Here is a 288,358-nt window from a genome sequence, read left to right on the forward strand (position 1 = left end):
ACAGGATTAAAGTTGAGCTCAAATAATTTGGTTAGATCTTTGGAGATGAGTACTATCAAGTATTTAATATGGAAGAGGTGCCATTGAAAATCAAATGCCGGCTGGAGTTCCATCACATGAGTGGTTGAGGAGAGGTTAATGGCTACCGATTTCAAATAATTGAGTTTAAAGTTGGAAATGGAACCGAAACAATGAAATTCTTTAATCAAATTGGGAATTGAAATGACCAGATTAGTGACCATTGCGAAGAGGTCGTCTGCAAAAAGTGATAGTTTATAGTCTACCTTCCCTACTTGTATCCCAGTGTAACAGGATGGACCGCCTATGCCACCCTGTCGTTGCTGGCAACCGACTGGGCTAACTTTGCCACCGTTCCCTTTTGTTATCCCAAATGCGCCCTCTAACCGCAGCAGGAGGGGCTTAAGCTGCTGTCACCACTGGACTCCTTACCGACATCCAGTACCGAGTTTCTTCTGGGTAACTGACTCTGCTAGTGTACCCCATTGCTAATGTACCTGGGCTGGTACCCCTGACCTCTTCCTACGGATCAGAGTTGCTATGGATGGATCCCCCTTGGCCTATCACACTGGCCAGAGCTGCTGGGTAGCGGGCAGAGCGGTGGTACCGGATAACTGAGTCCAAATCTCAGAACAGCCGGGAACGGATTAAAGTTGTGTCTAATCTGTAGGTTTCCAAGCAGGCCTTTGAAGCAAGTGATGTTTATTTGCTCACCCTGGTTGAAAGTACCAGTGAGCAGGTCAGATGAAACAAGAAGAACGATTTTCAATACAAAACAATGCATTTTACACTGTTTTGGGACACAGCCTCACAGGGAAAGTCAGCCCCCTGAGGTCTATTTTTAGAATCAGGATGTAATGTGTTTATCCAAACATGGATTTACATGCAATGCAAGCTAACAATATTTACACTTATCTGTGATATCCTAAAACTTGCTGTGATTTCCTGCTTCTTGTTTTAGACACAGAGACACATTTACATCATGTCTAATTAAACTTTCCTATGCCTTCAGGTGTTGGACCGTCACACATCAAAAGGACTAATTAACATGAGATTAACATGGGTCTTTTCTTCAGACAGTTGCAGAATACACATTCCCAAAGGAAAGTTACAAAACCCCTAACAAGTAATTTCCTTACCAAAATACAGAAAAGATCTCCTCAACAAAGGCTTATTGCATAAGGTATATACCTCAGAAATAATGCATTTCCTCTAGCAAAGCTAAAACAAAAAACAAATTTCTTCCCCTGGTCTCAGAAATAAAGATATTTCCTTGACCAAAATACACACAATATCAAAAATAAGTACATTTGCAATTATATAAATAAGCACCCTGCGCTATTTCCTTTAAATAAATTTATACCATGAGTTATTTATAAGTGATCCAGTCACACCCTCGTCTTGCTTCTGTGTCAATGTTTCACCCCCAGGAGCATTGAAAGAATGATTGAAAACAAACTTCAGCATATATAGCACATGTAGGTAACATTGGCACACAGCGGTAGCTGAAAGGAAAAGTGGTGCAAGATGGAATTGTCCTTGGGACCCTCCCAGCCACGCCCATAATGGATCTTAAAAAGGACATGCACACTTTAACAAACTAAGCACTTCAGTAACAAGGAGTGTCACTTTTGTGGCTAAAGTGCTTAGTTTGTTTGGGCCCCATACAAAACAAGGTAACAATGGGCTTATGGCAGCTACGGTAACAGTTCTGTTAATGAACTCTACTGTGGCAAGATGTTGTTGTCATCATCTTCAGTCTCATCTTCACTCTCAACAGTGTGCATCATCCTAACACAATATTAATTTAATACTGCAGGAAACCACTGTTACAGAAGTCTCTGTAACATAAATGTCAAAAACAAAAATGTGAAAAAAAAGCTTTTACCTTTTCAAAGAAAAAAACACATCTTTAATAAAGGTGAAACTTTACTGTAGAAAAACATAAAATTGCCAACATGTCATTTTACCCAAATAATAATAAGCATTCCAGCATCAGCTAACTTCCTTCTCTCAGCTAGATCCCAGCACCTGCAATCTACATTGTCATCATCCTCATCCTCACCCTTATCAGTGTGTACATCATCATCACTCAACACTAATTAATCCTGGCTGGATTCCACCATTACAGAAGTCTCTGTACTTTGATCTAAACGCCAGTAAAGGCCTTCCTTAAGGAATTTGTAGTTCATTTCACTACAGAGCTGTCATGATGTTGGAGCATTTCTTTTAGACCAGACCAAATATCAAAATGTTCTGCTGAATCATTTGCATCATCCTTGTGTCTTTTAGAAAAGCTTAGTTTTTCCTAGCAGCAGTAGTTTGAGAAACTGAAGGTAAGGACGTCGTTGTGTCAGGTACCACTTCAATTGCTCACCAGGACCTTATTGCATCTCTTGTGATCTAGGACAGTGGAAAATAAAGAGAAGACATAAATGTAGTGATCCGATTTCCAGAAGTTGATAACACTTCGATCCAGGCGAAGCGATTAAAGTACCTTTTAAGTATCTACAAGTCCAACAAAATTAGCGTAATTTCTTTGTTTCATCTCCTCCTTCAAAGAAAGAGAAGACATAGCTCTTAAACATTGGATCATGTATAGTTGCCAAAATGTAGGGATCTTCTTTCAAGATGTTGATTTCTCGGATCCTAGCGAAGCGAATAATGCAGAATTACTTAGTTTCATCTCCTTCTTCAATTTTTCTAGCTGTTTTTCCAAAAGTGTAATTGGGGAGTCACTTTGCTCAAGCTATCAGTGTCTGAACTCAATTCACAGGTGACTACTTTGTATCGTTTCAGCACCTTGCAAAACATGGAAAGTATTCTCCACAGTTTAGACTCTCCTGAGGATATGTCATTTGTGATAATGCCACCAATATTGTGAGAGCATTACAGCTGGGAGAATTCCATCACATTCCCTGTTTTGCTCACACAATCAACATGGTGGTACCAAGCTTTTTAAAAAAAATGACAGTGACATGCAGGAGATGCTGTCTGTGTCCAGAAATAATTCAGGTCATTTTCGGCATTCTGCAACAGCATGTAGGAGATTGCTGCTGCTGCAAGAAGAATTGAGGGGGAATGTACTTTAGTCCAGCGCAGTGAAGAATACTTTCCATGTTGTGCATAGTGCTGAAACCACTCTAAGTAGTCACCAGTGAAATGAGTTCAGACACAGTTATCTTGAGTCAAGTGACTCCTCAATTATATTTTTGGAAAAGCAGCAAGAAAAATTGAAGGAGGAGATGATACTAAGCAATTCTGCATTATTTGCTTCGCTAGGATCCGAGAAATCAACATCTTGAAATAGGATCCCTACATTTTGGCAACTATGCATGATCCAAGGTTTAAGAACTATGTCTTCTCTTTCTTTCCAGCTGTCCCAGATCTCAAGAGATGCAATGAGCTCCTGGTCAGCAAGTTGACAGCTCAAGTGGTACATGACACGATGATTCATCCTCCCTCAGTTTCTTTGGCAACTGCTGCTAGGAAAAACTTAGCTTTCTCAAGTCATCCAGTGGTGATGCAGATGAGTCAGCACAACATTTTGACATTTGGTCTGGTGTAAAAGAATTGGCCAAAAATCATGAAAGCTCTATCATAAAATGAACTACAAATTTCACCGGGAAGCCCATTGCCGGCAATTACATCAAAGTACAGAGACTTCTGTAATGGTGGATTCCAGCAGAGATGAATTAGTATTTTGTGAGGATGATGTACACAGTGATGAGGGTGAGGTTAATGACAGTGTAGATTGTAAGTGCTGGGATCTAGCTGAGAGAAGGGAGCTAGCTGATGCTGGTATGCTTGTTAATATTTTGGGTAGAATGGCATGTTGGCAATTTTATGTTTTTCTACAGTAAACTTTCACCTTTATTAGAGAGGTGTTTTTTTCTTTAAAAAAAGTACAAGCTTTTCTTTTTACATTTTTGTTTCCCTGACTTAAAAACACTATGCACTTGAACATAGGCTTTAGCACATGACATAGAGGGCTTATTATCATCATGACTGAGACTGGAGAGTGACAAGAACAATGAGACTGAGGACTGGAGAGTGACAAGAACAATCTTACTGAAGACTGGAGAGTGACAAGAACAATGTGACTGGAGAGTGACAAGGACACTGCTACCCCTCCTGTTTTTGTATGAGCTATGGCACAGTATAATGTCACTGGAGACTTTTAAGAACACTGACAGCCCTATTATTTCAATTTCTTTTTCAGCACTAAACACTGACACCTTTCCTATTTCTCTGTGAGCTATGGCACAGTAGAATGTGATTGGAGAATTTTAAAAACACTGCCAGACCTATTATTTCTATTTTAGCAATGACAATTAGCACTGGATCAATGGCACGTAAACTGTAGACTGGCAAGAACACTGGCACCTCTCCTGTTTCTGTGTGAGCTATAATAACACAGTACAATGTGACTGCAGATTTTGAACAACACTGAAAGCCCTATTATTTCTATTTCAGCAATGACAATTAGCAATGGAGCAATGAAACGTAGACTTGAGACCGGCAACAACACTTGGACCTCTTCTGGTTCTGTGTGAGCTATAACTCAGTAGAATGTCACTGGAGACTTTTAAGAAAACTGCCACCCCTCCTATTTCTGTTTTATATATGACGCTGCCCATATGCACTAGAGACTGCCAAGAACCGTGCTACCTCTTCTGTGTCTCTCGGTGAAATGGCACCGGATCTCTGTGAAGGGCGGTGCTTATAAAATCCAAAACTCACTAGATCCGATGACACAACATTGATGTTTTGCCTCGTTTTCGCTTCTGAGGGCATGCAAAAGTACTGAGCCGCCTTGGCTTGGTACTCGGATCGACAAAGTTCAAGTAGGCTCGGTTCTCGGAGAGCCGAGCCCGAGCATCTCTAATAAAAATATTTCCAAACAAAAGAGGTCCTTTTTTTGTCTTCTGCCATGGCATGATAATACACTTATTGTTGGCATCTGCTGGTGGTAACACTGGTGGCTTATTTCAACACAATCATCATCATCCTCTTGCACATTTGAAACTTCCATAGTGGCCTCCTCAATTCCTATGGTTAAATCATCATCAACACTAATACTACTACTACCCATCCTCATATTTCCAAATCGTTGAGGACTTTTTGAAAAAGACTGCTCTATTATTACAGTGTCTGAATCTCAAACTTTCTATGGATACCCTCCTTAGATTCTCCTCAGGATTCTGTGAGTGCCCAAGTTGTTCTTCAACTTCAGTGTTATCTTCAGGCACTGCTTTGGTTGTTTTGGAGATGTCAGTAACAGCCGTACACTCTGAGCCACAAGGTGGTACATGGAGAGATGAGTAAGACGCACAACCGCATTGGGCACTCTATTTTGGAATAACCATTCTAGTACATATACCGGTACCAGCAGTAGCAGGACCCCTACTAGCTAAAAGTGGACTGAGCCTTGTCTTGCCACTGCGGGTGGTGTATGGAATGTTAGCTCTTTTAATTTTTTAGGACAAATCAACACATTTATCAGAAAATTCCCTCTACATCAGAAAAACACCTACCTTTGCGATGCCCAAAGTTTGAATCAGACTATACTGCGTGTATTGATACTGGGCACTCCCTTACTGTAAATTGACTACGTGCATACACCCTCTTTCTCCCCTGTTCCGCCCATTAAAATCGTATGCTGTCCGAAATGTACTTTGCGTTCAGAGATTAATCGGATGACTACTCTAATGACTACTAAAGTCTCATTAACTGTCTGTGAATCATGTGACTACATCCCAGTCTGAATCCATATGCAACTGCTCGAACACACCCTTACTGTACATTGTCTACATTAGAACCCCCTTTCCCTTCACCACCCTTTCCCTTCACCGCCACTCTTCAGGCATAAAGAGTCGCAAATGCCAAAAAAGTTGCAGGTTTTTCTGAGCATACATAGCGCACAAAAATGTTACACTACACAAAAGGGCATATATCTCACTCTAAATCAAGCCCATAATGAGTAGGCAGATATGTATGCAATAGTGAAGTACATATGTAAAATAATTTATCTGTTGCAGAAAAACATCTAGAAATTATTACGGTTCTTGCAGAAAATATAATTAAACAAGTTCCCAAGTCCTATCAGAGTATTATAAATAAGTCCTTATGAAATCCATCTCATAGGTTGTATGTATATGTCATATTCTGTAGCTTTAGTACTCATGTTGTAAAAAGCCATCAACATATATATCAATTTTATGATAATATTTCATAATACTTCAGAAAAATAAGTATGTCCATACATATATGCTATAGAATAATTTCTTAAGTAAAGGTGTGTTTGCACAAGTCTCTCCCGAAAAGCAGTTGAGACCTAGTTGAGTGTTTATTATATGTACAGCGGATCATTTTTTCTCCATAGGGCTATAAACCTAATCTTTTATCAGTTACTGAAGATACATGAAGACACTCAGCATAACCAGGAATCTCAGTAAAGCAACACAACACAGAAACCGGATTCGTTACAAAACAGATCTCTGAAATAATTATATTATACATTGAAGACATTAAAATAAGGCTTACACATATTTGCAATTGTAAGCATTGTTTGCATCAATATATATCAAACACAATCTCCATCTTAATACATATTGAAGATTTTAGGTAAATCTCAGAAAAAGTAACTACCTAGAGAATGTCTTCTTATTATATGTGCGCAGTGGAACAGCGGATTACCTTTAGAATGAAGGGACATAATTGAATTGACTGAGAAAGGTGATAATGGTAATGTTCTTAATTGCTGTGCAAAGCAGCACAGACCCTCCCCGCATAATGAAAGCATGTTTATGATTATTATTACATTAATTAACAGACTAATTGGTAGTGTTTGATATGGATACAATAGGTTAGCTTTAAACAATATTTGATTTATTTTAACAGTACATGTTACAGTATAAAGATCTGCATTATTTGAAGATAGAGACAAGTCAATTTTTATCATTTTTGTTTGTCTTGTAGAATATTTGCTTTGTTACGCAGTTGGCTGCAGCATTTGCACATTTCTGCAGTGGAATTTGGCCTCAAATGTTCCCATGTCTGTTCTCATCACAGAGCAGAATCAATTCTCTGTCCTCACCCCAACTCTATCCATAGACTTCCTGAAATGGTGAAGCAAAAACAGACATCAAAGGTTGTAGCACAAGAACTTCACACCTCTGGGATATGGCCTGCTCAGCTAAAAAAATAATTTTGCATGAAACTTTGTTGCAACTCTGCTCATCTCTAGCTGTACGTATTCATAATCATTTGTGTGTAGTGCTTTGACTTTTTAAATGTTTTTTGGTTTCAATACATGCATGAGATAATTGAAGTCTATCTTTTATTAATGCTAAATTAGGCTAAGCTGTAGATTTAAATTAGGTTAAGCACTAGATTTAAAAATTTACGTTGTCATTTTATTGCTTTAATACATATTGGCTCATATACTATATAGGTATAAAAAATAAATGGCTACATTCACTTGGGAGAGAGCATTTAGGCCTATTCATTTTTTATGCTGTATGCTCTATCTCGGGAGGAAGGGGTCATGGTGCAATCCTGTTTTTATTTGCTAAGTACAAAGCGCAAAATTGTCACTGCCAGTGAGGACCACAGCAGCAACCTGTCTCAAGCTCTCTTCCAGAAGTTCTATACCAGCTTCCTGCATTGCCTGGCAAAACGTTCTGGCATTTCTAGGCATGTGTAGATTGGCCACAGGAAGGACACTGGCTGATCTCATTATACCTGAGACCTGTGACACTATAGTTTAAGTTCTGCGTGGACAGTATATGGAGGTTGGTAAAATATATATTCTGTTTTTTAGAAAAATATTATTTTATTAAAATTAGAGATGAGCGCACTCGGATTTATGAAATCCGAGCCCACCCGAACGTTGCCGATCCGAGTCGGATCCGAGACAGATTCGGGTATTGGCGCCAAATTCAAATCTGAAACTGAGGCTCTGACTCATAATCCCGTTGTCGGATCTCGCGATACTCGGATCCTATAAATTCCGGGCATTGATCAGGGTAGAGGGAGGGTGTGTTAGGTGGTCCTCTGTCCTGCTATATATCGTGCTGTTCAGTTCAGTGCTGTACTGTGCTGTGCTCAGTCCAGTGGTGCTGTGTCCTGTGCTCTGTCCTTCTGAGGTCAGTGGTGCTGCTGGGTCCTGTGCTGTGTCCTGTTCAGTCCAGTGGTGCTGTGTCCTGTGCGCTGTGCTTCTAAGGGCATAGTTATTTCCCCAATATTCCCCTGTGTTTAAAAAAATAAAAAAAAGTTATTTAAAAAAATACCAAAAACTAATTTAATTTTTTTTTAATTACCACAAAATTTGCACAACCAATCCTGCAGTATAAGCCCATTGGTACTGCAATATTACCAAGTTCACACATTCAGCAGTAAAAGTCCAGTGGTACTGCAATATTACAAAGTTCACACATTCTGCAGTATCAGTCCAGTGGTGCTGTGTCCTGTGCTCTGTCCTGCTGAGTTCCGTAGTGCTGCTGGGTCCTGTGCTGTGTCCTGTTCAGTCCAGTGGTGCTGTGTCCTGTGCTCTGTGCTTCTAAGGGCATAGTTATTTCCCCTTTATTCCCAAGTTTTTAAAAAAGAAAAAAAAAGTTATAAAAAAAATGTAAAAAAAAAAAAGTAATTATAACCAAATTTGCAAAACCAATCCAGCAGTATAAGTCCAGTGGTACTGCTATATTACAAAGTTCACTGATTCAGCAGTATAAGTCCAGTGGTACTGCTATTACAAAGTTCACTGATTCAGAAAAAATGGTGGAGGATTATTTTGCTGACACCATCCAAATAGACATGTCAGACAGTCCATATTGTTACTGGCAGGAAAAAAAGGCAGTTTGGAAGCCCCTGTACAAACTGGCTCTATTTTACCTGAGTTGTCCCCCCTCCAGTGTGTACTCGGAAAGAGTTTTTAGTGCAGCGGGGAACCTGGTCAGTGAGCGGCGAAGGAGGTTGCTTCCTCACAACGTTGAAAAAATGATGTTTATAAAAATGAATATTCAATTCCTCAATGAAGTACAGCACTGCCCTCCAGATAGTACAGAGGGACCTGTGGTTGTGGAGTCCAGCGGGGACGAATTGATAATGTGTGATGAGGAGGAAGTACACACTGTAGGGGGAGAGGAATCAGAGGTTGAGGATGAGGACGACATCTTGCCTCAGTAGAGCCTGTTTAGTCTGTACAGGGAGAGATGAATAGCTTTTTTGGTGTGGGGGCCCAAACTAACCAATCATTTCAGCCACAGTTGTTTGGTAGGCCCTGTCGCTGAAATGATTGGTTTGTTAAAGTGTGCATGTCCTATTTCAACAACATAAGGGTGGGTGTGAGGGCCCAAGGACAATTCCATCTTGGAACTTTTTTTTTTGCATTATATGACCAATCAACAGTTGTTTGCCATGTTCAAAAAGTAAAACCAAATTTAAACAAATTCAAGAAATTAAACCAAAAGTAAAATGCCCTGTCATAATTTAAAACAAGAGGTATTGAAGTGCTCTAAAACTACTGTATTGTTGTTTATATTTTATAAACACTACACTTGAAAGCTTGAGTCTTCCAATGAAAAAATAACTGTCCATTGCACGAATATTTGCAACAGGGACAATTTTAGGGTTAAGAAAGTCAACTAATAACACTTCGACGCTGTCTGTCTTTATAAACACTACACTTGGAAGTTGGAGGAGGTATTGTGGCCCCGGCACCAAATTTACTACCGGGGCCACTCCACTGTGCAGTCCATATTTAGGTGTATCAGATATTAAACAACGGTGACAGTTGATGCCCAATTTTTTAATTATATTGTTGGCGCTGTAAAAAATTGTGTTCCGGGCACACCACACTACGCAGTCCATACCCTTTTTTGGTGGAATTCTGACCCGTGGAGGGTTTTTTAATTATATTGTGGCCTCGGTACCAAATTGTGTACCGGGGCCACCACACTACGCAGTCAAGATAGATAGATGCGTATCATAGATAAAGTACATTCAGTGGTGTGGGGCAAATTGAAAAATATTCAAAATGCACTGACATTATCAAAAACAAGAGGTTTTCACACGCTGAAACTCCAACATGTATATGATGGAGAGGATGGAGGAGCAGCCGTATGTGCAGTGTAATGCAGACCTGTTGAAGGTTTTTTATATATTTTATTGTGGTGCCCAGTGCCCACTACTCTACGCAGTCCAGATACTACTTTTGGGTGTAATTCAGACCTGTTGAAGGTTTTCTATATATTATATTGTGGTGGCCAGTGGCCAGTCCTCTACGCAGTCCAGATACTATTTTTGGGTGTAATTCAGACCAGTTGATGGGTTTTTAATTGTATTGTGGGGAACACTCCTCTACGCAGTCCAGAAAGATACCTCGTTGCAACGTTTTGTACTAAAAAAAAAAAATTATTGTGAGGTGTTAGGTGTTCAGAATAGCCTTTAAATTAGTGGAGATTATTGTTATTGAATGTTATTGAGGTTAATAATAGCGTAGGAGTGAAAATAAGCCCAAAAACTTGATTTTTACACTTTTTAGTTTATTTTCCCAAAAAATCCGAATCCAAAACCTTAAATCCGAACCAAAAAGTTTCGGCAGGTGTTTTGCAAAACAAATCCAAACCCAAAACATCGAGAAAATCCGGATCCAAAACACAAAACACGAGACCTCAAAAGTCGCCGGTGCACATCCCTAATTAAAATACAAACTATACAGATTACATAAAAATTGCAATACAACATTAAAAAGGATTGGGTTCACAGTTGTACAAAATTTCACCGTTTTACATTGCGGATGGACCCTGTATACTGTCGCATACTTGTGCTACCCATAGGTGTAGAAATCACGTAGGCTTGTGGGATTACTCTCTGAAGAAACCACAGTGTGAAGAGTGGAGAAACACGTAAGAGTTTCTGGAAAGATAAGAACACCTTAATGACATAGAATCATCTGCCTGATTGGCTGTTTATGCTGCAAGTAAGATTTTGCCTGTCTCACTGTAAGACTGCTATTGCCCTAAATGATGATCTAAATGTGGAACTGAATATATGCCTGTCACGAACGCCCAGCCTGTCCCAGATACAGCAATCTGAACAGCTGGCCGTGACTGGCGTCACCTTAGTCACTTAGCAACGAATACACCTTTTCTGCCACCACAAAGGATTTATTATGGTATCCTTACGTTTACCAAAACCACTTATTAATGTTTCACACTTAAATCACATACACATATCGCATGAGCCTCCCTGGGCTTCATATATTCAAAAAAAATCACGAAGAATACGCTAGATTAAATTTATTTAATCTGAAAAATGTTTCCATGACTTAGTTACATAAAATTAATAACAAGACATACAATATGTTACACAAATAAGTTTTCCAAAAATAAAATAGGAAATAAAACCAGTCACTACTTACTTAGTTAAAACTTGGTGTGTGTGAGGGAACACAATTGAGATATATGAGACATTTCAGTCTTGATAGACCCCCTCATGAAAATGAACATGTTATTGTCTAAGGTAGAAGATTTTAAACCCTTTTCTATATAGCTCTCACCCCCCACCTTTGGAGTTTGGCTGTCAATAAGGACAGATTGATCTCTCAAATGTCACAGAGCTTTCGAACAACATATTCATTTGCATACATGAATTCAACAGAAAATAGCAATCAGTCATTAGATATACTACCGAATCGTCACAATGCCGTTTTATCAAAAAACTGCTATTGCCCAAATGACGACCTGACATTAGTCCCATTTGCCTGACGTTCTGACACCGCACCTCGTTGGGGAGGTAGAGACATCTTAAATTTACATACACACATCCAGAAAGGAGTTGCTGTTTGAGAAACTATCTGCAGTTGGTCGAGTAATTGGTTGTGAATTCATACATGCTGCAGGATCGAAAGGCAGTTGGAACGAGATTTTTAAACAGTATGATCAATCAAATGAAAGGATGATCGGTACTTTGGGACAACTTCCTTCATCATGTAAGTATACACACTAATGTGATATGTGACAGAATGGTCTTTATTGTGTACCTAGCTTTAGTGAGACATTTATACTAAGGAGAATATCTGTCAACCAGCATTAACAAAATGATTAAATGACAAACCTGTGGTGTTAACTTACAAACATCACATGCAGATAAGTGTAATACTCATTGCTAAAAGTATATTAAACACAAGGAAAACTAAAGTTTTTTCAAACCCATGGGAAACTGGATATATGTATGTATTATTCTGTATTGCAGTATGCTAAAAGATACTATATTACGTATTATATTTAGTAGTTGCTCAAATAAACAATTTATTTGTTTGGTTATGCAATACAACAGTCTACTGAAAACAGTGGAAGTGGAAATTATACCTATTTGATGCATACAGAATATAAAATAAAGGGATATAAATCAATTGAGTCAGTGGCTATTCTAGTGATACAGTCTCCTTATTACATCTATATTGATGCAGTTTATTTAGGAAATCCAAAAAAACTAATTTTCCCTATTAACTGCAGTTTAAAGACATACTACTTTCCATGTGATAGAGACTGAATATTGGATATCTTCATGTGCACCAACGATCAATCGGCCGCATCAATTGTGTGATATACAAATGGCGTCTTTTATAAATTTATACATTTACAGAGTGAAAGGGTGAAAGTGATGGTGTGGTCACACTATATAGTTAAGAGTCATGTAAATTTTAATGTGTCAGAAATGTACACTATTTCCAACATGTCATAGAATTAAAGATACAGGATTCAGAAGGCTGCTAATAGTATTGGTCTATGGACTTACTCGTCAATGTAACTATTTGGTTATTGTTCAAAGTTCAAGAAATTAGTAATTTTAAGTCACATTTTCACAAAGTTCAAAGTAAGATAGCAGTGTTCTTTACCGTGATGAATAGACATATTGTCACAAAACAACATAGAAATAACGCTAAGGAGCCATGAATAGGTGAAAAAACAAACAATGTTTATTGCTGGCAAATATAAACAGGTGATGAAATCCTAAGTTTGCAGAAATACCAGATATTCAGTAGTTGCAGGTAAATGGAAGGTGAGGGAAGATTCCAGGCAGCATATACAGGGAAATGCACAGGTAAGTCCCAGGTTCACTTATGAAACAGATCAGCAAAATGAATGATGAGATCCAGTATAAACACAGGAACAATGCAGGAGGAAGACTCACAGGGTGAAACCACAGGATATGACATCACAGGATGGGACAACAATAACCAGCCCTGTGTGCTGGGAGTAACAGGTATATAAAGGGAAAAAGAGACCACACCCAGGTGCATGGAATAATTGGAGAACAGAAAGGTTAACCCTTAAAGCACAAGAAATGCACAATAGCAGCACCTCTGGACATCAGAGGTACTGCTGCAACCACATAAAAATAACAAATACAAATAATAAAGTCCAAAAGATAGGAGCTGCCAGGCGGATCGTGATACTTGTGTGACTCACATTGTATTGTTGCATTCTATTGATTACCATGTTTTACTATTAATTTCATTTACATTGAAGCCTAGAATTATATTCTGGCCCTGAATTATCCTACCCACCCCCATAATAATTACTTACCATAATTGACTAAAGGTTATTATAATTGTTTTTGGATCTGGAATAAAGGGTATTCAGGATAAAATCTAGGGTACAGTGTAGGTTTCTTGGGTCAACCTCTGGTGTTTCAGCTCTAGAACACTTAGGCTGAGTAAACACTATAGAAAATTTGTAATAATGCAATATCGTTAGCGATTTTACCAACAACTGAAGTCCCGATCAGCATGCCGATTTATGCGTACACTCTATAGATGTTTTAAACGATTTTTACACAATTTAGCGTCTGAGATGTGATTTTTTGTCTGTCATAACCGTTGTCTCAAAAGATCATGACTCCGTACACACTGTACAGATATATGGCCTGCCAGCAGCAATATGCTAAATAAATTTAAATAAAAGGCTGAACGTAAGTACACGCAACACCTACAAACAAAGACTTAGGAAAAGGAAATACATCATCACCATTCATTCTATTGTACAGCTTTGTGTATATTGTACGTTCGTCAACTCGGTTGGCTATATAACTCACACTGACAGACTTTTTCTCCACTAACTCACGAATGAACTGGTGTCTTATGGCAATGTGTTTGGATAATCCATAGTTCTTTGACTGAAAGACAAATCAATTGTTTCATGATTATCACACTCAATGTTGATGGTCTCAACCTGACAAAGAAGAACAAGTTTGCACAAAGTCTCCTTTAACCATAAAGCTTCTTTTGAGGTTTCTGTGAATGCCGTGTACTCCACCTCGGTGGTGGATAGGGTAACAATGATTTGCTTTCTTCTTGTCCAGCTGATGACTGTGCCTGCCAAGACAAACAGGTACCCTGTGTAGGAATGACGATCATCTTCATCGTATCCACAATTAGCCTCACACGAAAGTCTCTAAAGTTGAATTTTTGGGTTTTGTAAATCCCTACTTTATAGAACTCTTACCTTTCTAGTATATTAGGATTTTTTTTACTGCAATCCAGTGTTGTTTTCCAGGAATGATAGCAAATTGACTCACACAACTCACTGCATTTGTGATGTCGGGACGAGTCCCAATACTTGCACACATTAAGCTACCAACAGCGCTTTGATAAGGGATTTGACTCATTTCCTCTATCTCTTCACTGCTTGTTGGTGACATTGCTTTAGCCATTTTTAAGCTTTTATCAACAGGTGTGCTCACTGTTTTTTCATCAAACATTCTGTACTTTGTAAGTATATTTCAATTTATGTCAACTCTAACAGTCCCATTGTATTGAGATCTTGCACAATCCTCATGCGTAAAAACCTATTTACAGGGCTTAGATAATTAATTAATTTAATCTGAACATTTGTTTCAGCAGGTGCTTTACACTGGAGATGTGCTAGCAACAGATCATCTACGTACACCACTATGATGTATACATTTTTCTTTATAGTTTTGTGATACAAACAATGATTAGTCTCTGACCTAATAAAGTCCACATCTAGCAGCACAGCATCCAGTTTAATGTACAAACAACGACCACTTTGCTTTAGGCCGCATAGGGGTTTCTTTAGGAGGTAGGCTTTAACCTCTTGAAATATACCATCATTGTAGTGTTCAGGTGGCTTCATATAAATCTCCACTACTAACTCACCATTCAGGAATGCAGAGTCAAAGTCAAGTTTGCTACAGCAACAAATCATGAATAGTAGAAATGGTAATGACTAACCTTAGAGTGCTGTATCTGGCAATAGGCAAGAAAACCTCTCCTTAGTCGATCTCAAACTTTTTTGTGCATCCTTTGGCAACAAGACATGCTTTATAGCAGGCAATGGATCCACCCACATTCACCTTTTTACAAAAGACCTTGTTCTTGATCGTATTACAGTCACTGTTCCTGTCAACTACAGTCCGTGTATGGTTGTCATCCAGAGTTGCCAACTCTGTATCTATCACTGACTTCCACTCTTCCCAGTCACTAATTGATTTTGCCTCTTGGATGTTTTGCGGTTCATAGAAGGCTAAGTTAGCTCACTATGGGCCTGAGTCATTAAGGAGAGCAAAGCAAAAAAAAAAGTAACTCTGCACCTTGAAAATATCATGTTGCATTGGAGGAGAGGTAAATTTAAAATGTGGGGACAGATTTTATAATTGGGGTAGGGAATATCGTAGATCATCTTTAAATTTCAGTGTAAAAATAAAGTTATCAAGTATTTTGTGTGCTACAAGACAAAAAAAATTGTATTTTCTTAATGTGCAAAATAATAAACTAATCTGCACTCTTTGAATTTTAACATGGTTTTGTCCAGTATCAAATTTACTCCATTTTTGCCTTGCTCTCCTTAATGACTCATGTCCTATATCTCTTAGAGGGAATACATTTGTTAATCCTCATGGAACTTCTGCTTCTGCTTCCTAAATGGACATCCACATTAGCATCTTCTGGTTCAGACACACTTTCTGCTGCCTGTACATTTAGCGTTACAAACTTTTGCTGTGGTTGCTGTTTCACTATTCAGCTAGGTGGCGAGATTTTGTGAAACACTGTATCTCTGGATTTTACTGGTTATATCCCAAAGTCTGTATCCTTTACCCTCTTGGCAGTACCCGAGGATGATACACTCCACTGACTTGAGATTTAACTTTCGTCTTCTTTCTTTTGGTATATGTGTATACACCTTACAGCGGAATACACAGAGATGACTGACACTTGGCTTTTTCCCAGACCACGCCTCCAGTGGCATTTTGCCTTTTACAGCAACTCTGGGCACACGGTTTCTAAGATATACTGCACTTATGCCCAAATACTTTTCTCCAGGCCTGCATCATTCAACATAGTCCACGTTCAACAATTGTGCGGTTTGCTCGTTCACTCACACCATTCTGCTCTGGCGTTTAGGCAATTGTTAGTTGGTGCTGTATGCCATACATTCTCAAGAATTTATCTAAAGTCCTACTCTCCGCCATTGTCAGATCTCAAGGCTTTTCATTTTAGACACGTTTGAATCTCTACAATGCTTTTGTATTCAGCAATTTTGTTGACAACTTCATTTTTGGCTTTATGTAGTAGACGTGTGTCATCCTAGTGGTGTCATCAATGAGTGTCATGAAATATATGTAGCCAATAACCGATTTTACCTCAATTGGACCACACACATCAGTATGCACTAGAGCTAACGGTACTTCAGCCGTAGTTGCTGACTTTGGAATGGGGCTTACCATGTGCTTACCCTTCACGCAGCTCTCACATGCGTGTCTCTGAGAACTCTTCACAGCGATCCCTGTCACCATCCCATAAGCGAGTTTCTGGATGTTGTCATATCCCAGATAACCCAGTCTCTTATTCCACAACTCCATTGATTGATTGGTATCGGAAGCCTTCATCGCACAACATTCTTTGGTGTCTAGGACATACAAATGGTTGCATTGGGTTGCTGTTGTAATTATAATCTCTCTTTTTAACCACTCATTTGCTGTCTTCAAACTGGAATTTGTACTCTTTGCTTTCAAGGATGCTTACATCGATAAGTTTGGTTCCCAAATCTGGTACATACAGGATGTCTTGGATGTCTGTAATGCCAGTCTCACCTTTTATGCTTAGGCACACTGTGATTGTCCTGACTTTTGGTGCAGTAAGAACTTTATCTCCAATTCCTTTAACCGATATGAGTTCACATGGTTTCAGCGAAGTGAAACATTCTTCTGAAATGTCTAGTGGCAACCGAGTCCATAAACCAGCAGTCCTTCTAGTGACTGTCTACTACATACAATACCAACTCGTATGGCTTATTCCACTTCTGCTGCACTCCACTTGTATCTCTCAGACTACATTCAGATGCCTTATGTCCCATTGTGTGACATACGAAGCACTTATACTTGGGCTTTTTGGACTTCATACCTTTGAAAGTAGAGTAAAACTGTCCTGAATTCTTTGTTAGAATTAATGCACCTTGGCTGTCAAGATTTCTGTTGTCAGCTTGGTATCATTGGACTCCAAAGCTACCACCAGGAAATCAAACTCTGATGTAAGATTCTGCAGCATTGCCATTCCAACTTCCTCGTCATCCACCTGTGCTACCACAGATGCCAATTGCTGGGCTATCAACAGTATTTTGTCTATATACTTTATGTTCACACAGGCACTTAACTTTGTACCGTACATTGTTTGCCACAAAGTTTATTTTTCTCATTAGACCTTTGTCCTCATATGCAGTTTGCAGGGCAGGCCACATATCTTATGCTGATTGTTTTCCGTTGATGATGGAGTACACGTGCTGTTAAGCCTATGGTCCCCATGGTTCTATCCACCTCGTCAGCCTTTGGACTTGCCTCTGGATCAATTGTGACTTTCCACGAAATTTCCCGCTTAAGCAGCATATCCATGGCAAATTTCCATGTTGCATAATTCTCAGTGCCTTTCAATTTAACAACGCTCATACTGGTGCCTGTGCTGTGCATTTTTCTTTGTGTACTAAATAAAGGACTATTCTAAAGTATAAGCGTCCTTTTATTTTTTTGTATCTCTGCTACTGTTCTTTTCATTTATGTGCTTTGTTCAACACACGGTGCTGGGCCCAAAACTTATTAGTGATACCTTTTGATGTTTGTGAGAGGTGTCAGCGGTGTTGGGTGGATGGGAAGCCACAGACACTTTAACTTAACTAGGTTTCCGTTTTATTGAACTTGGTAACAAACAGATTATGCAGGTAATTACAGTTTATATGGTTCTGTACCGCAGGAGGCAGTTTCATACACATACTATATGTATACAGGTACGCAGCAAATTGTACTGTGACCGTTTACTTCAGTGTCTGATGTAAGAATTGTGGTGCATGTTCAGTAGCGCATTTTGGACATAGGCATCCTGCTTCATTTCCTCCTACACTACACCACTGGGGGAAAAAGGAACAGGATACAAAGTGTAGCACTCCATTCTAACAATTCCACTGACTGAGAGAGGAGAAAACATATATAAATGGGGCGTCTCCACACTGTAAAAGAAACGTCATTTCGCTCTCTCGGCTTGCCTGGACAAAGCAAGTATGCGAAACGTGCGTCGGCGTTCGCCTCGCTGTTTTTGAATTCGTTAGAGATAGTTTGACGCTGTGAATCAAATATATTGCTATTTACAAGGGGGAATTAATACTTATAGATAGAGGCGAGGTAGAGCTTATCATTGGCTTTGTTGCATCGCAACGCTAGCTTGATAGATGCCTTGTTGCTAATTAGCCAGTTTAAGAGAGAACCTGTCATCTTTATATGTCAAGATTTCTTATACCAAATAGAATCAGCTACATTTTGACCTCCATATACTTGTTACTGTTACTATGTAACAAATATATGGATGCAGAAATAATAAATAAAAATAGAAAATACATAGTTGCTATACAAACAAACACAACTTGGCTTGGCAGCACAGATGCCATTTTAATAATAATTTTAATTTAATCTATTTTTTCACCACTTATTTTAATGTTTCGCTACAATCAATACTCTGGTCAATTTTGGAAATATTCTTTATTTGGAATAAATTTTAATAGACGTTACAAATAGGATCGGAAATGTGAACACTTAATGTGGTGGTAATTACTCTGACAGCCACTATCCCAAGTTTCAAGATGCCCTCCACCCCTCGCTTTACTGCAGCCCTTTTTGCCTTGTATCCTATGTGGCCATGGTTATCTCTAACCCCTGGTGGGGTGACAATGTTATGTTCAATTATCCTAGTGCGCCCTGGAATAGCGGAAAATCGTCTGTATTCCGAGCTATCATTTCTAATGCTTGTTGTCTCTGAGACGATATCAGGGAAGACTTCACGGGAACTATTAGTCCTCGGTTATTACTACTCCCAAAGTTAATGTTGGAGTTTCCTCCATCCACGGCATTAGCAAGTTAACATGATAGAGTTGTTCTTTCTGCCATCTACTGAGTTGCCGTATCTGGTAATTTACTTGTCCTATGGGCTCTATTACCTCATAAGGGCATTGCCAATGTGCATACATCTTGCTCTCTTGAGTTGGTTCCAGGACAAGCATCTTGTCACCTTTGTTAAAGGTGAGTAAGGTAGCTGAGGGATCATAACCCTTCTATTTCCGACCCTGTGCTTTCATTAAATGTTGTTTTACCCACAGACTGATCTGTTGTAGTCGATTATATAACTGGGCCACAAACTGTACTATATTTGGCCCCTTGGGTCCCTGCTGTTCCCACCATTCTTTGAGGATATCCAGATATCCACAGGGTTGACTCCTAAACAGAAGCACAAAAGGACTGAACCCCATTGATGCCCGAGGCACATCTCTTATCGCGAACATGAGATAGGGTAACATGATATCCCAATCTCTCTTATCCTGAGCCATGGCTCATCTAATCATTTGCTTAAGGGTCCTATTAAACTGTTCAATCAACCCATCAGTTTGCAGGTGATAAACCGAGGTCTGTAGTCTTTGTGCCCCTAACAATTTACACAATACCTTCATTAATTCTGACATGAAGGGAGTTCCCTGATCCATTGGGATTTCTTTTGGGATTCCAAGGTGAGTGTACATTAACAGTAACTCCTTTGCAATAATGCTCGATTAAATATTCCTTACCAGAATTGCCTCAGGGTATGGTGTAGTGTAATCAAGTGCTACTAATACATTTTGATGCCAGGAGAGCTCAATAGTCTTGTATAGGGACCGACCACTGGCATACTGGGCAGGCTTCACAGTATCTCTTGACTGCCATATGGATTCCCGGCCAGTAAAACTTCAGGAGCACCCGATTTAGAGTGTTCTCCTTTCCCAGATGCCCCCCCAAAAGGTGTGTTTGTGTGTTATTAGTAAAAAGGGACATGTACCTGTAGCACCAGGAGTTGATGAACTGCTGTTTTCTGTATCACCACCACCCTATATAACAGATCCCTTTTTATTATAAAATTAGGTTCCTCCCTGGCCAGTCTCTCAGCCTTCCACACTCTAGTTACATCCGCCACATATTTATAAGCACTTTCCAAAGCAGTATCATTAAGTTGGTCCCTCGCAAAGTCCTGGAGTGACACAGTCCTGAATATTGGGGACTAATCTTCACCCTCTCGCAGGGATTCTGTTGCCTCCCAACTTTCTCTAGCTAGGACTTTTCTCTCCCGTTTTCTGGAACTCAACATTGGCCCAGTTGCAGCCAAAGCCTGGTATTCAAGCTCTGGGGATTGCGGCTTCTTGGTCTTTATCTCAAGTTCCAGGGTATGAGAGACAGGATCAAGCATGGCTGGATGCTCGGCAAGTGACTCAGCTGCTGACATGCCTTCACAATAATGAGAAGCTTGACACAGTTATATTCCTCTGTGACTCCGTGAATGCATACGACTTTCACTGACAGTAGCCGGGTGGTTCAAACGCAAAAAGAGATTTAATAGCTAAAGATAGCAGGGTTACAGCAAACCATGATGATGCATAAACAATATAGTAAATAAAATATAATAATAAACAGGAAATTATAAACTGAATACCATTCGCAAGTTCTTCCCCTGGGCCCGGGTTCAGATATAGTCTTGTAGTTTTCAGCCCGGAAGAGAGACTTAACACTGGCCCAGGGCTTGCTTATATGCAGTTTGAATTAACATAAACAGTGATGATGTCAGGAATATACACAGATAACACCAAGAGAGGTCTTCATTTGTCCAGGCGTAACGATGTTCCAGTAGACTGCTGGTCATAGGTCGGCAGATTGTCGGACAGATGGTTGTGAGTACGTACACAATGCAGAATTGGAACGACATTGTTCTATTATTGAACATTTTTAATCCGGTTTAAAAATCGAATGAGATGATACAATGTGATTTTGGAACAATAATTGTTCATTGTTGCAGTGTACACACTAACACATTATCAGTCCGAATGGTCGTTTATCGCTTGGTAATCAGCTGAAAACCCTTTAGTGTGTACCCAGCCTTACCTGAAGACTGAAGATCCATGTAGAGGCACCAATTCTAATTTACCAGAGTGAGTATCGCTCTATTCAATTATGCAACACCTTAGCTTACCTAGCACAGTATTACAGTCAAGCCAAACAGGCATTACATATAACAGGTTAGTTTGGGAGCTCAGATATAGCTGCTGCTTATAGATATAGGTTGGGAAGTGGTTCAAGTACAGCAAGTGTGCTGTGGCCAAGAGATACAGGGGATAGGAGGTTGTTAGTTTATAATTAAGAAGAATGTTACAAAGTTGCTTGCCTTATTTAGTGCAATTTCATCTGTGTTCCGTTCTTAGGTGCATGCCCCTAAATGGAAAAAAATTGTCCTCCTAATCAGATATTTATGTTTTCAATTTCAAAATGTATAGGTGACCCACTAATAGTGCGCACCTAGATTAGTGTTAGCAAAATCTAATTGGTTTTCATCTACCTGCTTTTAACATGTTAATAAATGCATGAAAACCACATTGAAAATAAGACAAATAAGAGTCATTGGTGCCGATCCCACCATCACATTTTTCCATTTTAATGCTGTGTTTACAATTGAAAAGCACATCTTTTTTCTCATGCATTAATTTGTGTTTATCAGTACAATTAACTGTATTGAAGAAAACACATCCCATGAAAAGTGCATGGAAACATTAAAAATGTAATTGAAACATGAGTAACGCAGGCATTAATTTTCATACATTAATTTTCATACTATTTTACAAGCGTGTGGGTGAACCAGCACTGAAAGTGGAATAACTTACATATATTGTTACATTTCTGCAACTAAGACCTTGCCTTTATTATATTCTTAAATGCAGGCTTTAAAACAAGTATTTTTTTTTACCTGTGTGGCAGGTGAGTGCAAAGAAATTTGTTACTTGAGAGGTTTGGATTACACCTTTCCCTAGTTATAAATTGATTGAATAACTTGCTTTTTTTACTTTCACCTATTAAAAGAAACTATGCAAAAAACAAAAAAAACAAAAACCAAAACAATACAAAAAGAGCATGTTTAAGCAGGACAAGAAATGATAATTTCAAAAGCTAAAGTCAACCAGATATTTTGAGTATTTTGTTACTTTTTACATTGAATATAAAATTTGCAATAAGTTACACTTGTAAATAGTTCTATACCTTATTCACTAACCCTACTCTGCTTATATAAATATGTGTATGTCGCATAGTATTGTGTCTGGAGATTAAGGAGAAATAAGTCAGAATCAGCAAAGAATACAAATTTACATTTTATTGTATAAACAATATCCTGACCAGAAGGAGCTTATGCCACTAAGATCGAAATTAGAGATGTGCACTGACCCTCGTGTTTCGGTGTCAGTTCTAAACCGTGTTCGTGTTTCGGCTTTGAAACTGGTTTAGGCAAAAAAAAATCACGAAAACTTGCATTCCAAATGCTGAACTTCCTGTTAGTGGATCTTTCTCTCTCTCTCTCTCTCTCTCTCTCTCTCTCTCTCTCCTAAATAACAAACTGTGAAAATATTTTGCTACCCTTAAATTTAGAAAATTATGCAAGTGAGTTGGGCAAAATACCAAGATAATAAGAAATAAACATTTTAAAATAATTTATTACACTTAATGGTATGTTGCATAGGCTGTGGTTACAATTATACATTTTGGACAATTCATAGCTTAACAAATTAAACACAGTTAGAAGTAGAGTTGATAGTTCATACATTCCTCCAATATGTTAAATGGGAACACTGATATTTAATAGTACATTTGAAAATGCCCTGCAAATTATGATGACTGGTTTACAGGTAAATAGTTGATAAAAGGAAAACTGTTAGAAAATGTTGCCTACTATTACTAGAAGTTGTTTTAGTTTACAGGGCACACAAACCTTTATGGTGAGAAAATGGTCAGAGAAGCATCATCACTAAATTCTCTTCTTTGCGGTTTCTGGGAGATGATTGAGTTGCAAATATTCTGGCTCAGTGGATAAGAGTCCAATTGGCCTATTGACTCTTTACCACAGACCTGAATGGATGTTTACACTGCCAAGGTGAAAGTGAATTGATTGATACAGACAGACAATGGATGTGAGAAAACAATTTGTATAAGCTGGTCACACACAGGCCAATCATTTACTGGGCTTGAGCACACAGTGACAGAGTCACTATCTAATTTGGCACCACACGTGATTGCCCATATTGGACGATATTCGGCCGGTGATTTGGCCAAACAACTGGATCACTCGGGCCTGATTAATGCAGACGGAAGATAACTGTACACACAGGTGATAGAGGTTAATTATCGAATGCATTTTCCAACATGCCTGCTAATGATCTGCTCGATGTTAATCCGATACTTATTGGGCATCCATAATCCCACTAAGTGCAAGAAAAAACACACAAACAAATTAAATACATTGAGAGGGAAAATGAACTAAAAGTTCAGGTAGTGGCAGCAATAACTTATATCAGGGATGGATAAGACAAGTTTACATATTATCTGACATTTCCCCAGAGAAGAGATGTAAATCAGTGATACTGACAGCAGATAATAGCTGGAGGTGAATGAAGAGGTGGTCGCCTGTGAGACCCCTTGTGCCTCACCTTACAGAGGAGCTTCTTCTTCTCCTCCATGCTTTTGTGCTCATGTTTGGGGTCCGCAGACATGTAACAGAATATTTTCAGTAAAGTGCTAGCCACACCCCCACATTTGGTTGGCCACACCCACTTGGCAAATGTCACTCCCACTTATATGGGGGGCGCCGGTGCCCTGTCTCGCCTACGGCAATAAAATGTCTAGTTACGGCACTGCTCACAAGTACTCGGATGGCCCCAGAACGTAACTCAAAGTAATAAAAGTTTATGAGCAGTAACAAGTAGCACGGAGATATGAGAAATGGGGCCAAGAGCATGCCCCCTACGTCCACCCAAGAGGCAGCAATAATTTAATTACAGCCGCACGCCCTGGCTGTCTGTCACTAACTGGGACACAGCAGAAGTGTCAGGCATTCCGGTTGCCCTGACGTCAGAGTGAGTACACCCCTTCTTGAGGACCGCCTCTGCTGCAAGGCAGTCCCTGTTATCCTGGGGTTGGACGAAGCTTACCCTGAGGCAATGATTTTTCCGCCCTCCCTCCCACATAAATATTTACGAGTCCCATGGTTTGATTCAGAAGTGCAGTATTACGGCACAGAACATATAAGAAAAACAAGGTAGGAAAGCCCTGTTCTTTGCTACCAATGCACTGTCAAAGTAATGTGTGCCTAATCTTTGAATTTTTGTTGTATGGGTGCAGGTCACCTTTGTCTATTTACTTTCCAAAATATCTAATTCTATTCATTCATATCACTGTCCATCCAATCACCTCTGCCTGTTAATTTAATTACAGATGCGCTGCCTGTCACTAGCTGGGACGCAGTGACAGTTTGAGGCGCCCTGGCATCGGAGTGAGTACACCCCTTTCGCCTCTGCTACAAGTCTCAGGCAGTCCCCTTTACCCCGGCATTGGACGAAGCTTACCCCGAAACAATGATTTTTCAGCCCGCCCTCCCACCAAAATATTTACATTAAAAATATTTATATTAAAAGTCCCCTAGTTTGATTCAGAAGGGCAAAGATGTACCTCACTCCAAGGAAAATGCAATCTTGATATCCACCATTTAACATTGTGCCCTCTCATCATTGTGTAAATGTCTACTAATGCTACTGTTTGTAGTTGTCCACTTTTGCTTTAATTAAGGCTTTCTCTGATTCAATTAAAAAAATAATTAACCATACTTTACAATTCTCTAACTCCATAGCATAAATCATCATCCATCATATCTCCATCTAAACATGTATTCTTTGCCAGGTCCAAAATCTGTCTTGTCAATTTCTCAGAATGTGGACTTTCAATTGCATTGTCAAGACATGTTTTGGGTAACTAAATCTGCATCAATGTAAGTATTATAGGGCAGTACAGTGGCCTAGTGGTTAGCACTTTTGCCTCACAGCGCTGGGGTCATGAGTTCAATTCCCGACCATGGCCTTATCTGTGTGGAGTTTGTATGTTCTCACTGTGTTTGCGTGGGTTTCCTCCGGGTGCTCCGGTTTCCTCCCACACTCCAAAAACATACTGGTCGGTTAATTGGCTGCTATCAAAAATTGACCCTAGTGTCTGTCTGTCTGTCTGTGTGTGAGTGTGTTTTAATTTAGACTGTAAGCTCCAATGGGGCAGGGACTGATGTGAATGGGTTCTCTGTACAGCGCTGTGGAATTAGTGGCGCTATATAAATTGATGATTATGATGATGATATTATACAGGCTTATATTTGTGTGAAGAGCAACAATGAGCCTATCTGAACTGTTTCTTTTAGAACATATAAATATTATTTATATACATTCCATATTTATATACATGGGTCTTGGGGACCACCTCCCCTGCAAGTCTCGGGCAGTCCCCATTACCTCGGGGTTGGATAAAGTTTCCATCAGGGTGAATGATTTTTTAGCCCTCCCTCCCCATAAATATATACGAGTCCCCTGGTTTGATTCAGAAAGGCAGCATTATAGCACAGAGCATATAAGTAAAACAAGGTAATGAAAGCCAATGAACTTGGCAACCGATACTCTAGCAATGTATTGTGTGCCCAATATTTGAATTTTTGTAGTTTGGGTGCAAGCCATCTTCATCTCTCAGCATCCTCATTTATTTATATAGCGACAGCTCTAGGTAGTAATTGTGCATCTGCTTATCTAGCTATCTACTAATGCCTCTGTCCATCTAATGACATTGGATTGTTACTACCTCTTCACTCTCTATAATGCCTATATAAAGTTTAAAATTTATTGTGTGCGTAGCGTTTCAATATTTTTATCTCTTGCACCTTACACTATATTTTTGTTGTCGTTTAATTTATCTAATTTCAGTTGCAACTGCCGCACACAAGATTACTTTGATTAGAAAAACTTTCAATTTTAAAAGAAAGAAATCTGTTTGTTTTTTGGATTCTGCTGCTAAAACACAGCAAAAGCACACTGTTTTTCTTCAATGAAATAAATATACTAGTTACTTCAGAATGATATCTATATAACTTAGTCTGTATTTACTGTCTAGTTCTATTACTAGCATTAACAACAACCAGTAGCCACTAGTCTATGTAAAGTGTACTTAAGATTGAAATTAAAAGCAATTGATAAGCAAACTACTGTAGCTGACTATGTCCCTGATTCACCCTGAACTCTATTTTATGAGCAGAGCACCGTGGCTATCCTCTTCCCTACATGCTGTCTGTTCTAAAATCGCATTTTAGAAAACAAGGTCCCAAATATTACAACAATACCAGGTAAGTGTAATTACACTATAGAAGTTCTAAATTAAGCTACCGGTATATAAGGTTTAAGAGCAGGGGTTTGAGATGTGATAACTCCACTTGAAAGCTTGGTCATTATTATGCAATATTAATGACCAAGGCTAGCTGTATAATATATTTGTAAAATATGCAAATGGACAAGGCTGGCTGTATATAAAAATCTAAGCACAATGAATAAACATTGTTACTGATTAGGCCACATTTTGAATATTGGGTATAGTTTTGGACACCTCTTTATAAGAAAACATTGTAGAAATTGTAGAAAACATTGTAGCAAATGTTGTCAATTGTATGTCTTTATAGGGCCTGTCTGCCCCTCAGGCTTAATTCGGTAGGCTGGGATGTCTGGTAATTTCGCAATCACAACATGAGGATCCTTTCGACAATGATTGCCTAGCTTGTGTTTCCCCGGGAGGCCCAAGTGTATAAGTAAAACCCCATCACCTGGCTCCAGAATATGCTCCTTGACCGGTATATATCGTAAAGACCCTTGTTTCGTTGTCCAATTTTTGATGCAGCTGCTTCCGCTAGTCTGTAAGCCTCCGTTAGTTCTTGTTTCAGCTGCTCCACATATTTCAAATGGGGTTTTTCTTGGGATTCAACATAGTCCACTCCAAAATAGATATCGATTAGTAATCTAACCCCCCTTCAAAACATTAAGAGATATGGGGAGTACCCCGTGGACTCGTCTCTCGTGCAATTGTAGGCGTGCACCATATGGCTCATGTGCCTACTCTAATGTGCCTTTTTTTAGTGTCCAAAGTGCCCATCATGCTGAGAAGTGTCCGATTGAATATTTCACCTGCGCATCTCCTTAGGGGTGGAAAAGAGTAGTCCTGGACTTCTTTATCCCGCAAACCTCACACAATTCTTTTATTAGCTTGCTCTCGAAATCCCGACCCTGATCCGAATGAATGCGAGCAAGCAGTCCACAGTGGACAAAGAACTTTTCTCATAGGATTTTTGCCACGGTCACAGAACTCTTTTGTCTGGTAGGCTTAACAGGTATAATAATCTGTCACCACTAGAATGTTACACTTATTGCTTTCATCCGGTTCCACTGACAGATAGTGCAGCCTTCTTTGGGAGGGATTTCCAGAGTACTCATGTCCCACAAGATTTACAGTAACTTTCAATGTCTTTCTTCATTTTCAATCAGTAGAATGTATCTGAAATTAAACTCATGGTCTCTATTCTCAGGTGACCGTGGTTATTATGCAAAGCACGGAGAACCATAGGAAGGTGCTTCTTTGGCAATACTAGCTGTTTCCTCTCTCTGCCATCTTTTCGGCTGGTTTCTCTATACAGTAGCCCCTGCTTCACCACCAAGGACATTCTCTGTCTGTTTGGCAAAATAGCTTCCTCCATTTTTAAACTACCCTGGTGGATTCTTTGTCTGTGTTTGATAGACCACCTAACACCTAACGGCTGCTATAGAGGAGTCATTCCACTGATCTTCTTTGACTTGGTTCGGACTCAGCTTCTGAAGATCACTGTGCTCCCTTTGGCTCAGCCACCAATATTGTCTTTGTACCGCATCTATCTTTGCCCCTAGGGCTGTTAAGCATTCTTTGACTGGTGGCACCACCACATGTCCTTTGTGACACATCCCCTTCATCTCTGGAGCTGGCAACTCTATCCATTTTTCTTCCTGACACTCCACCAGCCTTCCCGGTAATCTTGACAAAGCGTCGGCATCTACATTCCTTCGCCTAGGTCTATACGTTATTGTGAAATTGTAAATGCCCAGCGCCGCCAACCATCTTTGCCCAGTTGCATCTAGCTTCACGGTGGTCTGCACATATGTGAGGGGATTATTGTCTGTGTTAACCTCGAATTTACTCCATATAAGTAGTCATGAGATTTGTCAACAATTGTCCACTTCAGGGCCAGGATCTCCAATCTATGCACCGGGTAGTTCCGTTCACTGGGTGAGAGACCTCAACTGATGTAATAGACTGGTCTTAACCTTCCTTCTTTTCTGGATCGGCATATGCTAGAACAGGCACTTCAATCAGGCAGGTTTTCAATCCCTCAAAAGCTTGTTCACAAGCCTCCTTCCACCTTTCCCCAAACACATCATTTACCCAGAACAATGGTTTCTCTTTCCGATGGGAACTTCTTGTAACCTCAAGTTAGATCTGTAAGAGTCTTGACAAGTTTACTGTAGTTTTGAGACAAACCATCTGTAGAAATTTCTTCCCAATCCACAACATATCCCACATACTTGACCTGGAATTTACAGAAACTACATTTGTCAAGGGGCAACTTAAACCCTTTCTTTATTAAGCGATCCAAAACCTTGAGGAGTCTTCGGTTGTGCTCATTCATTGTTCAGCCAAATACTATCAAATCATCCAGGCAGGCCAGCACCACCCTAAAATTCATGTCACCCACAACATTGTCCATGCATCTTTGGAAAGTGGTTGGGCCTCCGGATAATCTTTGTGGCATTCTTTTGAACTGAAAGAATCCAACCGGGCAGATGAAGGCAGTTTTCTCTGCATCCTTCTGACTTATCAATATGTGATAGTACTCGCTAGGTAGGTGTAGCACAGAAAACCACTTGCTTCCCTGAAGACAATCAAAGGCTTTACCTATCTTAGGGATAGTGCACTGATCAGGAATAGTGCATTTGTTTAAGGTCTGGTAGTCCATGCAAATCCGCATTTTTCCAGTCTTCTTTCTAGCCACCACAATTGGAGAAGCATAGGGCTCTCAGATTTCTTAATCACATCATTCTTTAGCATCTCCCTTAAATTTTCCCGAACATTGTCCAAATCAGTAGGTGCTAGGCGTCTTGACCGTTGTCCGGTAGGCTGAATTGGTGCTCCGCCCCTGTCGCTAGGCCCAAATCCCAGCCACTCGAAGAGAAGGCAGCCTCTCTTTGTAGCATTTGCTTAACTAGCCAGTGTCGGTCTTCTTGACTAGCATCACTGCCATTAAAGCATTGATCAAAACTTCCCATTTGTAATGTGATATCTTGTGGAGGCATCTTTCCCTCTTTCTTCTTATAAGCAGAAAGGCATATATGGTGGATCTTGAGTGTTTTGCTATAACTTGCCCCTCCCACCTCTTGGCACCAGTTAGCCAATATCTCGAACAAGGGGAAGCTAGTTCCAATAATCACTGGGACATTTTGAGGTTCTCCTTCGGTCTCAGGACAAACAAGTACAACCACCTTTACCTCCTCTTCTATTCCAGCTACTTCATGTAGGAGCTTCAATGAGGATAATTATTGTCGCTCAGACTTCAGACGGTCAGTCCACACAATGCTTTGATGGGCAAGTCAGAGTCTCTCTGTATCACTTCTCGAATATGATGGACACCTGTGAACCACTATCTAGCAAGGCTATACAAGGTCTCCCATTTAGGTATGCAGGCACGTGAGGCGTGGGTCCCAGCAATCCTTCGGGCAAATGGCTCCATCCCAGGTGAGAGTTCCCCACAGTGTTAATTTCAGCTTTCTCTAGAGGCCCAGTGTGGGGGTTCCTGGTCCTCCCTCTCAGTTTTCTGTAAGCTTCCCATCCATCTACCAAGTATGCGTGCTACTTGGGTACAGAGCAACCTCCTGTCTCTTTCATGCAATTAATATTATACAGATAATCCTAGTGCACAGCAACCTTGATTAATAGCAATAAAAATACAAATATGGTAGTAAAAGTAGATATCTCAATTTATTGTATCAATTAAAATTGTTCCCTAAAATTGTGCATAAAATTGTCTTCTCTTGCAATGTCCTATATGATAGTCATCCAATCTAGACACAGCAGTATACTGTCTTGCTGAAGTAGGTAATGAATCTATAAAACAAAGCAAAAATTGTTGCGGTTTTCTATGTCGGACAATAGCAACTACTAGTGAAACCTAGCTGATTACTAACATCCACACACCTGTTCCAAGGACTGATGAATGTATCCCTCCTCCGAAGGTTCCTATTGAATAATAGGCAGTGTTGCACTTGTCTCCATACATTTAACTGATATGCAAAGGGATATATGTTAAACCATCAGTTGTGAATATGGGATGTAAAATCATATAAATTGGAATAAAGGCTCAAATACCTCTAATAGTTGTGGTGATCCCGATGGTCCTGCAATATTGCCAGATACAACCGACTCAGAGGTCACTGTTGCAGAATTGCATGTAAAATCCTATGATGCGAGTATAGCCTGAACACCGTCAGGTATGCAAACAAACGGCTTGGTTCTATTTCCTTGTATCACAATGGTCATATGACACAATGTGAAAAAATTACGATCGCTGTGACCACAGCGGCAGTTCCAAAATAAACACCTTCTTCCCTTCCTCAGATGACATTGTCTAGCGAAATGGCCAACTTCTCCACAAATGGGCTTGGATCTGCTTCTGCATCTCCAACAACTGAGCAATCTGTTTACCTTGATTCCCCACAATCTTCATTAGGTTAGTGCTGGGAAGGTCAGCCTCAGACTTTGACTGTATGACCTTGACTTTCTTGGTCACCCTCTCTCAGCTATAGCCTACTCTTTTTTAACATCCTTTATCAACTGAAGAAAAGTAGGTGATGTTTGTCCCAATTGAGCATTTCTTATCTTCATTGCTACTGGGTTAAGGGACAGAGTTCCCTGTAACAACTGTTGCATGCGCCTGTCATCTACTTCTGTTAGGGATATTCCTTTCTTTGACACAATAAGGTGGATCAGCTTGTCCAGCTGATAGATATAACTGGACATATCTCTCCCGACTCCTGATAGGCGTGGCGTAGCTGATAGAGCAGATCTGTAGCAATCCATATTCCTGATGTAGTGCCGCTAAGCATTAGTTCTCCAGCAGGCCCTTGCAGACTTTCAACGATCCGCTGTCTCTTATATGGTTCGGAGCAATGCCATTCCTCCAGGTATTTGGAGGCCATCTCTTTCTATGCTCCGTAAGTTTCTACCCCAGTAGTGACTGGTTTTATTCCTGAGAAGAGACTGAGCCTTATGTAACCCCCTTCATGCTGTGACTTTCCTAACTGCTCCACCAGTTTCTGTACAGCAGTGAGGAACAGTTCGCTTTGAGCTTTATCAGTTTTCTTTGTACTAGAGGATGACTGAGAATTCTCTTCCCTGGCCCCAGGGAATACTTGTCTGTTAATATCTCCATCTGGAAGTTCAGCGTTAAGAGGTTCTGCAGCTAAGTGTTTTGGTTTCAAGGGAATCACAATGTGGCATTGTGGTTTCTGTGGCCCAGAAACGATGAAGGGAAGAATATCTCTATCCAATTCTGCTTGCATCTCACATAGGATCAAATTGGTCTTATCCACATTTCTATCTTTCCATCCAAGAATTTTAGGATGTTCTACACCATAAATCCTGTGGAGCAGATGCAGGACTTCCTCATCCATCACTCCCTGAGAGTTTCCATAGATCCCTAAACTTTGAGCTTGGGCCAATGTCTGCTGTTCACACCACAGAAACACTTCTTCTCTTATACTATCCATGACGTCTGTGCTGATGGGTTTCACTGAGAGTGTCTTCAGGATCTCAGCAGTGCCTCCACTGTAACAACCCCTTCTGTATTATGCATTGTGAGGATGTATATATATTGAATGATGCAGATGCTTCTCACCTCTGTACTTGGTTTTCAGTCCCTCTACCCGAATCGCTGCTTTCTCTTCTGGAGGGTGTTCTAAAGATACACCAGGGGGATATTCGGGAAATCCCCTACTTAGAATTAAAACACTCTGTAAAAACTAGCCAGACACTGCTAAGGCTCACAACCACCAAGATGAACTTTTAGAATGGATAGTGTTGAGGTCTTCACCTTTAGCAGCTGCCTTTCCCGTAGAGTTTTATGTACTCATAGGCACTTGGATGCCCCCAGGTCATAAGCTCAGTGTAGTAAAAGCTCATCTATGATAGCTGTAGTGCAGATGGAACCAGAGGTGCTAGCCCAGACTGGAGCAGGTAGTCAGTGGCTGGCCGAGGTCAGGGGTCCGTAGCAGATAGCCAAATCGATATCCAAGCAAAGGTCAGAGGTCAAGCAAAACCGCGGAGTCCAGTATTCAAGCAAAAGGTCAACGCAACAGGCAAACAGGCAAGGTCCAAGGTACAGGCAAGGGTCACAACAGAAGGTCAGCCAAAGTCAGGAGACAAACAGCAGGTCAGCAAACAGCACAGACTGTGAACACTATAACTGGCATGGAGGCTAAGACCTCACCACCTTATTTACAGAAAACAACCAATCAAAGCCTTGCCCAGAAAAGTGCTCTCAGGAAGAGCCTAACTAATAAATTAGCTTAATTAGCCCACAAGCTCCTTCAGTGCGCCACGGCTGTCATGGTAACAGCCGGAACTTCACTTCCTGCTTTCTAAGCAGCGCCGAGTTCCGGCAACATTGAACAGCGCACGCACCCGGCTGTTCAATGTTGCAGGAACGCAGCGCTACTTAGAAAGTGTCTCAACCATTGCCATGGTGACGGTCGGGATGGCAGGAATTTACCATGACAGCCGTGACACACTGAAGGAGGCGAACCGTGTATCGCCGCGGCTCATAACAGACCCATTTATTGAAATGGAACCACTAAATGCAGCTTTTGTGATTTTATAGGAAAATATACTTTGGTATAATTTGAAATAATTGTGTGAACAACACAATACAGTAATAAGACAGTGTGGATGAAAATGGAGCACCACTTCTTACTATGAACACCAGGCTAACACAATAACTTGCAATAAATCAATAATATTAACAGCATACAACAGAAACATTAATTATCACAACCTTATACACTGTAAAAATATATCAGATGCTAACCTTAATGGCTCATGATACTGGGAATATATCAAGGGGTGAATTTATATTTACTTATAGCTCTATAATGCAATGCACACACATCGGCAGCATTCAAACACACCACACAAATTAAGCAGATATAGTCCAATCCCCACTTGAATAATACCAGATAGGTAAATTAACCAGTTACTTATCACCAGTCTTGCACCAGTGTGTCCCCGAGGGTCTGAACTTGATCTCCTTCAAAATAGCTGACTTGCAAAATGTCCTCCTTTAGAGGTGCATGCAAACCTTCTCCTACAGCTTCAAACTGTGACTTCCCAGCAGGCTCTGTTCACCACTCTCCTCTGCTCTCATATCTCTCAAGACTGTCCGTTTCCTCTGCTGAGACCATCAATCCAGTGCCCCTCTGCTTAGGGTCACCTTATCTGGACTTGTCACAAAGCTTAATCTCTCTCAGGATGATCTTCCCTCTCACTCCTCCCCTGCTCTGTGGTCTCTCAGTCTTGTTACGCTCCGCTCCCTTTTCACAGTAGACTTATGGGAGATGTAGTTTCTCTTCCTAGACTGGTAAATGACAATGTCCATCTCTTTTCTTACTGGTGCAATTGTGATTAATACATACTTGCCTACTTTCAGGCAGTGCAGTCTGGGAGAGGGGTGTGACCAGAGGCCAGGAGGGGGCAGGGCGCGGTCAATCGCGTCATTTTGGTCAGGGAATTGCAGGATACGGGAGACTTGCCTGCTCTCCCGGGAGTCCGAGAAACTGACCCGAATTTCAGGAGTCTCCTGGACATTCCAGGAGAGTTGGCAAGTATGGATTAGTAGCCCCTGGGCGCTGAAGTACAACTGCAGCATCCCCACAGGTTACACATGTTAAGATAGAAACACCTTGGCAGCTGTGCAATAATGTGGTTACTTTGAAAAATAAGTTTATAATCAGATATCAGAAATGTGTAGGTACTTATTTTACTCTTGTATTATTCCTCAAAAACATTTGAAGAAATAGCCATTAGTCATTGATGATGTATTATAAATACAACAGAAAACCCCATTTGTACTGGCTGTTAAAATGGCATATTTATCCAGGTGCTCTCCAAACACAGTACAATAATCTTTTATGAGTGTAGATTTCCTGGTGAAAACTGTGATTGTGTACCTATGTCTACAGGGAATTAATGTCTGGTGCTTTTTGCTGACATGGATGAAGTCAAATTATTTTTCACCTAATAGAATATGACATTTCTCCTCAAGAAGGAATCTTGTTGAGACATCATTAACTGAATAAGACTTTTAATATTCTTGTAACTGGATTGCAATGTATTCAGTGTAAAAATAAACTAAATGACATCTTGTTCCATCTTTAAATGAAACTGTTTTCCTTTTCAGTCTTCTTCAATTAATGTAAATCGTTTTATATCCAGTAAATGATAATGAATGTTTAATTCAAGGACAATCTATTTATCTATCAATGCATTAGAACCTTATTATCTAAAAAATTTTGTTTCTTATTATGCATTTGTGGGTGGATCCCATAGAAGCCTTCCCTGCAGTTTAAGTTGTTCCACTGAAGGGAGAGGAGTCATTAGATACACTCCAGTAGAGAGTAGCTGACCAATGATGACTGGCCAAAAGATTTTTTTATATAAATGACCCTTAGGAACTAAACTTATTAGGCAAGTAAAGGTGCCTAATTATTTATTAACAGGCATTTTTAAGCACAAGATCATGTAAAGAAGATATGTATTTAGGGTTGCGATTCCTTGCTTGGGGTGACGGCACAATGTCTTTTACACCCACAAAAAGGACTTAATTTTTCTACATTCTACCATCTCCTAAGTGTCAGGGGGCAAATTTATCAAGCTGTGAGTTTCCGGCAGGTTTGAAAAGTGGAGTTGTTGCTTATAGCAACCAATCAGATTCTAGCTATCATTTATTTAGTGCATCCTACAAAATGATAGCTAGAATCTGATTGGTTGCTATAGGCAACCTCTCCGCTTTTCAATCCCTCTGGAATCTCACAGCTTGATAAATTTACCCCCAGGTCTAGTGCTCTTGTGCTCTTGTGAAACCTGGTTTTACTGGTAAGTGCATGGAATTGTAATGCACGATGATGGTGTCTGCACAAAATTTTGCTAAATCTGATAGAAAAGGTTGGGCATATCATGGAAGGTACTTACAGATTAGTATGGGTTAGGTGCATGAATGCATCTCCTTTTGAACTAACATGCTCAAAATGTTATTTTGCATAATGTGGCTTATTAAATAACATAAAAGGTTGAAGTGGGTGTATTAAGGTGAGTTTCCTGTTTTGCTGGAGAGCACAGACGTTTTTTTCTCAAAGTACTTTATATTTTTCTTATCCTGTACTTTTTAATGAGGCACGTCTTGTACCTTCCAGTTGCACTACTCCAGAAAAATGCATTTCTAGGTGAACTTCAAACAATATAATGAAAACATTCAAGCACCAAAAAGTGACATGTACTAATGAAAGTACTGATGTCCCAGTACTCTCCTAAAACATATATGAGGCTAAGGCATACTTACCAACTTTGAATAGTTGGTTTCCGGGAGCCCGTCATGGGAGGTGGGTGTGACGGGGACTGGGCTCTAAAATGCGCGTCATTTTGGACCCGTCCCCGTGACGTCATGACGCAAAACGCGTCATTTGGCAGCGGGGGGTGGGGCCAAGCGCGGCAATTCACCGGGAATTGCAGCGTTTGGGATTTAATTCTGCCCACTTCACTAGGAAGTGGAGCACTTCCTAGTGAAGTGGGCAGAATTTGGGAGATTGCCACACTCACCCGGGAGTCCGGGAGACTCTCGCAAAATGCAGGAATCTCCCGGATATTCCGGGAGAGTTGGCAAGTATGGGCTAAGGCAGTGTGGGAGAAAAACAGAATGTTTAAACTAATAAAAGGTTTGGTCCTAAAGTGTTGACAGGCTGCACTTTGAAGTTACATTTAACTCTTTCCACATGTGTATTTTCAGATGTATCTGCAAACTCGGCTCAGAATCATTTTCTGCTGCTGTTCCAAGGATCAGGAAGAGGCCATGCACCTTGAAATGTACTAAATTTTTGTTATTTATATGGTGAGCCATGTGACTTGATTACCCTTTGCTATTACTCTTTATATAACTTCCAGTATGATCCGCACCATTGTGCAATCCCGTACATCTTTTTTCTTTTCCATTGGCTTCACTGTATCTTCAGGTCTGGATTTGTGGAAAGGCCACACTGGTCAAAGCCTACGGCAGTGATGGCTAACCTGTGACACTCCAGGTGTTGTGAAACTACAAGTCCCAGCATGCTCTACCAGCTCTCAGCTAGTTATCTACTGGCAAAGCATGCTGGGGCTTGTAGTTTCACAACACCTGGAGTGTCACAGGTTAGCTATCACTGGCATAGAGGGTCAAGGTTGCAGAGGCGAAATTATGCTCCCTTTGCATATCATTTTTAACTTTTTTACTGCACATTAATAATTTACTATATGTCTGTTAATAACATCTCAATTATATACATTTATTTTTAAAGCTGGCATGTTGTTGGGGCTTGCAGAAATGGGGTATAAAAAAATTGTAAATCTGAGAATGTGTATCTTTTATTTATATTAAAAATGTTTAAATATGTTTATTTATTTGTGTTTGGATATGCTCTTTAACAATGGTTAAATATTTAAAATGTGGGGACCAATGTATAGTTGGGGTAGGTCATGGCCTAGATCAACTTTACATTTCAGTGTAAAAATAAAGTTATCACATATTTGTGTGCTACATGAAAAAAGTATTTTCTTTATGTGCAAAATAATAAAGCTAATTTGCACCCCTTGCATTGTAGCATGGTTTGTCCAGGAGAATAATTTCTCCTTTTTTTGCCTTGCTTTCCTTAATGACTCAGGCCCATAGATGGTGAAAGGATTGGTGATAAAGCTACATATTTGCACAGTAGAAAACTGCTGAAAAGTGCTATGTTTGAAAGACACACATTGGGGAGTCAGAAACAAGCATATGTTTTAATAAATGCAATCAGAACGAGGTCAAGAAATGTCAAGTGTTCGACATGGTAATTAAATAGAGTAGTAAATCTTCGGAGCACAGCACTCTTTAATCAGTTACATTAAGAAGCTATTTGAAAAGACAAAGAAAGTGATGTTTTAGATATTTATTGTTTATATTTAAGCTGTTAAAGGTACAGGTGGTTCCAATTCGGAAATCTTTGTAAACCACAACTTTGGCTATGGGAATATATTTATACATTTATGACAGGCAATGGGTCTGGCCAGAGCACATCAAGGAGCATGCCTACTTTCCACACTTGGAAAACTATGCAACAAATTAGAAGTTCACCTATTGAGAGTTGGGAGAGTTGGGAAATGCTGAAGAGGCGCTCTGAGCACCCATTTCCTTCAATAAAACTTTTAGTTGTTCTCCTAAGATACTGTTTGTTTTAGCCTCATTTATGGTTTAAATTAATAAGGAGACTGAGGCAGGGGCGGATCTAGACTTTATGTTTAGGGGGGGCGGTTTTGCATAATCATGCCCCTCCTTTGCTCTGATTGGCTGGCCCGCGTTAAACCCCGCCTTCCACCCGTGATTGGCCCCGCCCCCTCCCGTTGTGATCGCTGGCTAGGACCACTCTGATTGGCTGGCCCACATTTAGCCCCGTCCCCCCCCCCCCGCTCGCACTTAGCCCCACCCCTCCCGTTTTGATCGGCGGCTGGGACCTAGCTTATTGCTGCTAGGGGGGGTGAATGCCCCGATCGCCCCCCCCCCTGGATCCGCCACTGGACTGAGGGGACATCAGGACTGCCTTTATCACGTGGGGCACTTTTTTGTGTTAGAACCTGTGTTTTACATTGGGAAAAGTGCACCTAGAATTCAAGTCTTTTGTGGAAACAGCAACGAATGCTTCTACAATTGAGCCATCTTCACCCCTTCATCTAATTTTAATAACCTTGCTTCTTAAAATTAAATCTCGTTTTTGCAATGCTCTGAAGAAAGTCCTCAAACCACCCAACATCTTCCATCGGGCGCTGCAAACCTCTGCTTTTCTGCAAACACTACCATCTGGCTCCACAAACCAAGTTATGGTGTAAATCAAAGTGCACAGCACCACCTTAAAGGTCTGTAGAATCCTCTTAGTTTTTAAATAAAAGATTGTCCACTGCGATTAATGTGGTTCCAACGCACAAAGAGATTTCATTGGCAATATAACAAAATATAACCGATACATATTCTGCGCACTGGATCAAGTAACGGTCATCAATCCTGAAGCCTGTGAAGAGATAGATACTGTGTCCAGTGGCTTGTTTTATACAGTTTTGAGTTGTAAAAAAACAGTGATGATGTCACAATGTACACAAGGATAACACTAAGATCATTCTTCATGGTTCTTGATTCAGGATAGTTCAGTAGAATGCAGGTCATAGATCAGGTCAAATGATGCTTTTCCAAAGGTGGGGACAACTCACTCCAACAGCTGTTCTGAACCCTAAATATCTTTAATGTATAAAGATAATGTATGTCTACCATATTGCAATAAATATTTAAGCGATTTACATTATTAATAAAAGAATGCCAGTTGGAAAGTTTATTTAAAGTGAACTATTTACAAGTGTCAGTGTGAATTTGTTTATTTACTGTGTTTTCCTATGCGATAGTGTAATCAACCGTAGTAGGCAGTTGCGTACTAATTGCACTCGCACAGGAAACTATAACAACCAATATTTATTAATTTAAACGTCTCCATGCAATTATTTGACTTTAATAAGTCTTTGAGCTGGCCATGCAAAAAGAATGCTTATTCTTTCAAAATAAGTTTAGTCATACATGGGCTCTGGGCTCTGGTGATAATCTGTATGATACAAACAATACTAGTGAAATTAGAGATTTGTGACCAGATACACATCCCAGGATTTTATCTTTCTGATGAGTTTGTGGATGGATATGCACAGACCTTGCCACTTAGAATGTGCTGTCAATACTAATTCAGTAGACATAAATAACTCTATGAATGCTTTGCATGTGGTGCAGTACAAATGTGCAAAATAAGGGGGTTGATTTACAAACTTGATTTTAAGGGAACTTAAAGCAATAAAGCTCACCTTTTAAAAATATACTGTCCTCTTGAGGAAATTTGATGTAATCCAACCATGATTCAAGCTGATGTGCATATATTGTGGTTTCAGTCAGGGTCTAATTATAACATAGGATGTTTAGGCTGCAGCCTACGATGCAAGGCTTTTGTAGGGTGCAAAATCTTTGGGAGTGAAAAATTGTGACCGCAATATCTATAAACTCAAATTAAGTTTAAAATATAAGATAATAGTAGTCTTCCAAAAGAAAAAGAAAATCTGAAAGAAAAATGTATTAAGGTTTTAATCTTGACGTATTCCCATAGAAACAGCTGAAGATAATGAGACTTCCTTGGGTGGGTGCTTGAAAAAAAGCGAGTTGGAGAGACAAGGAGAGTGACAAGTGCAAACATGACAGCCCACTCCACCTTCACATCGTCACCCTCTGTAGTACTCTGTAATGCCTCCATTTTGCTATACAGTTCTGATTTTAATGAAAATTAAATTAAATGAAATAAGTAACAAAGATTACCAAGACATTTTTAAAAAGCCAAGTGGAGCTGAGAAACCAAAGGAACATAAACATTGGTGGGGGAAGGGGTAAAGGAAGCCAGATTTTAAATTATGGACAAATTTGTTTTGGTGAGTTGGCACTGTAAGTGTATTAGCCTAAGACTGCCTGAACCATAAATAACCATAAATAATAATGCAAAAGAATGGGGGACACCCCAAAAGCACTTGGAGTGCTAAATATTATTTTTTTAGACTGCTGAAAAATAGTTCTTTTGACAGCCAGAAATATTAATGCAAAAGAATGGGGGACACCCCAAAAGCACTTGGGGAGTGCTAAATATTGAAAAAAAAAGACTCCTCGATCCTCCTCTCTTCTTTATCAATTGTTATCAGAATTGTTATCAGTATTGGATGAAGAACAAGGTATATTCTCTGTCCCTGCTCTAATCAGCCAGTGACTACACCCTGCTCTGTCCCTCTGTCAAATGGCGATGGATTGCTGTGGAACCCACCCGAACTTTGCCTAAAAAAGTAATAATAAAAAAATAATAAAAAAATAATATTTAGCACTCCAAGTACTTTTGGGGTGTCCCCCATTCTTTTGCATTAATATTTCTGGCTGTCAAAAGTCCTGTTTGCCAGCAGTCTCAAAAAATAATATTTAGCTCTCCAAGTGCTTTTGGTGTGTCCACCATTCTTTTGCATTAATTTTTCTGGCTGTCAAAAGTCATATTTGTCAGCAGTATCTAAAACAATTTGTAGCACTACAAGTGCTTTGGGCTCATAATGGATTCAAAGCAGTCCACATATGAGCAGAATGAGCAACCAGGTTCTGTCATCAGTCCTGATGGTAGTGTTCCCAGTACGTCATGTGGAAAGGCGATGTCAAACTACACAGTCTTTTGAAATCAGTCAAAAAAACACACCAAAAAAATTGACTGTGTTGAAGCGAAAAAGAAGTGTAACTGAGGAAAAGTTAAGTGCCGATAAAAAAAAAATTGCCAACATGCCATTCTACACACGCAGTGGCAAAGAGAGAACGAGGCCTTTACCTTTGTCTATTAGTGGCAGATCAAAAAATGTTACCGAGCTTACAAGTGGTGCACAACTACTGTTACGCGTCAAAGCCGAGCTGCAAGATAACCTTAAGGCATTAGAGGATAATGTTTGCTCTGAATCACAAATGACACCAATCCCTGTGGAGAGTCCATCCAACAGTGGGATGTCTAATCGTGAGCATTCTGTTAGTGTACCCATAAAGGGGTCACTGCATGGGAGCTCTCGCTAGGCACATCTTTCTCACTTGGAGTCCAAGCCTTTCTTCTGCATATCACCCTCAGTCTAACGGGCAGTCTTTGGAACAGTTCTTACGTTGTTACACTTCGGAATTTCACGACAACTGGTCATCCTTGTTACCCTGGGCGGAGTTTGCCTATAATAATTCATGTCACTCATCCACGCAAACCTCATCATTCATCTGCAATTCCTTGTATTCCCTCAAATCCGCTGGCATTCCGGAAATTCGTTCTACTGCTGCCGATCTTAAGGTCCTCTGGAGAAAAGTGCAATCCTCTTTAAGACAGGCCTCATTTTCTGCAAAAAAAAATTCAGATCGCCACCGTACCACCTGCTCCTTCAAAGTGGGCCAGAAAGTGTTGCTTTCTACGAGAAATATTAGGCTCAGACAGCCCTGCAGGAAATTGGGTCCTAAATTCATTGGTCCGTTTCTCATTGTCAAGCAGATTAATCCCGTGGCATTTAGGTTGAGAATTCCTGGGTCATTAAGGATCCCCAACACTTTCCATTGCTCCCTGCTCAAACCTGTACTTTATCCAAGTTAACCTCAGCTTCCAAGTTCATATGGACAGAATCGGAACAGAACTAAAAAATCGGTTGTTCAGAAGATTCTTGATTCTAAGAAGGTACAGGGCCAGGTGCACTTCCTGGTACAATGGAAGAATCGAGGTGTGGAGGAGCGGTCTTGGGTTCCGCGAAGACAACTTCATGCCACTAAACATCTTAAAGAATTCTTCAAAAAATTCCCTAAGAAACCTGAGTGTCGGGATTCCTTAACCCCTCCTCAAGGGGGGGGGGGGGTACTGACACGAGCCGTGGCGGTACTCACAGCCGCCGCGGCTCGCTTCCTGCGCTCTCTGGCGTCCCGGCCATCACCTTGATGACCGGGACGTCACTTCCATCCAGTACCAGACCGCTGCTAAGGCAACGGCCGGACGCCTCTTCAGTGCCACGTCCCGGCAATGTAGGAAGCCGGGTACGCGCACGCACTTAATAGCTCTCATTCATTAGTTTCAGCCTGTGGGCTGAATTAGCTGTCATTTAGCCTGCATGTGTGTGTTTCTCAGGGACAAGCCCTGATTGGTCTCCCTGAGTATTTAAGGCAGTGAGGTCTGCAGCCTCACTGCCGGTTATAGCTTCTGTTACCAGTCTGCTGACCTGCTTTGCTCCTAGCTCCTGTCCTTTGGATATTCTGTTGGATTGCCCGTGTATGACCCCTTGCCTGGATTTGGACCCTGCCTGTGTTTCTTGTGACCCTGACCTCTAGCGTGTTTACCGAACTTCCTGTTTGCTCGTGACCCTTGACCTCATCCTGTTTATTGGTTTTGCTGTCTGCTGCCGGTCCTTGACCTCTGCCTGGATTTCACTCCACTTTCCTGGGTTCTCCCCAGCCGGTACGAACTTCACGACCCTGTCAGTCTGCGGCCCAGTCTGTCCCCACCACTAGGGGCTCCAGTGAACACCTGACGGGCAGAGTAGATTCCGGGTTGTGCAGTATCGGCTAGGGGGGTTCCTAACATTATAACGGCCCTAAACAGACGTTCCGGAGACGAAGTTGGGATGGAAGAAAGCGGAACCAAATCGTCTCCTTTTCAAGTCCTAGCGGGTCATGTTGAGACCTTGTACCAAATGGTCCGGGGATTGTCTCAGCGTTTGTCCACTCAAGAGGAGGACTCCCGGACTACTCTGGCCATTTCTGGTCCCATTGATGAACCCAAGTTAAATTTGCCGGACCGGTTCTCCGGAAATAGAGCCCTGTTCCGGAACTTTAAAGAAAGCTGCAAACTCTACTTTCGGTTGAAACCACAGTCTTCCGGTTCAGAACCGCAGAGAGTCGGGATTGTCATCTCCCTCCTGCAGGGTGACTCCCAGTCTTGGGCCTTCACCCTGCCGCAGTCTAGTCCTTTCTTGCAATCTTTGGAAGCTTTCTTTAACGCATTGGGTCTGCTCTACGATGACCCTGACCGAGTTGCCTCCGCTGAGGCTCATCTACGGGCTCTAAAGCAAGGACGACGTCCTGCAGAAGAATTCTGCGCTGAATTCCGCAGATGGTCACCTGACAGTGAATGGAATGATCCAGCGTTACGCAGCCAGTTTCGCTTTGGACTGTCAGAACAGATCAAAGATTCACTTGTGCAGTATCCTTCCCCCACCTCGTTGGAAAGCCTTATGCAACTCACCATTAAAATTGACAGGAGAATCAAGGAGAGGAAGACAGAGAAAGAGGCATCTTCCTTTTCATCTGCATTTATCCCGGTTCCCACGGATGAGGAGGAACCTATGCAGTCGGGGGCCTATCGCCTCTCTCCTGAAGAAAGAGACAGAAGACAGCCACAAGGCCTATGTCTTTATTGTGGTAATAAAGGCCACTTCTCCTGCTCTTGTCCTTACAAACCTAAAAAAGGAGCATGTCTGGGAAAGGTCCACTTAGGTCTGCAAGTTGTTTCCCAAAAGAATGTTGTCCTGATTCCCGCACAAGTCACTTTCGGTGCCAGTTCCGTGGCCCTGTCGGCCTTCATTGATAGTGGAGTTGCAGGCAACTTCCTCGACATCGGGTTTGCCCGCACCGCAGGAATTCCGACTGTGAAGCTTAAATCTGCCATTACCGTTTGTTGCTTAGATGGGAGTCATTGCCTGGTGGCAAGATTACTTGGGAGACCCTGTTACTGCCTGCAACTGAACATTGGAGCTCTCCATTCAGAGTCAATGACCTTCTTCCTTATCGACTGTCCATCAGTTCCATTGATCCTGGGCCACCCTTGTCTTTCCTGTCATAACCCTGTCGTGGATTGGGCGAAAGGAGAAATTGTCCAGTGGAGCTCTTATTGTACACAGTCCTGCTTGACCCTGCCTCTGCGTGTGATTCAGTTTATTCCGGAGCAACTTCCCTCACATTATCATGAGTTCTGGAATGTGTTCTCCAAAAAGGCTGCTGACAGCTTACCACCGCACCGTGACTTCGACTGTGCCATCAAGTTTATTCCTGGTTCCAAGTTACCCAAGGGACGCTTGTACTCCCTCTCTGGTCCAGAGACCAAATCCATGCAGGAATACATTGATGAAAACCTAGAGAAAGGCTTCATCAGGCCATCTAAATCTCCAGTAGGAGTGGGATGCTTCTTTGTATCCAAAAAAGACGTAGGACTAAGACCCTGTATTGACTACCGAGAACTGAATCTCATTACAGTCAAGAACACCTATCCCCTTCCTCTCATCTCCGTATTATTCGATCAATTAAGAGGTGCCACAGTCTTCACCAAAATCAATCTTCGTGGAGCATATAACCTCATCCGTATCAAAGAAGGAAATGAATGGAAGACGGCATTCAATACGCACTCTGGCCACTATGAGTATCTGGTCATGCCGTTTGGTCTTAGCAACGCACTTGCAGCATTCCAGGACCTGATTAATGAAGTTCTTCGGGAGTTCCTTGATTGTTTCGTGGTCGTCTATTTAGATGATATCCTCATCTATTCTAAATCCTTATCCGTACATCAGGGTCACGTCAAACAGGTTCTACAGAAATTGTGAGAACACCACCTTTATGCCAAACTAGAAAAGTGTGAGTTTGAGGTGCAGAAGGTATCCTTTCTGGGTTACGTAATCTCTTCTGAGGGATTCTCCATGGATCCAACTAAGGTTCAAGCTATCTTGGATTGGGTGCAACCAAACAATCTTAAGGCGGTGCAGAGGTTCCTGGGCTTCGCCAACTACTATAGAAGGTTAATTCGTGGCTTTGCTGACATTGTGGCTCCCATTGTCGCCCTGACTTGCAAAGGAATGGATCCAACTAATTGGTCGCCCCAAGCAGTAGCCTCATTTGAAAGCTTGAAAAAAGCCTTTGTGTCCGCTCAGGTCCTTAGACACCCAAATCCAACTAAAGCATTTGTTCTTGAAGTCGATGCCTCTGACATCGGTGCCGGTGCTATCCTATCACAGAAGGACCTTCATACTCATCGTCTACACCCATGTGCCTATTTCTCCCGTATGTCCTCTTCAGCAGAAGCCAACTACGATGTCGGTAATAGGGAACTATTGGCAATTAAATGGGCCTTCGAGGAGTGGCGGCATTGGCTGGAGGGTGCTTCACATCAGATCTACGTTATTACAGACCATAAAAACCTACAATATATTCAGTCGCTATTTTTCACTCTATTCAATTTTGTGATCACCTACCGACCGGGATCTAAGAATGTCCGAGCAGATGCCCTGTCCAGAAGCTTCTTGGCACATCATGTTCCAATTACAAATCCGGAGCTTATCATTCCCTCTTCCATAATCCATGCTGGGCTGACCCAAGACCTGAGCACTACACTTCAGAGGTTTCAAAAATTAGCTCCTGATAATACCCCGGAGGGATGTTTATTTGTTCCGGTCCATTTAAGGAAGGCGGTTCTTGCAGAAGCTCACAATATTAAGACTGCTGGACATCCCGGAATCCGGAAAACGTGGGAAATCTTATCCCGTACTGTATGGTAGCCATCGTTACCTACTGATGTCAGGACTTATGTTCTCTCTTGCAAGGGTTGTGCTAGGAATAAAGTTCCCAGGAATCGTATGGTAGGTCAGTTGGTTCTGTTGCCCATTCCTGCAAAACCCTGGACTCATTTGTCCATGGACTTTATAGTCGATCTGCCACTCTCTGCAGGACACAACACCATATGGGTTGTGGTAGATCGATTCAGCAAAATGTCCCACTTCATACCACTAACCAGGCTCCCTAGTGCTCGAAATCTGGCTGTCCTGTTCATCCAGCACGTATTCCGCCTTCATGGACTCCCTACTGATATTGTTTCCGACCGTGATTCCCAATTCGTAGCACAATTCTGAAAATCTTTTTGTACCCTTCTGGGAATCAAGGTTAGTTTTTCTTCTGCATATCTGCGATTCTGTATCCAAACCCGGCTAGACCTTCCAAGATCAAGATGAAGGAGTTGAGGCTATTGTTGCGGTTTGAATGTCCCAGGATTTCAAGAGTTGGATACCTTCTTCCACCGTGGCTATCACATGGGTGGAGTTGTTACGCTGAATAATAAGCTTAACTGGAAAGCCCCAATGATATTGAATTTGGTTCTCCCGGAGCACCTTCGTGATAGGTTGGAACGTGCGGCGTTTAGCAACAGCGGCTGGGGAAAAGTCCAGAAACAATTGCATATTTTGTAAAGCCTCTTCCGCAGCCTATGTTCTGGCTGCCCGTAGGATTCTTTCCTTAATGTTGAAAAAATGCACCCTCATTAGCGTGTCGCGAGGTGCCGACTCCAGCCCGCCTCTTGGTTTCGGCAATCTGTGAATGCGATCTAGAAGTAGATCTTGATCAGAGGCTTCAGGGAGAAGTTTCTTGAATAGGCTTTTAGCAAAGTCCGGGAGCTCTGAGATTGAGATAGACTCCGGAACACCCCGCAGCTTCAAGTTGTTTCTCCTGGAACGATCTTCCACATCAGCCAACTTATCCGCCATCCCATAGACATAGTTTTCCAATTTCTCATGGGACGTAATAAGAGCATTATGAGACGCTGCAAACTCCTCCATCTTGTCTTCAATGTGAGAGGTTCTCCCACCAACTTCCGCCATCTGCGCTTTGACCTCCCGGATCGAGGAGCGCATCTCAGATAGAACATCAGTTTTGAAAGAGTCAGACATTAATTGCATAGATTTAATGGTGACAGGGGCGTCCTGGTCCATTTGTGATAGAACCGAGGCGGCGGTAGACTGAGTCGGAGCTGGTGAAGTTGCTCTGGATCCCGGGTCCTCTGGACCTTTGTGCTTAGGGAATGCTCCTGCGGTAGGTGAAGATTGAGGTTTGAAGAACTGTACGGCAGAAGGAGTCTTCGAGGACTTATGCCTTTTAGGAGCGATAGCCGGGACCAGGCCCAGATAGCATACAGATGGGGCTAAATACTTTAGATAGATTGAAAGATGAAGCCGGGAGATGAAGTAGTTAACGTAGTAAGAGGCTACTCAGAGAGTGTCATATTTTGGCACGATACAGGTGATAACGGGTTTAAAGTATCCTGGGTGGGTCACCCATTTCACGGTCAGATTTGACACATCTTCATGTATAACTTGCCTATAGGCATGAGATTTGCGTACAAGACTTGGACAGCTGTGTAGACCCCTCCAAAGGCCGGGTAGGCTTTAAACTTCACACTCTCCACACCGAGGAGGAGCCGTCCTCACCACTATGGAATGAGATGATAGGTCTACAAGGGCCACATAGAGGAGCTCTCCTTCTTGTTTAATGTTGCAGCCAAAGTGAACTGAAGGGTCTGCTATATGATGGTTTGGGGTATTAGGCAATCTATACCCTAGGTGCAGATAGGAGGGCTGGCGAACTTTTGTACAATGGGGCACTCCCTGCTGGCGGTGGAGCCTCTCATACCACTGATTTAACGGTAGTCTGGGTGGAGTGACTCACTTTTTTGGAGAGAGAGTAGGAGCTCGTTCTTCCTCTGCTGCTTGTCCGCCGACCGGAAGTCTACCCCCGCGAGCCGGAAGTCAGTAGGGGCGGCTGGGAGCTGTACTAGAGAGGAGAGAGCAGGCCTCGGTTTACTGGAAAGCCGCTGGGAGGACCGCCGACAAGCAGCCCGCTTTTATGACACTCAGCAGCGGTAAGCAACCACAGGGCACCTCCAATTCAAATGGCCACCGGATGTGCTCGTCCCTGGTGATATTCGCGGGTTCACGCCCCTGGAGCCTATTGAAGCGAACGGGAACAGCGAGGTAGGAGCCGCTAATTCAGAAGTCCAGAGAGACTTTGGTGACTGTCGATCGGGCCTCTTACTGTGCGGGCCGTCGGACCTCTAGTCCGCCTCAGGAGCTAGGCCTCACGTCCGGATCCCGCAGAGCGCCGACTCCCCGCTGAGAAACTGCACCATCGGATGAAGAAGGACTCCACAACCACCCCGGGTCTTATTAAAGTGCAAATTGGTAGGTGAAAACGCTATTTTCTTTATTTTAAAGGGGTCACTGCATGGGAGCTCTCGCTAGGCACATCTTTCTCACTTGGAGTCCAAGCCTTTCTTCTGCATATCACCCTCAGTCTAACGGGCAGTCTTTGGAACAGTTCTTACGTTGTTACACTTCGGAATTTCACGACAACTGGTCATCCTTGTTACCCTGGGCGGAGTTTGCCTATAATAATTCATGTCACTCATCCACGCAAACCTCATCATTCATCTGCAATTCCTTGTATTCCCTCAAATCCGCTGGCATTCCGGAAATTCGTTCTACTGCTGCCGATCTTAAGGTCCTCTGGAGAAAAGTGCAATCCTCTTTAAGACAGGCCTCATTTTCTGCAAAAAAAAATTCAGATCGCCACCGTACCACCTGCTCCTTCAAAGTGGGCCAGAAAGTGTTGCTTTCTACGAGAAATATTAGGCTCAGACAGCCCTGCAGGAAATTGGGTCCTAAATTCATTGGTCCGTTTCTCATTGTCAAGCAGATTAATCCCGTGGCATTTAGGTTGAGAATTCCTGGGTCATTAAGGATCCCCAACACTTTCCATTGCTCCCTGCTCAAACCTGTACTTTATCCAAGTTAACCTCAGCTTCCAAGTTCATATGGACAGAATCGGAACAGAACTAAAAAATCGGTTGTTCAGAAGATTCTTGATTCTAAGAAGGTACAGGGCCAGGTGCACTTCCTGGTACAATGGAAGAATCGAGGTGTGGAGGAGCGGTCTTGGGTTCCGCGAAGACAACTTCATGCCACTAAACATCTTAAAGAATTCTTCAAAAAATTCCCTAAGAAACCTGAGTGTCGGGATTCCTTAACCCCTCCTCAAGGGGGGGGGGGGTACTGACACGAGCCGTGGCGGTACTCACAGCCGCCGCGGCTCGCTTCCTGCGCTCTCTGGCGTCCCGGCCATCACCTTGATGACCGGGACGTCACTTCCATCCAGTACCAGACCGCTGCTAAGGCAACGGCCGGACGCCTCTTCAGCCCCGCGTCCCGGCAATGTAGGAAGTCGGGTACGCGCACCCACTCAGTAGCTCTCAATCATTAGTTTCAGCCTGTGGGCTGAATTAGCTGTCATTTAGCCTGCATGTGTGTGTTTCTCAGGGACAAGCCCTGATTGGTCTCCCTGAGTATTTAAGGCAGTGAGGTCTGCAGCCTCACTGCCGGTTATAGCTTCTGTTACCAGTCTGCTGACCTGCTTTGCTCCTAGCTCCTGTCCTTTGGATATTCTGTTGGATTGCCCGTGTATGACCCCTTGCCTGGATTTGGACCCTGCCTGTGTTTCTTGTGACCCTGACCTCTGGCGTTTTTACCGACCTTCCTGTTTGCTTGTGACCCTTGACCTCGGCCTGTTTATTGGATTTGCTGTCTGCTGCCGGCCCTTGACCTTTGCCTGGACTTCACTCCGCTTTCCTAGGTTCTCCCCAGCCGGTACGCACTTCACGACCCTCTGTCAGTCTGCGGCCCAGTCTGTCCCCACCACTAGGGGCTCCAGTGAACAGCTGACTGGCAGAGTAGATTCTGGGTTGTGCAGTATCGGCTAGGGGGGTTCCTAACAATATTTAAGTATAAGTGTAGGGTGTAATATACATCCAAAGACGATGGCTGCATTGCCAATATTCATAGATGGAGAGGAAGACAATCTGGTTTGTGTGTAGAATTAATGAAGGCCTACCAGGAATTAAACTGTTATTCATCCCTTTTCCTGGTTTCATCTCATTCAGCCTATACACCTGTACCAGCCATAATCTCTGTTATTTTACCTGCTTTCAGCCTCACCCAGAGACCCATTGTTCAGTATCAGCAACATCTGGTTTGTACCTTTTCCTGCACTATTCGGAACTATGGTTGCTCAATAAATTGTTATATTTTCACCATACTCCAGGTTCCATAGCTGGCATTTTCAGCTGTTAGCACAGAAATGTGACACGAAGAAAGAAGTTGAAATCCTGATCAACAGCATCTTTTAAGTAGAACAGGGGGCACACAAAACAAATAAATATGACTGCCAGGTGGGAATGTAGTAGCAGACAACAAAATAAATGTTGTGGATCCCATATACCACAGTGTTGATGAAGTGACAAGGATCAAAGACAAGCAACAAGACCAGAGGCATGCCATTGGCACAGATGGGGTCCAAAGGCAAAAGCTTGAGCTGTCACCTTTGGAAATATATGCTATGTATTGCAAAAATGTGGGCCAGATTGAGGGAGTTAGAGGACAGTGACATAACAGCTGCATATGCTTTATTTCATAGTACAATGACACACCTTATCTACCTTGTTATGTGCGTATTGTCGCTAACCAATAACGATTGTCGAACCTGGATTTGTGTTTTCAACACACAAAGATTTATTCGCAAATAGTAGAATAATATGCTCAAGCGAAGTGATAATAAATACAGCAGTTACTTATTGCAGGCGCTCTGGATCCAGTGTGCAGCATTCAATCCTGAAGTCTGGGGACAAGATGTCTGAACACTAGATGTGAAGCTGCTGCTTATATACACACAAAAATACAGTAACACAAAGAAGATGGTGTAGCTTGCATCTATTGGTCCAGGTCTCAGGAAGGACCAAGGGGTTGTCAATCATTGGCTAGTTCATCCTAAGGAATCCAAAGGAGGGGGTCACCTCTCCAGAGGGTATGCTCGGCTCTTCCCGCCAAGATTCCTTAGTCTTAAGTAGTTCATAATTCCCTATCATTCATAACTTTGTGTATGCACCCTGTGATTCCCTCGCAGGGTGAACCAAACAGTAGGATATGTAAAAAGGTTTATTATGATACCACTCATGATATGATTCCTTCAACCTGTTCCGTGTATTTCACTAATATGCATGTAACTCTAATAATAACATATAAATACTACTATATTTCGACATAACTGACTATGTGTTGCAACTACCATTAATGTGTACTATTTTATAAGTATGCGTGTTTGTGCGAATGTATGGTAAAAGACCTATTACTGTTGCTGCCACGTGTAGTGAATGCGTACGCCCTTTCACGCCGTAGCGTGCCCTTGTACGTCGATGCGTACCGTACGCATCTTTTCAGACAAAGACAACCAAGGTTTGCTCGACTTTAATTGAAATGACTTTATCCAATATGCTGACTTCGACAGCTCCACCCTTTGATAGTGAAATAAACTATCACCCAATCACCGTTTCAAGTTCAGGATTATACAATACTTCTTCACAGACCATGATCTCGGTATCTGGCACCACCCTTTCAGTCTCTTTCTCAGTGTTACTCCTATGAGACCGCTTTCCACACTTCAACACAGTAGGAACACATTTGACAACTAAACCAATTGCTAAGATGACACCCAGTATAAGGAGGAGGAGCTTACCTACACTAGCAACCATTTCCTGTACCCACTCCCCCAGACCGGAGAACGATTTCACAGGGTTCAACCACGAGAACCAACCCGCCACCTTTTCCCCGACCTCATATAACGAAGAATAATGGCTCTTTCGAAATTCCCATTTCAGCTGCAAAATTTCATCCATCTTCCGGTCTATAACCTCTTTAGGGTCATCCGTATTATTAGTAATGTACGTGCAACATTTGACACCGAACTGGGTGGCCAGTGTCACACAGTACCCACCAATAATAGAGGTGAGATAATTTAGTACCAGTCTATGTTGTATCAACTCCTTCTTGTACGCTTGAAGCTCCCTTCCAGTATACCTGAAAGTGTCATCATACATCTTGGTGATATTATCTATTAATTTAGCTAGGTCTTGGATATATTTAAAGTTTAATGTTCCCCGAGCGGTCCTGGTGAGGTCTAGAGCAACCATAACTTGAAAACCAGCAGTTTCACTAATCAATTTTGTAGCTATGGGTTCCTCACCAGGAATCATATTTCTCTTGCCACGGTGTTCATACTGTGTGTGTATGTATGGTGGTGATGTACTCTTGTGAATACCAAACAAAATACACATCATCAGGGAGAAAATAAGGAACAGTATGCCCATGAATTATATCACACAGAGTTTTGATAAAACTACCCATGCCTAGTGTCTCCATTTGCTATAGACACGTGTCGGCATTAATGACATTTTTACATTTATCTGTAGAGACTTTTCCAATGGATACCTTCTTATGTTTGGTTATATGCCCTAATTTGTGACTTCCATCAAAATTCCTGCCTAGTAGTGACCTTGTGAGTCTCCCTCTAAAATGAGTGTGGCGAGCCATTGTCTGATCTGATAGGTCAGCCTCCCAATTCTCCAGGCGCTTTGCATGAGATATATTTAGGCACAGCAAAGATCTGCCTATGGAGTATTGTCGAAGCGTCAGACTAGGGGACCTAGTGTTAGTGTACCTCCCGTCTATGGGCCTCCCACCCCTCAATTCGAGTACTTCAGATATGTTTAGAGGGAATGGCACTAGTCCTATATTATGCTGCCCTTGCGGCACGTGAGAGCACACCCAACACTCGGTTTGATTTAGCACCTTACCTTATGCCCGCCTATATTCAGAGTACTGGGGGACTGGCATCGTTGGATGCATCTCTCTTCAACTAGGGAGTCGCAGAACTTGCAGATACAATACTCATCAGACAATAGCCCCTCACACTGCCTCCGAGTTCCTGAGCTAGCAGACCTTTTCATAACCCCCGGACCAAGTTTGATAATGGGCTGCTCTGAGTATCCTAATAACTTTTCTTCTGCCTCCATTTCATCCGTATCACTCCCAGAAATCTCCTCCGTCCTCCATCCTCCTTCACAAAAATAGAATGTCCTAAAAAAAATAAAAACAAGGAAAATCCTGGAACAAAAGAAAAACAAAAACCGCCACTTCATCGCTGGAAAGATAGTTCTGGGGCAACGTCTCTGGTTCAGGTGTCTCGACTGCAGGCTTTAGGTCTCCCGGAACAGACTCACGAGTGACAGATCTATGTCGTTGGTCTTAGCTTTATCTTTCACTTTCTCCGGATTATGGACTCTCCTGCAGTGGGTGTCTCTCTCTGCAACCTTCAGTGATGTAGGACTGGTCAGCAGCACCTGGTACGGGCCTTCCCAACGGTCTGTTAAACAACCTGAACGTAAGAAATTGCGGATCATAACATAGTCTCCAGGTTCAACATCATGACAGTTCGTTTCTGGCATACCAGGTGACAGCATTTTTAGTTTTTGTTGTTGTTGTTTTAGCTGTCTACTCATTCTTATAAAATATTGTACAGTCACTTCATTAATTACACTTCAAGTCGTCTTGTGGACTCACGATCAAATGAGGTTGTCGTCCGAACAGTATCTCAAAGGGGGACAGATTAAGAGGAGGTCTAGGAGTGGTCCGAATGCTATGGAGGACCAATGGCAAAGCCTCAGGCCATGCCAACCCAGTTTCAGCCATTATCTTACCAAGCTTGTTTTTTATAGTACCGTTTACTCTCTCCACCTTACCACTGGCTTGTGGTCGGTAAGGGGTGTGAAGTCTGCTACCGATTCCCATGAGTTTACACATGTTTTGGAAGATATCACCAGTAAAATGGGTACCCCTATCACTTTCAATGATTCTAGGGATACCGAACCTACACACAAAGTCTTGTACAATTTTCTTTGCAGTGAACACAGCAGTATTAGTGGCTGCCGGATATGCTTCTACCCAACCGGAAAACACATCAATACACACTAACACATACTTTAAATTCCTGCACGGTGGTAATTGGATATAGTCAATTTGTATTACCTGAAAAGTTCCGTCTGTAGGAGGGATGTGGGATGGCTCAGTTGGAATAGTTTTCCCAACATTTTTCCTCAAACAAGTAAGACATGACATTGCTTTCTTACCAGCCTGAGAGGAAAATCCGGGAGCACACCAGTATGCTCTCACCAGTTTGCACATACCTTCTTTACCCAGGTGAGTCAGGCCGTGTGCTGCTTCAGCCAGGCTTGGATAGTATGTTCGGGGAGCTACAGGCTTACCTTGTCCATCCCTCCAGAGTCCTGAGGACTCTTGACCACATTCCTTCGCCTTCCAGACCGCCTTTTCCTGCAGTGAACACAAATCTTGCATTTCAATTAATTTCTGCATGTCTAATGTCTGAAAAACCATCATAGTCTCGGTCGATACAGTCATAGGTTGCCCTGCTGCCCATTTAGCAGCTTCGTCTGCCCTGTTGTTGCCCAATGACACTGGGTCTTCTTCAAAGGTATGGGCTTTGCACTTTATGACGGCTACTGTTCTGGGTAACTGTATCGCTGTCAGAAGTCCTTTTATGTGTTGTGAGTGTGCCACTGGCGTACCTGCTGCTGTCGTAAAGTTTCTAAGACGCCAAAGGGCCCCAAAATCGTGCACTACCCCGAAGGCGTACCTAGAGTCAGTATATATATTGGCTGATTTACCCTCTGCCAATTCACACGCTCTCCTTAGTGCTACTAGTTCCGCCACCTGGGTTGAGTGAGGTGGGCCAAGGGGTTCAGCTTCTACCACATCCTGATCGTCTACAACAGCGTAACCAGTACATAGCTCTCCCGTCTCTGTCTGTCTATGATAACTTCCGTCTGTATAAAACGTAAAACCTACATTTTCTAAGGGGGTGTCACGTATGTCGGGCCTTGCAGTAAAGGTCTGATTCAGGTGTTCCATACAGTCATGGGTGTCAGTATTCTTGTCTAACTCATCATCAACCAGGGTCTCCTCACCTCCCACCATTTGTGTCTCTAGAGACACATACGGAAGATATGTAGCTGGATTTAAGGTGCTACATCGTTTGATGGTGATGTTTGAGGGTGCCATCAGGGCTAGTTCCCACTTTGTGAATCTAGCTTAAGAAACATGTCTGGTTTGGGCTGAATTTAACAGAGCTGATACAGCATGGGGTGTATAGATAGCTGAATTATGTCCTAATACTACATCTTCACTCTTACTTACCAGAAGAGCCGTTGATGCTACACTTCTGAGACATGTTGGGAGTGATCTTGCCACATTGTCTAATTGTGCACTGTAGTATGCTACCGCTCTGCTAGCGTCACCATGTTTCTGTGCGAGGACACCTGCTGCACAACCATCAGCTTCTGTACAAAATTGCTCAAAAGGCTTTTCATAATCAGGTATTCCCAATGCAGGTGCTATAGTCAGACTGTCTTTAAGATTAAAAAACGCTTGCTCTGACTCTTCTGTGTGTACAACACGTTCTGGTTTTGAGGAAGAGACTAGCTCCTGCAATGGTAATGCCAGAATAGAAAAACCTGGGATCCAGGATCTACAGTATCCACACATTCCCAAGAAAGTACGAATCTGCTTCTGGCTCTGCGGCAGAGTCATGTGTTGTATGGCCTCAATCCTGTCAGTTGTCAGGTGTCTTAGCCCCTTAGTGAGGCAGTGTCCTAAGTATTTGACCTTAGTCTGACATGGCTGCAATTTATCCTTTGCCACCTTGTGCCCTGTTTGTGAAAGATGAAGCAACAACAATTTATTGTCATGTAAACATGACATAAAAGAATCAGAGCACAACAAGAAATTGTCCACATATTGAATTAGAACAGACCCATTGTGGGGTTGAAAGGATTGCAAACAGTCATGTAAGACTTGGGAGAAAATACTGGGGCTGTCAATGAACCCCTGGGGTAGTCTGGTCCATGTGTATTGCACTCCCCTGTACGAGAATGCAAAAAGGTATTGGCAGTCAGGGTGAAGAGGGACTGAGAAGAAAGCAGAACATAGATCAATGACAGTAAAATGACTGGCAGACGGTGGAATCTGCATGAGGATGACAGCTGGATTCGGCACTACGGGGAATTGGCTCTCAACAATTTTATTAATTCCCCTTAAGTCCTGGACTAATCTATATCCCCTCCCCCCATTCTTCTTCACAGGGAAAATGGGACTATTTGCTGTACTGGCTGTACGAATTAAAATCCCTTGTTGTAACAGCCTCTCAATAACAGGATATACCCCTAGTTCCACCTCCGGTTTTAATGGATACTGTGGGATTTTTGGAGCTATCCTACCACTTTTTAGATTGACCATGACAGGGGCTACGTTTGCCATCAATCCAGTGTCCTGTCCATCTCTGGTCCATAGTGAACCTGGTATTTCCAGCAACATCCCCTTTACTTGAGATGGACTTTGTTCGATAACAGGAGAGTGTAACATTAACCTTTGAGGGGTGTCCAATATATCCTGTACCTCATGTGCGACCTTCTCCCTTTATATCTAAGAACACACCATCAGAAGTACATTATATGACACATCCCATTTTACATAACAAGTCTCTCCCTAGCAAGTTAGTAGGAGCCGCCGCAGCCAAGAGAAACGAATGCTTGGTATGCAGGTGCCCGATAGTAACCTCAGCTGGTTTAGTTAGTGGATAATGCAACACTTTTCCCATTTCCCTGATGACTGGAATTCTTTTACTGGTCACCTGTAGATTGAAAGGAGAGGTTATCACAGACCGGGCCGCCCCTGTATCTACAAGAAAAGTTTCTTTCCTACCAGCTATGTCAACTATCATTGTTGGTTCTTCACTCTGACTCTCAGTTAACCTCACTGGTTGTAGACTACAGGTATGACCTGACCCCTAGCGCTGACTATCATTTTCCCGCGCAATATTTGTGGTTATAATATGTGCGGGTAGATGTGAGTCTTCGATTCTATGTGAATTTTTCCTTGGAGGATATCTATGTGTCCCATCTCTAGGGCTGTATCTGTCTTTTTTACAATCCCTCCTCATGTGTCCTTCTTTATTACAATTGAAACATCTGATCACTCTATGTTTCTTATTATGTGGGTTGTATGCTGGTGGTCGTGTATGCATCCCCTCTAGAGCCTGTATACGCACCGTCATTAACCTATCACCTTTCTCCTCCTTTTGTCTAAAAAGGTTTTTGTCATGCTCCACAGCAGACTCCCTGAGAGAATCTACTGTGATGCCTCTCTAATTAGGTAATGTGGTTTGTACTCTGGTTTTTAGATTTTCTCTAAGGCCATCCATTAATACTCCTACAGCTACTTCCCTTTGATGTGGGTCCTCCCCTATGTTGGATATCCCAGTGAACCGTGTTATCGCTATACTATATATCGCTCAACTATACCTCTCCTCTCCTGATCTCTCTCCCTCCCTCCTCTCTAGGGTGTCCGCCTGCCTCTCTGCCATCTCCTCCTGGATGTCCTCTCGATTCCTCAAACTTAACCTTGCCAAAACTGAGCTCATAGTTTTTCCTCCCTCTCATACCCCATCCCCTTCTGACCTCTCCATCACTGTCGACAACACCTCTATCTCCCCTGTCCACCAACTTCGCTGCCTTGGTGTCATCCTCGACTCCTCTCTCTCCTTTGGCCCCCACATCCTCTCTCTTGCTAAATCCTGCCGCTTCCAGCTGCGCAACATCGCTCGCATCCGGCCCTTCCTCTCCCAAGATGCCACCAAATGCCTTATCCACTCTCTGATCATCTCCCGCCTGGACTACTGCAACCTCCTCCTCACTGGCCTCCCCCACTCTCATCTCGATCCCCTTCGATCCGTCCTTAACGCTGCAGCTAGGCTTATTTTCCTCTCTCGCCGCTCCTCTTTTGTCTCCCCCCTCTACCTAGCCCTTCACTGGCTCCCATTCCCCTTCAGAATCCTCTTTAAGCTCCTCACACTCACCTACAAGGCCCTCGCCAACTCCACTTCGCCCTACATCTCCACCCTCCTCTCTATTCATGCTCCATCCCGTCCTCTCCATTCTGCCTCTGACCGTCGCCTCTCTTCCCCCCTTATAACCTCCTCCCACGCGCGTATCCAAAACTTCGCCCGCGCTGCCCCCCTCCACTGGAACAAGCTCCCTCCCTCCATCAGAACTTCCCCTAATCTGTCCAGCTTCAAACGGGCCCTAAAAACCCACCTTTTTCTTAAAGCCTTTCTGTTTCCCACTTAACTTCCTACCTTATCTTCTGCCTCTGTCCCCCTACTCTCCCTCTCTCCCCTGCGTCTCTCTGTCTGTCCACCCCTCCCCTTAGATTGTACGCTCCTCTGAGCAGGGCCATCTCTCCTCCTGTTTCCACCACTTCTAACTCTGCTCTCCAGCTACTTAGCCCTCCTCCTCGAGGGTCCTCCACCCCACGTCCACTCTCGCTCCCTCCTCCCCCCTGGGGGTCTCCCTGTCTTCCGCGCCCTCCTTCTTGGGCCCCGTCGTTTGCGGATCCTCCCTCCCCCTTCCCCGCCCTCTCTAGCTGTGCATTGAGCATACTGAGTTGCTGTGTTTACTGTACTGTGCTGTCTCCCATTGAATTGTGATTTTGTTTGTCTCTGTATGGCGCTGCGGATGCCTTGTGGCGCCTTATAAATAAATATTAATAATAAAAAAATAATAATAATCGCTGCTATAGCTCTAATGAAGTAATCTGCTGCTGTTTTACTATCCTTTTGTTTAATGGTGAAAATCTTACTCCAATTTACTACTACTAGAAAATAGATGGCTAAGTGTTTGACAATTTGTTCTATATTCTTTTGGTTAATCTCATCAGTCAAGGTGTCATCTTCCTCCAACAAACAATCTTCAATAAATTTTTGTATGTTAGTATTGGGAGGAAGACACGCCCTCAACACTACACGCCAATCCTTATTGGTTGGTTCGTGGGCATTTCCTAAGTCTTTAACAAATTTCTGACATTTAGCTAACTCCTTTCTAGGATCTGGGAATTCAGTCATAATGGAACGTAATTCTGATCTAGTCCAGGGACAATGCATTGTAACATTTCTTAAAGGAACTACACCATCCTTATCCGGCTTCCCATTGGGAACTGATATTGTGCGGACTGGGTTTGCACCCTCTGGTTCACTGACTTCAGGGGACACTACAGGATTTGCTGGTTCAAGATTTAGAACGCTTTCACTCCTAGTGATCACACTACTCTCACCTATCTCAGCCATTTTCTCATACTTGCGCTGAGCCTCTAGTACACTAACAGCATGGGTAATGGCCGAAATCACAGTGGGTTCATCTTCATCTTCAGATACACTTGATTTAAACTGGCTTAAAACAGGATACAACTTAGCAATTTTTCTTTTTTTCAGTTTTAATACCGGCTGTAGTGACCGCTCCCGCCACATAAGGTGGCGGGGGCGCGCTTGCGCTGAGTTCGCCACGCTTCTCAACGGCCACGTCCATTGTGCGCGCGCTTTTAGCTACGCCTACTTCCGCTTTGCATTCGCTGCTCTGCCATGTGTTACCTTCCATTTGCCACAATTTTAAACAATCATTATGTCTATTTGTTGACTTGATCAACCATACTTTATCCTTTACAGTATTTAGTACCTCTGCATTAAAATTTCCTATTGTTGGGAAAGGCCTATCACAATCTTTGGTCATCTTGACCCCCGTGTCACAATACACAGTTGCATATGCACCATATTTCTTACACATGAGAAACCTCGCTGAACCAATAGGACCTTCCTTAGGCAGTACACTGACCATCTCTAGCGTATGCTTAGCACCCATGTTGAACAACACCAATCTATGCAGAACGCTTTCAACAATTTGCTACAAACACTCTACCGCTAGAGATCTCTTACTGGCCGTGGACGTATTTGCTCAAGCCGCGTCCACTCACTTCCTCTTGTATTAAACAAGGACCCCTAACACAGACAATATCACTGTGGGACCCAAGGGCTATCAGCTCCTCGATACCCTGGCTAAACCACAAAATCTGTTGAGTTTATTATAACTGGGAGAACAAAGTCGATACAATCAACCAGCCTTACCAATATAAATTCTCCTAGCTGCTTCACCAATTCGCACTAACGGTGCGGTTAGATCGCACTGCCTACCAATACTAACTATTAGCAAACCTTGCGATCTATTGGTAGCGCTTTGCGAAAACCCTGTTTTTGCATTCGGTATACCTGCCCTGTATACCGTCCTTCAGTTGGGCAATCCGCCTCGTCAGACAGCAACTGAGCACAATGAATAATAAACAGTGTATCTACGTTACGCTACGTTATCACACACTATACACCTTTTCTGCGCAGAAAATCAAAAGTTCCCAACAACAGTAATAATATCTCAGAGGCTTTCACAAGTAATTATATTATGCACATATAATAACTATCAAGACGATTGTTTAACCATGTGGAAAATCTACCGGAAGTTCGCATACGCACAGCAGAAAATACACATACGCTAAGCAATGCAATACAGTTAAAACGCACAATGACAGTAAAAAGAAACAGTTTTCTCTTTTGTCCCTAGGTTCTAGTTAGCGTGCCCTAGATAATGCAAAACGGACATTCAGGTTTTGAACACATTGCGTTCTTACCCGTATATGATGCGTCTCCACCCTTTGTTGCGGAACCGAAATCCGTTGGTCTTGCGTATCATCGGCAACGAAACCTCCAAAGCTCACGAGCCCCCAAATTGTTATGTGCGTATTGTCGCTAACCAATAACGATTGTCGAACTTCGATTTGTGTTTCCAACGCACAAAGATTTATTCGCAACTAGTAGAATAATATGCTCAAGCGAAGTGATAATAAATACAGCCGTTACTTATTGCTGGCGCTCTGGATCCAGTGTGCAGCATTCAATCCTGAAGTCTGAGGACAAGATGTCTGAACCCTAGATGTGAAGCTGCTGCTTATATACACACAAAAATACAGTAACACAAAGAAGATGGTATAGCTTGCATCTATTGGTCCAGGTCTCAGGAAGGTCCAAGGCGTTGTCAATCATTGGCTAGTTCATCCCAAGGAATCCAAAGGAGGGGGTCACCTCTCCAGGGGGTATGCTCGGCTCTTCCCGCCAAGATTCCTTAGTCTTAAGTAGTTGATAATTCCCTATCATTCATACCTTGTGTATGCACCCTGCGATTCCCTCGCAGGGTGAACCAAACAGTAGGATATGTAAAAAGGTTTATTATGATACCACTCATGATATGATTCCTTCAACCTGTTCCGTGTATTTCACTAATATGCATGTAACTCTAATAATAACATATAAATACTACTATATTTTGACATAAGTGACTATGTGTTGCAACTACCATTAATGTGTACTATTTTATAAGTATGCGTGTTTGCGCGAATGTATGGTAAAAGACCTATTACTGTTGCTGCCACGTGTAGTGGATGCGTACGCCCTTTCACGCCGTAGCGTGCCCTTGTACGTCGATGCGTACCGTACGCATCTTTTCAGACAAAGACAACCAAGGTTTGCTCGACTTTAATTGAAATGACTTTATCCAATTTGCTGACTTCAACAACCTCTATGTCCTTGTACTATGAATTTTGCATGTATTATGCTTTTTTTTTTTTATGTATTGTATTTATGCTAACAGAATGTTCTATATTCCATATAAATAAATGATACTACCACTAATAATTTTTGGTACATTCTGTATATTTTTCCACTATGTGTTTATCACTGTCTCGTTCTTCTTCAGAGACTTTGAACTTAAAGAGCTATAGGAGGAACACAACGCCCAACATATTGTTTGATGAGCCTCCTGAATTAGTGCTAATTTCTGGAAGAGAAAACAGTGTGCCCCATCAGTATTAGTAGTAGTAGTATCAAGATACAATTAAAGTGTGTCTAGATGAGGTTGCATTCTAACATATTGTTTGGGTTGCTTGTATCTTAAGATTGCATTTATACCAACTGTGCAGCAGGAGGTAATGTTTCACAATGGAAAACAGCATGGGTTGTTTTCCACTAAGGATGAGCGGGCTCGGATTCCGCTAATCCGAGCCCACCCAAACAGTGCAGATCCGACGGGATCCGAGCACTTTTTGGGTACTTCCGCCCGGGAAAAAAATCCGAAACGAGGTGCTCCTGCTCCTGTGTGATCAGTCCAGTGGTGCTTTATTCTTTTGTCCTGTGCTCTGTCCTGCTGAGTCCAGTGGTGCTTTTGTCCTGTGCTCTGTCCTGCTGAGTCCAGTGGTGCTTTGGCCAGTGTCTGTCCTGCTGAGTCCAGTGGTGCTTTTGTCCTGTGCTTTGTTCTGATAAGTCCATAGTAATTTTATAATTATTAACAAATCATAAAAAAAAAAAAAATTATACAAAAATAATTAAAAATAAATAAATAAAAATATTCTTGCAGTCCAGAAATATTAGTACTGCTATATTTACCTACGTTTACTGTTCTTGCAGTCCAGAAATATTAGTACTGCTATATTTACCTATGTTCACTGTTCTTGCAGTCCAGAAATATTAGTACTGCTATATTTACCTACGTTCACTGTTCTTGCAGTCCAGAAATATTAGTACTGCTATATTTACCTACGTTCACTGTTCTTGCAGTCCAGAAATATTAGTACTGCTATATTTACCTACGTTCACTGTTCTTGCAGTCCAGAAATATTAGTACTGCTATATTTACCTACGTTCACTGTTCTTGCTGTCCAGAAATATTAGTACTGCTAAATTAAAATACGTTCACTGTTCTTGCAGTCCAGAAATATTATTATTATTATTATTATTATTATCATTTATTTGTTGGGCGCCACAGGGTTTTCGCAGCGCCTTACATAATACGAACAGTAGACCATACAGGGTAAAACATCACAGAACAATAAACACTAAGTACCAATGCTTCGGAAACTCCGGGCAGACATATGGAGTGAGGGCGGAGCAGAAGAGTCGGTATGAAGACAGGAGGGGAGAGGGGCCCTGCTCATACGAGCTTACATCCTAAGGGAGGGAGGACAAAACAGGCACGAAGGGAGGCAGTGATGCAATGGAGAAAAAGGGACCAGGGGAGAGGAGGGAGAACAAGCAGAGTGGATGAGGGTTAAGTGGATGGTTGGTAGGCTTTCAGGAACAGGTGAGTTTTGAGTGCCCGTTTGAAGGAGCACAGATTGGGAGCGAGATGGATGGAGCGAGGGAGGTCATTCCAGTGCAGGGGGGCAGCTCGGGAAAAGTCTTGGACTCGGGAGTGGGAAGAGGTAATGAGAGTGGAGGAGAGGCGACGGTCGTTTGCGTAGTACTGCTATATTTACCTACGTTCACTGTTCTTGCAGTCCAGAAATATTAGTACTGCTATATTTACCTACGTTCACTGCTCTTGCAGTCCAGAAATATTAGTACTGCTATATTTACCTACGTTCACTGTTCTTGCAGTCCAGAAATATTAGTACTGCTATATTTACCTACGTTCACTGCTCTTGCAGTCCAGAAATATTAGTACTGCTATATTTACCTACGTTCACTGTTCTTGCAGTCCAGAAATATTAGTACTGCTATATTTACCTACGTTCACTGTTCTTGCAGTCCAGAAATATTAGTACTGCTATATTTACCTACATTCACTGTTCTTGCAGTCCAGAAATATTAGTACTGCTATATTTACCTACGTTCACTGTTCTTGCAGTCCAGAAATATTAGTACTGCTATATTTACCTACGTTCACTGTTCTTGCAGTCCAGAAATATTAGTACTGCTATATTTACCTACGTTCACTGTTCTTGCAGTCCAGAAATATTAGTACTGCTAAATTAAAATACGTTCACTGTTCTTGCAGTCCAGAAATATTAGTACTGCTATATTTACCTACGTTCACTGTTCTTGCAGTCCAGAAATATTAGTACTGCTAAATTAAAATACGTTCACTGTTCTTGCAGTCCAGAAATATTAGTACTGCTATATTTACCTACATTCACTGTTCTTGCAGTCCAGAAATATTAGTACTGCTATATTTACCTACGTTCACTGTTCTTGCAGTCCAGAAATATTAGTACTGCTATATTTACCTACGTTCACTGTTCTTGCATTCCAGAAATATTAGTACTGCTATATTTACCTACGTTCACTGTTCTTGCAGTCCAGAAATATTAGTACTGCTATATTTACCTACATTCACTGTTCTTGCAGTCCAGAAATATTAGTACTGCTATATTTACCTACGTTCACTGTTCTTGCAGTCCAGAAATATTAGTACTGCTATATTTACCTACGTTCACTGTTCTTGCAGTCCAGAAATATTAGTACTGCTATATTTACCTACGTTCACTGTTCTTGCAGTCCAGAAATATTAGTACTGCTAAATTAAAATACGTTCACTGTTCTTGCAGTCCAGAAATATTAGTACTGCTATATTTACCTACGTTCACTGTTCTTGCAGTCCAGAAATATTAGTACTGCTAAATTAAAATACGTTCACTGTTCTTGCAGTCCAGAAATATTAGTACTGCTATATTTACCTACATTCACTGTTCTTGCAGTCCAGAAATATTAGTACTGCTATATTTACCTACGTTCACTGTTCTTGCAGTCCAGAAATATTAGTACTGCTATATTTACCTACGTTCACTGTTCTTGCAGTCCAGAAATATTAGTACTGCTATATTTACCTAAGTTCACTGTTCTTGCAGTCCAGAAATATTAGTACTGCTAAATTAAAATACGTTCACTGTTCTTGCAGTCCAGAAATATTAGTACTGCTATATTTACCTACGTTCACTGTTCTTGCATTCCAGAAATATTAGTACTGCTAAATTTACCTACGTTCACTGTTTCTGCAGTCCCAAAAATTAGGTACTGCAATCTAAATTATTACGTTCGCTGTTTCTGCAGTCCCAAAAAATAGGTACTACAATCTAAATTACTACATTCACTGTTTCTGCAGTCCCAAAAAATTAGGTACTGCAATCTAAATTACTACGTTCACTGTTTCTGCAGTCCCAAAAAATAGGTACTGCAATCTAAATTACTACATTCACTGTTTCTGCAGTCCCAAAAAATAGGTACTGCAATCTAAATTACTACGTTCACTGTTTCTGCAGTCCCAAAAAATAGGTACTGCAATCTAAATTACTACGTTCACTGTTTCCGCAGTCCCAAAGTGTGTGTGGTTTAGGGGTACGCTCTCTTGTGCTGCATATAATGGAGTACAAAAATTTGGAGGATAAAGTAGGGAAAGATCAAGACCCACTTCCTCCTAATGCTGAAGCTGCTTCCACAAGTCATGACATAGACGATGAAATGCCATCAATGTCGTCTGCCAAGGGCGATGCCCAATCTCCTAATAGAGGGCATGTAAAATCCAAAAAGCCAAAGTTCACTAAAACTAGTAGAAAATTAAAATCATCTGAGGAGAAACGTAAACTTGCCAATATGCCATTTACGACACGTAGTGGCAACGAACGGCTTAGGCCCTGGCCCGTGTTCATGACTAGTGGTTCAGCTTCACCCAAGGATCTAAGCCCTCCTCCTCCCCACCCCTCTAAAAAATTTAAGAGACTTAAGCTGTCATCAACAACACAGCAAACAACTCTGCCTTCTGAAGAGATGGCATCACGAATCCCCAAGGCGAGACCAAGGGTGTTGGTGGTTGCGAACACTGACCTTCCCATCACTGTACGGGAAGAGGTGGCTCCTTCCACCATTTGCAGCACGCCTTCTGCATATGCTGGAAGGATCACCCACAGTCCAGTTACAGATTTGGCTAATGAAGGTGTCAATGTTGTACACCGGGAGGAGGATATTGATGTAGCTGGCGCTGAGGAGGAACTTAACAAGGAGGATGCTGATGTGGTTATCTTAAATGAGGCACCAGGGGGGGAAACAGTTGTTGTCCATGGGATGAAAAAACCCATCGTCATGCCTGGTCAGAAGACCAAAAAATCCACCTCTTCAATCTGGAGTTATTTTTATCCCAATCCGGACAACAAATGTATGGCCATATGTAGCTTATGTAAAGCTCAAATAAGCAGGGGTAAGGATCTTGGCCACCTAGAGACATCCTCCCTTATACGTCACCTGAAGAACCTTCATAATTCAGTGTTTAGTTCAGGACCTGTGGCTAGGACCGTCAGCAGTCCAGGGACACCTAATTCCCTTGGTCCTGTTGGATGCACACCACCAACACCCTCCTCGTCAACTTCCTCCGCGATCTCCATCAGATATAGTCCTGCAGGCCATGTCACCAGCATGACTGAGTCCTCTTCAATCCGGGATTCATCCGAGGAATCCTGCAGCGGTACGCCTACTACTGCCGCTGCTGCTGTTGCTGCTGGTAGTCGGGGAAGTCATAAGAATGCTACGTCTTTCACCAAACAGTTGACCGTCCAACAGTCGTTTCCCATGAGCACAAAGTATGGCAGTAGTCACCCTATTGCAAAGTGGATAAATGCGGCTGTAACAGCTATGTTGGTGTTAGACGTGCGTCCGGTGTCCGCCATCAGTGGAGTGGGATTTAGACGGTTGATGAAGGTATTGTGTCCCTGGTACCAAATCCCGTCTATATTCCACTTCACTAGGCAGGCGATACCCGGGATGTACAGAGAAGTACGAACAAGTGTCCTCAGTGCTCTGAAAAATGCAGTTGTACCCACTGTTCACTTAACCACGGACATGTGGATAAGTGGTTTAGGGCAAACGAAGGACTATATGACTGTGACAGCCCACTGGGTAGATGCATCGCCTTCCGCAGCAACAGCAGCAGCTGCATCAGTAGCAGCATCTTCACAATGGCTGCTCATTCCAAGGCAGGCAATGTTGTGTATCACCAGTTTTAATAAGAGGCACAACGCTGACAACCTCTTAGAGAAACTGAGGGAAATAATGTCGCAGTGGCTTACCCCACTTAGACTCTCCTGGGGATTTGTGGTGTCAGACAACGCCAGTAACATTGTGCGGGCATTACATATGGGCAATTTCCAGCACGTCCCATGTTTTGCCCACTCCGTTAATTTGGTGGTGCAGCATTACCTGAAGAGTGACAGGGGTGTGCAGGAGGTGCTTGTGGCGGCCCGCAAAATTGCTGGACACTTTCGGCATTCTGCCAGTGCCTACCGCAGACTCGAGCAACATCAAAAAAGGCTGAACCTGCCCTGCCATCACCTCAAACAAAAGGGTCGTGACGCACTGGAACTCCACCCTCTATATGCTGCAGAGGATGGAGGAGCAGCAAAAGGCCATTCAAGCCTACACAGCCACCTACGACATAGGAAAAGGAGTGGGGATGCGCCTGAGTCAAGCGCAGTGGAGACTGATTTCCGTGTTGTGCAAGGTTCTCCAGCCGTTTGAACTTGCCACACGAGAAGTCAGTTCCGACACTGCCGGCTTGAGTCAGGTGATTCCTCTGATCAGGCTGTTGCAGAAGCAGCTGGAGAAAGTGAGGGAGGACCTGGTAAAGCATTGCGATTCAACAAAGCATGTAGCTCTTGTGGATGAAGCCCTTCGTACGCTTTGCCAGGATCCGAGGGTGGTCACTCTTTTAAAGTCAGAGGAATACATTCTGGCCACCGTGCTGGATCCTCGGTTTAAAGCGTATGTTGTGTCTCTGTTTCCGGCAGACACAAGTCTACAGCGGTGCAAAGACCTGCTGGTCAGGAGATTGTCCTCTGAAGAGGACCGTGACATGCCAACAGCTCCTCCTTCATTTTCTTCAACACCTGTGGCTGCGAGGAAAAAGCTCAGTTTTCCTAAAAGACCTGCTGGCGGGGATGCTGAGAACATCTGGTCCGGACTGAAGGACCTGCCAACCATTGCAGACATGTCTACTGTCGCTGCATTGGATGCTGTCACAATTGAAAAAATGGTGGAGGATTACTTTGCTGACACCATCAAAGTAGACATGTCAGACAGTCCTTATTTTTACTGGCAGGAAAAAAAGGCAGTTTGGAAGCCCTTGTACAAACTGGCTATATTTTACATGAGTTGTCCCCCCTCCAGTGTGTACTCGGAAAGAGTTTTTAGTGCAGCAGGGAACCTGGTCAGTGAGCGGCGAAGTAGATTGTTTCCACAAAACGTTGAAAAAATGATGTTCATTAAAATTAATTATCAATTCCTCAATCAAGAAGAAGCACTGGCCTCCAGAGACTACAGAGGGACCTGTGGTTGTGGAGTCCAGCGGGGACTAATTGATAATGTGTGAGGATGAGGAAGTACACACTGAAGGGGGCAAGGAATCAGAGGATGAGGATGAGGACGACATCTTGCCTCAGTAGAGCCAGTTTAGTTTGTACAGGGAGAGATGAATAGCTTTTTTTGTGTGGGGGCCCAAACAAACCAATCATTTCACCCACAGTTTTGTAGGCCCTGTTGCTGAAATGATTGGTTTGTTAAAGTGTGCATGTCCTATTTCAACAACATAAGGGTGGGTGGGAGGGCCCAAGGACAATTCCATCTTGCAACTCTTTTTTTGGCATTATGTGCTCTTTGGGGCCTAGTTTTTCAAACTGCCATCCTGTCTGCCACTGCAGTGCCACTCCTATATAGTCATCCTATGGCAAAGCGGATAACTGCGGCCTTAACAGCTATGTTGGTGTTAGACATGCATCCGGGTTCCGCCATCTGTGCAGTGGAATTTAGACGGTTGATGGAGGTATTGTGTCCCCGGTACCAAATCCCGTCGAGATTCCACTTCAATAGGCAGTCCAGAAATATTAGTATAAGATATTAAACTACATTCACTGTTCCTGCAGTGCAGAAATATTAGTATCAGATATTAAACTACGTTCACTGTTCCTGCAGTGCAGAAATATTAGTATCAGATATTAAACTACGTTCACTGTTCCTGCTACATCAAAAAAGCATGAACCTGCCCTGCCATCAACTAAAACAAGAGGTAGTGACGCGCTTGAACTCCACCCTCTATATGCTGCAGAGGATGGAGGAGCAGCAAAAGGCCATTCAAGCCTACACAGCTACCTACGATGGGCCACGTGTTTGTGCCGCCCACTTGTGTCGCTTAGCTTAGACATCCAGCTACCTCGGTGCAACCTTTTTGACTAAAAACAATATTGTGAGGTGTGAGGTGTTCAGAATAGACTGGAAATTAGTGGAAATTAATGTTATTGAGGTTAATAATAGTGTAGGAGTGAAAAAAAAACAAAAATATGGATTTTAGCACTTTTTATGCTTTTTAAAAAAAAAATCAGAACCCAAAACCCAAAATCCGAACCAAAACCTTTCGTCGGGTGTTTTGGCAAAACAAATCAGAACCCAAAACCTCAAGCTAATCAGAACCCAAAACACCAAAAGTGGCCGGTGCACACCCCTATTTTCCACCATATAATAGTAATATAAAAACTATAATGAAGCGACTTCAAGTGTTTAGTCCCCCTGCCACAGTTAAATCCAGCCCCAGGCTGCTGTCTCTAAGGGGAAAAGCGGCCCAGCCTCACAGTGGTAAATGCCCTTCACTGAAAAGCAATGGGGCTTGTGACAGGATGGACAGCCTATGCCAACCTGTCTGTTGCTGCTGGGAACCGGCTGGACTTACTTTGCCACCATTCCCTTTCTTTATCCCAATTTGCGTCCTCTAACCACAGTAGGAGGGGCTTAAGCTGCTGCCATCACTAGGCTCCTACACCGGCACCTACAATCGCTTCCTGCTGGGCAATTCTCGCTTCTAGGGTACCCCTCGCCGGTACACATGGGCTGGTATACCTGAACTCTTGCTTTCAGATTAGGGTTGCTGTGGATGCTTCCCCCCTGGCCTATCACACTGGCCAGAGATGCAGGTAGCGGGCAAAACGTTGGTACTGGAATGCTGTGTCTGTTAGGTATGATTTTTTTGCTAAGGCCTCATAAAGCCTTTGTTCAGCCATTTTTGTAACTCGCATAGATATTTTAGTTGTTTAAAGGAGGTTATTCATTTTCTGCTGAAATGTAGTTTTGAAAAATGTAAGCCCACGGCCTTGAGGTGTAGCTAACAAGACATACATAAGGATAATTGGCACATCTGGCCTGAGAAAGGGGGGAAAGCTAAAAACTTCAAGAAAATGTGAGATAGTTAATCCGCAGTGCATCCCATTGTCTTTTGTATGCTTATGAAGTAGGGTTCACATATATTCAGAATGCTATAAAAACTTGTAACTTTGAGATATTAAACAGAGAATATTTCTTGCATACACAACTTGGTCTCTGTCTATTCTCTCCAGCTGATTGAAGCGCTTCCAGATAAACTTGACACCACTAGGCAAAACAGATTATAGATCTGACAGGCCCAAACCTCAATACCGCCGAAAACGGATTCGATTTGGGTCTAATCTGTAGGCCACATTCTCCACAAGCTGTTTGGACGGCACATGTAAATTTCGACTGTGTAAAATCTCTACAGTCATAATGAAATCAGTTGTAATGGATAGAGTAAGATTGTTGGTTTTAAGGCGGCAATGGTCGGACCTGCCGCCTGGATTACATTATACAGGCGTCATGATTCGAACATTGCCGCCTTTAAACTGAACTGAAAATCTCCTTTATCAATGGAACAATGACATTCCAATTCTGCAGTGTGTATGGGTCTTTGAGGAGAAATCTCTCATTAGACATTGTCCAATATAATGAGTAGATTTCAGCCAATCAGAGGCTAGGGAGACAATATAAATAAATATTTGCACAATCCTAGACAGTGTTTTAGATATAGATTAGAGTAAAATGATACATTCAAAAGAATTCAACTGCCACATACTCATACTGCCACAGTTTATACTTTGATAGAGTATTACTGCCATCTACGGTCTAAAGTAATTATAATTGGTTCTATGAGACTTGTCTGGAAGTAACCACTGCCAACCCGTTGCGTAAATCCAACTCTTATCCATAGGTTAATATTTAGGTTATTCCACCCCCCATCCTGTGTGGGACCCTTACCTTAACCAGAATTGTCCATATTAAGAAAACCAGGCCTGACCACCGAAGGCTCTGTAGGCTACCCCAATACTATCAATATAACTGAAAAACCAGCAGCTTTCAAGTCTCTTTTCCATAGTCCTGCTAGCCAAGATCGCAAAGGCTTGGGACCAATTTCCAAATGTGCTGGGGATTATTTTATAATACCTCCTATTATCTACCTCTCTTCTTCTCGCACCCATTCCCATTCTGTCTAGTTTAAACCATTCCCATGGGAGTAAGGAAAATATTTCCAAAATCTTATCTCTGACTTCATGTTTTAAGTGGGCTCCAAGCCACCCCTAAAAAGATATAGTGCGCATAGCCTCCCTTTGGTCATTTTATAAATCCCCAGTTACCCAGGCAGCATACTATGACCCTGCTCCGTGAGCTCACTAAGCTTGCTCCTATGGCTAGCCACCGAGCCACTGGGAGCTGTTACACCAAAGTATATTGAGGGACCCAGCCTGGCTTGGGTATTTCCTGCCCCTGATTTAATATTCTGAACCCAAAATTCAGTCTGAAGCCACTTTCCTCTTCTCACTAGTGCTGTAACCTGCAGATATACCAGACCTTCTTCAATGTCAGACATGCTCTATTACTGAGCACAGAAAGCATGTGTAGATGCTGGTACATGCAAGCTATAATCTGAGAACATTCCTCCATTTCTGTCTATAAAGAACCCAACTATAAGCCTACTCTTATGTGCAATATGCCTGTCCCATTATACTGCCATCTGCTTATTCCTTGCTCAGTAATGTTCCCCTTCTACAACTCTTGCTTTTTCCAGGGTCTTCATTATTGTAATGGGAAAAACCCTCAATCCATAGATTAATGAACAGGCATCATAGGAAGCATTTCAATCACTTGGTCCCACTCATTATATAAATAGCTGTTACCTTAGGCATAATTATTCTAATGCAAAAGTAGTTGTAGTAGTTGTTTACCTTGGTTAAAGTGGTATAATTACATTTGCTGGTATTACAATATCTTCTGAATATTAAGTCTATGTTATTTATATGTGTTTCTCTTCATATGTATCATCCAGAGATAAGAGATGTCAACAAATTCAAAAGGCAAAAAAGAGGATCCAATGTTCTCTAACGACTTCTCCACTGCAATTACACAAGCTTCAGAAAATCATATTGTCAGTTTCCATTGCAACCAGTTAAGAAGGTGCCTACAGTCACCTCCCACACTTCCTTTCCTCACACAAGTCATTAGATCCTCTTCAGTCAGGCTTTCATTCCCAACACTGCACAAGGACTGTCCTGATTAAGGTGATCACTGAGGATTAATAATTTGATCACTGTTAAATCAAAAGGCCACTAATTGATTCTAATTCTCCTTGACATCTCTGATGCATTTGACACAGTTGACCTCTCACTTTTTGTACAAATGGTTTGTTCCCTATGACACTACCTTATTCTGATTCTCAGCATACCTGTCCAACTACTCCTTCGATGCTTTTATGTATACACTTACTATCCTCTTCCGGTATCAGTTAGAGTGTTATAATAATGAGTCCCAACCCATTATGTTCATTTTATTTAGAAAAAAACAACAAAAAACAAGGTGGTTGTGTCCCTTTAAAAGATACATTTTAATTTTAATACAAGCATGAAGATTTTTAAAAAGTGTAATTGCATACAATTTGTGTTTGCATTTCCAGTTAAACACATATCAAAAATCTTTACAACTTTGGATGAATTACAACGGTTTCAGCATTTTTGTTACTCCTGGGGAAAAAAGGTGTGATCTCAATTATCAATCTTGTTTGTTTTCTCAAATCGAACACACAGCCAGTGTTTACTTTTTATAGAATGCTGACCTTAGTGGTGTGGTAGATTATTTTTGTCATCTAAAACAGTTTGAAAGGCTGATTGCTATGTCCAAATATAAACATACATTTAAGCATTATATTTCCTCTGGTTACAACTGAAGGTGAAACACAGCTGGTAGATAAATGAAAATGTATTTGTTTCATAGTTACAGAGGTTCAAAAACACAGTCCATCATTATCCAGTTTTTATAAATTTCAGATGTGTTAAGCCAGGGGATGGCAATATAAAATCACAGGGAGAAATAAATTCTGAGTCAATATATTGAATTATTTATCAATATTGTGATTCTGAGCAACATTGGGCAAAGGCTCCATAGAGCTGGCTGGCTCAGACAGGTAGCCCTCCCACTCACCTTTATTTAGTAGATTTAACAGATTCAACTGTGCATGTATAGCATAACAAACTAGACACTTCAGCCATAAAAATGTGTCTGAAGTGCTTGATTTGTTCGTACTCGCTAGCCCCTCCCCACCTGTATTCCCCAGCCATATCTACCCCATTTTCTCCAGCCCCTCTCCCCATGTTCTCTAGTACCACCCCCCTTCTCCCCAGCCCCGTCTCTCCCTGTTCTCTCGTATGTAATTACCTTTTCTTATTTTCTCTTCTTCCCCACTTCTCTGCTTCTTCTTTCTCTTTTTTCTGACTTCTGGTCTCCTCTCCACTGACAACATTGTGACGTCATAATGCTGAAGCATGGGCACATAGCGGAGCATTGCGCCACCATAGGCTTATTCTAGTATGTGTTAATTTTTTTTTTTTAACGAATAAAATTTGACAGAAACTGTTAAATTTTATATTTCTTATTCCCACTTAGTGCACTCATGATCACACTTTTTAACAAACTGCCCAAAACACTAATTAAAAGGGATATGATTTATGACCTACATGGTATTGCTATTTATGTTAACCAATTTTCGTTCACACACTTTTACTAATAGGATATGTATCACTAAATTGTATTGACTGGCTATATATAAATAATTTGATGTATGTCATGAGGGAAAGGATGGAATAAAAGATATAGAAGCCAACTCTCTTTAGACGATTCTTTGAGCAGCTTTGGTTTCTGTGCCTGGAATATCCCATTGCAGCCACTTTAGCATAGCGTGCTGAATGGGATGTCACTTCAGAATAGAATAATGAGGAGAACTGAAAAGTAAAGAGAATTTTTCAATGACATAATTGCCTGATCCTGCATTTGTCCATGAAATGGTGCACGTTACGCAAATGGAATTTGGCCTTAATTGTTAGCAGTTCTCCCCCAACCACAGCACACAGCAGAATTGTTTGACCATTATGGTCCCAAATCTATTCATAGACTACAAACTGCACAACATTTACATTTACAAATACAATGCAAAATGGAAAAGCAAAAGTAGAACATTTACAGTCTCTAGATAAAAATAAATCCTTGGAACACAGTAATATATTTGCAGCATTTCTTCCTGATTCCACTCACTGCGTGATGGTGGAGAAAACATGATATTCTTGATTGCCTGTGAAAACTCACTTTTCTCCTGGTGACACCTCTTCTGAAAGTGGCTGTGGGCTCTCCTCAGGTTTGATATAAGATATACTCGTATGCCACATAGCAGGACTAGGTGATGCCTTTAATTAGCATACCTGCATTCTAGATCTCACATAAATATTTTATAGTATGCACCCACAATCTTTATATCTGACTCATGCGTAGTTCAGATTCAGCTGTACTTTAAGCTCTATTTCTCTTAAAGTCGACATATGCTCTGTCATAACACTTGACTTCCCTCCTTGGTTTAGTCCACTGTGTTCTATACAGGGGAGAAGTGTAAAGCCTTTGTTAGCAAATAAAAATCTTACCATTGCTGGAGACACATGTTCTGCTTAATGTTATCCTCATTTTCTTGTTCTCTGGCTCAGAAGGCCTACCATTAATTGCTTCATGTAACCTGTTTGTAGGCGACTTGAAGATTATGCTTAGTAGCAATATATTAGCCCATAAAATTTCCTGTAGCTCCAGAAACCATAAAAAAACAAACCCTCTTCTCAAACAATGTGATCCCTGCCTTATGGGAGGGTGCACAACCCCCCCACACACACATACACACACACACACACACACACACACACACACACACACACACACACACACACACACACACATAAAAGGACTTAAATTCTCTGCACTTCTGAAGTTACAGTTATTGTGATTCACCCAATACATCTAATGAGATGCATTTTGCAGATTTCTGTTGTACTTTTGCTGAAAAGTGCATTTTTAGGAGCATTTTGTAATAAAAACCTTTAATTACAAAAAAGTGATACTTAATAAAGACAGTCATGATGTTCTCTCACTCTCATAATTAGTTTAAGACATAAATGAAGCAAAACTGAAGAGCGTTTAGAAGAAAAATTGAATCAATTAAAATGAATGAAGGAGGTGGCCATAAAGTGGAAGTTGGTTGGACTTTGATATGATGGTTTTACTGATTCCATCATGTGCATTTACCAAAACAACAAATATAGGCAGGGCCGGCACAATCCCTGGGGGCACCCTAGTTGGTGCCCACACTCTCACTGGAAGTGTTGCCCCCCCTCGCCTTGCGCCCCCACCCTCACTGTAACACTGACATGGGGAGCAGCAACTTCACATGTAAGAAGCTGCTCACTGCTTCTCCTTAATCTACGGTCAGCACAAAGTGCCGGGACCATGCGAGTGCAATAAAAACAATGGATGAGTGACACTATGTCATTCAATCAGTGTTTTAGGTGCCCCTTATTCATTAGTGCCCTAGGCAACAGTCTAGGTTTGCCTAATGGTAGCACTGACCATGAATGTAGGACCAGTTCAACTTTCTTGTGGTGTTGAATTGGGCATGTACCTTAAAATACATTAGGCGGACAAGTATGTGTACTTGCACACATAATGGACCATTGCAGGCATTCACTTTGTGTGCTTTGTAAATGATCCTCAATGCATGTTGTTTGTTTAAAACATGATAGCCTTAATGTACAGCACAGCAAAAATGATGGAGATCCAATAATAATAATGGTAATAATAGTCATCATCATGAATCGTAGGCTAAAGGTTTATTATTTAGTGTATCACATTTTGAACAACCATTGTAATTATATCCTTTTTTGCTTGAGTTTCTTTTAGTATCAATTGACATATACTATACTATATTATATTAATAATTGACAAACCACACTTGCAATAGAGAAAAACTATAGTTTTTGATCCAACCTGAAATCAATAAAAATGCTATAACTGTAATGGAAATAACCCTGCATATACTGTATATAATAAGTACAAGGTATAGATGAATAAAGAATAGACACAAATACTTAGATTTATGCCAGTTTACCCATGCAGTGTTATTCTATAGTAATAATTTAGTAAGCAGAGATAGTTTTAGACAGTTTGATAAAACGACTTCTTAGAATAACCCAAAATGTTTCCCATAGGAAGCTTTTATCACCTTGATAGATCTAGGCCAGACAGGTTTGCAGCTCTACCTCTTTGCTGTCATGCTGTTCTATCTTCTTAATCATTCATATAAAAAAGCATGGTTCACTCAAGATCATTCAGTATTAAAAAATCTACACCTGCATCAGGTACAAATATACCTGTTTTTCTCAGGTTATACTGCCTACATTGTCCACAGCACACAATAACACATTTGCAAATCAGTGTTCATCTCAAAGGTGTCGCATTTTTTAATCTACTGAAAAGATATAGATTTTGGGTTCACAGCTTGAACTTCAAATGTCTCTGTCAAACAAATAATTCAATACATTTAAAGTTATCAAATTCTGATTTCCAAGGACAGTACCTGTCTTTAAAATGGAATCTCTCTGGAGGTGTTGTCTCTGGCAATTTTAGTGGTCCTAATACTGACACAGCTCCATGTGCAAATTAACTTGTACCCCACTGCATTAAATCCCATAATGACATCAGTAAAATGTTGTGGTAGGAACAGACATGCCTGTATGCAAAACCAAAGATACATGTTGTAATCTTTTTCATATGCAGGTCCTTCATCCAATCTTGGAACTCTAGAAAATATATTAAGGGGGGGAGGGGATACCATCTAAAAATTATGTACATGGACAGAAGTGAGCATCTGTACAAGTAAAGTATTTGGGTCCCCATCACTGCCTACCATCAGAGTTGCCAAATATCCATAATTACCAGGAACAGTAACAGATTTTAAAGATTTGCCCCTGAATTTTTTGTCCCAGGAAATGTTCCTATTTTTCAATACCAACCAAGTACAAGTCATATTATTCTTTATATAAAAAGCATTTCTCACAATCTGTTCTCCATCCCTGGGGATAAAATGTAATAGATAACAATGAGTATATAGAGGGCTGGCGCAAGCCCTGGCGGTGCCCAAGGCACCCCCCCATCTGAAGTGGCACCCCTTTGGGCATTGCACCCCCACAACCTCAGCTTCTTGCCTTAGCAAAAGGGAAGTAGCGGCAGCATCCTTTGGAAATGTGGCACTTAGCTGTGCCATCATTGCTAAGCACCACACTCATAACATAACACTAACATAGAGTAGTAGCAGCTGGCAGCTTTGCATGTAAGACGCTGCTGACTGCTGCTCTTTCATGTTAATATCCGGCGCTCTGTGCGGGGCCGCTGCAAAGGCATTAAAAACACTGGATGAGTGACATTATGTCACTCATTCAATGTTTTAGGCGCTCTGTAACTATCATTCCCTAGAAAACCACCTAGGTTTGCCTAATGGTAACACCTGTTAGATATACTATACTTTGACATGTTCATGATTCAAGTGTCTAAACGAAATATAACTAAATGCTGAATTTTCTCTTTCAAACAGAATAACATATTGCCATAAAACTAGTAGCATAAAATAAAATCTATAATAATTGACATACTATGCAGATGTGACAGCCAGAAAGCCATAAATCTGTATCTTTTAAATAGATCACAGTCTGAGAGGCAACTTTCCTCTTGCCTGATGACAATACACAGGAAGGGCTACTATTGAGACTCTGTGGTCAAGTGTTATATGCCAGTGATAATGACTATCAAGATGTAACGTGGCAGTGATAATGTTCGACAAGATTGATTATGACTGAGATATTGTCCCAAGATCTAACATGGCACTGATAAAGTGCAACAATATCTAGGGCTAAATGTATCAAGCTGAGAGTTTTCCGGCGGGTTTGAAAAACCAATCAGATTCTAGTTATCATTTAATTAGTACATTCTACAAAATGACAATTACAATCTGATTGGTTGCTATAGGTAACATCTCCACTTTTCAAACCCGCCGGAAAAATCTCAGCTTGATACATTTACCCCCTAATATGCTAGTCTTAATTCCCAGAAAAATGCCAGTGATAATATCCATTGATATGTAAAATGTCAATAATGATGCTCAACACGATAAAACATATCAGTAATAATGCTATCAAGACATAATATGTCACTTATAGTCGGTGGTACTTGTTATTCCGAAGAAATCTATTACTGACGCAGAGAATATAGACAAAAAATTCCAATTACTATAACAGTGACATGGATTAAATACAGACTTACAATAAAATAGACAGAGGACATTTCCGACGACACTGCCATCCTGACTGCTACAAATTGCGAACATAGTGCGTGCCGGCACTTCACTTTTACGTCACAAAGCAGAGCAACATTCAGATTTCTGAATTTAAAACGGCAATGCAGGACCAGGCAACTGGACAATTTAATCTAAGCATTAGTGTTATGGTTAGGTTTAGGGTGCCAGCATTCACTCTGTTTGCAATTCCTAGCAGTCAAGATGCCAGTGTCGTCGGAAATGTTCTCTGTCTGTTTTAATGTAAGTCTGCATTTAATTCATGTCACTGTTATAGTAATTGGAATTTTTTGTCTATATACTCCAGTGTGTCAGTAATTGACTCGTCGGAATAGCGTTTCCCACCCCTTATACTATCCAGCTAGATATATTGTTCCAATGATAAACCCACCAAGATCTAAATTGCTAGTTATATTGCACAGCAAGATAGTTAATGCCAAATATAATGGCAAGCAATATATACTATGCTAATAATAATGTTCTAATATGCCATTTAGATGTTCAGCTATAGAGAATATACCAGTGATAATCCCCCAAATATGTGTTGAGTGAAAATGTCAGCAAGCATTACTATGCCATTGATAATGCTTAGCAACATCTAATCTGTCAGTGTTAGTGTCCCAGGATCCAATATGTACCAGTAATGCCCAGTCAAATGTCCACCAGTAGCAGTAACATGTCAATTAGTGGAACTGTCCAGTAAGATGCCCATCAGAATTAATGGCCAAATTGCAATAATACCTATTAAGATGGGCATTAGAAGTCGTAAAGCCATGGTAAGCGAGGTAAGAAAGGCGGGCGGTGCGGAGGGGGCAGTAGGCCTAAGAGGCGCTCCCCCCGCCTGCCATCGCCTGCTTGACCACCTTTCCAGAAAAAGAAAAAAAGAAAAAACTTATCTGACCACAGCGGCGGCGCCCGGCGCCCTCCTCCCCTCCTCCCTGCTCCATTCCCACTGACAGTTGGGAGTGACGTCATCACGACCGACATTTTCAGTGAGGAGTGGCGCAGAGAGGAGCCTCGAGCAAGAAAAAAGACAGAAGGGAAGAAAACAGAATAGAAGAAAACAAAAGAGAGAAGGCGATAGAAAGGTAAGTAAAGGAATGGAAGAGTCTTGGCACAAATTGATAAAGTGGGAACTTATGAGGGGGAGCAAAGGCAGGATGGAGGGTGCAGTGTGATATTGAAGGGGCAGTGTGGCGATAAGGGGGCCCAGTGAGGTGATGAAGGAGTACTGTGATTAAGATGCCACCATTGCATAGTGTGATAAAATGGAAACTGTGATGGAGGGCAGAGTGTGCTGATGAAGGGGCACTTTGAGATTGAAGCGGACACAGTGATGGAGGGCACAATGTGATGATGAAGGGGAAGTGTGATGTTGAAGGGAGCACTTGGTGATCATAAGGGTGCAAAGTATCATGTTAAAGAGGCACAGTGTGATGATGAAAACTACATATTGGTCACACATGGCACCAGCTAAATCTGCATTATGGTCACTGTTCTCACCTGTTTCCCTCTTCCTGCATTCACTGGCTGGTCTGAACTGGGCAAGCACATGCCTGGTTTGCTCATTAATTCCTGCATGCTCTTGATTGGCTAATTGCCTGTCAGCTCTGTCTATTTAAAGCACCTGCTTCTCTACCAAGTTGCCAGATCTTCAGGTCTACTCTCCTGTTCAGATGTCCTGTTCCCTGGATCCTGTTTGCTGCCTGTTCTCTGAGTCTCCAGCACATCTATCCGCAGATCACCACAGCCTCTGTGTCTACTCCACTGCCTTGTGGTAACGCTCTGCAGATTATTGCTACATGTTCTCTGAGTCTCCAGCATGTCTATCCGCAGATCACCACAGCCTCTGTGTATACTCCACTACCTGTGGTAACGCTCTGCAGATTATTTCTACCTGTTCTCTGAGTATCCAGCACATCTATCCACAGATCATCACAGCCTCTGTGCCTACTCCACTACCCTGTGGTAACGCTCTGCAGGTTATTGCTACCCATTCTCTGAAGTCTCCAGCACATGTATCCGCAGATCATCACAGCCTCTGTGACTACTCTACTATCCTATGGTAATGCTCTGCTCCAGAATCTGCAGATTATTGCTATCTGTTCTCTGAGTCTCCAACACATCTATCAGCAGATCATCATAGCCTCTGTGTCTACTTCACTATCCTGTGGTAACTCTCTGCAGATTATTGTTACCCATTCTCTGAGTCTCCAGCTCATCTACCCGCAGTCTTCAGTATAACCTGCATACTCGCCTGCTGTTCCTTACTCTCAGTACATTGGCTCTACTGTTTCTCTGGGAAACTGCCTCTTAGTCTATCAGTCATTGAGCTACGTCTCATCCGAGGCATCTTCAGTTTTTATCTTGGTTCTCAATTCAGCCTTGCTCATCACCCCCTAAGAGGGCCGCAACCAGCGGTCTGGGAGCAGCTAACGCCAAACTCCTTTGCGTGAGTCCCTTGGCAAACACTTCACTCACCGTTAGACTCCACGCCTCACAGAAGATAATATCACGTGAGCTGGCGGTACGGGCAGTCCTCTGACCCTAACTCAGTAACAATATTCTTAATTTATCTTCTCACTCTCTCTCTCTCTCAAGAAGTTTGTTTGTTTGCTTGTTGGCAAATATCTTCCACAGCTCTCAAGGTAAAGCTGCCAAATCTTATATAGTTATTTAGTATCAAAAAAGTAAGCTATTAGACCACATAGCGACAACCCGACAATGCAGCAAAGCGACAGAGTGACAAAACATCATTTTTTTTTATTGTAAACAATTGTTTGACTGCTGAAAGGAAACCTTGCGACAACACGACATAACGAAAACGCGACAAGGCAACAAATCTCATTTTCTAAATAGCATTTTTGGTCTATTTAACAAATAATTTGCTAAGATATGCAAACAGCTACACATTGGAAATCGGGTGACCCTGCTTGACTACTTTGACCTGGGGAGCCTGTTCTGAGTCTGCACTCGGACACTCCCTCACCGATTTGGATAAAACTAATGTGAGGTGGTCCAGTTTAACTACTGGACAAGTTTTAAGGGTTAGGGTCCCGGTCAGACCTCCCTTTGGTGTACACAGGGCAGAACTTTAATCCGGGTAGACTGTTCTGAGCCTGCATTCAGACACCCCGCACTGATTGGGATGAAACCAACATGATGGTTCCTGGACAGATTTTAGGGGGTTAGGGTCCCAGTTACACCTCCTGTTGGTGTACTCTGGGCAGAGCATTGACCTGGGTAGCCTGTTCTGAGCCTTCCACTGGATGGATTTAAATAAAAACTTCACAGACTGGTAAAATTACATCCCAGAAGACATACTAGAGGGCTGAGGTCCTGGTTGGACCTCCTGTACCCTGGCCAGAACTTTGACCCCGGGAGCCTGTTCTGGGCTTTGCACTGGATGGATTTGGATGACATTTAATATAAAAGCAATAAAAGAAACTGGGTAGCCACCTCATGGTTGTGATGGAAGAACTGCTAAGCTGCTAATTATTTTTAAAAGGTTGACAGTTACATCCAACTCATTAACAACTTAATAACCTGAAGATTTAAACCCGGGCAATGCCGGGTTTAAATCAGTTAGTAATTTATAAAAGAAGAGGGCGCAAATTTATTTTTTGAAGGGGGGCACCAGACATGCTAATACTGGCCCTTAGTAAAGCCCATTAATATGCCCACTACTAGCAATACAGAGGTGAATTTCTTATTAGTGTGAATCCATTTTTAGAAAAATATCCCATCTGTGCTACACTTTATGATTTAAATGTACTCAAAAAAAGTGGTAAAGAATAAAACAAATGGATAAAGGAATACTATTTATATCCACTCAAAAAAGCAGAAAAAACACATTTTCAATTATAGGTTAATATAGAAACTCGCTCCGCCAGAAGGCAATAAATGCAATTCTACAAAGCAGTTCTATAACTATGAAAAAGGTCATAAGTTAAATTTACTAAATCACAGATTTACTACTTTTGTTCGTAACAGTGGTGATTTACTAACCACACATTCTGTGAAACAGGTGGTTGGTATATGTGCGAAACTGTGTCTACTTTTCTACTAAGCACATTTCAAGATGTATGCCTATTTCTCAGTCATTAAAACACCCCTGTAAAGGAAATCTAATTTTGTGAGTTGGCAAATGCTCTGGAAAATGCAGTGGATGGAAACAGTAAAAATATAATTAGGGACATTAATGTCTTTATTGTGTCACTTTTCTATGCTTTATAATTTTTAGTACATAGTTTACAGTTCAACTAAAAGTACACTTCCCAAAAGGAATGCAACTGGAAGGTCCATAGTGCATCTGATTATAAATATATACACAAGACCTGGGGGTAAATTTATGTAGGCCTCAGATTCTAGCTGTCATTGTAGAATGTACTAGATAAATATAACTAGAATCTGGATGGTTGCTATAGGCAATATCTTCACTTACCCCGCAGCTTGATAAATTTACTTCCTGATCTCCAGCACCTCAGAGGTGATGATGAATTTAATTCTTTTTGTGGAGAGAAAAATGCTGTGCAGGCACACCCAGAGCAGTCAACAAATGGGTAAATATGCTCTGCAACTACTCAATTTAATAATCCCATCCCACAAAAGTTGATTTACTTTCTGCACTTTATTGAAGATGTAGTCACCCTTGTGTCACTAATCTACACAAGGAACAGCACTACCATCAGCTGGTACAAACGTTTGCAGCCTCACAGATGTTGCTCTATTGACCCACATAACCCTGTATATCTCATAAAATTAAGCCATACTTGCCAATGGTTTGGATCTCCCCTGCCGTGTATGGGTATGTGGCCGAGAGACTCATGTCATCGTGGCTCTACCCCCACTGCTCAATATGGCATAATACAGCAGGGCTAGGATGACACTATTCACTGTAAGCCCCATCCACCCCACCAACTTCACTAGGAAAGTGGGCAGGATGCGGGAGGGTGCACTGCTCTCCCGAGAGTCCAGGACAACGCCTAGCAATTTTGGAGTTTACCGGACATTTACAGAGAGTAGCCAACTATAAACTAAACCCACTTGCACAAATCTAGTGAGATATCACAAAACATTATTTGCACTGCAGTTTTGCACTTTTGTTGTTGGTAAATGATCCTTAATTACTCATTATAACTTTTATGACCAGTGGGGTTTTCCATCAAACCAAACAAATATCAGTTTGAGTATATATGGGATAATTTATCCACTATTGTAAATTATAATGATGTTAGAAGTCAATGAGGTTCCGTGACCATATAAATACTTTATGCAGGTTAAGGATCTTCAAAGTGACTTCTGTAATAATTTGCTGCAAGGGTGTGTTATATCTTACACACATTTTTCTAATTAAAAGTGAAATCATAATATCAGAACTCACCAATTATAGGGAATAGTTGCAGATTGGTCATAGTCCTTACCAGATATTTTTTTGGTAGACCAATGCACTAACTTCAGCAGGTTCACTGCCCATACTTATGTGAACCAGACTATTGGTAGGGTGCTGCTTACATCACTCGGACAAATATCACCCAGGATGAAGGAAGAAAAACGGTCAGAGTTGGTAGGGAAGGCAAAAAGCTGGATGAGCCATTGGTAAGAGCCCAGGGTAGGACGTGTACCAGGAGGGAGACAAGCCTGTGCAGGGACCTGGGGGCCCTGTAATGGAGGTCTGTGCTCCAGAAGGCATGGTGCATAGTGGAGCCTTTGCAACTACAGAATTTTAAAAGAAACAATAAGTTCTCACAGCGCTCCAAAAATCAACTGCTGTCCAAACCAGTTCTGATGTAAAAATGCACTAATTTACAAACAAACACTTCAATATAATAATTAAAGAACAATTCAGGCGCTGTATATATCCTATTCAGGTTAAACAGAAAAGAAAATATATATAAATACTTATATTCGTATGGTGAGAGGTTCCTTGACGGTTCTCCTCCATTGTATCTTCAATGTAGTAGGATGATTTAAGAATAACAGAAAAAGCAACACTTATATTGTGATACTGTATGAAACCTGTTAGGGTTATGATTTATAATAAATAAATATAAATGTAACAATAGGTTATATGTATAGTTATTGTGGACATTCCAAAAGGCGACCTAAAAAAACCAAAACGCTTATTACCGACTTCCTGCAGAACGGGTGCCCGCCGCTGTGCGGGCTGGAGAGCACAGGGATGGCGGCTAACATTGATGACATGCACTACACCAATTATAAATCTGCCCGCACATTTTAAATTTACCTCCCCCTCCAATGCAACATGGTAGCTGCTGACGCCACCACCACCGGTTTTCAGACTAACGTCCCGTTGCTTGGCAATGAGGTGTGCATGGGCAGAAACGGCCGCTGGGCGGCTGGACCTGATACGTCTTGTTGCTAAGCAACAAGGCACAGCTTCCTGCCCAATGGGCGCCCGTCCCTGTGCTCTACCGTCCGCACAGGGACAGGCGCCCATTGTGCAAGAAGTAGCGCTTGACAGTGCCCCCTCCCTCCTCCGTGGTTGAGAAGAAATCTTGAGAAATCTCTTCAATAAAAATAGTACATAAAGTTCTTTTTTTGTCCACCCATGATCTCTCCTCCATCTCCTTTCCAATGAACCAAAAACTTTTGCTCTCCGAGAGAGGTGCGGGAATCCAGAATATGCCTGATCTCAAATTCTTCGCTTGAAGTAGTAGAATGAGGAGGCAGATGAACAAATTCATTGAGGATTACTAGAAGAGAAACATGAAAGGTGTTGTGGAAACTGAGTGAAGCAAGTAACCGTAGTTTGACAGTTACAAGATTAATGACATGGGTGATGGAAAAAGGGCCGACGAAACGAGATGCTAACTTCATAGAGGGGACTTGTAAGCTTAGGTTCAGAGTAGATAACCAGACCTTATCGCCAGGATGGAGAGCTGGGAGAGACCTACGATGCCGATCAGCAAACTGTTTATAATGCAGAGACGAGCTCAACAATTTTTCTTTGGTTGAAGACTAAATGCGAGAAAAGTCTCGACATAGGGAATCAGCAGCCTGGATGGCAGATCTAGGGTTGGAAGGAAAAACAGGTAGGTTAGGGTTGGTACCAAAAAACACAAAGAAGGGGGAAAAACCAGAAGGCTGTTGAATGTTATTAGTATGGGAAAACTCATCCCAGGGGAGAAGATCGCTCCAATTGTCTTGATATTCAGAAGGAAAGCATCGCAAGAAACTTTCCAGATCCTGGTTCACCCGTTCCGTTTGGCCATTAGTTTGTGGATGATCGCCAGAAGAGAATTTTAAGTTTATGCCCATATTCCTGCACAAGGCTTTCCAAACACGTGACACAAACTGAATGCCATGGTCGGAAATAATTTCCTGAGGACAACCATGAAGTCTAAAAATCTCTTTTATGAAGATGAGAGTTAACTGAGAAGCGGAGGCACCCTGACCAAAGGACCAAAATGAAGACTTGGGGGGAACTTCTAGGAATCTTATGTTGGGCACATATGTCGAAAGCAGACATGAATTTGCGTACATCAAGGCGGATAGTGGGCCACCAATAATGCCCTAACAGGAGGGCATAGATCTTCTTGACTCCCGCATGACCAGCAAACTTAGACAGATGAGCCCACCGTAGAATCCTGTGCCATAAATGAGGTTCCACAAAAGAACAACCTGTAGGAGGAGTTCTACAGGAAGTTTTTGAGCTACAATCCTGGCCGAGTTGAGTATAGATTGAGGTTGGGAAAGAGGAAGAGTATTGGAGTTATCAAAAAACTGTGATAAGGCATCGGCACAAATAATCTTAGAGCCTGGTCGATAAGTGAGAGTAAGATTAAAACAACCAAAGAAGGATACACAACAAGCTTGATGGGGATTCAGTCACTTAGCCTAATGGAGAAAAATAAGATTTCTGTTGTCAATTTAGATAGTCACCAGATGGATGGCTCCCTTGAGGAGATGATGCCATCCTTCTAGAGCAGCCTTCACCGCCAGAAGCTCCTTATCCCCGATACCATAGTTCCTCTCATTAGGGGAGAACTTCTTAGAGAAAAAAAACACAAGGCAGATGTTTCCCAGTGGAAGATTTCTGAAATAGGACAGCACCAATTTCGATGGAAGAAGTGTTCACTTCTAAAAATAAAGGTTTGTGTTGGTTTGGTTGGGAAACCACAGGCGCCAAACAAAAGGCCTCTTAAGGTATTGAAAGCTGCCACAGCTTCAGGAGACCAAATCTTGGGATTCGCTGACTTCTGAGTTAAATCCATGACGGGTGCAATAATAGAGGAAAAGTCCTTAATAAAATGTCGATAATAGTTTGCAAACCCCACAAATCTTTGAATGGTTTTTAGGTCAAGGGGTAGAGGCCAGTTAGTAATGGCAGCAACCTTCTCTGAATCCATACTTAGACCAGATCCAGATGCCAAGTAACCTAAAAATGGAACTTGGGAAACTTTGAAGATATATTTTTCCAATTTGCAAAAGAGACGATGTTGGCGCAGGCGGAGGCGGGTAAGGACCTCCTTGACATGCTTCCAGTGTGAAGGTAAATGCAGGGAAAAGATATCATCAAGATATACTACCACAGTGACATAGAGAAGATCTCTAAATATCTTGTTCATAAAAGATTGAAAGTCAGTTGCCGCATTGCACAATCCAAAGGGCATGACTAAATACACGAAGTGCCCCTCCCGCATGTTGAACACCATTTTCCATTCGTCTCCCATCCAAATACAAATTCAATTGTAAGCTCTGTGGAGATCCAACTTGGAAAAATCTTGAAGCCAGTGAGGATATCGAAGTGTTCAGAAATGAGGGGAGAGAATAGTGGTTTTTAACAGTGATGTTATTTAGAGGTCTGTAATCGATGCAGTGACGTAATGAGTCGTCTTTCTTTTTAACAAAAAATAATCCTGCTCCCGCAGGTGAAGAAGATTTTCAGACGAACTCTCATTGTAGGTTTTCTGAAATATACAGAGACATTGCCTGAGTCTCAGGGATAGAGAGGGGGTAAATCCGACCTCTTGGAATTCGTTTTCCGGGAAGTAAATCAGTGGCACAGTCCCAAGGACGATGTGGAGGTAGAGTCTCCGATCTTGACTTGCTGAAAACGTCTTGAAAGGAAGAATAAGCGGTAGGAACCACAGGTTCATTCATGTGGCATGAGGTATTTGAGGGTGCAGGGAATACAGAAATCAGGCACTGTTTGTGACAGAAAGGACTCCAAGAAGTGACTTGAACCCAGTTCCAGTCAAGTTGGGTATGTAACCAAGGTAGCCCTAGATGAGAGAATTAATGGACCTGGGCAACACAAAGAATTGAATCCACTCTTGGTGCAAAACTCTAACAGACAGCCGGAGGTAACGCTGGTAATAGAACCACTGGAGACATGATTACCATCCACCACCGTGAGGGAAAGTGATTGCGGCAAGGGCAACGTAGGAATGCAAAGTTGCATGGCAAGCGAACAAGAGATACAATTCCCGGCAGAGCCGGAATCCACAAAGACAGAGGTTTCAAAAGGGCCACTAGGAGCTTCTAGCTTGACTTCCATCAGGAAGTCCGAATTAAGGGTAGAGCAGGGAGTAGGTGATGTTACTCCTAGTTCGGCCTCCCTTTTATCAACTAGGATACATCATTTCCCGTTCTCTTATGACAGGTGTTACAAATCTGTCTTGACTCCCCGCAATACAAAAAAGATTTAGTTTGAAGCACCTCTCTCGTTTTTCCAGAGTGAGGCGGGGGCAACCAATCTGCATGAGCTCTTCAGGTGGAGGTGGTGGTTGTGGCGGATTCTGGAAGCGTGGAGCAAGACGAGGTGTGAATCTCCTAGAGGCAGACCTTTCCTGGGTACGTTCCTATAACAGAGGTCTACCCTAATACAGAGAGGAATCAAGGAATCCAAGTCTTCTGGCAGTTCCCTGGAAACAAGTTCGTCCTTAGTCCGGTCAGCGAGACTCTGCCAGAAGGTAGTAATAAGGGCCTTGTTATTCCACTTCAGTTCAGATTCCAGTGTGCGAAACTGAACAGTGTATTGCCCGACTGATAAAGACCCCTAGTGCAAGTTAAGAAGACTGGAGGCTGCGGATCAGACAACACCAGGTTCGTCAAAAACCTTTAGAAAGGCTTCAAAAAATACTCCAGAGAAGCAGATCCTCTCGTTCCCAAAGTGGGAAGGCCCAAGCAAGGGCTTGTCCAGATAGCAAAGAGATAATTTAGAGCTAATTTAGTGCGCTTGAAAGTAAAGGCACCCGAATTACACTCAAAGTGAATGGCGCATTGGTTTAAAAAAAACCTGCATTTCTTCGGATCCCCATCAAATTTCTCTGGTGTGGGAATGCAAAGGTTATAGGCAGCTGCAGAAGTAGAGGCGGAGACAGGTGGAGGTGCAGAGGCCGGGATTTCCGTCACCGTACTGAAGGTGGCTAGCGACCTTTGCAAGGTGTTCAGGCGGGACATTACTCCTTGTAGGCATTGAAGTAATTGCGTCTGTTCAGCTTCTTGTCGATCCATGCAGCGGGCAAGGTAGAGTAACAAGTCGTTGGCAGAAGGTTCCCCATTACCATCCGAGGACATGACCAGAGTAACTGTCAGCAACTGAGGCTATCTGCTGATTTTGGCACTACCCTTTCTGGAAGTGCAGAGTCTAATGCGCCTCTGGTCTTCACCACGGACCCCCGCAAGAGGGTTTGGATTTAGCTGCGAGAGACGGGCAGGTTGTGGTTCTCCAGGATGGTAATGGTCAGGAGGTCTAGCTGTACAATCAAAGCAGTTCACAAGGAGGTTCCAGATGAATAGTCAGGCAGGCAGAGGTCAAATAGCGGAGCAAGGTTAAAGAGCCAAAGGGAGAATCCAAGAAGAGCGTCAGAAATAGCCGAGATCAGAGCTAGGAAGTCAGACCGAGGATCAATGGAGGTAGGAGACCTAATACTCTGGCACACTAATAGTGCCAGAGTCTCCTTTATATAGGGGCGAGGAAATAGGAAACAACGGCGTGACGTTAGCTGCCACCACCAGCTGTCAAACTAGCGTTCCGTTGTTTGGCAATGGGGCATGCATGGGCAGAAGCTGGACCTGATGCGACTTCCTGCAAAAAGGGTGCGATCCCTGTGCAGACGGAAGAGCACAGAGATGGTGTCTGACATTGATCTAGGACATGCCCTACACCATCTATAAATCTGCCCCCACATTTTAAATTTACCTCCCCCTCCAATGCAACATGGTTTTGCCAGGCTGCAAAGTCACTCCTTTTTTTTCCCTTTGCTCTCCTTAATGTTTCAAGCTCTTGTGTGTATGTCACCCTTTGCCCCCCCCTCTATAAAATCAGTTCTCCTTTTTCTCCCATCTAAACCCCACAACCCACTGTCTTCTTGTGCCACACCTTCTCCTGCCTTGTCTTCCATTTCTCCCCTCTTTACATCTTTCCTTTCTCCTCTTCTGTCGAAGTAGTAGGCAAACCCAGTGCTGGTGCCTGCCAATCAGAAGTGATGTGGATGAACAGAGACACAACTGTGTCCAGCATATTTGAACCTAAGGATGGCAGGTATGCAAAGTTTTTCTGATTTTAATAATGTTTGCTGAATGTTAACTTTTGTTACATTATGGGATGTTATTCATCATGCTCAAAACCCCAATTAGTGCACAAGCTATTTGGGGATAAGAGACACTGCTGCTCAGGAAATCTTCATTGAAGATTTTGATGCACTGAGGAGCTGATTTATTAAAGGGTCAAAAACCCTTTAATAAAAAAAATAAGGCTTTTTGTCGCTTCAAAGGGATATTACTGAACACAATGCTACTAGTGCCTGTGGTAGACCCCAGCAGTAGAAATATTACCTTTGGATGGAAAAGGCTATTTAAGAAGAATTTCAGCTGTACTTGTACCATCACAATATCTGTTCTGTTATCACAATCTCAGGCATTGGCACAGCTTACCACTGTTGTGGATAGGGTCAGGGTCGGACTGACCCTGATGGCTCCCCTCTTCGTTGGTGGGGAAGCGGGTACTTTTAAAATAAAATAAAATAAATAATACTCACGTAATCGCTGCACCAGCGCCCCTCCTCCTTTCCACTCTGCTCTGTTCGCACTGAATATCGGTCGTGACATCACCCCGTCATGCCTGATATTCAGTGAGGAGCGGTGCAGAGAGGAGCACACAAGAAAGAAGAAAGACAGAAGACAAGAAGAAAAGCAGCCAATAAGAAGGTAAGAAAAGCAGTGGAGGCATGGGGAGGAAAGCAGCATAACACATAGTGATGAAAGGGGAGAGGGAGCAGCAAGGCATAGAGTTATGAAAGGGGGGGGCAACATGACACATAGTGATGAAAGGGGGGTGAGCAGCATGGCACAGAGTGATGAAAGGGGGGAAGCAGCATGACACAGAGTGAAGGGTGGAGCAGGATGGCACATGGCGATGAAGGGGAGAGCAAAAGCAGTAGGGCACAGCATGATGAAGGGGGGGATCAAAAGCAGCATGGCACAGGGTGATGAAGGGGGGAGCAAAAGCAGCATGGCACAGGGTGATGAAGGGGGGAGCAAAAGCAGCATGGCACAGGATGATGAAGGGGGAGCAAAAGCAGCATGGCACAGGGTGATGAAGGGGGGAGCAAAAGCAGCATGGCACAGGGTGATGAAGGGGGGCCAGGAAAAGGTGGGGAGCAAAAGCAGCATGGAGGGCACAGTGTGATCATAAAGGGGCACAGCATGGTGATGAAGGGGCACAGTAATGTGTATGTGATGGCAGAGGGGGCTTGTGACAATGTAGTGTGTGTGTGTGAGGTAGGTGGTGGCTAATTAATGGGTTCTATTTTGTTTGTGGGGTGATGGTGGGGCAATTTGATTTTAGTGGGGATTATTAATTTAAGATGGGGTGGTTTGCAGCTATTAATTGAATGTGAGTTTTTCAGGAGCATGAGGTCTATTTATTAAATGTGAATATGAATCATTTAATGGTAGTGACAGTTGCGGGAAATAGATATTTTTATTATACGTAAATGCTATTAATTTATTACTGGGGCTGTTTGAAGGGAAGGAAATAGGTTTATTAATTAAATGGGAATACTATTATTTTAATGTTGGGGCTGGAGGAAGGCCTAAGTATTAATCGTGGGTCCTATTGATTTAACGCCGGGGCTGGTTAGAGTTTTCTAAATGTACCCATTTTTTTCCAAATAGGGCCCCCATTATTCCAGTATCCAGACAAGCCGCAACTAAAGAAACTAGCAGCCACAGGTGGTGAAAGTGACAAGAACAGGTAGGAGAGTGCAGGATGGTCTGTCATATGTTCTGATTCTAGTGGGACAATCCCGATATTTGGTGACTGTTCTGCCCAATCTAAGGGGCAGGTCAAGACCGTGTATTCTTTATATACTGCACTATGGTGCTACCTGTCCTTCGTGGGCTTACTGCACCCTGGTTTGGTTACACCTCTCTAGTGACTGGCCACACACCCTCTGGCGGGCCCCTACCATTGTATTCTCCCTGTGGGCCCTTCATGCTCCAGTCCGACACTGGTTAGGACCACCTAATTTGTTTTGGCTCCCCCTTCAGTTGTTTTGGTCCCACCTACATGAGCAAATGTTAATTTTTTTTCCTGGGCCACTTAAGTTCCCAATCTGCCCCTAATAAGAAATCATAAAAATGTATACATATATTAATATTTATAGGAATGTATGCAGCCTTGTGCTTTTATACAGGTCTATCATTCTTGAAGATGATGACAGCCTCCAGCAATAGCGAATTACTTATGATTGGCTTTTTGTGAATGCTCCGCAGACAGATGCTTTCTTCATTACGCATGTGTTTATTATGCTTTAAGCTTTTTTTTTCATGTATGCGAGGCAAGTAGTTGTTTCTCCTGTATTAGAGAGGTTTTTGCATATACATATTTTAAGCAAATGGTTATAAACATGGGCGTAAGTGTATGTGACTGGTGTAAACCAGACACATCCACGGCAGATAAGTAGGCGCCAGAGATTGAATTAACTGAACTTAAATTAATGGTCAAGGGATTTTGGTAGGTTGGTTTTCTGAGGAGCCAACATTTTACCAATTTATTTTAGGCCGTGTCATTGGGTCCAAACATATACTTTTTTTGTCAATAATCACATACTTTCTAGAGCTTGCTTTACATCAATAACATTGTTCAGATATTTGATTACTGTGGACTTTAGGTTTGCTAGCCAGTCAGTGTCAGAAGGCGTGATCAAGATAGATTTATATATATATATATATATATATATATATATATATATATATATATATATCCTTGTTTAACTGTTTCTCAATACATTCAAATGTTAGCAACAAAAGATTAAATTATGGAAAAGAGCATGCCATCTATTGCAATACTCAACGTCAATTCTACCTATTGTTGGAATATTGAACATTGTAAAAATCCTCAAAATCAAGTGCTGTCTAATAATTATGTAAAAAACACTCAAAGGTGGGTTGTTGAAGACAATTTATACAGTGTCGGTTTCTGATATTACCTTAATAGTCAATAGTGAGTTATCAATAAACATCCGGTAATAGTCCAAGAAAGTAGTTCACCAAGGAATGTGCATCCAGTGGCCCGTACAATGAGATTTAGAAGACTAGGGAACTTTTTAGAAAAAAACAGATAGAATGGCATTGCCAAACATACTATATATACATGTATGTATATGACAGAGCATATACCAGACATGCTACATAGAAAAGTGTAGCATTTAAGGCTACAGAAGGTAATTTCAACACATGGTGGTATGCTGATCCAGAGAGTATTGCCACTTTTTATTAATGTTTCCCTACAGACGGCTACATTAAAAAACATATCCACTTTGCTGAAACATCTAAGTTGATAGAATAAGCAAAGAGAAGTAATGAAAAACAACCTCTTTAGTTAAGTATCATGGGTTCTGGCGGCCTTTACGATCTCTCCAAGTGTAAAACTGAGAAATAAGTCGGAATCATTACGGACATCACATGCAGAGATTTCAACCAATGGAAGTTGGTGTCTTTTTTGTTCCTCCAGGTGCATCAGCACAATGTGGATAGGTTGGCGGATATGGCCACCAGACTAGAACAACCAAAGTAAGTGGGAGGAAATTACAGTGAAAGTAAAGTAAGTGGTAGGGAACCAAGTAAGTAGGAGGGAATTACAGAGGAAGTAGTTACAAAGTAGAGCGGAGGGGTTGGTGTTCCTTGTTTTTAAATTCTTTTTAGCTAGATGTTCTAAATATTTACTTTGATCCTTCTCTGTTCTCCATGAAAGGAAACAGAAACAGAGGATTATCAGCGATAGAAACGCATTGTATACTATGTACCAAACAGTTATATCATTAGTATATATTACCGGTGTATGTGAAGTGCAATACTATTATGTATAAAACACAAACATAGTTATTTATATAAATATTTCGTTATCACTGCTAACTACTACTGATACCAATATAGCATGAAAGGAATACTACACAAATATTTTGGAAAAAAATGAAATAAAACAATGATAATCAGTTATTTAGTGCAGATTGTGTCAGCAATAACAGCAGAGCTGTGCTGTGTATCACATATTCCTCCAGCCAAAGAGTTTGAAGCAGTATTTTTTTTTCCATCATGTGTCTTCACTGGGTGCTGCAGTGTTGTCCCTCTCTTTACCCCCTATGTGGGGCCCTTCTCTTTTTTACTATGGTAATAGTGACATTCAGCTGGAAAGGCTAGGAGCAGACATCAAAAGCGTAGACAGTGCTGGTGATTTCTGCTTTTTAAGTCCCCTTGTGTCTATCTGGCAACCTCGCCATGCTGGCCCGGAGACATTACGTGGAACAGCATCTTCAGAACACTACTAGGTGCTGGATGGGATGTATGGAATTTGTGTTCTCAACCTCATGCTGATAACATTTTCCTGGAGAACTCTGGATATTAAACACTTCATTAGAATTGTACTGCAATATCTGCTGGTCAGATACCTATCTACACTGATTGTATATGGCAAAGTTTTTTGCAGAGCTTCTGGGCTGCACATTGCGAGACAAGGGTGCGTCTCCTACGTTTGAGGTGAGTCCCCAAGGAGAGGGTGCTGACTGCTCACCATGTGCTCAGTGTGTGGCTAGGAGGGTGGGATGCTGCATTGCTGGACCGCTCACCTTGCCTGCTGTCTGCTTTATATGCTCAAAGGGATGCTGCAGAGAACTTTAGAATCGTTAATGTTTAACATGCAGAAAGACATAAGCAAGGTGATATCAATGCCTAAAATAATGACTATTTTTAGGATTTAGACGAGTTTTATAAAATACACGTTACAGTTTATCCTACGAATATTGTGCAGTGATGCCGGCAATCTTTACAAACATGTGTAGGACACTGCAGATTCCTAAAGCAATATTGCATTAGGATTGTTTTATTTTGATTTTAAATGTCTGCTCATGCTGTCTGCTCTCCTGACTGTTCAATTAAAATGTGTTTTTTTTTTTTTATCATGCATCTGTAATTCTAGTTTTAATTAAGACCCATTAACTGTAGCATCAGGTGTTGAAATTCATGTCTTTCTGCACAGCTATGACTATAAAGTACTGCGTACTCAAAGTATTATTAACCAAACTGCAGTATTTTACAAGGCAGTTCAAAAGTACTGTGAATGTATGCCAGCTAATGCAATTGGTTGTATTGCAGTATATTATTTCACTGTTGTGCACATGACTGTCAATATGATGGTCATTATATTGTCAGCAGTCAGGGGACCCCACTTTAAAGAGATAGAATCTTTGATGAATAAGTGATGATGGGGCGTGTGCAATTATATCATTTAGTTACTATATCTGTAATGAATTTGATCCTTTGACTTAAAGTAGAAGTAAAGCCCCCATAATGAATATGTGAATTGTTCAATGTTTGAAGAAATTGAATGATGGAACAATGTCACTGACTTACCTAAAAAACACAGAGAGCATAAACAGAGAAAAAGAAACACTGACATGTACAGGATTCTATATGTTCTTTTTTTCCCCCAAGAACAGTGCTGAGTTTGTGGTTGTAATTACTTATTTTTCTAGAATTTAGACTGCCAAAGTGCAATAGGAGTTTTAGTGCATTTGGCACCCAAAGGGAAGATGACATTTATGGGACTGTACAAAATTCATATTGAACTTGTATCACACTTTTCTATTTAAAATAATTGGTATACCTATGTATTCAATATGTCTGTTATAAGTTTGTTTTTGTTCAACCTGCATGGTCCATCCAAAATTGCCCTGCAGCTTCTCCACAAGTCTAAGATGGCAGAGTGACCTTCTCTAAACATTAAGAAATTAAATTCTGGGTACAATAACTCAGGAAAGATTTGGGTTTCAAAAAACGATTTCTAATCTGGTTGTCTTTCAGAGAGCTTTAAGTACAGTCAAAGTATAGATGTATGGAAACTGTAGTTCCACAGGTCAGGTCAAGTGCCGCAGAAACATTCAACAGAGGGTTATTGTAAAAGTAACTGTCTTTTGTTTTGCTTATACATATATATATATATATATATATATATATATATATATATATATGTGTGTGTGTGTGTGTGTGTGTGTGTGTGCAGAATATGTATCAACAGTCATATTATGCTGTGCTGCTGAGTATGCACTCTATCAGTCCAGCCCCACTGAAGATTACAGTCTAATTTCCCTATCGAGCACACACACACATAAGGCTCTGGTTGACCCCAGCGCTGTAAGACAGCAATGCTGACCACTCTGCCACCATGCTGCTCCCATTAATAGTGCATCAAATATACTCATTTGTAAATGGTAGCAATAGCATCGAATTTGACAACATTCTTTAATTGAGTTTTACATTACGAGGCAGGCTCTCTATCTATAAGGTCATTGATTTGTTAGAGTGAGACACCAAACGGAGGGTCTGATTCATTAAGGTACGCAAAACGAACGTATTGTGCTTTTTGAAAAAAAAATACACACACCTAATTCAGGCATATGCACGTCTGTATTCAGCTAGAAGTGGATCTGAAAAAATGTCTCTTCTTGAATATAGGTTTAGGTATGTTCTGCATATACAGCACTTGTCATATTCAGACAGACACAAAGCATGATACACGCAATACATATGTGCAAAATAATGTCTTAGCAGAATGCATAAAAAAGGATACAATTCTTTTCACCTATTAATAATTGTCATTAATGTCATTTAATTGTCATTAAAAAAAATGAAAACAACAACATTTTTTTTTCCCCCTCCATGAAATATATTAATCACGACTAATGTCTAATGTACAAAAAAAATGCATTTTTGCAGTTTCTCTCAGTTGCAAACACATGTTCTAGCACACATATATACGACAGGGATCTTTGTCACTTACAAATGATACGACTGAAAAACACGTAACTCAGAGACGTAAAAAAATTGAATCGGACGCTCGACCTTAGCAGGCCTTTACTGTACATTTTGTAATTGCATACGCCCTCCCCTCCCTGTTCCACCCATTAAATCGTAGGCTGTCTTAGTGTCCTTTGTATTCCATGATTAATTTGATCTACTTGCATTCACTGGCGTATAGTCTGTGTGTGGGCTTGTGCAGTGCAATTTTACACAAAATACGCATCAGCATTTACGATCTTTAATTAATCAGGCCCTATAAAACTAAATAATCTGCATATGTAAATACTTAACACTATAATGTGTGAACTGTACATTTAACTTGACTTCATCAAATTGTATAAAGTTTATTTTGACAGCTCACTCTCGATATCCAGTTAAACAAGCTTATCAGCTGTCAGTTTTCTACTTGCATACTAATGCTTCATTTTAATACTTTATAAGAACTTTTCCATGGAGAACAGCCTTGACTTAATAACAGAATTCCAGAGCTGCCATTTGTTTGGTTTCTTATGGTGATAAGAGAACTGTAGTTTTAAAATATAATACAAAATACAGTATACCATAGATTTATAATAATATAATACAACTTCCTAGAAATACTACACCCTAGTAAATACATAAAATGTATCATTAGGAAATGTGTCTAAATCATCAAGTGTTACCTCTGACTAATAAACTGTCATGTGAATTACCAAGGAAGACAGATACACAATTTTAAAGCAAGTAGCAAAATATCAATGATATAAATGAGTGTTTGCATCCAAAGTTGAATGCAATGTAGGTATCTAACACTAGAACAAAGATAGTTGTAGGTAGCAATCCTTAGGTATGCTTCTACGTGATTCTTTATGACCTGTACACAATTACAGCTTTAATATACTCTGGTATTAGTTGTCACACACTGTTTGCAAAGTATTAGGATATTTAAACTAAACAAATAAAAAGCATACCCAAATATGTTATCTACTCTATGTTCATAATCAATCTCTACCATTATAATAACATTTTCATAAACCTTTGTATGCGTAAGATAACCATTTCAGCATTGCCCAACTCTCTTTTCCTATGTGACCCACTGAAAGGCAGGCACTCTACTTTCTTATAAAGTATATACTTCAGTGGTGATCATATCATAAGCCAGCCATAGAAACTGTGTAAATCTGTATCTTATTAGAAAGATGAGTTTGTAACCCTACTGCCATCCCAATCTCTCCACTCCAAACCTTTGCAATTCAAACTTAAATAAAGCTTGTTAACCAGGTTGTGTCTGTGACTTAGAATTTCCCCAGGCTACCAGCATATTTCCCGTCTCTCTCTACAATTCCGTTTTGCACACTCAGCTAGCTATTTAATTGCAGGAATGCAGTGATGATTAAGATGATCTCCATCACTTAGGACTCCTCCTCCTCCAAGCTTTAATTAATTAATTTACCCAAGGCACCAATTTCTACCATTCCTTCAAGACATATCTAAACTTTGTAGTTCTTTACTTTAAATGATGAGACGAGTCACTTCATACTAGCGTGTACTGTGCATAGTTCTACTGCTATTAGGCTTTACTCTGATTTTCCCATTGTTTATCGTCTGCCACTATGTTGCTGGGTTTGTTCCAATATATATTTTGTGTTCTATAATATACATTTATAATACCTTTTACACACATGGACATCTGCAGTTTTATTCATTATAGGGCAAAAACAGGTGATTTCACCAGAGATAAGGCTTTGCCCCACACTCTGCCAGCAATGGCACTGCTATCTCTGATGGAAAGATTTGCCAGGTCTTGCTATTCAACAAAGGCCATGGCGCTACAAGTACTACCGCAATCCTTTATCTCAGGAGGCGATAATAGAGTAAAATGAATGAAAAAAATGCTTTATTATTTCCTTAAAACATTTTATTTTACAATAATTTTTTAAAATCAAGCATGTTTATTATCAAAGTGGAACTGCAAGCTCAAGTCTGGGCTCTCAGTTACAATGCACATGCCTGAACCGCCTAGTCGGGTCAGACATATATAAATTCCCTGAGATTGGTTCGGCGAAGCAGTAAGTTAACTCTTACTGCTTAGGGCCAGTATCCCAAAACCCGCAGAGTATAGGTGATTTTCTATTTCCTCTATAAACTGCGATAAAAAAGAATCAGCCTTAATAATGCACTTTAATAAATAGAGCACATAGTTCTAAAGATGTGGGAGGATGTTTAGCTGTCTGTAACAAAGTGGGAAGGTAATATACTTTTTAACAGAGTGTATGTGAAAAATCAGGTTACACACTTTTCACTAGAGATGAGCGGGCTCGGATATCTAAAATCCGAGCCCACCCGAACGTTGCCGATCCGAGCCGGATCCGAGCCGGATCCGAGACAGATCCGGGTATTCCCGCCAATTGCAAAACTGAAACCGAGGCTCTGAGTCATAATCCCGCTGTCGGATCTCGCGATACTCGTATTCTATAAATTCCCCGCTAGCCGCCGCCATCTTCACTCGGGCATTGATCAGGGTAGAGGGAGGTTGTGTTCGGTGGTCCTCTGTCCTGCTATATCTCGTGCTGTGCTGTGCTGTTCAGTTCTGTGCTGTGCTGTGCTGTGCTGTGTTCTGCTCAGTCCAGTGGTGCTGTGTCCTGTGCTCTGTCCTTCTGAGTTCAGTGGTGCTGCTGGGTCCTGTGCTGTGTCCTGTTCAGTCCAGTGGTGCTGTGTCCTGTGCTCTGTCCTTCTAAGGGCATTGTTATTTCCCCATTATTCCCAAGTTATAAAAAATGTTTAAAAGAGTTATGAAAAAAATAAATAAATAAATAATTATAAAAAAAAGAAATTAAGAAAAAATATCCAAAAACAATCCTGCAGTATAAGTCCATTGGTACTGCTATATTACAAAGTTCACTGATTCAGCAGTATAAGTCCAGTGGTACTGCAATATTACAAAGTTCACTGATTCTGCAGTATAAGTCCATTGGTACTGCTATATTATAAATAGAGATGAGCGGGCTCGGATTCCGCTAATCCGAGCCCACCCGAACAGTGCGGATCCGAACGGGATCCGAGCACTGTATGGATATTTCTGGCGGGCAAAAAATTGAAAACGAGGCTCTGTCGTCCAAGTCTCGCGTCGAATCTCGCGAGGGGTGGGAGGGAGGGCCCAGAACAATTCCATCTTGTACCTCTTTTTTTGGCATTATGTGCTCAAGCTACCTCGGTGCAACCTTTTGGCCTAAAAACAATATTGTGAGGTGTTCAGAATAGACTGGAAATTAGTGGAAATGATTGTTATTGAATGTTATTGAGGTTAATAATAGCGTAGGAGTGAAAAAAAACCCCCACAAAACTGGTTTTTAGCACTTTTTATGTTTTTTTCAAAATAAATCCGAATCCAAAACCTTAAATCCGAACCAAAACCTTTCGTCAGGTGTTTTGCAAAACAAATCCGAACCCAAAACCTCAAGCAAATCCGAATCCAAAACACAAAACACGAGACCCCAAAAGTGGCCGGTGCACATCCCTAATTACAAAGTTCACTGAATCTGCAGTATAAGTCCATTGGTACTGCTATATTACAAAGTTCACTGATTCAGCAGTATAAGTCCAGTGGTACTGCAATATTACAAAGTTCACTGATTCTGCAGTATAAGTCCATTGGTACTGCTATATTACAAAGTTCACTGATTCAGCAGTATAATTCCAGTGGTACTGCTATATTACAAAGTTCACTGATTCAGCAGTATAATTCCAGTGGTACTGCTATATTACAAAGTTCACTGATTCAGCAGTATAAGTCCAGTGGTACTCTCCTGTGCCGCATATAATTTTTAAAGGCTTTGCCGAGTGTGTGTGGCTTAGGGGTACGCTCTCTTGTGCTACATATAATGGAAAACAAAAATTTGGAGGATAAAGTAGGGAAAGATCAAGACCCACTTCCTCCTAATGCTGAAGCTGCTGCCACTAGTCATGACATAGATGATGAAATGCCATCAACGTCGTCTGGCAAGCCCAATGCCCAATCTCCTAGTACAGGGCATGTAAAATCCAAAAAGCCCAAGTTCTCAAAAAGTAGCAAAAAGAGAAACTTAAAGTCATCTGAGGAGAAACGTAAACGTAGTGACAAGGCACGGCTTAGGCCCTGGCCCGTGTTCATGACTAGTGGTCCAGCTTCACCCAAGGATCTAAGCCCTCCTTCTCCCCCCCCTACAAAAAATTTAAGAGAGTTATGCTGTCAGCAACAACAACAAAACAGCAAAGAACTCTGCCTTCTAAACAGATGACATCACAAATCCCCAAGGCGAGTCCAAGGGTGTTGGTGGTTGTGAAGCCTGACCTTCCCATCACTGTACGGGAAGAGGTGACTCCATCCAGCATTTGCAGCATGCCCTCTGCATATGTTGGAAGGATCACCCACAGTGTAGATCCAGATTTGGATAATCAAGGTGTCAGTGTTGTACACCGGGAGGAGGCTATTGATGTAGCTGGCGCTGTGGAGGAACTTGATGATGAGGATGGTGATGTGGTTATTGTAAATGAGGCACCAGGGGGGGAAACAGCTGATGTCCATGGGATAAAAAAGCCCATCGTCATGCCTGGTCAGAAGACCAAAAAAATGCACCTCTTCGGTCTGGAGTTATTTTTATCCAAATCCGGACAACCAATGTATGGCCATATGTAGCTTATGTAAAGCTCAAATAAGCAGGGGTAAGGATCTTGCCCACCTAGGGACATCCTCCCTTATACGTCACCTGAATAACCTTCATAGTTCAGTGGTTAGTTCAGGAACTGGGCCTAGGACCGTCATCAGTACAGGGACACCTAAATCCCTTGGTCCTGTTGGATACACACCACCAACACCCTCCTCGTCAACTTCCTCCACGATCTCCATCAGATTTAGTACTGCAGGCCATGTCACCAGCCAGACTGAGTCCTCTTCTATACGGGATTCATCCGAGGAATCCTGCAGCGGTACGCCTACTACTGCCACTGCTGCTGTTGCTGCTGTTAGTCGGTCATCTTCCCAGAGGGGAAGTCGTAAGACCGCTACGTCTTTCACAAAACAATTGACCGTCCAACAGTCGTTTGCCATGACCACAAAATACGATAGTAGTCACCCTATTGACAATTTTTTGGTTAACAAAGTCAACAAATAACACTTCGACGCTGTCTGTCTTTCACATACTTGATGGGATCTCAATGATGAATGCTCTGTTCCATGGTCGTCTAAAACAAGAGTTATTGACGTGCTATAACTACTGTAGTTTTTATAAATTATAAACACTACACTTGAAAGTTGGAGGAGGTATTGTGGCCCCGGTACCAAATTGGGTACCGGGGCCACTCCACTTTGCAGTCCAGATAGAGGCGTATCAGATATTAAACAACATTGACTGTTGCTGCCAAATCATAAATTAATGAAAATGACCTGTCATCGTCAAAAACAGGAGGTATTGACACGCTCGAACTACACCCTGTATATGCTGCAGAGGATGTAGGAGCAGGCAGCTGTGCAGTGGAATTCAGACCATTTGAAGGCGGAGGTATTGTGGCCTCGGTACCAAATTGTGTATCGGGACCACTGCACTATGCAGTCCAGAAAAATACCTCGGTGAAACGTTTTGGACTAAAAACAATATTATGAGGTGTGAGGTGTTCAGAATAGACTGGGAATTAGTGGAAATGATTGTTATTGAATGTTATTGAGGTTAATAATAGCGTAGGAGTGAAAATAAACCAAAAAACTTGATTTTAACACTTTTTATGTTTTTTTCAAAATAAATCCGAATCCAAAACCTTAAATCCGAACCAAAACCTTTCGTCAGGTGTTTTGCAAAACAAATCCGAACCCAAAACCTCAAGCAAATCCGAATCTAAAACACAAAACACGAGACACCAAAAGTGGCCGGTGCACATCCCTACATTTCACCTATATGATAAATAGTCAAATGTTTTAGTTTTCTCCTTTTCGTGGAACTCATTTCTTTGAGGACACTCACCAGACAAAACTAGAGAGCCATGCAGTGAACACTGAACACTGAATAATGTATGTTACCTTTATGTTTCGTAGCTTATTTTTTTATTTTGGGGATAGTGGTCCTTTAACCCCTTTGCTACTGTGGCTTTTCTCACCACTGTGCTGAGCTTATTTTGGCACTTTGTGGGCAGGTCACATTCCAACATTAATATCGGTCAATTTGTTTAAGCATCACCCGTACAAGTTATACCTTGTTTTTTTAAAGAAGATGAACTTTGAATTTTCAGAAAATACCATTAGTTTGCTTAAACCTCCTGACATGACAAAGAAAATTTACCCAAAATGGTCAAAAGTTATTTTTTTTGTAAACACCACCAAGAAATAACTTTCTTGGGTTCTTGCTTTGTCATCAGTCCGCCTTTCCAGAGCAGCAAAAAGCAGGATTCTACACATAGGTATTCATAATAAAAGTTGCACTTAAAATGAGGTGATAGTCTGCACTGTCTTGAATGAAACGCAGAACATGTGTATTAACAATATGAGTAGACCAACAACCATTTAGAAAATTAAACAACCTGCCACAACAAATGTGGTACCCCGTAAGCTTACTGAAGCCACACTGGGGAAGATCTAGGCATTATAACCCCATCCTCTTTCTGTAGTGTAGGGTGTTATTGTCTGGTAATCACCAGACAATAACTGCTAAGGGGGCACATCATTTGAAAGAGGAAACTATCCTCTTTCACATGAGGGTACCCATGAGTTTATTGAAGTCATGATGGGGGGAGATCCACGCCCTTTGCCCCAAACCATGGACTTCTTAACGCTTTCTGTAATGTTGTATATAATTGTCTGGTGATCATACACAATCTCCAGAAAATAACTTCTAAGTCTGTAGGTGCCAGGATAGGGGAGATCGGGCACTTTTAGTGCCCTCCTTCATCCCCTTTCTCTTCAGATTTTTTTTCTGTAGTATAGAGGCTGAGCACCAGCATAATTACAACATGATTAGGTGACTATTCTACTGGCCCACATCCACAGGAAATACTGGTGGGGGACTAGCAAGGCTAGGTTCACACTGGAGCATTTTTGTCCAATAATCGGGCAAATCAGCCGACATCTAGCCGTTTGGTCAGATATCATGCAAGTGTGTATACCTACACAATGATCTAAAGTAGTCCCAATGTTCTGATCATTTTTTAATTTGGTTGGTTGCACTGTTTGATATTATCCGACCAATCACCTTCTAATCACCATCCGATCCTGCAATATGTATGCACTATTATGCAGGGCCGGATTTACCGCTAGGGAACCTAGGCACCTGCCTAGGGCCTAGTGGCTCTCAGGGGGCCCAGAAGGGGGGGACAAGAGAAAATATAAATAAAAAAAAAATACTCTCACAGCCGTCACCTGAACACTAACAGCATAGACCCCCTGTACAGTGACAATACACTGACAACATAGCGGCACCGAACACTGACAGCACAGACCCCCTGACAGCACAGACACAGCAGCATTCAGACACTTATTTTTTTTTTACTCGTTGCTAAAATTCGTGAAACTATCGCATTGGGAGAATTCTCTTGCAATGTGTACCATGTCAAACTATGCGGGATTCAATTAAATAATGTAAAAATTGATACATTACATAAAATGTTATAAGGAAACGTTATATTTCATTTTAGAGTTAAGCCTGTATTTTCAATCTGCTCCTAAAATGCATCTTGTAAATCTCTCTGCTTACCAATAAATTATATATGTCATCACCTCTAGGATCTGCTGCAATTTTTTCTTATACCGGTAATGTTCAAGTAGTTTGGCTTGCATAGCATTCATTTCAATATACAGCTACTACACTCAGGCTTAGTTTTTGATTTGTAAATTATTAGAGCTAAATCATTTTCTGAATAAAGTAGGATAGCCTACATAGTACTTGATGCACGGGCATGTAAGATAATAAATACAAATAAATGCCACATGTAATTAAATTGCATATGAATATTTTTTGCAAGAGATTGTAAAATGTCTGAAACTTTTGTTACAAATTTATTTTTATCACATCGGCTACATCACCCACATAGTTGACAGCATCTTCAAGAGGCAGTGCTCTTTTATGTGAAATGTACAGCCCATCTGCAGGTGGATTTTGGAGTTTCTTACCGATATTTTTACTAAGTAAAATTAATTATCATTGTATAATTTTAGCAATATCTTTGTATGCCGTAGAGAAATTATCAATACTTTTGTTTCAACAATTCTATTCTGCTTTTTTTTGTGAGTTTTCATTGACAAAACATATCCGCCATCTTTTCCCATTACAAAACTGGAATATCTTAGGCCACACCCTTGATCCATCCAAACCACACTTTTTTCCGCTGTTGAAATTCAGGACTGTCCTAGGGAATTGAGACTATTGGGAATTGTGAGAAAACATTTGTCTCAAGGGTCCTGAATGGTAGTTCCCAGGGCCGTAAATAGGGCTGTGCGACAGGGGCGACCGCCCAGGGCGCAACGCTGAAGGGAGGCGCAATTTAGGAATATTTTAGGTCAATTTGGTTAAAATTGAGGGCTGGGGGGCGGCATTTGTCTTTCTCGCCCCAGGCGCTAGAATTCTAAGTTACGGCTCTGGTAGTTCCTCCTCGTAAAACTGTCTAGCATATCTTCAACATGGCTTTCTGTTTCTGTGCTTCTAGTACGCGCCTACTCTCCCAGAATGTCCATGAGACTCTGGAATGTTGGGCACCTCCCACAGTGCATTGCTTCATCATGGCCTTGATCCTACTGCATGATGTCACAACTCATGGCATTGAGCAGCAAGAGGTGGGGCTATGATGCCTTGATATGCATCACTACAAGCCACGCACTTGTAACTTAGATCTTCCCACTGTGATCTCCCAGAGGGGAGATCAAAAAATTTGCTACAGTAACATTGTATTCTAAATAGCCAGCTTCAGATGTTTTTGATAATATATTTTGAATGATATTATGTATGATGCAAAAGGATAAGACATGTTTGTTTTTTCCAAGAAAGGGAAATGAATAACGCAATATCATTCCTATGTTAACGCACAAAGCCACAAAGGTCAGTGAATTATAATCATATTGTAAAACAAATAGTAATCCTCCAAATACCTTGTTTAAGTAATCTTGGAACTCTTGTAATCTAGCTTCTGAGTACCCTCATAGCACCAACTTATCTACACCACGTTAAAATAATTATTGCTATCAAAATGCATCTAAATGTGTGACAGGTGGTGATAGGGGTAGCACATAGCTACACCTTGACACTATACAAATAATTGTCTACCAAACTTAAAGTAATTAAATGACAGACACATGTTTAAAATCTCTAGCAATACTTATTTCTCTGGAAAGCATTATCTTCCCTGGAGAAAGGACCAAATGATTTATATTGCTTGATCAAGTAATTCATTGATTGCAAAAGTGCTGATCATTGCGTCCTACAGTATGCAAACCAAGGGCTAAATGTATTAAACTCCTATTTCTGCAAATTACTGATATTTGACAGCTAAATTTAAAACGACAATGTCTTTAAGGGCAAGTTTTTGTTAGTATACAGGAGCTCTTTACTCCGTCTCCCTGTCTGTTGGTTTATATATATATATATATATATATATATATATATATATATATATATAAAAAAATATTTTTTTTTTAGAGGAACCTGCCACAATAAACTGCACAGCTGTGCAGTATAACAAAGAGTCCTGCGTGAATCTGTATATATAAGTGCATACTCAATGACACTGCATATAATCTGTGTTGCCTGAACTACTGCTGTATTACAAGCAACTGTGAGTAACTGCATTCTACTGTGTTATAATCTTTAAATAAACAGCAACCTGTTTAAGAAAAATAAGCGTTGTGGCTTAAAATCCACATTAACACCACTGAACACCTTTATTAACATCTAAAGGTATAACCAACAGGTTATTGCCTCAGCACCGTGTGTTAAAGTAAACGCTTAAAGGTAAACGATGATAACAGAAGTACACAAGAATAAAAGGAAGCTTTTATTTTGGAAGAATAGTCCTTTATTCAGTACAGCATGCACAGCACAGGCGCCAGCATGAAGTTTGCTAAATTAAAAGGTTCTGAAAATAATGCAACATGAAATTTTTCAATGCAAATGCAATTAATGCGGAAAAAGTTGTTGAAAGTCACAGTAGATCCAGACGCCAGTCCAAATACCGATGAGGTGAATAAAGCCATGGGCACCATCGGCTTAGCTGTAGAACAGCACGTGTATTCTATCATTGATGATAAAGACTCAGAAAGTGATATGTGGACTGTTCTGAACAATGCATACAAGGACAAAGGTCTGATGAGAAGCATAAACTTGTGGCGTACACTGTATGGGACTAAATTGTGAAAATATGGATAAGTATATAGACAAAATGGTGTCGATATCCCTGCAGTTGGCATCTGTGGTAGCACAGGTGGACGATGAGGAAGTCACAATGGCGATGCTACAGGATCTCACACCAAAGTATGATTTCCATGTAATAGCTTTGCAGTCTTACGATACCAAGTTTATGACAGAAATCATGAGGGCTAAACTGCTGCAATTCAAACAGAGAGTTCATGTAGAGGCAAATGCTGAGAGTACCGTTCTACTCACAAAAAGTGTGCAGTTCAAGATGCCCAAGTACAAATACTTCATATGTCATAGGATGGGGCACCAGGCATCTGAATGCAGACTAAAAGTTTCAAGTGGTGTGCAACAGAAGAAGCATGAAAAACCTAATGATTCAGCATTGAATGTAGCAGATAGGCATAAGAAAGACTGCTGGTATATGGACTCAGGGCCACAAGACACTTTAGCTACAATCAGGAATGGTTTAGTTCGTTGAAACCATGAGATCCAGTTATAGTAATAGGAATTGGTGAAAAAGTTCGTACTGCAACAAAAGTCAGGACTATCACAGTCTGCCTGAATATAAAAGGTGAAACTATAGTCACAAACATCCAAGACGTCCTGTATGTTACAAGGTCGCTATTAGCATCCTTGAGAGAAAAGGTTACAAGATCCAATTTGCAGAAGGTAAATGTGTGGTTCAAAACCAGAAAGGTACTGTAATTGCCACAACAACCCGGTGTAACCAGCTTTATGTCCTAAACACCAAAGAATGTCATGCGGTGGTGGCTTCAGACACCAATCAATCAGCTGCGGCATAGGAGATTGGGCCATCTGGGATACGACAATGTCCAGAAACTCGCTGATGGAATAGTGACAGGCATCACTGTGAGCAGTTCTGAGAGACCGACATGCGAGAGCTGTATAAAGGGTAAGCAAACTCATTGCCCCTTTCCTAAGTCAGCAACCAGAGCTGAAGCACCGATAGCTCTAGTGCATACTGATATGTGTGGTCCAATGGAGATAAAATCGGTCAGTGGCTACAGGTACTTTCTGACACTCGTTGATGATGCAACTAGGATGACACATGTCTACTTCATAAGAGCTTAGAGTGAAGTCGTAGAGAAAATTACGGAATACAAAAACCTTGTGGAGTCTCAAATGGGTCTGAAACGAAAAACCTTGAGATCTGACAATGGCGGAGAACTTTAGCAGAATTCTTAATAAAATATGGCATATATTATTATTATTATTATTATTATTATCGTTTATTTATAAGGCGCCACAAGGTTTCCGCAGCGCCGTACACAATACAAACAATGGACAGTACAGGGAATAACAGTACAATACAATAAACGAGTAGTACCAAGACTTCAGAGGCTCCAGGCAAGGCAAGTGTATGGAGGTTGGAGCAGAAGAAAAGGTAGCGAGACAGGAGGGAGGAGGTCCAACGGGGCAGGATGTCCGTCCGAGCAGCGCAGCTCACTGCGCGCTGCTCAGCAGACAGTGTCAATGCGATGTGCGGCGCGCCAGTAATCACATGGGAGGCGCATCATGTGACAGCACCTGTCACATTATGCGCGTCCCATGTGATTACTGGCGCGCCGCACATCGCATTGACACTGTCTGCCGAGCAGCGAGGTGATAAGGTAAGTGTGTCTCTGACTGGGGGAGGGGGCTGGCTGTCACTGTCACTATGTCTCTGACTAGGGGAGGGGGCTGGCTGTCACTGACACTATGTCTCTGACTTGGGGGGGGGCTGGCTGTCGCTGTCACTATGTCTCTGATTTGGGGGGGGGGCTGGCTGTCGCTGTCACTATGTCTCTGACTTGGGGGGGCTGGCTGTCGCTGTCACTATGTCTCTGACTTGGGGGGGGGCTGGTTGTCGCTGTCACTATGTCTCTGACTTAGGGGGGGGCTGGCTGTCACTATGTCTCTGACTTGGGGGGGGCTGGCTGTCGCTGTCACTATGTCTGACTTGGGGGGGGCTGGCTGTCGCTGTCACTATGTCTCTGACTTGGGGGGGGCTGGCTGTTGCTGTCACTATGTCTCTGACTTGGGGGGGGGCTGGCTGTCGCTGTCACTATGTCTCTGACTTGGGGGGGGGGCTGGCTGTCGCTGTCACTATGTCTCTGACTTGGGGGGAACTGGCTGTCGCTGTCACTGAGTCTCTGACTGGGGGGGCTGGCTGTTGCTGCGTCTCTCACTGGTGGGGAGCTGGCTGTGTCTCTCCCTGGGGGGGTGTGTGTCTGGCTAGCAATTGTGTGTGTATCAGTACATTGTGTGAAGTCTGGACCTATATATATATATATATATTTATTAGTGTGTGTGTGGGGCCATGTATATATTAGTGTGTGTGGGGCCATGTATATATTAGTGTGTTTGTGCGCGCAGTATTTTAATATAATATGTGAGGGAAGGGAGGATCTTAATATAGTGTGGGAGGTAGGCTATTTAATGGTGGAGTGTAGGTGGGGGCTAACTATTTAAGTTGAGGTGAAGGAATCTTTAATTTCATGCTTGGGTGGTTTAGGGCTATCAATTTAATATGGTGCTGATTTTGGGGTGGAGGGCTATTTATTAAATGTGAATATGAATTATTTTTTGCTGGCGATGGTTGTGGAAAATGGCTATATTTATTAAACTTTAATGCTATTTAATTTATTGCTTAGACTGTCTGCAGGGAGGGAAATATGTTTTGAGTAAATGGGTATATTGATAATTTAATGTTGGGGCTGGTTGAAGGGAAATAGGTATACTTATTAAATGTGAATATTATTATTGTGGGGACTGGAGGGAGGCCTAATTATAAAACGTGAGTTGGAGTTTTCTAAATCTCATGTACCCCATTTTTTTCAGAATTGGGGGTCTAATATTCCAGGATAAAGACAAGAAAGAATTGAGCTAAAGAAACCAGCTGCTACAAGCGGTGAAAGTGACCAAGACAGGTAGGAGAGAGCAGGACAGTCTGCCAACTGTCCTGAATCTGGTGGGGCAGTCCTGAATTTGGGTGACTGTCTCACTTAGTCAGGATTTGGTTTAACTGCAAGGACAGTTGTAAGGTATGTCCCGCTTCACAACGTACTGCTTGTGAAGGCAGAGCTGTGTGCTTCTAACAGTAGTGCACACAGTATTGCCTGTGTATTTGTCTAAATTGATAACCATGTTACATAATAGGGGCCCAGCTGTCTTAAATACCCAGGGCCCCCTGAGCCTTAATGCAGCATGTTAGGGGAAGGGAACTGATAGCTGCTCTCAGTTCCCGGACAGGACACAGCCTGCAGAGGAAGCCTAGGAGCTCCAAGTATCACAAGATTTGGTAATCTTGTGAGACAAAGAGCTTCCCTGCTCACTCTACAGGAAGTTCCCACCCTGATGGATGTCAGCAGCACCAGAAGCATCCCCAGTGGGCTGGGGATGGCGTGATGTGACTGGGAGGGCGTGATAAATGTAATGTTTTATTATAATATATGTATCAATGCCACATGTTGGCCACACCCAAAACACAATGTGGGCACGCCCTTTTCGGCGCGGCGGCGCACGGTTCATTTTATGCTGGGACTAAGGTGGGCCTGTGTACTTTATATGCCAGGGCTGATTTTTAGTCCCAGTCCGGCCCTGGAGAGAGGGTTAGGTGGAAGGCTGGTAGGCATCACAGTCTGATGCCTACCAGCATCAGACTATAGCACCTAACATTTGCCTACACACCAGAAAAGAAGTCAGTGGAGTGTATCATGCTGGGGTACCGCCAACAGAGTAAAGGATCAGAGCCGTAACTAGGCAGGTGCGGGCGGTGCCGTCGCCCCGGGCGCAAGCCCAAGGGGGCGCATTAGCCGCCCGCTACCTGCCTCTGTGCCCAGGCTCAATCACTGCACACAGCGCTCTTACATCCATCTGCCTCTGCCTGCCTGACGAGAAACAACCTATTCCCGGCATCGGCGCTGTAGCTGCGGCTGAGCGGCTTCCTGCTTTGGCATTTGGAACGCAAGTTTGCATTCCAAATTCCGAACTTCCTGTCAGTGGACCGCACATGCGTTCCATTGACAGGAAGTTTGGCATTTGGAACACAAACTTGTGTTCCAAATGCCAAAGCAGGAAGCCGCTCAGCCGCAGCTACAGCGCCGATCACAGCTGATGACCACTGCTAGAGAAAAGTAATTTTTACAACAAACTGCTCTTATAAGAGCATAATTCTCAATTCTATTCCATTCCACTACCATTCTCACTCATCCCTTCCACCTACTTCCTCCATACCCAAACTCCTATTTCAGCCCACTTATACACCACTTCCACCCACCTCTACTCCCACTGAACTCACCAGCACCTTATTTTACTTAACCTCTCTCTATTTCTCAACTATAAATTTAATATTAATTTCTATTTTATAATACACATATTTGCAAATTTATGATAATCCAAATGCATCAGAAATATAGATAGAGTTATAGATCTCTCTCTCTCTATATAAATATATATATATATATATATATATATATATATATATATATATATATATATATATATATTCATGCATCCGGCTTATCATGCATTTGCAAATATGTGTAACAGAATTTTTTCAGTAGCCACACCCCCATATTAGGTTGGCCACACCCACTTGGCAAATGTCACTCCCACTTAGATGGGGGGCGCCGGTGTCCTGTCTCGCCCAGGGCACTAAAGTGTCTAGTTACGGCACTGTAAAGGATACAGACTTTGGGACATTAACACCAAACATCTTATTAAATCCAGAGATATGGTGTTTCACGAAAACACGCAAATTAGTGTAGTAGTGGAACAGCAACCACAAAAAATTTAGTGACACTGGATGTTCAGGCAGCAGAAAGCATGTCTAAGTCAGAAAATTTAATTTTGGATACCGAACCAGAGAACAGAAGTTCTACGAGGAGTAACAAAAGTATTCCCCCTAGGAGATATAGCGAGAAGTTTGCTAATCTAACCTTTTGTGAACCGCAAAACATTGAAGAGGCAAAATCAAGCGATGACTGAGAACAGTGTAAATTGGTCATTGATACAGAGTTAAAAGCTCTGGATGACAATCATACATGGACTGTAGTAAGTAATGTTGATATATTTCATCATATGCTTATTTTTTTCCACTTAACCCTTGAATTTCTTATTACAGGAAAAGAGACTTTATTTAAATGTTTGGTAGAATAAGTAGAAATGTTTTTTCTTTGTGACAGGAGACGCTATTGAGCGAGGGGAGTGTTAGTATATAGGAGCACATTGATCCGTCTCGCTGCCTGTTGGCATGGTTACCTATTTCCCCAGTGATCTAGTGGAGAATAAGAAGTGGGGCAGGATATCAGCGTCCTGAATGCGCTTCTGCGCATGTGCGAAAAACCGGAAGTACGGCTACGAGCTGCCACTTCTATCAGTACTGTGAACAGAGAGGACGCAGCTCTGCTAGCTGTTACTGTAATGATGTGTAATGATGTGTAAGTCCCTCAAAGTGCCCACAACAGTAACCGGAGGCTTACTCCCTATAGTGCCTATATATATATATATATATATTAGAGGAATCTGCCACAATAAACTGTACAGCTGTGCAGTATAACAAAGAGTCCTGCCTGCATCTGTATATACAAGTGTATAAATGCATATAATCTGCATACTTGTCTACTATCCTGGAATTTCCAGGAGGCTCCTGAAATTTCCGGGAGGCTCCCAAATTCGGGGAGTTCTCCCGGACTCCCGGAAGAGTAGGCAAACCTTCTAGACCCTGTAAAATGCAGAAATTGCATTGCATAGTGGGGGCGGGGCTTAATCGCACCATTAACCCCCGCTAGTCAAAACCTTGACTTTCTGTATTTTATGGTAGGGGCAGGGCTATGGTGACGTAATGACATCGCCACGCCCCCTCCTACCATCTGTCACATGATCTGTTCTCTGATCTCCTGGAGTACAGACTTAAAAAGTAGGTAAGTATGAATCTGTATTGCCTGAACTACTGCTGTACTACAAGCAACTGTGAGTAACTGCATTCTACTGAGTTATCATCTTTAAATAAACAGTAACCTGTTTAAAAACAAAATCATTATGGCTTAACATCCACATTAACACCGCTGAACACCTTTATTAACATCAAAAGGTATAACCAACAGTTTTGCCCTTAAAGACATGTTTTAAATTTAGCTGTCAAAGTCACCGAATATTGGCGATTTGCAGAAATCGCAGTTTAATACATTTGCTCCCAAGAATTAGTGGTACTGAGAATTACATCCCACAGTAATTATCACAGAAATCAAATATTTTGTAGATATGGTAAGTTATACATACTAATAGTCCTGATTTCCAAGCAACAAAGGGGTTGTGGCCTACTATGAATTTGTGTGATCTCATCCATACTTGCCTACTTTAGAAGGCAGCTGTCCGGGAGGGGGTCAGTCGAGGGGGGCGTGGCCTCGCCTGGAGCCCCGTTAGGCTTCGCCCCTGTCAATCTTAGGCAATTTTAGCCAATCGCAGTAGGGGGCGGGGCCGGGATGCCACGGTTAGCCCCGTCCCCCACCATCTTCAACAACGGCGACAGCTGGATCCGGGATTTTTGCCTGCTCTCTCGGGAGTCCGGGAGAACTCCAAAAAATTCTGGAGTCTCCTGGACATTCCGGGAGAGTAGGCAACTATGATCTCATCTGACACCCACCTCCAGACATTTAATGCAGTTATTATTATTAATTTTTTAGGCAGAGCGGACCTGCAATCTGTGGGGAATTGTGTCGTCTGTGGGGAATCCATCTTTCATCCATTCACAATTGATGACCCCTAGCTTCTGAGGTTAAAGGGAATCCCCTCCTTAATGTCCACTACTGGTTATAGCTACAAATATAATTTCTTGTAAGAAAGGCATCTAATCTATTTTTAAATTCTGTTAGTACATTTGTCAACACCACTTCATGTGGTAAGAAATTCCACAGCCTTCCACACCCTTATAATAAAGAAATGCTTCCTATGCTGGATGGGAAACCATCTTTCTTTTATTTGCAATTGATGACCCCTTGATATAAAAAGTTTGTTAGACAAATCTTTGTATTGATCTCAAATATATTTATGCACTTTATCTAGGTCACCTTTAAGGTGTCACTTTTCTAAAGTAAAAAAGACAACACTTTTTTTTCTAACCTTTCTTTATAGTATAACCCTTCAGTACTCTCTATTAATGAGATTGCCCACCATTGAACCCTCTCAAGTTCTCCTATATCCTTGTCAAAGTGAGTTGTACAGAGCTGTAGCCCATATTCAAGATGTGGTGACAAATGACTTATACCAAGGTAATACTAAGTGTACTAAGTGTGCATCATAAGCTTGAATCCCTCTTTTTCTAAAATACATGATTGTATTAATTAATTTGCTGCTGACAAAATTAACCCTAGTCTGTGTGTGTGTGTCTGTCTGTGTGTGTTTCTGTGTGCGTCCTAAGGGATTTAGATTGTAAGCTCCAATGGGGCAGGGACTGATGTCAATGGCAAATATTCTTTGTACAGCACTGCAGAATTGATGGTGCTACATAAATAAATAAATGATGATGATGATGATTGTGTTATTCTTTGAAGCCATTTCTTGGCACTGTTTTACTATTTTCCACCTCAATTTTGCACCAAATATGGCACATGACTTTTGAGGCCATCTACAAGGTTATCAATAAAAAGTTTAAAAATACTGATCCTTGTGGTACACAACTAATTTATGCATTCTATTCTTCAACCAGTTTTCTACCCATGTACATAATTTTATCACTAAACATAGTACTCTCTTCATATGCACCATACTATTACATGGAGCAGTATTGAACCCTTTAGCTAAAAATACATACATTACATTCATTTCATCATGATCAAGTATGAAACTTACTGCCTCATAAACACAAATCGTAATTGTTAGGTCTGCCCGATCCTACATGATGCCATGCTGACACTGTTATCAAATTGTTTTCTTCAATATATTTCGGTATAACATCCCCCAGAATCCCTTTAAATAATGTACCCATGAAAAAAATCATGTTCACAGCTTTATAATTTAATATTTTTATCTATTTTTTTAAAGCTTGGTATGACATCTGCCATATATAAATGTAACATCCGTTAAGGGGTATGTAACTGTGTGTATGTTGTTTGTGCGAATTTACCTTTTGTGGGTTTTTCTCCACCTTCATAGATGTTTCCAGCAACAACTTATTTTCCCACGCCACAGCAGAGTTGGTTGATCCCAAACCCAAATACACAATGATAACACAAATAAAATAACAATATATTTATTTTACGGGAACCCTTTCATCCAGTCCAACTTCAAGTGAAAGGTTAATGTCACCCTGCACAACTAGCAAGATAATTGTGGCAAACACAGTATCACATTGAACAGCAAAATGCAACATGCACTATTTAGTTTCCAATTTAACAGTCAGCGTCTACTGGCGGTAACCGCAAATTTAAAAGGCAATCCAAAGTATTATTACTTCACAAACATATTATACATTTTATAGTTGTTTCTTCCCTGGCCAGGCTTTGATAGTGCACATAAATGTTAGTTCAAACTGCTTGCAAGCTTTTTAAATCCTGAACCGAAAACACTGTATAACCTGCCAGTCCTGAACACTGCTTCTGCTTGACACCATTAATACCATACTTACCAACCTTTGATCCCAGGCAGCGGGGCGTGGTTGGTGGGTGGGAGGGGCGGGCACGGTAATTTGTGTCATTTCGGCTCCGCCCCTGTGACAAAAATGCAGTTTTTGTCACAGGGCGGGGCCAAAATTATGCGATTCACCGTGATTCGCATCATTTTGAGGAGCAGATGCCATATGCGGGATATTTGCCTGCTCTACCGGGAGCCCGGGAGACCTACCTGAATTTCAGGAGTTTCCCGGACATTCCGGGAGAGTTAGCAAGTATGATTAATACTCAGATATGATGATACACAGTTTTACTGATGTATTGCAGGGGCAGCCAGAGCGGGCATTTCTACAAGGCGTATCTGCTGATTTTTAGCTGGACTTGAGATAAACAACTGACTGACTATTATGAATATGTATTTATCTTAAAGTATTTCACTGGATAACAGAACAAAATGGCTGACTCTGTAGGTCACTAATGCTGGACTGTCTCTAACTCCTCTGCCTTACAGTTCTTATCCTATATCAATGTTCTGCAGTTTATGTCACTGTTTTCTGACAACCTCCTTTCTGGGTAGGATAATTAAGTCTATAAGGGGCATATTCAATTACAATTTGCGGGCACGACTACGCGCGGCTGCGTGTATAAAGCGTCATTATGGTAGCGCACAGAAATCCACAATGTTGTGGTACCAGGACCCGTGCGGCCATGCGTAATCGCGGCCGCGAATCGTAATTGAATATGCCCCTATATGTTTAACTCTTGTCTTCTCTTACTGTATCCTTATGACTCCTGGTTACAGAGAATATTCAGTCCTGCCTGACTGCTTTAGGCTGTACACCCAGTCCTGTAGAACAGCTGTATCACAATCCCCAGGTTTCTGCTCAGCATACAGGCTCCATTATCCGGCTTTTGGCCCCTTCTCTAGAGTAGTCAGCTGCTGTCACCATGGCAACGGTGATGTTTTCTTACTCAGCTGACTCTCACAGAACTCTCAATTGCCCCCTCTATGATTTCTGTTGGGTGGGCAGAGACTGTGTTTTGCCCTTCCTGTGAACCTCTACACAAAAGCCTTCATGCTACTTTCTAAAGTCATAGTATCTGTTCTAAACTTGTGATACTTTTTTAATGATAGATTGTCTTAGTAAAACTAGCAAATGTTCTTTAATATAGATTGCCTTAGTATAGATTTAATACAGATTGATTGATTTGTTTATTTAAACAACTCTTATTTAATAAATAAGCTGTATTGATGATGAACAACTGTTCACTTTACTTTTACCCTGAATTTCATGCGGTGCGCCCAGTATTAAACATGAGATATAGCTATTTAAATTCATAGCACATACCATAACCAGTGAGGCAGTTAAAAACACTCACAATAAGATGAGATTATGCTGTCAATGAAATCTGAATAAAAACTAGGTTAATGACTAAAAACCATGTATATTTCTAAGATGAACAATTGAATTTATCTATCTTTTTAACAGTTATTGTACTAATTGGTAATTAATATTAATAATAATATTTGTTTAACAATGTTTGGATACATATTTGGCCAACCCCTGAAACACTGCCGAAAATTAAAATAGGATTGGGAGTCTTTGTATATCTACAGTCACGGTTACAACTGTCGTAAAATGAGATACGCAAGAAAAAGGGGCACCAAGCCCTATAATAGTTCTTGGCCTTTTGCCCCCCCATGAAAAGTTTCATTTATACGTCCCTGTATATATATATATATATATATATATATATATATATATGTACACGGCAGTCGAATTGGGCTGGTATATGGTGGTATGCCACTTCTCCTATTGCCTTCATTGTAAAACTGTTAAATTCCATTCACTTACATTCTCCATACATGACCCTAGTCTACCTGTGTGTGTTAGGGAATTTAGACTGTAAGCTCTATTGAGGCAGGGACTGATGTGAGTGTGTTCTCTGTACAGCGCTGCAGAATTATTGGCACTATATAAATAAATAAATGATGACCTAGGAGATTGTGAAGATGCCAAGTTTCCTGGCCCAATTCTACCCACTTCACTCTGGCTGGCCACCCACGGGTGCCTTCCTTAGCCAGGGAAGCCTACCCACCCACGCCTACTCTTTTCCATCCAAGTCACCAAATCCTTTCTGAGTAGTCAGAGGTACAATATCCTCACCAAGCAGTTCTTCTCCAGTCTTCCCCAAGATAGTAGCTTGGGCAGCTGGGTATAATCCACTGGGAAGGACGTCCCCCTGATTAACAGACTGAACAGCCCTTTTTTAGAATGTGACAAAAGATATTGTAATTGACATTTTTCAGTACTCATTCGATAACACTGATCTTGCCACATTTCAGTGTCAGTAATTCCTTGTTGCCATACCTCGTCAACTGCTTCTTCAAAACTCTGTTGCCAACATTGCATTTGTTCCAAGAGAGGTATGTGGGGACCTAAAGTGAGCATCCATTGCCTATAGGCACTAATTTCATTTATGAGATTCATCATCATCATCATCATCATCATCATCACCATTTCTTTATATTGCGCCACTGATTACGCAGCACTGTACAGAGACCGCATTTACATCAGTCCCTGCTCCATTAGAGCTTACATTCTAACTTCCCTAACATACACACAGAGACAGGTAAATTTTAAGAGCAGCCAATTAACCTACTAGTATGTATTTGGCGTGTGGGAGTAAAACGGAGCACCCAGAGGAAACCCACGCAAACACGGGGAGAACATACAAATTCCACATAGAAGGCCATGGTCGGGAATTGAACTCATGACCTCAGCGCTGTGAGGCAGAAGTGCTAACCACTTAGTCACCATGCTAATCCTGATCTTTTAAAAGACTTTTGAGGATATCCCTGTGCTTGCAGTACAGGTATGGTACACCCCGTATCTGGCATTCCACTATCAGCTCCTCCATACTCATTGTCTCTAGTGGATCTGTAGAATCTGCTAATGGGACAGATTCTATTAATACATTTGCAGGGGATTCATCAGGCATATCCATGTGTTGTAACAGTCCATTTTCGTCTTGTTGGTTCTGTTGATTATTGTTGTAACTGGAGTTTCCCTTGGCCAGATTTTGCATAGTACAAATAACTTCATTTGTAAAATCATCCCATTCTGGTTCATCCCGAAAATCCCAGTCACTTCCTCTTTAAACATTAGAAACACATCCAACAGGTTCTCCAATTTCTCCTGTAGACTGGCTCGTTTCCACATAATAATCTTTGCGCACTCCTCATACCAATAATCCAAAATGTGTTGTATTGTGGTGGGATGGTGCAACACATCCATATCCCCATCCTGCAGACACTGCTACAGTCCTTCATCCCAGTACACCTTTCTTCTGGTTGCACGAGACTGCTTGATCCCTTCCTTTGGGAACTGTTTTCACATTAGGCTGTGATCTGCTCTTTTCTTCCCAGAGTTCACACCCATTTTATTTCCAGGGATCACCTCACTGTGATTTTTCCTCTTTGAGACACGGTTCCATCTTCCGCTCTCTACTCGCGGGGTGCGCCTCCCCTTATCAACTCGGGACTTAGGTGGCATATTCTCACCTCTTTGTCTGTTTTACCAAGCTTGTTTATTAGTTTACTATGTTTGTCCCCAATTGTAAAGCGCTACGGAATATGTTGGCGCTATATAAATAAATAAATGATGATGATGATGATGATGATTCCCTTGCCTAAAGCCCACAACGCTTTTCATGACACTTTCTACCTTAAAGCATTTATGACTAAGTTCAGGATAATGTGGTAACTGGTCTCTAGTGCTAACTGCTTTGCAGAGCCCTGGAATGTATCATGATACAGTTCCCCTGCCGCTCTACCCAGAGAGGACCTGGGACTGAGTGACCCCACTGCTTGCCACCAAAAATGGGAAGATACCGGTTTTCTGGCCCAATTTTACCCACTTCACTCTGGTTGGCTACCCACGGTTGCCTTCCTAAGCCAGAGAAGCCTACCCAGTACCTTTAAAGGTTCTTACTAGTCACTCAGGCAGATGCAGTTAGAAAAGTACAACAGTACATTTATTGTAATATAAACAACACTAGAATATTATGTACACACAGTAAATAAATGCCAAGCAGGTTTACCACATCATCTGACCCTTACCCCACTCACTTAAGGAGTTATAGTCACCTGGATGTCCTGACTTAAAGATCCATGGAGTTCTTCTCTTAGCTGCAGCTGTAGTTCATTGGTAGAGAACGAAAACTCAAAACCAGCTACACTGCCCCTTCTATTAATCCAATCCCAGAATAAATATCTCTGCCCCCCCATGGAGTGGCTCCTTATATCTAGGGTCTAATTTCCACAGTGTTTTCCCCTCCCTGGGCAAACCTCTGGGCAGGGCTGGATTAACCTGAGGTCTAACTGGACCACACAGGTGGGCCTCATGGGGGGCCTTAATCCCGCCCTGCTCCTGGGTCTATCTTTCTTAACCATTGGTGGGTGCTGTATCAGGAGGGTTGGAGGGGGAGTGGGGATGAGCTGTACTTCCACAGAAGGTCCCCTGCTGGTCTGTAGACAAAATGTCTGAACTAGTCATGTTGAGAGCAATGGATACTAATCAGCCTTCCCCTCACCTGTATCCTGCAATCTGATCCCTACCCATAACCCCCCTAGCTTCACTTTAAGGACAATGAATAACAACCTCACTGCCACATCATCAATATACAATATACAAAAAACATATTTACAATGAGCTACAATGTCCCCTTATCCACATGTAATTAGACACTGCATTTGTACTCTGTTGGGCTGGGGAACAAAAGCAAGGGATATAAAAAGTACTTGCTATAATCCACATTTTGTGAGAAACGAAGGACAGGCTGGTTAGGGTGATATTAATACCTTGTTTCACCACAGAGATGTATACCTACCATTTGTTAAGGAGAGAGAGAGAGAGAGAGAGAGAGAGAGAGAGAGAGAGATAGAGAGAGAGAGAGAGAGACTTTTATGCCATGATTTTTAAAAGAAAACTACAACAAATAAATAAATTTGAAGGTGCGGGAAAATTCAAAACAAATAAGGAAAGGAGTAAAGTAGAAGTAAATGTTAGAAATGTCATGAGAAACAAGAATTATGTAAAAGGATTGATGTAAGTCATTGTTTCAAAGAGAAAGTAAGACAGGAGTGTAAGTGAAATAAAAAGAAACCTCATAATGGATCTCTATGAATGGTGGATTTTATTTATATATTACAATTGATAATATAAAGAAACTGGTGGAAATTGTATTAAAGAATGTGGTTGACCCTAATAATGTTAACTATTGTAGAAAAAAATACCTACAAAAATGGAGATAGAATTGAATATCAACTAGTCAAAATGTATGTTATTCTTGGAATACTTTGTGAAGTTCTGTTTCCAGTGTTTAAATACAAATTTGTTTTCAATCTATTATATTGTTTTTGTACTTTTTCCTTAATAAGTTTGTACTTTGATATGATACTTCTAAAGATTTGTCAACATTGGCAGTCATTTATTTTAGTAAAAGTATTGGATTTTTATCCTGTGTGATTAGATGCTGGTATCATATTTTTTTTAGAACCCTGTGTTGGAAATGATAAATGATCTTTCTTATGCTGTTTCAAATAAGTTACTTTCATGCAGCTAGGGTATGTTGTTTTATCTTAATAATATTTTCATGTTGTCATTTTGTAAAACTCTGTATATTGTAAACTTTATCGGCCTCATTTAGCAGTAACAGTAAAGGTATCTTGGAGGTGCACTTTGGCTAAACCATTTTGCACTGCAGGGGGAGGAATTTAAAATGTGCAAACAGTTTTAGTGTTGGGAAGGATTGCACATCGTAGCTTAAACCTTAATCACAGTGTAAAAATAAAGCTGCCCAGTATTTGTGCCCTATATGCGGAAGCAGGTAAATCGCATTTACAACATGGTTTGTTCTGGATAAGTACATTCTTGTCATCTTTATAGAATTATATAACTGCATCGATCTTCGATATCCAGGTGTGCAAATTTGTCGGTTAATATAAAACTAAAATTTCCACTCATTTTCACTTATATTATCTTAAATCGCAGAAGACAGATATCACCTCTTTCCTTGATTGTGCAAGCAGTTTAATCATTTATCTCACTGAATGGTCTATGCATCAAGCTTTTTGACACTTAAAATATGCAGAAACTACTGTTTCCGCATCTTTTAAGTATGTTTGCCATGCATTACATGCCTAACGGAGGAGATTTCACAGAAATCTTCTCCATTTAGGCAAATATCGTGCAGCATCACAGCGATGTTCTGCAATACATCAAGTTTTGATAAGCTTTGCATTGCGCAGATAGGTTGGCACTACCTGTCTTTTCCTATGGGATTCTGCTGAAGCCTCTCTGGCTTTGCAGAATCCGGTATAGTGCAAGTGCTATCCACATGCGCACAGCACTTCATCCTATCACCGGCAGCACTAAACTTCCGGTAAAAAGGAATAGAAAGTTTGCAGGAGAGGGGTCACTTCGCCGGAGCTACAAGAGTAGCCCCGGCATGATACATATTAGCAGTGCATAAATATGTATCACTGCAATGTGCAGCGATGCATATTTAGAGGCACCGCATCTTATTGATGCATAGACCCCTGAATGCCCTTGATACCTGGATTATGTAAGTACAAGACCCAGACCAGTACAAATTTAAAAAATACCTAATCTCTATTTCCTACCAATGATCATTATACACCCCCTCCCATTCTAAAAATAATGGGTTATAAATTAAATTGTGTCGTTTTGTATCTTGGCACTTCCAACCCTGTGCAAAGGGTTAAAATTTATATAGCAAAAACAGTCACTGATCACAAAATGCTTTCTCTCACTAGTTTTTCATTCATCTGTTATAATTAAAATAAGTCACTGTTACAGCTCATCATATATCTTTATTCAATTTCTTTAAGATACTCAAGTATATATTGCATTATGATGCCACTTCTTAAGCCAGTTATCATTTTGTAATGCATTGTTATCTGCTAAACATTGTCTGCACGGTGTAATTTCTCATGTCAATTTAATATGGGATTGTGTGATTGTGTCTTCCCATGATCTATTTTTGTAAGCTATTTCACGGAGTATATTAACGCAATCGGATAATAGGCTCCATTACCGACTTAATTTCATATAAACCTACATTTACATTTCTCAAGCCATTGAAAGGCAGGCTACTGACCAATATGGAGTGAATACATTACTAATGTAAATGATTAAAGTACCCAATTCACTTGAGTCTCTTTGTATGTAACAGTTTAATACTTCAAGAAAGAATAATGGGTGATACACTTATGAATAGCTGTATTTTGGCAAACAACCTCACCACTCCCAAAAGCTAGCAGCCTCTTCCGAGCTTGATAAAATAATATATATTTATACATTCTGTGGCCTGTTGTGATCGGATGGGTTTACTTTACCACTCGGTCTGTTAGGTAAAGAAGGATGAAGGAATGTTCTTTCTGTACAGTTTATCTGGGTTTCTTTCTCCCCATCAGTAACAGACTGTTACTAACCATTCCTACTGGTGTCGCCGTGCCACCAGACACTCACCGACTGCGAATGCCAACTGCGCAATAGTTGTAGGAGAATCTTGCTGCCATCGCTAGGCTCCTTCCTGGCGTTTAGAACAACTTACTTCTGAGGTAGCTGATATACCTGCTACAGTGCATCTTTGCTGTGGGTTGGCTGGTACCTCCTGACCGTTTACTATGGATCAGGCCTGCTGGGTAGCAAAAAGAGCGTTGACACAGAGACGCTGGGGTTAACATAGGACAACTGGGGAACGGATTAGAGTGTAAGCTCAAGGGGACCTTACAAGGATTATTACACACTAGTTGGAGGTACTAGATATCATGCAGAAGTATGGATGGTATAATACATTACATGGTCAAACAGAGTTCTTTATATACTGTTTCTGACACACATGTTGTCAGGGGGTAGACCAGCTCCCATTCCTATCTGGCAGCACAAGGTTTCAGATATTACATTCAATGATTAGCATCGGGAGCTAATACGTTTCTTAAACTTAGATTTAAATGCAATTTAAACTTAACAAAATTTACATCAATCTGTGATTTCCTAAATTACTTGATGTTATATTCCCTACCTATCTAAGACACAGGATGACAATCTAACAATCCCATCCTGTGCACTCCGGCTAATGGATGTCTTGGGCACTCAGAAATGAAAAGGTCTAATTAGCAGGAGATTTCCTTTCTTCCTTTTTTAGAAAAATACATTTCCCCCAACATAGAGTAACATAGAGCCTACTGCATCAGAAATCAATACATTTGTAATACAAAAATCAGTACATTTGCAATGAGATACACCGGTGCACAGCACCACTAATTCAAATAACTTTATACAGAAAGTTATTTAGTGATCCAGCCACACCTGTTCTTGGGGAGGAACTCTCAAACATCTGTGAAATGTAGCCAACTGAAGAAGAAAATTAGTGCAACATGCTGGATAGATGGATGAATCACATTTGACGAATCAAATAGGCATATGTACAATTGTATCTGGCTGTTTTTATAGGTATGCTTATATCTGTATGTAATAGTTTGATTATATTTGTAACTTTAACTAATTGGTGATGCAGTACATCAACTATATTAGATACACTTGCTTACATGCTTGGTTGCATTAACATGACCTGGCCTAAATGAACTCTGCTTTTATTTTACTTTATGTTTATAAAATAAACTGTCCCCCTGGGAAGGCAGATAAAGATAATTACTGACCTTCAGGGACAAGAAAATATTCAGAGAACCATGGGAACTTATACATACATAATTATATCCTTTATTGAAATAATTTTAGAAACGTAAAGAATTTTTAGTAAGAAACATCTGCCCTAATCTATACTATTATAAATTATATACTATTATATTACTATTTATTTGTGTAACCAAATAACAACCTGGTTTACCTAATTTATAGCATTTCACAAAAACCTGTGTCTGTGGAATATTCTTTGGCCCTATACCCATTTACAAGGCACTAAGGGCTAGATTTACTAAGCTGCGGGTTTGAAAAAGTGGGAATGTTGCCTATAGCAACCAATCAGATTCTAGCTGTCATTTATTTAGTACCTTCTACAAAATGATAGCTAGAATCTTATTGGTTGCTATAGGCAACATCCCCACTTTTTCAAACCCGCAGCTTAGTAAATCTAGCCCTAGGGCTCATTTACTCAAAGCAACTAGCATGGTTTGAGAAGATTTTCTGTGCAAATGTTTAGTCCGGCCATTGTATGGTTTGTGGAACTAGATAAAAATACACATGGTTGAAAAAATAAAAAAGTCACATCTAAGTCCTGTCTCTTACCACTAGTACAAAGCTCATTAAAATATATTGTCACACTGTATGAAATCCTATTTTTGCTGACAGACCCAATGGACCTCATTCAAGTTTGAACGCAACTTGCATATAAGTTGCTTTTGAAAAAAAAAAGCACAGAACGTGCGCAGTTCCGAACTGTATTCAAATCCAAGTGTTTTTAAAGATATATTTCCATTTAAATCTGGGTGTAAGCGCGCACTGCCTACACAGTACTTGCTGTATGCAGACGCACAGAACACACTGTAGTATACGCACAGGTGTATGTACAATAAAAAGTCACATCAGAAGGAGTTTTTGAACATATGTTTTTGATCATGAAATAAATTAAAAAATGTTATCAGCACAATTATTTATATAGATATTAATTTTCAAGTAATAAGTTTAGTTTTTTAGTTTTCAAATTGAATTTCAAAAATAAAGAGGCTTTAAATGTAACTGTACATACAATGCATTTTTATAGTGTATATAACTTGCATACAAAGTTCTGTGCTATCCAGTGGCACGCATGCGTGTTCTTTTTAAATCAAAACTATGCCATAAAACTCATCGCTATCAGTTGGCATTTACACCAGCCGTGCAGTGGTTGTAAGTGATATGGCTGAAAACAAGCAAACTTATGAGAAAAACAGTACTTGAATCATCCGCATCTGCGTCGGTACTCCCTTACTGTACATGACCTATGTTAGTTGTAGGCAAGAGTAGGTGACATTGTATTCAAATATGAATTGCATGCAGTTGCGTTCATTAGCATAAGGTCCATTTCTGGGCATGTGCTGAGCTATGTCCCAGAAGATATGTTACGGAGATGTACATATGTCTAAACATAAATCAGGTCCGATGTGAGATACTTGAGTACGCCTAGCCTGCACTCAGTAAAGAATGTCTATCTGCTCAGATAACTCCATCAGAAGGCACAAAATGTTGAAACTCCAGTCCCACCATGTTTCCACGCTTAGCAGGTGGTGGTACAGTCAGTACAGTGGTACTGCAAATTCAGCATACAAGGCTCTACTCTGTAACCACACATCTCCATTACACAATACTTGCAATCTCCATTAGCCTTTTAACAACTCACAGTACTTATGCATTCATTCAGGATTGATTCGGCCACCTCTGGGGCAGTAGAAGGCTCCTCCGCAGAGAGCTTCAAGAGACTGGGTGGCGGGAAATCCTCCGCCTACAAGAGATATATTAGACCCACAAAATTGTGATCTTCCATTTCCTGTCAGCAACACAGGACTCGTCCACTCGTCACATTTGGAAGTGAGGGCATAAAGGATTTCCTTCATTTTTCTTCAGATGAAGGATCAGGACCTACAATGTTTTTTTTTTGCAGTTTTTTCTTTCAAATTGGTTGCCTCTGCCTCCATTTCCCCCAAATTCCTCATGCCCAGCTTTTCATGTGGTAAATTACACTTGCTTAAAGGGCTGCATCTAATTTCTTTTAGATATTGAGGTTTGGTATCGTTGTTTATACTGCTAATAACCTTCGGGACATTATGTGGTTTACAGATCATTCCCCGAAGCCCCTTCAAGTTGGGTGGTTGGCCACTCTTTCGTCTACTCGGCTGCTAGACACCCTTCAGCTCAGGATACGTCCACCTGTAATGCCCCAGTGAACATCCAGTTGTTGGTAGGAGGCAGATGTACTGGCCCAGCTTTAAGGATAGCCAGTCATCAGGCCCCTGATCACTTAATTATCCACTTAGGATATAATGCAATAGGTAAAGGAAAATCATTTAAACTGATTTGGTGGATTATAGACGATCTGCACCTTATAACAGTTGGATGGACTGGGCTTAAATTTAGCAACTCCGACATCACTCCTAGACTAACATTGAGTGGTGCCCATAGCGGACTTGCATGGATAACATGAGATGACAAGTCAACCGCCCTTTTTCCAAATTTTTGAAGGCATTGGGTGGATGGTCAGTACAACACCCCTCCACCAAATTCTGTCATCCGCATCTATATAGACCCAATGTGTTGCACCTCACGAACTTAAGTTTATTTATTGAGCAAATCAATAGGTTATTGGCAACATTCTAGCATCTGGTGGTGGCGGTCTGTATGTCCTTTAAAGGATGCCAGCATTGGCAGGAAAGCAGTGCAGACAGCGGTTTAATACATGGTGCAAGATTTATGTTGGGTCGCAGTAGTTTTCCCCCTTCGATCTTTTCTATGTTTGGGTCACTTGCGCAAGGGTACGGGGAACGTTTGTGAAAGCGTGCCTTTTGTGGCCTTAGTACACCAAACTTAAACATGTGTCCATGTAATTATTTCAGGTAATAATTAAGTTTATATGTTATGAACCCACCCTTTCGCACCAGGACAGTCCCACACCCCTCAGATGCGATAAGATATTACACAATCATACATCACTCTCTTATCTCATGTATTAATAAAGCATCAGAGGGTAGGTGCACCCACACAAAATAATCTGAGAAGAAAAACTGGGAAGCACCTAATGTGTTTACGGGGCACTCAGAGGATAAGGAAATTATCTTAAAACATATATAAATTTTATTAATGTCTTGTTAAAAATTGTAACGCTTGATAAATGGTTAGACGAAGTGAAATGTTAAAAACAAGTATATGACAAAATTAGACCAACTAATATGTAACAGTTAAAACCGATAGTGGAACTATCGGGACGCGCTGTTTCTACCCCCAAGATATATGATAACTAAATAACAATGTCAGGTCGGTTGAGGAGCATATTATACTGTCCTACAGTTACTGATTAGCATGTGAGGCTATAAGTTTAATAATGAGATATATGAACGCTACACCTACACCAACTCAGGCCATGGTATTCCTTATATATAAAGGAAACCCATGTGTACCCTCCTATGACCGCTACGGTAATAAAGCGGTATAGTACTATTACCACCAGATATCACTATTCCCCTTCCTCTGATAGTATTGAGAATCAAACATAAAGCAACTGATCAGGGATATGTAGTTGGTAATCGAAAGGAGGGTCTAGTGAATAATCTGAGAGATACTTCTCATAGTAATGAAGAGCAATAGCTACTATATCTGATAAACTAGCTGTAATAGCTATATAAAAGATAATGAGAAGCGATCAGGACAGCCCCTTTAAGACCCTAGAGCAACCTAAAGATGTATAGTGCTATACTGTGGGGTAGAGAAGAAACAGCGCGTGAGACGCCGATGCGCATTTCACTCTACTAAGCTTTGTCAAGGCAACCTTGACAAAGCTTAGTAGAGTGAAACGCTCTTCATTACTATGAGAAGTATCTCTCAGATTATTCACTAGACCCTCCTTTCGATTACCAACTACATATCCCTGATCAGTTGCTTTATGTTTGATTCTCAAGACTATCAGAGGAAGGGGAATAGTGATATCTGGTGGTAATAGTACTATACCGCTTTATTACCGTAGCGGTCATAGGAGGGTACACATGGGTTTCCTTTATATATAAGGAATACCATGGCCTGAGTTGGTGTAGGTGTAGCGATCATATATCTCATTATTAAACTTATAGCCTCACATGCTAATCAGTACCTGTAGGACAGTATAACATGCTCCTCAACCGACCTGACATTGTTATTTAGTTATCATATATCTTGGGGGTAGAAACAGCGCGTCCCGATAGTTCCACTATCGGTTTTAACTGTTACATATTAGTTGGTCTAATTTTGTCATATACTTGTTTTTAACATTTCACTTCGTCTAACCATTTATCAAGTGTTACAATTTTTAACAAGACATTAATAAAATTTATATATGTTTTAAGATAATTTCATTATCCTCTGAGTGCTCCGTAAACACATTAGGTGCTTCCCAGTTTTTCTTCTCTAATAATTAAGTTTAGACAACTTAAAGAAAATGGTAAGGTGGTGTGGGATGAGGATATCAGCTTTTTGGCGTTTATGGTTTATATAGAAATGTAGTTAATTTACTTTTGACTAAGTTCTATAATATATGGTATTTGCATTGTAAAAGCCTCAAATCCTTATGGATAGTTTATGCTGTGACTACATTTAAATAGAATGCACACTTGTTTTTATGAATCTAGGTGGAATTATCCAAGTTTGTCAGTATCTGCATGTGTCAGATGATACATTAAAATTAAATGTAAATTAATATTATTATTAATGTTGTCTAAGTCAGACTTCATGATCTATCAATTTTATTGTGACAACGTACTTAAAGTTGGATAATGTTATTTAATTATTGACAGCCTGAACATCAAAACAAAGGTGGGACATTCCGATAAAATAACCATTGACCATTTCACACCGTCTTTGTATGTTAGTATTTTTACATTTGCGGAATTTATAGTTTATAGTGGATATGGGAGAACGGTCAATTAATTTTGCTATTTGATGGGGTAAAAATGGGAACACTTAACGACCAATTAAGGTGGCAAACGTGCAAAATTTCACTACCAATGAGGAGTAAAGCAAATATTTTGTGAAACATTTTAAGTTAATTAATATTTTCTCATGAATTACATCATCCCTTTCACCTCAACAAAGTAGATAATACACAAAACAATTTTGTTCAATTGTGTGTATCGGTTTAATGAAAAATAACAAAAGACTAATTAGTTAATTTCAACTTGTATTTTTATTTACAGCAAAAATAGAAATGAAACGATCATACAATAGGAAAAAATTGGTAAACATAAATGGAAGAATGTGACAGGTGGCACCCATTGCCATAAATAGCAGTTCATGATACAACAATATTACACACAAACCACAATTGGAAGAATGACAAACCCAAGGGCAAAATCATTTCTGAGAAACTGCAGTAACAGATGGATTGAGACAGAACTGAAAGCTAAGAGGCTTTTTAAGTGGTTTCTTGGGATTGTGAAATTCAATTAGTATTAGGACTTCTTGATATGTTACAGTAGATGATATGTTGTTAGTGTACTAAGGTTTTTACAGTGTCAGACTGGATGGCAAATCAGTCAATACAATTGCAAAGGCCCTCTTTACTAGCAAAACTAATATACTGTACTTACAGATGCACATGCAATTTATTATCCAACTACACAATAATCTACAGTATTGCAAATGTATTTATAGTTTCAGAACGGAATAAAGTATTTTTTCCACGGTTTCCTTGATTCAGACATCATACTCTAGCCTACTGGTGTGAAACATTAATTCTAATGTAAACACTGTTTACTTTAATAGGTTAATATGATGGGCAAAACAATTTCTCAGTTAGGCTTGGTTACCACTCAGGCACAACTGAGGGCAACTAGCCGAAATGACTTTGGTATAGTGCTGAGTATCATCTCATTTGTGTTAAGTGGTGAGATATGCTCATTTCAGGATGTCTGGTAAGTACAAAAGGTACAGACCCTCTTCCCTGATGCCATCCTCCTCTCATTAGTTAAGCTCAGTGTCACAGATACTCCGAAGTGAAATGGATTCCATGTGTTCGCCAAAATTTACACTGGCCGACAAGGCCAGACTGGGACTAAAAGTCAGCCCTCCCATTTAAAGCACCCAAGCCCACCTCTGTTCCAGATAATAATAATATTAGAGTACTTTTTGCAAAGGTCATTGTTATACGGTGTCCAGTGAAATACAAATGTATTACGAGCAGCTTGACTCTGTATTTGCAGCATAGGCCTTACCAGTATCAGGTAATGGTATGTACAGGACCGGCAAGAGAAATTTGGGGCCCAGGTACAGTGAAATTTTGGGGCCCACCTCCATAGACGAGCAGCAAAGAAACTGTGTCCTGCCGAAAAGGGCGTGACCATATTGTGCTGGGGGTGTGGTCAACATGGGGCATTGATACATATATTGTAATAAAACATTACATTTATCACGCCCTTCCAGCCACATTATGACACCCCCAGCCATTTACTCAAAACATATTTCCCTCTTCCAAACAGTCCCAGCAATAAATTAAATAGCATTGATGTTTAATAAAAATAGATATTTTCCACAACCATCCCCAGCATTAAATAATTCATATTCATATTTAATAAATAGCCCTCCTCGCCAAAATCACCATGTTCAAATAATAGCCCCAAACTACCCCAGCATTAAATTAAAGGTTCTGTCACCTCATCTTAAATAATAAGCCCCCACCTGCACTCCACCATTAAATAGCCTACTCCCACACTATATTAACATCCTCCCTTCCCTCACATATTATATTAAAATACTGCGTCTACACACACACAATATTAAAATACTGCGCCCACAGACACACATGCTATATTAAAATACTGCACACACACTCACGCTATGTTAAAATATTGTGCACACACACGCTATATTGACATGGGTGCACACACGCGCTATATTAACATGGCCGCATACACACGCTATAATAACATGGCCGCACACACACTATATAAAATGGCCGCACACACACGCTATAATAACATGGTCGCACACACACATTCTATATTAACATGGCTGCGAGCACACACGCTATATTACCATAGATGTGTGCACACACACATACACTATATTAGCATGGCCCCCCACACACACTCCCCATATTAACATACTGCACACACACACACTTACACTTACCTTGTTACATCCGCTTCACGATCCAGCCATCCGCATGCCCGCCTGAGCAGCAGCACCTCTCTGCGCGCTTCTCGGCGGACGTGACAGGTTGTCACGGGCACTAGGAGTCTTTGCCCAGGATATCACCAGATGATGTTCTTACCAGAGTAATATAGCTGGTACTATGGTCCTCTGGTAGCAGGGTGACAACGGAACAGGAGAATCAGCAGATGGTGAGAGAATGCTCAAGGAAAGTCTATGACTAGCAGCAACTGGTAATGACTTAGATGTATGTACACGAGGAACCAGATAGACAAGGAAACGTGAGGAGAGTCAGTGGTCTGCGTACAGCAAGTTGTACCACTGCTATAGTGAGGAGGAATGTCCAGTAGTAGAGAGGAGGTAATGAGAGTCAGTGGTCTGCGTACAGCAAGTTGTACCACTGTCTATAGTGAAGGAATGGATTCCAGGTGCAAGTAGGTAACGGGGAAGTCAGTGGTCTGCGTACAGCAAGTTGTACCACTGCTTATGTGAGAGGATACTTGAAACTGGTGCCAATGGGAAACAGGAGTCAGTGGTCTGCGTCAGCAAGTTGTACCACTGCTATATATATGTGAGGAGGGGCACGAGGAGATGAATGTAATGCAGAGGATACACGGGGCACACGGAACTTGATCCCACGATGATATCCACAATACAATAATAACTGACAAGCGCTGCTTGAAGTATACAAAGTCACTATAGCGATCCAGGTAATAGGAAACAAAGTCAATAGTAACAATAGCTTCAGTAGATAGAAGACTCCGGAGATGAACACAACTCAGTCCAGACGGATATGCAATACAATAGCAAAGTCAATGGAAAGTATGCATACCGCGGTTCAGGAGAGCAGGCTGTCAAGGAGACGTGCAGGGATACCTGAACGGCTGAACGCCGGCAGGAGGAGAGACCACTGGAGGATGGAAGCGGTAATCAGGTTGGTGCAGCGCACGGAAGGTAACCGGTAATCAACGGAGCAATACTCAGGAAGCAGTAGTAAGTAAAACTGGAAACATGATGAACACGGGAGAGTTGAGGCTGTCTGGAATCCGGCAGAGTAGCGGAGGGAAGGTACGCTGAACACAGGAGAGTAGAGGCGGTCTGGAATCCGGCAGTAGTAGTGAAGGCAGCGGAGGGGAGACACGCTGAACACAGGAGAGTAGAGACGGTCTGGAATCCGGCAGCAGTAGCAGATAGGAATCAGTGGAGAGCTGACACGATGAACACAGGAGAGTTGAGACGGTCTGGAACCCGGCAGTAGTAACGGAGGCAGCGGAGAGCAGACACGCTGAACACAGGAGAGTTGAAGTGGTCTGGAAACCACAATTAGTAGACAGTAGTCAGTAGTAGACAGGAATCAGCTGGAGCTGAATACACGAGGAAACACAGGAACACCTTCAGAGGCTTATGGGGAATGAGACTCCAAGATCGGGCAACCAGGTAATGATCACAGGTGGTTTAAATAGGGAGGGTTGCCTGATCATCCAATCAATTAAAAGCAACAGGTACTGAAGGTTTCATAAGGGCTGCACATGCGCAGACCCTCAGGATGGCGGACGGCCACGGTTCCTGAACACAGGAGAAATGGCACTCACAGTCCGGTGAGTGACACAGGTGCTGTCCCATGTGATTATTTGCAGGGCTGCCAAGAGGAATTCAGGGCCGCGGTAAAACAACTTCATGGGGCCCCCCTTAAAGCTACGCGGCGGCACCAAACATTTGCGTCCCCAACATATTTTGGTGCGGCTAAAAAAAAATAATAAAACACAGAAAAAAAAATTTGCGCCACTAAAAATTTGTACGGCCACAACCACAATTGTACGACCACACACACATGTGGGTGTGGTTGTACAATTGGGGGCATGGCTATGAGTTACTTGGCGTGCCCAGGAAACCCTCTTACAGAAAAAAAATTAGCATTGCTGTGTCACCAAAAATTGGGATTGTCCCACTAGAATCACAACATTTCTCACACTCTCCTGCTCTCTCCTACCTGTTCTTCTCACTTTCACCAACTGTGGCTGCAGGTTTCCTTAGCTGCGGCTTGGCAGGAACCTGGAATGTTGGGGGTCCTATTTGGAAAAAAAATGGGTACTTTTAGAAAATTACAGCCAGCACCAGCGTTAAATCAATAGCACCCACGATTAACAATTAGGCCTTCCTCCAGCCCCAATATTAAAATAATAGGTTTATTTATTAAATATGAATACTATTTCCCTCCCTACAAACAGCCCCAGCAATAAATTGATAGTGTTTACATTTCAGAAATATACCTATTTACCGCAACCATCACTGACATTAAATAATTCATAGGCAAATTTAATAAAGAGACCTCATTGTCCCCCCATTCAGTAGTCCCCAAACCACCCCATCTTAAACTCTTTCATCACTGTGCCATGCTGCCCCCGTTCTCCATCACTGTGCCCTCCCACCCCCCCCACTCCATCACTGTTCCATCCTGCCTCCCCACTCCATCACTGTGCCATCTTGCCCCCCACTCCATCACTGTGCCATGCTGCCCCCGCTCTCCATCACTGTGCCATCTTGTTTCCCCTCTCCATCACTCTGTGCATTTCTGCTGCCCCCCCTTTTTTCCCTCATACTGTGCCTCTCTCTCCCCCTTTTTCCTCATGGTGTGCCTCTCTCTCCCCCCCTTTTTCCTCATACTGTGCCTCTCCCTCCCCTTTTTTCCTCATGCTGTGCCTCTCTCTCCCCCTTTTTCCTCATGCTGTGCCTCTCTGTACCCCTCTTTTTCTTAATACTGCGCCTCTCTCTACCCCCTTTTTCTTAATACTGCACCTCTCTCTACCCCCTTTTTCCTAATACTGCGCCTCACTCTACCCCCTTTTTCTTAATACTGCGCCTTTCTCTACCCCCTTTTTCTTAATACTGTGCCTCTCTCTACCCCCTTTTTCTTAATACTGCGCTTCTCTCTACCCCCTTTTTCTTAATACTGTGGCTCGCTCTCCCCTTTTTATTAATACTGCGCCTCTCTCTCCCCTTTTTATTGATACTGCGCCTCTCTCTCCCCTTTTTCTTAATACTGTGGCTCTCTCCCCTTTTTATTAATACTGCGCCTCTCTCTCCCCTTTTTATTAATACTGTGCCTCTCTGTACCTCTCTTTTTCTTAATACTGTGCCTCTCTGTACCCCTCTTTTTCGTAATACTGTGCCTCTCTGTACCCCTCTTTTTCTTAATACTGTGCCTCTCTGTACCCCTCTTTTTCTTAATACTGTGCCTCTCTGTACCCCTCTTTTTCTTAATACTGTGCCTCTCTGTACCCCTCTTTTTCTTAATACTGTGCCTCTCTGTACCCTTCTTTTTCTCAATACTGTGCCTTTCTGTACCCCTCTTTTTCTCAATACTGTGCCTCTCTCTCCCCCCACCGTTGTTCCTCACACTGTGCCTTTTTTTTTTTTTACTTACATTAGTATTAGCTGTTTTCTTCTCTTCTCTTCTCTTCTCTTTTGTCTTCTGTCTTCTTTCTTCTGTCTTGGTCCTGTCTGCCCTGCTCCTCACTGACTGCCGGGTGTGACTTGATGATGTCACGCCCGGCAGTCAGTGTAAACAAAGCAGAGAGGAAGGAGGAGGGACGCTATTTTGTAAGTATCTTTTTTTTTTTTTACAACGCTGCTCCCCCCCCACCAACGAAGGGGCGGAGCCCCGAACTGCCACCCCCCCTATACCACCCCCCCTGCGCGCAAAAGAAAAAAAGGAAAAAAAGTAAGTTTAAAAAAAAAAAACCTGAACAGTGAGTGCCCGGGCCGGGCCCCCTGGCATGACCGGGCCCGGGTAATTAGTAACCTCTCCCCCCTCTCGGCGGCCCTGATTATTTGCATGAGCTGCACATCACTGAGACTCTGTCCGCTGAGCAGCACGCAAGGAGATGCTGCAGACCAGCCCATCTAGCCATTGTCCCTTCTGGCCTGTTTTCACCAAGGCAGAATGGGCTTTGCTGCCTAGAACTAGCAGGTTGGGGTCCTCTGGACTGCCTTTTGGTGTTATATGGAGATTTGGCCGAGGCAGCAGAAGACAATAGGTTGTCGGACGAGCCGGAAACGAGTACACAGGAATGTCAGAAAGTACAGAGTCAAAGTCCAGGAAAGATCAGACGAGCCTGGTACTAGTACACAGAACAGTCTATGAAGCACAGAATCAGAATCCAAATGAAGGTCACAAAATTAGCCAAGGTCCAGATACCAGGTAGTAGCCAAATGTAAGTATAAGTCAGACATAGAGGGCTTAACCTGTTTCACTGATACTGCTGCAATGTCAGAGTAGGTTTAAATAGCTAGTGCTTTCAAATGACTGCCTCTAGAAGCAGTTATGTAACATCGGCAAACAGCCTGGAAGTGCTGCGTTACCGCTGTTACAGCCGGTGCGATCAGAGAGTACAGCGCTGGAGTGTGAAAGGTAAGTCTTCCCACAGTCCCGGTTACAAGAGATGCAGATCTATTGTGGCATTTTAGTCATTGCATTAACTGCTTTATTGCCCCCCAGATTCCCATTACAGCCACATCGGAGCAATTCCAGTGGTAATCTTTTACACTATGCTTTGACCTGGTCCAGTCATTTCCAAGTCTTAGCGAATGGCAGGCCAGCACACGCATTCTGAAATTCAGTTTACAAGCCCCAAGACTGTGGAAGTTTATGGGGTTTTGGTACCATTTACAGGAAGTGTATACCATACTAGCTGGATCTTTGCCTTTAACATATAGCAGAACCTTGCATCACTCATATGTGGATGAGTGGGACAACAGTGGTCTAGCAAGGTGCCAAGAATCTCGAAGACAGGACAATTAAGTTGTGTGGGGAACAATTGATACATAAGGTAACACAATAGCCATTTTAGTTGCTGGTGGGAAAATGTGTGTGTGACTACTGCAAGATATTATCAGTCTTCAATAGTAAAACAGCCATTGAAGGCTGGCATTTTTTTGTTCACCAGCCAGTGGTATGGTGCAGTTGGAATGAGGAGAGACAGTGGAAGGTAAATACATGAAAAATAAACCAGTCAATGCAGAAATCTTACGTTAGTTTGCTGCTAGGAACCACGACTCTCCTTCTCCATTTACATTAACCAAACTTCCATCCTGTTCTGGTTCTAAAGAACTTTTTGTGCTGTCGTCTATTGGTTATCCACCAGCTCAGAGTAACTATTATTTAAGTAATTTTATCGCTTACCAATAAGACATTGTCCAATGCGATTTGTGTGGTTCCAACGCTCAATGTATTTAATTGCAAAATATAGCAGGATTTTACAGCAAGCCATTGTTACACATTAAAGATGTTTAACATAAAGCAGTAAAGTATAAAACACAGAATACATTACATTTTCCTTATAGAGCTTCACCGAGGTCCATGGAACACAGCCATGCTCACATGTAGCCAGGTTCAGAGAGCTAGAACAAAAGCCAACATGCTTGTATATACTTGTACAGATAACACTTAGGGCTAGATTTACTAAGCTGCGGGTTTGAAAAAGTGGGGATGTTGCCTATAGCAACCAATCAGATTCTAGCTTTCATTTTGTAGAAAGCACTAAATAAATGAAAGCTAGAATCTGATTGGTTGCTATAGGCAACAGTATATTGCCCCTTCACTCACACAAAATGCACTGCCCCCTCACTCACACACAGTATACTGCCCCTTCACTCACACACAGTATATTGCCCCCTCACTCACACACAGTATACTTCCCCCTCACTCACACACAGTATACCACACAAACACACACACTCTATATTAATATACCACCCCCCGCCGCACTTCCTTTTCTCCATGTGTTCAGACATGGGACGGTACCTATCATGTGGTGTGAATTCCATGACTAAGCTTCTAAGCGAAACGTACGTCGGGCCGGCGTCACAATAGGTGACGTCAAACCCGGAAGTGGGCGGAGCCAATCGCGGCGTTGTGCCGCTGCATCTAACTACTCACTACTAGGGGGAACGTCTCTGCTTATGAAATAAATTAACACATTTCTCAGTGCGGTGTCTCGCCGCTGAATCGAATTACTTACCTATAAAACAAATCCTTCTGCTCACAAGCGCATAATAATAACAATTACGGCGCTTTACCGCTGTAAGAAATAACTTACTTTTAGAGTAGATATCCTTCTCTCTACAAGTGCACACCAATTTAAGTACAGCGACCTATTACTGTACTATATAACCTATTACCAGGGGAATCCCTTTGCCTATAAATCCACAATAACAACATTAAATAAGGTACCCTGTCGCTGCACTGTGCAGCCTTGTGGCAAGGCAATAATATAGGATGTATGAATGAGTGGTTTCCACTGTACTACACTGTCTCCTATTAGGGTGAATCCCTTTGGTTACAAGTGCACAATTATAACACAAAATAAGGCGCTTTGTCACTGCACTGTACAGTTTATTGGTAAGGCAATAATATAGGCTGCACAAATGAGTGGTCTCCCTGAAGTTATGCTACAAGGGAACAAGTAAAGCCACGTTATGTATGTTTTGCCTATCTGGGAATACCCAGTGATTCAGCTTCTGACTATGGTTAGGACTCTGATTTATTTATAACAGAGGGACACTCTCCAGTGATTCATGATTATAGGGAGGAAGCTTACGTTCTACTGCCATCTAGAGTCTACATAGATACAACAGGAATAGTGTTTTGGTGAATGTAACATAGTTACCATACTATAGGACCTTATAATCACTTTCCTTGGTTATTCCTCACCTTACCTATCGTGTACATACATGTGAAAGGAACTTCTACTTGGCAGATCTTCCCCAATTTTCAGTACTCTCAAGATTGGCTCCACCACAGGGTTATACTACTTTTAACTCTATTCTTTTCAACACTATTACTTTTAAATACTTCGCTTTTTTAACCAGTTGTATACCGACATACACTTTTTTTAATGCATACCATTAAAATATTAGTATTAACTGATTATTTACTTTATACCTGGAGTGCTTCTTAGGTCAAGACTCTTTTTCTCTTCCAATCCATATGTTATATATATGACCTTAGCACCCCCTCACAAAGTTAAGTTACCTAAGTAGTGAGGTTGGTTGTTGTCTAGTGCGGAGCGGTTTTTCCTTTCCCCTATCTTCCCAGCTTTTCCCTTTGGGAATCCCATGTCACACAAGAGCTCTCAGTGATAGGCCGAATGTTTGGCCTATCACTGAGCGGGAGGGGGGGGGGGCGGATGGAAGGATCTGCGGCCAATGTTCATGGAGACACGGCCCAATACACTCTTTTTCTGACCGGCCCGGGTTATATATCCGCCCCTGCCCCCCGGGCCAGCCTGTCCCTGGTTATACATATAGATATTTTCCAAATCTAATAAGTGGAAGGTGCCAAACAGGCTCTCCGGGTCAAAGTTCTCTCCAGGGTCCACCAACGAAAGGTCTGACTGGGACCTCAACCCTCTAGTATGTCTTTTGGGATCCAATGTTACCAGTCTGTGAAGTAATCGTCCAAATCCATCCAGTGGAAGGCTCAGAACAGGCTCCCCGGGTTAAAGTTCTGCAGAGTGTACACCAACGGGATGTTTGACAGGGACCTTAACCCCATAATACTTGGCCGGGTTCCAACTAGACTACCTCGCATTGGTTCCTTTCCAATTGGTGCAGGGGAGTCCGAATGCATATCCGGACAGACAAACAAAGCAAATCCATCCAGTGGATGACCCAGAACAGGCTCCCTGTGTCAAAGTTCTGGCCAGCGTACACCAATAGGAGGTCTGACTGGGACTGTATTACCCTTAAACATGCCCAGAATCCAACTGGACCACCTCTCGCTGGTTTCATCCCAATTGGTGAAGGGGTGTCCGATTGCAAACAAACCAAATACATCCAGTGGAGGGCTCAGAGCTGGCTCCCCAGGTCAAAGTTCTGGCCAATGCACACCAACCTGAGACCTACACACCCTTGTATGTCTTCTGGGATCCAATGTTAAAAGTCTTTTGAAATTTTCTTCCAAATTCATCCAGTGGAAGGCTCAAAACAGGGGTCAAAATTCTGGACAGTGTACACCAACGGGAGGTCGACCTTGTCCTTAAACCCCTTAAAATCTCTTCAGGATCTAACTGAACCAACTCGCATTGGTTTCATTCAAATCGGTGCAGGGGTGTTGAAGATATTTGCCTACAAACAAACAAACAAACTTCTTTTATATATATATAGATTATAATGTTAAGAGTTGTTAATTTATTTTATAATACAATTTTTTGTGTACGTATTCTGATGTGACCTATTGCTGTGAGTACTGCGTGTCCTAGTGGTTTCCTTGAAATCTCCTAGGCAGATTGTTGCAACCAGAACACAGTTTAATCCATAGATGGCAATACAGATATGTGGATATACAATCACCAAACAGATGCGATTTTTTTGCAGGTGACAGAAGCACAATTCCTAGTCACTAATCCACGATCAAACCAATACAGTAAAACGAAATACAGGTTATATTCCCTTCATTATTCCCATGGTGGTGGAGTTAATAGCGGGTGGAGTAGGGGCGGTAGCCAATTTGTGATACATAGGAAATTGATAATGCTTAATCCTGAGTGTCCTCCCCCTGGTGGTTGGGGACTGTTGGCTTCCTGTGGAGAAGATGCCTAGGAGTCTAATTCAGGGTACTAATATACAATGACCTTGTTGGCTAACCATGAAAAGATTGATTGTATCTGCATATGTTAGTTGTTTAAAACAGATCTGTCATTCTCTTTTATTCCCGATTAAACACTCCTCCTGGCCACAATTAAGAATAACTTTATACTGGACAAAACCATGTTCAATGCAAGCTGTGCAAATGAGTTAATTATTTTGCACATAAGGAAAATACTAGCTTTATTTGTACACTGAAATCTAAAGTTAATCTAGATCATGCCCTATCCCAACTATAAATCTGTCCCCGTCCCCACATTTTAAATTTACCACCCCTTCGAATGTAACGTGGTTTTGTCCAGGTGAAAAGTTACTTTTTTTTTTGCTTTGATATAAGGTATGATTGATGTACTGTGCAACTGGTTCTTGATCCTGTCACTTACACTTATCCCCTCTGCCACTGACCACTGAAATAGAGTAGAGGATGCTTATCACACCATTAAGTTAAAAGACACATGCTCCATCTATAGGACTGCCATATAGTTGTGAGTTAAAATCAACTTAAAAGCGAAGTAGGTTGGGTAATTTTTTCTCCTTTTTTCAGCAACATTTCAATTTACAAGGAAGAGGTTGCATGCCATGATACTATGACTCAGCAGAAGCGGAATTTACTTCTGATTAAGTAAAGAAAACTGTTTATTTACCTTGAACAGAAGACACATAACTCAAATGCATTCAGGTTTAAATAGCCAAATAAGCAATTTCTTAGAAACATGTGTCTGAAGGTTAACTAGATCAATAATACCAAATTTCCTCTTTATAACAATACAGAGCTAGTGTCAAATACAAACACAGCTTGTGCTTAGTCAGAAAAAATAAGTATTGATTGTGCATTTATTTGTGTCATTGTGTATTATATTGAGCCTAGACCTCTCATTTGCTTTTGCTTTTTTTTATGTGCTCCGCATGGATTGTGAAATATAAAGCCAGTAATAAAACAAGTAATAAAACAAGACTAGATATTAAGATACAGACAACATTATAAGGGGGTCCTTGTCACAAGCTTACAATCTACAGAAAAATAAGGGCTTAATGTATGAAGTAACATGGCATCAATTGGATATTGGTCCAGCCATATTGCAATAGGGGAAATCGCTTAATGAGGCTATATGATTTAGTCATGCAGCAAATAGTTTTGGAATTTAGTAGGTTGTTTGATTTTAGAGAGAATACATATAAGTTTTAAAAAGGTTAGTTGGGAATTTAGTAAGCTTGCCAAAAAAGGTGATATTTCAGGGAATGCTTGATGGTTTTGAGGAAAGGAGAAACTCTTGTTTTACTAGGTAGGACAGGGCCACCCATAGGCAGGGGGACATGTGTTAGAGGGCCCATCATGTCAGGGAGCTCAAGGCTTCCACTGTATCTGTAATCTTTTGGGTCCTGGAAGAATTTAAACATACTGCCAGCATTCAATTATGCTGCTTAAAGAGGTCAGAAGCCTCATGCGTCACAAACACTTTGACATTGGACAGGTCATGTGATTTATGAACCATGTGACTGCCAGAGCTCATGACCTACACCATGACAATGTGTTTGTGATGCATTGGGCTTCTGGCCTTCGGAAGCAGCAAGATTGAAGGCCGATAGTGTGTGCAGCATTGTCATTTATCAAATGAGAAGATCACTGCGTCACTCCACTACTATTATTCAGTTCTGTAACTTAATATAGTGCTTAGAATTTTGTTTTTTGTATTACAGTAAAGGTCACAGTACAATTTACAGTTCACCGCTGATCTTCTGACCTGTAGTAACTGGGAATACACAGTTTAAGGCTCGCCACCCAGTAAAACAGGTGTAGTGGTTTACTATAAAATTCTGGTAGACAGAGCCAAGGGAACTCTGAATATGTGATATTAACCACCATAACTCTTTGATCCAAACCTGAATGTGGCTCATAGAGGAATAGAGTACATATCATTAAACCTTCACTTGAAGTTTTGGAAGCAAATAAACTCATCATTCAAGGAGAGTTGGTCCCAGAAACCAAATTTGGCAGGTGGGCTTATAATTATTAGGTCCTGAGGGAGGGAATTCCACAGAATGGGTGCAGCTTAAATAAAGCAATGAAACCAGCAATGGGAGCACGTAATAAGAGTGGAGAGTAGGCACAAATATTGGGGAGCATGAAGGGGTAGAGTTGGAAGATATATTGAAACAAGGAATAAAATGCAAAAATTGGGTATAAACATGTCCGTATTCATAAAGGAGGGGGTGTAAAAGATACATCTGTTGTTAAATACGGATCTAGGTGTAGACAATACACTGCAGGATATGTCCAACATATATGTGGAATATAAAGTTTCAAAAGAAGGCACAGAAAGATTTTTAAAAAAAGTATTCAATGATTGTCACCTGTTTATAATGTAGGGCCTGAATCATTAGCGATCTTATCTTGTGTGTAAGTTGCAAGGTAGTTAAGAAAGTAGCGATTCAACAAGGAACGTATGTTAAGATACACACCCTTCTTAAGTCATTTATGCAACGAAAAACAAGAAGCAGCATCTCAAGTAGTAAACTCAACTTAAATTAAGAACTGGATCTTACTTAAGATAAAATCATATTACGTAACTGGAAAAGTGGGAGGTGCAAAGGGTTTGTTTACAAAGTGTAAAAATCAATCTGGAATGTATTGTGCAGAACTGTTATTACCTAATTCTTCGTATTAACAGTTATATAACCTGGAACAAAAGACTTTGAAATGTTAATGAGCTAAATGAACACACCTTCTTATTCACCGATATGAAGGATCATCATCATCATCATTTATTTATATAGTGCCACTAATTCCGCAGCGCTGTACAGAGAACTCATTCACATCAGTCTTTGCCCCATTGGAGCTTACAGTCTAAATTCCCTACTATAGACACACACTCACACACAGACAGACAGAGAGGGAGAGACTAGGGTCAATTTTGATTGCAGCCAATTAACCTACCAGTATGTTTTTTTTTTGGAGTGTGGGAGGAAACCGGAGCACCTGGAGGAAACCTGCGCAAACACAGGGAGAACATACAAACTCCACACAGATAAGGCCATGGCCGGGAATCGAACTCATGACCCCAGTGCTGTGAGGCAGAAGTGCTAACCACTAGGTCACTGTGCTGCCCAAAGATTGTGTAATGTGTTGAATTTGAACTAAGATTGTGGATGCAAATGCATCTCATATTAATTTGCAAGTATAAACATTCACATTAAAATCAACATCAGTCTATTGTAAAAATATATCTTGAACGTTACAAAATGCGTAGTGCACTCTTCTGTAATCGAAACATAAGGAGAATACATACAACCTCCACACAGATAAGGGCATGAGTCAGGATTCAAACTCATGACTCTATTGTTGGAAGGTGGATTGGCTAACCACTAAGGCAACATTCAGATGGAAAACTAAATTCATTCTATAGACTATAACGAGAAGCACAACAATGCAGCATCAAATGTACAGGCTAGTTCAACGGCAAATAATGCGCACCTATAGATAAGCGCCAGCATTATAGTTCTCCTTTCACGACAAATTTACAACCTAGAGTACTCTTCATTATTAATAAAAAATTATATGGCAGTTCACATCAGCATGTTAACTTAGTGGTTATCGCATCTGTCTCACAACACTGGCTTTGTGAGTTCTAATCCCAAACATGGCCTTAGCATCTGTGTGCAGCTTGTGGGCCTAAATCATTAAAGACAGGAACTTTGGCCAAGACAGCAGATGTTTTTAATTAGCAAGGGGTAGTATTAAGCTATTATTTAGCACATAAGAAAAGTAATGTTTATTTTCCTTGTAACACACAAACACTTGATAGTTTTTACTCTGACCTTCAAATTTGATCTACTACATGCTCTACCACAATTATAAATCTGTACTCATTTTTTAGATGTAGTCCCCTCAAATGCAAATTTGTTAGACCAAGGAGCAAAAACTAAATCTGGCCCACAGGGCATATTCATTCACATTATCTGCATGCTGCCCATCTATTAGTTAAATGCCTTAACACTTGGAGGAGGGAGGGAGGTTAGAGAGGACATGCTCCTTTGAGGTTAATGCAACTATTGTCTGCTAAACCTTTTCCTCATCTACCGGTTTTATGTTATGTATGTCAGCTTCCCTAAAAATCTATGCAGCCAACACTTAAGCTGGCTTAGTGGCTAGCTCTTCCGCCTTACAGCATTGGGCTCATGAGTTCAATTCCCAACCATAACCTTGTCTGTGTGGAGTTTATATGTTCTCTTCCATGTTTATGTGGGTTTCCTCTGACATTCTAAGTTGATGTACAATATGCTCTACCCCAAATTTAATTCTGACCTCAGAATTTACATTTACCTGCCCCTCCAATGCAAGATGGTTTTGGGAAGGTCTTAATTTGGTATGGCATTTTGCCTATACATTCCTTAATGCTTCAGGGCCCCAGGGCACATTATGTGCCTGCAATTACTAGGAATGGCCTACCTCTTGGAGGGGTGTGAGGGTTGTTGTTTAAGGGCACAGGTTCCTTTATGTGAAATGCAACTAGCAACTGCAAACCTTTTTTCCTCATCTAACTGCTTGTATGTTATGTCCCCATCTTAAAAAAACCCCCAAAACACTGGAGCCAACACTGGGAGAGCACAGTGGCTTAGTGGCTAGCACCTCTGCCTCCCATTGCTGGTGTCATGAGTTTAATTCCTGCCCATTGACTTATCTGTGTGGAGTTAGTATGTTCTGCCCATGTTAGTGTGGGTTTCCCCCCACAATCCCAATACATACTACTAGCTTCATTTTCTGTTAACAAATTGATTCTAGTCTGTCTGTGTTAGGGCTTTTACATTGTAAACTCTGTTGGTACAGATTGCTTTCTCTGTACAGTGAGGCAGAAAATTAGTGGTATATAAATTGTGAAATGATGATGTAGTAGGAATGGAAGAATTTAACTTAATTGTTAATAATGTATTTTTGAAATTTCCATTCTTTATAATCCTAATACCCACATGTTATCATGTGCAATTGTAATACATTAATAAAGACACACACCAATGTTTGACTTTGGAGATATTAACATTAAAGATATAAATCAACAAAAATATGTACAAATGTATAAAATAAATTTGTAACCAGAAAGGCTGTCGAACAATACAGTGTGTTTTTGCAATTTCCTATTTTTTTTTTTTTAATATTTTTAAATTTTTGAGGAGATTTCCGCATTTGAAGAGTGGTTTCTGTCCATAACATTGGTGTAATCATGAGCTGTTAAAAACAAAAAAAAACAGCAGACAATTAAATACATGACTAGCTAATTTTGAAAACAGACAGGAGTTAGCTAGTAATTTGGACTTTGTGGGGATCAGCAGAGGTGTATAGTGAGGCATAACTTTAAACTGACAGCAATGTCTAATGGGATGCAAAATACAGTTGAAGTCAGAGGCCTAAGCCTTTTTGGTGCAAGATTTATGTATATATATATATATATATATATATATATATATATATATATGCATTTTCCAAAAACACTTAGTAGGCCCATCATGTTTGAAACCTGGGAAATTGTTAAGTATGTTTAGGTTAATTGGGCATGTGTGAACTCGGATTTATTGCCACTACAATGGCCGTCTAAATGTTCGAAAATTATGAAAAAGGGTTTAATGTCAATACTTACATTCTACCAATTCCTCCTCCTCATGGCTGTCCTTGTCCCTCTCCTCCACGGGGAAATTCAAGTACGGTGCCACCTTCTCAACCACAACCTCCTCCTGCACCTCCTCTGCCACCTCCTCCTCCACGGCCACCTACCCCCTCTCCTGGGCCACCTCCTCCTCCTCTGCCAAAGGCAGGCGGTGGCGATCACGAATCAGATGGTCTGTTGGAATAGATATTTCACATAAGCTTATTGTCAAAAGTTCTACCTGCTTCACAATTATATACATGTAGCCAGATAAAAATGTGAACGAACATTGTGAAACATTTTTTTCTGCAGATATAAAGATAATCTTTAACAAAAGGATCTATAAAAAGCCACATACCACATTCAGAAGGCCTATAACAATGTTTGGTTTAGGGATGTGGAAATGTCATTATGACAGTTTAACTAAGCAATAAATTATGATTTATTTTCAATTGAAATAATTAGAAATTCTAATTAGCGCCAGATTATGGCGACATTACAGGAGGTATTTGGGTAAGGCCTTGTAATAAGTGAAAATCAGCTTAGGCCAACTGTGAGCACTGTCCCCAAAAATTCTGTGCAACTATATTTTCAATATATAAAATCTTGCCACTGTTACATTATAAAAGACTGGAAGGTAATGTAAGCTCATTGCCTTATTGGTTATCACTTCAACCTCCCAGCACTGGGGTCATGAGTTTGAATTCCAAACATGCCATATTGGTCTTGACTTGGGGCCTCAATCAGTAAGGAAAGTAAATTTTAATAAACATAATTATGTCACATGGGCCAAAGTATGTTGCATTGGTGGGGAAGGGGGTTACATTTCTAATGTGGAGACAGATTTATATTTGGGGTAGGGCATGTCCTGGGAAAACTTTTTAACTATTCCTAAAAGTAAAGCAAGTATGTATATTACCTTATTTTATCTGATTAAAAGAAAACTCACGTCTGACAATCTCCTGCCTCAGCTCCGTCAAAAGCTGGGGCTAGCAAGGACGTAAATCGCTCCAGCGTTGCTGGAGCTGGACAACAGATCGATGGCGGTGAAATCGCCGCCAGATATGTATGCGCACCCTCTGGTATGCCCGCAGCTTCATTTCATTAGAAATATACCTGCCTACAGGCATACTGTCCATGCCTTTGGCCTGTGAGCAAAAATGCTGGCCCTCATTTTGATAATGAGCTAACTCTCCAATACTCTGCACTGTGATTGGTTCTCAGAACACGTGTGGGCGAGTTCACATCACTCGCAGATCTTTCATATCTGTGTGCAAAATGTCTGCCTGTCATTCATCGTATCCTAGCAAAGGGGGGCGAATCGATGGGAAATGTATGCCATTATTCACAATTACAGGCACTTGATAACAGGAACCTGTAATTGCAGGCACCTGATAACAGGCACTAGATTTGTAAGTGTGGTAGTTCTTGTCTTACCTGAGTTGTAAATGTAAGTGTAGAAATAAAGTACATTTTTAGTGCCACTGCCAGAAAAAGCAGACAGTAATGTACTTATGTATAAAATTAAAGACACATTTTTTAAAGTATTACTTTGTTATATGGTTTTGCTAAGGTTCAAAGTGACACATTTATTGGGCCATAATTTGCTTCAGGAATCTGATCTTATTCTCATCACAAACTTACTGAGGAATTACATTTTATGCAGCAAAGAGGGTATAGTGGTGTTATTGACAGTGATAGAGATTGGAGGCCAGTTGGTGACTCTGGCGACTCTGGCATGAGGGAAAATAATGAGCTCTGTATAGAACATGTTGAGCTTTAGTTATCATTGTGACATCCATGGGGCTAATGCAGAAAGACAGTGGTTACAACAGATAGTACTGAAAGAAATAGGTCAGGGAAAGCAATGTACATTTGGGTGTCCTCAGCGTAGAGGTGGTATTGGAGGCCAAATGAGCAAATTAGTACCCCAAGAAGAAAGATGGGGGTAGCACGGTGGCTAAGTGGTTAGCACCTCTGCCTTACAGCACTGGGGTCATGAGTTCAATTCCCAACCATGGCCTTATCTGTGTGGAGTTTGTATGTTCTCCCCGTGTTTGCGTGGGTGCTCCGGTTTCCTCCCACACTCCAAAAACATACTGGTAGGTAAATTGGCTGCTAACAAAATTGACCCTAGTCTCTGTCTGTCTGTGTGTGTATGTTAGGGAATTTAGGCTGTAAGCTCCAATGGGGCAGGGACTGATGTGAATGAGTTCTCTGTACAGCGCTGCAGAATCAGTGGTGCTATATAAATAAATGGTGATGATGATGATGATATTAAAGGACAACATTTAGAAAAAAAAATTAAAAAAGCCTTGTGAAGCCACAATGGATAGTGGGATTGAAGTTATATGATATTATAACTATTGGCTAACTATTGAAATGTTAATGTACCAGAGGTGGATACACTACAGGATCGGTTTGAGAGGTAGGAAGTGAACCAGGAAATAACTGTGTCTAGATGGACTATGGAGCGAAGGATGTGTAGGAAAAGAGGGTGTTCAACAGTGTCCAAAGCAGCAGAGAGTTACAGGAGAATGAGTATTAAAGAATTAAAATATTAATATTTATAAACACATTTTCAGCAGTCAAATAAAACAAATTATAAAACTGTAAATACAAAATCCTTTAATAAAAACATAAAATCATCAAATACAAACACATGGATGTTGGTTTTATCCCATGGTTAGAAGTGTTGCAAGGTAGGTCATGCTGGAACCCATAATGTCTGTCTATAACCTGTTTAAAATATTATAGAAAAAGAGATAAACCTTAGGCCATTTTAAAATAAAATATTACTTGACTGTGTGTACTTTGTACACACCTGTACTTTCCAGCTGTAAAATACACAATTTCTGATGCCTTAACTGTAACGCAGGTCCCCCAATAATCTAAAAGAACTAACATTGTTAACTATAGAACTTACATGCTTACAAAGGCAACTCCTTCATGTCTTGATCCTCCTCCTCCATGAAATGACCCTTGCCACACCTCCATTGTGCTCCAGTTGACAGATGAGTCATAAGGTATGTTGGAATAAATTACACACATTTAGCTATTTACTAAAATGGTATCTGTTTCTCATTTATCCTCACAATGTATATATACAATATACAGTTCTGATATGAATGAAAACAAATTGAGGGACTAAGATTGCCATGGCCTTTTTAAAAAGTCAAGTGGAGCTTAGAAACACAGGAACCTAACCATTGGTGGGGGGGGGGGGGGGTGAAGGAAGCCTGGCGTGGAAGGCGAGGTTACTATGAGTGTATTAGCCTAAAGTTGCCTGAACCCTTAATCGGGCCCTGAAGCTATCATATCAAGGGCATTTTAATAAGACTGACAATGAAAAGAGAATTGTTGGGTGCAGTTTGCCTACAGTAGATTGCAATTATTAAATCCAACGATTTTGGTATTTGCTTGAAAAAGTGTTTATAGGATATGGTTAACAGACAGACAATTTTCAATTACATTTGGGATTGTCACACCGCTCTCTTTCTCTCCTTATGATCCTGTTAACTGCTATCCGCTGACATTACCTTGCATGCCTGGCACATGTGCACCTTTTTGTTTGGTGAGTGTGTGCGTCTCACTGTTTAATTTAGCTGAGGCCTCTGAGTCTGAGGCTAAAGATAGTCTCTGAAATTGCGATGATTTTCAAGTGAACCTGCAGCCTTTTGCCATCTTTTCCAGAAGTGTTCCCCTCCTGAACACAATTATAATGCTGTGCAACAGAGAACGCCTGGTTATTAATATGGCTTGTTATTCATATGACTCTGAAGAAGTGGAGACATTTATTGGAGGACAATTCTATCCAGATACCTATCCTGTTAAGTTGCATATATCAAGAAGATATTACCCAGATAATCTCACTGGGCCTTCTTGTTTTACCAGGTTTTACCATATTATTTCCTTCCACCCCAGTTCAAACAAATATGAAAGCAGATGTTCTCTCAATAATCTTCTAACTTGGACAAAGGATCCATTATTCCCTCAACCCCCTTCATGGATTTGATTCATCTGGACTTATAGACCCAAAGCTCAAACTAATTCACCATCAGGTACTGAAGGGAAAATATTTGTTGAGCTTTGATTCTCACTCCAGTGGGCTCACTGGCTCTAAGCTAGTGCAGAATTAATTCTCTCCCAGAGGCAACATCCTTGTGCGGGTGCTTTTCCGAACTTAATTTGCTGACAGGGCCATAAAGTCTTTTCCACTACAGTGGTTCCAGTATAAGCATCCTGCCCATTATATCAAGAGAGTAAAAAAATAGTCACATACACATTTTTCAAATAAAATGTAATTAAATAACTCCTTAAAATCCTTGTCCCTCACTTTTACATGTAGGCAAATCTTATTTTCTTTTTTCTTGAGCCATCATAGTCAAAAGGAAATTAGCATCTGCTTATCTGCCTTCTTCATCCATTGTAGTTCACATGTGAAAAAAGCCTAAAAATCCCAATAACAAAATGACCTACCTGCACGTGATTACTGACCAACACAATATTACTATAGCCAGAGTAATGGGGACTTCCCAATCACAAGTGTTTTTCCACATAGGCCAGTTCAGTAACAGACACTTTTAATTTGTGGAAGCTGCTCCCAAGTGTGGAGAGGAGCTGTGCACCTTCATGTATGCTGGGCAGATCTGGATATTTAGAGAAGCCAAGGACAAACATCAGGACTTAGAAAGGGGAATTCCAACTTTGGTTTCATCTACATTTAGGGGTGAATATAGAGGGGCCCATAGCCCATAGCCAACACATACCGTATTTCCCCATGCATGTATATGACGCTCCACTGTATAAGACGCACCTATATAAATCATATGAAAAAATTGAGGATAAACATTATCCTCAATTTTTTCAGAGAGTAATTGTGCAGCATATACAGAGGAGAGACAACGCTATAGTCAATTCTACCTTAGCCTGTCAGATGATTCCTCTGTCCGGTAAAGTCTTCTTTCTTCTGTCAGCCTGATCCTGATGCTGGAAAGCCGCTTAAGGTCCTCTTTGCGATGACCGGATGTCCTTTCAGGACCTTGAAAAGGTCCTGAAAGGCCATCCGGTCATCGCAAAGAGGACCTTAAGCGGCTTTCCAAGGTCCTAAAGGACATCCGGTCATCGCAAAGAGGACCTTAAGCGGCTTTCCAGCATCAGGATCAGACGGACAGAAAAAAGAAGACTTTACCGGACAGAGGAATCATCTGACAGGGTAAGTGCTACTACCCCTGTATAAGACGCACCCAGTTTTTAGACCCAAAATTTTGGGGAAAAAGGTGCGTCTTATACATGGGGAAATACGATATATACACACAGGGCTTTGACAAGGGAGAAACCAATCCTCTTCTCTGGGCCCCGCAGTAGCTGCAGCCTCTACTACTATGGTAGTTCTACCTTTATAAATATATTTATAAAGGATATCAATATTTTGTTTAAGTCCAAGAAGTCCAGAAGCCCTCTTCTGAAATCATGTGTTTGTCGCTGGCTTTCCTGAAGAAATGTTCAAAGAAAAGGAAGCTTTTTATTTTTGGTTGTGTGTGACTCTCTGGCTTTCTGAATTGGAAAATTATTATGAATTTTAATCGGTACTTATTGCAGTAATCTAGAGCAAACAAGTAAAAATCTGTCTTTATTATTGACACAATAAATCTAAATATAACTGACAGACTGACATTAGGTTTAATCTTATTGAATTAGATGTGAAGATGCAAACTAATCTGCTTCAACCATCATCAATGGAGCAATTTCACAGAAAACTGGATAAAGAGTTATAATTCTAAAGAACATTATTGGGATTTAGAAAATGAATCCTCTAAAAGCAAACTAAAAAGAAATTCAGAATTTCTGAATGACACAATAATGGCAATGTTTTAGACAATATTAATGTTGAATTTCATGTACAGTTCTTGGAACTTGAATGCTCCTTGCAGGGTAAGATTTACCACTCTGGAGCTAGTAAGTACTAGTCTCTGGTGCCTGAAATCCCACCCATCAATTGCCCACTCAACCAAAGAGTTGTAAGTTGACAGGTACTACAGAAGTGCAGGAGGAAAACTGTATTGAACAAGCAAGGAAGAGATAGGGGAAGGAGTCCTCATATAAAATTAAAGCTGGTGACCATATTTCCATATCCTTTATGGATCTCCTTTTGCATGAGTTACATCTTTCTTGTTTCTCTCAAGATCATCTTTACAAAACCAATAGATCATTGCTGGAGGGAGATGAGGTGCCACAGATAATCCATGAGATGCCTAATGGTAGTTGCCTGTTTGATACATGCAATGTCACCTTTCTGAAACCTGCTTTCAATCAAGAAAAGCTTGAGAAGTACAACCATACCAGCAAAATTAAAATGTATTTACGGATCGAGTTTGGTTCAAAAACACCATGTGAGCTTTATGACATTCCATGAAATCACAATCTACAGAAAATAGTCACATAGATTGAAATTGCTAGTACAATGTTTCTGATTCCTCATAATTGAATATATGCAAAGTTTAATATTTGTTTCAATAGTTGTTTATCTTACTTGTTTTCAAACAATTTGGCCTATGAGTTTTATTTTTATTCAGAACCTCTACAGCCGTCTTTTCGCCATCATTGTCATTCAGGCCACACCAAAAATCTAACATGGGGGATTACAGGGCTGCAATTTATCTCCTTGGATGTTTGCTTTTTTATGAAAACTCTGGCAACCCTAATCAGGTAAATCCTGAGAAAATACAATATACAGGTTGCCTAAACTCAATAAATTTTCCCTATACAGTGAAAATGTCTTGTTGACCCTGATATAACATTAATTACTGATATTACATTAAGCCTCTGAAATAAAAATGTTCTTTAACTGAGGTTTAGCTTTGTATTCGGGCCTTATGATCAACAACAGTAAGCCTCAAGCACATAATCTTGATATCCCCAGACCTTTATTTGCATGGGTGAGGACTAATAATTGAGTCTAATGGTAGTGCAACTATATTGCAAACTATATCATCAAGCCTCTGTAATGTTACATTAAAGGTGATCTCTAAATCCTTGACCCTTGTCTTCCTGCCGCTCACTTGTTGGATGGATTTAGGACATTGTTGGGCCTGTAACCCTGGAGATTTCCTTTTACCTCTTTATGACATGCTTTTGCATTGTTGTCCAGTGTGAACATATGGGATCAAAACCATTGGCTACATTGCAGCATCTAGAGCCATTCTCTACAAAGGCCAATTTATGACACCATCCTTTCAACCAAAGTTATCATTTGGAGCTATAACAAGAAAGGTGTTGATATGGTTTTAGGCCATCATATATTTTAAGAATGACATCATGCATAAATGATATAAATATATGACTATAACATTGACTCGGGCATACAGTTTGTAGAGTACATTTTAGACCAGGGAACCCCCATCTCCTATGATGCACTTAGCGCCAAATATCCTGACCTCCACCTGAAATTGTTTTGTGTACTTCAAGTTAAGGCACATTCTTAATTCCCTGCCTTCGACCAGTGTTCCTCACGCGCCTTCCCCTTTGAGATGCTATGTCTCTGTTCTCCATTGAGGAGAGGCATGATTTCATCCCTCTATAAAATTCTTGTGGACTTACTAGACTATGGTAACAGGCATGAGACGAAATGGTAGAGAGACCTAGGGCTGCCTCTGGAGGAAGACTCCCGGGAGACCATCAGATTAAAGGTGGCCTCAAGTTTGATCTCTACCGTGATTAAAGATAATATCTATAAAGTCTATTTCAGTTGGTATCTCACTCCCGATAAACTCTCTCAAATGTATTCGACTACATCCCCTGCATGCTGGTGGGGATGTGGACAAAAAGGGGGACCTTTTTACACCTCTGGTGATCATGCCCAAATATATCTTCCTTCTGGGGTAAGGTCCAGACCCTCCTATCCTCTCTCGTCCAATGTCCTGTCCAGTAGGACCCTTGGTCTTTACTCCTCTGTTATCCTATCTAGGATATCGATACTCACTCAGCAAAGTTGCCATCCCATGTCCTGGTGGTAGAATGATGCTTGTTTGCCAAGTTGTGGAAGCAAGTTGATCCTCTCTGCATCTATTAATTGAAATCATACATTTGATTTATTGCACATATGGAACACATCATCTAGCACCTGCATGATAGGGAAGACAAATTCCACCAGGTATGGTCCCCCCTGGCTTTACATGTAACCTTCTCTCCTCCTCTCTCTGGAATGCCTCCTGAATAACCCAGCCACTCCCTTTACTGTTTAACCCTACACTGATTTACACTCCCTTTCTCTTCTAGTCCTGAAGGTTGATGTTCCCTATATGCGGCGAACCCGCCTTCCTCATATATAACATCCATACTGCTTAATCTTTCAGTTTGTGTACTTGTTTGATTACTTATTTCATGTGGTTTTTCACTGTGATTATGTCTGATTTACATTTTACTGTTTTTCACCCCTGTTTGTAATTCACACTGGCTAAATAAGGATATATATATATATAGTTGTTCACGTTGCTGTATCATCAATCAAATGTTTTACTCTGCTTCCATGCTTTCTCTGCATATTGTCAGCTGAATGTCTCCCTTCTATATATATTGTGCTGAAAGTGTAGATGTCAGTGCAATGATCAATGACCCTCCTCAATTTTGGACAGTTCCTGCTGTCCTCTCATCATGCAGCTCCCTTCTGCTCATCATTCTTTTCAGTATCTTTGTGCAACCTCTGTCCACATTTAAGTGACTAGCCTTTAGTCACCATCACCACAGAAGATTCATGTCCCTATTATTCACCTTCTTCAATCAGAAAAATTAGGAGAAATTATTGCAGAGAATCACATTGTATATGCAGAGAAACTCAGTTTCCCAGCAAGGTTCATAGGGGTTTTGGTCCACTACCTTTTGACACAGAATGCAATTGACGTAACATCAGACAAAACCCTTGCATACATATATTTTTATATTTTGAATATTTTTATATTGGTTTAATATGCATTTTTGGTTTAGTTACCTAATTGGCATATTCTAGCCTCTCTTAGAATAATCTCCAATGAATAACTATTTTTTAAATAACTTTATTTATAAAGTACCAACATACAATATATACATACAGTGTAGAAAGCCAAAGTAGGCCAAAATAGGAGACAGTATATAAGTCTGGAGGGATCTATACGGCAGCCCCAGCTTTTTTTTTTTTTATTTGAAAATAAGGAATATATTTTCCATTTATGTCACACAACAAATTGTAACTTACATAAACTTCTTAACATAGTTCTGAAAAGGAAAATAGTTTATTTTCCTTTCATAATCCATACAACATATTTACTCATTTTTAAATGTTAAATATCAATATTAATATTAAATACAGCTTCCAGGTGTGGTCAATTTAGCTAACATTTTACTTAAGATCTACTTCATTTGATAATTGAATAGGAGGATTATTGAAACCTATCCTCTCCTCATACTAGCTTGTAAATTTGAAACATGAGAAATTTTGTAGCTTAAGTGTATTAGGTAATAAATCAATAAAGCTTTCCCATATTTCAAAAAAGGAATTTACCTTATCTTCCTTATGCAAAGCTGTCTCAAGCCAATCCATTCTAAATGTAAAAAACAATTTTGATTGAAATAAGTCTAAAGATGGCGGTTGTTCCTGTGTCCACATTTGCAGTATACTCTTCCAATCTACAGCCGAAATATTCAAGAGTAATATTCTACTTCCCATCACAATTCCCAATACAGCCAGCTCCGGGGATAAAGGAAGCCCCAGCATTTACACAGAAGATCGTACAAGAAGGCAAATAAAGTACACATTCAATTGGATGGCCTGAAATGTATCAAAATATTAAATACCAAACCATTAAATGAAATGTTGGAGTGTGTGGTCTATTTTCTGTAAAGTACTGAGGAAGGGAGGGAGAGGGGCGTAAGGAAGGGGGGAGGATAGACTGAGACAAGACAAGTGTACTGGAGGGGCTAATATATGTCAACCAATCGCATCAGATTTGGGAGAATTTGTGGGATTTATTGTTTAGTTATGCCAAATGTTTTTCCATTGATGCTTGGAACCAAACTTTATTTATGAGGTGCTGTCTAGATGGGGCTCTGATTTTTTCCAGTTCTTAGCCACTAGACATCTGGCTGTGTTAAGGATTTGTATGGACAGCTTCTCTGCATACTTATCAAGAGCCTCTAGTGGAGAGTCTAAAAGGAAGGACCAGGGACATTTAGTTATTTGAATCTGTGTAACGTCACTTAATAGAGCAGCCACATCATCCCAATCTTTGGGCAGGACCACCAAATGTGAAGGAATGATCGCCACCAACATAAAATTGATAACTTTTTAATATAGCCAGATTCAAATCTAATTTTTACAAACACTCATTGCTATGTACCCACAGAGATAGCTAATTTAGATGAAAAATAATATGTTCAGCAATTTTTATAATAATTTTCATAAGAAGGAAATTATCATTTCTCATAGAAGTTAGGAATGAAGAAATAAAATCAGATCAAATAGATTTAGAATTACTTACAGGATGACAAGCTTTGGATGGATATAATGGTGAAGCTTTTGTGTCCATGAAAATCTGTCTTCTCTTATAAAACTACTAGAAAGTTATCTGGTTTTCTTATTTCATTCAGCACTAAGTCAGCTCTACACTTAATAGTTGCAGCTAAGGAGCAGCATACTATACATTCAAAATAAGAAAGGTGCTGATATGGTTTTACATTATCATATTTTTGCAGAATTACATAGTGCATAAATGATCAAAATGTTTGAACATAACAATGTTTAATGTACATGAATTCCAACATCCAGAATGTATATTTACCTTGGCGAAATACATAACATTATAGAGAAAGTGTAAATGTCACTCCAAACATCAATTATAAATAAAATTTAAATAATAAAAAAATCATCTTTATAATGCTAAAGATTTTGAGGAAGGTTTCAAGAGAACACGAATAATTAATTTAAATGGAATTACATATTTTTCTTAAACCATTAGAATAAATCTTGCTGTAAAATAGTTATGATATATTTTGGGAAAAAAATTACCTATTTTGAAGTTATTGGATGACTTGTAATGCTGAAATTGCTGTGTGAGCAAATAATATACAGTCTCCTTGATCTAACAAAATGCACTATGAGAATATTATTCTTCTTCAAATCTCAAAAATCAAGTGTGAGTATACTGGACTCATGTGAAGCTCTTTTTTTCCATAGCTGGTCCACTGGAGGATGCCTTATATGCTAGCAAAGAGTGTTGGGTACCTCAAAAAGTTCGGAATCACTTAGACAATCAACTGGAAAGATACAAATTTACCTTTATTTTATATAAAAATATATATATATCTGTTTACAAAACACATAGGAATATAACACAGTTAGCAACAGCAAACAGTCTTCCCTGGAGGGTTGTCCTGGTCACCAAGAGACACTGTTTCATTCCTCTGCCAGTGGTACAGTGACCCACAGAGTCTCAAAGTCTCTACAGAGATATCCAAACCACTATAATTCTGGACCATTGTAATAGGAATTATAACCCCAAGTCAGCATGTCGAAGTAAAAGGTAAAAGGAAACTAGGGGCCAGTTCCCATGGTGGTGTGGCATCTGTGGGTGCTGGTCCCAGATAATAATTCCCTGCTGGATTGGGTACCTGCATAGCAGAGGGCGAACAGGGAAGCCTTTTTCAAGTCCTTAATTACAGCATGCACCCTGAAGAGAGGGTCTCTAGGAAGTCTAACTAAAGTTGGAGAATAACAAAGGCCACGCATTTGTTTGGTCATGAAAGAAAACTCATTTAAGTCCATGTCCCATCACTGAATTAACTCATGAGTGTCCTTTGGGCAAAAGTGGTTCCTCAGCAGTTTGGTACTGCCTGCCCAATATGGCCAACTGCTAGCAAGGAAGTCTGTAACAAGAGGCTGGCACAACTCTTCTGGGTGCCTAAAGGTGCTTGGGTGCTCTAAAAAGCCCAGGTGAAGATAGCTCTTTTGGGAACATATTGGAGGATCTACATGTGCCTAAAGATCCCACCTGGCAACATTTAAGAATATAAGCTTGGGGCACTATTGTGAAATAATATGAGCTGGGTCACTACTATGTAGCATAATATTAATTAGGGACACTATTGTGTACCATAATATGAATTGGAGCCACTACTGTGTGGCATAATATGAACTGAGGGCACTACTGTGTGGTATAATTTGAACGGGATTTAGTCATTCAGGCGACCGTGAATATGTCGACAGTCAGACTGTCACAAAAATTGTGACAGTCAGACTGTCTACATATTCAGTGTGTTGACATGTCTTAAAATGGTACCATTGTGACTATTGACAGGTAGTAATGTCAACAGTCACATTGTCGACATTCAAACGCCAATGCCAGAGGCAGCCGCCACCGGAACCACCAGCAATGCAGCCGCCCACTCAGGCCTGCATGGTCGTCTGTATTTCTTGATCCGATTTGTGACCCTTGGGCCTAGCTGGAGAAGGACTGAAACAGAACCTAGTGGCCTTGATGATCCTTCTGCTCATGTAGAGTCCTTAGAGTAGCACAAGCAGTATAGGAGTATAAAGACCGGAGTCTGTGCCTGAGTACTGGACTGGAATCCGGTGTTATACCTGACAGGAACTGTTCGTGGGAACTCAATCCCGGCTCCTGTGGCCAGGCACATGGGACTGTAAAGCGCTAATAAGAACTCAGATAGGAAACACACGGAAACTCAGAACAGAATGAACTGGAACTGGAGACAGGGACTAGGAACTCAGATCCGTGACACGGAATGGCGAACTCAGGACTGCGTGGCAGGCACAGACCTGGAACCCACAGACAGATACACAGGACTGATAATATGCCCTAGAGACTCAGAACCAGCCGTAGCAACAGAACAGATGATACCGGTAAAGACACTGGTACTGCAGAATAGATACTGGATGGTGCAAAGTTCTTACTGAGGTAAGCACTCTTGCTGAATGTAGAATATTGCAGGAGGATGAGCAGCTTGAAAGTGCAAAGTACTTGCAGAATGATGAACTCCGGATAATGCAGTATGCTTGGAAGAAGATATCCTCTTTAGAATGCAGGATACTTGCAAAGTGATATGTAGTTGGTAAAACAGGATGTACACTGAAGAGGATCACTTTGTAAACATAGGGAATCAAGACCAGTGCAGGAACACCTTGAACCTAGAGCCAAGAACTATCCTCAGGAAAGAAGTGTGTTGTTCTGGCAATGAACAGATTTCAGCAGCAAGTTTAAATAAGGTGTTCCAAACAACTTTTGTCTGCACAGTTCATGTGATCACAGCTGCTGAATCTGGTTGGTCTGCAATGATCACCTAACTGCATCCAAGATGGCTGCACCCATTCAGCAGAACAAACAGTATGTGTTTGTTTACAAACGGAGATGTGATGGACAGGAATGTTGCAGGCGACCAGGAGGGACCTAGGTAGCCGTGATATGACAGCGGTGAAGGAGGTATGTGCGGCTAAGGGCCTCACAGTACTTTCCTAGTGAAGACTCTGTGACACCAGTCTTGTGTCCAAATGCTGTGGGACCTCTGTCAATTATTGGTGGCGCCTGGTCATTGGTGGAATCCTGGAAGTTCAAACACTGTTGCACTCTAAGTGAAATTTGCCCATACCAGGCAGCAGCATACTCTGCCCGTGACTATCTGGGTCTGGCATGTGCCTCTTCATTGTCATATGTCACGGGCACTAGGAGTCTTTACCCAGGGATCACCAGGTGATAGGCTTACCAGAGCAGTATAGGTGGTAATATGGTACTCTGGTAGCAGGGTGATCACGGAACAGGAAATAGCAGATGATGAGATGCTCAGGAAAGTCTATGACTAGCAGCACTGGCAATATGGAGGTAGTAATACACGAGGAACTGTATGGACAAAGGACACGTGAAGGTAGTCAGTGGTCTGCGGTAGCAAGTTGTACCACTGCTATAGTGAGGAGGAATGTCCAACAGAAACGAGGAGGTGATGAGAGTCAGCGGTCTGCGGATAGCAAGTTGTACCGCTGTCTGAGTGAAGGAGTGGAATCCAAGTGGAGGTATCCGGGTAGTCAGTGGTCTGCGATAGCAAGTTGTACCACTGCTATGTGAGAGGATACTGGAACAGGTGATACAGGAAACAGGGATCAGTGGTCTGCCTTCAGCAAGTTGTACCACTGAATATATATGTGAGGAGGTGCACGGGGAGAGACTGCAACACAAGATATACACGGGCACCTTGACTTTGAACCACAGTGATATGCACAATATAAATGTATAGATGACTGAACAATACTGCCAATATAGAAAGTCTCTTGAAGTAGTCCAGCATAAGATAACACAGTCAATGATGGCAATAGACTCAGCGGATAGCACACTCCAGAGGAGAACCAACACAGTCCAGCAAGGTATGCAATACACAGCACAGTCAATGAGAAGTATGCATACCGTGGTTCAGGAGGCAGTCAGACAGGAGTACAGAGATACCTGAACGGCAGGAGACCGGCAGGATGCGAAGTCCCTGGATGGGTGAAGCGGTGGTCTAGTAGGTGCAGCGCACGGGTAGGTAGACCAGCAGGGAACACAGGAAAGCGTGGAGAGCGGATCAGCAGTAGATGGATGAGTAGTGCTGAGGAGTAGCAGCAGCGGGTCTCTGCGGGAACACGGAGGTAGCCAATAGCAACCAGCAGGTGCAGTAACGATGGGACACGGGAGAGCAGAGTTGAACAGGCACTGTTGATCACGGAGAATAGCGGGTAGCAATAGTGGAGGCAGACTCAAGGAAACACGGGAGCGTTGACAAGGACTGAAGACTGAAGCGCACAGAGGCAGCGGATAGGAATCAGCCAAACAGTCACGATGAAACACAGACGGGTTGCAGGTTGAAGACTGTAGTGCACGGAGGCAGCGGATAGGAATCAGCTAGCAGTCACGATGATGAAACACAGACGAGTTGCAGGTTGAAGACTGTAGTGCACGGAGGCAGCGGATAGGAATCAGCTAAACAGTCACGATGAAACACAGACGGGTTGCAGGTTGAAGACTGTAGTGCACGGAGGCAGCGGATAGGAATCAGCTGGCAGTCACAATCATGAACAGGTGAGTGGATGTGAATGAAAGACTGTAGTGCACGGAGGCAGCGGATAGGCATCAGCTAACAGTCCCAATGATACATGGTAGAGTTGAAGTGGTTAGAAGACTGTAGTGCACGGAGGCAGCGGATAGGAATCAGCTCACAGTCACGATGATACAGTAGATGGTAGAAGTGGTATGGGAACCACAGTAGCAGAAGTGGTTTGGAAACCACAGAGGTAGAAGTGGTTTGGAAACCACAGGAATCAGCAGGGCTGAATAAACAAGGAAACACAGGAACACCTTCAGAGACTCATGGGGAATGAGACTCCAAGATCAGGCAACGTGGTGTTGACCACAGGTGCTTAATATAGGGAGGTTGCCTGATCTGCCAATTAAGTTAAAGGAACATACACTGAAGGTTTGGAAAGGGCTGCGCATGCGCAGTCCCTCAGGATAGAGGACGTCCACGGTTCCTAATAGTCCGGGAAGAAGCACTCACAGTCCGGTGAGTGACAGTACCCCCCCTTTTAAAGGTGGGCACAGAACGCCTGGAACCGGGCTTGTCCGGATTTTTGGAATAAAACTTCTTCAGAAGGGCAGGAGCATTAAGATCTTCAGCTTTGATCCATGAACGCTCCTCAGGACCAAAGCCCTTCCAATGAACGAGGAAACGGAGGACTCCTCGCGAAATTTTTGCATCCAATACCTCAGTAATCTCGAAATCCTCCTCCTGATGAACTTGAACTGGCTGCGGTGCTGAGGAAGGAGTCGAGAAACGGTTGATGATGAGAGGTTTGAGCAAGGACACATGGAAGGCATTGGAGATCCGAAGATTCTTAGGAAGAAGAAGTTTAACACATACTGGATTGATAACTTGAATGATCCTATATGGACCAATAAAACGAGGGGCGAATTTCATAGATGGAACCTTCAAACGAATATTTTTGGTAGATAACCAGACACGATCTCCAATTTTTAGTGGTGGAATAGCCCGCCTCTTCTTATCTGCGAAAGACTTATATTTGTTAGATGTCTTCTTTAAACAGGTTTTGACCTGAGACCAGATATTTTTGAAGGTCTGACAAGCAGTCTCCACAGCAGGAACTTGGGTGGGCGGGAGGGCAGGAAATTCCGGAAAAGACGGATGGTGACCGTAGACCACAAAGAATGGAGTTTTGGATGATGACTCATGGTACATGTTGTTATGGGCGAATTCAGCCCAAGGGAGCAATTCTACCCAGTTGTCTTGGTTGGCTGAAGAGAACATCCTAATAAAAGTCTCAAGATCTTGATTGACTCGTTCCGTTTGTCCGTTAGATTGCGGATGGTAAGACGATGAGAGTGCTAATCGTATGCCCAAGGTTTTACAAAGGGCCCGCCAGAATCTGGAAACGAATTGTACTCCTCTATCTGACACAATCTCAGACGGACATCCATGGATGCGGAAGATTTCTTTAATGAAATGTTCAGCCAGAGTAGACGAGGAAGGTAACCCGGACAGAGGGACGAAATGAGCCATCTTCGAAAATCTGTCTACCACTACCCAAATAGTATTGTGATTCTTACTTGGTGGCAAATCAGTAACGAAATCCATACTAATATGGGTCCAAGGCTTGGACGGAATGGGTAGTGGTCGCAGCAACCCTGCTGGAGTTCTGCGGGAGGATTTGAACTGAGAACATAAATCACAGGAAGCAATAAACTCTTTGACGTCTCTCCTCATTGAAGGCCACCAGTAACTACGAGAGAGAATCTCAAAGGTCTTATGTTCACCGGCGTGTCCAGAAAAACGAGAGGCATGGAACCACGAAAGGATTTTCCTCCTCAGAGTAGGAGGCACGAGGGTCTTCCCAAATGGTAGCATTTTGGTGGATGAAGCAGCCAGAGAAATACATTTGGGGTCTAGAATAGCATGGTTGGGAACCTCTTCTACATCAGAGGACGTCACAAAAGCTCGAGATAGAGCGTCAGCTTTCTTGTTCTTAGCAGCTGGTTTGAAGGTTATAATTAATTCAAAACGGGAAAAGAAAAGAGACCATCTTGCTTGACGAGGGTTCAAGCATTGAGCAGATTGCAAATATGACAAGTTCTTATGATCCGTGAAGATCGTCACCGGATGGCGAGCTCCTTCCAACAAGTATCTCCATTCCTCTAATGCAGCTTTGATGGCCAGCAACTCCTTGTCCCCGATAGTATAGTTTTTCTCTGCGGGCAGAAGACCCCGAGAGTAGAAGGCACAAGGATGTAATTTTTGTTGCTCCGAGCGTTGGGAGAGAATAGCTCCTAAGCCCACATTAGAGGCATCTACTTCTAGGAAGAAGGGGAGTGTCACATCAGGTTGTCGCAGAATGGGAGCAGACGAGAAGGACTCTTTGAGGATTTGAAAGGCTTGGAGAGCCTCAGATGACCATTGCTTAGTATTAGCCCCTTTCCGAGTTAAGGCCACAATGGGAGATGCAATGGATGAGAAGTCTTGAATGAAGCGTCTATAGTAATTGGCAAAACCTAAAAAACGCTGGATGGCACGAAGAGTAGTTGGCTGAGGCCAATGTAGTACAGCATTTACTTTGTCTGGATCCATCTTCAGGCCAACTCCGGAAACTATATACCCCAAGAATGGAATCTGGGGTAACTCGAATGAACATTTTTCCAATTTACAGAACAATGAGTTTTTCCGTAGTCTGGAGAGGACCTCTGCCACATGTTGGTGATGAGAAGGCAGGTCCTGTGAGAAGATCAATATGTCGTCCAGGTAGACAACGACACATACATATAATAAGTCCCGAAAGATCTCATTGATGAAACCCTGGAAAACCGCGGGGGCATTACACAGCCCGAAGGGCATTACTAAATATTCGTAATGCCCATCTCTGGTGTTAAACGCGGTCTTCCATTCGTCACCGGAACGGATTCTAATTAAATTGTAGGCACCACGAAGATCCAACTTAGTAAATATCCGAGCTCCCTTGATGCGATCAAATAGCTCAGTGATCAGCGGAATGGGATACCGATTCTTGATAGTAATGGCGTTGAGTCCACGAAAATCTATACAAGGGCGTAATGATCCATCCTTCTTTTTGACGAAGAAGAACCCAGCTCCAGCGGGAGAGGTGGAAGGTCGAATGAACCCACGCTGGAGATTCTCCCGTATGTACTCAGATGTGGCTTGAGTTTCAGGTAACGAGAGAGGATAGACCCGACCCCTGGGAGGAGTCTTGCCAGGTAGAAGGTCGATCGGACAATCCCAAGAACGATGAGGAGGAAGACGTTCAGACTGAGCTTTATCAAACACATCGGCAAATGAAGCATACTGAGGAGGGAGTCCCGGGGAGGAAGATGAGATGGAAGATTGCTGTACTTTAAGAGGAATAACTTGAGAGAGACAACGATGGTGACATTCAGGCCCCCAAGACGTAACTTGAGGGGTGCGCCAGTCAATCTGGGGAGAGTGACATTGAAGCCATGGAAGGCCTAAGACAATCGGACTTGTCGTAACAGGAAGAATTAAAAACGAAATTTCTTCATGGTGTAGTACACCAATCTGAAGGGTTACTGGAGACGTACTCTGGGTGATGAGACCATTGATGAGACGTGATCCATCTATAGCCGTCACAGTAATGGGTGTTTTTAAAGTGATCACTGGTAGGGACCATTGATTCACTAGTGATTTAGAAATGAAATTTCCTGCTGCTCCGGAATCAATCAATGCCTGTGACTCAAAGGATTTAGTAGCAAAGGAAATCGTAACATCGAAAGCGCAGACTTTAGATTTCATAGACAATGGAGAGGACTCCAGGGACCCTAACTTCACCTCTCCAGAACTAGTTAGGGCCTGGCATTTCCCGATCTCTTAGGGCAAGAACTGAGCATATGTGTGGAATCAGCACAATAGATACAGAGTCTATTCTTTACTCTTCGTTTCCTCTCTTCTAAAGATAATTTGGAACGTCCTATCTCCATGGGAATCACAGAAGGTGAAACTGGACGAAATTGAGGGTTTAAACGAAGAGGTGCTTTAGCAGAAGTTGTTTTCTCAGATTCTCTTTCACGAAATCTCATGTCTACACGATGGCAAAGAGAGATCAAATCTTCTAGTGACGAAGGAAGCTCTTGGGTAGTCAGTGCATCTTTAATTTTATCGGAGAGCCCCTGCCAGAAGGCGGCAACTAATGCTTCAGTGTTCCACTGAAGTTCAGAGGCTAAGATCCTAAATTGAATGACATACTGTCCTACTGTATGGGAGCCTTGTCGCAAACGAAGAATGCTGGAAGCAGCGGAGGTCACACGACCTGGTTCATCGAACACACTTCGGAACGTGGAAATGAATTTGGCACTATCTTGTAGAATTGGATCGTTTCTTTCCCACAGAGGGGAGGCCCAAGCCAGGGCTTGTCCAGAAAACAATGAGATAAGATAGGCCACTCTGGAACGATGGGTAGAAAAATTTTGAGGTTGGAGTTCAAAATGGACTGAACATTGGTTAAGGAAACCTCTACAAGTTTTGGGGTCCCCGTCATATTTTGACGGAGTAGGCAGGTGAAGCGTAGGAGCTGTAGACACCTGGGATGGCACTGGGGAAACGGAGGAAAGCACAGGAGCTTCAATACTAGCTGTAACAGTCTGTCCAGATGTTCCTTGGGAGGTTAACGATTGGTAACATTGAAGTAACAGCTGTTGGCGAGCATCCTGTTGCTCCACACGACTGACCAGATGCTGCAGCATCTCTTTAGCGGTAGGTTCCGTATCTGGGTCTGTCATGGCCTGATCTTACTGTCACGGGCACTAGGAGTCTTTACCCAGGGATCACCAGGTGATAGGCTTACCAGAGCAGTATAGGTGGTAATATGGTACTCTGGTAGCAGGGTGATCACGGAACAGGAAATAGCAGATGATGAGATGCTCAGGAAAGTCTATGACTAGCAGCACTGGCAATATGGAGGTAGTAATACACGAGGAACTGTATGGACAAAGGACACGTGAAGGTAGTCAGTGGTCTGCGGTAGCAAGTTGTACCACTGCTATAGTGAGGAGGAATGTCCAACAGAAACGAGGAGGTGATGAGAGTCAGCGGTCTGCGGATAGCAAGTTGTACCGCTGTCTGAGTGAAGGAGTGGAATCCAAGTGGAGGTATCCGGGTAGTCAGTGGTCTGCGATAGCAAGTTGTACCACTGCTATGTGAGAGGATACTGGAACAGGTGATACAGGAAACAGGGATCAGTGGTCTGCCTTCAGCAAGTTGTACCACTGAATATATATGTGAGGAGGTGCACGGGGAGAGACTGCAACACAAGATATACACGGGCACCTTGACTTTGAACCACAGTGATATGCACAATATAAATGTATAGATGACTGAACAATACTGCCAATATAGAAAGTCTCTTGAAGTAGTCCAGCATAAGATAACACAGTCAATGATGGCAATAGACTCAGCGGATAGCACACTCCAGAGGAGAACCAACACAGTCCAGCAAGGTATGCAATACACAGCACAGTCAATGAGAAGTATGCATACCGTGGTTCAGGAGGCAGTCAGACAGGAGTACAGAGATACCTGAACGGCAGGAGACCGGCAGGATGCGAAGTCCCTGGATGGGTGAAGCGGTGGTCTAGTAGGTGCAGCGCACGGGTAGGTAGACCAGCAGGGAACACAGGAAAGCGTGGAGAGCGGATCAGCAGTAGATGGATGAGTAGTGCTGAGGAGTAGCAGCAGCGGGTCTCTGCGGGAACACGGAGGTAGCCAATAGCAACCAGCAGGTGCAGTAACGATGGGACACGGGAGAGCAGAGTTGAACAGGCACTGTTGATCACGGAGAATAGCGGGTAGCAATAGTGGAGGCAGACTCAAGGAAACACGGGAGCGTTGACAAGGACTGAAGACTGAAGCGCACAGAGGCAGCGGATAGGAATCAGCCAAACAGTCACGATGAAACACAGACGGGTTGCAGGTTGAAGACTGTAGTGCACGGAGGCAGCGGATAGGAATCAGCTAGCAGTCACGATGATGAAACACAGACGAGTTGCAGGTTGAAGACTGTAGTGCACGGAGGCAGCGGATAGGAATCAGCTAAACAGTCACGATGAAACACAGACGGGTTGCAGGTTGAAGACTGTAGTGCACGGAGGCAGCGGATAGGAATCAGCTGGCAGTCACAATCATGAACAGGTGAGTGGATGTGAATGAAAGACTGTAGTGCACGGAGGCAGCGGATAGGCATCAGCTAACAGTCCCAATGATACATGGTAGAGTTGAAGTGGTTAGAAGACTGTAGTGCACGGAGGCAGCGGATAGGAATCAGCTCACAGTCACGATGATACAGTAGATGGTAGAAGTGGTATGGGAACCACAGTAGCAGAAGTGGTTTGGAAACCACAGAGGTAGAAGTGGTTTGGAAACCACAGGAATCAGCAGGGCTGAATAAACAAGGAAACACAGGAACACCTTCAGAGACTCATGGGGAATGAGACTCCAAGATCAGGCAACGTGGTGTTGACCACAGGTGCTTAATATAGGGAGGTTGCCTGATCTGCCAATTAAGTTAAAGGAACATACACTGAAGGTTTGGAAAGGGCTGCGCATGCGCAGTCCCTCAGGATAGAGGACGTCCACGGTTCCTAATAGTCCGGGAAGAAGCACTCACAGTCCGGTGAGTGACATCATATCATCCTCAGTGACTCCAGTCTGCATACCCTCCTGCAATAAACCCTCCAGCAACTTCAATCAGACCTCCAGTATCAGCCTACCATACCTTCCAGCAGCTCATGCCTAACCCACCCTCTAGCATTCAACCCTCCAGCAACTTCAATCAACCCCCCCAGCATCTACTCTCCAGTGTCCTCCTTCAACTCAAATTAGCATTTTGGCTGCCAATCCTCCTGTGACTTTTACTACAATCTACTATCAACTCTCCAGTAACCTGCCAAAGCTACCATCCAATGACTGACTATAAATGAATTGTCTATGTTTCCCTAGAATGAACCATAGGTACCTCATCACATAGAACTGGCGAATCCGACACTGTTCCCATTCTCTTTTACCCCCTTAGGAGCTCCATCTACTGGCCAACCGCATTCACAATTACAGCACCATCCAATTCCCACAGTGTGCTTGCTAATTATATTAGTGTCAATATGCCAATACTGTATTCTTCTTATTTCCCAATGCATATAATACCAGCTCCAACAACTCCAGCATCTGTAACTGTCCTTCATCATGTAGCTCCATCACATCCATTGTGTAATCCCATAACTCTCCCCTATCCTTCTTGTGCTTCCCATGCTCTCACACTTACCTTTCCTTGCCCAGTCCCTGCTATTTCCCTTCACTCCAAGACAACCTCCACCTAACTCCTCCTTCTTCTTTCTACCTGCTCAGTTGCCTGAGCCTCCACATCCTCCATTTCTTCTCCCCACTCTCCACCCCTTGTCTTTCCTCTCCCTTCTCCCCCCCTATACATTGCCTCCTTCTCTAGTTGCTTCCCCTTTCCTTCCCATCCATGTCCAAGTCCATGTCACTCACAATGTCTCTCAATGAGACTCCTCCTCTCTCCCCATGACACATTCTATCCCTACTTCCCACCCCCCTTCCTGTCCCAACTTTATCCACATCTCTTCACTTTCCTCTCTCCCTTTCTCCTGTGTGCTCAGTCCAATATAAACTAGCCCCCAACCACAATCTCTTCATTTACAACTCATTCAACCTTTTCACCATGAACAAAACCTGTCTTTCCTTGTACTACACCACCCCTCCTTTCACTCTCTCTAATGAGAGCCTTTCCTTGCCCCACACCCCTAGTCCTTCTCTCTTCACATTGCTCCTTCCGTGTAATTCCCCCTTGAAATCTCTTTCTCATTCTCCTCATTTGAGGACTACTCAGTTTGTCTCTTCATACCTGTCTTTCTTCGAGTCAATCTACACTACCTTCCCCCTTATCATTGTTCCCACTTCCTTGATAACTTTGTGGCCTAATTCCCTCACTTCCTGTCCTCTGACTCTCCCTCCCTCATCCTGGATGAATTCAATATTCCTATTGATAACCTCAGCTATGCTGCTGCAACCAATCCTCTCTCTCTCTCTTTTGGTCTTGAACAGTGGACCTCCACCATCCTTTGTATTGGTCAGTCCCTTGCCCTTGTCTTCTTCCAGCCCTGTGCCATTTCCAATTTTTCCAATTCTCCCTTCCCTTTCTTGCTATCTGCTTTCCTTAAACCACACTTCAATTCCTGCTCCCCTCTCTTCACCAAAATCACGCTCACCAAATGTAATCTTGACACCCTTAACCCTGCAAACTTTTCCTCCTCACTGGATACACTCCTCTCTTCAATTAACACCTTGGCTTGTCCCAATCACCTTTACTGCTCTCTCAACCCCACCCTTGACTCTGCTGCCCTTGCCACCACTCTCAGCCTCTGGTGATCCAAACTCCAACTATGGCACTCTAAACAGACCCGCTATGTGCAGAAATGATCTTGCACAGTTAAAGCTTAATTAAATTTTGCTCTCTTGCTCCTATTCTTAAAATTCAACCTCTCATCTTATAGGTCTGCCTCCTCCCATACTTTAAGTATCTCCTTTCCTCCCAGTCTTCTAACCCCTGTTGCATCTTAGTCAGCTTCAACTCCCTTCTCTGCCATGCTCCTCTGCCCTCAACCTCTTCTTCCCTTACACTTGACTTCACCATCTTTTTCACCTTGAAAATTGATGCCATCAAGCATGAAATCTTGGAACGAAAATTTTCATGGTGGTCAAAAGGCCAAGGACTACTATAGGGCTTGGAGCTATGTTGTTTTACGACAGTTGTAACAGTGACTGTAGATATACAAAGACTCCCAATTCTATGTTATTTTTTGTCAATATTTCAGGGGTTGGCCAAAAATGTATGTATACATTATTAAATAAATATTATTATTCATATTATCTACCAATTAGTACAATAGGTGTTAAAAACATAGATAAATTCAATTGTTTATCTTAAAAATTTACATTTTTTTATAGTCATTAACCTAATCTCATTTGATTGAAAGTATTTTAAATCTATAGTCAATGCCTCACCGGTTATGGTATGTGCTATCAATTTAAATTGCTATATCTCATGTTTGTCACTAGACGCACCGCAAGAAATTCAGGATAAAAGTAAAGTGAATAGCTAGTTGTTCATCATCAATACAGGTTATTTATTAAATGTTTATGAACGGAACACAAATCTTTACTAAGGCAATCTATACTAAAGAACATTTGGTAGTTATACTAAAACAATCTATAATTTCCCCCCTCTGCCCCCTCCCCCCCTCCTATAAACCTGCTCTCGTTCTTCCCATCACATATGGAAGGCTCTCTTTCACTCAGTCAGACTCTCAACCAGTCTCCAATGCTTAAAACACTCCCTAAAAACTCACTTGATTATTAAAGTCTACCAGATCTGTACCTAACCTCTGCACCACTGGCCCTCTATCCCCACACCACACCCTCCTTCTATTCCTCCTCATATGTGTCAGACCCTCTTCTCTAGAATGTAAGCTTGCACGAGCATGGCCCTCTTTCCTCTTGTTCCGCTACTGCACTCTCCTCAGTATCTCGCTCTTATGATTTCAGTAATCTGCTGTACCTTGTTGTTATGCTTCCATTATGTCTGTACTCTGTTATGCAACTTGAGTTGTGTTACCTTTGTTATTTATGTAATTTGTGCTTTGTTATGTATCTTGTGTTATATTCCCTGTGTTACATATGTTGTAGCTCCCCATTGTACAGAGCTGCATAATTTTGTATAATCTTATAAATAAGTTATTAGTCAACATTTACCTAGTTTTTCCTTGAGATCCATTCATGTGTAAATTTGATTATGATATAGTATATTGTAAGAAGCATTCACTTTACTATAAATGGCAAATTGACAAGATGGTGAATGGCAGAAATAAAGTTATTTTAGTCTAATTGAATAAAAAAAAAAAATACATCATATTAAATGGTCAAAAACAATCATCAAAATGTTTAAAGATATCCACACCAATGTAAAGCTTTTGTTTTAGTTAAAGCTTCTTTACAAGTTCCAGCAGAGAATAATAATACCATTATTTGCCTTTTCAATCTGTGTTTGGGAGTGAAACAGTTTTTGCATTAAACATTATTAGCTATACTAATACTGTAGGTTGGGGAATAAATTCACTACCTTCTCAGATCTAGGGAGACCATTGTGCATATTAAAAGTTAAATACAATAAAACATTTTAACCTATTAAAGGGTGTGCTATTTCTGCTCTGTTAGCACTGAGGGTCTAATAGTGAGGCAAATATGCTAATGACCATTTAATAACTATATACAGTATATCTAATATCATTAATTAACCCCTTCACAAAGGTCGTTTCCAAATTAAACAAAGAAATCTGATTGCTTTTCTGCAAGATGTAGCATCTTTTAAAATAATAAAGTATTCTCATTAACACTAATGTTCAATAACAATTCGTTACATAATACAATGTGTGCAACAGAGTAGTAAGCAGAGATGCTAATACAGAATATAGTATATACTTTGCTACATGAATATAATATGGATGAGTGGTTAGGATTATGTGAAATCCGACAAGATCCGACGTTAGGGATCCGAGTGAAACCTGGATCTCAAAGCGAGGCAGAATTTTATTTCCAGGTCAAAATCTTTAAATCTTTTGAATTTATAATCCTCCCTCATTTTCTCAAGTCCCATTTTAGAACAGACAGCATGTAGGGAGGAGGTTAGCTGCAGTGCACTTCTCAGAAAACAGTGTGCAGGGTGAACGAGGGACATAGGAAAGCAATAGAATCGTGTCATTATTGTAAATCAGTCCAGTTGAGATTAGTCATCTAAATTAGTTTGCAGATCAATTGCATTTAATTTCAATCTTAAATAGACTTTACACGGACTAGTGGCTACTGGTTGTTGTTAATGGATTGCATATACATATATATATAATAGTTCTAGACAGTATATACACACTGAGTTAGATAGATATCATTCTGAACTAAGAAGTACATTTTTATTTCTTGGACAAAGTGTGTGCTTTTGCTGTCTGGCTATTAGCAGTAGAATCCAAAAAAACAAATAGATTTCTTTCTTTTAAAATTGAAATTTTTTCTAGTGAAAGTAATCTTGTATGGGGCAGTGACAACTGAAATCATATTGAAAAAAACTGTGTGTTTGCGTGTGAGATTCAGCAGCAGTTGCACACCCAAAAGAAGGCTATATATTATTATATTCTAATCTTTTCTATTTTTCAATACTTGTCACTTTTGAAAGGCTCATTCAGTGACATCCATATTAAAAAAGCATGTTTGCAGGTGAGGTTCTTCAACAATTGCACACCCAAAAAAGGCTATATATTATTATATTCTAAGCTTTTCTATTTTTCAAAATTTGTCCATTATGAAAGGGTCATTTAGTGAAATCTTAATTTAAAAAAGGGTGTTTGTGTGTGAGGGTCAGCACGTAGGTACATACCCCAAAAAAAGGCAATATTTTCTAATCTTTTCTATATTTCTATTTTTCAACACTTGTCGATGTTAAAAGTGTCATACAGCGACATCCATATTAAAAAAAAATTGGTTTGTGTCTGAGGGTTAGCATGCAGCTGCATACCCCAAAATAGCGCTATATATTATTATATTCTAATCGTTTTTTTATTTTTCAATACTTCATTTGAAAGGGTCATTCTGTGAAATCTATAGTTAAAAAAGGATGATTGCGAGTGAGAGTTTTTTTATTGGCATTTTTGACATTCAGCGACCGCATGTAGAACATTGCATCAGCTGCAAAAAAAATGTCATCTGCCATGCCACCAACTGAAGCATTAGATAAATTAAACAATAAAACAATTTAGTGTAAGGTGCAAGAGATAAACATGTAAAATGATATGCACACATTAAATTTGGAACATTACACAGCATGTATCATGGAGAGGGAAGAAGCAGTAACAATCAGATGTCATTTGATGGACAGAGGCAACATTAGATATTTAGACAAGTAGATACTCAATAATAAAGAGCTACCTAATGTGCTCTTGCTATATATAAATAAATGAGGATACTGAGAGACGAAGGTGGTCTGCATCCATACTAAATGCCTTCAAATACTATGCACACAATACAATACATTGCCAGAGTATTCATCGGTTGCCAAGAGCAGGGCTTTCCTTACCTTGCCGCTATATAAATAAATGAGGACACTTAGAAATGAAGTTGGCATGCAGCCATACTAAAAGCTTTCAAAGACTATGCACACATAACAATACATTGCCAGATTATTCATTGGTCGCCAAGAGCAGGGTTTTCCTACCTTGTTTTACTTATATGCTCTGTGCCATAATGCTGCCCTTCTGAATCAAATCAGGGGGCTCGTAAATATTTATGGGGAGGAAAGTCTGAAAAATCATTCCCACAGGGTAAGCTTCATCCAACCCCCGGTTAAAGGGGATTGCCCGAGAATTGCAGCAGAGGCAGTCCCCAAGAAGGGGTGTACTCACTCTGATGCCAAAGCAACCAAGACACCTCACACTTCCGCTGCATCCCGGCTAATAACAGCCAGCCATGGCACGTGGCTGTAATTAAATTATTGCTGCCTCCTGAGTGGACATGGGGGCCGTGCTCTTGGCTCCATTTCTCCTGTCTCCGTGCTAACAGTTCCTGTTCATAACCTTTTACTATGTTGAGTTAAGTCCCAGGGGCATCTGAGTACTTGTGAGTGCGTCCAACACTATGGGAGAGGCGACTGATAGTTCTAAACGCCTATGACAGTTACTAGGAAGCCGTAACATCATAAAGGATTAAACTCAGTGTGTGCATAGAGGGTGTGCCTCAACTTCCATTATAAACTCTGACTGCTGTCCACATTGTTGGTTAACTACCACTTTGATTACGCTATCTCACTAGTTGTTTTTTTTATTTTTCAAAAAAAAAAGTTGTTTAAAAAGAAAGGGAAAAGTTGTTTATAATGTAAGTTATTGATATTTTAACTAATTTGTTGCTAAAATTACATTACAGTATTAAAAATGATATTTTAAAGACAGATTTTTTGACATCTTAAAGCAGATTAGTTGATTGTATATAATTGTAGTTCAGAAGAATTTAGGTTTGAGGAATCATTTTGTCCCTATCTAACCTAGAAGCAGTTCTTTTAACAAATATAACAGTGTCAATGCAGTCTATGGTCTCCTTTAATTTGGTACTTCTCAGAACTTTATAACATCTTAGAGGGCCTTGTAGAAACATTTTTAAAAATAGTCAGTTGACCAGTGCTTGAAGTGGAGTACAATGTGCAGGTATGACATACTGGCACTTCTTCTTCCCTCTTCCTTGCAGGTAGTCAGGGCCATCGGAAAACACTTGTCCACCGACCCTGTAAACAGTCACTTGGTGTTGGAGGCGCCCCGTGGTAGGATTCAGCCGGTTCGCAGACACGATACCTAATTTTAAAGTCAGTTCGGCGAACCGGTGGCTCCAGACTCTTCATTGGTGGGGGGGGGGTTCTTTAAAAAAAAATACTCATTTGTTTGCGGCGTTGGCACTCCTCCTCCCTGCTCCGTGATGTCATCACGCCCGACATTCAGCAAGAAGACAGAAAACGAGAGAAGAAAAGGGAAGAACGAAGCCAATAGAAAAGATAAGTGAAGGAACGGAAGCAAGGTGGGAGCAAAAGCAGCATGGCAGAGTGTGAAAGGGGGCAAAAGCAGCACAGCACAGTGTGAAAATGGGTAAAAGCAGCATGGCACCATGTGAAGAGGGGCAAAAGCAGCATGGCACAGTGTGAATGGGGGCAAAAGCAGCATGACACAGTGTGAAGGGGTAAAAGCAGCATGGCACAGTGTGAAAGGGGCAAAAGCAGCATGGCACAGTGTGAAGAGGGGGCAAAAGCAGGATGGCACAGTGTGAAGGGGGTAAAAACAGCATGGCACAGTGTGAAGGGGGGTAAAAACAGCATGGCACAGTGTGAAGGAGGGTAGTAGCAGCATGGCACAAAACTCTTTCTTATAACATAATCTAGTTTTGTGTACCTCTTTAATTGTTCTTATTTGAGTATTAAATGCATGAAATATTAAACTACCTTTCGGTATATCTTTTTGTATACTTAAAACGGTCATTAGGGCAGAGACCTGGTTGTTAATTTATTTGAATCCCACCACTAGCGGCGCCCTGCTCCCTCGGGGCAGAGAGGATCCAGCACACTGAAGAATAGAAGACAGAAGAGGAAGAGAAGAAAACAGAAGAAAATAATTTAATGGAAAGGTAAGAAAAGAACAGACGGGGTACAAGTGTGATTAGGGGGGGCACCAATGTGATTGAGAGGGCACAGTGATGAAGGGGGCAGCAGTGACAAAGGGTGCAGCAGTGATGAAGGGGGCACAGTGTGAGGAAGGAGAGGTCACAGTGTGATGAGGAAGCGGGCACAGTGTGATGAAGGAGGATGCAGTGAGATGATGGATGGGGCAAACGTGTGAATTCACTAGTGAGAGGGAATAATAGGAGCAGGAAAGGGGATAGTTAGAGAGCATCAACGTGTAAGGGAGTAATAAGAAAAGCAGGATGTGAGGCACAGGAAAGAGCAGGTATGGAGGGGTATAGGGGGATACCTGCAATAAAGATAGGGGCACATAGGAACAAAGATAGGAAACAGATAAGGGGAAGATAAAGGGTGACATGGAAGATATAAGAGGACATGAGGGAGAGGTAGAGGGACACAGAGGAAAGGTAATTGGACACAGGAGAGTCTTGCATCATTTAATATGTTATATTATACAATATAGTGTTTAAATGCATCTAAAATTAATTTCATTCTATCAAAACCCCTAAACCTTCGGGGGACCTAGGCAGCCCCCAGGTCCCCGGCCATTCATTTCAAAGTGAAAGTTGCAATACAGCACTTCTAAATTTCCACTATAACTACTGCAGTTGACTATTTAAAAATTACTTCTAGGACCTCCATCTCTAACTGATATTTGAAGATAACTTTAACTGATAGGTCGGTTGGTGTAGTTACTAGTTGCTTTTCATATATTTCTTAGTACTCAAGAGCATCAACTGGAGAATTCAGCATTTGTATGTCTTCATCACTGTAACAGCAAGACTTCTAAAGATAGTACTTGCACCTCTCTGCTATTTTAGTAGAAGAAAAATATGTGATAGTTCCTCTTTAAAGGAAAATATTATAAATATTTCAGATACTGCATTTTAATCATCACGAGGCTCATTTAGAAATGGGAAATGTCTGAATTAAATATTTGATAAGGCAAAATGTAAATATGAGATAAGCTATTTCTTGTGGGATCATCTCTAGTATGAAATCTTAATCACACTTTATATTTTTTTAATTTTCTTTTTAATGTGAACATGTTTGCAGTTTTAAATTAGCATAAGTTAAATGTCAAAGATACTAATTTGACTTTAATTGCTACTGACATAAAACAATAATTAGTGATTAATAGCAGAATAAAAAATAAATCTTGTATTGCTGACAGTCAGTTGTACATAAAAACAAATAAATTAATCATAAATTATTTGGAGGGCATGATTAATAGCAAATAGACATTATAATTGGGTGAGACTATTTGTGCAGTCCCAACCCATACACAACTTATAGCAAAACAAACATCCAGAGAATTAATGATCTCTGTATATATTTTCTTATACATTTTACTGACTGTAGCAAAAAAGCAATACTTACTATATTATCCCATTCGTCACTTCATCTCTATTTCAGTCTACCACTCTCTCTCCCTCCCTCCTTTCTCCCTCTCATTCTCCCTATCTTTGTATCTCGCTATCTTCCTCTCTCCCTCTTTCTCTCTCTGTCAGTCTCTCTCATCCTCTTTCTCTCATTCTCATCATCTCTCTCCTTCTTTTTGTTCTGTCTTCAATATTCTGAAATAGAGATTGTTCATTTTTGGAGAAACTTTTTATTGTGTTTTTTTTTTTTTTTTTTACATGATTTAATAATAGAGTTCCAAACATAGTACTAGAGTCAAATTCCTTACACAGACAATATAGATGCATGACAGTGACCAATGATAATACAGAATACAATTCAACGCAAGACAACGGATATGGGCTCTGGGCTTCTAACTGAAAAATTATAGGCCACGGAATAGTGGTAGAGAGGTTTCACAATTGACGAAAAATTAATTGCAGCATTGGAGATGACATAAGATATATGTTCCATCTTGTCAACAAACCAGACCTTCTCAATGACTGAATTTAAAGTCAGGGATACGTTTTTTACCCAGTGTGAGGAACTTTGGCACCTGACGCCATTAGGATATGTCAATTCAGTCACTTGGTGTGCTTGGAAGTATAAGGAACAGAGCACGGAAAGTGTATGGAAGGCAGTGGTGGAACTACCATTGGTACAGCAGGTGAGGTGCCCATGGTGATAATGGGGCCCGCTGCATAGTGAACTAGTTCGCTTTCGGTTTGGCTCCCTCCTTCTCACTTCCCTGCACAGGGGCCCAAAGCTCGCTAATTTCGCCTCTGATGGAAGGAATATGAAAGATTAATAATATTAAAGAGGAAATAGTCAAGTTTCATCCAGAGGGATATTTTTGAAAATGACCAAAGTATGTGTGCCCTCTTGTCCTCAGCCATGCCAACAGAGGGGCAATGAGACTGGATATATTTTATAGATCCATGTAGGAACAAGTCACTACTGGACACCAGCGTTGCATTTTCCCAGGAATATATATGGTAGGCAACAGGCACGCAGCGTCCCCGGCCATCTTTGCTCCATCGGGCGCATGCACTTTGCCCCATCCCATTGCTAGGTAACGGGACGCTTCCCTGCGTGGCGATCAGCGCCTCTGACCACCCCTGCATTCAGCCTATCACCCTTCTGTAGCCTCTATTTAATTCCTACTCTGGCATCATTAGGGATGCAAGAGTATCAGGTCCTACTGTTCTCCAGCTTGCTATTGTTTTCTGTGCTTATTCGGTTTTTGACTCGGCTTCCTTTGACTTTCCTCCTGGTTCGATGCCTCCTTTGTTGACACTGGCTTGCTGACTATTCTCTGGATTTCTCATGACCCTTGACCTCGGCTTGTTTGAGTTTGCTGGGGATTGCCCTTTTGCATTGCCTGTCTCCGTTGGATTCGACCCAGACCATCCTGACTATTCTATCTCTACTCTGGTAACTGTCTAGGTGGACCGCAACCTGCGTACCTCTTGCAGTGAAGCCCAAACCTCCTTGCGGGGTTCCCTGGTGAACACCAGGGGTACGTTAGACTCCGCACCTCCTAGTTCAGTGGCGCTAATACCAGATGGTGTTTTGAGCATCCTGCGCCATCCTGGCACTCCAAGCCTGACAATATATATATATATATATATATATATATATATATATATAAATATAAATATATATATATATATATATATATATATCACTGGCGCCATCACTTTTTCTTATTTGAAGTACATGTTATTTGAGATGTTTTGGTGATGAGAAGCTAGAGAATATGGGCTGCAGGTGCCAGTGAGTGTTATTTGATTGATTTTTGCTATTAATTTAATGTTAAACGTGGGTGCTATTACTTTAATTTTGTGGCTGGTTGAGAGGAAGTAGGCATATTTATTAAACACAAAACACTATTAATTTAATGAAAAGCTGGTTGGAGGAAGGAGGCATAACTATTAAATGAGAGTGGTATTTATCATCATCATCTATTTATATAGCGCCACTAATTCCACAGCGCTGTACTGAGAACTCACTCACATCAGTCCCTGTCCCATTGGACAAACACACAGACTGAGAGAGACTAAGGGCAATTTAATAGCAGCCAATTAACCTACTAGTATGTTTTTGGAGTGTGGGAGGAAACCGGAGCACCTGGAGGAAACCCACACAAACATCAAACATGGGGAGAACATATAAACTCTACACAGATAAGGCCATGGTTGGAAATCGAACTCATGACTCCAGTGCTGTGTGGCAGAAGTGCTCAGCCACCGTGCTGCTCATTGATTTAATGTCTGGTTGGGGATAGGGTAGCCTAGAATAGTAACTGGTTGAATACTAACTAACTCTTTTCTGAACAGGATCCCAACATTCCGGGATCTGTCCAAGAAGCAACTGAGCTTAAGACACTAGGAGCAGCATGAAGTAGTCAAAACTACAAGAACATGTAGGAGAGATCAGCATAGGTTTGAATGGCAGTCAAGCACTCATGAAAGTGTAAGAAGGCCTCAATAGTAAGATGTGCAACCTGTTTGGAGGCAACATCTCCAACCAAGATGGGAGGGGCACCATTGTTCTCTCCTGCTGCGGGCACTAAAAAAGTCTGGTTGCGGCTCTGGTCTGCCCCATATCATGTGCCCAAGCTAACTCATGGGTGTCATTAAGGGGAGCTTTAGCAGACAGAAAACAATAATATTTTGTGGATAAGAGGGGGCTCTAAGCCAACAATGAGTGCAACATTTTCAATGTGTATTAATGAAGTGGCATATCTGAAGATACTAGAAGAAGCCTGTGTTTAAGATGTGATACTTTTTCTGAATTTCCGCAAAGGAGGGAAAACCCCAGAAATGCGTAATATCTAAGAGAAAAACAAAAGGACTGGTTAAATACAGATGGGGATGTCAGATTATCCTAGATTGGTATGAGAGTGAGTGGATTAGAGCAGTGGTTGAATTTTGGGGTTTGCTTGTACTAGAATATAAGAGAAATAGCTACAGTGGGGATTCATTTGAATTCAGGACCTCTACTTTAGGGGTGGATTTCAGAGCAAGGAGACAGAGATTGTACTTTTGAGGTAGGATTCAAAAGAGACCCAGATTTTAGAGCCATAGGGAGAATGCAACAAAACACTTTGAGTGATATGTGTAGCTAGGAAGTAGAACTACAAACTAGGAACTCCTGCCCCCCTTTAGTAGATTTATAGAAAGTTCACATTTTCACCCTTGGATGTCCACCAGCCCAAATAAATTAGAAGAGATAATTTATGCTATGGAGAGAGAAGAGTTTTTTATGGAACCTCAGTCAGGGGTGCCTGGAACATGTACAGCAGCCTCGTCAGAGCATGTATTTTGGCTTCTAGGTTGGGTAGCAACATTATAGGGCTCAACAATGTAAGAAGAATGACTGTAGCATGTAACACGGTCTTATGCTCTGAGGGGCCAACCATTACATAAATATGGGACAACAAACATCCCTATCTTGTTCCATTGCAGGTCACGAAATACAGTGAGGTAAAATCATGTGTTAAAATAGAAGCCATAGGGTTCAGGTAAAGAAGTCAACACTGGAAGGAAGCTGCCCCCAAAGCCAAAATGAAGAAAATTGTTTTGCATGAAGGACCAGGAAACCTGGACAAACACCTTCTCTGCATCCAATGTCCTCACCAGTGTTGAAAGCATTGAGATATATGACACCTAAATCAAGATTATCATTCTTAGAATATTTTCTAGGGTCTGGTGCCCGGGGATAAACCCCATCTGGAATGGATGGGGTAGTGAAGTAATGACACCACTGAGTCAATTTTTAAGAAGCTTAGCAAAGCTCTCTGACGGGCTTGGGAATGACCATAACTTTTGCCGTGGTGGTGACATTATCAAATTTAGATGCCCCAAAGTAGCATTTAATAGGTCCTTTATAACTGGGATGAAGAATCTCTGTAATTTCTTATAATATATTGTTGAGAGGTAATCCAGGTCAGTAGCAAATACATTTTTTAGAGATTTAAGCGATCTTCTCAGAGGTTAAATCCTTGGAAGCACGATGCTATCTTTTTGGTATAATACTTTAGATGGCGATCAGAGTCTTTAAATGGGAAAATACTGTTGCATGCGCGCTTAGCCTGGAGTTTGGCCACCAAAAGAAAATGCTAGCAGTCCTAACATTCTTTTTGGAGCTAGTGGAGAGTTTTAGCAGCTTTAGCTGACAAAAATCTAATTTAATTTAATTTAATTTGAGAGCAAGCAATATGGTATAATTCTAGTCTTTGGAGCGTCATTGGTGATGAAATTCAAATTCCGCCTCTGTGTGGAGTTTATCAATATAAAATTACCCCGATTGTGGCCTTATGATGAGGGGCACATCCGGAGATTGATTTAATGTAAAGAATTCCTCATTGGATTTCCCAATTTCAGAGACTGTTTTTCGTTTCAGCAGGAGGGATTTATTGAGTCTCCAGCGAGGCGTGAGCTGGACTTAAACTCATCAAGCTCCACCCAGACATCTGTGTAACACAAGGGGGACCCCACATCCCTAAGACCTTATACAGCAGTGTCATTAAGCAGAAACCTGTGGGGTAAGGATCCACCAACCATCAAAGAGCGCTTAGTGCGTAACAGCTTTTGCAAATCTTAGTGATTCATGGTTCCACTTATGACAAAGTAGGGTGTTGAAATCCCCCCTAATGATGACCTTATCCAAACGTGACATAAAACTATCATAGAAAGCACACTGACCCACAGTCAGAGAATACATTGAAGCAACAGTAAGATATAAGTGTTTATGTTGAGCAACTATGATATCATAAAGGCCATGTGAGTCTGAAAAAGAGTTTGATATTTTGAGGGCAGCATGGTTATGTACTAAGATGGCTGTCCCCTTCTGTGTTTGGGGTAAGGTGGAATAGAAAATCTGAGAAAATGTCTTAGATGTGAGGGTTGGGTTGGAGTGTTTAAAGTGCATAGGCTGATGGAAGACTAAATGAAACTTTTGTTTCTTGAGCTAATGCAGGATTAGAGTACATTTTTGGGGGAATTCAGGCCATTGGCATTAAGGGATAAGATCTTCAAAGGCATGATGCATACATCCAGGCTAGGAGCATTGCGGGGTCCAGAGCTTAGGTCAGCCCATGAGACTAGAGTAGCTTATAATAAACAGTAGAGTGAAGAGGAGTGACACAAGGTCTGCCCCTAATATGGTACTCTGGGGTGAAAAGAGAATCTTAAGGTACATAAGGGAGGATTACCTTAACTAATTAGCCGGGATACCAGAAAATGAGGGAATAGGCTGATGTGCCAAGGCACCAAACCCTAACTTGATGACAAGGCCTGAGGCCTATGAAAATTGAGACCACGAGACGTAAAGACTAGTGGAAGTGAGCTTGTAACATATCAAACACCAAATGCATTGTCACCTGATAACTAAGAGAAACATTATAATGATAAACAGTTGTTAAGTCCAAACTGGTAAAGTATATAGATGTTCTGGATCACTGCACAAATATCATGTCTTCAGCGAGGTTTCTACTGGGGAGGATCTAGATAATCTGAAAAAGTGAAGTGGCTAGGGAGAGAAAACCTCAAAGGACAAATCATGCAAACATTGACCAGTATGGCAAAACGTTGTTTATGGAACTGTGCTTGTCTGAATAGGGTCTTTGAGTGTAATAGTATGTGCCAAAGTCCTGATGCTCCATGAGCTGATTTTCACTTGAGAACATTTGGTTGAGGGCGACCCCCAAGTTGCTAAAATTGAGTAATGAAGGGTCTTATTTGAGAGGAATCCCAGTTTTTTGAAGCCTTCAATTATTTGGTGCACAGTCTTGATGGAGTATGACTTGCCTTCATAAGTGAATGCTAGGTAAAAGCGGGAAAACCCGCCTGATTTTGACTTTTCAGTTGTGGCGGACCTTTGTGACTGAGATCATGTCTCAGAAGTTTCTGAAGTATTCTTGGAGCAAGACCGAGAAAAATGAGCATGTTCGCTCCTTCATATGATATGACTGACGCATTTCGGCAGGCCTAGGTATTTGCATTTTTGTGTGGTAATAATGGAGTCACTGCACAATGTTTAGAATAACTGATACACAGTCAGCTTAGAGTGTAGAGTTTGGAGGGCTCAATCTAAGATAAATTGCTCTACAGAGACTCAGGAACCTACTGGTGAGATTAGGCACATTGCTGACCCTAAGATTATGGCACCGTGAATGATTCTCGAGCTCTTCCATGTAATCACATAGAAGGTCAACATCAGCTTTGAGCTTAAATATTTCTTGATCCATCACTTTATGAAATTTGCAGAGCTTGTCTGTTTCCTGTTAGATTGAGCCAGTGCGGTTGTCTATTGAGGCAATCCCTGAGACTGCAGCTCTGAGTTTGTCTGTAAAGTGGCTGTTATTTTCTGTAAGAGATCATTAAATTGTTTACAGTCTTGAGATGCTGAGATCTTGGAAGATTCCTCTAAAGTAGAGGGGTCACAGGTAGAATCAGATCAGGATGTTTGTGGGGGGAGCCTTTTTTCTCTTTTCGGTTGCTAAAGAAGCTAGCAGCAGAATTGCAGTTTCTTTGTACCATATTAACAGAAGTAGGTTGACTTGAAACGGATCAGAGGAAGAGACATAGGAGTGTTTTATATATCTTGTTATGTTCAGTTCTGCCCCTTTAAAAAAAAATTACATTATACTTCAAGAGATGTGGCAGGGTACATTGCAGGAGGGTAATTGCTGTGTTAAGGACCACAGAGAAAAGGTCTGAAATTTACTGTTTAATTGTGTCTCTTCGATCACCTTGTTCCCTAAGAAGGGGAGCTAAGTTAGGAAAATAGAGAGAAAAGACAAAATGTTCACCAGAGATCTATGGAGTGCTGCACATGTTCATCAAGGAAGCAGTGAGGACCTTTGAAGGGGTTCCCAGATAACTAATTAAGACCTTGTATTTAATTCTAGCTTGAGAGGAGCTGAATGACAACAAGTGGAGATAAATGAGGACGTTCTCAATCTGATGAACCAGCAGTTGTTTTTAGCCACAAGATGGCAGCAGAGCACCACAAGAGAGCTGTTACTTGCTTAGAGACTGATCTCCTATGTAAAAATATAAGTACCCCAAACAATAATGAGAATCCAAGGGGATTTAATCAGTGGGGATATTAAATGCAGAGTCTCTTAGGATCTTTAAGATAAATAGGCCCTTATGGGTGCTGGTTTCTCTTAAAGATCCTAAGAGGATCTGTATTTAATATGATACAAGGATGACGGATTACCAGTGCGGGTAGCAGGGAATCGCTGAGACAACTACAGTAGTAGCACCTCAGTCCATGGAATATTAAACAAAGCAGGAGAGACTGCAAAATGCTCTATGGCTCAGAAGCCCCTATCCTCTAAGAATAGTAAGGGGTCTTTTCTGTTGATAAAAGCAGCAAATAAACCCAATGGTAGGGGATTTCTGTCATACAGTCACGGAGCTGTAGAGAAACAAGCTTGGCTTGTTCAGCTACTAAGTCATGCCCCCAAAATAGAGATATTTCAAGGAAAACTATAACTAAGATATACATTTCATTTTTTTATTATATTTTTCACTTTATTTCATTGGAAAAAAAATATTCTTTTTATATAATTATTACTCTATATAACTCTAATATAACTTTTGATGCCTTTTGAGCTATTCACAGATTAACCAATGTAACATAGAACTAGAAATAATAGAAATTTAAAATTGTGATGCATCAAATAATGAAAAAAATAAAGAAATGTATCATGGGTTACATTAGTTTTTTTCTTATTTTATATTTCATGAGGAATATGTAAAGGTGCTAGGGATAAGAAAGACATTATCTAAACAGGTTTATGACCAGATGCAATTTATCCACTCATGACTGAGAACAAATGTATTTAAATTGTGTATAGTAATCATGAAAATGTGTTTTTGGTTCCAGTGAGTTGGTATTAGCTGACTGATTCTGTTTCTGCCCTCTTGATTCTATGAAAATGGCACCAACGTGAGGGCTGTATTCAAAATACAGATTTTCCTGACGTCTCTATGGCATCCCTGGGATTTCGTGGGGAAGCCTATGTTAGTTTTTCCCTGACATCTACACTTTTACATCTAATGTTTTTTATATCTAAGCTTCCACGTAGTTGCTATAAAATCGACATAGTATTAGGCCTAACAGTGTAAGTGTGCAGGAGAGATTCACCAGACTTTCTATTCAGTATAATTGAGTAATAACAAATAATTTTTTTTTAAAAAGAACGTCCAAATGTCTAGAGAAAAATGTATAGGATTAACTAATGTAGACTACAAAATAAAAACAATGTATTCTTTAGAAATCAGGCACATTACAAAATTTTAGACGTCTGGACTGAGGATGACATGGTTAAATTGTCTGGATTATTTATAGCCTTTCAAGCTTACAGGTTTAGCAGTTTGAACATATGGCTAACAAGGAAATGCATTACTAAAGCAAGTCAAGCTCATGTAAGTGCCTTGTACGTATTTGCGGCTTTACGTGCATGTAATTTGTGTTGCGCTGCAGTGCATTTTTTAGACCTTCTTGTTTCATTTCATTGTATCTGACATGTGTCAACACATTTGAAAAGATGTTGTTTTTATATTGTTAAACTATTTACCCCCTATTTAAAGTTACAATACAAAAACAAAGTGAATCATTTCTGTTAAGATGTTTTTTTTAAATTTGTGTAACAGATGCTGAGACTGTAGGACAGTGATAGACAACCTGATACACATCAGGGGCTGCACGGACGGCCCTCTAACCTGCAATAGGGCCACACATGACCTTTATTCTCAGTAGTGAGTTAAAACAATACTATTATCTGTAATAACAAATCAGCAGGAGTTTTAACCAAGGGTTACAGGCTACAAAAGACACATCTGACGATAAAGCAGGATGGAGCTTGGGGTCACAGGTGAAGGCTGGAAGGGCCACATGTGGCCCTAGGGCTGCCAGTTGCCCATCACTGCGTTTGTAAATCAGTATAGATTACCAATGTATCACTTTAAAGCACAACAATGTATGATTATTCCTTACACATTGTTAATATGCGTTTTCATTGTGTGTGTTTGTTTAGCTATGATTGGAACAGTTCTTTCAATATATTACTTAATGCATGACAATTGGTGGAAGTTGGAAATAATATATATTTTTCTTTTTATAAGCAGATAAGGAGTCAGTCCCGTATCAACCTAAATCAGAGCACCAAGGGGAAGGTATGTGAAGCTTTTCTTTTATGTTAAATTATACATATGGCGTTATATGCTTATTGGTGAATTATCCTTCCCCAGTGAAGCAATTGCTATTATTAAATTAAATGAAATAGGCTAGATTGTGTACTAACTATTTTCATATCTTTTTCATTCCATCTAAGGCTGTATGTACTTCAGGTTTCTGTAATAGCATTAAATAGTATTAAAGCACAACAACTATACCCTCTGTTCTGGAAAATGGCAGCCCTCACACTTCACACCTCCTTGGTTCCAGTGTAATGGCAGCTGTAGTTTACCCACACCTATTGTGCAGTACATAGCACTCAGTAAAAGACTCTGGTACTACTTTAATACCCTTATTATGTCAAAATATTACTTGTTCTTTGCGCAGACTAACATGTAGACAAATGTGTATTCACTAGTCTCTGGGAGCACCTAAAATACACACATGTATGTGAATGACTATATAAAATGCACCTATCTAGGCATGCATACTCTGTCATGAAGGAGGACACAAACAGACACAACATCTGCGGTGAAGGGTATGTAAGGACAAGTTCATTTGTATAAGGAATTTGCCTTGCCAAACTTCCAGAAACGCTGCATTCATGGCCTTTATCTGCTCTACTGCGGCCATTTGTGACTGCCTATAGCATGGCCATGCTGCATCTAACCAAGGAGGGAAATATCCTTAGCTGAAAATAAAGCTTCATGGTTTGTTTTATTTAATGCATCCAGTTGCTTATGATTTATCTAGATTATGGTTATATATATAATACAGGTTTCTAATTATGCAGTCACACCCTAAAAAGAAATACATCTGTCCTCTTGCTATTATTGTTGTGCATGCACATTATGTGTTATGCTTTGCAAGATATATGCTACAGACTTACAAAGATAAATTATAAAAAAAATTATATAGAAAAAAATCCAGCGCTACACTGTAATCCAATATATATCACTTACGGTTTCGGGACAAGATTGATGTTTACATTTGTGAAAACTAATTTAAATCGAATATTTGTGATATATGAACATAGTAGTAATGGAATTTTTAGTGATTTGTATTTAGAAAATAGCTAAATGTTTTTTAGAGGTTTATTCTGTTAAAATTCATCATAACTTCTGATTGGTGGGAAGGGGTTTAAATATGGCCAGCGGACAACACAATTCATTCTACTTGAAAAAGACTTATGAACAAGTCGAAACGCGTTGGGTAGAAGGATTGATAATACAAGAGATTCAGAGACTGCTCCTCCATTTTTCCAGTAACATCAGGAAATTTATTAGACAGACAGTAAGACCAACACTACTCCCGGTACACTAATACCATCTATGAGTGATTGGATAAACGGCTATTTGATAATACCTCTGGTAGGAGTATCTCTGCATACCATTGATGCTTTTTATGTATTCTTTTAAGTTTTTTAATTGTTTTTGAATATTTTTCTTTGTTTCTTATATTGTTTTTGATCGTGAAAGAATATTCCCCCCAAAAAAATGAGCTGGAAGGACAAAGAACTCTCTGAGGGCCTGTTTTCATTCAGCTTCTTGTAGGAATCTCACCAGAAGGGGGTGTTGGAGTGAATACACGGTGTCATTTTGTATGGTAAAAACTATCTCACCAAGCACCTTGGATAAAGATATTGTTTTTGGGCACTTTTAAAAGAAATTGATCGGTACGGGCACACCTATAATCACTTTACATTGACTATCAGAAAGTATTTATATTTGGAAACAGATTGCGATATTTATGTTTTTGTATTTTGTATTACATGCAATATGATGGACTAACACTGGATAATGAAGATATCCTAGAACAAAACCAAGTGTATCTAAAGTCCACGTGAATAATATAAGTATTTTTATTTCTAATTTCTAGATATATAGTGGATTACACTGTAGCGCTGGATTTTTTCAATATCATTTTTTTATAATTTATTATTTATGAAATTAGAGTGTGTGCAAATTATAGAAATAACTATAGAAATAACTAGAAAAAATATTTCACATTAGAAAGGTTTCTGGCAGCTTACAGTTGTGCAGCACTTATAGTGTACACAGTATATTCTAGACTTACAAAGATAAACACGTCACACTTAGTTAAACATTAGAAATTCCCTTCTATCATTATTTTTCTAAAATGTACTGCTCATTCAAACTGTATTATGCTACCAGAACAACAGGATATCTATATGTCAAGTGTTATGTTATTCCTTTACAAAAGACACCATCTTCTCAGCCTGTTATACATGGTGTAAATTCTGATGCAAAGCTGTTGGAAAATTGTTTGGGGAACACTTTATTTCCATGCTTTGTAAATGAGCTACTGTGTGTATTTTCTTCCTGAGTGTATTATTATGCTTTTTATTTTTTGTTATCATTAACACGCTTAGAGCCTAAGGGCTTTATGTAAATGATGGCCTATTTATATGTATGTTGGCCTTGGGCTAACCCCAAGCACTTTGGAATTCCCTTATTGTATTAACCTCTACCTAATTTATACATGGGTCAAAATGCTCAGAAATCCATTAAAACTGTAATATTTATGCAGATTCATTTAAGACTAAGTAATGTATTTGTGCAACATTTTTATTATTTTTCTGTATAATATTTTGCTTTACAAAGAATATTGTTCTATTTATATTGCTTTTTTACTTTCTTACTTTGGCACTTATACTCAAAACTCATATAATAAAGGTTTGATAATTCTTATCTATTCCAAACTTTTGGGAGATCTAGTAAAACAATTTGATTTGTTATTAGAATAAGTAGTTATTATTTATTTACCTATAATGAACTTGTGATGGCAATGCTAAATAAGTTCCGTTGTAGATAACTACATTGACAAATGAAACAATTAGTTGAACTGTCTTTGCTTTTGGTGCAATGAGAGCAGGTAATACCATTTCACAGTATACATCTCTCTACGCCCAACAGTCAGGTAATGTTGATTAGTTCAATTTAAATGCATAATATGTAAAGTAAATTCTTAATGAAAAAACTGTATGAATTAAAATACTGTACTGAATATCTATTTAACAGGGTAGGGCTGGTAAAGTCACAGAGTCATCCGAAGGTAGCCCTAGTTGGCTGGAGACCCACCAACGTGTAATAACATGGATCAGTGATTTCTTGCACTGTGATAACAATGAAGATAATGATTTAGCACATTATGTACAAGTAATCAGGTGATAACATACATGGAAATAAAGGAGCCAGACGTGAGAACAACTAGTTAAATGAGATCACCTTTAAAATAAAACAAATCTCTCAATTTGAATACCACTAATGATATATATATATATATATATATATATATATATATATATATATATATATTTTTTTTTTTTTTTTTTTTAAATGACCTATATGGAACTAAGTGGTATGAAAAAAAAAAGGAAAAAACAAAGAAAGAAGGACAGTACGAGGACAGTTTTTTAAATACCAAGACTAAGCGGCCGATTTATTAAAATGTGAGTTGTCGTCTGTAGCAGAGATATTTTTTTGCTTCACCCTATACATGAAAGGCTTACCGCTAGAGATAACACTGCCTTTGCATAGGGAAACTTTTATAACAATGAACAGATGAAGAGATGGAGATAGAGATGGAGATAATTAAAATCACTAAGAAATGTTGCTTTTGTTTTTGAATGAGAATCATGTTTTTAATGTTTAAAGATACTTTTTTTTACATTCTTTATATATTTTCCAACGTTTAATGCTTTTATTTTTTTTATAAGTTGAACTGAAGGCTCAAATATGGTCTTTTCAGTTCCACTGTGCATGTAGAGTCTGGGCCGCCAGTTGCCTATTCCAGTTCGCCAGCTAAGCTTACATTCGCTCAGCTGTCCTGGTGATATGTTTTTGAAAATATTGCTGCAATAGGATTTTTTATTGCAGCAAATGGGGACCTGTTGATAACTAGGCCCCTGTTAATTACATTTCTGAAACCTTTGCTTTATAAAACAGCTGAATTTCTATGAATAAAAAATACCCCTGTTCCCTCAAAGCAGTAATAAAAAGTTGTGCATCTCTTATAACTTTGTTGCATTTCTGTCACTAATTTTGTTCCTTAAGCCGTCCATGACTGGATGGTTTATGGTCAGACAGATTTTCATTTTTTATTGGTGTGCCCAGAGCTGTAACTTAGAATTCTAGCGCCCTGGGCGAGAAAGACAAATGACGCCCCCCTAGCCCTCAATTTTAACCAAATTAACCTAAAATATTCCTAAATTGCGCCCCCCTTCAGCGTTGCGCCCTGGGCGGTCGCCCCTGTCGCACAGCCCTAGTTACGGCCCTGGGTGCGCCTGTTTCATGAAATATATAGTTATATATGAGCTTTATATAGGGAACACAAGTCAAAATACGAAAAAATCCCCTTACAATGATCCTTCTCCTCATTGCTTTAATGTAATCAGATAGTTCTCCCAAGTATAGGACACAAAATATACTCTATAGAAAGTCTGACACTGTTACTGTTGTCACCCAGTAAGGTTTTTTTTTCATTCTAAATGTTCTTTGTTTTTTTACTTTCTTCTTGTCCTATATTTACATATGTGTACAATATGCTGTGCTCATAAATGCTTAACATGCAAGTGGGCTGAGGGTGGGAGGACAATATTTTTGAGATTTGAGATGACTTTGGGACATTGAGTGTATAGACTTAGAACATGATGTAGAGTCGGACGCAAGTCCAACTGAACAATGCAAATTGTATTTTTAGCCAAGGATCCGTCTCAGTTTGCACTCAGACTGAGACAGATTTCCCCCTGCACCTCTCTGCACTTAGAGAGGTGGAAGTTAGTGGGTGAGCCTAGCAATGTAAATGCAGGTTTACGCACCTTACATGCTATGCTGAGTTGAAAGCAGTCGCAGATAGGTCTCTAGGAGACGTATCTTTTGTGAGTGCTTTCTGCTTGTGCAACAGACCTTGCAGAATTAAAATTGGGAAGTACAAAAATATTAAATTTTATAAAAAAAGTTGTGCACCCCCTCCCAAACAGCTTAACCAACCGTAGTGCTATTTGGGGGGGAGAAGCATTTTTTTTTACATTAATTAATTAATTAATCTGCTTTACAGGGCTGCAGTGACTGATACGCTTAAGTGTATCTGTCACAATTCTGATGCCAGAATGGTAGATGAACAGGATCCTGCAGCAATCTAGAAACAACGCCTCAGCAAGGCGCTGAGTCTAACAAGGAGATGGTGTTCACCAGGGACCAGCCGCAAGGCGGTTTGGGCTTAGCTGCTTCTCCCTACAGGTTGCTACCCTTGCTAGGAGTAACTAGACGGAGCTTCTTAAAGGAACAAGCCTGAGGGGTCGGCAATAGTAGGGTGTCAGCTCTGCAGACAATTGTTTACCAATGGAATGGCGGCAGGACACTCAGGAGGTGTTTGTTCAGCAGTCAACAGATTTCCACAGGAACAGAGGAGAAGCGCTATAGTAAAGTGTCAGCTCTGCAGATGACTGGTTACCACTGGAATGGTGACAGAACACTCAGGAGGTGTTTGTTCAGCAGTCAGCAGATGCCACAGGAACAGAGGAGAAGCGCTATAATAGAGTGTCACCTCTGCAGACAACTGGTTACCACTGGAATGGCGGCAGAATACTCAGGAGGTATTTCGTCCAGCAGTCAGCAAATTCCACAGGAACAGAGAAGAAGCGCTATAATAGAGTGTCAGCTCTGCAGACAACTGGTTATCACTGAAATGGCAGCAGAAACTCACAAGTTATTTCATCCAGCAGATTTCACATGAGCAGAGGAGAAGCGCTGTAATGGAGTGTCAGCTCCACAGACGAGCAGAAGGACAAAGAGCAACATCAGAATGCTATGGAACATAAAGAACAGGCACTGAGGATACTGAGGAGGTGCTTTTAAACTTGTGGAGCCAAAACTCCAACCAATGAGAGAGGGACCGAGGAAATTGACAGGAGGGACAGGATGCACAGACCCGGAGCAAATATGACCGTGCCCGACCCGGAGCGACGGACGTCCGGAGCAGGAAAGTGTGCCAGGGATCGGGTGTATGGCCCGATCACCCGGCGTGTGACAGTATCGTACATACCAGCCCATAAGGCAGATCAGGGGAGATCTGGCAAATTTTAGCTCGGGGAGACAAGACTTGACTCGGCAGCCGATTAGGAACATTTTAAAGGAAAAAATGCAGATGGCCCAATGACCCAGCCTAAGGTAGCCCACTATGGGAGCGGCCCAGGGACCTTGCCTCCCAGCCCAGCCTGCCCCTGAGGCAGAGAAAGAGGTGTGTTTGTGTAATTTGCATAGTATTCTGAGTCGCATGATCTAAAGATCCGTGTTACTTGGAATCCTGTGTAAATTACGGGATGCAATTTACCCTTACAGTTTCAGTGTAAATTGTCATCTGACTACATCAGGCCCCTAGTGACTTGTTTTAGTTATGTTTATTTTAAACATTCCCCAATTTTTTCCCCCCATTATTATTATTATATTTATAACTTACAAAACTATATATATTATAATATTAGAGGTCTGAGGAATCCCCCGCATATTAAAATGTATTGAATCTGGTGTTACCTGTATCTCAGGAACGTCTACATTTTGAGCACTGTTCCAGCAAATAGAGGGGCAGGATCAAAATCAATTAATTCCTGAACAGGCCTTTTCCCTTTCTTATATGCTAGGTCTATTAGGGCACCTGGAAGCGCATGACCACCATTAGCACCTGCTGTCTATCTATGTCGGCTCATCGTCAAATTTTGACCACTCTGACACAGAAAGGATGTGATCATAAAATGGTTAAAATGCATGTTAAATAGTGTGTAAAATTTTCAAACTAAATCTGATGAACCATTTTATTGCAGATTGTTGAGAGGACACTGTGCCAAATTTGCTGATTTATTTTTTTAAATCCTTAATAGGCCTTAGCAAGCAATAACTTGAACAAAAACATCTCTCTGATATTGGGCTTATTTTTATTTTGTTGCTTTAATAAATGACATAATTTGAAATTCAGCCTTCTCACATTCATTAAATTGTTTGTGCGCATATTGCGTGTATTATGTTACAAATATGAATATTCAATGTGACAGATTTTTTTCATAACTAGTAAAGGTGGAATCATCACCATGAAAAACTTGCTTGTAAATTATCGATTAACCATATTAATATTTGATATTATAAATGAATAAACAATGCTACTGATAAATGGTAAATCACTTTTGTAAGGTAAGATATATATATATAAATGATCATAATATAATTAAATGAAAAAAATGGGAAATTACTGCAATCTGTTCAAAGCATATTTGTAAAGCAGATTACAAACAAATCATTTACATCTGTATATATGAACTATTCTGTATTTACAATGAAGACTCTTTTTTATGCCTTTTTACAAAATATTAAAATATTTAAGCCAAAGTGCACATATAAAAAATAGCCATATTTCAATATATTTTTCAGTGTATTAGATGGCATGAATATCAATACTTAAACCCCTTCGCCATTGAGTCCTTTGTCATCCATGTGCTGAGCATATTTTGTCACTTTTTGGGCTGGTCACATTCCAACATTCAAAACCAGTAATTAATATATGCAGTATTTACAAAATCTATGGCTTGAATTTTTATTTTTTTTAGAAGACTTTAAATTTTCAGAAAATAGCTCTTGACACTCAAAAGAAAATCTACCCAAAATAGCCAAAAATGTGTTTATATTATTGGAGTTGAAAGAAGTAAAGTAAACCTTTCCAATACAGCAAAAAACAGGATAATACACATAGGTTTTCATAGTAAAAGTCACACTTGAAAATGATAATGCACTTTTTTGTAGAGATGAGCGCACTCGGATTTCTGAAATCCGAGCCCACCCGAACGTTGCCGATCCGAGTCGGATCCGAGACAGATCCGGGTATTGGCGCCAAATTCAAATCTGAAACTGAGGCTCTGACTCATAATCCCGTTGTCGGATCTTGCGATACTCGGATCCTATAAATTCCCCGCTAGTCGCCGCCATCTTCACTCGGGCATTGATCAGGGTAGAGGGAGGGTGTGTTAGGTGGTCCTCTGTCCTGGTAGATCTCGTGCTGTGCTGTTTAGTTCTGTACTGTGCTGTTTAGTTCTGTGCTGTGCTGTGCTGTGCTGTGTTCTGCAGTATCAGTCCAGTGGTGCTGTGTGCTGTGCTCTGTCCTTCTAAGGTCAGTGGTGCTGCTGGGTCCTGTGCTGTGTCCTGTTCAGTCCAGTGGTGCTGTGTCCTGTGCTCTGTGCTTCTAAGGGCATAGTTATTTCCCCAATATTCCCCTGTGTTTAAAAAAATAAAAAAAAGTTATTTAAAAAAATACCAAAAACTAATTTAATTTTTTTTAATTACCACAAAATTTGCACAACCAATCCTGCAGTATAAGCCCATTGGTACTGCAATATTACCAAGTTCACACATTCAGCAGTAAAAGTCCAGTGGTACTGCAATATTACAAAGTTCACACATTCTGCAGTATCAGTCCAGTGGTGCTGTGTCCTGTGCTCTGTCCTGCTGAGTTCCGTAGTGCTGCTGGGTCCTGTGCCGTGTCCTGTTCAGTCCAGTGGTGCTGTGTCCTGTGCTCTGTGCTTCTAAGGGCATAGTTATTTCCCCATTATTCCCAAGTTTTTAAAAAATAAAAAAAAAGTAAAAAAAAATAAAAAATTAAAAATTAAAAAAAAAATATATAATTATAACCAAATTTGCAAAACCAATCCAGCAGTATAAGTCCATTTGTACTGCAATATTACAAAGTTCACACATTCTGCAGCACATTTATTGGTGCAAATCATACAAGTTCAGGGTTTTTAATATATATTGTGGTGACCCACTCCTCTACGCAGTCCAGGTACATTTATTGGTGCGAATCATACAAGTTCAGGGTTTTTAATATATATTGTGGTGACCCACTCCTCTACACAGTCCAGGTACATTTATTGGTGCGAATCATACAAGTTGATGGTTTTCTTATTATATATATTGTGGTGACCCACTCCTCTACCCAGTCCAGATACATTTATTGGTGCGAATCATAAAAGTTCAGGGTTTTTAATATATATTGTGGTGACCCACTCCTCTACGCAGTCCAGGTACATTTATTGGTGCGAATCATACAAGTTCAGGGTTTTTAATATATATTGTGGTGACCCACTCCTCTACGCAGTCCAGGTACATTTATTGGTGCGAATCATACAAGTTGATGGTTTTCTTATTATATATATTGTGGTGACCCACTCCTCTACGCAGTCCAGGTTCATTTATTGGTGCGAATCATACAAGTTGATGGTTTTCTTATTATATATATTGTGGTGACCCACTCCTCTACGCAGTCCAGAAAGATACCTCGTTGCAACATTTTGGACTAATAACTATATTGTGAGGTGTTCAGAATACACTGTAAATTAGTGGAAATGCTTGTTATTGAATGTTATTGAGGTTACTAATAGCATAGGAGTGAAAATAAGCCCAAAAACTTGATTTTTAAACTTTTTATGTTTTTTCCCAAAAAAATCCGAATCCAAAACCTTAAATCCGAACCGAGACCTTTCGTCGAGTGTTTTGCGAGACAAATCCGAACCCCAAAAATAATGAAAATCCGGATCCAAAACACAAAACACGAGACCTCAAAAGTCGCCGGTGCACATCCCTACTTTTTTGCAAGTTTACATTGTCTTCAATGAAATGTATAAAATGTGTACGAATAATATGAGTAGCCCATTTTTAAAAATAGACAATCAACCAAATATTATTTTTCACAAAGTCTGCTGCCTCAGTTTTTATGATTGCATTTTACATATACTCCAAAATGTCATGAAGAGTGATCAGATGAATTGCAATTAATTTCAAAGTCCCTCTTTACCATGACAATGAACTTTATCCCAAAAACAACATTTCCACTGCATTTCAGCCCTGACACAAAAGGACCAGCTGACATCAAGTCAGTGGTTCTCTTGTTAACACAGGTGAGAGTGTTGACGAGGACAAGGCTGGAGATCACTCTGTCATGCTGATTGAGTTAGAATAACAGACTGGAAGCTTTAAAATGAGGGTGGTGCTTAAAATCATTGTTCTTCCTCTGTTAACCATGGTTATCTGCAAGGAAACACGTGCGGTCATTATTGCGTTGCACAAAAAGGGCTTCACAGGCAAGGATATTGCTGCTAAAAAGATTGCACCTAAATCAACAATTTATCGGATCATCAAGAACTTCACTTAGGGAGGTGTAATAGTTGTGAAGAAGGCTTCAGGATAACCAAAAAAGTCCAGCAAGCACCAGGACTGTCTCCTAAAGTTGATTCAAGTGCAGGATCAGGGCCAGTGGAGAGCTTGCCTAGGAATCGCAGTAGGCAGGTGTGAGTGCATCTGCACGCACAGTGAGGTGAAGACTTTTGGAGGATGGCTTGGTGTCAAGAAGGCCAGCAATGAAGCCACTTCTCTCCAGGAAAAACAACAGGGACAGACTGATATTCTGCAAAAGGTACAGGGATTGGACTGCTGAGGACTGGGGTAAAGACATTTTTTCTGATGAATTCTCTTTCAGATTGTTTGGGGCATCTGGAAAAACGCTTGTCTGGAGAAGGGAAGGTGAGCGCTACCATCAGCCCTGTGTCATGCCAACAGTAAAGCATCTTGAGACTATTCATGTGTGGGGTTGCTTCTCAGCCAAGGGAGTCGGCTCACTCACAATTTTGCCTTAGAACACAGCCATGACTAAAGAATGGTACCAAAACATCCTCCAAGAGCAACTTCTCCCAACCATTCAAGAACAGTTTGGTGATGAACAATGTATGTTCCAGCATAATGGAGCACATTGCCATAAGACAAAAGTGATACCTAAGTGGCTCGGAGATCAAAACATGGAAATTTTGGGTCCATGGCCCGGAAACTCCCCAGACCTTAATCCCATTGAGAACTTGTATTCAATCCTCAAGAGGCAGGTGGACAAACAAAAACCTACAAATTCTGAAAAACTCAAAGCATTGATTAGGCAAAAATGGGTGGCCATCAGTCAGTATGTGGCCCAGAAGTTTATTGACAGCATGCCAGGGCAAATTGCAGAGGTCTTCAAAAAGAAGGGTCAACACTGCAAATATTGACAAAAAGGTCTAAAAACACTGAAGCAGCAAACTTTGTGAAAACCAACACTTGTGCCATTCTCAAAACTTTTGCCCATGACTGTACACAGTTAATGCTATGAAGTAGCCTGAAGACAAAAAGTATTAAGCCTCGATTAGCCAGCTCAGGACTTGATCAATTTGTGCACCTAAATGAGTGCACATTAATCTTACTGTAACACAAGCAACTTTGACGAAAAGAGACTGCATTATTTGCACAAATCACTGTTTATTTGTGCATAATTTTCCAGAAGGGGCCCCCAATGTTTCAATGCTGTATAGTACTATTAGATTGCTTAGTAAAATCTTAGTAAATTGTTAGAGTATAATATATATCTCTTCTGCATTGTTAACCTTATTGTGAATGTCTGTTGTAGCTGCTGTGTTCTGTTTATAATTGCATGTGATTTAGTACTGTGTATTGTATATTTGAATGCCACTTAAAATAAGGGCTACATTTATTGCCAAGCCTTAGGGTCTGCAGTCTTTTAAATAAATTTGTATTTATTAAGCCCTATAGTGACGCTCAGTCCTATTGAGTCCGGCCAAACTTAATACAGATGATGAGAATCAAGGACCGGAGTTCATAGGTTCATAGGTCCATGCTACCCAAAGGTACCAGCCACCTTATCCCATACAATCACCCCTGGGCCATCACACTATTGTCTGGTGATCACCAAACATTAACTAATAAGGGGGCAGATCATTTGAAGAAGGGACTGTCCTCTTTCAAATGAGGGATTCCCATAGTTTCTAAAATCTAGAATAGGAGAGATCGGGGCATTGCAAGAACTTTACTCCGGGTTGCTTAGTGTTTTCTGTAGCGTATGGTATTATTGGCTGGTGATCACATGTTACGAATGTTAACAACCAAACCAAGAAAGTAGTGAATTGTTGGTTCTTATTGACCCTTATAGCACAAATCCTTTTGGTTTACAAATGTGGCAAAAGGAACATCTGATGGAAACACTAGTTCAAAATATATCTACCTTTCTTAAGTGGAAAAAAATTAGTGAATTTGTGGTTGAATCTATTATGTATATAGCTCATATTAAGGTTTATGTTACTGCTCATTTAGGACGGTGTCTTGCATACCAGCCATAACTAAGGCTGTGCAACATGTGCCACCACCTAGGCAGCAAATATAATGGGAGCACTGGCGTGGGATTCAGTATTTTTTTTTTATAGAGAGGAGCAAGCCCTAGGTTATGGGGGCTGACATTGACTTATGGGACCTTCTTGCTGTTTATTTTATTTTTTTCTGCCCAATGCAGACATGACCACAGCTCCCTGACTTGCTCAGCTCCCCATCACATGGAGTGGAGCAGTCAAGTCTTAAGCTGGAGGTTGGTTCATGATCTGCTACCCTCTCCCACTTTCCTGTTTACTTCCTCTTCCAACTTTCACTTCTGAGGCCATGGCTAATTATGAACAATCTGTCTGTGCTTGCCTGTTACGATTCTAGCGGATTTAGTGGATTCTTTATTGACAACCTGGATTAGCACTACCAGTAACAGAGGTACAGAGTCTAACAATCCCTGGTTTACACCAGGGGCCCTGGCAAACGACTGGTATATAGACAGAGAGTGTAGTACCAAAACAAATTCTCAGAAGACAATATCAGGACAGGCCGGGTCAGCTACAATGAAAACCAGAAAGAGTACCAGAACAGCAAGCAGAAGAGAGGTCTTGAATGGCCTGGGTCAGAATCACAGGAATCAGCTAAAAGATGTACAGGAACACTAGAGTACAGATATGGAGCCTAATACTCTGGCACATAACTGTGTACAGAGCAGCTGTAAAGGTTCCCATGTCCACATTGTAATATCACACTGAAACAATGATCAAGTGAAATAAGGTGCTATTTATTGATTACAACTAGAGATGCTCACTGACCCCTGTGTTTTGGTTTTGGTTTTGGATCTGGATTACCTTCGTTTTTTTGTTTTGGTTTTGCCAAAACCGCCCTTGCGTGTTCTGGTTTTGGTTTTGTTTGGTTTTGTATTGCTATTTTTTACAAAATTCCATTTTATGGGCTAAAATCACATAATTTAGGTATTATTTTGTACCTACATTATAATTAACCTCACTAACACTAATTTCCATTAATTTCCATTCAATTTTGACCATCTCACAGGTCACAATATAGTTTTCATACACTTTCAGCCAAATAGTGCAGCAATCTGTCTGGATGGTAAGCGACAGAGCAATGACTCAAACACACGGCAGTTCCTACCACATCTAGGAAACTTTGCAACGAGCGCTTCACATGTTTCTTGGATAAGTGAGGTAATTCTACAGGTAATACATGGCAACGATCGATCGCTCCACCTGTTTCTTGGATAATTGAGGTAATTCTACAGCTAATATATGGCAACGAGTGCTCCACCTGTTTCTTGGATAAGCGAGGTAATTCTACAGCTAATAATGTCAACGAGCGCTGACCCCTCCGGGATGTGTGCTTTTATCAGATGCACACCAATTCAGGGTACCAGACAACGCACTAAAAAGAGCTATTGAAATCCATAACAAAAAGTCAGTTGAGTGTCTAACTGTATATTACACCCTACACTTATAGTGAGATATAAAAAAAATCAGCCTGCAAAGACTGTACGATAAATAGAAATGCCCAAAGCAGCTTTTGTGTTTGGGTGTATATTATTCACATACACTAATAGTGAAATAAAAAAAAAAAGAGTAGCCTGCCTGTGAGAAATGTTACGTAGTGTTGTACATGCTGCTGCTGTTCCTGCTTGTGAAGGCGACTGACCAACCCAGTTGGCTGTCACAGTCATATAATCTTTGGCTTGGCCACTTCCACTTGTCTACGTATCTGTGGTTAAGTGTACAGTTGTTAGAATGGCATTTTTGAGCCCAATTAGTACATTTTTACGAACGTTTTTGTACAGTTGCGGAATAGCTTGTCGTGAAAAATGGTGTTGCGATGGAATTTTGTAACGGGGACACAAAACATTAATTAATTGTGAAAAACCAACTTCGTTTATAGTGGATATTGGATGCAGATCTAACACTAGCATAATCGCCATGACGTCTGTGATCCGCTTTGCAACTGGGTGACTGCTGTCATATTTGCTTCCTCTAGCAAAAGATTGTTTCACAGTTAATTGTTGTAAAGTACTAGTGCTCTTCTTCCTGGGCTTCTTATGGGAGGAAGATTCACCCCCAGCAGCAGCAACAGCAGCAGCAGTTGGACTACCACTCAAACATTCTTCAGAGGATTCAATCATAGTACAGGAGTCATCGAGCTTTACCAAGTGGGATGCAGGGCTAACTCCGATCGCTACTGAGGATATTGATGAGGACGGTGTTGTGGGTGTAGGTTGCAGCTGTCGAGATGCAGGTGAGAGAAGGTGAACAAATGAGACTGTTTCTGGTGTTGGACTTTTGTTAACTTTATTACAGATATAGAAGTTTAATGCTAAACATTTTTTATTTCCTTGTTTTGTAGATACCATCGTCATATCCGATGAAAGGAGAAAAAACGTTGTAAAGCTCAAGGATTATTTTAAAGAAATCAAAGGGAATATAAGCGACATCAAGAAAAAAAAATAGAAACCTTAAGAATAATTTTGTTGAAATGTATATGCTGTTTGGAACTGTTCTGCCACAAACCACTAGCACCTTTAGAGTGTAATACTATATTTATCACTTGTAATATTCTACAATAACATTTTTTGTACTTTTTCCTACAATAAAACTGTTGCATTAACACTGTAATTTATTCTGGGTATTTTTCAAATATTAGTTAAAAAAAGTTAATATGAATTTATAAGTTTACTAGTTTATAAAGGTATATGTTTATAAAGGGTAAATATGAATAGGTTCCCAATATAGATGCAAAGGGTTACATAACACAGGTGCTTTACACAAGTGTAATGGTCTGCAACCAGACAGGTGCAATACACATGTATACAAAACACAAGTCAGTGATGTGAGGATAACGCACCACGTGGGACAGGTACAGGCATCAGAAATTTCCATACACACGCCCCCAACGGAGCAGAGCTCGAGGAAGTATTGGAGGATTGTCGTGGATCGCTCGGACATTTATACACAGTGGAAAGGAGATTGGAACGAAAATATTGAACGCTACGACCAACCAAATGAGGCGACAATCATCCATTTGGGCAGACTTTCGACCATCGTGTCACTACACACACTGACCCGACTTTCGAACGAGCGGTCGTATGTCGCCTGGTTGAGCCGAATATTGGATGAAAACCCTGTAGTGTGTACCCAGCTTAATACTGTAGTATGTAGTGTAAACACGATTTTCAGAGCACAGCCTTGCAGACAACACTCTCTCTTCTAAAATGGCAGATGAGTACACGAGGGAGGGATATAGCTGAAAGAAAGAAAAATATTGGTCCGTTATTTTCCCAGAAATTATTTTGCTTCATTTTCAGATCCAATTTTGACACAAGAAACGAGTCATGACTCGGTTAAACTTGGATCCCCAACATCGGATCTTGTTGGATTTCTCTGAATCCAAACCACTCATCTCTACTTTTAATAGCTTGCAAAATGCTGGTGTTTTAGGGATTATTAAACCCTATGATAATACTCTTGCCTGCTGACAGCTTAACACATCTTAAAGTCTTTCACATCTAAATTCTTGAAAGGTTTCCAGCACATCAGATATTTGCACATTCTAATTTGTGAACAGATAAGTGTGTTGTCACAGGAAACAGTGATCGGTAAGACACATGCATTTTACAAGCAATTTTAAAATTGATAATGCACCTGTGACCAGCTATCTAATGTAAACAGACTCTAACATAGAGCAGTGAGGTGGGGGCTAATTGGGCACAATTTGCAGCCTTTGGTTTGGATATCACCTTGACCCTAAATAATATTTGTATTTGTGCTGGAAATAAACAAAGGCTGTGGCAAAATTGCAGAGCAATATTGCAGGTGGTGCAATATGTGCCCAGGTTGCAGGGGCGGGCTGGAACGGGGGGCAGGGGGGCAGCGGGCACCCGGGCCGCTCAGTCTAGCGGCTGTTCAGGCCAGCCGCCTCCCCCCGTCCCCTGCCAAAAATGCAAATGTTTTTTTTTGGATTACAGGCGCCCCCCGGGCTGATGCCTCCCAGCCCGCGCCTGCCAGGTTGCCTCTACTTGCCCCCCACCAATGTGTGTGTGTATCTGTGGGGGGGCAGTATTCTATCTTGCCCAGGGCACTAACATATCAAGCTATACTACACAGCTTTGCTATATCATTGCTCTGCAAGCACAGTGGTGTTACTAGTGATGGAACTACAGCAACTGCAGGCAATGTGGCTGCTACAGGGCCACACTGATACACCCTACCAAAGCCCCCGCTCTGCTCTTCAGATCATGTGCGGGGTAAGCACATATTCGGTAAAGCCAAAAAGGGCTCTCCCCAAATGATGTTATGGGACCCAGTGATGCCGTGCTCTGACCCTGGGCGCTGTATTGGAGTTTATGTTTAATATTGTAGTTTAGATCAGCAAAGCAAATAACAGTTCTAACTCATATTAATAAATAATACTATGTAGAGAAGCAAAGCTCTCTGTATATCATAACATTGATATAAATGTAGGATAAAGTCATAGAAAAGCAAACTATACTTACAAATAAGCAGAATTTCTTTGGAATACAGATATGCTGAGGTGAATGCATACAAATGATGCCCTGATGGCAAACAGGTTATTTGAGAAGAAATATATCTTGTACATATGGATATTAAAAAAACATTAAAACAACAAAACTATACATACAGGCAGAAAATGTAATAATGAATAATGAGTAATGCAAAGTAAACATAAAAGTTTGAAGACATCTGTAAAAACTGTATTTTGTTGAACTATGCACTCAAGTGAATTGTAATATATAGGACTAGCATTGTCCCGAATTGCAGAAAACCACTGTGAATAATAAGTATGAGCACAGGATGAGCTTTATTACAAAGGTAAATCTTTGAAAAGAATTAATGAGAGAAAGCGTAAAACCACAGAGTGTGTGCTATTTTCATTAGGGTCGCCTAGCTGTGCTTTATTTTTTACCAGCCTCTGTATAAATCTATTTGACACATCTTTAGAGCTTTCCTGCACAAGCAGGTGATAGTGGGTCCCTGCTCAGCTTGTGGTTCTTCCTGAAAATGTGACAATCTCTGTCATGGCTGCTGCTTCTGAGCCTCTGGGATCACGATGATTGGCTCATCTAACTGGCATGCCTGCAGGGTTCTCAATAAAAATGCTCCCAAAAAATCTCTGGTGAAAAGCATTGGAAATAATTATCTCACTGGATTATTTATTTTCATGATTGGAGTAGTGCTTATGATTAATGCAAAAAAATACTTACAAAATGTACATATTTTATTTAAATATATGATATTCTATTTATAATGAACTACTATCACTTTATTTATTCATACATAGTTAGTGAAAGTGAGTGCATTTCGTGAATTATTCTGTACAGAGAATCTAATTTATCAACTCAGTACATTAATATGAAGGGGGTCTATCATACTGTTACTTTACCTAGCAAAAGAATAGAGAACCAAATTAGCCATATGATTGTAAACACATATACAGAACTCATGGCAAAGCAGTAGAAACTTTTAAACACCAATAAAACCATATTTGGTTTTCAAAAAGAGGTAATTTTTCAATGCAAAATGTATTTTTAAAAATTTGTAGGACCTCAAATAACACCTTATAGAAGAGGTAACAGACTTTAAGGGTTGTAACAATAGCCTCTCAATGACTACTGGGTGGCCATTCAGCTAGTTACCTGCTTGGTGGGACTATGAGATTGGATGCCCCAGGCACCTTTTTATGGCAAGCATTCAGACAAGTAGTCAATGAAAAATAAACAGGGATTTATTTTGTAAATTGGTTATATGAGTAATTAGAAATCAAGGTAAATATATTGGTGTCAGCAGATATACACAGGGGACCATGCACAGAGAGAGACTATACCTGGACCTAAGAAATCCTGGACAAGCTTCCTACTGATTTACACTTGGCCTGTCACCATTCTAGCAAGCAATAGACTAGGTGAAAGTGTCTCCCAATTTCAGCAGACCTCCACCAGCAGCTAGTGTCATGAGCTGGCACCACTTGTGCTTTGGCAGCAAGATAGATCACATTTTGGCATATGGCTCACAGTCACTCGGTACTGTTGGAACCTTTATCCATGGCCAGTCCTGAGCTCTCTTCCTTGCACTCTTTGGTCTGGGGACTATATCCTCTTGTTTTACCAGCCTTGCCCTTCCAGGTTTTGGGTTCAGGTTCCCCGATGTAGGTATGCTATTGGTTGGTCTTGTCTTTAGGGAGACTGGTCTAGGAGGTAGGACCACCTTCCTACCCCTCGGCTTCAACATTGGGTTAGCTTTGATGAGTAAGATGGTTATTTTCAGGAGACAATGCAGGGTACACATTAGGGACAATAGACAGATACTGCCAGATAAGTGAAAGAACTAATCAGTTTGACCCCTTAATGGGAATTAGCCTCTATCCCAGAAATTTACTTCAGCATTCTCACACATATATATTGACACTTAGTTTGACAAATGCAACACAAATAAAAATATAGCATGTACAATTTTCACTCTAAGGATTAATAGCTGTGGTATCCCTAAATATACTGTGAGCAAAGGAGATCCCAGGCAATTGGAACATATTACTAATATACCCCCTACCTTTCACCACAGTGGTCATTTTGGAACCACAATAGTAGAACACGTCTGTGCAATTGAAAGCGGTTTTACAGTGAAGTGCGTGGACTTGTGGTACAAGATGACTATATCGTGGGAGGAGATGGGTTGCAGCTCTCAATGGGAGAGTGGGATTACCAGTGGGTTGTCCAGGGGCATTTGTTGTTCCATGTGGGTTAGGAGCATTAGTGCAAATACACGCAAAAATGCAATTTAATTTTTGTGGGATGTCATTATTTAAATTAGAAAAAGGGATGGAGAGGGCTCATTTATGGGTCACTTCCTCTTTAGCAGGAGAGTGCAGAACCTTTCCATATTGCCTATATGTTTAATGGGGCATAATTTGCATTTTTCATTTATATTTCGCAGAAAAGCACATTTCTAGGTACACATCAAGCAATGTAATAGGAAAACAATACTCAAAAGTGACACCTGCAATGAAGATATTAGATTTAATTACACTTGTGGTTAATTTATTATATGAATGAGGGTAACCTGAGCAGTAAAGGTACTAATATTAAATAGAAAGTATTCCTTATTTGCAGATGATGTATATGGTTGGAGTGTTCTAGCCAAAATGATTGATGAACTAGGTAGATTAGAGGAATGGTCAACAGAATGGCAACTACAGTTCAATACCCCAAAAATGTAAAATCATTCGCTTGGCTCTCAAACATCCTATGGCTGAATTTAATATTAATGACATAAAAGTGGTAAAACTGAGGAGGAAAATGAATCTTTGAGTCACTATTTCAGGTGACTAAAAGGTTGGTAGACAATATAGTAAAGCAATAAGCAAGCCCAGTTGGATGCTAGGTACCAGAAAGAGAGAAGTGTTGATGCCACTAAAGGCCATTGGAAGTAGTGTGGACATTCTCATTATACCCACCATTTTCAGGAATATACGCAAACCCACAAAGCAAGGCACATCCCCGTGTTTGCGTGGGTTTCCTCTGGGTGCTCCGGTTTCGTCCCACACTCCAAAAACATACTAGTAGGTTAATTGGCTGCTATCAAAAATTGACCCTAGTCTCTCTCTCTGTCTGTGTGTGTATGTTAGGGAATTTAGACAGTAAGCTCCAATAGACAGAGACTGATGTGAATGAGTTCTCTATACAGCGCTGCGGAATCAGTGGTGGTATATAAATAAATAAATGATGATGATGATGATATTGCTTTTTTAATGCAGTTCCACCGACTGGGAAGTGAAAGTGCACCTTGAAATGCGTTAGTTAGAAGTAGACACAAATACATATAAGCATTGTCTGTGCTGTTTGCGGTTCATAAATGACCACTAATTGGTGTTCCTACACAACCTGCTGCTTAAGTCACTGTATGGAAAGATGCTACCCGACTCCAATATATTTTTATCTGCACATGGCTAAAACAGCGATCTTGTCCCACCTCCACTACAACCACCAACATAATTCATCTTCTGTTGCTATTGTCAAATTACTTGCTGAAAAGTAGGTAATACTATATGAAGATGTATTCTCTAAGCAATACATATTTTGTTTAGATCCTCCTCTAATTTCATACCTGTTCCTACAATGCTAATTTTTTGCTTGTTCTCATCTTGCCTTATTATAGTAATAACTCTAGTACCAGAACAATCAATGAGGGTTATTTGCTATTTAAATGTTGCAAATATGCATTTATAAACTTCCATGATATGAGGGCATTTATTAAAACGGGATACATTAGGAGATATACACTATATGGACAAAAGTATTTGGACACTTGACCATTACACCAACAGGGACTGTAATGACATTGTATTCAAATACATATACTTTAATATGGAGTTGGTCCTCCTTTTGCAGTGATAACAGCTTCCACTCATCTTGGAAGACTTTCCACAAGATGTTGGAGTGTTTCTGTGGGAATTTGTGCCCATTCATTCTGTAGAGCATTTATGAGGTCAGGCACACCAAACTCATTAAATCATGTCTTTGTAATCCTTGCTTTGTGTGCTGGGGCACAGTCATGTTGGAATCCCCCAAACTGTTGCCACAAGTTGGAAGCATTGTATTGTTTAAAATGACCTGGTATGCTGAAGCATTAAGATTGTCCTTCACTGGAGAAAAGGGGCCTAGCCCAAACTGTGAAAAACAGCCCCATACCATTATCTCTCCTCCACCAAACTTCACAGTTGGCATAATAGAGGTCAGTCAGGTAACGTTCCCCCGGCCTCCGACAAACTCAGACTCGCCCATCTGACTGCCAAACAGGGAAGCGTGATTTGTCACTCCACAGAATACATTTCCACTGCTCCCCAGTCCAGTGTCGGTGTGCTATACAACACTCCATCCGATGCTTGGCATAATGTGAGGCATTGCATACAGCTGCTCGGCCATGGAAACCCATTCTATTAAGCCCAGTTTTAGTGCTTACATTAATGTCAGTGTAAGTTCGGAACTCTTCAGCTATGGAATCAGAAGAACATTGGCAACTTTTACGCACCATGCGCCTTAGCAGTCGTTGAACCCGCTCTGTGATTTTATGTGGTCTTCTGTATTGTGGCTGAGTTGCTGTTGTTCTTAACGCTTTCACTTTCTAATAATATCACTTACAGTTCACTGTGGAATATCCAGCAGGGATGAAATTTCACAAACCGTCTTATTGCAAAGGTGGCATCCATCACAGTACCACGCTTGAAGTCACTGAGCTCTTCAGAATGACTCAATTTGTATCACAAATGTTTGCAAATGGAAGGCCTGATTCATTAAGGATCTTAAATGAAGAGGTATCTTATTTCAGTCCCCTGGACAAAACCATGTTACAATGCAAGGGGTGCAAATGAGTGTTCTGTTTTGCACATAAGTTAAATACTGACTGTTTTTTCATGTAACACACACATATCAACTTTAAATTTCAGTGTACAAATAAGCTATCAAGTATTTGTGTGTTACATGAAAAAACAGTCAGTATTTAACTTATGTGCAAAGGTAACGAAGGTGGGTAGACTGAGCGAGTTAGAATTTGGAATCTATGTGTAAAGAGGGGGGGGGGTGCAGCAAGGACGTCCACTACCAAGTAGGAGCCCAGGAGTAGGGGGCTCAAGGGCGGGACTGTGAACCGCTTTCAAGGCAGGTGGTAGTGTTATGTATAGTAAACGAAGATGACTATGGTAGTCCCTGTGTAGTGGGGTGCACGCCATAAAAAAACAATTGTAAGTCCCAGAGTAATATTAACGGTGCTGTGCAGTCCAGTGAGTGGGCTTTGGAAATAGAACGTTTATTAGAACATAGCAGTTAGTGAACTTCTGCTGATTGTGAGCTTGAGGCTTCATCCCCCATCCCCATTCCTAGGGAGGGGTGGACTTGGATTTGGCGCAAGAAGTGGTGACCCTCTTGATCATCACCTGGCATCCTCCTGCCTCCACCACCAATCGAAATGGGAAGCCCAAACAATACATGTATCCTTGATCCTGTAGGGCTGCAGTAATTTCTTTTAAGTCCCGTCTCTTAGCAATAGTGGAGGGTGCCAAGTCCTGAAATATTTGAAGTTTGGAGCCTTCAAAGAAAATGAAGTTGGAGTTCCTGGAGCTCAATGAAATCCTCTCCTTGATTTTAAATGAAAGTATTTTCATGAGGACATCTCTCAGGTGGGCAGAGTCCTTTGGTTTTGGTTTAAGATCTCTGTGGGCCCTCTCAATGTGGATCTGAGAATCAGAGAGGGAGGGCACCAGGTAAAGAAAGAGACGTTGTAAATAAGGCTCTAAGGATGGTCCATCAATAACCTCTGGAATATTCCGGATACAGAGGTTATTTCTTCTCTCGCGATTTTCAAGATCTTTTATCCCTGAGAAAGTCAAGTTCTTTGCTAAGATATTCCAGATCTCGGACAGTTTTGGTTTGAAATGTTTGGCATTGTTTGTGGGACTGTTCCAGGGTAGAGGTGCGCTGATCCAAGTCAGAAATGTCCCTTTTCAATTCCCCCACTGTTTTTTCGAATTCAGAAGTAAGAGTCTGTTTGAGGTCCACAAGGAGGGAGCAAAGATCAGAGATATCTTTCTTCGTTGCTGGTATATCTTCTACTCCCATGTCCTCTTCCTGAAAGGGGCGGTTTCAGGGAGATGAAGAGCCAGCGGATAGTGACTTGTCTTTTCTAGAAAAATGGTGTGTGATTTAGACATTCTGCGCCTTTATGTTTTTGGATGCCGCTTTATTTATGATTGAAGAGGAACTAGATACAGGTTGTTGTAAGTATAAAGGTTGTACTTGTCCGGTAGGTAGCTCTGCACGGATGCGTCCTCCGTCTCACATCTTCCAAATAGTGAAGGTTAGGGTCAATGTAAGGGGACCTGGTTAACTTGGATGCAGTGAAAGTCAGGAGAATAGTAAAGCAAATCTTGCCTCATATAGTTTCACCACTAGGTGGCGCTGTTGTTCAGGTTAACTCCTGCAACTTTCCAAGGGTAGAGGTTTGTCTAAGACAATACAGCAGTGCTTAACAGAGAGAGTGCAAGCCTTTAAACCAGCAAAGCCTCCCTGTTCTTACATCTCTAGACAGTGCAGTGTTACCACAGCCCTTTAACACCGGCACCAGACAGTCAAAAAGAGGTGCCTTTCCAAAGGGCCCTGTGTATCCTATAGAGTAGACTAATGTTGAACTATATCTTCAGAGCCAGGCAGTAAATTGGGTTATCTTAGAGTGTGTGAGGAAGTGTGATTCTACCCCCAGAGGCCTACGATCACCCAGAGAGCAGGGGTGTCTGTAATTGAATTGAATTTGTCCAGATGTGGGGGCAAGTGCAAGATAGAGCCAATCTGCAGTTAATGCTGATCCAAGTGCCGATCTCCACGTCTGCGAACAGGAAGTACCCAGATTTTTGAGGCACAATTTTATCAGCCGCAGGCTAGGTGGGTAAGGTGCTCCAGTGCCAGATTCCAGTGATAGCCTGGGAACAGCGTGTTGCAGCCGACCGGAAGTTCGGGAGCATCGTCGGACTGGCGCTTCCAGTTTCTCCGTCAATGGAAGTTGCGCGCCTCGGGAGTTCCAGCTAGGCTGACATGAGAGTCATGTAGTGGTGTCGGGAGACACGAGCTGCCGGGCCCAGAAGATGCTGGCAGGTGTTCAGCAAGACTGAGGGGCTGGGCTGCAGATCTGTGTGTTCCTGCTTGCAGCCCCAGGTGGTCTGTGGAGGATGCTGTGCTAGGGATGAGGTGGGGGCGCTCCATGGGAGCCGCTGGATCTCAGTATTAGCTTATATAGGAGTGCGGCCGGGAGTCCCAGGCGCAGGCCACATCAGTTCGTGGATCTTCTTACAGCTAGGCCCTAGCAGCTTACGGGTGACCTAGAGCAACTGCAGGGACACTACGGGCATCCAAATGTAAGGGGGTGTAAGGTCTCTCTGATGGTAGGGAGCAGGAGCCAGTACAGAGACTGCAGAGCGGCGATGGCTTGTGATAAAATCTTCTTTTGTGGAAAGCTGAGATGAAGGTGAACCAGTCAGTATAGCCGCCAAGCCACGCCCCCTGTAAAGTATACTTTTATTCTGGTCTTACCAATTCAGCAACCACTAGGGGGAGTAAGACAAAGCAGATGATGTACAAATGTACATTTACTCTATACAAGTCCTTTTCAGAGACACATACTATGAGTATGCATTCATAAAGTAACTGAATACTTTTTGCATTGTAAATGTAATAAATGTATTCTACTATTAACATAAAAATTATAATTTGTGATAAAAATTATAACTTGTTGCCCATGCTGTCTAATATACATCAATTGATGAAAAAAGGGCAGCCTTTTGCCCTTGCAGTACACACTTCTTCACGGACTGGGGACTGGTCTGATGTCTATTTAAACACTGACACAGCTGACATGTTCATTGTTCCCAGGACATCGATGTTGGCCGCTATCATGAATGGTGATAAGGTACAAAGCGCTAGCTGTGAAGCAAACTAATGATGGAATATTTTCAAAACTGGAAGTCAAGAGGAAGAAACAGGAACGACATTGTAAGCAGGTGTTTTAGTTATGGATTATTATTAGCATTTATGCATATGGTGCTAGTGAAAATTATCTATCTTATGAGTTTATGTTTCCATGTTACATTAGTAGGAACTGATATTATGTGCTATAATAAGGTGAAAGAAAATTATGAATAGATTCCAAAGAATAGAAACCCCAAAATCAAGTTAATAGGACTATGATGGAATGTAGCCCAAGCCAAATATTTCAGCAAATTTTGAGTTTGTATGAACTTAACTGTTTTGCAGGCTGCAAATCTGTTCACAGACATTATGCTAAACAAAAAATTTGGAAACAAAACTCACTAAAACTATAAGTATATAAAAAACTGTCAATTTTAACTAAATATATAAATGTCATTGTTTTACTGAGTACAGTAGACATTTAAATAGTATAGTGGTTTATAAATAAGCAACTTTCACCTTAACATAATTTTTAAAACTATTTTAATGATACCATTACTTTTGTACTGTGTAATTTCTCATTATCATTCCTTTATATGAACCAAGATTTAATCTTCTGATATTTAGGTTTAGAGTCATTATAAAGAGGTACATCAATTAAATCAACTCAATCCCAGCTATAGCAAAATGACTTTGTGAAATAAATATCAGGTTACTGCAAGTGAGCATATAAAAAAGAATTGTAGCAGGAGAAACAGTGCATTTATAAAGGTAATTCAGCATGACTTATCTTCTCAGAAGCAGTTCCCCTCTAAATGAACTTGGATTTTTGCTTGCAGATCCTTTAAGTGAGTTGTTTCGACCATTTGCTGTCAACAGGGGTAGTTGAGGCAACAGAAATAGACAAAGGCATGAGAAAATCATATAGTTAATATATACTATATAATATGTAGTTGTTAGCCTGGCACATTTAGTTTTGATATTAATGGTAAAAAAAATATTGAAACATCTTAATACAAATAAGCAAGGATTAAGTGCATCACAATGTAAAACAATTGCAGGATCACTGTGTAACTGAAATAATCAAATGGAGCAGTAGCATTTGCTTGATTATATTTCAATAAGAGATTTAAGTACAGTAGAGTGAGTGAGTGTTCTTGTATGGTAAGGACTATTCAATGAGCGAACTGAAGCTTATTATTGTCTACCAGTTGACAAAACATGCTGAAACAGTATTGCATCAACTGTTATCGGACTAGTGAGCTAGGAGAAAATGTAACTCAGCCTACTAGCTCAGCTTCGTGAATACTCCAAGATGAACATGTTTTGTTGCTATTTACAGAAACCATATCTGAGGGGGGTGGGAATGTTATTTCAGGGTGCGCACTTCACTGTTTGGAAGGTGCCCAACGTGTACATTTATAAACTAAATACAAAAATAAAGATAACAGCTTGACAATTTCCAGTAAACATGTATCAAGTATGTTTTTTGTTGAAGCATAACGTTTTTATTATAACAGTGTGAAAAGGAGAAGGTAACAGTGGGAAAAAGGAGTGGAAATGAATGAATATTAAGTGGCATAAGGGGGGTATACCTGGGATGGGGTGGGGGGGGGGGGGGGGGGGGTAATATGTGGTTTCCAAAACTACCTAAATGATATCAAACAAACAAGGATAAAGAACACAGCATCAAAATTAATTTGTATAATTACTGTATTAGTTTGCAGAAAATCCATGAATCCAAAATGTTACTAAATTTGGCACATTTGTGTTAGGAACTCCCAAGCCAGTACAGTAAAACTCGGAGTTTACTCTAAAGGCCCGGTATTCGCTGGAGCTCCTAGTGGTGGGGACAGACTGAGCTGCGGGCCGACCGAGGGTCGGGTAACGTATACTGACGTAAAGGAGTACCCAGGAGTGGAGTGATTGGCGGGCTGTAGTTAAGAAGAATCCTAGGTCAAAGGGTCACAAGCACAGATGAAATATTTAGAGACAAGCGAAGGGTCAGACACACAGGCAGAGAAGCAAAATCCGAAATCCAGGCAAAAAGGTCGAGGTCAGAAGAGAAGGGTCACAGGACCAAGAACAAGCAGGGGTCAAAACACGGGTAGTCAATCCAAGGTAGCAAGAACCAAACAGATAGCACAAGCAGGCAGCAGGACTGAGGACAGAACGCTATAACCGGCAGTGAGGCTAAGTCCTCACTGCCTTAAATAGTACTGATGGCCAATCAGGACACAGTCCAGAATGTGTCCTCAGCTGCAGCATAATAAAAATGCAGATCCTGCAGCCAATGGAAAAGACAGAGTGCCAGCGGTAAACTAAATCCTTAATCAGCCCTGATTGACTGATCTACAACAGCCTTGCACGGCTGACTCAAACTCTCCCTATGCGCACACGCCCGGCTGTTTGACAGCTGGCCGGGCGCGACACCAGAAGCTCCCCTGCGTCCTGGTTGTTGCCCAGGCAACCGGGACGCTGAAACCGGAAGTGACGCGCCGGTTGCCATAGCAACAGACGGGGTGTCCCCAGAGAACCCGGAAGAATTGCGGCGGCGCCCGCGGCCGCCGTGATCTCTAACAATTTGCCATGGAAATAATGAGTTATTTTTTTCTAGCGTTACTATAACCCATATTGTATTTTTAACTGCAATCATAGATAGCTGTAAGGATTGCTTACAATATTTCGCTATCATGATTTTAGCTGCCTGAATAACATGAAAGGACTGTCCATAAGCTTAGGTGCACTCTAGTTTTTAATACATCTTACAATAGTTTTTGAATATCTGACCAAAAAGTAAACATCTTTGGACATGTCCCACATATGTGAAGGATGTCTCTTCTTGGGTCACATTGTCAAGGGAGAAGAGGATGGGAAAAATCTTATTTCATTTAACTGTTACCAAGTAACTTGTGTGTTACTATTATATGTATTTTCATCTAACTAATGTAGAGATGGATGCTTTAACTATTCCCTATCTAATTTTCATGCATGATGCCTCTGTCAGTGGGGGGAGGTTACATGTCTTTCCCAATATAATTCATGTTTTATTAATGAACCTAAATGAGCATAAAAGACTATAAATTAAATATATATCTCCCTTTCTCATTGGCCAATATACAGGTTGTCAAAACTAGGGGTGAACATAGTCCCCATGACTGTTTCATGTATCTGTAAATCAAACAAAGTGTCAAATAAAACATAATTGTGTTCTAGAATAAAACTATTAATAAATTAAATGTTCACTCTGAGTATCTTGAAAACTGAAAAAAAACTTGGATCAAACAAAAAACAATGGGTTGTCTCCACATTAATAAAACTATTTGTCTAAAATGCAAACATATTGCTAATCCATTGAGATAACTTATTCTGCCACTGGAGTGAAATCGCCTATAAAAATCTTCATAAATTGTGACGCAATATATTTAGTTTATGTTCTCAAATCCTCTTGCCAATTTCAAGATGTTGATAGAAATACAAGATCCTTGAAATCTCATTCTAGAGAACATAAAATAAATGTTATAAATAGAGTGCAAACCCCTAGTTGATAATGTCAATTCTGATAGTCAAGTTGTCCTACGTGTCACTCACAAAATCAGAGTGGGTGAGAGGTTTAAAAAACGTAATATTTAAATTATATTTGCTTTTAGAAGGCTTAAATGAGGCCTTGGACTATAATAGTATAGAATAGATTGCTCTTTCTATTACTACGGTAAGTGCCTCAATATTTTTGTTGGAGAGAAAGAAGTGGAGTGAGATAGCAACATTTATTGGACAGACTTTGCGGTGGCCTTATGTTCTTGCCACCCTACTCCAATTTCAAGTTTGAGTTTATGGGGGTGTTCCTATTTATGCCCCCCCCCCCCTCCTCTCTCCCTTCTTTTTATCTTACCTACTGTTGTGTATCAAGAGGAAAATTAATCTAAATTCTGAAGATTGTATATTGTATTGTCTTAATAAAGCCCTTTTGGAGTATTTATGGGAGATTATACTCTAAAAGGTGATAGTAACTGGATCTTGCCTTTTTTCGTATCATTATTGTATACTAATTTAGATAAATATGATTCTTATTATTATTGTTATGATAAATTAATATTATTATCATATTTTATATTATATTATTATACATGTTTACTTTGTATATCAGTGGAATATGAATTAGGAATATAAGAGGCATGCATAAATATTAATTGAATATTTAGTTGTACAGAACTGTATCCTAATTGTCATGTATGGTTATTTAAGTTATTCTGAATTATTATACATATTAATTTGGGATTTATGAATTTTATTTTACTTATTGTGAGAAATAAAAATTCATAAATCTGATAGTTTATAAAACATGTTTGAGTAAATAAGACTCATTCCTGTTGCGACTTATCCTGAATCCTGTATAAGCTTTTAGAACAGTTACTGTAGCAGACAATTTCACCATTCCTGTAGAGACAGATATTCTCACAGAAACTCGGGTGTCCCCAGTACTTACACTCAGAGTTGTAAAAGCTTAAATCGAGAAACAGGTAACAAGGAGTAGGAGGCTGGAGCGCTACTCAGGCCTGAGAGTGAGAAGCAACCAAAACCAAGCCAGAGGTCAAAAGGTCAGAAACAGACAGGGTCAGGGGCTGAAGCGAACAAGGGTTGTCCAGGTAACAGAGCCAAAGGGTCAAGGGCAGGCAGCAAACGATAATAGTCCAGATAACAAGACAAAAGGTAATAGGTGATGAAACAGAAAAATACAGATTCAGAGCAGGCACAGCAATTGCAAGGCAAAGGATGCTATAATCAGCAGGGAGGCTAAGAGGTCAGGACAGACAGTTGAACCTTTGGTTGAAAGTTAAAGAGGACCAGAAACAGGTAAATGTATACACGGTAACTTCAATAACAACAGTAGGTAGTGCAATAATCATCATATTGTATAATATAAGATTATATAATAAAATAGTGTGCACATCCTACTGTGCAGGTTCTGTGTATTTTATGTCAGCACATGCGTTCATACTCTCTATTTAAGAACATTGTGCCTCAGAACATTTTGTATACAAAGATCTTTTCATAAATTGCATTGCCTCAAAATGATTTTGTTATCTCATAATGACTTCAGATTAAATGATTTATAATCATGATAGAAGTTTATAATGTATTTTTTTTTATTCAATAAAATCCATGACTGTTTGAAATTGGTGGAATTAAATTATTCATGTTTTGCTATCATCCATTCTCTGCTGAGTGACCTTCAGGGTAAAATATCATTTGAACCCATTCATTTTTATGATGCTTTTATTAGCATTTTAAATTAGGTAGGCTATTAAGTGTTTAGAGAAGGCAATAGTAGTCAACATGATTTTTCCATGCTTTCCTGTGTAGCTGGACCTTTAATTAGCTGTTATTACTGTGAACCGCTATTAACTTAATTGAGATCATGATGATTGAGATTAGTCTGGGTATAAACCCTGCTGTCAAATTTTAATGAAACTTTCTTGTGGATAACTGATTATTAACTCCTTTGTTGCAGTTACTTCAGTTTGCCAAAACAGGAACTATTGCTAATCTATACAGTAAATGTATGTTTATTAAAGTGCATAAAGCAAAAAAGGAGAGGGCACTTCATGGGATACAATCTGCTTTACCAGTATAATAAAATTAGTGGTTTATAGGTACATATATGCTGACACCAACACGATTAACAGTACTGTCACTTCTCAGCCGCAGATCTTTGTTGATTACATCCACATCCCACTAAACATTAGCCAGCATTTGATGCCCAACTTCCCCTGAATTTTGGGAAAAAGGGACATTTTTTATTTGCCAAGGCATCCGCAGGAATGTATCGGAAGAACGTTACCAAACCAGGAAGTACCCATTGTGGTCCACATGCGTTCCAATGTGTATATATATATATATATATATATATATGTATATATATATATATATATATATATATATATCATACTTGCCAACTTTTCTTCGTTGGCTTCAGGGAAATCCCGGAGAAGGTGGCCATGCGGGGGCGGAACTTGATGAAATGCATTATTTTGGCAACGCCCATAAACGATTGTCCCAATTTTGGCCAATTACAGCAGGGGGCGGGGCTAAGATGACGCAATATCTGCATCATTAAGCCCCGTCCCCACCACTTATCTATTGCGGGGGCGAGAACCAGGAGGTTGCCCTGCTCTCCCGGGAGGTCTCCCGGGAATGCGGGAGTCTCCCAGACATTTTGGGAGAGTAGGCAACTATGCATTAAAGAAAAGCAGCTAATGAATCTCTAGAGACTGAAGTGTCTTTTACATTTCTGTCTCCATTACTGAAGTCATGTTGTCTTACCTGTCAGTCTTTGATTAAATCTTGGTCTCCATGAAAATGGCCACCTCCATAGACATAGGACACAATTTCTGAACCATGTCATCATGCCAGAGATGGCGAAGCCAACCACGTCTTGTACTGGCTCAGCATCAGGGAGAATGCCAGACTCTTCAGGGAGTGAGGAATATCACCCCTATTTCAGGGAGTCTCCCTGACATTCAGGGAGAGTTGGCAAGTTTGAGATATATATATATATATATATATATATATATATACACCTACAGCTAGTGTCCTATAGTACACATGAGGGTTATTAACTAACAATAAGAATTAAATTTATTCTGTCTAGTGCTGGTAAAACAATGACAATAAATGTCTGATTGGTTGCTATAGTTTACTGCATTTTTGCACATTCAGCATTGAAGATAACCCTCAATGTGCTAAAAAGTAAATATGCATAGCTATAAATCTGATGTCACTGATCAGTAAAGTAATTTAAAAAAATATATATTCTATGTGATGTCTTCAATGACATTATTAAGTATATCAAATCCTATAGAAGAATTGAGTATGCAGATAGTACACCAAAGCACATATATAATAAATAATTATTATTTCTAATGAAATTGTGTGATTATTGTACAAAGTAAAACATTTCACATGTTTGTAATATAGTTATTAAATAGTAATAATTTCAATAATTGCATGCAAGTTCAGCGGTGAAATTGCTGGTTCTCTTTCTAGCCACCCTGATGTAAGTGGTGACTAGGGAAACAAGTGGAACCCCAAGTAGTTGTAAACATGCTACTTCTCTATGCAATGCCCATTACTCATCACCTGAAATGGCTACCATGATATTGGGGCGACACACAATATGTGAAGCCTCCAATCCTCGAGGCTAATCCTTGTGATATACAGTGCTGGGCTAATTGTTTTTTTTTATAGAGGAGAGCCAAATAAAAGAGGATGTCCCCCTTCTTCTAACTACAACCAGACCCAACTCTAAAAGAGTAAGAGCAGTTGTGGCTAGTGAAAAAAGGGGGATCCACAAAAGGTAGCTATAATTAACTTCTTTAAGGTACTTGTATATATGGCAAGTGGTCTATGATACCTCTGCTGTTAAACAATTAAGCACACAAGATATACATATAATCCTGACCCTTGTATTTTTAATATCTTTCTTCTTTTATCACCGTTTGTTGACTTTTATGTCTTTCCACCAGGGCTGGATTAACCCTAGGGCTAACTGGGCTACAGCCCAGGGGCCTCGGGCATCTAGGGGGCCCTTGAAAGTGCTCAGCAGCAGTATTGATCGGTCGGGGGCGGGGCGCCCCCGGCGCGATCAATGCTGCTGAGCACTTTCACTGCGGTCCTTCCCCAGCGCGCTGTAGTCTCCTTACTTGCTTCTTCAACGCCTTCCCAGCATACACTGACAGTCAGGGACTTTTTTCTATAAACATTCCTTTGTACTCTCTTTTGCTGAATTTTTCAGCACAGAGTGATTCAATTCAAAGATTTTTCCCAACTTATACATCTTATTACGAGCTTTAGCTTTTCAGACACAAGTGGTGGGAAAACAGAATAGCCCCACAGTTCTACTAGTTGGTAGGTGACCTACAAAAATAACTTAATAATAAAATCAGTAATGCTAGTAAGTCAAAATTTGGTTGTCAAATTGTTTGCAAAAGTGTAAAAAAACAAAAAAAAATTAAAGTTATTTACCAGCTATAATTCTTGAGTGGATACACTTGAGTAAAATAAAACTTCAGTAATTAAGACTAATTAAATCTGCATCCTACAGTCATGGACAAAAGTTTTGAGAACAACACAAATACTACTTTTCCCAAAGTCTGCTGCCTCAGTTTTTATAATGGCAATTTGCATATACTCCAGAAAGTCATGAAGAGTGATCAGATGAATTGCAATTAATTTCAAAGTCCCTCTTTGCCGTGACTATGAACTTTATCTCAAAAACAACATTTCCACTGCATTTTAGCCCTGCAACAAAAGGACCAGCTGACATCAGGTCAGTGATTCTTTCGTTAACACAGTTGAGAGTGTTGACGAGGACTAGGCTGGAGATCGCTCTGTCATGCTGATTTAGTTAGAATAACAGACTGGAAGCTTAAAAGGAGGGTGTTGCGTGAAATAATTGTTCTTCCTCTGTTAACAATGGTTAACTGCAAGGAAACACGTGCAGTTATCATTGCTTTGCACAAAAAGGGCTTCATAGGCAAGGATATTGCTGCTAGTAAGATTGCACCTAAATCAACCATTTATCGAATCATCAAGAACTTCAAGGAGAGAGATTCAATAGTTGTCAGGAAGGCTTCATCCCGCAGCGCCAGTTCTGCTTATCAAACATGGCCCAAGAATGTCCAGCAAGAGCCAGAACCGTCTCCTAAAGTTGATTCAGCTGCGGGATTGGGGCACCACCAGTGCAGAGCTTGCTCAGGAATGTTAGTAGGCAGGTGTCAGTGCATCTGCACGCACAGTGAGGCGAAAACTTTTGGAGGATGGCCTGGTGTCAAGAAGGTCAGCAAAGAAGCCACTTCTCTCCAGGAAAAATACCAGGGACAGACTGCTATTCTTCAAAAGGTACAGGGATTGAACTGCTGAGTACTGGGGTAAAGACATTTTCTTTGAGGAATCCCCTTTCAGATTGTTTGGTGCATCCAGAAAAATGCTTGTCCAGAGAAGGAATGGTGAACGCTGCCATCAGTCCTGTGTCATACCAACAGTAATGCATCCTGAGACCATTCATGTGTGGAGTTGCTTCTCAGCCAAGAGATTGGGCTCACTCACAATTTTGTCTAAGAACACAGCCATGAATAAAGAATGGTAAGAAAAACATCCTCCAAGAGCAACTTCTCGTTGACGAACAATGCCTTTTCCAGCATTATGGAGCACTTTGCCATAAGGCAAAATTGATAACTAAGTGGCTCGGGGATCAAAACATCTCCCGCCTTGTTTCACGGCAAAGTTCTTTGGTGGCCACCCAGTTGGTTACCACGACCACCGTTGTGACAACCCGAGGCCCCATCTCCTCTACTTCCGTTTCTTACTCCATGATACGCATTCCATCTCTTGAGAAGTATGACAGTGATCCAAAGAAATGCAGGGGCTTCTTGAAACAGTGCACCATTCAATTTGAATGTATTCCTGGCACCTTCCCGTCCGAGAGAACCAAGGTTGCATTCATCATCTCCCTGCTCAGTGCACAAGCTCTCGCTTGGGCCTCCCTGCTTTGAGAGCATAATGATACTCTGGTCAAAAATTCTGCCTCCTTTATAGAGACTTTTCAAAAAAAATTAGATGAGCCTGGGCGTGTGTCCTCTGCCGCTTCAAGCCTTTTGAAACTCCACCAGTGTTCCTTTACTGTAGGCCAATATGCTGTGCAGTTTCGTACCCTGGCAACGGAACTGAGATGGAATAATGCAGCATTAGTTGCTACCTTTTAGTATGGTCTCACAGACCGCATTCAGGATGAGCTCGTCTCCAGGGACCTCCCGTCTGATCTGGACTCCCTCATCTCCCTGTGCATCAGAATCCTTTTCAGGGAGAGAACTCACGAAAGGTCCTTGGCAAGATGCTACGATTCCCTGGCTGGCTCCCAATTTCCAGAATCCGGTTTCTCTGCAGGAGGAGCCGATGCAGATCGGTCGCTGACGTTTGTCTTCGGAGGAATGAGAGAGAAGTTTCAAACAAAAACTGTGCCTTTATTGTGGTGATCCTGGGCACCTCCTAAATTCTTGCCCTCAGAGACCAGGAAACACTCCCTCCTAGTCGGTAAGCGGGAGGCCATTCTAGAAGATGTTGCAACCCCTCCCTGTTCATCCCCTAACTCAGAGTTTCTGATGTCAGTTGTGCTGGACTCTCCTAATTGACCTTACTTGACCTCGGCTTTGTGGATTCGGGCTCTGCTGGAATTTTTTCTCGGCCTTGCAACTCCATCTGCCTATCCAGACCTTTTCACTGCCGCTTTTCCTCACCGCTGTGAATGGCAACCGTGTCAGCAATGGTTCCATCTCCAGTGTCACCTCCCCCTTGTGGTTGTCGGTATGAGCCTTGCATCAAGAGTGGATCCAGTTTTTGGTTTTGCCCCTGTCAGTTAGCCCTCTCATACTGGGTTTACCAAGGCTACGAATCCTTACCTCCCAGTTTGACTGGGGTTGGGCTCAAGTCATTTCTTGCGGTTCACAGTGATTCGTCACTCCAATATGCCTTGCAAAATCTCGGACCACCTGCCACATCAGTACTTCTGAGCCCTCTCTACCCGCTGTCTACAGCTCTTTCAGAGATGTCTTCAGCAATAAATAAAACAAGTAAAATTTCCTTACAGCACTTCACAAATAACTGCTGCAGATATAATCACCAGAGACTGAACAGCCCAATCTCAGTACTAAACACAATAAAATAAAAAGTAGGTGAATATTTCTGCGCTGAAAACACCCTTATAATGAATAGATATGAAAATAGAAAAGTCACAATTCAATGAAAATACTTAAATTTGAAGGAGATGGTACACTTAAATTTTTCTTTTGGTCTTCAGCAGATCCCATATAAAAATAAAGAAGATGGTTATAGTACAGTACTGTATGATAAAAATACTTCTTAGAAGGTGAAAAAACAGATAAAGGTATCCTCCAATGGGGGAAAAGGTATAGTGAAACTTCCCAATGTTTTCACTGATTAATTATGTATCCAGGTGTAATTCAAGTGATCACCGTATAGTGAACGCACCCCCTAAGAGGCCCTACTTACAGACTGGATTCTTGAATAGAGGCATATCAGATAAATTCCATTCGTTTACGATACCAGCGGGACCACCATACAATAGAACAAAAATAGATCTGAGGTAGTACGTTCAGAAAACTTTAATAGATTAAGAATTCAATACAAGGGTACTCCTACCAGAACGGAGAGGATAAGTAGCGTATCACATGTACAAGCTGCGGAATGAGATGACTCGTAGATGGAATAAATGAACGGGCAGGAGTCCTTCATAGAAGTCACACACTTTGACACCGACGCGTTTTGATCCTCAATTCTGGATCTTTTTTGATGTGCTTCTATTCAAGAATCCAGTCTGTAAGTAGGGCCTCTTAGGGGGTGCCTTCACGATATGGAGCAGTGATCACTTGAATTACACCTGAATACATAATTAATCAATGAAAACATTGGAAAGTTTCAGTTTACCTTTTCCCACATTGGATATCTGTCTCTTTCACCTTCTAAGAAGTATTTTATCTTCTTTTTTTATATGGGATCTGCTGGAGACCAAAAGAAGAATTTACGTGTACCATCTCCTTCAAATTTAAGTATTTTCATTGAATTGTGACTTTTCTATTTTCATATCTATTCATCATAAGGGTGTTTTCAGCGCAGAAATATTGAGCTATTTTTTATTTTAATGTCTTCAGCAATTCCATGTTTGATGTTCTTCCTCCTCACCGCCCCCTTTGGGACTTTTGGGACTGTGCAATTGAATTGATACCTGGTAAACAGATCCCCAGAGGAAGAATCTATCCCCTTCCTCTCCCAGAGACTCACGCAATGTCTCGGTACATTACCGAGAATCTTCAGCACGGATTCATCAGAAAATCCTCTTCTCCCACCGGTGCGGGATTCTTTGTTGTAAAGAAGAAAGACAGATCTCTTCGTCACTGCATAGATTACCACCAGCTGAACGAGATTACCATCAAAAACCGTTTTCCATTAACTCTCATCTCCAAACTATTTGACAGGATTAGTGGAGCTCAAATCTTCTCTAAATTGGATCTTCATGGGGCCTACAAGCTAATCCGTATCCGAGAAGGGGATGAGTTTAAGACTGCGTTTAACAGCCGAGACGGGCATTACGAGTATCTTATAATGCCTTTTGGTCTTTGTAATGCCCAAGAAATATGTTTCAGTGGTGGTTTACCTTGATAACATTCTGATCTTTTCTCATGATCTTTCTTACCATCGAGTTCATGTCATGGAGGCACTTTCTTCTCTTCGCAGCCATCGGTTATATTGCAAGTTGGAGAAATGCATCTTTGAGGTTTCTCAAGTTCCATTTTTTGGTTTCATGGTGTCTGATTCCAGTTTTCAAATGGACCCTGAGAAGGTGGCAGCTATCTCTAACTGGCCACAGCTCCAAGGCCTCAAAGCCACCCAGAGGTTTGTGGGCTTTGCCAACTGTTATCGGCAGTTCATCAAAGGGTTTTCCACTATTATAGCCCCCATTACTGCCCTCACCGGAAATCAGCCAACCCCAAGAATTGGTCTCCTGAGGTTGTGGCAGCCTCCATTACACTAAAAAGGAATTCTCCTCAGTGCCTGTCCTCTCTCAACTAGGTTAGCAAGGACCGTTCTTTTTAGAGTTGGACGCCTCTTCCATGGGAGTATGAGTGGTACTACTCCAAGGTCCTCTTCCAGCATCCACCACCCTTGTAGATTATTTTCCAGAAGAATCTCTCCCAACGAGTAAAATTATGGGATCGGAAATAAGGAGCTCCTAGACATCAAATTCACCTTGGAAGAATGGCATCATCTCTTCGAGGGAGCCCTTGACCCAGTCACTGTTTACACTGATCATAAAAATCTTATATTTATATGTAACACCCAGTGTCTAAACCCCCACCAGGCTCGGTGGGCATCCTTTTTTCCCCGCTTTGATCTCGTTCTTACCTACCGCCTAGGCTTTAGGAATTTCCGGACTGATGTCTTATCCCACTCTTTCGATAACTCAGATCTTCTTTCCTCGTCTGAGCCACGACCCATTGTGAATCCCACCAGTATTGTGTCCTTGACCAAGATTGCCGCTAGGACTTGGCCCCGGGGTTGCACATACTTGGAACCACATTTACGGCTCAAAGCCTTACAATGGGCGCACTCTTCTAAGTTAGCCAGACACACTGAAATCAAAAAGACCCAAGCCTTTCTAAGCCGGTGATATTTGTGGCCCACTCTCTATTCTGATATTCGCAAGTTTGTCTCAGCTTGTGTTGTTTGTGATCAGCACAAGAACCCTAGACATGCGCCTCTGGGACTCCTTCATCCTCTTCCCATTCCTGATGCTCCATGGCTTAGTATATCTATGGATTTTATCACAGATCTCCCTTTCAGCGGTGGGATTAATACCATTTGGATCATGTCGACAGATTTTCCAAAATGTCACACTTTGTTCCTCTGGCTGGTCTCCATACTGATCTCAATTGGCTCTCATCACTATTAAGGAGATCTTCAGACTCCATACATGTCCTCGTGAAATTATTTCTAAAGTTAGTGTTCAGTTTGTATCCCATTTCTGGAGGGCCTTTTGTAAAAATCTGAGTTTACACATAAAGTTCTCTTCTGGTTATCATCTGCAAACTAATGGGCAAACTGAGTGGGTTAACCAGTATCTTGAGGGCTTTCTTTGATTTTTTTCTTCTGGGAATCAAGCAGACTGGTCAAATCTTCTCCCTTGGGCAGAATTTTCCCACAACTATCATGTCCACAAATCTACCGGTCTCTCCCCCTTTTTCTCCATATTTGGGGTCCAAAACACCCTCCCAGACTTCTCTTCTTCTGTTCCCACCGCAGACTCTATGGTGTAAGACTTTTCCCATATTTGGACCCTGACTAAGGCAAGGCTTTTGGAATCCTCCCAACGTTGCAAATGCTTCACAGACCATTATTGGAAGCTCGTACTCCATGTTGGTGATAGGGTCTGATTGTTCATGCAAAATTCGAGGATCCTAGTTCCTTCCTTGAAGTTGGCATCATGCTTCATTGGACCATTCTGCATCACCCGTGTCATCAAACCTGTTACCTACAAACTCCGTCTGCCCTTTTCCCTCAAGATTCATGATACATTTTATATTTCTCTTCTGAAGCCACTGATACTTAACAAATTTTTCCATCTCTCTCCTCGTCTTGCTCCCATCCTGACCTCTTCGGGTGACAATTACGAGGTTAGTCGAATTTTAGACTTACGCATCCTTCGTGGGCGCTGTCAATATCTAGTCCATTGGAAAGGCTTTGGTTCAGAGGAGAGATCCTGGGTCGACAAGAAAGATCTCTATTCCCGACTCCTCTTGAAGAAATTCTGCAAGAGTCCTCCTAATGTTCCTTAGGAACGGAGGATGAGAGGGGGTACTGTCAGGTGCCATCCCTGTGTCTATGCTTCCACACAGGGACTTGCCCCTGCTTCCTATAACGCGGCTGTATCTGGTTGCTTGGCACAGTCCCAGGCTGCCTGGGAGTGGTCACCACTAGGCAACAGGATGCTACTCCTGGACCGGTGACAGCTGCTTACATCACTGTTGCCAATAATTACATGGCCCCCACTTCTCTTTTTATAGTAAGCTCTGGCACCATTATGATGCCAGAGTATAGGGTCCCCATGCTCCAGCATTCCCTTGTGTTGCTCTCCAGCACCCTGACTGACTCCTGTGCACGACCTTGGCTTCTTTCTGACTTTGCTTCTGGATATCCCTGCTGGCTTTGACATCTGTGTCTGACTTTGGCTGCCTGACCATACTTCCGGATCTCCCTTCTGTACTCCTTTGTCCGCACAATATCAACTCTGCTTGCCTGACTACTTCTCTGGATCACCTCTGGATCACAACTGTGTACTCACCTGACCGCACGGTTTTGACCCGGATTGCCTGGCCATACTATACCATCCAGTTGCTTTGCTGGTAACTGACTTGGAGGACCGCGACCTGTGCGTCTCCCGCAGTGAAATCCTCACACCTGGCGAAGGGGCGCATTAGACTCTGCACCTCCCTGTTGAATTAAGTCAATACCAGCCAGTCATGCTCTACGTAGATGACATCTTCTGGTCTGCCCATGATTAAAAACAAACATGAATGGTGTAAAGTTACAGTGCAATTAGTATTTTTTTTTTATATTGAATTTTTATATTTTTATATCTTGATTATTTACAGTACACTTATTTTACTACATTTAAGCACAAAGAAACATGCAATCAAGGTAAAAACAAAATATAATTTTTTTGCATACAGTCAATATTCATTGTTGTGTCTTTAAATCAAAACTTCGAATAAAAGTAATTTCATGCTTAGTGATAATTGCATCAAATATAAAAATATATGTGTTTAATATTTGCTTTTCTTTTTCAGACAACCATATTCAGCACCTTATCCACTGAGAAGTCATTATGTGAGCCAAAGCTGGTAGGCAATTTCTGTCATCAACATTGCTATATGTAAATGCTTGCAATGCACGTTTATTTTACTACACACGTAACAGACAAGTTACATCTAAATGCATTTTTTTTATAGATATACTACATGCATTGTATGCTTTATACTTGGTTTTCTTTCTTAAAAAAACATGATTTTCTTACTAAACATTCAATATGACTGAATATTTACTGTACTATAGCATCAGTAAATTGTGTGTAACGTCTTTAATATTGGTTGCTATAGCTGATAATGTTATTGTTTCTTAAAATTCAGTAAACTACTTGTATCTAAAAACTGACTTCAGTAATCCCAAACGAAAACTTCACAAATCACTTCTTGGATATTGGGTTGTTCTAAGTTAAGAGAAAATATCACTTATTGTTAATGCTAATTATATGAGTAAGAAGTTAATATTATTCCTATAAAAATGTAAAATATCATTAGTAGAAATTGTCATTTTCTTGCCATCTATTTGTTGTGCATTGCATGGCAGCCATATTGGACTTACATTTCATTACACATTACAAATGTGAAGTGACAGCAAATAATTATTGTTGTTACACATTGGGGCTTAGTTAATGAAATGGGACTAAGTACATGAAAGATCTGTGACCTACAGCAAACATTTTCTAAATTGTGCTAGACAAATGACAGCTTAAATCTGATTGGTTGCTATAAATTGCAACATCTAAACATTACATAATGATCTTTATTGTCCTCTCATTAATGACATTTTGCAATGATATTGTCTTGGAACATCTTAAAGGAAAACTAAAGCCAAAAATTATTTGATAACCGAAAACACCCTCCCACCAACTAGAAATTACCCCCACTAGTGCTCCTGTGCCTAATGGCTGTGTTAGAATTCAATATAGTGTACTGCGACTTCAAACTGCTCCTTGTCGTCAACCCAGAGACATGAATCATTAGCCGAGAGTGATTTCTCCCAGCATGAGAACCCTGCAGTTCTACTTGTTGGCAATTGGGTTATATCAAATTGAAAAATTATTTTTTCTCTCAATAATTTGTATATTTTATTATTACCATTTTATCAAGGATAAAGATAAAATAATTGGATAAGCATAATCACAGAAGATAAGTCTAAGGGGCTCATGCAGAATTTAACATATACAAAAAGACAGTTGTCAGCGCTTATCCTTTATACTGCATATCTGTGTGTGTCTAGCAAAATAAAAACATGAGGTATTAGTTCATTATTTTGATCAAAACATTTAAGCCTTCATCCTAGCGTCAAGGGTACCTGATTATATACACTGACCTATATTCTTTAATCACAATTAAACTGCAGTTAAAATCAGATGCACTCACCTCCCAGGTATAGGGGTTTACATCTAGCAAGGGCTGGCTTGTGAGCCACACTCAAATGTGCCTTAAATAGGTTTAATGGACAGCTGCTATGACAAAAAGGCAATGTTTTAAAACAAAACCAGAGAAAAATCAAGCCCGCACTCGGTATATCCCACAATATATATTGTCTTTTTGTTTTGTATACATATATGGGCATTTATATTGCCACGCAGCTGGTACCATATATATTGTGGAATATACCGAGCGTGGGCTTGTTTTTTCTCTAGAATTGGACATATGCCTATTTTTTTCTGCGCAACATATGCTTTTCTGTTCTGTGTATGCACAACAGAAATGTTTACTCATACGACCGTAAGCAGATTTTTGGTGCATCTTACTGTTACAACTCATTACACTCAGAGAGGTAAAATGAGGGTGGGAATGGGTGGGCAATCATAGGCAGAATACAGTAAGGGTGTGTTCACGTAATTGTGAGAAAAGTAAGACTAGCGGCAAATGCATATACACCTGTCAGGAAGCATGTCTCTAGCAGTGCTGGAGGGCTAGTACAACAAGACACAGTGATGTAGATATCAATCGGCAGCACTAGCTATCCACTTCAGGTTGCGGATTCACCCCTTTAGCTGATGGTACTTAATTCATTAGTGTGGCAGCTGTATTATATGAAGTCGTGGCCATCTATTCACATTACATAATTCATATTTTCATTTGGACTGTAGCAGGAAAGATGATTTCCATTTGATTTTTTAAAGGGAAAACAAAGGGTGTTGTATTTAATTGAATGTAATTGGATTTAGTTTGTATTTGAATTTTGCATTTGTGTTTGTATTTAATTATATTTTATATGGTAAATGTGAATGAACATATTTTCCATACATAACCTTATTCAATTCACAATAAAATGTATACATTATGTCCATGTTTTTAACAAGTCATGAAAAGTGCCCAGCACAGGGATAGTGTTTGTGTCACAATTCCCTTCTTGTGTGAAAGACAGTCACATATGCAGATGTGTAGTTCACAGAAATATTATCATCAGATGAGATGGGATCAAGAAAATGGAGCAGAATTGTGCACTATGTTTTTAGACTCTTGTGTTTTCATGCTATAATAACCTTCTAAGTGAATGTATATCCACACTTGTTATTTCAAAAATTATTATGTGTATTTCAAAAGGTTGTAGATTTTAATGATATAAAATAGCTAATAACTAATATTAGTCCTAAAACACAAGTTATCCACCATGATACAGTCTGGGATACATGGTGCCCCATGCTAAAATTTGTCAGCCAGCCGCTGGGTAGAGTATGTCAAGATCAATTTTTAATCTCCTAACTGGTAATCAAAGAATTTGAAAAGCAAAATGTCTTTAATAAATATATAGTATCTCATTCCATTGAACGGCTGTCAACATTCAGCATTGTACTATTTGAAATTTTGCTCTGAAATTGGCTACTACTTGCTTGTCAGCAGAGTATAGGGGCCTATTTCAAAAGGATTAAAGCATTTTTCTGCATATCACCATTATTCTCCATTCTTCTCCTGTTTATAAAAGCTCATTACAGTGTGCTTTGAAAACATTATGTAGGATTATCACTGTATATCGCTTTAAGCCAAAAATTGCATCAAAGTTATCTTCTTCAGACATATTTTTTCAACCTTATTGAAAGCACTGATGTGTCATTAGCGCGCCTATACAACCACATTTTTACCAATGAACATTTGCCTGCTCACATCTCGGGCTTCACATTACTTTCAAGTATTATTCTTGAATAAGTCTTTAATATCAAAATATTTCATAATAACACCATATTACTGGAGACAGGCTGTATGCCAAGTTATATTCAAAATAGTTCTTCACACAGTGTGGGTCTTGTGAATTGTTAGATATATTATCACACACCGCCCTCCTCGCTTGTTACTTTATCAGATGCACTGTGGTTACCATAAGCCGCTTGCAAGTTAAAGCACACATTTTGCTTCCAAATGATTTTGTGTGTGAGCAACAATCTACGTGTTTTTTTATTTCAGTTCCGATAAAATAGTGAATTTTCCTTCAGCTTTGGTGATTTCTGAGGCACTCAGAGAATTCTTTTTGCTGACCACACTCTAGCTTACCTACAAGTGGGCATATGCCACATCTGAGTTTTACACATATGCACTGGTCAGCAATGAGTGACAGAGGCAAGGTGGAAGACAATTTTAATGACAGTTTTGTTTCAATCCAGCCTGCATATGGCTGCATGGACACTTTGTTGCACCACATATAGCAGGGTAGATATAAACAGGTCAGAAATGTGTCCCTGTGGCATGTTCTTGTCATTGTAGATGGAGTCCTGTGGTTGAATAATGTGGTATCAAGTGAGGCAGAGTCCGTGGCTACTTGTATGTATTGAAGAGGTCTGCTTAAGTAACCAGCCATGAAATTACAACAGTTACTGCAGCATGTTCACTAGTAGTTTACGGTCCTTGAATATTGGGATGACATTTTAAGTGGCAATGTGAAAAGCAGAAGTGGGGCTGGAGTAAGACGGTCCCTGGGAATGGCAAGGAGAATTCCAGGATAGTGGGTTGTTAGTTAATCCATGCTAGAATGTTATGCTGTTAGCTGCTTACTGTCACTGTAGTGCTTCCTCGGCGTGCAGTAATCTCCTTACTGAGGATATCTCGTGAGAGTGAGACTATGACTCAGTCTCACTCTCACTAGATCTCCCCAGTAAGGAGATTACTACGTGCTGCGGAAGCAAGTGACGGAAGAACCCGGCAGCCTGTAGACAGGATGGATCAGGAATAGGAGGTAAGCGGTGAAGGGGGCTCACATGGGGAGGGGCCTCACAGTGGGTGGGGCTCACAGTGGGATGGGGCCTCTCAGTGGGGGGGGGCTCACAGTGGGGGGGCTCACAGTATCTCCATTCTCCCTTAATCTAGCCCTGCCAATGCCATACCCAAAGCAGAAGAGGAGGGCAACAGCGACTGGGGTACCACATCACATCATGTTTATCAAGTGAATGACTATGTACATGACAGGCAGGGGTTTCACAGGTATACTTTCTATGCCATAAAATGTAGTAATGTAATAAAATGCTGATATTCATAAATGAGTTTCTTTAATGTTCTACTACTATGGTCCACTAACTGATAGTTACACAGGCAGGTAAGTACGTATACCACATAGTTTGATTGGCAGGAGATATTACCTTTTTTACTAAAAAGAGGTAGGATATTTTGCACTAGGCATTTGCACATAGTGCATATCTGACAAGTAGAGCAGTACTGTGACCAAATGTAATATGAAGCACAACTACTTTGGCAATATATAAGTAGTACATAGCCTAGTATTGTAAAAAAAGAGTATAACTCAGGGGCAATACATAAGCAATAAAGAAAATTCAGCATAGCAAAGTTTATCTACTTCTATAAAATGCAAATATTATGTGCGTATTCCAGCTGCTATATAATGCCTCTTCCTGGTGAATACTCATTTTCTAAACGTGTCTCAGATTCACATCTGTTTCTCCTCATGACTGTAGCACAATCATTATGCAATCTTCTTTCTTCGTAGATATTAGTGGAACATCTCCCTTTAGAGAGAACATGACCTATTACATATTGTGTGTAGACCAAAGTGATTTTCTAGTCACTGATTCTGGGAGATGTCAGATTCTTTGCTAAACCTTTAGGGCTATGTGAAACGCTTAACCTTTCTGATTAAAAGCAACAGTAGTAAAAATGTGTTGGACTACTACAGATGTTCTTCCTGTATAGAAGTGTGTACACATGTTTGCCATTGATTGTTACTGGTTGACAATCTATGCCCTGAAAAAAACCTTATGTGAAATAGAATTTATCGATGAGCCAAATACAGATGAATATACACACAGGTAAATTTTGATGGTATATTCACATCTATGCATATAGGTGAATTAATAGAATGATGGGAACACACAACACATAGGACATATAGCATTTTGAAACCAATAAATAAGTACCCATAATTTTGCTATAGCATTGGGCTAGAGAATAACTGTTTTTTCTGTACACTGTAATACCTAAACTTCTCTTTAAATCAGCAAAGCAATTTAAAGCAAATATGTTATAAATTTAAAGACAAACCATCACTTCCAAAGGTGATTCCTAGGTTTAATCTGGTTACCTGGATGAAGATTCAAAGAGAGACAAAACAACAAAGTGACATCTGGTAAAGTTAATTTCATGAAAAACATAATAATTATTACAAGTGCTGATTGTGTATATTTAAAATACCTTGGTGTGCTTCAGTTATTTTTTTAAACAACATTCTTAGGGGGGAATTCAATTGGCCGCGTTACTGTAAAAAGTAGCACGGCCTGCGCACTATTACCGATATTATGGTAATAGTGCTCTTAAATACCGTTATTGCGGTAGATTTAACAGCAGCCTTTTGCTCGCAGTTCCCTGAGCTGCGAGCAGAAAGCTGGGTTAAGTTTAACGTAATAACGGTAATAGATTTAACGCTGCGCTAATACGGTGGGAAATAAATTCCCCCCTCACAATGGATTTCTTCTTATGTACTGGCAATTATTATTATTATTATTATTATTATTATTATTATTATTATAATATAAGAGTGCCTCAGATGCAATCTCTTTCTCTTTGGGGCTCTACAGATTATCTCCAATGCAAGACATAGATTCAGACCAGTGAGAACAAGTCACAGACTATATGGCATTTTGGCATTTGGTGCAATACACATATTTTATTTACTTTTAAGCATTAAAATTGTATTAGGAACTATGCGCTTGCACAGCTACTGGAAGCATTTTACATTTTACTTTAATAATTAGTGCAGAGTCTTATAAAACACAGTTCTGAAACCTTTTAGAGTTCATCTATAGTTATAACAGCATACAGATTTTTATTTTGTAAACAGGGCTTCTATTGTCCTTTAAACCATTTGATAATAAAATTAGACATTAAAAGAATTTGTTACACGGTAGAATGTCTTAACAAATGAAAATAGATAAAGAGGCTGTGATTCCAGAATTAGTGGGTGACACTTATATGCACAACAGTTGATTAATAATGTTTGTCTCTCACAAAATTGGGCTCTATAAATGACCATTTAAAGAAATGAGCTAATGGCTAACCATAAAAAGTGGCCCACCATTAATCTTCCTAGTAATGCATTCTAGATTATATTGCCACTAAACAGAGAGATCTTATTTCTTGGGATTCCTACAAAGTGCTTGTATGTCACTCCCTGAAGAGTTCACACATGTCAGTATTCTTTGTTTTCTAAATTGTGTGGATATTCACAGCATGAATCCAATTTAGTTTAGTTATTTAACTATCACAGTGTTCTGGAGGGCTAGTGAGTCCCTTTTAAAATGAAAAACATAACTGTACCCTGCCCTGGCCCATTTTATATCTGTTATGCAGAGAATATTTAGTCAAAATAGTGGTTCCTATAGGAAGCTCTTGTCTACCTAGGATACTCCAACCTCAGAGCACTATAGCTATCTTTCTGGTGTCACTAATACGAATATGAGTTAAGGAGGGTGCCTGTTAGCATTGTTTTTGTTTGCATATTTTATTGATTGGTTTATTGTTAATTCATTAGGTTTATTATCATATCTTAATAGCTAGAAGCTCTGATTGTGGTATTTATTATACTAAAAAGATGGTTTGACAGAGCTGGTGATTTCTATAGCAATTGGTGTAGTATAATTTGCAACAAAGAGAGTCACCTACTCTGTTGTTTATTGGGCAAAAAATACATTGCTAATACTTGAGGAATAGAAAAAAGACCTTTGTAGGGAGACCAACATTGCTTTGTGACTGGATCACATAGCATATGAATCACTTTTTATCCTTTGCAATCTGTCTGGAACAATATGCAGTATGTAGATTTAACCTCATGTATCTGACTCCCGTCATCATCATCATCACTATTTATTTATATAGCGCCACTAATTCCGCAGCGCTGTACAGAGAACTCATTTACATTAGTCCCTGCCCCATTGGAGCTTACAGTCTAAATTCCCTAACATACACACAGACAGAGAGACAGAGAGAGACTAGGGTCAATTTTGATAGCAGCCAATTAGCCTACTAGTATGTTTTTGGAGTGTGGGAAGAAACCGGAGAACCCAGAGGAAATCCACGGAAACACAGAGAGAACATACAAACTCCACACAGATAAAGATTGTAAGCTTGCGAGCAGGGCCCTCTTACCTCTTACTCTGTTTTACCCAGTATTGTTTATTACTATTTGTCCCCAATTGTAAAGCACTGTGAAATTTGCTGGCGCTATCTAAATAATATTGCTCCTATCTGTTTCTCCACAGACCAAAAATGAGCTTTTTCTGCAATACAGCAATCTCCCACTGCAACTGATAGCTTTAGAACAGTTTGGTGTGTGATAGTGGTATTCTGTACATTTCACTCACCACCATTGCATCTGATGGACTGGGTGGACAGCTGTGCTTTGACTGTGCTTTGCGACCCTGCTTCAGATAACACTTGTGACACTTCAGGTGCTGCACACAGGAACATTCTTGCTTTCTACTTCGCTTTCTTTATCAGGAGGGTAAAGTAAATTGACAGCCAAGAGTTCCACACTCTCTCTTGCGAGACAGAGACCAATTCCCTATCCACTGGTCACTATTACCAAGTATAGTAGTGAAATACAAGGTTTTATACTTGAAACTCCTCCCACAGCCTTAGCTTGATGGACATGTGATACTCCATCTTGCCTTTAAAAGGGAGTTCTCTGCAGGTGTTTTGTAATTGCTCTTCACTGCAGACAAACCTTGTCAGTTTTGTTGTTAGCTGTGCAAAAGACACTTTAAAAGAATGTAAGCTAAATCACACATTGTGCTTTGACTTTGTCACATGTCTTACATCTATATACACTATATGGAGAAAACTATTTGGCCACACCTGTTAATTATTGAATTGAGGTGTTTCAATCAGACCCATTGCCAGAGGTGTATAAAATCAAGCACCTAGCTATGCAGTCTCCATTTGCAAACATTTGTGATGCAAATGAGTCATTCTGAAGAGCTCAGTGACTTCAAGCGTTGTACTGTGACAGGATGCCACCATTGTAATAAGACGGTTCCTGAAATTTCATCCCTGCTGGATATTCCACGGTCAACTGTAAGTGATATTATTAGACGTGAAAACGTTTAGGAACAACAGCAACTCAGTCATGAAGCAGAAGACCATGTAAAATCACAGAGCGAGGTCAACGACTGCTAAGGTGCATGCTGCGTAAAAATCGACAATGCTCTGCTGATTCCATAAGAGTTCGGAACTTCCACTGGCATTAATGTAAGCACAAGAACTGTGCGGCAGGAGCTTAACGGAATGGGTTTCCATGGCCAAGCAGCTGCATGCAAGCCTCACAATACAAAGACCAATACCAGGCGTCAGATGGAGTGGTGTAAAGCACATCAACACTGGACTGTGGAGCGTGAGAAACATGTTCTGAGGAGTGATGAATCATGCTTCTCTGTTTGGCAGTCAGATGGGCGAGCCTGGGTTTGGCGGATGCTGGAAGAACGTTACCTGTCTGACTGCATTATGCCAACTGTGAAGTTTGGTGGAGAAGGGATAATGGAATACGGCTGTTTTTTCAGGGTGTGGGCTAGGTCTTTTATCTCCAGTGAAGGTCAATCTTAATGCTTCAACATACCAGGTCATTTTAGACAATGTTATGCTTCCAACTTTGTGTCAACAGTTTGGGGAAAACCCTTTTCTATTCCAACATGATTGTGCCCCAGTGCACAAAGAAAGGACTACAAAGACATGGTTTGATGAGTTCGGTGTGGAAGAACTTAACTGTCCCGCACAGAGCCCTGACCTCAACCCCATCGAACACCTTTGGGATGAACTGGAATGGAGATTGCAAGCCAGGCCTTCTTGTCCAACATCAGTGCCTGACCTCATAAATGCTCTACAGAATAAATGGACACAAATTCCCACAGAAACACTCCAACATCCTATGGAAAGCCTTCCAAGAAGAGTGGAAGCTGTTATTGCTGCAAAAGGGGGACCAACTCCATATTAAAGTAAATGTATTTGATACAATGTCATTACAGTCCCTGTTGGTGTAATGGTCAAGTGTCCGAATACTTTTTTCCATATGGTGTACCTTAACCTAGGTGCAATACTATACCTGTGTGGAACCCGGTCTGCAGCCTTTACCTGCAGACTGTCAACTAAATAGCTGATTCCTCTCTTAGAGGCCTGTGGCAAATCGCTCCCTTTGTCACACTTTTTAAACATTACATTATATAATATATTTCCAAGATTACACTAACAGTTGTACTTTATTCTCATGATAATAGGAATGTTATAATACATCGTAAATTTTCAATGAGATTTGTATATTTGTTACTCGTGAATTGAAAATATACTCATGACAAATGCACAAACCTTCTGCTCTGACTTTCAAGACTGGGTTTTCAGTGACATCCTACATTAATACCAAAGGTTTGGTAAAGAATACCTCACACAAGCTAGAATAAGGTAAATCTCCTAACATGTCATGTGCATGCACTGACTCACAACATCTGAAATCACCTGTGTTTCATTTTTCACCTGTCTTAACATGAACTCTTACTTCTGAAACTGCATATGGACATATGAAATAAACTCTCCCGGTATTTAAAAAAAAAACTCCTGCCTTTGGGCATTTTTAAGAGTTTCAGATGGATAAACTGCTTGTGGCATATATCCAAGTGCATAGTTTCAAGAAGAATACACAAACATGCTCCATATCATCAACCTCCACAGCTCAACAAAAATGTGTCATCATTGTTATGTAACCCAGATAGTTGGCGGTGGTCCATACTAAAAAAATATATAAAAAACAAAATAATAATTCTATTAAAAAAGTTTAGGTGTACATATCAAAGCAAATATTTGTTCTGTTTCTGGTGTTAAAAATGTAGAATCACTTTACTCACTAAAGAGTTGAAAGCTCTTACCTTAGAAATATGCTTCCAGAGGTAATAGATGTATGAAGATCATGAGAATAGTTTTGCATGGTAAAGGAGAGCAGCTCTTGAAAGTGGCATACATCTATGCTCCCATTTCCCTGGAAATGTCACAAACCTATTGGGTTGGTATTGGTGACTAATGGAAGATCCAGGGCGGAAGCGATCAGGGCGATATGATCATAGCAGCCGTGCAGCACACTCTTCCTGCCTGTCTCTGCCAAACGGACCTGCACATAGTGTGCAGCTGCAGGAAGCCTTAGTTATCAAAAAGGGGGCGGGGACTAAATCACCCCCCCCCCCCTAAAAAAAATTCTAGATCCGCCCCTGTTGGTGACTGGTGCTGGAGTGAATTTTAAAATGATGTGGTATAAGTATGAAGTCCAAAACTAATGATTAAAATTAGACCACAGGGGTAAATTCAATTAGCCGCGATGTCTCCGCAACGTCCATGAGACACTTTGCGGCAGATTTTGACAGAAATCTCTGCTCATTTTTCCTCACACCTCTATGGGGTCACATCGCCGCCAATTGAATTCCCCCGTAATTGATTAATTTGTAACTTTCATAAAACAGTTAGTAAACTGCAAGGAGTTCTATAGTGCAAAAATGGAGAAAACTATGCCTATACAGATTCCTCTTGTGCTAAGTTTTTTAGTCAAACATGATTAACTAACTAACCTACTAACTAACTAACTAACTAACTAAATAGGCCAAAGCCAGTGGTTACGTTTAATTGGAATCCTCTTTCATTAAAGTTCTAATCCTGTGAAAGTATTGTTTCCCAATACAAAATGGTGTATCATAGGTCTTTTGTATTTATTATTGGATATTGTTAAGAAGCAGGGGCGAACGCAGGATTTAGAAGGGGGGGTTTCCGCCCTCCCCCCCGGAAAAAAAAATAAAATTGCGAGCAGCAGCTCCTTTTCGGTGAGTCTGAATTCTACAGCAGCCGCGGCGCTGTCAAGCAGCATCTGCGGCAGTGTTGTATTATACTACAATACAGCACTGCCGCGGACGCTTCTTTGACAGCGCCGCAACTGCTGTACAGTACCGTTGGTTCGCGGAGGGGAGGGGTTTCTGGAGAACCAGAAACCTCCCCTGCGTGCGCCACTGAGAAGATATGCTTTCTTATAAACTGGATATCACATCAGGGGGTAAATGTATCAAGCTGAAAGTTTTCTGGCGGGTTTGAAAAGTGAAGATGTTGCCGATAGCAACCAATCAGATTCTAGCTATCATTTTGTAGAATGTACTAAATAAATGATAGCTAAAATCTGATTGTTTTTTCAAACCCGCCGAAAAACTCTCAGCTTGATACATTTACCCCCAGGAGTTCTTAACCTCTGGGTCACCTTGGTCCTCTATTTGCAAACCTAGTGTAAGCTCATAGATTCTCCCTATTAATAAGTTAATTATTGTTCACTTTTTAGTATTAATTTGTGCAAGTCCCCAGGTCACAATTATTATACATTTTAAAGTTAACACATTCACTTTATAAAATATGGTAAGTTAAATAAGATTAAATAAATTATTAATTTAATGCTGAGCGATGGGCCATGAGGTCAGTTCGCAAACTGAATATAGGTTTTGGCCAAAACACATTGTTAATTTCGATTCTACATAATGGGAACATTGCAAAACTTCTGCAAAATATATGTACATTAGTTATAAGTAGCTTATTTTTGGTAATTAATTTAAATAATTGTTCATGTGGATCTTTTCATGCATCTGTTGTACTGTGATTTGAGGTACAATATGTTCCAATGCAAAGTACAAGCAGCTGGAATACCCCTCACATACAGAATTGTCTATACCTATAAACAAAGCACCAATTGCGTACAGGAGCTTTCAAGTAAATCCTGGACAGTATACTAACACAGAATGCACTTTTTCCTTGCACCTATGGGGCCTGATTCATTATAGAATGCATTTACATTGCATATTTTGCGCTTTTTCACTCTGTGCACGCACAAAACGGAATCATACACCAAAGAACGTAATTTATGACGCTTCCGACAGCCTACAATTTGAAGGGGGGAACAGGGCATATGCACATAGTCAATGTACAGTAATGGCATGCCAAGGTCAAGTGGACACACCAGAGTTCAATTTAAGCTTTGGACATCTCTAAGGTAGAGTACAGGACATGTGTAAGTGCAGAGTGATAGTGATGATGGTCGCGTATGTATGCTAGAACATGTGTTTGCAATTGAAAGCAACTGTAAAAATGCATTTTATGTACAGTAGACATTAATAACATCCTGATAGATGTATTTCATGGGGAAAAAAATTTATATATTTTTTTAATGATTTTTCTTTAATGACTATATTATTAACAGGTGACAATAATTGAATACTTTTTTTCTTTGTGCTTTGCTGGGACTTTATATTGTGGTAGTGCATTGTATGTATCCTGCAGTGTGTTGTGTCTGTCTCAATAAGTTAAGTGCCGTATATGCAGAGCGTACCTACACCCGTATTCAACAAGAGACGTTTCTTCAAATCCGATTGTAGTTGCATACAGATGTGCGTATGTCCGATTTCCAAGCGTTTTTAATGTACGTTTTGCATGATTTATCCTTTAAATATTATGTTAGTTGACCGTTCTTATGAAGGCATCTATAAAACTGAATTCCCCTCTAGCATAGATCAAATTAGTAATCTTATAAACTAATTGGTTCTGCTCTGACAAGCTTCCAAGACTAATACAGAATATACAGGCGCTGTTAGAAGGAGATGGCTGTCTTCAAACAGAATGTCAGATATTGTTTCCCATGGACTTGTGTCCTTAGTAAAGGCTATTATATACACAACATATCCTTTATACATACTGGTTTGGTACTCACCTATAATGCAACTTTTGCAATGTAGAAAACCAATCAATCACTATATATAACAATAACATTCTCAATTTGTCTACAATAGTGATAGATCCATGGAATAGTCTCCCAGCAGTTGTGACATGGACACATAAAATATATGGTGATATAAATGTAAATAAAAGAAATAAGAGCTGAAACATAGTTGCTGACTTTCAAACGTCGGCGTCCGGGAGCTGCATGGGGAAGGTGGGCATTTCGAGGGTGGGGCTATGCAGATCACACTATTTTGGCCCCACCCTCGCGACGTAATGACACAACTGCGTCATTTTACCGCAAATATGTTGCAGAATTTTTCATCTAATTCTGACCACTTCTCTAGGAAGTGGGCAAATGCGGAAGGCTGCCATACTCTCCCGGGAGTCCGTAAGAGCTACCCGAAATCTGGGAGTCTCCTGCACATTCTGGGAGAGTTGGCAAGTATGAGCTAAACAAACACACACACAAAGGGCAGACTAGATGGACTTACAGGTTGTTTTCTACTGTCATATTCTATGCAACAATGTTGGTAATTAATGTTTTTGTGCAAATATCTGCAATGTGTATATAAAGGCACATGCCCCCATTCTGCATTTTATGTGCATCCTCGCAGATTGTTTTTATTACAATTTGTGGGCCTGTGGTGTGTAAAAGAAAACATACGTGCCTGCAATGTCAGGTCAAAGTATTGCCTGCTCTCAGAGTATTCCCTTAATTATCTACTACCTTTTGCTAGCTTTTTGTTTTTCTTTTAAAATATTGCTCTCTGCAACCTGATTTACATCTTACTTAAGTTATGAAAAATGAGCCATCAGAGCGGTCTCTATTTCAACTGCTACATTTGTACATTTAATATGTTAATAATGTTTATAATCGCATATAAATGCATTTTCCCATATAAAATGTGCATATATGGTGCAAAATGCACCCCACTGAAAGTAGTAGCTGGTGTTTGATCACTGCCATCACAGAGGATGTGCAAAATCTGTTTGTTTTACATATTCATAAAGGATGCAAAAGTTGCTAAAGTTCATTATAATATATCATACTGTAATCTGAATCTTGCTTTTGCACTTAGTTGCAGAATCTTGCATATTATTTGGAAATGTACAGCAAGCTTTTTCCATCAGAAAGAGCAAAATATCATGGTCCATTAACTCTTGTCCATGTTTATTAAATTGGGGGAAGGGGGGGAGTGAGAAAATAGGTATGTGATCTGTGCCTTCATATTTTCATTATTATTATTTCATTACACTGTTTTTTAACTAATCTTTTTTAAACTTAAGAAGCAGCCCACTTTAGGACTATGATGCCGTTCCAAAAATGTGGATCAATTTACCTGAAATTCTCAAATTTGAGAAATTAAGTTAGACTCTCACCTGGACTGACCCATGGGGGAGCTTTCATAATTGAGAGATGGTGATACTTTGTATCTGTGGGATCCTTGCCAACGGTAACCCCATTAGTATATAAGGAAAAGCAAAACAAGCTCTTGCACCTGCATTTTCACCCTTTAATAAAAAATTCCCTTTATCCTTAATAATAATAATTTGGGGATTCATGCACTATGTTCTTCTAACTCTCTCTTTCCAAGAAGTAGCGAATTCATAAATGTTACAAGTTTTTTTATGGCTTGGTCACATGGGCATACTGGCTACAAGTGAGTTGTGTCTTTACGTTTTTCTTCAAAATGAAAATACAATTAATACAATTTACTATTACTGAAAACAAGCAAAGTGTCACGAGCCGCGGCGGTACTCACAGCCGCCGCGGCTCGCATCCTGTCGGTCCCAGCGTCCCGGCCATCGCTATGACGACCGGGACGTCACTTCCTTCCAGCTCCCGACCGTTGCCAAGGCAACGGCCGGGCAGCGTCGCTGCAGCCAGGCGCGCCTGCGCATTAGGGGCTAATAGTTAGATTCAGCCTGTGGCTGAATGGGCAGTCTTTAGCCTGCAGGTGTGAGATTCAGGGCTAGCCCTGATTGGCCTTTTAGTATCTGGCAATTAGTCTGCAACTGTGGCTCTGTTTGTGATTGGCTCTTGGCTGCATTTAAGGCAATGAGGGCTGGTGCCTCATTGCCGGTTATAGCGTTCTTTCCTCAGTCCTGCTGCCTGCTTGTGCTATCCATTTAGGTTCCTGTTACCTTAGATTTGACCACCCGTGTTTGACCCCTGCTTGTTATTGGACCTTTGACCCTTCTCTTCTGACCTTGACCTTTTGCCTGGAATTCGGATTTCGCTTCTCTGCCTGTGAGTTTGACCCTTTTGCTTGCCCTTGGATATTGCTTCTGTGCCTGTGACCTTTTGACCTTGGATTTCTCTTATACTACAGTCCACCAATCACTCCACCTTTGGGAAACTCCTTTAAGTCAGTATACGCTACTCGACCCTCAGTCGGCCCGCAGCCCAGTCTGTCCCCACCACTAGGGGCTCCAGCGAACACCTGGCCTTCTGAGTAGTTCCCGAGTTTCACTGTACTGACTTGGGAGTTCCTAACATTATAACCGGCCAGGAAGATTGGTATCGTACGGCCATGGACGGAGAGGAGTCGAATCTGTCCCCAGCCCAGATTCTGGCTAACCAGATACAGGCGGTTTCTCAAGTGGTGCAGGCTCTATCCCAGCGCCTGGCAGTCCAAGAAGAGGCTTCCAGAGGCCGGCAGCCCCAGCAAGTTCCCGCTGGTGATACACCGGAGCCTAAGATGAATTTGCCTGACCGATTCTCTGGAAGCAGCCCAGCTTTCCGTAATTTCAAAGAGAGCTGCAAGTTGTACTTTCGTCTGAAACCACGTTCCTCTGGTTCCGAACAACAGAGGGTAGGGATCATCATCTCATTACTCCAGGGCGACCCTCAGTCTTGGGCCTTCTCCTTGCCTTCCACAAGTCCAGCCTTACAGTCTGTGGATGCCTTTTTTCAAGCGTTGGGGTTATTATACGATGACCCGGACAGGGTAGCCTCAGCTGAGGCTCATCTCCGTACGCTAAGGCAGGGACGTCGCTCAGCGGAAGAGTATTGTGCGGAGTTCCGGCGATGGTCCACGGATAGCGCTTGGAACGACCCCGCATTGCGAAGTCAATTCCGCTTAGGACTTACCGAGCAAATTAAGGACTCCTTAGTCCAGTATCCGATATCCGACACGCTGGAGAACTTGATGCAACTTGTCATAAAAATTGATCGTCGGATCAGAGAGAGGAAGGCTGAACTGGAGTCCTCTGTTCCAATGGACGTTTTCACTAGCTCCAACAACACTCTGCCCGATTCCTCTGAACCCATGCAATTGGGCACTTACCGCCTACCTCCGGAGGAGCGCTCCAGAAGACGCTCACTAGGCCTGTGTATGTATTGTGGTCAGACAGGCCACTTAGTTCGCTCATGTCCCAATAAACCGGGAAACTCCAAAGCCTAAGTGCAGGTGAAGAGGTGCGCTTGGGTTTTCAGATGACCTCTTCAGAAAATTCTTTATTAGTCCCTGGTCGTTTAACTTTCCGTGGGAGATCCATGGACCTGAAAGCTTTTCTTGACAGTGGTGCGGCTGGTAATTTCCTGGATATACATTTGGCTCAGACGCTTGATATTCCGCATATCAGGTTAGGATCAAGCATCACCACGTGTGGTTTGGATGGTAACCCCTTGCCTGGGGGGCGGATTCTCGCTAGGACTCCAATGGTTCGGTTGACTGTAGGAGTTCTCCATTCAGAGGAGCTCTCCTTCTATCTCATTAGTTGTCCCTCTGCTCCTTTGATATTGGGGTATCCCTGGCTTCGCAGTCACAATCCCCTTATCAACTGGAAAAGTGGAGAGATTACTCGTTGGAGTCCTGAGTGTTCCACGTCTTGCTTGACCCTGCCGCTTAGAATCTTACAGCCTAGTCCAGACTTGTTGCCGGTACCCTAGCAGGACTTCTCTGATGTGTTCTGCAAAAGAAAAGCTGAGTCCATTCCACCACATCGAGAGTATGACTGCGCCATTGATTTAGTCCCGGGTTCCAAGTTGCCCAAAGGGCGGTTATACTCCTTGTCCATTCCAGAGACTCAGGCCATGGAGCTATATGTGGAGGAAAACCTGAAAAAAGGATTCATACGTCCTTCTAAATCTCCCGTAGGCGCAGGTTGTTTCTTCGTGTCAAAAAAATACGGCAGTCTTAGACCGTGCATCGATTTCCGTGGACTGAATAACATCACTATTAAGAATATGTATCCGTTACCATTGATTTCGGTGTTGTTTGATCAATTAAAATCTTCCACTATATTCTCGAAGATTGACCTCAGAGGGGCGTACAATCTTATTCGAATCAGGAAAGGGGATGAATGGAAGACTGCCTTCAATACCCAGTCGGGACATTATGAATATCTCGTGATGCCATTCGGGTTATGCAACGCCCCGGCGGTTTTCCAGGACCTGATCAACGACGTTTTACGAGAGTTCCTGAGTAAAACGGTAGTTGTGTATCTGGATGATATTTTAATCTACTCGGAGTCTTTATTTCAGCACCGTCAGCATGTTCGACAAGTTCTGCTGAAATTGCGAGAACATCACCTTTATGCAAAAAGGGAAAAATGTGAATTTGAGGTGGGCACCGTGTCATTCCTGGGATATATCATCTCCTCTACAGGATTCGCCATGGACCCTGCCAAAGTTCAAGCAATCCAGGATTGGGTCCTCCCGACTAATCTGAAGGCGATTCAGAGGTTCCACGGATTCGCAAATTATTACCGTAGGTTTATTGACTCTTTTTCCTCATTAGTAGCTCCTATCACTGCTCTCACTCAGAAGGGAGCCAACCCAGCGAAGTGGCCTTCGGAGGCATTGGCGAGTTTGTCGGCACTCAAAGCCGCGTTAATTTCTGCTCCAGTGCTGAGACATCCGGATCCGGAACTTCCATTCATTGTAGAGGTGGACGCTTCTGACATCGGTGCTGGCGCTATCCTTTCTCAAAAAGACCCAAGGAGCAAAAAATTACATCCTTGTGCATTCTTTTCTAAAAAATTTCTAGCGGCCGAATGTAATTATGATGTCGGCAATCGTAAATGGTTGGCCTTTAAGTTGGCACTGGAGGAATGGCGGCATTGGTTAGAGGGAGCTACCCATACCATCACCATCTTCACGGTCCATAAAAACCTCCAATACATTCAAACCGCTAAAACTCTGTGTCACTCACCGGACCGTGAGTGCCTCTTCCCGGACATTTAGGAACCGTGGTCGTCCACCATCCTGAGGGTCTGCGCATGCGCAGCCCTTTTCTATACTCCAGTGTATACCCCTTTAACTCAATTGGCAGATCAGGCAACCTCCCTATATTAAGCACCTGTGGTCAACACCACGTTGCCTGATCTTGGAGTCTCATTCCTCATGAGTCTCTGAAGGTGTTCCTGTATTCCTCGTGTATTCAGCGCTGCTGATTCCTGTGGTTTCCAAACCACTTCTATTCCTGTGGTTTCCATACCACTTCTACCATCAACTGTATCATCAGGACTGTTTGCTGATTCCTATCCGCTGCCTCCGTGCACTACAGTCTTCTAAACCACTTCTACCATCAACTGTATCATCAGGACTGTTTGCTGATTCCTATCCGCTGCCTCCGTGCACTACAGTCTTCTAAACCACTTCAACGTTATTTTATATCAATGTGACTGTTTGCTTATTGCTATCCGCTGCCTCCGTGCACTCCAGCTTTTACTTCACTCACCTGCTTCTCATCAAGTCTGTTTGCTGATTTCTATCCGCTGCCTCCGTGCACTACAGTCTCCTGCTGGCAACTCGCCTGTGTTCATCATCGTGACTGCCAGCTGACTACTATCCGCTGCCTCCGTGCACTACAGTCTCCTGCTTGCAACTCACCTGTGTTCATCATCGTGACTGCCAGCTGACTACTATCCGCTGCCTCCGTGCACTACAGTCTCCTGCTTGCAACTCGCCTGTGTTCATCATCGTGACTGCCAGCTGACTACTATCCGCTGCCTCCGTGCACTATAGGCTCCTGCTTGCAACTCGCCTGTGTTCAACATCGTGACTGCCAGCTGATTACTATCCGCTGCCTCCGTGCACTACAGTCTCATCTCATCTTTGCTGTGACTTCCTCGAGACTGCCGCTTTCATTACCATCTGCTACACTTCGTGATCTACAGCTCCTGCCCTGCGCTGCACTCCTGTTTCCCATCGCTGTTGGTTCCTGTGGTTGCTACTGGTTACCTCCGTGTGCCGCTGAGTCCTGCCGCTGTGGTCAGCGCTATCGTCCATCTCCTGCTGATCCACTCTCCACGCCTTCACGTGTTCCACTGGTCTCTACCCTCCTGTCAGCATTGGTTTTGTATCTCATCTACTACCCTCTGCTGGATCATCTCCATTCGCCTGGGTCCCTTATGAGTCCAGTCCCACGTGTTGCTGACTCCTGTGGATTCGTGTCCCTGTCGGTCTACTCACCTGTGCGCTGCACCTGCTAGACCGCTGCCTCACCTATCCAGGGACCTCCTATCCAGTCGGTCTCCAGCCGCTCAGGTACCGCTGCAATCCCATCTGACTGCTACTGCTGAACCACGGTATGCATACTTCTCATTGACTGTGCTGTGTATTGCATATCTTGCTGGACTGTGTTTGGTTCTCTCTGGAGTTTGCTATCCGCTGAGTCTATTGCCATCATTGACTGTGTTATCATTGTGCTGGACTACTTCAAGAGACTTTCTCGATTGCAGACCTGCTCAGTCATTTATATCCATATATATATCTATATTGTGCATATTACTGTGGATCGTGTATAAGGTGCCTGTGTATATCCTGTGTTGCAGTCTTCCCCTGTGCACCTCCTCACATATATATTCAGTGGTACAACTTGCTGATGTCAGACCACTGATCCCTGTTTCCGGTATCACCTGTTCCATCATCCTCTCACTCAGACAGCGGTGCAACTTGCTACCCGCAGACCGCTGACTCTCATCACCTCCTTGTTTCTGTTGGACATTCCTCCTCACTATAGCAGTGGTACAACTTGCTATCGCAGACCACTGACTACCTCCACGTGTCCTTGTCCATACAGTTCCTTGTGTATTATTACCTCATTATTACCAGTGTTGCTAGTCATAGACTTTCCTGAGCATCTCATCGGCCATCATTTCATGTTCCGTGATCACCCAGCTACCAGAGTACTCTATTACCATCTACATTGCTCTGGTAAGCCTACCATCTGGTGATCCCTGGGTAAAGACTCCTAGTGCCCGTGACAGTAAGATCAGGCACTGACAGACCCAGATGCGGAACCTACCGCCAAAGAGATGCTGCAACATCTGGTTAGCCGTGTGGAACAACAGGATGCCCGCCAACAGCTGTTACTTCAGTGTTATCAGTCATTAACCTCCCAAGGAACATCTGGACAGACTGTGACAGCTACTACTGAAGCTCCTGTGCTTTCCTCCGTTTCCCCATTGCCATCCCAGGTGTCTACAGCTTCCACGCTTCACCTGCCTACTCCGTCAAAGTACGATGGAGACCCCAAAACTTGTAGGGGTTTCCTTAACCAATGTTCAGTCCATTTTGAGCTCCAACCTCAAAATTTTTCTACCCATCGTTCCAGAGTGGCCTATCTTATCTCTTTGTTTTCAGGACAAGCCCTGGCTTGGGCCTCCCCTCTGTGGGAGAGGAACGATCCAATATTACAAGATAGTGCCAAATTCATTTCTACATTCCGAAGTGTGTTCGATGAACCAGGTCGTGTGACCTCCGCTGCTTCCAGCATCCTCCGTCTGCGACAAGGATCTCATACTGTAGGCCAGTACGTCATTCAATTTAGGATCTTAGCCTCTGAACTTCAGTGGAACACTGAAGCCCTAGTTGCCGCCTTCTGGCAGGGGCTTTCCGATAAAATTAAAGATGCACTGACTACTCAAGAGCTTCCTTCGTCCCTTGAAGATTTGATCTCTCTATGCCATCGTGTTGATATGAGATTTCGTGAAAGAGAGGCTGAGAAAACGACTTCTGCTAAAGCACCTCTTCGCTCTAACCCTCAATTTCGTCCAGTGTCACCCGCTGTGATTCCCATGGAGATAGGACGTTCCAAGTTATCTTCTGAGGAGAGGAAACGAAGAGTCAAGAATAGACTCTGTATCTATTGTGCTGATTCCACTCATGTCCTCAGCTCCTGCCCTAAGAGATCGGGAAATGCCAGGCCCTAACTAGTTCTGGAGAGGTGAAGTTAGGGTCCCTGGAGTCCTCTCCATCGTCTATGAAATCTAAAGTCTGCGCTTTTGATGTGACTATTTCCTTTGCTACCAAAACCTTTGAGTCACAGGCATTGATTGATTCCGGAGCAGCAGGAAATTTTATTTCCAAATCGTTAGTAAATCAATGGTCTCTACCAGTGATTACCTTAAAAACTCCCATTACTGTGACGGCTATCGATGGATCACGTCTCATCAACGGTCTCATCACCCAGAGTACGTCTCCAGTAACCCTTCAGATTGGTGCTCTGCATCATGAAGAGATATCGTTTTTAATTCTTCCTGTTACGACAAGTCCGATTGTCCTAGGCCTTCCATGGCTTCAGTGTCACTCTCCCCAGATTGACTGGCGCACCCCTCAAGTCACGTCTTGGGGGCCTGAATGTCACCATCATTGCCTTTCCCAAGTCATTCCTCTCAAGGTACAGCAAGCTTCCATCTCAGCTATTTCACCGGGACTCCCTCCTCAATATGCTTCATTTACCGATGTTTTTGATAAAGCTCAGTCTGAACGTCTTCCTCCTCATCGTTCTTGGGATTGTCCGATTGATCTTCTTCCTGGCAAGACTCCTCCCAGGGGCCGGGTCTATCCACTCTCGTTACCTGAAACTCAAGCTACATCTGAATATATACGGGAGAACCTCCAGCGTGGGTTCATTCGACCTTCCACCTCGCCCGCTGGAGCTGGGTTCTTCTTTGTCAAAAAGAAGGATGGATCATTACGCCCTTGTATAGATTTTCGTGGACTCAATGCCATTACTATCAAGAATCGGTATCCCATTCCGTTGATCACTGAGCTATTTGACCGCATCAAGGGAGCCCGTATTTTTACTAAGTTGGATCTTCGTGGTGCCTACAATTTAATCAGAATCCGTTCCGGTGACGAATGGAAGACAGCGTTTAACACCAGAGACGGGCATTACGAATATCTGGTAATGCCTTTCGGGCTATGTAATGCCCCCGCTGTTTTTCAGGGCTTCATCAATGAGATTTTTCGGGACTTATTATATGTATGTGTCGTCGTCTACCTGGACGACATATTGATTTTTTCACAGGACCTGCCTTCTCACCACCAACATGTGGCAGAAGTCCTCTCCAGGCTACGGAAAAATTCATTGTTCTGTAAATTAGAAAAATGTTCATTCGAATTACCCCAGATTCCATTCTTGGGGTATATTGTTTCCGGAGTTGGTCTGAAGATGGATCCTGACAAAGTAAATGCTGTACTACATTGGCCCCAGCCAACAACTCTTCGTGCGATCCAGCGTTTTTTAGGTTTTGCCAATTACTATAGACGCTTCATTCAAGACTTTTCTTCCATTGCATCTCCTATTGTGGCCCTGACTCGAAAAGGGGCTAATCCTAAGCAATGGTCTACTGAGGCTATTCAAGCCTTTCAAACATTAAAAGAGTCCTTCTCTTCGGCTCCAATCCTTCGTCAGCCTGATGTGACACTCCCCTTTTTCCTAGAAGTAGATGCCTCTAATGTGGGCTTAGGAGCTATTCTCTCCCAACGCTCGGAACAGCAAAAATTCCATCCTTGTGCCTTCTATTCTCGGGGTCTCCTACCCGCAGAGAAGAATTATACCATCGGAGACAAGGAATTACTGGCTATCAAAGCCGCATTAGAGGAATGGAGATACTTGTTGGAGGGAGCTCGCCATCCGGTGACGATCTTCACGGATCATAAGAACTTGTCATATCTCCAGTCTGCCCAATGCTTGAACCCTCGTCAAGCAAGATGGTCTCTTTTCTTTTCCCGTTTTGAATTAATAATTACCTTCAAACCAGCTGCCAAGAACAAAAAAGCTGATGCCTTATCTAGAGCCTTTGTTACGTCCTCTGATATAGAAGAGGTTTCCAACCATACCATTCTAGACCCCAAATGTATCTCACTGGCTGCTTCATCCACCAAAACGCTACCATTTGGGAAGACCCTCGTGCCTCCTACTCTAAGGAGGAAAATCCTTTCGTGGTTCCATGCCTCTCGTTTTTCTGGACACGCCGGTGAACACAAGACTTTTGAGATCCTCTCTCGAAGTTACTGGTGGCCTTCAATGAGGAGAGACGTCAAAGAGTTCATTGCTTCCTGTGAATTATGTTCGCAATTCAAATCCTCCCGCAGAACCCCAGCAGGGTTGCTGCGACCACTACCCATTCCGTCCAAACCATGGACCCATATTAGTATGGATTTCGTTACTGACTTACCACCTAGTAAGAACCATAACACTATTTGGGTGGTAGTGGACAGATTTTCGAAGATGGCTCATTTCATCCCTCTGTCTGGTTTGCCTTCCTCGTCTATCCTGGCTGAACATTTCATTAAAGAGATCTTCCGTATCCATGGATGTCCATCTGAGATTGTGTCTGATAGAGGAGTACAATTCGTGTCCAGATTCTGGCGAGCCCTTTGTAAAACCTTGGGCATACGATTAGCACTCTCATCTTCTTACCATCCACAATCCAATGGACAAACCGAACGTGTCAATCAAGATCTTGAGACTTTTATAAGGATATTTTCATCAGCCAATCAAGACAACTGGGTAGAGTTACTCCCTTGGGCGGAATTCGCCCATAACAACATGTACCATGAGTCATCATCCAAAACTCCATTCTTTGTGGTCTACGGTCACCATCCGTCTTTTCCGGAATTTCCTGCCCTCCCGCCCACCCATGTTCCTGCGGTGGAAACTGTTTGTCAGACCTTTAAAAATATCTGGTCTCAGGTCAGAACCTGTTTAAAGAAGACATCTGTCAAATATAAATCTTTCGCTGATAAGAAGAGGCGGGCTATTCCACCACTAAAGATTGGAGATCGTGTCTGGTTATCCACAAAAAATATTCGTTTGAAGGTTCCATCCATGAAATTCGCCCCTCGTTTTATTGGTCCATATAGGATCATTCAAGTTATCAATCCAGTATGTGTGAAACTCCTTCTTCCTAAGAGTCTTCGGATTTCTAATGCCTTCCATGTATCTTTGCTCAAACCTCTTATTATCAACCGTTTTTCAACTCCTCCCTCAGCTCCGCAGCCAGTTCAAGTTCATCAGGAGGAGGATTTTGAGATTACCGAGGTACTGGATGCAAAAATTTCGCGAGGAGTCCTCCACTTCCTCGTTCATTGGAAGGGCTTTGGTCCTGAGGAGCGCTCTTGGATCAAAGCTGAAGATCTTAATGCTCCTGCCCTTTTGAAGAAGTTTTACTCCAAAAATCCGGACAAGCCCGGTTCCAGGCGTTCTGTGCCCACCTTTAAAAGGGGGGGTACTGTCACTCACCGGACCGTGAGTGCCTCTTCCCGGACATTTAGGAACCGTGGTCGTCCACCATCCTGAGGGTCTGCGCATGCGCAGCCCTTTTCTATACTCCAGTGTATACCCCTTTAACTCAATTGGCAGATCAGGCAACCTCCCTATATTAAGCACCTGTGGTCAACACCACGTTGCCTGATCTTGGAGTCTCATTCCTCATGAGTCTCTGAAGGTGTTCCTGTATTCCTCGTGTATTCAGCGCTGCTGATTCCTGTGGTTTCCAAACCACTTCTATTCCTGTGGTTTCCATACCACTTCTACCATCAACTGTATCATCAGGACTGTTTGCTGATTCCTATCCGCTGCCTCCGTGCACTACAGTCTTCTAAACCACTTCTACCATCAACTGTATCATCAGGACTGTTTGCTGATTCCTATCCGCTGCCTCCGTGCACTACAGTCTTCTAAACCACTTCAACGTTATTTTATATCAATGTGACTGTTTGCTCATTGCTATCCGCTGCCTCCGTGCACTCCAGCTTTTACTTCACTCACCTGCTTCTCATCAAGTCTGTTTGCTGATTTCTATCCGCTGCCTCCGTGCACTACAGTCTCCTGCTGGCAACTCGCCTGTGTTCATCATCGTGACTGCCAGCTGACTACTATCCGCTGCCTCCGTGCACTACAGTCTCCTGCTTGCAACTCACCTGTGTTCATCATCGTGACTGCCAGCTGACTACTATCCGCTGCCTCCGTGCACTACAGTCTCCTGCTTGCAACTCGCCTGTGTTCATCATCGTGACTGCCAGCTGACTACTATCCGCTGCCTCCGTGCACTATAGGCTCCTGCTTGCAACTCGCCTGTGTTCAACATCGTGACTGCCAGCTGATTACTATCCGCTGCCTCCGTGCACTACAGTCTCATCTCATCTTTGCTGTGACTTCCTCGAGACTGCCGCTTTCATTACCATCTGCTACACTTCGTGATCTACAGCTCCTGCCCTGCGCTGCACTCCTGTTTCCCATCGCTGTTGGTTCCTGTGGTTGCTACTGGTTACCTCCGTGTGCCGCTGAGTCCTGCCGCTGTGGTCAGCGCTATCGTCCATCTCCTGCTGATCCACTCTCCACGCCTTCACGTGTTCCACTGGTCTCTACCCTCCTGTCAGCATTGGTTTTGTATCTCATCTACTACCCTCTGCTGGATCATCTCCATTCGCCTGGGTCCCTTATGAGTCCAGTCCCACGTGTTGCTGACTCCTGTGGATTCGTGTCCCTGTCGGTCTACTCACCTGTGCGCTGCACCTGCTAGACCGCTGCCTCACCTATCCAGGGACCTCCTATCCAGTCGGTCTCCAGCCGCTCAGGTACCGCTGCAATCCCATCTGACTGCTACTGCTGAACCACGGTATGCATACTTCTCATTGACTGTGCTGTGTATTGCATATCTTGCTGGACTGTGTTTGGTTCTCTCTGGAGTTTGCTATCCGCTGAGTCTATTGCCATCATTGACTGTGTTATCATTGTGCTGGACTACTTCAAGAGACTTTCTCGATTGCAGACCTGCTCAGTCATTTATATCCATATATATATCTATATTGTGCATATTACTGTGGATCGTGTATAAGGTGCCTGTGTATATCCTGTGTTGCAGTCTTCCCCTGTGCACCTCCTCACATATATATTCAGTGGTACAACTTGCTGATGTCAGACCACTGATCCCTGTTTCCGGTATCACCTGTTCCATCATCCTCTCACTCAGACAGCGGTGCAACTTGCTACCCGCAGACCGCTGACTCTCATCACCTCCTTGTTTCTGTTGGACATTCCTCCTCACTATAGCAGTGGTACAACTTGCTATCGCAGACCACTGACTACCTCCACGTGTCCTTGTCCATACAGTTCCTTGTGTATTATTACCTCATTATTACCAGTGTTGCTAGTCATAGACTTTCCTGAGCATCTCATCGGCCATCATTTCATGTTCCGTGATCACCCAGCTACCAGAGTACTCTATTACCATCTACATTGCTCTGGTAAGCCTACCATCTGGTGATCCCTGGGTAAAGACTCCTAGTGCCCGTGACACTCTGACTCCTAGGCAGGCCCGCTGGGCCTTATTTTTCACCAGATTTAACTTCATTATTACATTCCGTCCAGGTTCAAAAAATACTAAGGCCGATTCCTTGTCCCGAAGTTTTTTGGCCCATCATCCTCAGTCTCCGGAACCATTGTCTATTGTTCCTACAACTGCTGTTCATCTTGGTCTCACCCAGGACCTAGGAGCAACCATCCGGCGCTTCCAGAGAATCGCTCCAGCTCAGACACCGGTCAACAAATTATTTGTCCCCGTCCATTTAAGGAAATCTGTTCTCATTGAAGGCCACAACAACTGCTCTGCTGGCCATCCGGGAATCCGTAGGACTATTGAGGTTCTTTCTCGTTGGTTGTGGTGGCCCACCTTGTCAAACGATGTGGAGAATTATGTTCAGGCTTGTCCTGAGTGTGCTAAAAACAAGACCGATAGGAACCGTCCTTCTGGGCTATTGTTACCTTTGCCGGCACCGAGCAGACCTTGGACCCATCTGTCGATGGATTTCATTGTTGACCTACCAGTATCCGCAGGACATAACACCATCCTGGTAGTTGTCGATCGGTTCAGTAAGATGGCACATTTTATATCTTTGCCCAAGCTACCGGATGCCAGGACCCTGGCCACCTTGTTTTTGACGCATATTTTTCGTCTTCATGGGATTCCTGAAGATATAGTATCAGATCGAGGATCCCAGTTTATTGCCCGGTTTTGGAAAGCCTTTTGTAAATCCATCGGGATCTCTATCAGTCTGTCTTCAGCATATCATCCTCAGTCGAATGGACAGACAGAGAGGACGAACCAAGCTCTGGAACAGTTTTTGCGCATTTATGTGTCTAAATTTCACGACAATTGGTCCTCTCTCCTGCCCTGGGCAGAATTTGCGTACAATAATTCTTGCCATTCTACTATTCACACATCCCCGTTTTTCTGCAACTTCGGGTTCCACCCAAAATCCAATTCATTTTCTACGACTGTTCCCTGTGGAGATTCCGGAACGCCCGCTTTTACGGCCAGGCTAAGGTCCATTTGGAAAAAGGTGCACGATGCACTAGGTCAAGCTTCCCGAAAATCCAAGATCTTCGCTGACCGTCACGGTAGACCCTGTTCATTGAAAGTGGGGGATCATGTTTGGTTATCCACACGGAACATCAAGTTGCGGCAACCTTGTAGGAAGCTGGGGCCCCGATACATCGGACCGTTTCCCATTGAGAGGAAAATTAATCCAGTGGCATTTAGATTGAAACTACCCACTTCCTTGAAAATACCTGCGACCTTTCATTGTTCACTTCTGAAGAAAGTCGCTGCTCCCAGCAAGTTTAATCGGTCCCTCTCTAACAGGCCCAGGCCCCTGATGGTGAACGGGGACCACGAATATGTTATTGAAAAAATCCTTGACTCAAGGAAGGTTCAAGGCCAAGTTCAATTCCTCGTACATTGGAAAGGTTATGGTCCTGAGGAGCGTTCTTGGATACCACAGAGGCGCCTTCACGCTGGGAGGCTCATCAAAGAGTTTTTTAGTAAGTTTCCCACGAAACCTGGATGTCGGGGTTCCTTAACCCCTCCTCAAGGAGGGGGTACTGTCACGAGCCGCGGCGGTACTCACAGCCGCCGCGGCTCGCATCCTGTCGGTCCCAGCGTCCCGGCCGTCGCTATGACGACCGGGACGTCACTTCCTTCCAGCTCCCGACCGTTGCCAAGGCAACGGCCGGGCAGCGTCGCTGCAGCCAGGCGCGCCTGCGCATTAGGGGCTAATAGTTAGATTCAGCCTGTGGCTGAATGGGCAGTCTTTAGCCTGCAGGTGTGAGATTCAGGGCTAGCCCTGATTGGCCTTTTAGTATCTGGCAATTAGTCTGCAACTGTGGCTCTGTTTGTGATTGGCTCTTGGCTGCATTTAAGGCAATGAGGGCTGGTGCCTCATTGCCGGTTATAGCGTTCTGTCCTCAGTCCTGCTGCCTGCTTGTGCTATCCATTTAGGTTCCTGTTACCTTAGATTTGACCACCCGTGTTTGACCCCTGCTTGTTATTGGACCTTTGACCCTTCTCTTCTGACCTTGACCTTTTGCCTGGAATTCGGATTTCGCTTCTCTGCCTGTGAGTTTGACCCTTTTGCTTGCCCTTGGATTTTGCTTCTGTGCCTGTGATCTTTTGACCTTGGATTTCTCTTATATTACAGTCCACCAATCACTCCACCTTTGGGAAACTCCTTTAAGTCAGTATACGCTACTCGACCCTCAGTCGGCCCGCAGCCCAGTCTGTCCCCACCACTAGGGGCTCCAGCGAACACCTGGCCTTCTGAGTAGTTCCCGAGTTTCTCTGTACTGACTTGGGAGTTCCTAACACAAAGTATGTTTTTTTTAAAATGAATTCATGACTATGGACACAGAAGTATATTCCCTTACTATTTGGCATTATGATGTGTACCATAGATTGTAAGCTTGCGAGCATCTCCTTCTTACCTCTCTGTGTGTTTTACCCAGTATTTGTTACTGTGTTGTTGTTGTAAAGCGCAATGGAATTTTCTAGCGCTACATAAATAAATGACGATGATGATGATCTCCCAGAACTCATGAACTTCTCAGAGTATATAAAATTACATTGCTTCCACAAGCAAACTGCATGCTACCATTATGTACCATGCAAATCAGATAATTGAATGACAATATCTTTTTCCTTCTATCAGTGGAGAGTCTATGCTGCTGAGGCAACAAGAATAATTGTTTGCTATGTAGTGTCAATTGTACATCACATGTAGTTACTCTGTAAGAAGCAGATGGTTATTTAGAATGGACCCATTAGATGGCATTGTAGAGACATTTTTTAACAGCCTACCTTGTATTCTTCATTTACAGGGAAAGTCCATACTACGGCTTTTCCAATACAGTGAATGTGACACTTTTACTGGCTGCTCTATATGTCAAATACTGTATTCATTCATTATTTAGAAGTCAGAAAATATATAACAAATGATAATTCATTCTGTAAGTCATTTTCATTATCTATTGTATGTATTTTCCAATGTACAGTAACTAGCACAATACAGAGCTACAGTACAACAACACTTGTTCTGTATAATGAGTTTAGTTCTTAGGATCTGCTGTTAATCGTTACTATGAAGCAGGTGATGACTGACAATCTGGTAACTCTCACATGTGCCAAAAATCGCTGGTGTGACTAAGAAAAGGGAATGCTTAGCCTCAGTCAACTTCCTAGGCACGGGTGTCTTCAAATGCCAGAGCGACAAGATTGTCAGTCTAGGCTTTCAGTGATGGGTTGCTGTATCTACAGTAGGGAGTGTTTACCTTAATTTACTTTGGAAAACATTCAAATTTGGAATCCTTCCCCAATTTTGGTGTAAATCTGCAAGTAGACAAAGTCTGTTTCTTCTATACATGAATGGTTGATCAATTGGTGGGCACTTTTTTGACAGGTAAGTGGTCTGTAGTCCTGCAGCATCATGTTTCCAGTAACAAGTTATTATGTAAAATTACACAGAAGTAGCAACTCAGTCAGGATGAGCCAAACAGCTATGACTAAGTAAAGGTATTTATTTATATAAAATATTCTCCCTGGAAATGTCGGCATATCCATCAAATTGAGCATGGAGGAGAGTTATAATAGGTTCTCAAAATGTCCTTAGCTTTAAGAACAAACAGCCTTTCATGTCCCATGAATAGTGCCACAATTATGGTTCAACCTACTTTAATGACTGAGGGTACTAGTGTTTATAGAGACAACAGTCTTTATTTGTAACTTTGTCAGTGATGACCACGCCTGAAGGCCTGAGGGTTCCAAGAAATGTTAGGACAGTGAAGATTGATATCTCTTCAAGACACCATAGTAGATAAAGGACAAACAGGGTCTATACCTACATCCACTGAGGAACAACAGGGTAATGAATGAAGAGTGGTACAGTTAGCTGTAAATAGTTACCTTAGTCTAACACAGATGCAGCATGCAATTCTTATTTTATTTGAAATATTCATTTTATATCTCATCCTAATGTAGTCAATTTCCTAGCATGATTCAACCTCAGAGGACAAATTGCATAAAATGCCCTTTATTTTGTTATTAGCAGTTCCCGAAATGACACAACCAGCAGGAATAAGAATATATAAAAAACATTTCTTTTAACATTGCTTTGAACTATATTTACTGATTAGATTGTTTTGCTATGATTGACCTATTTTTAATACTTGATTAGTTTTATATTCATAACCTGCACGTCTGGGGTTACATCAGTGAAGGTAAGGCTTTGTCTGAGACTAGGGAGTATTTCTTAAGGATTATATATAGTTTTTTGCATATTGTTAACTTGCATCCCCTTACTCATTGGAGAGACTTGTGTAGGCCAACTACAGTAAAGGTATAATTGTGACTCAATTTTGTGTGGACATATTCGCTGATACACCTTTTAAGTGGCATATCTCTTATAGGTGTTGAGGGGCAAGTACAATGATATGCAAAGATGATGACTATCAGTAGCGCTATCTAGCCGATTCTGATTGGCTGATTACATATTGACCCCTCCAGATTAAATCATTAGCATCTGGGCCTTTGTGATCATTATTTATTTGATTTTTCCATTTGGAGTACTGCATGAAAGAAGATTCTCATTTAATTGTTAAAGGGGAGAACAAAAACAGTTTGTATATATTTACATTTAATTTAATTTGTAGTTTGCACTTGTGTTTGCATTTAATTACAACTATGTGGCATACTATGTATTAGGGGCATATCTATGTGGCATACTATGTATTAGGGGCATATCTATGTGTCATACTATGTATTGGTGGCACTACTTTGTGGCATACTGTCAGGATCTCCCTGCACTTTTACTGCAGCTGCATCTGGAGCATTGCTGTTCAATAAATATCATATGCTTTCACCATATTCCACACTCCATAGCTGTCATTTCCAGCTTTCAGCATTGAAGCATGACCCATACTATGTATTAGGGGCACAATTATGTGGCATTCTATGTATTGGGGCAAAACTATGGGGCATATTATGTAATGGGGGCACAACTATGTGGCATACTATGTATTGTGGGCACAACTATGTGGCATACTCTGAATTGTGGGCACTATTGTGTCATAATTTGAACTGGGGCAACACTGACTGGCATAACATGAATATTTTTTTGCTAGCCCCATTACTATTGATATTATACTAGCATCATAAAATAAAACATAATTAAATTTTATATATATATATATATATATATATATATATATATATATATATATACATACATAGATATACACACACAAACATATATACACACCTGACACACCTGGGCTTGACTAGATTTTAGCTGACACAATGATTGAAAAAGGTTGCTGCTGTAGATTATGCCTGCTCCGTCTCTACCGTATCATGTGGAGAAAGTATACACACTTGTATGCCTAATGGCGTTTCTTGGGATACATACAAAGCAACATGTGCATGTTATGGGCAAGAAGGTGGCTTAGTGGCTAGCAATTCTGCCTCACAACACTGGGGTCATGAGTTTGATTCCCAACCATGGCCTTATCTGAGTAGAGTTTGTATGTTCTCCCTGTGTTTCTGTGGGTTTTCTCCGGGTGCTCTGGTTTCCTCCCACACTCCAAAAACATACTGTTAGGTTAATTGGCTGCTATCAAATTGACCTTAGTCTCTCTCGGTGTGTGTGTGTGTTTGCGTATATGTTAGTGTTATGACTCGCAGGGCTCTCTGTCAGAGTAACTAGATAGATAGATAGTTAGGTAGGTAGTTAGGTAGGTAAGTTAGATAGCCACTGGGTGTTTAGATAGGTAGTTAGTTTAGTTCTTAGATAGATTAGTTTAGGTAGATCATATAAGCAGATAGATTATCTAGATAGTTTAGATAGGGTCAGTTAGGTCTGTTTTCTGTCTGAATCTGCCCTCAATTCATGCTGTCATTTCTATATTATGCCTCACCTGGCCAGCCTGTTTCTCCTAGCTCATTCACCTGGCTTCCTCATTATCACCTGCAGCCTAATGGTTCTGCTCTCCTTAAATAGCCGGCTAATCCTCTGCAGGATTGCCGGTAATATGTTTACCTTAGTGTTCTGCTCCCTTGTGTTTGCCCTGTTACCTGTTACCTGTTCCTGTTGTTTTCATGCCGGCTTAGTGTATTCCCGTGTACCAGACTGTTTCCGTTCCTGACTACTCTTCATTGGATTTCCCTCTTCTCCTGTGTTGATATCCCGTGTACCAGACCTGATTCTGTTCCTGACTATTCTACTATCTACTCACCAGTTCCAGTCAGCTATCTCCTGGACCGTGGTAAAGTCGTGCTCTCAGGCATGGCTCCTGCGTGATCTGCAGCTCCTCTGCTCATCCTAACCTAATACGGAGACGCAGCCCCTTCAGCATCACTGCGCTCAGATTTCAACAATCTTCCTTTGGCTTCGGACTCCACCTTGCCACAGGTACTACTGACTGTTTACATATATCACTGTGTGCCTAAAATTGTAGTCACCCCTGGCAACTGCTAAGGAACTGTTTCCCTCCAATCTCCGGACTCTCACTGGTACTGTAGGTTGTAGTTACTCCTGGCAACTGCCTAAGAACTGTTACCCCTAAATCTCCGGACTCTCACCGGTACTGTGGGTTGCAGTTACCCCTGGCAACCGCCTAAGAACTGTTACCCCTAAATCTCCGGACTCTCACCAGTACTGTGGGTTGCAGTTACCCCTGGCAACCGCCTAAGAACTATTTCCCTAAAATCTCCGGCTCTGGTACTGTTGGTTGCAGTTATCCTTGGCTACTGCCTACATTCAGTTTCATCATCCTTACCTATTACTGCAAGTTCCGTTCCTTTCCGGACAAGCACCGGTACAGAAGTCGCTGTGGATCAGGGGACTTCTCTATCAACTGTTCCTTATTTATTCTAGTGGCCACGAGTGATTTATCAGTCTTAACACCATCCACTTGGTGTCTCACCAGACTCCCTCCTGCACTTCCTACTCTACGGCCTCGGTAACTCTATTCTTGGGTTCTCCCCAGCCAGTGCACTTCTCACGACCCTCTGTTTGTCTGCAGCAAAGTCTGTCCCCACCACTAGGGGCAACAGTGAACACCAGACTTTTGGAGCAGACTCCGGGTTTTGCTGTACTGACTGGAGGGGTTCCTAACAGTTAAGGAATTTAGACTGTAAGCTCCAATAGGGCAGGGACTATTGTGAGTGAGTTTTCTTTGCAGCGCTGCGGAATTAGTATATAAATAGATAATGAATATGTTTTTTAACCGTGTCTTTTCCTCTGCATGTTTGGAGAAGCATGGAACATATATAAACATAAATTACTTGAGCACTTTCAACTGATTGACTAATTTATTTTTTATAAGAAGCTGACACTCATTGCCTTATAATGTGTATTCACACTTTTGCTTCCTTCCTCCTGCTTTGAGGCTTCTGTGATAGCTGTTTAAGGTTCCTCTAACCACAGCTTGCAGATCTCCTCTTTCAAATCAAACTCTCTTCATTGTACCCAGGGCTGGATTAAGGGAAGGGAGGCCCCCGGGCTAAGGGTACTGTGAGCCCCCCCCCCCCCACTGAGCGCTTACCTCCTTCCGTTGTTCCACTCCCTGTAGTGCTTCTACGGCACAATGTAATCTCCTTACTCTTCTCAGTAAGGAGATTACTGCGCTCCGCGTAAGTACTACAGTGACAGCAGGCAGCTAACAGCATCACATTTGCTGTTAGTTGCCTGCCATCCTCCTTGAACAGGTGACAGTTGGAGCCGGGGGCGGGGATGCCCCCTACCCGATGAATGCCAGGGGGCCTCCCAGCTTCCCGAGGCCCCTGGGCTGTAGCCCCTTTAGCCCTATTGTTAATCCGGCTCTGATTGTACTAGGTGATCCCATGTACTGGGTTAGCTGCATTATTTCTGACAGATCTCATACAATTCTCTCTCAGTAAGCACACAAGCTCTCAGATTCTGATTCTCACACATGTCAGGATATGCAGTCATCTTCCCAAAGTAGGTACATGCTCTACAATTACACGCATTTCTTTCTCTACTCTTGACAAGGAACCACTCTCATCCCTCTTGGCACTTAACTCGAACATGAACTCAGTCTTGCAGTCTGCTCTGCTCATCTGAAGTCCCAGATCTCCATGGGCCTGATTCATTAAGGATCTTAACTTGAGAATCTTCTTATTTCAGTCTCCTGGACAAAACCATGTTACAATGCAAGGGGTGAAAATTAGTATTCTGTTTTGCACATAAGTTAAATACTGCCTGTTTTTTCATGTAGCACACAAATATCAACTTTAAATTCCAGTGTACAAATAAGCTATCAAATATTTGTGTGCTACATGAAAAAACAGGCAGTATTTAACTTATGTGCAAAACAGAATACTAATTTGCACCCCTTGCATTGTAACATGGTTTTGTCCAGGAGACTGAAATAAGAAGTTTCTCAAGTTAAGATCCTTAATGAATCAGGCCCCATGTTCTCACCTTTAAAAGGGTGTCAATTCTGCTCTTTAGTCACAAAGGGACAGAACAATGCGGAGTGTGCATTATTAACAATACTACAGTAAATTTAACACAGAGTAATGCTCGCCGCTCACAGAGCAGCAAGCCAAAATCAGTGTTGAAAGTACCGTAGTAACGGTAATAATGTGCAGCTATTACCGAATCAATGGATTTGTATCTGCCTCTATATATATCTAAAGGAAGTTCCTGTTAACTAAATCATGGCATAACCAGTACACCAATGAAAGTGGGAGAGATTAGTATATGCTGGAAAGGTTGGGGAGTGTTGTACATTTTGTACTATTAGTGTATTTTTTTTAAAAATGTGTCTTTTTGTTACTTTCCTTTTTTTTCATTTAAGTGACTGAACTTAACTTTCTGATGGTTGCCCAATCCTACACAAAACTATTAGCACGTTTTCACATTATTATTTTTGACATGTGCGTATTTTTTGTGTGTGTCGTGTTGTATTATACTATTTTGCTTGTGAGTACTTGAACATTTTTCATGCCTTGACTGGGAAAACAATGGGCCTGATTCATTAAGGAAAGTAAAGGAAAAAATTAGTAACTTTGCAACTTGACAAAACAATGTTGCATTTGAGGTGGAAGTAAATTTGAAATGTGATGGCAGATTTATAGTTCGGATAGGGTATGCTCTAGATCAACTTTATATTTCAGTTTACAAATAAAGCTATCATGTATTTGTGTGCTAGATGAAAAAACAGACAGTTTTTAACTTATGTACAAAATAATAAACTTATTTGCACCCCTTGCATTCTAACATGGTTTTGTTCAGGAGAAAAGGTACTAATTTTTTTGCCTTACTTCCCTTAATGAATCTGCCTCAATATGTGATTTTTTTCACTTAGTCAACTTTTTTTTTCAAGTATTTTGCTACTTTTGGCCTCTAATTTACTGTCCTGTGACGCAAATTGGAATATTCTTTACAAATCATTAGATTAAACAGCCTGATCCACATTTAATTATGTGGATTGTTGCAAACCTATTTAGCAGAGCCCTTGTGAGTAGTGGTGTTAGGAAGAAAAAAGCATTACGAGTTACATCATGCAACCTTTTCCCTCAAGCAATCTTTTATTTCCATTGCTTTGGAACCACTTACAGAGTTCTAAATAAAAAGGGGCATTGAAAGCACTTTCATAACAATGCTGTAAATGGGTGAAATGAGATTAAAGAGACAGTTTGAATTTATTTTCTTTGCATGATAGAATTGTCCTTGTCCTCAGGATCATTGACCTCAAATTCTTACCAACCAGCCAATACTTTTTAAGGTTTCCATCTTCAAAAGAGACAGTTTTACCCTGACCTTGCAAAAGGACTAATGCGCTAGAGGATAACTTGTTGATGAATGCAATGCTTTTAAATATACTTGTTTTTGCATAAACAGTACACAATGTCGTTTGTTTTAAAGAGCAAGTAAAGCCACTATTTGACATTAATATATAGCAAATACTTAGTATTATTGAGCTGAATAATACACATGAAAATAACTGGAGTATGTAACTATATCAAGCTTTGCAAACTTGCTATCCAGAAAGTGTGGGTTAGTTGATTCATTTGTACACGTGGCATCACCGGTGATGTTATTCATATATCTGCAGAATCAGCTTTTTGACCTATATGAGTTCCAATTAGGAAACTGTCCTAAAATGTAGGATGAGATTCATGTATCTATAATGGAATGGGGAGGTAATATTTTACTTTTTAACAGAATGGCACATGGTTCATGTCTGGGTTAACATATGTAAAACAATAAATACAAATAAATATAAGTAGGGGCTTTGTAGATAAACTTAGGTCATACTTGCCAACTCTCCCTGAATGTCAGGGAGACTCCCTGAAACAGGGGTGATCTCCCTCACTCCCTGAAGAGTCTGGCATTCTCCCTGATGCTGAATCAGTACAAGACGTGGTTGGCTTCGCCATCTGTGGCATGATGACACAGTTCAGAAATTGTGTCCTATGTCCATGTATTGATGCCTATGGAGGTGGCCATTTTCATGGAGACCAAGATTTAATCAAAGACTGACAGGTAAGACAACATGACTTCAGTAATGTAGACAAAAATGTTAAAGACACTTCAGTCTCTAGAGATTCATTAGCTGCTTTTCTATAGCGCATAGTTGTCTACTCTCTCGGATTGTCCGGGAGACTCCTGCATTTCTGGGAGATCTCCCGAGAGAGCAGGGCAACCTCCTGGTTCTTGTCCCCACAATAGATAAGTGCACAATAAATAAAATGATGCGATTTGTCAAGCCCCGCTCCCACACACCCACCTTCCCCGGAATCTTCCTGAAGCCAACGAGAAAAAGTTGGAAAGTATGACTTAGGGCTCATGTGGGGTTGTACATACATCTGTTTCCAGGGGCGGATTGGCAATGTAAACTACCGGGAAAAGTCCCATTAGGCCGGCGGCCTCAGGAGGCCGACTAGGGTCTTTTTATCGGTTTATAAAAAAAAAGTGTATAGCCCCCCCACCCCGATGATTGGCGTGGGAGGGGGAGCAGTGTGGTACTAGGTGACTGGCTCCTCCTCTGGGACCAGCCACCTACCTTAATGTGGCCACGGATAATTGTCTCTCCCCTCCACATGGGACGTATCACATGACAGCTGCCGTCCCATGTGTGCCGTGAGTGGAGTCTTCAGAAGAAGCCAGGTAAGTGTATGTCTGCTAAAGTGTATGTGTGTGTGTCTGTCTGTCTCTCTGCTATAAAGTGTGTGTATGTGTCTCTCTGCTATAAAGTGTGTCTGTGTGTATGTATGTATGTATGTATGTGTGAATCTCTCTCTGCTATAGTGTGTATGTCACTGCTAAAGTGTGTGTGTGTGTGTCTGTCTGTCTCTCTGCTATAAAGTGTGTGTGTGTGTATGTGTGTATGTATGTGTGTGAATCTCTCTCTGCTATAGTGTGTGTGTCACTGCTAAAGTGTGTGTGTGTGTCTGTCTCTCTGCTAAAGTGTGTGTGTGTGTGTGTGTCTGTCTCTCTGCTAAAGTGTGTGTGTGTATGTGTCTCTGCTATAAAGTGTGTGTATGTATGTATGTATGTATGTATGTATGTATGTGTGAATCTCTCTCTGCTATAGTGTGTATGTCACTGCTAAAGTGTGTGTGTGTAAGGGGGCCCACTAAAGGGTGTGTAGGATAGAACTGGGGGCTACTAAAGGGTGTTTAGGATAGAAGTGGGGGTTGCTAGAGGGTATGTAGGATAGGAGGGGGGGCTACTAAAGGGTGTGTAGGATAAGACTGGGGGCTACTAAAGGGTGTGAAGGATAGGACTGGGGGTTACTAAATGGTGTGTAGGATAGGAGGGGGCCTCTAAAGAGTGTGTAGGATCGGACTGGGGGCTACTAAAGGGTGTGTAGGATAGGAGTGGGGGCTGCTAAAGGGTGTGTAGGATAGGAGTGGGGGCTGCTAAAGGGTGGAAAGGGAGGGTCTTAATATACTGTGTGATATGAGGGAAGGGAGGGGGCTGTCTTAATAGTTCATGGGTGGGAGGTACGGTATTAATTTACTGGTAGAGTTTGCGTTGGGGCTAATTATTTAATGGGTGTTATTTGTGGGTGATGGTGGGGCAATTTAATTTATTGGTGGGACAATTTAGTTTAATACCGGGGCCTATTAAATTAAAATGGAGTGAAGGGACCTTTAATTTAATGCTGGGATGGTTTGGGGCTATTTATTGAATGTGGGGCAGAGTTTTTTGAGGAGAGCTATGTATTAAATGTGAATATTAATTATTTAATGCTGTGAAGTGTTTGGAAAATGGTTATATTAAATGTAAATGCTATGAATTTATTGCTGGGGCTGTTTGGAGGGAGGGAAATAGGTGGGTGCTATTGATTAAACGCCAGGGATGGTTGTAGTTTTCTGAATTTCATGTACCCATTTTTTTTCCAAATAGGGTGTTATGTGCGTATTGTCGCTAACCAATAACGATTGTCGAACCTCGAGTTGTGTTTCCAACGCACAAAGATTTATTCGCAAATAGTAGAATAAATATGCTCAAGCGAAGTAATAGTAAATACAGCCGTTACTTATCGCAGGCGCTCTGGATCCAGTGCAGTCATTCAATCCTGAAGTCTGGGGACAAGATGTCTGCACTCTGGATCACAAGCTGCTGCTTATATACACAATCAAATACAGTAATACAATGAAGATGGAATAGCTTGCATCTATTGGTCCAGGTCTCAGGAAGGTCCAAGGGGTCGTCATCATTGGCCAATTCATACAAAGGAATCCAAAGGAGGGGGTCATCTCTGCAGGGGGTATGCTCTGCTCTTCCCGCCAAGATTCCTTAGTCTTAAGTAGTTCATAATTTCCTATCATTCATAACTTGTGTATGCACTCTGCGATTCCCTCGCAGAGTGAACCAAACAGTAGGATATGTAACGAGGTTCATTATGATACCACTCATGATGTGATTCCTTCAACCTGTTCAGTGTATTTCATTAATATACATGTAACTCTGATATAACATATAAATACTACTATATTTCGACATAACTGACTATGTGTTGCAACTACCATTAATGTGTGCTATTTTATAAGTATGCGTGTTTGTGCGAATGTATGGTAAAAGACCGATTACTGTTGCTGCCACGTGTAGTGGATGTGTACGCTCTTTCACGCCGTAGCGTGCCCTTGTACTTCGTAGCGTACCGTACGCATCTTTTCAGACAAAGACAACCAAGTTTGCTAGACTTTAATTGAAATGACTTTATCCAATTTGCTGACTTCGACAGTTCCACCCTTTGATAGTGTAATAAACTATCACCCAATCACCGTTTCAAGTTCAGGATTATACAATACTTCTTCACAGACCATGATCTCGGTATCTGGTACCACCCTTTCAGTCTCTTTCTCAGTGTTACTCCTATGAAACCATTTTCCACACTTCAACACAGTAGGAACACATTTGACAACTAAACCAATTGCTAAGATGACACCCAGTATAAGGAGAAGGAGCTTACCTACACTCGCAATCATTTCCTGTACCCACTCCCCCAGACCGGAGAACCATTTTGCTGGGTTCAACCATGAGAACCAACCCGCCACCTTTTCCCTGACCTCATATAACGAAGAATTGTGGCTCTTTTGAAATTCTCATCCATCTTCCGGTCTATAACCTCTTTAGGGTCATCCGTATTATTAGTAATGTACGTGCAACATTTGACACCGAACTGGGTGGCCAGTGTCACACAGTACCCACCAGTAATAGAGGTGAGATAATTTAGTACCAGTCTATGTTGCACCAACTCTTTCTTGTACGCTTGTAGCTCCCTTCCAGTATACCTGAAAGTGTCATCATACATCTCGGTGATATTATCTATTAATTTAGCTAGGTCTTGGATATATTTAAAGTTTAATGTTCCCCGAGCAGTCCTGGTGAGTTCTAGAGCAACCATAACTTGGAAACCAGCAGTTTCACTAATCAATTTTGTAGCTATGGGTTCCTCACCAGGAATCATATTTCTCTTGCCACGGTGTTCATACTGTGTGTGTATGTATGGTGGTGATGTAGTCTTGTGAATACCAACCATTTCTTCATGAGTAACAGTCATGATTTCAGGAACCAGTTTAGCTAAGAAACACAAGCCCTTGGAACTCGGAGTCACCCAGGAATAAGCTTTTCTTCCACAAACAAAATACACATCCTCAGGGAGAACATAAGGAACAGTATGCCCATGAATTATATCACACAGAGTTTTGATAAAACTACCCATGCCTAGTGTCTCCATCTGCTCTAGACACGTGTCGGCATTAATGACATTTTCACATTTATCTGTAGAGACTTTTCCAATGGATACTTTCTTATGTTTGGTTATACGCCCTAACTTGTGACTTCCATCAACATTCCTGCCTAGTAGTGACCTTGTGAGTCTTCCTCTAAAATGAGTGTGGCGAGCCATTGTCTGATCTGATAGGTCAGCCTCCCAATTCTCCAGGCGCTTTGCATGAGATATGTTTAGGCACAGCAAAGATCTGCCTATGGAGTATTGTCGAAGCGTCAGACTAGGGGACCTAGTGTTATTGTACCTCCCTTCTATGGGCCTCCCACCCCTTAATTCGAGTACTTCGGATATGTTTAGAGGGAATGGCACTAGTCCTATGTTATGCTGCCCTTGAGGCACGTGAGAGCACACCCAACACTCGGTTTGGTTTAGCACCTTACCCACCAGGGAGTGATAATCCTCCAAAGGATGCCCGCCTATATTCAGAGTACTGGGGGACTGGCATCGTTGGATGCATCTCTCTTCAACTAGGGAGTCGCAGAACTTGCAGATACAATACTCATCAGACAATAGCCCCTCACACTGCCTCTGAGTTCCTGAGCTAGCAGACCTTTTCATAACCCCTGGACCAAGTTTGATAATGGGCTGCTCAGAGTATCCTATTAACTTTTCTTCGGCCTCCATTTCATCCGTATCACTCCCAGAACTCTCCTCCGTCCTCCATCCTCCTTCTCAAAAATAGAATGTCCTAGAAAAAGTAAAAACAAGGAAAATCCTGGAACAAAAGAAAAACAAAAACCGCCACTCCATCGCTGGAAAGATAGTTCTGAGGCAACGTCTCTGGTTCAGGTGTCTCAACTGCAGGCTTTAGGTCTCCCGGAACAGGCTCACGAGTGACAGCTCTATGTCGTCGGTCTGAGTTTTGTCTTGCACTTTCTCCGGATTATGGACTCTCCTGCAGTGAGTGGAATGGACCCAAGTGTCTCTCTCTGCAACCTTCAGTGATGTAGTACTGGTCAGCAGCACTTGGTACGGGCCTTCCCAACGGTTTGTTAAACAACCTGAACGTAAAAAATTGCGGATCATAACATAGTCTCCAGGTTCAACATCATGACAGTTCGTCTCTGGCATACCAGGTGACAGCATTTTTAGTTTTTGTTGTTGTTGTTTCAGCTGTCTACTCATTCTTATAAGATATTGTACAGTCACTTCATTATTACACTTCAAGTCGTCTTGTGGACTCACGATCAAATGAGGTTGTCGTCCGAACAGTATCTCAAAGGGGGACAGATTAAGAGGAGGTCTAGAAGTGGTTCGAATGCTATGGAGTACCAAAGGCAAAGCCTCAGGCCATGCCAACCCAGTTTCAGCCATTATCTTACCTAGTTTGTTCTTTATAGTACCGTTTACTCTCTCCACCTTACCACTGGCTTGTGGTCGGTAAGGGGTGTGAAGTCTGCTACTGATTCCCATGAGTTTACACATATTTTGGAAGATATCACCAGTAAAATGGGTACCCCTATCACTTTTAATGATTCTAGGGATACCGAACCTACACACAAAGTCTTGTACAATTTTCTTTGCAGTGAACACAGCAGTATTAGTGGCTGCCGGATATGCTTCTACCCAACCGGAAAACACATCAATACACACTAACACATACTTTAAATTCCTGCACGGTGGTAATTGGATATAGTCAATTTGTATTACCTGGAAAGGTCCGTCTGTAGGAAGGATGTGGGATGGCTCAGTTGGAATAGTTTTCCCAACATTTTTCCTCAAACAAGTAAGACATGACATTGCTTTCTTACCAGCCTGAGTGGAAAATCCGGGAGCACACCAGTATGCTCTCACCAGTTTGCACATACCTTCTTTACCCAGGTGAGTCAGGCCGTGTGCTGCTTCAGCCAGGCTTGGATAGTATGTTCGGGGAGCTACAGGCTTACCTTGTCCATCCCTCCAGAGTCCTGAGGACTCTTGACCACATCCCTTCGCCTTCCAGACCGCCCTTTCCTGCAGGGAACACAAATCTTGCATTTCAATTAATTTCTGCATGTCTAATGTCTGAAAAACCATCATAGTCTCGGTCGATACAGTCATAGGTTGCCCTGCTGCCCATTTAGCAGCTTCGTCTGCCCTGTTGTTGCCCAATGACACTGGGTCTTGTTCAAAGGTATGGGCTTTGCACTTTATGACGGCTACTGTTCTGGGTAACTGTATCGCTGTCAGAAGTCCTTTTATGTGTTGTGAGTGCGCTACTGGTGTACCTGCTGCTGTCGTAAAGTTTCTAAGACGCCAAAGGGCCCCAAAATCGTGCACTACCCCGAAGGCGTACCTAGAGTCAGTATATATATATATATCTATATAATAGAAAAACCTGGGATCCAGGACCTACAGTATCCACACATCCCCAAGAACGTACGAATCTGCTTCTGGCTCTGCGGCAGGGTCATGTGTTGTATGGCCTCAATTCTGTCGGTTGTCAGGTGTCTTAGCCCCTTAGTGAGGCAGTGTCCTAAGTATTTGACCTTAGTCTGACATGGCTGTAATTTATCCTTTGCCACCTTGTGCCCTGTTTGTGACAGATGAAGCAACAACAATTTAGTATCATGTAAACATGACATAAAAGAATCAGAGCACAACAACAAATCGTCCACATATTGAATTAGAACAGACCCATTGTGGGGTTGAAAGGATTGCAAACAGTCATGTAAGGCTTGGGAGAAAATACTGGGGCTGTCAATGAACCCCTGGGGTAGTCTGGTCCATGTGTATTGCACTCCCCTGTAGGAGAATGCAAAAAGGTATTGGCAGTCAGGGTGAAGAGGGACTGAAAAGAAAGCAGAACATAGATCAATGACAGTAAAATGACTGGCAGACGGTGGAATCTGCATGAGGATGACAGCTGGATTCGGCACTACGGAGAATTGGCTCTCAACAACTTTGTTAATTCCCCTTAAGTCCTGAACTAATCTATGGCCCCTCCCCCCACTCTTCTTCACAGGGAAAATGGGACTATTTGCTGTACTGGCTGTATGGATTAAAATCCCTTGTTGTAACAGCCTCTCAATAACAAGATATACCCCTAGTTCCACCTCCGGTTTTAATGGATACTGTGGGATTTTTGGAGCTATCCTACCACTTTTTAGATTGACCATGACAGGGGCTACGTTTGCCATCAGTCCAGTGTCCTGTCCATCTCTGGTCCATAGGGAACCTGGTATTTCCAGCAACATCCCCTTTACTTGAGGTGGACTTTGTTCTATAACAGGAGAGTGTAACATTAACCTTTGAGGGGTGTCCAATATGTCCTGTACCTCATGTGCGACCTGCTCGGGTATATCTAGGAACACACCATCTGAAGTACAGTATATGACACATCCCATTTTACATAACAAGTCTCTCCCTAGCAAGTTAATAGGAGCCGCTGCAGCTAAGAGAAACGAATGCTTAGTATGCAGAGGGCCAATAGTAACTTCAGCGGGTTTAGTTAGAGGATAATGTAACACTTTTCCCGTTACCCCCACAGCTGGAATAGTTTTACTGGTCACCTGTAGATTGAAAGGAGAGGTTATCACAGATCGGGCCGCCCCTGTATCTACAAGAAAAGTTTGTTTCCTACTAGCTATGTTAACTATCATTGTTGGTTCTTCACTCTGACTCTCAGTTAACCTCACTGGCTGTAGACTACAGGTATGACCTGACCCCTAGCGCTGACTATTGATTTCCCGTGCAGCATTTGCTGCCGTAATATGCGCGGGTAGATGTGAGTCTTCTAGTCTATGTGAATCCTTCCTTGGAGGATATCTATGTGACCCACCCCTATGTGTATTGAGTCTTTCCTTTTTACAATCTCTCCTGTAATGTCCTTCCTCGTTACAGTTGAAACACCTGATCACTTTAGGTTTCCTGTTATATGGGTTGTATGCTGGTGGTCATGTATGCACCCCTTCTAGAGCCTGTATACTTACCGTCATTAACTTATCACTTTTCTCTTCCCTTTTTCTAAAGAGGTTCTTGTCATGCTCCACAGCAAACTCCCTAAGGAAGTGTACCGTGACGCCTCTCCAATTAGGTAATGTGGTTTGTACTCTCGTCTTTAAATTTTCTCTAAGGCCATCCATCAGTACTCCTACAGCTACCTCTCTGTGATGTGGATCCTCACTTATGTTGGATATCCCAGTAAATCGTGTGATCGCTGTTATAGCTCTAGCAAAGTAATCTGAGGCAGTTTCACTATCCTTTTGTTTAATGGTGAAAATCTTACTCCAATTTACTACTACTGGAAAACAGATGGCTAAGTGTTTGACAATTTGTTCTATATTCCGTTGGTTAATCTCATCAGTCAAGGTGTCATCTTCCTCCAACAAACAATCTTCAATAAATTTTTGTATGTTAGTATTGGGAGGAAGACACGCCCTCAACACTACCTGCCAATCCTTACTGGTTGGTTCGTGAGCATTTCCTAAGTCTTTAACAAATTTCTGACATTTAGCTAACTCTTTTCTAGGATCTGGGAATTCAGTCATAATGGAACGTAATTCTGATCTAGTCCAGGGACAATGCATTGTAACATTTCTTAAAGGAACTACACCATCCTTATCCGGTTTCCCATTGGGAACTGATATTGTGCGGACCGGGAACGCACCCTCTGGTACACTGACTTCAGGAGACACTACAGGATTTACTGGTCCTAGATTTAGAACGCTTTCACTCCTAGTGATCACGCTACTCTCACCTATCTCAGCCATTTTCTCATACTTGCGCTGAGCCTCTAGTACACTAACAGCATGGGCAATGGCCGAAATCACAGTGGGTTCATCTTCATTTTCAGATACACTTGATTGAAACTGGCTTAAAACAGGGTACAACTTAGCAATTTTTCTATTTTCAGTTTTAACAACGGCTGTACTTACCCCTCCCGCCACATAAGGTGGCGGGGGCGCGCTTGCGCTGAGTTCGCCACGCTTCTCAATGGTTACATCCGCCTCGCACGCGCTTTTCGTCACGCCTACTTCCGGTTTGCATTCGCTGCTCTGCCACGCGTTACCTTCCATTTGCCACAATTTTAAACAATCATTATGTCTATTTCTCTTTTTCGTTGACTTGATCAACCATACTTTATCTTTTACAGTATTTAGTACCTCTGCATTAAATCTTCCTATTGTTGGGAAAGGCCTATCACAAGCTTTGGTGATCCCGACCCACGTGTCACAATACACAGTTGCGTATGCACCATATTTCTTACACATGAGAAACCTCGCTGAACCAATAGGGCCTTCCTTAGGCAGTACACTGACCATCTCTAGCGTATGCTTAGCACCCATGTTGAACAATATACCTTCTACCCGGAACACAGACACACCGCAATGCTCTGTTCCTTCCGGCCAAATGTGAAATACAGACACACCGCAATGCTCTGTTCTTTCCACCTAATAATTTCAACTCTGTTGCTATACTCACCGCTAGAGATCTATAATGCTCAGTGAACGTATTTCCTTTAGCCGCATTCACTCGCTTTTCTCGCACCAGGCGAGGATCCCTAATACAGAAATATCACTGTGGACCCCAAGGGCTATCAGCTCCTCTATACCCTGGCTCAACCACAAAAATCTGCTGAGTTTATTATCGCTGGGAGCGCAAAGTCGATACCATCAACCTGTCTTTCCAGTATAATTCCTCCTAGCTGCTTCACCAATTCGCACTAACGGTGCGATCGGATCGCACTGCTTACCAATACTAATTATTAGCAAACCTTGCGATCTATTGGTAGCGCTTTGCGAAAAACACGTTTTTGCATTCGGTATACCTGCCCTGTATACCGTCCTTCAGTTGGGCAATCCGCCTCGTCAGACAGCAACTGAGAACCAATGAATAATAAACAGTGTATCTACGTTACAACATCACACACTATACACCTTTTCTGCGCAGAAAATCAAAAGTTCCCAACAATAGTAATAATGTCTCAGAGGCTTTCACAAGTAATTATACTATGCATGTATAATAACTATCAAAACGATTGTTTAACCACGTGGCAAATCTACCGGAAGTTCACGTACGCTAAGCAGGAAATACACATACGCTAAGGAATGCAACACAGTTAAAACGCACAATGACAGTAAAAAGAAACAGTTTTCTCTTTTGTCCCTAGGTTCTAGTTAGCGTGCCCTAGATAATGCAAAACGGACATTCGGTATCACAACACAGAGTAAAATTCAGGTTTTGAACACCATGCGTTCTTACCCGTTTATGACGCGTCTCCACCCTTTATTGAGGAACCGAAATCCGTTGGTCTTGCGTATCATCGGCAACGAAACCTCCAAAGCTCACGAGCCCCCAAATTGTTATGTGCGTATTGTCGCTAACCAATAACGATTGTCGAACCTCGAGTTGTGTTTCCAACGCACAAAGATTTATTCGCAAATAGTAGAATAAATATGCTCAAGCGAAGTAATAGTAAATACAGCTGTTACTTATCGCAGGCGCTCTGGATCCAGTGCAGTCATTCAATCCTGAAGTCTGGGGACAAGATGTCTGCACTCTGGATCACAAGCTGCTGCTTATATACACAATCAAATACAGTAATACAATGAAGATGGAATAGCTTGCATCTATTGGTCCAGGTCTCAGGAAGGTCCAAGGGGTCGTCATCATTGGCCAGTTCATACAAAGGAATCCAAAGGAGGGGGTCATCTCTGCAGGGGGTATGCTCTGCTCTTCCCGCCAAGATTCCTTAGTCTTAAGTAGTTCATAATTCCCTATCATTCATAACTTGTGTATGCACTCTGCGATTCCCTCGCAGAGTGAACCAAACAGTAGGATATGTAACGAGGTTCATTATGATACCACTCATGATGTGATTCCTTCAACCTGTTCAGTGTATTTCATTAATATACATGTAACTCTGATATAACATATAAATACTACTATATTTCGACATAACTGACTATGTGTTGCAACTACCATTAATGTGTGCTATTTTATAAGTATGCGTGTTTGTGCGAATGTATGGTAAAAGACCGATTACTGTTGCTGCCACGTGTAGTGGATGTGTACGCTCTTTCACGCCGTAGCGTACCGTACACATCTTTTCAGACAAAGACAACCAAGTTTGCTAGACTTTAATTGAAATGACTTTATCCAATTTGCTGACTTCGACAAGGGCCTCCAACATTCCAGGATCCAGACAAGCAGCAACTGATCCAGCAGCCACAGGTGGTGACAGTGACAAGAACAGGTAGGAGAGAGGAGGACAGTCTGCCAACTGTCCTGAATCTGGTTGGACAGTCCAGAATTTGGGTGACTGTCTTGCTTAGGATTTGGTCTGACTGAAAGGACAGTTGGTAGGTATGTCCCACTTCACACTGTACTACTTGTGAAGGCAGAGCTGCATGAACCTAACAGTAGTGCATACAGTTTTGCCTGTTTATTTGTCATATATGATAACCTCCCTGTCTTAAGTGCCCCGGGCCCCCCGGAGCCTTATTCCAGCTCTAGTGATACTTTAGTGGTTCCATTGCCTGCCTTCTACCTTGCATTGGTCCCATTCTCAGATCACTTTGCTGAACATATGGCCAGCCCCCATTGTACTGACAATATAATTAATCCTGCCTACTTTAAACTTACTATATCACCAGCAAACCCATGGAATAGCTCTCCCCTTCACTTATGCCGTTGTCTGCCAACCCTCCCTGCACTGTTATTAAATCAAACCACCACCAATCACTGGGCACATTTACCAAAGAAGTGTTACCAAAGAAGTGTTTTCTTGCAGATGCTTGAAGCAGTTTACCTTTGTGGTGATCGCACTGGATAGCCATTTATAATAAGGATTATTTTTAATGCATTTTTTGAAAGACAGTACACATTTTTAAATATTAAAGAGAGAGATTTGACTGGTAGTTTACAGCTCATGATGTTAGGGAAAGATGGATCAGTGCGGTGAAGTGCTCATATGCTGCTCTGGCAGACTGATCAAATAGGTTTCTGCCAACATGTTTTCTAATAGTTACATTTATTAAACAAAGTCAGATATGTTTCTATGAAGGGGATATTGGAAGGATTTGTTAGTAGGCAACTAAATAAGTTTGAGCACAGAGGCATAAACCAGTCACAGATAAGGTAAAAGGATTTATGTATTTTTATAGCACAGGACTGGCAGCTTTTTCCCTGCTTTGCTTTAGAAATGACTAACTGTGTCTTAAGTCATCACATTTAGGTTTTCCTAATTGTTACTACAATCGAATTCCAGTAGTTCTAAATCCCACCTACTTTTGTATTGGCCCCACCCACAGTTGATTTGGACCCGCCCACATGAGGCCACTTCAAGAATTTTTTCCAGGGACACTTTAAGTTCCCAATCCGCCCCTGTCTGTTTCACTTGTGTAAAATACACATTTCTGTACTTTGCATGCACAATAAAAATTCCTATGCAGTTGTGTGTTTGTATGCATATTTTGTTGCATCTCATACTTTTTATGTCTGGTGAGGTGGAATTGAAAAGGGAAGGGACAAGTGACCGTAGGCTGAGCATAGTAAGAGCATATTCACTAAGGGGGCAACTAAGGTAGACCTGAACGCAGATACATATACACCTCTCAGGAGCCATATCTTTGCGGGGCTGGTGAAAAGATACACAAAGATGATGATGAAAATCAGCAACACTAGCTAGCCGTTTCTGATTGGCTGATTGTGGATTGACTTTTCTAGCGGATAGAACTTAATTCATAATATTAATATTAAAGTTGCTGCTGTCTATTCACATTACTTAACTGATATTTCCATTTGGACTGCGGAAAGAAAGAAGATTCCCATTTGATTTTTAAAGGGAAAATAACAGATGTTTGGATTTAATTTAATTTATTAATTTAACTTATTTTGTATTTGTGCTTATAATTAATTATATTTTTGTATGGGAAATATGACTGTCAAGACAATATTCTTTCTTGTGTAAATGACACATCATTAATATATTGCATACAAATAGGGTAATGCAACTTTTTCATTTACTACATTTATTTCATTTACTACTGTTAATCCACATCCCTACGCTTTTTCTACTCTATCATGGTGCATAACTGTACACACATGTTGCTCCAGATGTACATCTGGGGGTAAATGTATCAATCTGCGGGTTCTTCAACACCCGCGTGTTCAGCCTCTTCCGCGATTAAATTTCAAGCGGCGCTGCATTGTAAAGGGAAGTTAACCCTTTACAATGCAGCGCCGCTTGAAATTTAATCGCGGAAGAGGCTGAACACGCATGTGTTGAAGAACCCGCAGATTGATACATTTACCCCCTGGTGCATATTCTAGCATTATGAGGTGCATTTGGCTGAACATACTCACATAATTGCAGTCTTTTCACGCTTATGGTCAAGGTGCAAATACATCCAATTCTCCACAAGCACCAATATAGTTTAAATACATAACATTGTTTTTCTTTTCTTTTCTTGTCACGGACTGAAGTGTATTTAAATAGAACCATAATGTGGTTATGCTTGTTTAATTTACTGCTAGTTTAATTTATTTGCTATTAATATTGTTTGTTTAAGGTTAGTTTAGATACCACAGAATCCCTACTGCTAGATGTAACTAATACCTCTACCTCTGTTGTGCAGGGCTTCAATGAGAAGCCCTGCCGTTGCAACACTGTTACCCCACAGCAACAAAGGGGCTTTTCCTCAACCGGATATGGGATCAGGACTGTTGCATTGCAGGACTCTTGTTAGGGAGGATGTAAGGTTTAATAACAGCTGCATACTACATGCAGAACATTCCTTTTTGGGGGAATGTTTACTGCTCCTTTATAGATAACATGCAATTTTGTTTTGGTCTCTTATCAAAGTGAAGAACAACAGTGGTCTTACCTAGTTGCACAATATAACAAATATTCCAGTATCTGAGCCTGTTGACAAAGTGAGGGATAGCAAGAAAGCCATATGTGTCCCATAAAACAATGTTAGCTTCACTTGTGTATATACAGTTCATCATCATTTATTTATATAGCGCCAACATATTCCGTAGCGCCTTACAATTGAGGACAAAAATAATAAACTAATAAACAAACTGGGTAAAACAGACAAAGAGGTGAGAAGGCCCTGCTCGCAAGCTTACAATCTATGGGACAATGGGAGATTGACACATGAGGTTAAGTCTACATTTTGCATTTTGGCCCTGCCAGACTGCAAAGGTAAAAGTTACTCATAAGCTAAATGAACCCGTCCCACAACAATGTTGGTCAGGGGGTAGTTGTCTTGTGTGAAATTGTGTAACAGGCTAAATGTAGCGAGGTTAAGAGGGTGGCTGAGGAATATTATAAGTTCATGTCTACTATTCATTACTATTCATAGTCATCAGTACTAGTACCCTCCAATTTCCAAATGGTTGAGAAATTGAGGAGTGATGTGTGAACTGCTCTACAGTGCAGACTCTTCTCAAGCTGGGTACACACTACAGAATTTTCCACCAACTTTTTATGCCGCTTTTACATGTGATCGATGTTCTGTTCGGTCCATGGACTGCATACACAGTAGCCTTGTTTAGGATGATAAAGGGAAGAGTGGACGTCCCTTTAGCGAATTTTTACAGCCATGTTGTCGTGAGCAATGACTGTAATTTCGTACTCACTGTTGTGAATCGGTCGAAAGTTTATACACACTACACAACGGAAACGAGATTGGAACGAAAATATTAAACGGTACAACCAACCAAATGAGGCGACAATCGTCCATTTGGGCAGACTTTTGACCATCATGTCACTGCACACACTGACCCGACTTTTGAACGAGCGGTCGTTTGTCGGCTGATTTAGCCAATTATTGGATGAAAACTGTGTAGTGTGTACCTAGCTTCAGGAAGCACCAAGTCTGTCAGCCTCAATGTTCTTAATCTGATTCTTAATTCATTTAAAAAAAGGATCTCAAATAACTTCAAAGCTTCCAAAACTCAATTTACTTCCATTTACTATCCATAATGACACTTCTAAATTTAACCTTCGACCACTAGATATAATAATATAAAAGTGCAATTAAGATTTTACAGAAATAAATACAATAATAATTACAAAAACTACTATAATACTTTACAAAAAAAGATTTTCAGACTTTTAAAGTTAAGGAGCTTATAAAAAGCATAACCCTGAGTTGAGCTTATATTTTTTTTTATTTTTTTAAATCAGGTAAAATTTTATTGCATTTTTCTTTTTTCTTTTTTTTACATTCTAAACAACAAAAAAGCCCATAACATTAGGCTTCATCCCCAATTATAACCCACACAGTGTTACAGGTATTATCAAGTAATCATACACAATAGGGTCACAGAAGAAAAAACATTGACATTCAGATAATCAAGCCAAGGTATGCACATCTTCCACAAATTCAAGATGCAATGAAATAGTAATACAGTTTTGATAATACAGAATATAATCGTTGACCTTAATGACTCAACAATAGGCGGCCGGATGTCTGCCCCGAGCACTCATAAGGAGAGCTCCACCTCCCTCAACCCTTCTGTAACATATGGGGATATCCTTCACCTGTACCATATTCTTTCATACTTATCCACTAGGTTCCTGCTGGTGTACATGAATCTTCCTATTTTTATTTTTTAAGCAAATAAAAGAGAGAGAGAAAAATGAAAAATAAAAGGGGGTGGGAGGGGAGCAGAATGAGGGAAAGGAAAGTAGAATCATCTGAAAAGTGTGAAAAGGAATGTGTCACAAAATAAACAGATACATTTATTATACAGGGAAGAATAAATGTATTTCAATTTAGCAGTTATCTTAATTATTAATTAATGATATTACTGGGATCATAGAGTAAAGGTTCTTTTTTAGATTTATTATATTTATAAATGTATGTAACATGTTTTTTGTTAGCCAAAACGGTGTCAAATTTGTCGGATTTAATTTCATAATAATGATGTTGGAGTTTTTTAAGAGCCCTTTTGGAAAGTAATGCGTTGAATGGACCTTCTACTTTAGTTGTTTTTGAAAGTAATGTCGGAGAGGGAGAAAACTTTTTTTCTTCTATTAATGTGTTTAATTAGATGAGAGTAGTTGTGAGACTAATAAGAAACCTCAAATAGTAGCTGTATGGGTTTGCCTACCAGGATGAAATTCAGGTATCATGAATGAATTATGAATTTGAATGATGAATGAGGAAATAGAAAATAATTCTACGGTTCTGTCAATTTCTTATAATAGGAAAGGATTTAAAAGGAGAGATTCCTTTAGAAGACAAGAAAAATTATGTGAAGTTCCGATAGATAAGTCTAGAATGAAATGTAATCCCGAATGGTCAGACCAGGGTAGCCGAGCTGCGATTAGTTTTACAAAAAGCATGTCTATGCGGGGAAACATTTGATAATTGAAGGAGTAATGAGTAGTCATCTTTAGGTGCTGAGTTTACAACCCACCAACAGTCACAAAGATCATAGGGGTATATTTACTAGACTGCAGGTTTGAAAAAGTGGATATGTTGCCTATAGCACTTTTCAAACCCGCTGGAAAACTCTCAGCTTGATACATTTACCCCTAGATATCATTTTGTAGAATGTACTATATAAATGGCAACTAGAATCTGATTGGTTGCTATTGGCAACATCTCCACCTTTTCAAACCCGCAGTTTAGTAAATATACCTGATAGACTCTAAATAGAGCAGTCAGTTTTTTGTAACACTACATGGCTGACGTGGGAGGAAGAACAGTTGTGAAGAAGATTTTTCTATCTAGCATGGGATATAGTATCAGGTTAAAGTCGTCCCCTAGGATTATATAACCTTTTCCAACTTGCTCAGTGTATCAAAATAATTTATTAGTTTAATTAAAAGGAAATTAAATGTATGATTAAATTGGCCTGATAAATTTTAAATATCCTGTAACCTCAGCTAATGTCAGTACAATTCTTTCTATGTCGTGGAAGTAATAAAGTCTAGCGACAAACATCCCATTTACAACTAGATGGTCCTGTCCTGACTTTATGACCACTGTTTTTTGTGCCAGACAAGCAATTACTTCAAGATTAGAATCAGATTATGCCTTCTGGAACTGTCATTACAGTTTTGTATATGCATAAAATGGTGATATGATCAGGAAATGGTTGTCTGCTCTGTCTTGGGAAAACAACTCTGCAAAGTAATTACACGGTGCAACGCCAGTTTTTAAATGTTCTTCATTCAATTAGTTTACCTTTTTTAAACATTTTATCTTTTGAAAAGCAATTGAGGCGTTAGGAATTGATTCTGCCTGTTCTACCTCCAAGCACAAGAGGTCCCCACTTGCACATGAGCTTGTCCTTAATCAAGATAGCCAGCACTTAATCACAGAAATCTTAGTCCCTGTTGCAGTTTTCTGTTTGGGATTTAAAGGACTAGCTTCAATTGATGATGATAGCCCTCACAGCTAATAACAACATAATTAAAATAAATAAAATCTACGTATATCTGCCAAGAAATAATGGAAGCCCCAGTATTCTAACTGAATTTATTTTAATAGCTGGACACTCCAGGAGCAGATGGACCCCAAAAACTGTAAAGATTAACATTGTGTGTACTGTACAAATTGTACTATCAATTCTCTTAAATAAAAGTTTAAATGTGCGCTAACTTTGCATTTATATATTCTAGGTGAGAGATGTGCTTTATGAAATAAATAAATTAATCTTGCAATTGATTGTGTCACTTCCTCATTTCAAAATCACAAAAAAGAGAAAACGAATCTAAGGCACATTGTGTAATTCATACAGAAACATATATGTATATAGTGTTGTAGACACAAGAAAAGGAGAGTACAAATAGTAAATTAGTTTTTTTTAATCAAAAACTGCATACATAAATATGAATGAAAATGATCTTATCTTAAACAAATCCTGAGCCACCTATCCACACAAAGGTCCCACCAAATCCCTATCAATGTAATCAATTCATGAATCTCCAACAGCCAATCATATATTTAAAAATGGGTTTTCATTTTTAAATGTTAAAATCCAGCCTGAACATCCTTACATCAAAATCTAACTTGGAGCGCTTATCTGTAAATGTGGCAGATCTCACTTCATCACCCTCGCCGCTGCAGTTTCTTATCCAATAATGTACAGTAATTTTTCATCTCAATAATATCACTAGTTGTTAGTGAATTCATAAGCTGAATATTGATTGAAACCATGAAATCCATATCTCTACTGTGTACTGTTGACTGTTCCATTTTAACACATCTGCTGTTAAACATAACTTGGATCTATTCTCACCAATGAGTTGGAAATAATTTTGTTAATTATCTATTTATTGAACTTACATGGTCTAGATGATTAACTAGTGATTAACACTTCTGTGTTCTTGGGAGAAGATCAACAAAACATGTACTGTTAATGAGTCCAACTACAGTAAGAAATCGAAAAAGTATAGTATACAGTGAACAAAGGAGTGAAATAGGACAATAAGCATTTTGTCTGAAATTACTTACTGGAATGTTTTGGAATTGATACAAAGACTCTATTATGTTATTCAGTGAGTAAAAAAAATAGATTAACCCTTATTTTTTTCAGAGTCTGGTAACACTTTGTCATGTTCCTCAAACTATTCTTAAACAAATTTTGTACTGTGACAGGGCACATTATCCTGCGGAAAAAGGCTACTGCCATCAGGGAATACCCTTGCTATGAAGGGGGTGTACTTGTACATGAATGCCATGACTAAGGTTTCCTCAGAAGTACATTGCCCAGAGCATCACACTACCTCCGCTGGCTTGTCTTCTTCCCATAGTGTATCCTGGTGCCATCTCTTCCCCAGGTAAACAACATACACACACCTGGCCATCCACAAGCTATAAAAGGAAACAGGCTTCATCTAACCAGGCCACCTTCTTCCATTGCTCCATGGTCCAGTACAGGTGCTCAGGTGCTCATTGTAGGCTCTTTCATCAGAGGACAGGGGTCACCATGGGCACACTGGCCAGTCTGCAGCTGTGATGCACTGTGTGTTCTGACACCTTTCTTTCATAGCCAGCATTAGCTGTTTCAGCAGATTGTGCTACAGAAGCTCTTCCATGGGATTGGACCAGACTGGGCTAGAATTTGCTCCCCATGGGCATAAATGACCCTTGGTCACACATGACCTTGTCGCCGGTTCACAGGTTCACTTTTGGTAGGTACTAACCACTGCATACTGGGAACACTCCAAAAAATCCAACGTTTTGGAGATACTTTGACCCAGTTGTCTAGCCATCACAATTTGGCCCTTGTCACTCAGAGCATTATGCTTACCCATTTTTCCTGCTTCCAACACATCAACCTCAAGAACTGACTGTTCACTCGCTGCCTAATATATCCCACACCTTGATAGGAGTGAAATGAGATAATCAATGTTATTCACTTCACTTGTCAGTGGTTTTAAAGTTATGGCTGATTGGTATAAAACATGGGGATCACCTGAACTCAAGCCCTGAACTCAAGCTGTTGAAAATCCCCATGTTATATATATGACTGAACCACTGCTAAGAGCTCATTTGCGATGTAATGCAAGCGCCAACATGCCCAAACACTTAATGGCAGCCTGGGAATGCTGAGACCTGTAGTGTATCAGGGATAAAATGGTTTTTACCATTTAAATCATTATTAGTACCCCACAACCACCACCCCAGGGGTGTGTGAAGAGCCCCAGTGCTTTTCAGCACAGGACTGGATAAAACCAGGAGGGGATGACTGCATTTGTTCTGCGGTTCTGATCTACCTAGGGAATCCAGTTGCTGACCAACCTAGGACTGGTTAAGCATTATGTCGGGGGACCCAAAGCTGCAGATTTCCCTTCTGTAATGCCACCATCCCAGGTTGGCAAAGCCTGGTGCTTGTATTTGTAAATTTGGGGGAACCCCACACTTTTTATCCCTCTAATTTTGCCTAGGCTGAAAGCACTAGGGCTAGTTAAGATTTATAGGGGGATCCACGCTGTTTTTATTTTTTTACTATTGTTTATTTAGTGATCGGCCTTATGGAGCCACCCACAGCAGTACAGTGAATAAATTAAGTGATGTCACTGAGGGGGCTGGAAGTTTAAAATATTTGTACTCTAAAGTGAAGCACTCTGAGTACAACCAGCACACATCTCTATTTCACATGCGCAATGCTATGAAAGTCCTTATCTTTAAAATGGGGCATATTTTACCTAATTCAACATAAACTAACATTTCTCAAACAAGCCCTCCCCCTCATTGACAATCCACAGACATAATAGCTTTCCAGCAAAACAACACCATGTGCATCAAATTACACCCCCCCACCCCCCAAAATGAAAAAACTGTGACTTTTTGCAAAACAGTGGAAAAAAGTCAAGAATTTCAAATCTATACTATTCTAAATTTGTCACTTTTGATTCTTTTATTCTTAAACTTGGCAAGTAGAACTCAGAAGTGGCTCTCCGTTTGCATGCCAAATTTCAGCTCAATAGCTCTAATACTTTTTAAAATGTAGCCCTTCAAACACCATGCCCATAATTAACAGGACGCAAGAACACGACTCTCTCTCTCTCTCTCTCTCTCTCTCTCTCTCTCTCTCTATATATATATATATATATTCATATATATATATATATATTCATATATATATATATATATATATATATATATTCATATATATAGATATATACATATACTGTATATGTACACATATACATCACATCCATGTGCTTGTTGAACATCTCATTCAAACACCATGGGCATTAATATGACTCCCCCCCCCCCCCCACAGCTGCCTTGGCGTTATCCTCAAAGATGATATTATCTTTACTCCACACATCCATAACTTGCGCTATCATATTACCTCCACATTCTAAATTTTGACAGAATATGACCCTTTTTCATTCTGCATAGAGATGGGCGGGCTTGGTTCCCCGAGAACCGAACCCACCCGAACTTTGCCTATCCGAGTACCGAGCCGAGCAGGCTCGGCACTCTCCCGCCTGCTTGGATTCTAAATCGAGGCTGAATGTCATCGTGACGTCGTCGGATCTCGGGGCTCGGTTTTCGCGATATTTGAAAATTATAAATACCTGCCTCCAGAGCAATCCATCGCCATTTGACAGAGGGAGAGAGCAGGGTGTAGTCACAGGCTGATTAGAGCAGAGACAGAGAATACAATTCTGATTACAATTCTGATAACAATTGATAGAGAAGAGAGGAGGATAGAGGTGTCTTTTTTTTCAATATTTGGCACTACAAGTGCTTTGGGGTGTCCCCCATTCTATTGCATTAATATTTCTGGCTGTCAAAAGTACTATTTTTCAGCAGACTAACGATATAATATTTAGCACTCCAAGTGCTTTTGGGGTGTCCCCCATTCTTTTGCATTAATATTTCTGGCTGTCAAAAGTCCTATTTGTCAGCAGACTAAAAATATAATTTTTAGGACTCCCAAGTGCTTTTGGGGTGTTCCTCATTCTTTTGCATTAATATTTCTGGCTGTCAAAAGTCCTGTTTGTCAGCAATCTGAAAATAATAATTAGTACTCCAAGTGCTTTTGGGGTGTCCCCTATTCTTTTGCATTAATATTTCTGGCTGTCAAAAGTCCTATTTTTCAGCAGTCTAAAAAAATAATATTTAGCACTCCAAGTGCTTTTGGTGTGTCCACCATTCTTTTGCATTAATATTTCTGGCTGTCAAAAGTCCTATTTGTCAGCAGTCTCCAAAAATAATATTTAGCACTCCCGAGTGCTTTTGGAAGTGTCCCCTATTCCTTTGCATTAATATTTCTGGCTGTCAAAAGTCCTATTTGTCAGCAGTCTCCAAAAATAATATTTAGCACTCCCGAGTGCTTTTGGGGGTGTCCCCCATTCTTTTGCATTAATATTTCTGGCTGTCAAAAGTCCTGTTTGTCAGCAGTCTGAAAAATAATTTTTAGCACTCCCAAGTGCTTTTGGGGTGTCCCCCATTCTATTGCATTAATATTTCTGGCTGTCAAAAGTCCTGTTTGTCAGCAGTCTGAAAAATAATTTTTAGCACTCCCAAGTGCTTTTGGGGTGTCCCCCATTCTTTTGCATTAATATTTCTGGCTGTCAAAAGTCCTATTTGTCAGCAGTATCTAAAACAATTTGTAGCACTACAAGTGCTTTGGGCTCATAATGGATTCAAAGCGGTCCACATATGAGCAGAATGAGCAACCAGGTTCTGTCACCAGACCTGATGGTAGTGTTCCCAGTACGTCATCTGGGAAAGGCGATGTCAAACTACACAGTCTTTTGAAATCAGTCAAAAAAACACACCCCCAATTTTTTTTTACCGTGTTGAAGGGAAAAAGAAGTGTAACTGAGAAAAAGTTAACTGCCGATAAAAAAAAAATTGCCAACATGCCATTCTACACACGCAGTGGCAAAAAAAGAATGAGGCCTTCAACTTCTTCTTGTACGGACACTCGTGACAAAGCAAAACCAAGTAATTTGGAGTCTAAAAGTGGGGCACAAGTACTGTTACGCGTGAAAGCCGAGCTGCAAGAAAACAGTAAGGCATTAGAGGATAATGTAAGCTCTGAATCAGAAATGACACCAATCCCTGTGGAGAGTCCATCCACCAGTCGTATGTCTAATCGTGAGCATTCTGTTAGTGACAGTGTACCCATAAAGAAGGTTCCTTTCAGCAGTTCTGCTGATGTGTGCCTTAACAGCCCGAGTGTAGTCGGTGATACACCAATTGAGGATGCCACTTTTGAATTAGAAGAGGATGAGGGGGAGATTTGTGTAGGCGACGAGGGCACTAATGATGATGTTGATGATTATGATGCAGACAGATACCAAATTGCCTTTCTCAATTTCTATTTATATTCTAGACTTTATAACGGCTAAATATTTTTCTATTTTACTCCTACTGGAGAGGGGGTCTGATGCAGACAGATACCAAACTACCTTGGTCCATTTATTTTTACTTTCTAATTCCACAGTCTATGCAGGCTGCTTTTTTTCTATTCAACTTCAAGTGGAGGGCGGGGGGGCATAGATAGCCACCAAACTACCGTGGTCCATTTATTTTTACTTTCTAATTCCACAGTCTATGCAGGCTGCTTTTTTCTATTCAACTACAAGTGGAGGGCGGGGAAGGGGGGGGCATAGATAGCCTGCAAACTACCGTGGTCCATTTATTTTTACTTTCTAATTCCACAGTCTATGCAGGCTGCTTTTTTTCTATTCAACTACAAGTGGAGGCTGTAATATACACCCAAAGACGATGGCTACATTCCCAATAATCAAAGATGGAGGAGGTAGACAACCAGGTTTGTCTGTATAATTTGCAGGTAAGTGTTCGCATTAAGGACGGCCTACCAGGGATTAAACTGTTTTTTTCATAATTTATTAGCTTTAGAATTACCTCACTTATCCAAGAAACTAGTGGAGCACTAAATTAGGTTATTTTAGACCAAAAAAATTGTATTTTTTTCAAAAATGGCAAAACAAAACCAAACAAAACCAAAACCAAAACATGCAATGACGGTTTGGCAAAACCAAAACCAAAACACGACGGTAATCCAGATCCAAAACCAAAACACGGGGATCAGTGAGCATCTCTAATTCTGCATGTTACCAAATCCCTTATCGATTCTTTCCTGCATTGACTACTGAAACCCCCTGCTATCTGGCCTTTACTCTCATGTGTCTATTCCCACTACTAACTTCCACAGGTCCCCTATTACCTTTAGAATAAAATTCAAGCTACTCACCTTTGACACTCTCACCACCAACATAACACCTTCAGACATCTCTGACCTCATTACAAGATATTCTCTCTCTTAACCCTCTTAAATCTGCATCTGACCTGTGCTCCACCTTCTCTCTGATAATCACCTCTTCCTTTTGCCTCAAAGACTTCTGTCATGCTTTCCCCACTTATAGAACTCCTTACAATGCCTGAACAGACTTTCTCTCCCACATGGTTATTATAGCCTATTCTGCCCCAACCTGATACTATTCCCTCTGCTTGTACTACCAGCTGCAAGCCCAATATCCACTATGAGTCCCTCTATCACCAAACATCTCAGCAATGCCTACTCTTCTTGTTGTGGTTCCTTGCAAAATAAGAGGATGATGAAAATAAAAGACCTTTAAAAAATGTTGTTTGCTGTTTCTTATTTGTATGTTTTCAGTAGTAGTCACATTCAGTGTTGTCTACATTAGTTGTCAGTACATTTTAATAAACTAATAGAAATGTTTATAGTGGTTCTCAACACTTCCCAATAAAGTCATTAAATTTCATCCTTAAGTGGTGGAAAGAGGGACATCAAGAAAGGGAGTATAAAGTATAAAGTATCTGGTCCTCCCTTGAGGACCACTGCTGGCAATATTGGTGGGGCAGATGAGTCGGGCCCCATCCACTAATTCATAGAGGATCTCATTTATTTTATGGGGGAGGAAAAGTAACTGTTTGGATCAATACTTTCTATTTGATGCACAGGATCACCACCCTCCAAGCTGTGCATGTAGCCTAGGGGGATCCTTACTTTTACACCCCCTAGTAGCAGTTGCACCAGGGACAGAACAATATGTGGTTTGGGCCATCTTATGAAATCAGTGACAGAGAGACCCAGGAATCTATGGAAGCGACATTCCTTGTTTGCTTTGACCTTTCCATAAATTCTGCCCATCCTAATCAATCATGTTACACAGCAGCAACTTTACATTCTAAAGTAAATCATCCCATTGTAGCCATGAAAACAAAAAGAGACCTTCTTTGGTGGACCTTAATTGACATTGTTGATCTTGCAAATGACAACCTTAGGGGGCCATTCATCTCTTAACTGTAGATGGAGTATTTACTTGTGATTATTGCCAGTTAGAATGCTAACGACCATCACTACAGGGGGGGTAGGATTTATATGTAAATTAATCTCTATCTGTCATCCCTAAATCTTTGGTTCTTGCTGAGACATACATATGCATTTCTTCTTCTCCTTCCAACACTATATCGTTTCTTTTCGTTCACAATTACTGATCCTTGCAGCAGTGAACTATAAATCAAAATTCCTCTGATATGGGTTGACATTTGACTATAATCTGAAAGTATTTGCTCTAATGCAAAACAGACACATGTATTTACATTTATGCAGCTTTTGTAATGATTAACTGAAACATCGTACTATTCCACAGTGATGATTTTACAAAGACTTTTTGGGATAGATTTACCGGAGGCACTTGGATGTGCGGTTTGTAAATCCTGAGATTTACTAGAGGCCAAATTGCACATCACGGCGACAATATGAGACGTACAAGGTCTAAAACCGCAATCCTGATTTTGAGGCATGCAGGGTTTACAAGTACCCTATTTACTAAGCAGCCAAAGCACATGACAAACGCTGTTTTTTTTGTTTTTTGTTTTTAAAAAGACTTCATTCTGTTTGAGATATCGTGCCT

General features: G+C 41.2%; 1 long non-coding RNA gene across 1 annotated transcript; it reads left to right on the forward strand.

Moving 5' to 3' along the window:
- The first annotated feature begins 94,073 nt into the window (after nt 1-94,073).
- On the forward strand, nt 94,074-226,069 carry LOC142145149 (uncharacterized). The gene is made up of 3 exons (XR_012689831.1): nt 94,074-94,400; nt 185,789-185,836; nt 225,953-226,069. It is a non-coding gene; the product is annotated as an uncharacterized LOC142145149 (long non-coding RNA).
- Nucleotides 226,070-288,358: the final 62,289 nt, after the last annotated feature.

The sequence above is a fragment of the Mixophyes fleayi genome, chromosome 1, assembly GCF_038048845.1.
Source record: "Mixophyes fleayi isolate aMixFle1 chromosome 1, aMixFle1.hap1, whole genome shotgun sequence".
NCBI classification, from domain to species: Eukaryota; Metazoa; Chordata; class Amphibia; order Anura; family Limnodynastidae; genus Mixophyes; species Mixophyes fleayi.